Genomic DNA, 288,358 nt, shown 5'->3' with positions numbered 1-288,358 from the left:
ATCTGTTGAGGACAACCAAAATATAATTATGATCTTGAATGTACTCTTTGATTCTGTGGTTCTGCATAAAGAAGAAAAGTGTCTTTTTATTGTAGGACCATTTTAGTTAATAAAATCATTAATTGAAAACTCTGGGCCTATTTTTATGGTATATCAATAGACACTATAGGTAGTTATATTGGCCCCATGTCAAGGGGTTTTCTCTTGTCTCAGAATTTCAACCTGTTCTGGGAAGAGAGCATGGGGTAATGTGTTCTTTTCTATAATTACTTCAAGCTGGCATTGGGGTATTGTTGTTAGGGTCCGAGAAAGCTGAAAGGCTAGCCAAAGGTAAGGAAGGAATTCAGGCAATGGGCACTCCTCAGAAACATTTGGTTCCCAGACTGTTGAGGAGACAGGGAGCATTAACATCAGCTGGACTGGCAGGTGATCCTATCTACAATGGCTGGAACATTAGGAATTTCCTTTGGATGGTTTGTTCCTGGGTGGTGCCTGGGTAATCTCAGTTTGTGGTCTTTATTCGAACCAAGTATTGCCTCAGGATAAACTACTGAGACTCAGACTTCTGTTTAACTTATCATGGCTGGGTCCTACAGTACTTCTGTTTAAAAAGCTTTTACCCACCTTTGACAAATCCAAAGTTGGGGTTTGTACCAGGTTTTCTTTTTTAAATACATATTTTTGTATTTTCTGAAGTTTTGCATATATGTTTTAAATCACAGGATAATCCAGACAAGTTCATATACTATAAAGCAAGTCCTACAATAGAAAAATCTGTTTCTTAGTGTTTTGCCAATGAGAATAATAAGTGTTCACAAATAAATATCTTTTATGGTCAGTTTTGTCCTTTTTCTCTTTTGTTTTATTTTTAGACTGGTCTTTTTGAGTACTTGAGGCTGTTCTGCAACTCACAACTGTGCCTAGAACACATGTGTGAATCAGAATGCACATCTCAAAATTAATTTTCAATAAACTAAAATGTTTTTCTGTTATATGCTATAAAGAATATAAGTAAAAATGTTTCCTCTATTAAAAATAAATTTATTAAGATGATTTTAGCTTTACACTAAGTATTTTGGGATTATGACTCTTTTTTTATACAAAATTGTTATAGCAAAGCAATAAAACCTCCACTATTTATCTATGGATGGCACATATTATCTCCCAAGGACTGCTAATGTCAAACTGTCTGATTCCTAAATTCTTAATGCTCATAAGATGTATAGAATATTCCTTAAAGTGCTTTTTGTCACAAGTATGGTCCTCCTACTCAGACAAAGTATAGAGGCTATTATTCAACAATGTGTTAGTACATATTACTTTTTCAATATTTGTTAGGGCTTGTTGCTTAACCTGAGGATATAGAGAGCAAGTAAAACCTCATTCATCTATATATTCATAGTTATTATTTATTTTTTTCCAAAAGAACTTGAGAGCAGTACAGTATCAACTTGCCTCAAGGCAGTTAGCAACAGTTTGTGCAACTTCCTACATAAATTTTAAGATGTATTCAAAATCAAAAATTAATGGCCAAAAGTTTCCTTAGTTTAAACTAATCTAGGTTGACTTTTTTTAGTGTAAAATACCACAAAGCTTATTATTTAACTATTGACTGCATTTTCTTTTATTTCTTGAAACCTATAGTATTCAAAGGTTCATGAATAGCTTAATTTGCTATTATACAGACACACTTCTTTCCATGAAGCAATTTACTGACTTGTAGATTCCAAATCATTTTTACTTCTGTACATCAGCGCTAAAATTTTCTAATTATGACAACATAGAGTGGGAAACATCTATACTGCCAGGGTTGAGCAGAAGAAACTCTTGGAAGTAAAGAAGAAAACTTTCAGATACTTACATTATTTGAAGGATTAAACAAGTATTCTCTACTGATATCTCCTTAAGTAGTCCTTTGGGAAAGTTGAGAGATGATTATATAGAAAAAAAGGTTAAGTGGAGATTTAAGAAAGGGAAGAAAGAAAGCCTTTATCATGAAACTGCTTTACCAGCAGTTTACTTTTTACTAAATTAAAAGTATCAAGATTCCTCTGTGTCTTATTTAGGGTTTCTATTGCTGTGAAGAAACACTATGACCATAAAACTTTTTGGAAGAAAAAACATTTAACTGGAAAATGTTTATAGTTTCAGAGTTTTCAGCCAATATCACAATGGTGAGGAAAAAATGACATATAGGCAGACTTGGTTCTAGAAAAGAAGCTAAGAAGTCTACATCTGGAGATACCATCAGCAGGAAGAGAATGTCACAAGGGATGTAGCTTGAGCATCTGAGACCTCAAAGCCTGCTCCCACAGTGACATCCTTTTTCCAACAAAGTCACACCCACTCCAACAAGGCCAAGTTCCCTAATACTTCCATAATGTATGAGTCTATGAGAGCCATTTTTCTTCAATTGATGACACTTTGTTAACTTATAAAGTCTTGGTTGTCAATTCATATGGACATGGCACATGAAACACATTAGACATATGTCAGAATACTGACACAACCAGTCCTACCTTAACTTGGCTACAGCAACATAAATCTTACAATGTTCTCAAAACATAAACACTTAAAGCATTTTATATTTCACACGTTAAAAAAAACAAAAGCAAAAACAAACAACGAAAGAATCTCTATACTCTAAGATGACACATTTGGCCATAAAAATTGATCTTATTTCATCCTCAATGATTTCTTTTCATTTATCTCTAATCTACTCCTCTTGATAGTTGTATCCGGGGCTCCCATGTAATTCCCAATGCTGACTTTTAACCACAGAGTAAGGTTTTATATAACCCAACATACAGAGACACTTCACTAGTCAACTGACATGTCTGGTGCCCGCTTCCTGAGCTACCCTACTTTTCTCTCTCCTAACAATAAGTTCTGTTAATAAGCACATGAACAGGTTAATAAATATATTATCAAAGCTCACTTACACCAGGGCACCCAAACTGCGAAAGATTCCACATTTTTTGCATTAATATATCCTCTAAATAAAAATACTTTTTTTAGATTTTTATCTCTTTTATTTTTATGAATTTTATCAAATACCAACTTGAGAAGTCATTCAATACAGCATTATACTGACCCTATTTAAATAATTGTGGATTTTTTCATTTCATCTGGAAGATAATTTCACCATTGGAATAGATTTTAGAATATCTTTTGCAAATATTTTACCTTCTTTCTACATGAAAACATATACATCCCCACACAGTAAATCCATATAATCTAAAGCATAACTCTTACAAGTTATTCTTAGTTACTTGACATTTCATTGCAACATATATTCAGTTAGAAGTCTAGACGTCTCTCTGTAAAAGCAAAATCATTTACAAGTGAATGAAATTGTTTATATTGTTCAATTCTAAACTGATAGATTTTCTGAGTATGCATGATTGAGCAATAATACCATAATGAAGAAGTAAAAAAGAAAGGATGAGTAAATATTTAAACATTAGTCAAACACAATATTATCATTGCAATTATGTCTATACTAAACATGTATATGTTATGTAATACAATCTTATACAAACTAATGTGTTTTAATTATTTAAATCTATGTGTTTTGGACATTAAAAATAAAAATAATATATCCATTGGGAACTGCTTGTACTTATGTATTTGGGTGATTAGATACATTTTTTTTCTGCTAACTTCCAATGCTTTCCAATCATCCAACTATTTATCATCATTATTATAACATTGGAAATATTCAATCTGATTTGTTTCAGAAAAAAAGCCATATTGAAAATATAAATTGAGATTAAGACAGAACAAACAATGTTCTTAGGACCAGGAAGACTGGATTTGAGTTCTGAAGCTTCCATATTCTGCGTATAAGTTCAGTAACATTCGCATTAACTAGTTAAGTTCCACATTTTTCTTTCATACAATGTACATAATGACACTGAACTTTTAGTAAAATAAAAACTTGTGTATGCTTGATTTGTGATATACAAATTATATATATATATATATTCACACACACACACATATATATATATATATATATATATATATATATATATACAATCTATTCTTAGTATATCCTCAGGTTTTATAGATGAAGGTTAAATTATCTCAGTCATGTGTAATGTCAGATCAATTTTTTTAAAAAATAAATTATCACTGAGTTCTGAGTATTTGGTAGCAGTTGTGGGATATACTCTGTTACTCCTGAGAGTGCCAAAAAATTTAACTTGAATCAGAGGGGGAAGCTAGCAACTAGCTAACTAAAATTAGCTATAGAGGTTTTTGGATGTCCCTGGACATATAGAGAGACACAGGAAGTAGTAGCAAGGGACTTATGAAGATTCATAGTGCTTCTTGAACTAAGGAAAGAGAGAGGAGGTAACTGGTTGCTTCTCAACTTCTCTGATCAATCAGTATTTTACCCTAATAGCCAACTCCCATGTTTTATTTGGTATCGGAACAATATGAGTAATCACTTTATGTGTCATCCAATATGGGGCATGAGATTGACAAGGAAGCAGCTCACTGCTGGCTTTGCAACCATTAGAGTCAGCATTTATGACCAACTTTGTCATTCAGTTGAACATGCCCTCACTTCTGTCTAGCAGGTTTCTCCAACATGTTCCCCTATGTCCTCTTTTTATGTGTCTTTTACCCTCTCCTCAAAGGTTGTAGGTCAGGGACCCCATTTCACAGGTCACTGCAATACCAGGCTCCACCTTGACACCTGCTTCCACCTGCTCAGTCTTCTATTGCTGCTGCCACTGACAAACAGCTTCAGCTCCTAGCTATAAGCAAGCAACTGTAGGTGCCCTCAGTTCAGCCTGTGAAACACAGAGACAGTCCACTCTAAACCCCAGTGCCTGCTGCATTAGCCAGGCTGCCTGAACATCCCAACCCCCACCCCATAGCCAAGTACCTCCATCACAGCTGGCTACATTTGCAAGTTTTTGCTGTCATTACCAGCAGATCTGGTGAAACACGTGGGAATTCTTAAAGGAGGAGTTTGTTAAAAATATAAAATTAAACTAAAAATTTTTCCCAGTGTTAAGATGGGGAACAATATTACAATGTGGGTTGTTAGGTCTCTGTATGGTTACACAGTGGATGATTCAAAAATGGAACTATTAAACTAAGGGATAATCAAATTAGTCAGGATTGACATAATGTCAATGATAATTATAATCTTGGTTACTTGCATTTTTTTTCCTTTAAAAAGTGATTTGATATTAGTGCCAAAGATGAAAAACTGATGAAAAGAAACAATAGTTAGAAAGTCTTACTAATGAACCTAGAAAAATATTCACATAGAGACAGAGGAATTTAAAACAGAACCTACCACATAATTACTATGAAATTGAATATGAGCTGTCCAAAGCTATTGTATAGACATCCAATTGTCATCCAGAAATTAACTAGAATCCTATAGAAATGTTAGATTTGAAGAGATTATAGGAGGCACTAGTTTCATATAGTATGCATTCACCCCTTTGACGCAGATGTTTAATTCCTGGACAACTCAGAACATGATTATTTCATAAGACAGCAATATTGGGAGTTGGTTCTCAGTTTCAATGGAAAACGTGCTTAAGAAGGGTCACAGGACAACAAAGTAGGGCTAGAGATATGGAAATTTGCCAATACCAGCCTCTTAGTAAAGGTCAGTATGCTGATTTACAAGACAATTTAGATGTGATGATCATACCTTGGACCTATGCCATAAGCAACTTTGTGTGCTTGGGATGGTGTTGAAAAATCAAGAAAATGGACGGAGTCATTTACAAAAATTTTACAAGGCCCAAAGGAAGTCTTAACTGATAGTTTTCCACAAAGATTGACTTCAGCTGTAAATAGAATATCAGACTCAGAAAATATCAAATATTAATTGAATCTTTGGCTTTTGAAATTCCTGATTAAGAATACAGAAGGGTGAATAGAGCTTTAAAGGTAAGATCAGTACTCATAGATAAATGGAACTAAAATACATTTGATACTGAATTCTCCACCTATTATACTTGGAATGGAGAAATGATTTTGAAAATTTTTAAGAAAAATCACAAGGTCAGATGTTTTAATTGTAGTAAAGAAGTTCATATGAAAAGGAAATGTAGTCAGAGTTTTCCTATAAATAATGTTTTTCTAGACCTTTCCGGTAGTACATAAAAAATGGCACATCAGCTGTTGATCTTTCAGAGGTACTAACAGTCCTACCTTTAAAACTGTTAACTGACAAACCTATCTGAGTCAAGCAATAATCTTGGAAATGGAAAAAAAATATGAATATTAGAACAACCAGTACATGAGCAGCTAAATACTCAACATATTGAAGGACTGATCAGCTCTTAGAATTTTCCTATATTTGTCATTTAAAATAAATATGGAATACAGAGAATAATGTATTTAAATAATTATTGAAAAACTGCTGTTTTACTATACTTTTACAAGAAAAAGATAGACAAAAGCTTACCTTTACAGTTCCTTATAATTCCTAGCCTGCTAAAAGGTATCAGTGGAAAATTCTTTCACAAAGGATGTTAAACAGCTCAATCATTGGTCCATATTTTATACAACAGCCATTAGACTTAATTCATAAAGTGTCCACAATTTATAATTTACCATTATATGAGTGACATCTTACTAGGGTCCTGCTATGATACCTTAGAGAAAAAGTTTTCTTGTAGCACATTTTCCTGCTTAGACGGCTAATAGAGTTGATAGGCTTAAGAATGAAAGGATCGTTTTAAGTACTCTATTTTAATGAAAAACATACCATAATATTATTTCAAACATATGAAACACACATGAGTACACATACAAATAATGCTATATACATATCCATTGTGTGGTAAGAGATTAATTGTACCACACATAGAGAAGTAGCTCCTACATTCCAATGTTGTAAGATTTGGACAAGCAAATATTTGTTGTAATTTAAAAATCTAGTCAGTGTATATAAAAATGTCATTGTAAAACCTAAGCAAAGAAACAAACCCCTCAAAACAAACAACACAAAACATAAAGAGCAACAAAAGGGGGGGATAGAAGGAATAATAGAAAAAAGAAAAAGAACACTACCAATTGTAAATGCATAGGCTGAATTAAGTAGGACCTTTAAAGATTCAAACATCAGTCAGAAGAACTACAGGTTAGCCTCCTTTATTTTATATTGATTACTATTGATTATATCATTGACAAATAGAGCAACATGTTGATTATTATAATTCATTGATTATTGTATGCTCCCATGATGAAAGTAAGTTGTGAGGCTGAAACAGATAAATGATAAAGTAAATTTTTAAAATAAAATGAATAACCATGTAATATTTAAATTTAATTTTATTTATATGTTAGTTAAAATGCTTTCATAATTTAGATAGAATTCAATACTATTTTAAAATCTGCCTTATGTATAATAATTTTCCGGAAAATAGTTTTCACTAAATGACTATTATATTTTCAAATGTGAGGAATGAGATTAGTCTTTTAATGCAGGTATATGATAAATCAAAATGATATCATACTGGCCAAAAGAGAAAAAGATGAGAGCTCTCTGGCTATAGTTTTCCTTTTGCTAAAAATATCAGCAGCTTGGAATTCAAAAAATGTTTACAAGTTTCTTAACATACCTAAGAAGTCACTCATTCAACATAATATCTTAGGTATACTCTCTATGATGAAGCACCATATGAAGATATCCAGGTGTGCATGGTTAAGGAATTTAGGGCATTGTTGATCCTAAAATAGTTTGTAATCATCAGAAAAGAACCATAAAAACATGAAACCTGAATATGGTCTCAACCCTGCTGAGGGTCAAACAATCCTTTCACATGGTCTCATATAAGATATCCTGCATATCAGATATTTGTATTACAATTCATAACAGTATCAAAATTGCAGCTATGAAGAAGCAATTTAAATAATTCTCTGGTTGGGACTTACCACAACTTGAAGAAATGTATTAACATGTTGCAGCATGTTGCAGAATGTTGAGAAAAACTGATCTAGAATGTTAAGAGACTTGTGTAAATATTACATATAACCACTATAAGAAAGCCAGATGTAGAATGCCTCAATTTCTGTACACTTTTTAGCTTTACCACCCTGTCATCTAGTGAATGATTGACAGACATTCCATTTTGATTCACTGCTTCTCTCTCTCTCTCTCTCTCTCTCTCTCTCTCTCTCTCTGTTTGTATGTGTGTGTATGTGTGTGCGCACATGTGAGTGTTTCTTGTATGCTTTCTTCTTTTCTTGCTTTTTTTTATTTCTGCATTCATTGATTTCCAGAATGTTCATAGTAACTGATATAAATTCCACGTTGCAACCTCACTATATAAAGGATGTATCTACATTGTATATATTATTATAGCAGTTATAAAATAAATGGTCAATATATTTTAAATGATCGATAAGAAAAATGATGAAAACATATTTGAAGAAGTACAGAAAATTTTGACTTGCTTTGGATTACAAATTGTTCCTAAAATAAATACAAAGAGGATAATTTCTTAATTACCTAGAATATAGGATGGTTTTACCAAGAATTCTACCACAGAAAGTACAAATCAGGACAGATCAATTGCAAACTCATAATGATTTTCAAAAAATTGCTGGGAGATACTACTTGGTTACAACCCACAATCAGATTCACTACCCAAAAACTGAGTAATTTTTTTCAAACTTTCCAAAGCGGTAAGGTTTTAAATAATTCAAAACAAAACAAACAAACAAACAAAAAAACTTGAGCTGGGGCTGAGAGAAAATTGGCTTTGGTAGAAGAGAAATTACAGGAGGCACTTGTGAATTGCTTGAAACCAGAGCTTGACTGTATTCTGGCCATACTACCATCTAATCAATTTCCTACAGGAATTCTGATACAGAGAGAAAAAAATCTTGAAACAGATATTTACTACATAAACAGAAAAAAAATTGAGCACCTATATCAAAAGTTTCTGAATTAATTCTGAAAAGAAAATTGAGAGTCCATAAATTAATAGAAATAGACCCAACAGAAATTATGGTATCTTTTACTAATGATGAAATTGGTTCATTAAAGGCAGAAAATGAACATTGGCAAAGAGCTCATTATAATTTCTTGGGAGACAACAGCAACACATATCGCAAAAGCAAGAGACTTCAGTTTATAAAAAGAACTAAATAGATAATCCTCATATTGTTCAAGGAACACCAATTTCTGGAGCTGCTACATTCCATACTCTTGCAAATGAATCAGGAAAGACAGGATATATATAAGTCATTAAAAATAAAGAAAGTGGCTCAAGGCTTTATGATTCCTTTTAAAAGTTGTCTTTGTATGTTATTCTATGGTGTTATTAGATTTTCCAGGACTTCTTTTTTTTTTTTCCTCAAAAAAATTTGCTAATTTATTAAGGGGTAATTGTTGTCAAATTCAGCAGACTGAGTGGTTAAAAAGATCATTCTGGGCTAAATAAGTGGAGCAAGTTAAGCTACTCAAAATGATTATAGAAGTTTAAATGATTATATTTGGTTATGCAAGGACATTGATAGCACTCATGTTAGGGGGCAAGTAATTGCTTCTGCTCTTAAAGGGACTTGAGGTGGAGCTAGACCAAAGACTTGTTTTCAATGTGGGCAATAGGGACATTTTAGAAGGAACTGCCTTGCAGGTGGAAGGGTGGGTAGCCAGCCCAGGGAAAAATTGGGTATTTGCCTGTAATGTCAGAGGGGAGCCCATTTTGGCTAATGAGTGCCTCTTTAGAACTGATATTCAAGGCAATCCCCTTCTCATGTCAGGAAATGGGAGGAGGGGCCTTCCCTGGGCCCCAAAAATGCAAATATACGGCGCAAGGAGTGGACTGGCTGCTCCTATTAGATTCGTTCCTCAAAGAAATACCTCATAGTCCATGACCTTGTCCAAGGCAACCCAGGAAGTGCTGGACTGGACCTCTGTGTCTCTGTCTGGCCAATATTGACCCCACAAATGGGTGTGCAGGTGCTGGGGACATATTCCAGAGGGGTGGATAGGAATAGTCCTGGGAAAAAGTAGTTCAGCACTTAAAGGGATTCAAATTCTACCGGGAATTATAAACTATGATTACATTGGAGAAATTAAGATTATGACTGAAGCCAGGATAGGAGTCGTTGCCAGCCCTAAAGGAGCAAGAATAGATCGACTAATAATTTTGCCTATGTTTTACTCTACTAAGCCATTCCTAATGCGTGAACAAGGGAATAAGGGGTCTGAGTCCATGGGACTCCCTGGAACTTTTTTTTTTCCAGGACTTCTTAATATAGTTACTGATTTTCAATATACAGAAAGAGTTGTTTTATATATTTAAACCATTGAAATTATCACAGAAGATTTGGAATTAAATGTTTTATATGTTTAACTACAAAAAGTAATCAGAAATATAAATTATTCCTTACATATAATACATTTCAGATCCCATAGCCCACTAACACAAGGCAATGATGAACTTAGTTATTAGTAGAAAATGTGCTAGAAACCTCAGAATATCATAAAAATGCCAATTTAATAACAAATGATGAAAGAATGATTTTTTTCTATCACTTCTTAATAGTCCATGGAAATGACAAGAAAATGTGCTACCCATTCTTTGTATAACCAAACTCTATTAACTGTAGGAAGTAAGTCAAAGTGTTTTCAAAGGAATAAAATTTGGCAAATGGATGTGTTTCAATTTTCAGAGTTTGGAAAATTAAAGTATATGTACCATACCATGAATATATATTCAGAATTTTAATGGGTAACTGTTTTGAGTCCTGAAAAGACTTATTCTGTAGTTACACATTTATTTGAATTTATGACCATTATGGGAATAGTTGTGCAAGTTAAGACCGGAAATGACCCAACACATGTCCCTTGTAAAATGAAGCATTTGTGCATGTTATAACAAATCATATTACAGGTATACCACACAGGACAAACAGTTGTAGAAAGATCAAATCACACTTTACAAGATATGATTAATAAAGATAAAATGGTAATAAAGACCCCAGAGATAGATTACATAGTGCTTTATTAACTTTAAAATTTTTAAATGCTAATGAGAAAAGATTGACTATTGTGGAGAGACATTGGAAAATAGAAAACACTGTTAGATAAAATCAGGCTGTATACTTTAAGGATATATTGACCTAAGAGTAGAAACAAGGATGTGTTTTATGCTGGGAAAGAGGTTTTGATTTTGTTTCCATGGGAGAAGGAATGCTATGGATACCATCAAAGTTGATAAAGATTAGATTTGTACAACAGAGACCTTTTGATAAGCAGAGGTGGTAGTTTATCAGACAGTTGTTTACTTTGCACTTCCTGCTTATTGAAGTAAATATCTTCTTTGGTTTCTTATTGGGCTAAAGACTAGATAGATAGTCATAGTTATAGTTTTTCTTGTTATCAAATTCAGAAAAAAAACTCACAAAAGAGGTGCAATGTGTATAGGATTGAGAGACATAAAAGCTTAAGTTGTTTATTTAAGAAAATGTTTTTGTCATACAACGGTAGATTTGGGTTGATAATATAAGTTAGAATAAAAAGTGAATTAGGTATAAAACTTTGGATTCACCAAGATAGGGTAGATAATAGAGTAATTTCTGGACTGCAAAGTGTGAATAAAATTTTTTCCTAAATCGAGTTTTTAGCCCACCTGACCCCTGAGTTTTATTTAACAATAGAAAAATGTAAGCAACCATTTCAGGTAGCTAATTTCTAAATATGTTACATATGTGATCTTTTTCAAAACATTAAAAACTCTTCATAGGAAATGGTATCATGAATAAATTTTTACCAAGAAACCCCAATTCCCAATAAACTTATGTGATTCATCCAAGTATTAGATTAAATTGAATTAAATAATATCTTTATTTCAATGTAAAAAAGATGCTAAATTATTTTGAAATACAGATAAACAGAAATTAAAGAAAGGAAATCATTCTATTTATATTGAAAATAACAGTAGTACTTTGGCATTGAAGAGAGTAAACTAAGAGTTAGAATATATTACTTAATAATAAAGTCAGCCCATCCCCCCTAAAATAAGGAAATTTCAAGTATTAGGACTCTGATTTTTTTTTTACAAGCAGCCAGCAAAGAATCACAAATTTTAAGGTTTGAAATCTTTGAAGAAATCAATTGTGAGTGTTTTCTATTTATCTTGGTGAAATAACTCTTCAGAAGTAAGTTTCAAGAGTATTCATTTGTTGTTCTTCTATCTACCATTCATGATTAAAGATATATACAGGCACCATAAACACAGTCATTCACAAATCAATGACTTCCATGCAACTCTTCCATGAGAGGTACTTGTCTCAAAAGTGGCAGGTGTCCCAAGTGGGGCAGTGGCTTGTGGGAGACCAAAGCAAGATAGTGGCCTTGGAAGGTGACCAGGAACCTCAGCAAGTTCCCTTGACAGTCGGGAGATCAGGGCAGGTGAGAAACAGATAAACCATGCAGAGAGAGTTTGTGAATAGAATTTATTTAGTGGGTTATGGAAGGGAACAGGAGAGGAAAAGGAGGAGACAAAATGAAGGAGATGGGAGGTGTGTGTGTGTGAGAGAGAGGCAGCAGCCACCTTTTCCAAAGAGGGATTGGAAGAGAGAGAGCACAGGCTGGAGGAGGGAGAAGATCTGCTTGCCTTGGCATAAGGTGGGAAGTGGGCAGAACAGGTCTCTTAAAGGGATAAAATACCCAGGGGACAGGACAAGCCAGGTGTAGATCTTAACATTCCCATCTCTTTCTTACAATAAAAAGGCAGGAATTTAGGCATAACAGGTAAAAGGAATTGGGTCAATGGATTCTCAAGAGTGCGTCTCACTTATTTGTGGGTGTCATCTTGGCGGGAGAACCTGAGAAAGCTGGATGCTGGTTATATCCTGGGGTTTCTAGTATCTTTACTCCTGTCCAGGGTTTGTGGCATGGAACTGTCCCGTGTCTCTTAGACGTGGCAAAGTATTGGCAGAATAGAGAATAAAGTTATGTTGAGGAAGAAAAAAAAATTAGGACCAGTGAATCAAGAGTGGTGTTTTTACATGTTTAAGGTGGATCCTTCAATTTGGCTCCCTGGAACTCACAGTAATTCTTTGAGTTTGTGAAAACATAAGTTTCAAACAGCAGCTTATTTATACCAGAATAACTGTGACAGATATTTTTGAATCTTAGTGAAATTTGTTTGAAGATGTTGTCCATTTAAACTGCTAAAACCTCTCAGTTGTCAAACTGCATCAGAGGTCTTTGAGAAGGATAAAATTTTACTTGAGTTATTGATTAAAAAGTGACAAAGAACTTACTTGGCAGGATACCTTGAGTCCCTTCTCATTGTGCTACATTGTCATTGAGGGTTGTATTTGCCTTTTGCCGTTTAGCGCAGAGCCTGAGAAGTTCCAGAAGATCCTTGAGCTAAAAATTCTGTAGGAAGACAAGGCTACCTTGACCTGGGCAGCTAGTCTGTCGATTCCAGCAATTCTGTTCACTGTTATCCTCAATTGAGATGAAAGGCAGTTTTCCCCAGTGGTCAACACTTGGCAGTTGAAGCAAATTGCAAATGGACAGTGTTTTGTTCCCATTTGTTTTCTGTCTTCTTTAGAGGTAGTAGAGTGCGGCTGCTCGGAGCCAACCTGTCTCTCTCTGTTGTGAAAATCTTTTAATAATTAAACATTTAAATGCCATATTTCCCAGATCTCTGAGCAGTTGAGGGCTGTTTATCGGGTATAGATAAGTTATAACTACAGTATATGGTATAAGTATGTGTATATGTGTATGTATATATGTGTGTATATATAATACACACACATATGTATATATATATACGTATATACATATATATTTTGGGGTAAGAAGGACAACTGGAGCAGAAAACCAACCAATCAGTGAGCACCCTAACTCTGAAACCAGAACCAGGGAAAATATACCCTGTATTTGAAACCTGGTCCAGGGAGAGAAACATCTTTTTCCCTGAACCCAGGACTAAAGACATGTGTCCTGGCTCTGAAACTAGTGTCAAAGAAACACACTATATCCATAGAACCACAGTCAGTGAAAGAAATATGTCCTGGTCCTATAATTAGAGTCAAAAAGCTAAAAAGGACCAGTGAAAGAAACACTCTTTGGCCATGAAGGCAGGATCTGAAACTAATGTTAAAGAAACATACTTTGTCCTAGAATCAGTGTCAGTAAAAGAAATATGCCCTGGTCCTAAGATTAAAGTCAAAAAACTAAAAAGGACCAGTGAAAGAAATCCAGTTTGGTGGTGAAGTCAGAGCCATCTTTGCCCCTGACCAACTAAACTGATCAATCCCTGAGCAGGGAAAAACTAACCAATCCCCCTTTTCCCTGGGTAAACTCTACCCCTAAGAAGCCCTATATAAGCCTCTTCACCCCTTCAGTTAAGAGTTGCTGCCATTAATCCCTCCCTGGCAGAGGCCGCCACTCTCCAGGAATCCTCCTTTCCAAATAAATCTCTTTCTCAAAAAAGTCTTGGGTGACAACTTTCTTTCATCATGCAGAGAAGAAGAACCTGGCTGGGAAGTCCCTTAGAGGAATTAGCTGAAAAATCTTCTTGAGATGCTCCCTGGGGGACATAAGCAAGGTGGAGCAGAACAGAAGAACCTTGCTAGGAAGCTCCTTAAGGGGGCTCAGTAACACCAATGTAGGAAAAGTAACAACTTTGGTGCTAGAGCAGATTGCTGCATTTTTGCATTGGGCTTCCCTTTAGCACAGTGTTAGCAGAAGAAACATCTTGGGCTGGAGAAGAAGCAGATAGCTCTGCTAGGATGCTCCTTTAAGGGATCAGAGCAGAACTCACCTGTAGGTAGCTCTCCAGGATAAGAGCAGGATCACTATATCAATCACAGCACCCCACTTTCAGGTAGCCAGGCTTCCTGGTAGTCAGAACACCTTTCCTCCAGGGCTGAGCTGTCTTATTTTAGCTCCAGCCTCTAGAGCTGTCCTATTGTGGCTTTATTCACCCCTCCTCCTCAGAGCTGTTCTATTGCGACTCTAAGTATATCGTGGCTTCCGGATAAGTCACGATATCCCAACACCACTATTGTACCACATTCCCCTACATGTGTGTGTATCTTGTCTATATGTGTCTCTATGTCTCTCTCTCTCTCTCTCTCTCTCTCTCTCTCTCTCTATATATATATATATATATATATATATATATATATATATATATATTTACTTTCAAAATAACTTTTTTCACGATCTGTTGTGGTTAAGAATCTGTATTTCTGACACTGGATACTAAACATGGGCCTTCCTTGAGTTCAAGAGTCTATTCCCATCTCAGGAAGAAGAGAAGATTCTTTTACCTGCTTACCCATCTTTCTAGCTCCTTTCTAGCATATTCAGTGTTGATTGAGTGTACTATACCAAAAAAAAAAAGGAGCTTAGTTTTTCTGGGAACATATGTCTCTGTCCCTTCACCATACTATTCCCAAACAAAGAGACAAACAAAACAAGATTTTGGAAAAGAGGAAAGCAATAAGCATAAAGTTACAAATCATTTTAAGTTCCTTCAAGGAAAGACCCCCTTTCTTTTTCAATAGTCAAATAGAAAGCCTTCTCTTCCCTTAAACCTAATTATTTGATAATATAATAAAAATTTCACCCATCAGTTGTGTTCCTATAAACATGTTGATAAACCTGGCTCTATTTTGTGTATATCTCCATAGCTGATATCTCAACCCCATTGAGTTGGTAACAGGAGATACTAGTGAGTGTCTCACATATAAAGCACTAAAATCTATTTACCCATGGACTAGGGGATTAGAAGCCCAGGATCTATCACTAGTAGATCAATATTTGGTGAGGGACCACTTCTTATAAACACCACCTCCATCAAATCTCACACAATTCTTTGAGATGCTTTATAGGACAATAGTTGTGATCATGAGAACTTGGTTATCCTGTCCAAATCATCTCACAGTGTCCACCACCTGACTGAGAATAAGAATTTCAACATAAAATGTTGTTAGGACACACAGCAAATTATCCTTATCAATAGGTTATTTTAATTACAGTTAGTTTTGTTAGAAAACATAACTTGATGAGAAAGATTTTGTCTTTAGTTACTTTTGATATATTTAATTAAAAACATCTAGGAAGAGCTGTCTAGATACTAAGATTTTAATTATAAAACGGCAGAAAGTATAATTTGTTAATGAAGGAAGAGGTGGTTATTTGTGGTGATAAAAATGTGAATATTTAATAAACCTAGAAGAACAAATTTTAATATTTTAGTATATAAATGTGTGAGGAGATAGATATATTTCATTTTATATAATCATTTTATGTGTTCATGTGTCAAAACAGTGAGAAAATTTGAGCAGTCAGTGGAATTTTCATGTACTATTTTAAAAAATAGCTTCCACATGTTACAAAGAATTCCTTTTTATAGTATTTTTTAAACTATTTTTTAGAATTGTTTTATAATTACATCAGTCTCTTTCTTTTCTAGCCTCCAAACCCTCTACATACTCCTCCTTTCTTTTTGTCAAATTTATGTCCTCTTTATACATTATTTTTTACATAAAATATACATATATATTCTGAAATACATAAGAACGGCATAATCAGTTGGTAGAAGTTTCCTTACGTGAAATAAAAGGTCAATTAATATATGAAAATAAATGAGGATTTCTCTGAAAAACAAAAAAAATGTAAATATCTAATTTATTTTCTAGTTTTCAGAGAAAATTGTAACTTATGAGATTTTTTTTCCCTTAACATTTAATGGAGAAAATAATTTGGGCTGTATTAATCAAAATCCATTCCGTTGTCTAGAGCACACAAAATAAACTATACTGAATGTGACTAGCCTCATTATTTCTGCATTGGGAAAATAGACTTAAACCTGTCTAATGCCAGGTTAATAGAGGCATATTGAGCAGCTGACTCTTCGACCTTGTGTGCACCCATGCTGGGTCTTGAATTCCTCACAAGGTATCAGGGGGGCTGTTTTCAGTTTTTTATGTAGTTTCTTGAGTGCCTGCAGGAGCTTAGAATCTAACAAATCCTTTCAGTTTCTAAGACTGCAAATGGCTTTCCTTTGGGGATTAATCTTTTACTATTCTCTTGTCACAGTTCCTTCATTCGATTTAAGAGCCATGCCTTCCCACCCTTGCATTTGCTTCCTTTTTCACAGTAAAGAATTTCTTCTTCTGTGACAGCATAGAAATCGGCCTGAATAGAACCACCCAGGAGGCATCTTAGTGTTTCTATGAATTACACTGGATGGTAACCACAGCAGGGTATTTAGCATTACATTCCTGGCTTTCCCATCCTACATCTAACAAATGAAGTGATAGATGTGTCAGAAAGCATTGCCGTTCTCATTACAAAAACTATGTATCCCGATTAGGCATCAGTGTGCTTTGAAAGGGAATCATAGGTATCCTGGAAGGTGAATTTGTCATGTCACAAACACAAATATAAAACTACTGTAAATTACTCTTTAAATGTAAAGTATCAGACTTTGTCTAGCATGTTAATAATAAATACCCATAAGCACATGTATCATACAAAGATATGTTAAAAGTCAAGTCATCGTACGAAAGGTGAATATTTTTCACTTGTATGAGCAAGCATGGCTCTTGGTGAAGAAACAGTGAAAAAACATATTACCTCATAGGGAAGAGATAAACTACTGAAATAAATTCTAGGTATTTCAAGTACTCTTACAGCAAATACAAATGAACAATAATATTGTAACTGGTCTTTGAAAGCAATTCAGTTCAGAGTAGGTGGCCTGAGAAAAGTTGTCACCTAGTGGCTATAAGTTTGCCTTATAAATTCTTGAAAGAAGACAAAATTGATCTCATGTATAGTGAGAGCCAAAGTTAAACGCTGAAAGCTTGTGTGTGAGTGTGTGTGTTTTTCACTTCCTTAAACATGTTCTTTTGATCTGGTTACACGGCATGTAGGCCGGACATAGCAGGCAGGAAATATGTCAGGAGGTATGTTTGCCCTAGTACAGTTGCCAGGTCATTTAGCCTTTTATAGCCTCTGAAAAGCATGAATACTGTCCAATTTCTAGAAAACCAGGAGTAGACTTGGCTAGTGTTCATCTTCCTGGCCAGTATTTAATTAAAGATTTCTTCAAGTTTGTCTCAAAATTAATTAATTGTTTTGTTGTTTGTTTGGTTAGTTTTTGTTAGTTTGTCTGCTTTTTCCAACAGTCTCAAGATCAACAATTGGGGGGGGGGGTCCCCAGCCAGAAGAAAATCTATTCCACCCAAATTCTGCTGGAGCTGTGCTCTGCACTCTGGGACCGTGCTTTCCAATCTGCTAACTCCAGAGGTGAATGGTTGTACTTGAAAGGAAACATCAAGCATCTTTTCTTGTTTCTCCCCCATGGAGATTTAGCAATCCTGGGTCTAGGAGATCTCTATCTTGGGACATAAGTGGCCTCCTGAGTCATACCGATCCTTGGTCCAGGATGTAGAGAAAAGTCCTCCAGCCCTCTGGTTGTTTTTGGTTAATTGGGAACTCACCCAGAGCCACCACTTTTTCTGATCTGCCTTGGGAAGCTGGACATGATCTAGTGATATTGGGTGCTTAAAAGAACTAGGAGGTGCTCATCAGCAGGGTTTCAACACCGAGGCTGTACAACAGAGCTCAGGAATTACAAAGGGAACCCAAGACACTGGGGGCCAAGCTAAAAGTCTAGAAAAGTCAGAGTGGGATGCCAGGCATTCATGCAGCTGAGGAGGAGAAGAGAGAATGGCCTGAGTTCCTGGCAACTTGGTTGTGTGGGGGAGGCTGCTGAGGAAAAAAGGAGTCCTCCTATTTACAGAGAATTTTTCTTAGAATGAAGGATTTCTCTGAATGACTCCAATTGCTGATGTCATTCTCTTGTGTTTTCTACTGTAATTTGGCTCTGTGTCTCATCATGTCTTTATTTGTCTTTCTGATACTAGGCAACTGAATGGACAAGAGAGGTAAACTGGAGTGCTGCTCCAAAGGTCACACACAAAATGGTGGTGCTTTCGGGGTATGGGGATTGATGGCAGTGTGCATCAGGTCTTTACACGGAGGGCATAGAATGCAATTCCCATGACCAGGCCTGGAGCTTGATGGGTAGTTACGAAGAAAAGCCCCTGACCCTGTGCTGAAGGCTGAAGGAAGACCCTGCTAGGGCAGCACTGCTGAGGACACACTGCTGCAACATGACTACAAGGTTGTAGATAGCAGGGCTGCTATCCCTCGCAATTACAACATTGAAGAAGGCAGAGAAATTTTTCTCTGTTAGCTGTGTGTGTCTGGATAGATCTGTGTTTTCTGAAGTGTAGGTAAGATTTATTGTCAACCTGAACCTGAGGCAGAATTGCGTCAGACTCAGTTGAGTGTGTGAATAAATAGTAGCCACCATGTGTTTCTGACTGGTGTTATTTGAGTGTGTGAGGTTACTTACACATTCTGTTCTGTGTGGATAATATGAAAGTTGTTTTATACTGTCCAGTCTTATTAAAAAGGTGGATCTGGATTTGAGTATGACTTTTACTTTCTAAGATTCAGGCATGCTCTTAATGTCTCTATGTCCAACGTCAGGAGCTCTGATAAGGATAAGAGCAAAGAAGAACAGTTAAACGGATTATTGTTTTCATTTAATTGTCCTAGACTATAATATGAACTTTCTGTATCTCAATATTTGTAAGTTTATTAGGTATGGTTAAAAATCTATTGTATACTGATATTCTTTTGTTTGGTTTTCTGTGGGACACTGGTTTTAACCTAAAATGATTTGTTTCTTGCAGTTGTTTAATAAAATGCAGATTGGCCAATAACCAGGCAGGAGTAGAGGTGGGACAACCAGGCAGGAAGTAGAGGCAAGGTGATGAGAACAGGAGAATTCTGGGAAGAGGAAATGTCAGTCTGCAGTTCTTACCCAGACACAGAGGAAGCCAGACAGAGAGCAAGCAAGATGTGACAGCCTCACTGAAAAAGGTACCAAGCCATATGGCTAACACATACGAGAATTATGGGCTAATATAAGTCAAAAGAGTTAATAAGAAGCCTGAACTATTAGGCCAATCAGTTTATAATTAATGTAGACCTCTGTGTGATTCTTTGAGATTGAATGACTGTAGGACCGGGTTGGACAGAAAATTTGGTCAACAGGTTGTTTTTGGGTTTTGTTTAGTTTTGTTTTGATCTTTTTTGTTTGTTTGTTTGTTTTCAAGACAGTATTTCTCAGTACAGCTCTTCTCGCTATCCTGTAATTTGCTTTGCAAGCCTTGAGCTCATTGAGATCTGTCTGCCACTGTCTCCCAAGTGCTGGGATTAAAGATATTCTCCACCACCACAACCACCACTCAGCAATAGCATATACAATTGGAGAGATCTCCTGGGTGCACGGGGGACAGTTAGGGATAAGAATTTAAGGGATCAGGTGGATGGAGCGTAAGAGTACTGAAAGAGATGAAACATGCTGGAAGGGAAACTTTACTGAACTACAAGGATGACCCCAGCTAAGACTCCTAGCAGTGGATATATAGTCTGAAAAGACCCTTTCCTGTGACCATATTGGTGAATACCCAAGTTGGAATCAGACAGCCTTCATTCAGTAACTGGAGGAAAGAGATGCAGAGACCCACAGTCAAACTTTAGCCTGAGCTCAAGTTTAGACTTATTGTGACTTAATATGCAGTTCATTGCTGATACCCTTGGGAGGCTTGCCCCTTTCTAAACAGAAACAGAGGAGGAGCATATGTGAGTAGACTGAGTGGAGGAGGAGGCAATGAGAGGCGAGGTGGAAGGAGAAATTCAGTCAGGAAGCAAAATAAATTAATTAAATTTAAAAATCTATAATATCCTCAACACAAAAACCTTAAAACTTATAACATAAAATTGATAGTTAAAAAAATCTTTAAATAGGTAAATTTAATGGACCCATATGACGTATTTCCATTTTTGGACAGAAGCAACATATGGCCTCCCAGCATCTTTAGGCAGCCTTGAAGCTGGCACTTAGTTTTGCTAAGATTGTAAAAGAAGCTTGTCATGTGACTTCATTACTATCTTGACTAAAGGAAACCACATTGTGTGACTGATGTAATTTAGAAAAAACCAACATGAGAAAGATACCATGCAACAGCATTCATGTGGAGGGGGTTTTACTGATGGAAAGTAAATGGGAAAAGAGGAAAGGGAGAGGGGAGACTGGCCTCTGGGTACAGAGATAGCAGAAGAAAGGAGAGATACAGAGAGGGGGGAGTCAGAGAGACAGGTGGAGGAGAGAGAGAGAGACAGAGACAGAGACAGAGACAGAAAGAGAGAGAGAGAGATGGGAGGTGGGCAGGGTCCTTTTAAGAGGGAACATAGTAAATGTGCATAGGAGGTGCTCTTTTTTCTGTTTTTTATTAAGATTTTTTAATGCAATCTTTTCTCATTTTACATAGCTATCCCCATATCTACTCTTTCACCTCCTCCCACTTCCTCCACCTTCCCCTGACCCCACCTCCCCATCCACTCTCAGAAATGGTAAAACTGCTTTTTTCATCTTCCTCTCGGAGAGGCAGCTTCGCTTCTGCCTCTTTCCCCACTTCTCTGCTTCCCCCTTCTCTGTCTCTTTCTCCTCTTCTCTCTCTCTCTCTCTCTCTCTCTCTCTCTCTCTCTCTCTCTCTCTGTCCCCCCCTTCACCCTTCCTCCTCCATAACCCCCTGAATAAACATTAAAAAAAAAAAAAGAAATGGTAAAACTTTGCACAGGGAGTCAACAAAGTCTGACTTTTCACTTCAAGGCAAAAATCAAGGTCCTGCCCATTATATCTAGGCTAACCTAGGTTTATCCCAAAAAGAATGTGCTTCTGCATGCCAGTTCAAGCACTATGGATAAATTCTGGTCATGATACCAGTGGCCCCACAGACTGTCCAAACCTCACAACTGTCCACCTCATTCAGTGGGCCTAATTTGGTCTTATGCAGGTTTCCCTGCTTCAGTCCAGAGTCAGTGAGTTCTCAATAGTTCAGGTCAGCTGTTTATGTGGGTGTCACAATCATAGTCTTGACGCCTTTGTTTATATCATCACTCCTCCCTCTCTTGGGCTGATCTCAGGTAGCTCTGCCCAGTGCTACACTGTAGATCTTTGTATCTGCTTCCATCAGTTGCTGGTTGAAGATTCTGTTATGACAATTAAGGTAGTCATCTGTCTGATTACAGAGGAAGGCCAGTTTAGATGTCCTCTCAATTGTTGCTTAGAGTCTTAGCTAGGGTCATTCTTGAGGACTCCTGGGAATTTCCCTAGTGCTATGTTTCTCAATTGCCCTTTAATAGCTCCCTCAACCTATATATTTCTTTCCTTCTCTACCCACTCTCTTTCCCACTTCTTGAACATCCCATTTCCTCATGTTCTCCTCCTCTCTCCCCTTCTTTCCTCCTCTTCATGGGTAGGAGAAACAGACAAGGCCTCCTGAGAAAATTAGCGGGGTGAGGGTGGGGAAGGGAGTGTGTAAGGAGATGTTCATAGTGGCTACAGCTGAGGAAATAGCCTGTCAGAACAGAACACCAAAGACAGTGAAGTACAGATGCCTGAATACTAGCAGTGGCCTGACCAAGATACTTTGGATTATGATAGATATTTATATCCTATTTCCTGTCAAGAAAATAAAGTTTGCTCTTTTTCCATCTTCCTTTCGGAGAGACAGCTTCGCTTCTGCCTCTCTCCCCACTTCTCTGCTTCCCCCTTCTCTGTCTCTTTCTCCTCTTCTCTCTCTCTCTCTCTCTCTCTTTTTCTCTCTCTCTGTCCCCCCTTCATCCTTCCTCCTCCATAACCCCCTGAATAAACATTCAACCTCACCCTGAAAAAAAAAGAAAATAAAGTTTATGAAAGACAAGATTTAAAAGCAATGGTTATTTAATAAGGTATTAAAGCTGCTCCTCCATACATTCATATACAAGGACATACCTTATGCTGGCAGTAAGACATTTTAATGTGAGTCACCCATTTGTGTTGGTTTTAAAGACAAAAAGAGGCTGTGGAGCTGGCAGTGGTATAGAAGGCATGCATTGTATGGTGCCTAGGGTTGGGCCAGGAGGTAACCAAACCAAAGGAATTCCAGATATTGAACATTGAATTGTGTGCACTGTTGGATTGGAACTCAGTTTTACCTTGTGCAAATTATGATCATGCCTTGCAGTTTCACTCTTGATGTAGAAGAGGTACTTTACTTCTGTGGTATACCAGGAGCACAAGTTGAGACGTTTTCAACTTTAAGAGAAAATTTAAAGTTTTACGGAAAATGTATATGTTTAAGGAAAACTTTAAAAGTATTTAGATTCATAAGGCTCTGGGACATTTTAAATTAATAATATATTTTATTATTATGACTTTAAAAATATGTATGCTTGATACATAAGTAAAAGACTAAAAATACAGGACCATAGCTAAGAGCACCAAGAGTAAATACTACAGACTGGGAGGTTCCTATCTTGTGATGGAGCAATACAGTGACCTAAACAGTCTGGAAAGGGTTTATGCTTACCTATGGTCTATTCATGCTAACAGAAACTGATTAAAGAATGAATGGCTAGCCTCTTTATCTCTACTAAATTTGTTAAGCTTTAACTATTTTTATAAACTAAGTCATATAAAAACGGTGATGTTCTGTAAAGGTGGACTATATTTATTCATGAATTACAAATTTTATTTTGATTATACATGATCTTCAACTTGGAAATTGTTATTTTTATTATAAACTATTAAAGACGATTGAGCCTTAATATGTTCAGAACTGTACTTGTAGTCATACTAAATAGTAATGTAATTAAAATAGAAATAAGTCTCATTTAGTCTTCTATTTATGTTTTCAAGGTTAAACCTAATACAAGTAATTAAAAGCAAACAAAGTTTGTTTAGCTCAGATGCAATAATAGATGATGGTCTTCAAACTTGTCAGAGATCTGTGAATATAGCATATCAAATATTTAACAAAAAAAAAAAACTTACTATGACCGATTGAGATACCCAGCTCTTAGCAGTGACACCCAAATTCTCCAAGAAGATGATGCATCATGATAAAAACTGCCTGGGTTACAGTAATGCTAACCACTGGAAAAGCCTGCCCTAATGCCTCATCTGCAACCAGGACCGGATCCAAACTCTGGACTAGGAGGAAACTGTATAGTTGAACGCTCCACTTGGCCTAGACAAAAGAGAGGTGTCTATCATGTTCCTCCAGCACAAGAAACAATTTCATCTTCTAGGTCTGGATGCTCATAACCTGTACTGTCCTGGTACCTCTGCCCCTAAGTGAAGTCATGGACACCACAGGAGCCTGGGATTACCATCTAGGCAATGGACGAGTCTCTGTCATTTCGTTTGAGGCAAAGGACCTTTGGATGATTCCTGCTGCAATAATTTATCCTCTCTGAGCTCTGCTAGCTGTGGCTTTGTCTGTTAAGCAGCAGTAGGCAACCAGCTACTCCCAACTGTTTACTTCCTTTCTTGCATAAAAAAATCAAGCCTTGCATTTAGTGGAACTACTAGGTCTCAAAGGAAAAAAAAAAAAACAGATTTACTTTGCTAACGCACTTCTTATTAAAAGATAAACAGGTTTTAGATGTAACTTTTCACTAGAGGAACATACTTTGCCAAACCTATTCTCAGTAATAACTACCCATGTCTCTGGTAAACAATGGAATGAAAAAGGTTAAAGTCTATACAAGTTTTAAAGAGCTAAGAAAATAATTTAGGATATATAAAAATAAAGGAAAAAGTTTCAGACATCTGTTACCTCTATGCTATTGTTATAGTGAGATTTCTTACAGATACCCTGTCTTAGTTAGGGTTTATATTGCTGTGAAGAGACACCAAGGCCATATTCACTTTTATAAAGAAAAATATTTAATTGGGGCTGGCTTACAGTTTCAGAGGTTCAGCTCATTATACTCATGATGGTACACGGTGGAATGCAGACAGGCATGCTGGTAGAGAAGTAACTAAGAGTTCTACATCTTTCAGGCACAAGGAAGTAAACTGAGTCAGTGAGAGTGGATTGCACATATATGAGAAGTCCATCCCCACAGTGACACACTTTCTCCAAAAAGCTCATAGGTCCTGGTGGCACCACTCCTTTGGGGTGCCATTTTTCTTATAACTACCACACACCTGTTAGCTGTTTTCTTTTTTTTTTTTCCTACAATGTGGATTTTTGTAATGGTAATGTTACTGTCTCTGTAAACTGAAAAATAAATGTAAGCTTCAAAAATGTCAAAGGAATCATAAGACTTGGATCATCTCACATAGGTCAAATGAAGAAGTACAAGTCTAAGTTTCCCTACCTGTCTTTTCCTGAGAATGGGACCGCCCTCTCTTTTCCCTGGTCTTGGGCTCCTCTCTTCCCCCAATTATTAAGACTATGGTTCAGAAAGTTTCAAATATAAGATTTTCCTTTAAGTTTTTTAACTTTCACTTCTGTTACTGGTCTAGATCTGTCTCAGATTTCCACTTGACCGACAGACTCCATCCAGGAATCAACTGCAGAATTCAAGCTCCGGACTTACTGAAAGCTGTGTGAATCAGGTCAGCTGATGTGATTGCTCTTTTGTCCTTCTGTTGGGTCAGCTAACCAGATGTTTCTAAGGAATGTCCCTGTGCTTGAGTCCCTTCCTTCTTTTGTCTGGTATTTCAGCCTTTCCCCACCCTGATAACATTGTCCTGGTTTTAGCTGGAAGTAGTAATAGAGAAGAATTACATCACCACTTGTTCTCAGCAGGCTAAAATATGAAGTCAGGGGACAAATGGCTACCCATAATGCCAATTGGCATAACAGAAAAGGTACCTGTTAAAAGCTAATAGGCCTTGACAATATGATAAGGCACTCAACATGCTCTGTGTAAAACAGGGGTTATTGTATAGCTTTAAAAGAACATTTTTGTTTCTATAAAAAAACATTCAGAATAATTACAGATACTCTGGTTGCAATAAAACAAAAATAAAAATAAAAAACAAAAACAACATCAAGAAAACATTGCCAAAAAGGGGACCAGAGATGAAATAAATGACTGGTTCCCATTTCCATTTCCAGGCTCCCCCTAGATAATAACTTTGATACTAGCCACTGCAGGGCCATTAACCCTTCGGTTTCTGCTAATTACTATTGGTTTCTGCATCATTAATGATTTGACTAGATAATTTCTGTCTGTGTACAGTAAGCTGATGGTTATTGGAACAGTAACAATATAAACAGATACCCATCACGGAGTCAGGGATTTGAGCCTCAATGCAACTCAAAAGGGGAATAATGTGAGAATCAAAGATAGATTCTGGATGTTGTTATGTTTTCACTACCCTGAACAAGCTTGTTTAATAGAGCTCACCAGATATGCTTGATTGGATGTAGGCAGGATGATCATAGACAGGAAATACATTAGGATGTATGCTCGCCCTGACTGGAACTGATGGAAAATATGGTGACTGGATTGCTTTGCCTTTTCTACCCTCTGCAAAGCATGACTTGTGTCCATTTTCCGAGAACCCTTGAGTGGACATGGCTGGAATGCATCTTCCTTGCCAGTGTTTAATCAAAGCTTGCTTCAAATTTTGCTCAAAATTCTGAAAGTGAACTTTCTATTGTGAATCTCAGGATTAGCAATTTTTATAACATTTATATTACAAAATTTATCTTTAAAAGGATAGATACTGTTTAGCCCATTTGTAGCAATCTTAGTGTAAATGTAATAGCATAAATGTAAAACTTAGTATCTCAAAATAACTTTTACCATTTCTTCTTCATCAGAACTATACAATATGAGTCATGATGAACCAAATGTGTGAAAAAAAAAACTTTTACAACAGTGGATTCTAACCTAAGACTCAAATTTCACAGTTTATACACATATAAAAGTGTATTTATCCAATAAGGTATATTAAAACATGTTTATGAGAAACCATGTTTTTGTCATGGAGCCAAAGGCATTGTGCTGTGAATTTTTAGAATGCCAACATAGGAAATAATAGTGTCTGCAAACTTAATAACTGTGGTGAGATAACTGTAACTCAAACACCTGTGTTGAATGCTTCACACACAGTACCTCAGAATATTATTTTTTTGTGTGTAAACAGGACATTAAAAGATATCATTAACTGACATGTATCTAGAATGAGGTAGCACAACCTGTTCTTTCAATATTGTCATACTGATCAGATAACTGTGAATAAGAACAGATGAATTGACATTAGAGCAAAAGATAGTAGTTAGCTATTTACAATCCTTCTATTTTCCCAAGACCTAATTCTTATGTTATATCTGGAGACCTAAACATTTCTAGTAAGTAAAAGGTGGACCTCAGTAAAGGGACAACAGTTTTACAAATTTATATAATGGTCATCAATAGCCCATTTCAAGAAGGTGCTAGTAGTCCCTTACTCTCTTCTTCATTTACTTTGCTAACTGAAGCATAAAACATGAGATGATCTTTCCATTAGTGGTAAGCATTCTTCATTGGTGATATCATCTCAGATCAGGAGCACGTGGAAAATAATAATTGCAGTAGTAATTTAAAATAATTTTACAGAAATAGGACTTCTAATTTCAGAGACATTATCATGTGAAATAACTATAATACTATAAATTAAGGTTTCTGGACATTTTTTGCATGAGAGAGAAAAAAGTCAGTATTTCAAAAGGTGATCTAATGTTTAGATAATTACTTTATTTAGAAAGTTTTCTCAATTGTTAAGCTAGACTCTGACCCAAGAGTTTCCAACTAATCTTTTCATATTGCTGTCAATTTCTATCTCACCTAAACAATTTTAAGATGGTCTCAAAGAAGACCATCTAAATGTTTTAAGCCACATCTCTGTTTCTATCCTTTTAAACTACAACTTTTCTCAGCTTAAATATATTTATTTCTTGTTGTAATAAGAGCGGCGGGGCTGCGTCCCCGGCACCCAGCCACCCGCATGGCTAGCTTATGCCCAGAAATAATTACACAAAAACTGTATTCTTTTGAACACCGATTGGCCCATTAGTTTCAGCCTCTTATTGGCTGGCTCTTACATATTGATCTAACCCATTTCTAATAATGTGGGTAGCACCACAAGCTGGTGGCTTACCAGGGAGATCTTAACCTGCGTCTGTGTCTGAGAGGGGAATCATGGCTGTTGCCTGACTCAGATTCTTTCTCCCAGCATTCTGTTCTGTTTACTCCACCCACCTAAGGGTTGGCCTATCAAATGGGTCAGGGCAGTTTCTTTATTAATTAACCAATGAAAGCAACAGATTAGAAAGAAATCACTCCCACATCAAATTTCTTTAAAAATGTTTCATACATCTAGTAATAGAAAAGTATTTTCAGGTTTATTCATACAATGGAAGATATTTTAGGCATCTAGAAAATAAGCCTGAACAAAAATATCTGTATTTGTGATTATATGTATTGTGTAAATATGTCTGTCTGTGTGTGTGTGAATATGTGACTTCTGGTCATTATATGTGTATATGTGCAACTTTATGTATATTTGTTTCTGTATACATGAACAGCTTCTCAATATGCAACTCCTAGGGTTTAAACTTCTAACTCCAACCTAATTAATCAAACAAACTTCAGTTTTACGTATTATGTTATCTATTTATTTGGTTGTAGCAACAAAAAATACTACATATATAATTGAATCACAAGCTCAGTTCCAATTCTGACATATTGTTCTATCAGTATTAACAACCTTTACATATTTTTCAGTAAGGGAAATTTTTATTTTTTCCAACAACTTTTAGTCATAGGTTAATGCTGGTGTTACTTTGTAGCATGTAAAAGTGAGTTTATGGAAACATATTAATCATTGTTGTCTTTAGAGTTCTTGAGATACGTGGGTATACATCCTGTGGTATTTGAGGATTTGTATCAATGTGGAATTGAATATTTAAAAGTGTAACACCCAATTCTGGGTTACACCCTCGGTACAGTTCATGTGCTGCTATATCCTACGCTAGTCGGACAAGGGCCTGGAGATTGAAAGATCACACAAAGAGACCTGGGTCATTAGTAAGGAGATCAGCCTTCAGACTTGGCAAAGTCCTTATCTACCTAACTGCTGCACAAGGACCTCCGCCCAGGCAGCTTGGAAATTACCATACCTATGATGGAGTCAATGCCCTACAGCTAATCACCAGGTGGGGCAGGGGAAGCACTGGAACAAACAGAATGCTTGTCAGCTGGTCAGAAACTGTCCTCGAGATGCACTCCAGGAACAAGGGCAGACTGGGGCCCTACAGAAAAGGAAATGAAGATCCATGAATGCAAAAGGTAGGGGAAAAAGAAGAAAAAAAAAGATTAGAAGTTGTGATGCACAAACAAGCAAATTTCTCATGAGAAAGTTCATAGTAGAGATTTTAAGCACGTCTAAAGATGTTGTTGCACACAGGTGGTATGAGGCATAGAAAGAACATCTTCCCAAGAGACCTTGGATGGAATCACAAGAGAAAAGAGAGCAGGGCTGTGTATTTCTCACCAAGAAAATGTATAGTGCATGGGACTCTACCCAGATCCCTGCTCTCACTCACAGATCAAAACACCAATATTCACTATGGGGAAATAGCACCTAAATATCTGTGACATAGAAGATATACCTAATCAGATTTTCACTCACATGATGATGTCAACTTATGTGTCTTATATTTTTTCTAATTCATCTCTCCAGATCATGAATGAAAGACCCTCAGAGAGGACCTTCCCTCAGGAGGAGACCCCTGAACCCAAGGAACAGTCCGAGACCACTGGCTGCAATGGCAAGAGTTTTTTTTTTATTATTATTTTTTTATTTATTTTATTTTTTTATTGAGCGGTGCACAGGTACCTGCGGGCGCCAGAGTCTTTTTGGAAGAATTGCACGCCCTCAGGCTAGACAGGGGGTCTTTTATATGGAAACAGGTGGCAGAAGCAGGCATACAGAAGCAGATGCATGGTTACAGGGATCCCATTGGTCACTTCAAATGAGGCGATGGGTTCACTTGGGGACAAGTTCCTCGGGGACATGAAGATCTGATAATAGCTGACTTGGCTCTATCTAGGGCACATGTAGGTTTTCCTAGAACTTTTTGTTCCCCTCCTAGGCCTGATGTCTGACCACAGATATCCTGTTTGACAGCCTAGGAGTACCGACTTTACCTTGAACTTATACTTGTTTGTGTGAAAGCCTTGCAAAATGGAGTTACAGCAGCTAAGCTGGGGTCTTTCAATGAATGATCATTCTCAAATAAAAAGAGGATTATTTTAAAAAGGAATAAACCAAATCAACTTTCCTACTGATCATGAGACCTAAACTTGGAAAGAATTGTTTCCAGTGGCATAAACAATGCTTTTATGTAGACTTAAAAATATTTTGCAGTTAACACATTATATTTAATTGAAAATTTATTTAACACTTGAAGAGTAAAAAGCAGTATTTAGTGTATATGTATTGTTAAATTATATATTATTTTTCATTTACATTAAATTTTATTATTAAAAATGAAAATTATTAAATATAAAATTTTAATTACTTCAATATGTTACTATAATATAGATAGTATTATAAAAACATACTTTCACAATTTAATATGTATGGGTCATTTTACATATACTACAAAAATCAGGTTTAAAATATAGAAAATAGAAACCTAAAAATGTCATCTTATAATAAGCAGGAGACTTGTGACAAAATGTTCTACTCTACTGTATCACTGATTAAATTTATACCTATATTATATATTGGTATATCACTTCATACATGGACATTTATTTAGTAGGCATGTGGGATTTTTATATAAGCGTAAATTCATGATAATGTCTCCTAAAGTTTTATTCTTCCATTATTGTTACTATCAGTAAATAAAATTTATTCAATATTTCTAACTATGAGTATTTGCTTCCCTTTTTACATGTCATTTCATAATATAGTTGTAAATTGTTATATGTGTGCTGTGTGTCACATCTCCAGGTTTCTTCTATATGCATGAACTGTTCTCCAAAACCAGTTTGTCATGAGGTAAATTGATTTCCACTGGCCTCTGCCCTTGTCTGTAGTCATTTTTCACTGTTATGACTTCCAGACCTATATGTAGAATTCAATGTTGAGGCTCCAGAGATTTTGTTTTGCTCACAGAGCCAAATCTTGTCACTGTGCTGAGGTAGTGAGTCCTCATGTCTGCAATCTTCTCTCATAATGTGGTGTCTCTTTGTTCCCATTCTTCCCTTATTCAAAGTTGATTAAATGTAATGTAAAATAAAATACTCTTTAATAAACATGAGCAATGTTGTATTCTTACTCAGGTTAAAAATTAAGATCAGTTTCTCACAATAGCATAAACCTCATTCATCTTTTTTCCAGAACCCTTTGCCCATAGCAATCATATTTGTATATATATATATATATATATATATATATATATATATATATATATACAAATATATATTACTTCAGGACAATAGTCTCATGTATTTTATGAAAAGATCAAAATCACTTGTTAATGATCTATAAGTTGAATCTGAAATATGAGCTTATTCCAGACACTAGTGTCATATTAACCAGTACTTTCAATTAGAATACTCCCTTTGTAATCTGTTTATTAAATGTCAAAATTTAATATTTTGCTGATTCCTTAGAATTTGAGATCTTCACTTAAGTTTTCTAAACTTGGCTTTAATTTAACATACTGGAGAATTAATTCTCTCATCAAGGTTATCACATTGCATCTGAAAGTTTAAAATATGGAATACAGCCTGATCAATCATAAATAAATGATGGGCTGCTAAATTCCACTATAATAGTATCATACTATAGTCTAGCCTAGCAAAAACAGGCTGTTTGTGCTCTTTATTTTGATGTATAATTAATTAAATGTTGACTTGCTCACCTATAACATCTCAATTTCAGTATTATCTCTTTCAACAAAACCCACCTTGAAGATTTTAATCTTTTTTGATTGAAGTCATTGTGTCTTTTCCTTACAACATTGAATTTTGCATATTAATTTACTATTTTTAGCATATCTAACATACTAATTTTGAGACTCAATAAATCAAATGAGGTGTTTAACTCATAGTCAATTTTAATTAATAGCAATATATTTTTAAAAGAGAAAAACATAACTATTTTATTTCTCTTCATTGACACCCTGAACATTCATTTAGCAACTCAATAACCTTTCACGTGTCATATTTATCAATGTAGCAATATTTATTTATTAGAAACTTTCAGCCATGATGCTGTTTTTAACCAAGCTAATTATTAAATAAAAACTTTGGAAATTTCTTAACATGACTAACAATTAGGTAAAATTGACATTTTCCAGTGACTTCATGGTAAATGTGCCCTAAAGCTATCTTCTTAAATATTCCAGTTGTAATTCATCAACCTGGAGTTATTTTCATTGTAAGGGATTCCATTTCTGTAAAACAGTGGTTGTTTATATTGTTAATGTAAATTAAACACTTACTTGTAAAAAGTAGATAAAGAGAATGACTCTTTTAGAGTGTTTTATGATTTATAGGTATATAAAAAGAAAATGTGATAAATATACCCATATTGTATATGGATGCAAATTTTAAACAAAGTTAATTTTACTCAGAACAGTTGTTCCAAAAAGATTCTATTTAAAGAGTTTCTATGCTTAGCAAGAATCTCTTCTCCATAAGCATTGCCAGTAAAACATTCAGTTATAGCCATGCTTAATCAAATGATATTATCACCAATATATACTGTGGTATCTTTGCAAAATAAGTAAAATGCTACCTTTTAATTTTAATTTAAAAATTGCTAGAAAGACAGCCACTTCCAAGTGAGGACATAACAAAGTCAAATGTAAACAGACTTTTCTTTGGGCTTTCAGCTCAGAAATAATGACACAAATACATACTATTAATTATGAAAACTCAGCATACACTTGGCTAATTCCTAACTAGTTCTTATAACTTAAATTAGCCCATATTTTAAGTATATGTTCTTATATGTGTCTTGGTTACCTTTATTCTGTATTGTCCATACTGCTTTCATGCTTTCTACTCTGCAATTCTTCCTCTTTGAGTCCTCTCTGTCCCCAGCCATCCCTTCTAACCTTTCCTGCCTAGCCAAAGGCCATTCATATCTTTGTTAAATGAATCACAGTGATACAACCTCACAGAGTGTAAACGAATATTCCACAATAAACACTAATTTGAATTTCTAAATATGCATGTCAATTAAAATCTTAGTACAAAAAAATAAATGCTTTGAATATAAATAAGAATTTATAATAAAACTCTTTACAGTGTTAGACTGTATTCTTTACACTATAGATAAGCCTACTAGAATGCAATTAAGTACTGAAATGGTTTGCCAGATGTTAAAGGAAATAGAAAAACAAAAGAAAAAGTAAAAGCAGGACAATCCAACCTATAAAAACAGGTGATATCATGTTAAGATCATGTCTCTCTGTAGACAGATGATGGTTTGGCATTGGTACACTGGTTTTCTTTATGAATGTCTAGTATGTCTTGATGGGGTAGAGTCTTCTGCTTTGTGTTAATTTCATTGGTTAAATAAAGAGACTGCCTTGGCCCTTTATTAGGACATAAAATTAGGTAGGCAGAGTAAACAGAACAGAATGCTGGGAGAAAGAAGCCGAGTAAGGGGTCGCCATGATTCTCCCACATGACACAGATGCAGGTTAAGATCTTCCCTGGTAAGACACCTCGTGGTGTTACAGGGATATTAGAAATGGGTTAGATCAATATGTAAGAGCTAGCCAATAAGAGGCTGGAACTAATGGGCCAGGCAGTGTTTAAAAGAATACAGTTTCCATGTAATTATTTTGGGGCATAATCTAGCCATGTGGGAGACCATGTGCCAGGGACGCAGCCCTGTCGCTCCTATTACAACAATGTCTGTTCTGGAAGACATGGATAGCATAGTTGATAGCTATATTATCCAAATTTATTCCTCAGAGGAAAAAAAAAAAACTTTTGCTATCATCACAGAAGCATGATCAAGAAGCAAACATCCTTAATGTACAAAAGCAGATCTAACATTTTTAGATTTGTCCATGAGAAATTCTATCAGGAACACTGGTACTGTGAAATTGGGACTCCTATAAGTTACCTCAGTACCATTCTCACTCAAACAGAGCTTGCTATAACATTACTGAATAAATCATTTTCTCCTACAAAGCAAAAGCTTTTGGGCCTTATAAATGTAGGTCCAGGTACTCAATGGCAAGCAAAACCACAACAGGACAACGTCAACTGTGTTTTTTTTTAAATGTGATTGATACACCATGCCTATAAAAGAAGCCTAAACTCTGTGATATACAGTCAGATTATTTTTATACTACAAATAGAGGTATGGCTATTCACAGGGAGTTGCCAGGTCTGCAGTTAAAAACCCTCTCCACTGCTAGGACACAACAAATTTAATGTCAGCAGGATTTACTTGGTTATTTTTGAATGAAAGACAAGTCACCCTCATCAAGGTCTCTCTGTGGGAGGCTGTCTTAGTAAACGGCAATCAGAAGTAGTACTTCTCTACAGATATTAGGTCACTGATCAGACATAAATCATTCATCCCAAGTCTCCAAAGTCTGTGCTAACAGTATGTTTCAGGACTTCAGGGAAAATAGAAAAGGCAATAAAGGTCAATTCTGTATTTCCCTTTAATGTCTAACAACTGCATGCTAGGGTGGATTTTAGCAATATTTCCTGGGAGCCTTAGATGCAAGGGAAATTGTGACTTTTTATAAAGTGTATTCTCTGTGAGTGAAGTGAGGATTTTCTTATTGAAAGTTGTTGATTTTATATTTTTCAAAAGCAGTCATAATGTAGAAAAAGTATTATCTTTCCTGGTTTAAAAAATACTGTAGTAAACACAATAAATAAAAAAAAAAACAAATGAAGAAACAAATATGTGTGTTTCTTCATTTTTTTAATGGGGCTTTTAATTTTGCAATACCTGGCTCAGTGTAATGACTTGACCAAAATGGTACAATCTCACAGTTTAAACCTTACAATCCATCAACTTAACTCTGTCATGATTCTCCCTGATTTGTTGCCAATCTGCAGTGTTTGGGTGCATTGGTCATTTCTTGAGAAACTCCAGTCCTATGGAGTTTAAGGACTATGTATGTTAAAGTATATGAGGTTGGCTTAATTCCCACTTAATGATCTAGCCTGCTTTGTGGCATCCATCTAGAAAGTAGGGAGAAGAAACATTTAATAACGAATGCTGCCTGTGTCTCCAAAGCCTTGTTTTTACAGTTTATCCTTGATTTTGGCTATGTAAGTCATCTAACAGAGCCTATTCTTAAATCTTAGAACCAACAGCATCTTGTAATAAATATTTGTCTAACACTTAAGTGTACACACTTAAGACAGGAGATGAGAAGATATGCCAAGAGAAACAGAGGCAATCGCATAACTTATAACAGACCATGTTTGATTGCTTAGGCTGCAGAGCTGTCAATTTGCCAGATTCTGCTTTGGAAATTAGCAGCCCATCATTTATTTATGATTGATCAGGCTGTATTCCATATTTTAAACTTTCAGATGCAATGTGATAACCTTGATGAGAGAATTAATTCTCCAGTATGTTAAATTAAAGCCAAGTTTAGAAAACTTAAGGGAAGATCTCAAATTCTAAGGAATCAGCAAAATATTAAATTTTAACATTTAATAAACAGATTACAAAGGGAGTATTCTAATTGAAAGTACTGGTTAATATGACACTAGTGTCTGGAATAAGCTCATATTTCAGATTCAACTTATAGATCATTAACAAGTGATTTTGATCTTTTCATAAAATACATGAGACTATTGTCCTGAAGTAATATAAAATAAGATAAAAAGATTATATCTTGGAGAAGTCAAACCTTCAAAATCAGAACTAAATTTCTAGTTTGAGTATAAACATGATTCTATCTCATTGCATTTTAGTTCTAATATTATGAAAAGTATGGAATATGGGGTGCTAAAGTGAAATAGAAAATGTAAAATGAAGATATGATAACACTGTGGTAAAACAGTGTCAGATACTGCTACACCTACAATCATAGAGAGTTTCCAAATGACTTCACAGAGATGCATGAAATACCTATGAAGTAAATGATCAGATTATCAATAGTACACTAGAGTTAATTTTGCATGGAACTGTATACAGATGCTTCTTATGTGGTATAGGATCAATTCTCCACATATGATCAAAAGACAAAGGTTTTCTGAATCCTCTGAAGATTTATGCCTGAAAACTCTATGTACTTGAACTATGGTGATTTTTCTTGGTTTTAAAAAATGTGTTTATATTTTTTATAATATTCATAAGGAGTTCATGTGTGAATAGACAATTAATACTAAAGAAAGGAAAGCTCTGATAACTGATAAACAACAAGTTCTACATAATATAAGACAATGAAGAAACAACAGGTGAAAAAAGATGTAAACCAAATGTATGGAAGAAAAATGAAGGGGAGTGTGTAAGGCTCATAATGATTATGAATATTTTGGGACTTCTAAAGAGAAATGAACAAAATACTGAAGCCTCTGACTCTGAAGTTGTAGTATTTCATGTCATAGGACATCTGCCCCTATGTTAATGTTCCCTGTTGAAAAAAAAAAAACATCATTTAATTTCCTTCCATAATATGGTATCTACATGATCTAGATTCCTTACCTGTGGGTAATGAATCCCTTGAGGATCTAATTACTATTTCACAAAGGTCCCCTACCAGATATATGACATATGATTCATAACAATATAAAAATTATAGGTTTGAAATAACAATGAAATATTTATATGAAATGGATCACCACAACAATGAAATTTATTAAAGGGTTGCAGCATTGGAACAGTTGATAACCACTGATCTATGTTATCAAATAATAAAGATCCCAACTTTGTTTCTAGAGATAATTACAAAATTCTGATCTTGAGCTCTACTTACAAGATTACTAGTCTTAACTGACTCATGTTTTACACTGCTTCTCTAGGGAGATGGCATCCTTGAAAATCAGCTTCTTTGAGAGTTGGCATCCTTGAGGATGTCTTCTTCTCTTGTATCAACAACACACAAAACTTCTCATGCTGGTTGTATCTTCTGTTTTCCTCTGTGGAAGGAGTCATATAAAGGCTTAATATTTCACTTATTCTAGGAGTATCAACTACTGTAAGTTGTCATTCCTTTGAATCCCAGAAACTAACCCCTGGCTCACGATTCACTGAGATCTAACTGAATTTTTGCAACACTCATTCCCTGGAGAGCATCTCTCTGATTAGTCTATGAAAAGGGGAGGAAGTGGGAGTTATACTAACATCTTCTATGGTCTTTACACAATATATTTATGCATTTCATGTGATATTCAATATTTACTACTCGAAATGTTAGGAACAGAGAGAATGGAATTGATAAATGAGGTGGTCTAAAGTCTCTTGTAATAGCCAACTTTTTTCAGAACATCAGACAATTTATACTCTGAGGGTTATAAGTCATTACATAAATAAAGTATACAACCACAAGAACAAGTCTCATGTAGTGAGCAACCTGAACATAGCAAAAACAAAACAGCAAAAAAAAAAAAATAAAAACAACAACAACAACAACAACAAACCCATACTTTTTCTATAGAGGAATATAATCAAGTAGCTATAGCCATTTGTATTGAATAATATACAGCGAACTCACTCCTATTTGCTACACCTGTGAAGAACATGAATGCACAATCAAAAAACAATTCCATGTTGTTGAAGAAACTCATGTCACCAGATTCTTTTATTGATCATTTTGGAGTTTTCTCATGAGCTCTCAGAAATGTTATGTGATTCCATTCTTGCAGCATGTTTGGACAATTCAGAAGTGATCATACTTAATTACGATTAATTCCCTTTCTACCTTTGAGCACATAAAAAAGGAGAAAATTAATTCTTTAATCTTTATAAGTATGAGAACTCTCTCATAGGAGTGTTAAATATTAGCTTTATGTTGTCATGGATACATGAAATTTGAACATATAAAAGCTTGGTAAACTTTTTTGAAATGAATGAAAGAAAACATTTTGGTTTCTACTTTAATGTCATTGGTATAAATTAAATCATTGTAAGCAATATTATAGAAACAAAACCTTGAAATAAAAAGAAGCACAATTATTTGACCAATATTATAAAATTAAAAACAGGTCAAAATCATGTTTGAAACTCTAGTTTTCTAGTTAAAAACTGCTTGTGATTTGCATACTCAAGGTCCCAACAATGTATTTAGGGTACAGGAGATCGTTTTGTTCCTGTCTTCTTTGTCTTTACCTTCCTATTGATGATGCTCAACCAATTTGAAATGTTGCTCAGTGACAAGTCGATCATTTAGTAATAACAATGATAAACCTTTAAATGACTTTCTTTTCTTAGTGTTGTTCTTTTGGTCCCTGCCCTAGCCACGCCCACTCCTTTTAACTCCTGACCTCCACCCCGCCATCGCTCTCTTCCAGCTTTTCCTCTCACACGGGGTTCTGCCTCTCTCTCCCCTCCTTTCTCTCTCTCTCTCTCTCTCTCTCTCTCTCTCTCTCTCTCTTCCTCCCCCTTTTTAATAAACATTTATGGCTATTTTCTGTGTTTATATGTCTAACCCGCCGCGTGCCTGCCCTCCCGCTGGTGAGAAGCTGTAGCCACTTGCTCGGGTGCCGGACCCTAGAGCCAGCGCCCGGCACTGCTGGGACCCACCGGAGTTTGCTGTGGGGCGGGGGGACCCCAAGGGATATTTTTTTTTTTTTTTTTTTTTTTGGTTTTTCGAGACAGGGTTTCTCTGTGGCTTTGGAGCCTGTCCTGGAACTAGCTCTGTAGACCAGGCTGGTCTCGAACTCCTTTAATCCCAGCACTCGGGAGGCAGAGGCAGGTGGATCCAAGGGATATTTTTTAAGAATAAGATTGGTGCCCCGTGACTCCCATGATTCGCCCGCCCTGGACTTCCACCTGGGGCCGAAGTTCCGGCTTTCAGTGCTGTCTGGGACTCAGCTCCCTCCAGGGGCAGAATCAGGACCTGAGTACAACCACGTGTTCCTTCCATCTGCCTGGATGCAGCTCCTCCAAACACAAATCAACTAATCGTGAGTGTCCCCATCTCGGCCAGCTTAACCATCTCTTTTAACCTAAGGGATTGACCGTTGAGCTCCCGGCAACCCTTCACGGTTTTTAGGGATGGGGGGACCTCCAACCGCGGGCTTTTAGGGCCTCGGTTGTTCCCTTCGCTGGCATTCAATCTGGCTTGTCTGCTGTGCTAAGCCTGTGCCTGAGACTGCTGGCCTTAGGCAGCCCCTCAGCCCACCCGTTTCTGGAGGCCCGGGGCCTCCAGTCTTTCTCTTTTTCTTTTTTCATTCTTTTTCTTCCTTCTTTTCGGTGTAACTGCTGCTACGGTGCAGCACGCCGCTACGGTGTGGCCTGACCTAGGCTGGATCCCTCTTGCCTGAGAGTCGATTCAGCTAGGTTATAGCCCCCCCCCCCCCATGGAATCGCATGCCTTTCCATAGAGCCCGGAGATTCGTGCCATCTGCATCTCGCCTTAACGGGGAGCCGTTCTCGTTGTAGGCTTGAGGTGCCATGGGAGTTTGCACAGCCTTCACCATGGGAGCCAAGCTATCCAGACCTATCACTCCGGCCTCATGCTTTAATGCCTTACACTTACACAGCCGTTTTTTCGGTTCCAGCCTTTTGCCCCTTCCCTGTGCGGCTTTTATTGTGGCATGGCGGGCTCTCTAATAGAGCAGACTACACGTGGCGGTCGCCATCTTGGCTGAAGGCCAGATGGGTCAGGTGGCTTTTTCCGCCATCTTGGCTCAGGGCCAGACCACGTGACCACACTCTCCCGGTTTTACTCCCAGTTTTACCCTGCCTTCTCACCCGGTTTTCACTAAAATCCTGCTGTTAACTCTGTTACATGTGTTTTGAGCAATGGCATGTCTCTGATAGGGCCCATCAGAGTTGTCCACTTGCCCAATTCCTGTTCACTCTTTCTATACATAATAATACATATATTTTAAACTGCTATGTACCTTTAAGTCTCTTAAGCTGTTCTCTACCATTGTCAGTTCTGCCACTAACCTTATATTACAAACAGTTTTTTCCCTCTATCTGCCTTTTTGCAAATGTAAATCTTACCTGTTGAGAGCCAGTGTGGTCAAGCTCAGACCCAACTTTCCAAACGAATTCTATACTATAGTTATACCTGATAAACAGCCCTCAACTGCTCAGAGATCTGGGGAATGCGATATTTAAGTATTTAATTTTTAAAAACTTTTTACAACAATAAAAAAGAGACAGGTTGGCTCCTAGCAGCAGCTCTCTGCTCCCTCCAAAGAAGACAGAAGACAGACATGCGAAGAACAACGTCCTTCTGCATTTCGCTTGGACTGCAGAGCGCTGACCATTGGGCAACCTGCCTTTCATCTGAAGTAAAGACCTCTAGATGTGGACAGGATATTCTGGAGCCTGGCAGGCCCTGCGCTAAACAGCAAAGTTCAAGTGCAACCTTCAGTGACCATGGAGTACCCAAAAAGAGTAGCTCTGGGTGCCAACCAAGTAAGTTCTCTGTCATTTTTTAATAAGTAAATCAAGTAAAATCTTATCCTTCTCAAAGATCTCTGACAGTTTGACAGCTGAGAGGTTTTGCAAGGTGACCTCACCAAACAAATTTCAAACCAAAGATATCTCTTATGCTACAGTCATTATGTGTCTAAAACTTCTGTTTTCACAAATCCAAGGAGTTCTCATGAGTTCCAGGGAGCCAAATTAAAGAATCCATCTTAAACAGGTCAGGTCAGATACCCCCTCAATCCCCTGGTCCTAATTTTTTTTCCCTTAATTTAACTTTGTTCTTTGTTCTGCCAATACCTTAAACAGGGTAAGAGATACCAGACATTTCCATGCCAAAGACATCAGTCAAAAGCAAAGAGACCAGCTATGCCAGGATGTTCCCAGCCCCCAGCCTTCTCTCATGCCCCCCCCAAAAAAACGTCGCCCACAATCAGTACGAAGCAGTCTTGAGAATTCGCCGCCCCAATTCCTTCAAACTGGAGTGTCTAATTTGCTTTTTATTAAAAGCATGATGTGGGAATGTTGTTCTTTTGGTCCCTGCCCTAGCCACGCCCACTCCTTTTAACTCCTGACCTCTGCCCCGCCATCGCTCTCTTCCTGCTTTTCCTCTCACACGGGACTCTGCCTCTCTCTCCCTTCCTTTCTCTCTCTCTCTCTCTCTCTCTCTCTCTCTCTCCTCTCTCCCCCTTCCTTTCTTTCTCCTCTCTCCTCTCTCTCTCTCTCTCTCTCTCTCTGTCTGTCTCTCTCTTCCCCTTTTTCTTCCCCGCCTTTCATACCGTGTCTGCATGCCCCCTACCTGTTTGTTACCACTCCCCCATTAAAGCGCACCCACGTGGGACCGCTGCATGTCTGTGTCTTCTTTCTCGCGTAACGTCTCTACCGTCTAACCCGCAGAATTAAGAACAACACTTAGAAATAAAAAGTATCATAAGAAACAACTACATTTTAAATATGAAATATTTATCTGTTCATTTTTTAAATGCACACTTTTGTCCTATTTTTAAACACTAATAAATTCATTTTTGGTGGCCCCAGTTCTATTTGTCCATCTGGTTGGATGGTTACTTTTGTCTTCTTTTAGGAAAATCAGCCCAGAAATGTAGATCCTAACATCTAACCTTCCTGTCTTGCCCTCATTTTACTCATGTTTTACGGTTCATGTCCATGAGAAAACAACCAAATCATACTATGGGAATTGTACTAAGCCAAAGTTGAAGAAGTAAAAATATTGAACTCAGTAATAAGGAGCAACAATTCAGTACTAATGCTAAATATTTATTCTGCCTATTAGATCCATTTATTTTCTTTTTATAAGTTTAAACAGATAGTATTGCAGCTTGATCACTATTGTACAGATGACCCTGTCCACATATTCCTTCCATAGAACATAAAAAAGAATGTATTTAGGCTTCATACTAAAAACAAAGATGGACAAATAATGTAGGCTGCACTTCAGTTTACAGTATTCACACCATGACCACAACAGGATTCAGTTCTCATTGAACTTAGAGGAGAATTAATGTTGTGAAAAGTAGTATGTTCTTTGCTTGACCATATTTAAAATTAAAACAGAACACATAACTCCCATACTCATTTGATTAAAATAACACTTATAATATTCTACAAGTTTTCCTTGCAAAAGTCTAATATGACAACTTTTAATACAGTTTTATATGTGTTGATAATCCATCTAACAGAGTGGTAATGCTAAAGAGACTTCGTCAAAGGCAACAAATTAAAAAGTTAAAAGAAATGTTTTTTTGTTGTTTACCTTTCTTCAATGTTTGTGATTCAATCGGAGGGTTTTTTTTCTCACAGCTTCTTCTTTCTCCAAATGCCAATTATATTTTTATGTATCACGAATATATTATGTGTTCTCTGTTTTCTTTTCTGTTGTTTTTACATATACTTGCTTTTGTAGTTTCTCTTTTGTTTGTTTATTAGTATCTAAAAATCAGACTAAAGTGTGCATTTTAAGATTGTTTTAATAAATATTTCTTAGTTAGACTGTATTTTTAATTGATATTTGGTGTTTTCTTTGGAAAGAAAATAAACATTAAAAGATTAACCCTAGTCATTGCTGAGCAAAACATTTCAAACTGGTGAAGCAGCAGCAGGAAGGGGAGGTCAGAAACAGACAGGAACAAAAAGACTTCCAGCAGTGGTAAACACAATGACATGTTGACACTTTTATGCTGATAATCCTCTGAGGGAGAAGCATGCATTTCCAGTAAAGGCCACTTAAAGTGCAGGATAACAATAAGAAGTCTGGACCTTCCGAGACAGCAGTGGGAATAAAAAGGTAGAGTCCATTCACCAATTTACTTTAAGATTTTTTTTTCATTTTTTCCCAAATAGACAAAATAGAGCATGCATTATTTGAAACTTCTATGAACTATAATAATTTCCTCCAGAATAAATCATTGATGTGAAAAAGAATAAAGTTTTTTTCTCATTTAAAAAAAAAAAAACAAACTTCTAATGGTTTCAAAGAGAACAAAATGCCCTACAAACTCTTCACAAAATGAATTCCCTGTTATTCTACTAGGCAGACTATATCTCAGGTATGAGCAGGCAACGCTGATTAACTATTTCATATAAGATGACCCATGGAATTATGTTTGAGGTGCAAAGGAATCTGTATTCTATACCTTTATTCTATGCATATATATATATATATATATATATATATATATATATATATCTTTATGAGGTGCTAACTCATATGCCAGTTTCAGGCAGCTAAGAAATATTTCTTTTATTTTCTATTGAACACTACATTTTTATATCATAAATGAAAATGTTGAATACACATTAAAAGATTTCAATTCATTTAGTTACAAGTTATTTCTAGTGTATGACATGACTGTGTTCTCTGAAAGAGGCAGATAGAAAAGATAGTCTGTAAAACTGTATTTTGTGGATTGGGTAGGACACAATGATCAGGAATTCAATCTATTCATGAAACCAACCTGCCTACCAAAGTGGTTCTGGTAGTAACAACCGTTTGATTGAAATATATTATTAGGGTCAGCCTACATTCAAAAGAGAGAAAGAAAAAGGGGAGGGGTTAGAGAGAAGTCACTACTGAGTAAGGACAGAATTTTGGGCTTTGTAAGATAAAAACAAAGGAAAGAGAAGAATAGTAATCTTGTTCCCTCAAAGTTACCACCAGGTACCACTGAAGGCAGAGGAGATTTCTCTAGTAAAATAACTCATACCTGACTGTAATCTTTGTTTTTAAGGAAAGAAAACCTGCTTTGCAATGTCATCTTTCCATTATTTCTCTTTGGTTAGATGGCAGTTAGCAATGAGTGACTCTGTCCTAGTTTTGTTTGCTCCTTTGAAGCTTAGGAAGGAATACAGTCTAAAGCAAGAGCCGCAAGAAGTTTTGTTGTTGTTTTAAAAAGTAGTAGTATATAACACAGGAAAGGGACAGCTGTGCAAGCCAGGGGCCACTAATCACATTTCTAGCATGTAAAAAAAATGGATTAATGCTCAGAAAAGTTTTTTATGTAGCCCATAATTCATAGCTCAACAATTACCCTGGGTATTGATTCTAAACTGTTCTAAGAATAGCTGTCCCATTCCAGGGCAGTAGAAATGAAGCTGAACTACGAAGTCTGCCCTCTGCACCTCATGGGTGTCACATTTTCTGAATGAACAGACTTTATAAAGAAAAGTTTATAAAAGTTTAGGTCTAATTTAGTATAACACAATCTTAATATTAATCTCTTTCACAAAGGTATTATGTTTCAGAACTTATACACTGGTTCTTTGTATACATAAGTACAAATGTGTTACAAAGCCAAATTTGAAAAAAGCAATAAAAGTTTAGCCTTGAATTTACAAAATTCATGCTTTTACATTGATGCTGGAAAGCTATTTAAAGGTGCATATTCATGCATATGTGTGTGTGCACATGCGCACACATGCACACATACATAATGTATTCCTCTTGGACATGACATCTCCTTACAAAATCTTAGATAAGGATAAATGCTATGAAAATGTAGTAACAGAACCCTGACGTAGAGGACATTATCTTCCTGTGTGTGTGTGTGTGTGTGTGTGTGTGTGTGTGTGTGTGTTGCTGTTGTTGTTGTTGTTTTCTGCTATGCTGCAATTCTCACTGCTCATTGTTTTGGAACAGCAAACCCTAAACAAATGGATGTGTGAAAAGATCAACCTACAATGGGGGTACAACAGAAAATGCATTTCCTGATCTAATGAACAGGGCAAGAAATAAGAGACAAAGACAGGAGATGGAGTACTAGGGAGAATGGGGAAGGAACAAGGGAGAGGAGGAAAGGATATTTGCCCAAGAGGATAAAAAAACTGCCTCGAATAGAGGGGAGCAAAATGGCCCAACAACCAATGGCAGTTTATGAAGGGAAAGGTGAAAAACTTGTCTTAGGCTGAGTTTGTTAATTTTGATTGGGCATGTTAATTAGGGTAGTCAAAAAGGGCTTTGATTGCTGAATTTAAATGCTTTGACAGCTGGACTATTGTGGTTGGTTTTAGGAGGAGGAAATGGACAAAGAAGGTAATAGACCAAAATTTTTAGTTTTAGAAATGTAATCTAATAATATAGCAAGCCAATGTGTTATGAGATTTTGATCCATTTTGGCCAATGACATTTGGGGTGATTCTATTACTTAAAGACAACATATTCAGCATCTGCTTCATCACATATGCTGAATGCATACCATAGGAAACTTTGGGTTCCTTAATACTTTTTAAATCTTTTATATATGTAGATTCCCATTTGTAATCTGCATATCCTTTGCAATAATTGTTATTTGCTGGCCTTTCATAAACAGTCATGGAGTAAATCATGGGAGGTGTGCTAACAACCCTAAGCAGCTCATCTCTAATTCTGTTAGGTAATGGTAAGATTGATTCCCCTTTAACTTCTTTTATGTGTGTCTAAATGCTCTTTTTATCATTCTTAAGGTTTTTTTCTAGGGCAAGGAATCTATTAGTAGTTGTATTTTGAATACTCTGAAGCCTCTGAACAGTTACAAATCAGGAAATTTAAGTAAAGTGATTCTGTGTAAAAGACACAATTGTATGCAATTCTCAAGGTACTAATAGATTTCATAGAAACTCTCAATATAGTTACTATCTGTATGTAAAAGTATTGTTTTACATATTGAGATTAATTAATTTATTCCTGTTGATTCTGAATTAACTTTTTTTCATACAATTACAGGAAATAATCAGAAATAGGAATCATCCCGTGCGTGTGTGTCTTTGTGTGTGTGTGTGTGTGTGAGAGAGAGAGAGAGAGAGAGAGAGAGAGAGAGAGATAGATATCACATACAGCTCTTCCAGGTCTTTGAGGACAAGGTAATGATGAAATTGGTCAGTTATATATACTGAAGGCCTCAGAATTTCATAAAAATCACCATGTCACTAGCTAAGGTTTGTAAGGGGATTTTTTCCATCACTTGGCAACAAGCCAAGGAAATTGATTTAAAAAAAAGGCCCAGTTATTCCTTTTATAATCAAACTTGATTTCCTGCAGAAGTTAACCCTAAAGGTATGCAAAGAAATAAAATTTGACTAATGATTTATTCTCTTTGGCAGAATTTGTGAAATTAAAATATGTTTACCCTACAAGGGCTATATTTTCAGAATTTCAATGAGCAACTTTTTTTTCATTCTGGAATAATTTTTTTTTTATTGCGAAAAGAAGAAAAAAAAACATAAACAAAAAACAAGTTTCCACCTCCTCCCAGCCTCCCATTTCCCTTCCCCTCCTCCCACCCTTCTCCCCCTCTTCCCACCCTTCTCCCCCTCCTCCCACCCTTCTCCCCCTCCCCCCACTCCTCTCCCCCTCCCTCTCCAGTCCACAGAGCAGTCCGGGTTCCCTGTCCTGTGTTAAGTCCTAGGTCCTCCCCCCTCCGTCCATATCTAGGAAGGTGAACATCCAAACTGGCTAGGCTCCCACAAAGCCAGCACATTAAGTAGGATCAAAACCCCCTGCCATTGTCCTTGTTGTCTCATCAGCCCTCATTGTTCGCCATGTTCAGAGAGTCCGGTTTTATTCCATGCTTTTTAGGTCACAGTCCAGCTGGCCTTGGTGAGCTCCCCGTAGATCAGCTCCACTGTCTCAGTGGGTGGATGCACGCCTCGTGTTCCCGAATTCTTTGCTCATGTTCTCCCTCCTTCTGCTCCTCCTTGGGACCTTGGGAGCTCAGTCCAGTGCTCCTGTGTGGGTCTCTGTCTCTATCTCTATCCATCACCAGATGAAGATTCTATGATGATATGCAAGATATTCGTCAGTATTGCTCTAGGATAGGGTCATTTCAGGTTCCCAATCCTCAGCTGTCCAAGGAACTAACTGGGAACCTCATCTTGGGCACTAGGGAGCCCCTCTAGGGTCAAGTCTCTTGCCCACCCTAAAGTGGCTCCATTAACTACGAACCGTGCTTCCGTGCTCCCCCATCCAACCTTCCTTCATCCCAATCCTCCCCCTTCCCCAAGCTCCCCCCATTCTCTCCCTCTCCCCATTTGCCATTTCTTTTCAATAGAATAAAACTACATGCAAATATTATTCTGAAGAGAAAAGATTTTTTTGAAATTTATTTTTATTAAAAATTTCTGCCTCCTCCCCACCTCCCTTTTCCCTCCCCCTCCCCCCACTCCCCACTCCCCTCCCCCTCCCTCTCCAGTCCAAAGCTGCTGAGGAGAGAGAGCCTGAAATGGCCCATCCTATAGGCATACTAATGAATATCTTGCATATTACCATAAAACCTTCATCTGGCGATGGATGGAGACAGAGACAGAGACCCACATTGGAGCAATTGACTGAGCTCCCAAGGTCCCAATGAGGAACAGAAGGAGGGAGAAGATGAGCAAGGAAGTAAAGACTGCGAGAGGGGCACCCACCCACTGTGACAGTGGGGCTGATCTATTGAGAGCTCACCAAGGCCAGCTGGACTGGGACTGAAAAAGCATGGGATAAAACCGGACTCTCTGAATATGGCGGAAAATGAGGGCTGCTGAGAAGCCAAGGACAATGGCACTGGGTTTTGATCCTACTGCATGTACTGGCTTTGTGGGAGCCTAGCCAGTTTGCATGCTCACCTTCCTAGACCTGGATGGAGGGGGAAGGACCACAGACTGCCCACAGGGCAGATAACCCTGACTGTTCTTGGGCAACTTTTCTGAGTTCTCAAAAGGCAGATTTTGTAATTACCCATCATCTTTTTGGAGACGTCAGAGATTGCTGTTAATTTTTTTTTCTTTACTATGGAAAACTTAAACATTATTAATATCAAAATAGAAAGTTTAAATTTTAGGATAGTAATATATCTAAAGAAAGGTTCTAAATAGTCAACATTAAGAATGAGGGGAAAGATTTGTTATAATAGACCCGAGACTTTGTTTTTTTTTCTGTCCCACATCATGTGGTCCTCCTCAAGCCTTTAACCCCAGCACGCAGGGGGCAGATATCTGTGAGTTCAAGGCCAGACTGGTCAACAAGAGATAGTTCCAGGACAAGCCTCAAAGCTACAAAGAAACCCTGTATCAAAAAAACAAAAACAAACAAAAAAAAAAAACAAAAAAAATACCACACACACACACAAAATAAAATAAAAGAAAGAGACATTGATTTTTTTTTCAACAATATGCTTCGTTTTGAAGAAGGAGAAAGCCACACTCTGACTCCAAAGCCAGCTTTAATTTTTGTTTGTTTGTTTGTTTTTTGGTTTTTCGAGACAGGGTTTCTCTGTGGCTTTGGAGCCTGTCCTGGAACTAGCTCTGTAGACCAGGCTGGTCTCGAACTCACAGAGATTTGCCTGCCTCTGCCTCCCGAGTGCTGGGATTAAAGACGTGCCTGAGTCGGGATTACAACTTTTTTGAAAAATAAAGAGATACTAATTTTAAGGTTGTGAGATTTTACACTATAGAAAATGTTTGTGCCATTAGGCCAGATTTTTCTTTGCTTGATAATTTTTTCCGGATAGTTTTCTATCCTTTTAAGTTTTCTAGATGTCTAAGGTCTTGGCCATCATGGAGATACATGTACAAATTAAGACTGATAATGTTCTAGCATCTGTCTCTTGTTGATGGAGGTGGAACGGGCTGAGGGCTGTGTCCCACTGCCCGGCTAGCTTAACCCCTGAAATAACCACTCAGAAATTGTATTAATTAAATTACTGCCTTGCCCATTATATCTAGCCTCTTCTTGGCCAACTCTCACATCTTGATCTAACCCATTTTTAGTAATTTATGTATTACCACTTTTAGGTATATATCCAAAGAATGCTCAATCATGCCACAAGGACATGTGCTCAACTATGTTTGTCATAGCCAGAATCTGGAAACAGCCTAAATAATCCTCAACTGAAGAATGGATAAGTAAAATGTGGTACATTTACACAATGGAGTACTACAAAACATAAAAAAATAATGACATCTTAAATTTTGCAGGAAAATAGATGGAGCTAGAAAATACTATTTTGAGTGAGGTAACCGAGACACAGAAAGACAGTTATAACATGTACTCACTCATAGATGGTTTTTAAACAATCCCAGCAAACTTAGAAAACAATCCCAGCAAACTTAGGCAACAATGAAGACACTAAGAGAGACTTTCATAAATTTAATATACATTGGAAGTAGAAAAATACAAGATCTCCTGAGTAAATTGGAAGCATGGGGAAGGTTTGAGAGGGGGAGGAGAGAGGCAAGGAGGAGAGCAGAGAAAAATGTAGAGCTCAATAAAATAAAAAAAAAAATGTAAAGAAAAAAGAAAAAAAAACTGACCCTATAGTGTTGGGGCAGGGTGTTTTATTTTTTTTTAAGTATGTTTGTTTGTTTGTTTGTTTGTTTTGTTTCAGTATTTGTCTGTTCAGGAAAATAGAAATACCCAAATTCAAGAAGTCAAAAGACCTTAGACATCTAGAAAACTTAAAAGGATAGAAAACTATCTGGAAAATATTATCAAGCAAAGAAAAATCTATCCTAATTGCACAAACATTCTCTATAGTGTAAAATCTCACAATCTTAAAATTAGTATCTCTATATTTTTCAAAAAAGTTGTAATCCCGACTCAGTTAAAAATTAAAGCTGGTTTTGGAGTCAGTGTGGCTTTCTCCTTCTTCAAAACGAAGCATATTGTTGAAAAAAATCAATGTCTCTTTCTTTTATTTTATTTTGTGTGTGTGTGGTTTTTTTTTTTTTGTTTTTTGTTTTTTTTTTTTTTTTTGTTTTTTGATACAGGGTTTCTTTGTAGCTTTGAGGCTTGTCCTGGAACTATCTCTTGTTGACCAGTCTGGCCTTGAACCCACAGATATCTGCCTGCTTCTGCCTCCTGCGTGCTGGGGTTAAAGGCTTGTGCCACCATAGCCCGGCTCAGTGTCTCTGTCTTATATGAGGAGGACTACTTGATGTGGGACAGAGAAAAAAACAAAGTCTAGGGTCTATTATTACAAATCTTTCCCCTCTTTCTTAATGTTGACTATTTAGAACCTTTCTTTAGATCTATTATTATCCTAAAATTTAAACTTTCTATTTTGATATTAATAATGTTTAAGTTTTCCATAGTAAAGAAAAAAAATTAACAGCAATCTCTGACGTCTCCAAATAGATGATGGGGCCCCACAATAAGGACTCTTCCTGGTGAGTATAAATGCCATTGAGTCAATAAACACCACTCAAAGATTGGCATTGGACAAACAACTTCTCAGGGCATTTCCAAGGTGACTAGCTGAGATGGAACATCTTGTTACACCTCTCTAGCCAGAACTTTAGATAATTCAGAGAAGCCTTACCTGTTACTCTAAGACTGGCTACAAATGTTATAGCTAGTCCTCATGAGATTTAACCATTTTTTACAGGATCCCATAGAGATACTGTAGCCTCCTAGACAGAGGAAAACAGTTAAAGACAATGTTATCCCTTCTACAAACAGAAGCAATGAATATATTTTGGGTTTTCTCTGGGTTTTCCATAATTCTCATCCATAGGCATTATATGTTATATGTTGTGACAGGGTTGGGGGCAAAGCAATAAACATTAGACTCATGAATCTCTTTTGGAATAGAAAAATGAGGGACAGATAGGATAAGACAATAAAGTAGGTTATTATATCTACTTATAAACTAAATTAGCAGTTTTCACTGGTTTGGATTCTTATATATTGATACAAATTCTTTTTATTTTTTCTAGATGTACGAAGATGCATCCCATGTAGCTTGGTAATCTACAAATGCTTTGGAGAACTACAGAATATGGCATTTAAACTTAGGATTCTGTTGACATGAGACACAACTGCCCCTGGAAGCACCTATCTCCTAAGAGAAGGACAGGCACCGAAGACATTCCATATAGACCTCACATTCTTCTTGGCAAAACTGGGGTATTTGGCAATGAACTGCCCTTGCTTTGAATGCTAATAGTAAGCATGTTTTACAGCCTGGACAAGCAGGACATGAGGAAAAGCGACTGCTGAATTTTGTCAAGACACAGGACAATTTTTCAAATGTTGCTGCTTCTGAAAATGGTCTGTCAGATATTTTAGGCCTATAGCCAAGTTGGATGCCCCAACATTTCAGGGAAACATTGGGTGACTATCCAGGCAACCAGCTATTTCTGTTACTTTTTGCATTTTTGTAAAGTGCTAGCTTGCTCATCCTGCTTACTCAGGTAATATTACTTTCCTTCTAGCATTCTGAAGAAGTTGAAGACTAGAGAGTTACAGCTGCAATCCTCTCATATCTTAGCTAAGGGCATACTAGGTACAAGACTTAGACTCTTTAGGAAAGAAGAACTATTGGACTAATTTCCGTAATTTGCCAATTACCTCTGGTTTGGACATTCAGAATGTGTTTCTAGATTGATGTTGTTTTTGTTAGTTGTAATTTTGTTTTTGTTTATGTTGTTACCTTTTAAATCTTCTTGACAATGCTTGATAGTTGTTCTTGTTATATATAGTTTTATGTTAGAATTAGAATCTTAATTAAATAAAACAGGAAAAGTGTTAGGGAAACTCGATCTGTTTTGGTCCATGACATTTGGGATGATGAACCCTGTGGACATGGTTTACTCTCGATACCTGAACAGATAAAACTAAGGAGGAGGTATAAGCTCCCTTGCTTGGGTAGTCAGAGCAGGTGCAAATCTTACAGTTGGTTCACATCAACCTCGGCAGGATAGCAGGACAACTGCAGCCGGATCAGCATTGGTGTTTGTCTTGTTCTGTATTCATGAGTCTGTTTTTCTATTGCAATTCTTAATAGGTTATTGACCAGACTTTGTGGGTTCTCACTTCAGCAGTGGGAATGGGGGGAGGGCAATGTTTGCCAAAACCATGTTTGCCTTGCTTGGGCCTACTGGAGCCTTCCAATCAGCAAAATATTAATTCTACTATGTATTTAAAAATATTTTAATAGGATAATCTCAAAATCATACTTACTGTATCTGTGTGAAAAGTTTCTTTTCTATCAAACCTATCAAAAGCTGTTAATTTAGCAATTGATCTTAACGTACTATCCAGTCATTCCTAACATTCTATTATCACCAACAACTGAAGAAATGCAGTTTTTAATGCATTTTGCAATTTAAAAGTCCCTTAAGAGAAATATTCTTCATAGAAATATTTAACAAGTAGTTTTAGTTTCACAAGTAGAGATGAAAAATATTTTCTTTGGGTCACCAGCTGATGAAAAATGACACCAAGATTTTTTATTAATTATGAAAGCTAGGCCTTAGCTTAGACTTGTTTTTAAGTAGTTCCTAAATAACTTAAATTATCTCGTATCTTCTAATCTATGTTCTTTTATGTGCCTTGGTCAACTTTACTCTGTATTCCACATACTGCTTCCTTTCCATCTGGCTGATAATTCTTCCTTCTTCATCCTAAACTCTCTCTGCCCAAAAGTCCCTTCTATACCTTCTCCCTAGCTGTTAGTCATTTAACTTTTTATTACACAATTCACAGCTGCTTATCTTTTCACAGTGCAAAGAATATTTCACATGACATTCATGTGTTCATTAGTGCATAATATGTAAAACCAAAACTCTTGTTGAAGTTCTTCACTATCTCAAAGTTTACTACTGTTCAGTACATGCCTTGATATCCAGTTCTTACTTTCACTGATAATATTCACATCTATATCCAGGCACCTTTATCGCACGCTCATACTCCTGAGCATCTGACATCATTTATGATTTCTTCTTGAGTTATTTGATGGGTAGTGCAATCAATCTTTTTTGATTTTGTTAAGCAGAGTCTCACTGTGTAACCTTGGCAGTCCTCATGCTCATAGAGATACGCATGCTTTTAGCTACCAAATTCTGGCATTAAGGATATGCACTACCACACCTAGATACAACCAATCCTGTAGAATGGAAAGTTTTAACAAAAGCTACTGTGAGCAAAAAAGTTTATGTATATCTGCACAGTATGACATGTTTAAATGGGAGCACTATAACTTACATGGTATGATTCCCTTTGCAATAGGTCTGAATTTAAAAAGTTTTACATAAATATTACTTCTTTTTAAAAATTTTTATTATTATTTATATCTTATTTATCTTATAAATAATAATTATTTATTGATATTGTTCAGTCTGCATGCCAGAAGAGGGAGCCAGATCAAGTTACAGATGTTTGTGAGCCACCATATGGTTGCTGGGAATTGAACTCAGGACCTCTGGAAGAGCAGTCAGTGCTCTAAATCTCTGAGCCATCTCTCCAACCCCCATAAATATTCTTTCTTCATAACATATTTAAGAATTGAATATATTTAAAGGTGATCATATTTTTTTCTGAGTGAACACAAGTATTCTTTTACTTTCTCATAAAATACATTTATTCCTATACTTTACAATGTTTTTGAAGTCACTTTTGGTGGTCATTCCCTGGGAACACTAATTCTCCTTTTCTTAGAAATCATTGTATTTTTACTTCTTTGTCTAGGGTGAAGTCCCATGAGATTTGCTCCTTTCACATTAATATGTGTATTGGTGATATACTTGTTGAGGTCTTATTTATACAATCATGTTGTGGAGATATCATGAGTGAAGTTTCCCTGGCATTTTAGTAGACACAATCTCAACATACTTCATTGTTCTCTGTGCTGTTTCAATTTTCCCATGCCCTCTTCTGTAATTGCCCTAATAATTACATGCAGGAGTTGTGTTGTAGATACATTCTTTGTGGTTGGGTACACCACGATTACTTGTTCTCTGAAGTTTGTCTAGTTGTGGTTATTTGAATTGGGCTCCATTTGCTGCAGAGAAGTTTATTTGGTAAGGAGGGAGAGCTGCACCTTTGGCGTGTTAATTTTATAAACAATTGGCCCCCACAAGGAGCTTTGTGCACTTTACCATTTGTGAAAATATGGCTTCTTCTGACGTTTACACAGTATTTTCAGAAAAGAAGTATTGAAAAAAATGTTTATTGACAGGATGAATGGACATTAGCAGAGAAAGTAGTTGAAGAAAAGTCATAGTAATTTATTATTGAACCAAAAGTTCAATAATATTTTACTTGTAGTAGTAATTATATAGCAAAATTTGTCCATCAACTCTTACTGAGTCAAGATTTTTAGAGAAACCTAAGTTTCTTGAGTTCTATGAAGCCACTTTTCTATAAAACTATAATCCCTGAAAATGTTCAATTCTCTACATTTAAATAAAGTAAAAATGAAAGCTAAATAAGCCATTTAACCTTGTTGTCAAATTCAAACAATATGTAAAAGAAAGAAAAATATGAAAAAAATGTGGTATTTGAACAAAATGTTAATTACAAAAATATTTTTATTAAGAAACAAAATATTGATCTTCAAAAGGAATATAAAAATTTGACAATTTCTTTCTAAAATTTTTCTAAGTCACTTACTTGTGATAGCAGTACCTACAAAGTAAAACAAAACTGCATGCCACTGTGAAACCTGGCTAAAACAGGTATTAAAAGAAATGCTATTTTTGTATGTGTGTGAAATATTAAAGACCCTCTACTGACATAGATTTGTCAAATTTTACATGTAGAAGAATACACCTTACTATTTATATGACAATTTAAAATATTTTTTTGTATTGTAAGTAGAAAAAGATTTGTTATTTTTCTGTCCTTCTTTTGCCAGTAAGTTTTATACTGATAAAACCAAAGAAATTAGCTTTAGGTTCTCTGTTAATGTTTAACAACAACATCTTGGGTTTCTACTATATTTTTTTCTTTTCTCCATCATATCATTTGGCCAGACGATTCAATTTCTTTCACTTATTTCTTTATATAGGATACATATACACATGCACGTCTACTTTGAGAAAATTGTACACTAGCCTGTGACACACATACAAACACAGAAATGGTTCAATGCTCAGGAGCTGAGGTCTCATTATTGAAAGGGAGACACAGGAACATGCCCTTTAAGGATATAATAAAAGTCCATAATTGTTTAGTTTTTCTCTCCCCAAAGTTTCTTTCTGGCATCTATCCTTCTATCATGTTTCAGTGTCTTTCTGCACCCTTCCTCCATCTCTCTGCATCTCTCTCTGTGTGTCTGTAGTCTCTCTCTCTCTCTCTCTCTCTCTCTCTCTCTCTCTCTCAATTGCAACTTTACCACCCTTTTTTGTATTGCTCTCGTCCATAACTCTGTAGATATAATCTGTCTAGTCATGTATCTATCCATTCATCCATCCATTCTTTCCATCTATCTCTCTCTACTTTCCAGTTGTTGACCAGTTGTTGAGCTGTGTTGAACTGAGCACCTTTCAGTCACAATTTGCTCTAATATTCAATTTCAATCTATATGACTTCTCAGATATTTGCAGTTATTAAAAAGTATCCCTATGATAGATGCATTACTACAATTTTAAATTTCTTCCTGATTATCCAAGAGAATGAATGCAAAGAAGAATGCTGTTTAAACACAATTGATTGCTGAAGATAGAGCTAAGTATCTACCAATCCTATGGGAAGACTGCCAGTGTCAATATTTTACTGAATCACACTTTTCTAAATACGTTTGGAACACAAGTGTTTCAGCCTTTAAGTGTTTCTTGTGAAGTAACTAAAATTTTGGGCATAGTCATTGAAATAATATGTATTCCTTATGTTGCTGAAAGTTTTAATTATTATATAGTTCTTTTATAACTACAAAATTCAGAATAATAACAGAGTGTTGTATACTTTCAAATATATATAGGTTATTCATGTTATACTATATGTTGAGGCTTTCTGAGCAGCTATACATGAAAGAAATAGCCATATAGCTTTAATGGAAAAAATATCTTCTCCCAAAGCATATTGAGGTTATAAATTATCAGTAAAAGGGATTTAGGCTAACAAAATTGTTAGGGCAATATATCAAACATCATCGTTTACAAGTAAAATGTAGTGTCTTTATGAATTCAACTTGCTTTGTAGGTTTTCAGCAACCTATGTAACTCTTAATGTTACTGTTGTTTACCTAATCTTCCAGTCTTTATTCACCATTTTTTTTGTTGATGCTCTTTACAGTGGTAGTTTTCTTTAAGTTCTTCAAATGTTCTCAAACTGTATTATTTCTCCACAATATTCCCCAATTTTGGTCCCACCTTCATCCTCTCTTCAAAATTATGGTTCCCCTTACAGCCTTCATGTCTTTATTCAACAGGTGCAGAAACTAGTATGAAACGGTCCTTTTTGCTACAGCACCAAACACAAAAATCAAGTTGCTCTGTTCTCTGGGCCATGTTAATGTAACATCTTCTTATAATTATAATTATAATTACAGTATGTGTTTTTATATCAAAGTCATCAAAGACCAAGTGAGAAAATTACTGGATAAAACCATGCTGTAGAAAAGCCTGTAGAGGATTTTATTAAGTAGTGATTAATGGATGAGTGTCCAACCTATTGTGGGATCATCCAGTGGCTGGTGGTCCTAGGTTCTATAAGAAAAAAAGGCTGAACAAACCATGGGGAGCAAGGCAATAAGAATCATTCCTTCATGGCCTCTATATCAGCTCCTGTCTCTAAATTCTCAAAATGTTTGAGCTCTCCTGTCTCTAAATTCTCACGATGTTTGAGCTCCTGCCTTTACTTCTTTCAGTGATGAGCAGTGATATGGGAGAATAAGCCAAATAGACCCGTTTCTCCACAAGTTACATTGTTGATGATGTTTTATCCAAGCAAAAGAAATGCTGTTTAAAACATAGTACTACTTGTGTTTTCAACAAAGAAAACAATGAAGTTGCATTCTTTTGACAATATCTTCCTAAAAGCCAAACACACAATTTAAAACTGAAAAACGTAATATGTAATGAAAAATTCAGATTACATTAAAAATGATGTACTCTTTCATGACTGTTCAGAAATATAAATATATGGGCTGGAGAGATGGCTCAGAGGGTAAGAGCATTGCCTGCTCTTCCAAAGGTCCTGAGTTTAATTCCCAGCAACCACATGGTGGCTCACAACCATCTATAATGAGGTCTGGTACCCTCTTCTGGCCTGCAGGCATACACACAGACAGAATATTGTATACATAATAAATAAATAAATATTTAAAAAAAAATTATTCTAAAGACAAAATGTTCAATACTGTGTATTTTAGCATTGTTTAAAAGTACACATTAATAGAATTAGCCAGAAAAATTTCATACCATGATTTCATATACTTATTACAATGTACAATCTTTTGATAAAAACAAATATATTTACAGTAATGTGGTTCACCTTCTTTTAGTCATACTAAGACCTTATTAGTGACTAATAAATTCAAAGCATCTCCTTTCACATAGTCACACTCATAGCAATACTTAAAGGATTTGTGGTTTTAATAAAGAAGGTGAAAATAAATGCTGTATTGAAAGGTGCTATTCAGACATCATTGTTATTACAGATTTTCTTTGACCTTTAAAGTGTACTGTTCACCTCCACACAATACAAAAACATGTAGGCTGTTTTCAATGTTCATAGGCTTTTTTAATTAGTGAAAAGATGTATTAAATTATTATATTATTAAAACATTTTCCAAGCCGGGCGGTGGTGGCGCACGCCTTTAATCCCAGCACTCGGGAGGCAGAGGCAGGCGGATCTCTGTGAGTTCGAGACCAGCCTGGTCTACAAGAGCTAGTGCCAGGACAGGCTCCAAAGCCACAGAGAAACCCTGTCTCAAAAAACCAAAAAAAAAAAAAAAAAAAAAAAAAAAAACATTTTCCATAGAGTTTTAAAATTTATCTCTATAGTCATCTAATTGTATTATTGTGGTATGTTTCTAAAATTAATTCATGCTTTCCAAAGAAACCTTGTTTCCCAGAATTAACTTTATGCTGCTCAAATCATAAAATTTAGTCTTTATTATTTTAATGTATATAAGATATAGAGGCTCACATACAAAGTTTTAATTAATTCTCTTTTGCTTAAAAATTTTAAGGAATAAGATAGAAACATGTTGTCAGACAAGGAGATAGAAATTAGGAACAAAAACTAATAGCTTCACTAAAATGTCTTGTCCTGTTTTGCTTCCCATGAAGTGGTATAGCATTAGCTCCTGTCCAGCACAGAGAAAGGCAATGTATTTTGCCTTTCAGATACTCTTCTGGATACTCCCAAAAATAGCCTCTCACAAAAGAGCAGAAACTCCACTAGTTCCCTAAAATACTAACCAAATAATGACATCATTTCTTTCCACTGCTAGTATTCAGCAAACGAGGGCACATTTAAAGGCGAGAATGTCATAATGAATACAACCCTTAATTTCAAAAAACAGATATGCATTATTAGGGTGTATGTAACCTCTGTCCAAACACAAGAGCTAACTGAAATCAAAGGGGTAGAGAAATGAGCAGCTACACCCCAAAACAGTTTCAGTTGTAGCTTTCTTCTCTCCTAAATACAACTTACACTTATTTCAGGAAAAATAATTACTAAAAATTTTTTAAATCACAAAGATTATTATTTTGTAAATAGGCAATATACAAACACTGACATTTCATTACTTTAAGTTTGAATCTTGGATGATTTCGTTAAGCATCATTAAAATTCTAAACTGAACTCTATAATTATAAGAAGTCTCTGTTCTTTCTAAAAATAAACTCAAATAAGATATTCTATAAATAATTGTATCTATATATTTATTCATGCTTTGTTCTGGAACACCTTGAACACCTGGAAATAATTCACCATTAGAAGAAACTCAATTGCTTCAGGATTATATACCATGTATGATTGGAGGTAGGAGTAATATATATAGGCCATCAATAAAGTCATAGTCACTTGTTTATGTTTGAAAATGTTGCAACCCTAGCCATCTATATACAATGCTGAGCCAAGAAATCTATCAAGTTTCCCATGAACTAAGGTGTAGTATGAGCCAGTGTCTACCATGGCCAACGTTTATTGTTCATTGGTGGGGACACAAAATATTGTCAGATGAAACCAAGGGTCCCACTATCTGGCTGAGCCTCAGCCTGTAAAAAGAAAGAGTGAGAGAATCAGACAGAAGCTAAAGAAACTCCTGGATCACTGTAGCTGGCTCTAACTTATTATTTATTTTTAAAAAGTTCCTGTTGAGCCGGGCGGTGGTGGCGCACGCCTTTAATCCCAGCACTCGGGAGGCAGAGGCAGGCGGATCTCTGTGAGTTCGAGACCAGCCTGGTCTACAAGAGCTAGTTCCAGGACAGGCTCCAAAACCACAGAGAAACCCTGTCTCGAAAAACCAAAAAAAAAAAAAAAAAAAAAAAAAAAAAAAAAAAAAAGTTCCTGTTGGTAGTGTTAAACCAAGCTCCACTGATCCTATAAAAGCACTAGGACCTCACTTGGCCTATAATATGCCTACTACTCATCAGCTCCAGCCAATATGAAGTCTACATTTGGGGGATGTGAGTTGTGCTGTGTTCTCCGATTTTGCTTATGGAGTTGTGTAGTTTCTTCTTATGTTCCTTTGGTACCACACAGAGAGACGAACTCCTCATCTTCTGTTTTCTTGAACTTTGCTTAAAATTTAAAAATTTGTGATAAAATATTCTGAGCATGTGAAACTTAAGAAAGGGGAGGCTTTGTAAGCTTGTACTTCCAGGAGCTTGTTTATCATCATGATAGAGGAAAGTCAGGACAAGAATGTCTTTCGGAAAACAAAGCACAAACTATGTGGGAATGCTGATTGTTGGCTCACTTTCTAGCTCATTCGGGATCATGCTCGCCTTGCTTTCTTACACATCCAGTACCAACTGCTCAGGAATGTTATCATCTATAGTACCTGAGATCCCACCACACCAACTTAAAGTCAAAAAATTCCTCATAGAGCCTGGTGGTGGTGGTGCTCGGCTGGACCTTCCTATATTAAGTCCCAGTAAGAGTCCCACCTACTCAAAGAGCTTTTGTTTCCCTTAAAATATGAAGTTTCTACAGCTTCCAGACTCAAGTTATGATACTTATACTCTGTATAGTTAGGGAAGTGGAGCTGAATGATAAATGAAATATAAAATGAGAGCAAGCAAACATGGAAAATCAATGTTTGAGATGGAGAATCACATTCCAGATTTACAAGATTGAATCAGGTAAGGCATAGGGAGGAAGTAAGCTTATTCTCTGAGGCCTATTTTTGGTTCTGGTGTATTTAAATAATATTTAATCATGGTAAACTCTTTTCAATTACCTAAGTGGAAAATCACATGCTACTTGATTCAGCCTAATGTCTTTCATTTTAAATTAGATTGAGCTTATTTATAAAAAAGTTGTAAACCATAAGGCTAAATGAAAGAGACGGAGCATTTCGTTTATGAAAACACAGACACACTGCAGAAGCTGACCTGTCAGTACAAAAACTGTTTCAAGGCAGAGGTCATCTTAAGACTATATAAACCTGCACTATACCTGCAGAGGATTTAGTGGGGTGAGAGCCATGGTTTGTGGTTTCTCAGGCATGTCAGATCAAATTATGCAAGAGAAACATGATGTACATGGGAGTCACTATTATTTTTTCCTGACATGTACTTTTAGTCCAAAGTAGAGTTTATTGATACACATTCTAGTGACTCACCTTGCCCTGATTCTGCTCTTTAGTACTGAAGTTTGTGACACTTTGCACTAGACTTAATTCTATTTGATGTAAATAAAAATTATAAGCAAGTTTATTTATCTAAATCCCCAAACTGGAAGAATCACAAAAATAGAATTGTTCAAAAAGTTGTATAAAAATGTTCTTACATAAATTTTTTTCAAAGTAAGAGACTAAGTAAATCTGTTTTATCTTTATTGTGCTGACAGGGTTTATTAAAAAAAATAATTTTTAATGCAGAAGTGTGTGTGTGAGAGAGAACCTTGGATGAATTCAGAGCGATTTTTGGAGAGCACTGATTTCAGTTATGTTCATAGTTACTGCTTAGTTATGGCTTCTGCTTTATTGCACAAATCATTAAATCAGTTAGTACCATAGAAGAAGGACCAGCAAAAACAGAAAATTCCGAAGCTTTGGGCCATATATATGAATCATACTGACTAATTCTAAAACCATTCAGTGAGAAGAGAACTAAATTGGGAGTCAGAGAACATGCTAACACCTGCTAGGTATTGCTTGATAACCTGCTTGCAACTTATCTTTATACTATCACAATGCATGGCTTTCTTCCCCTCTCAAAACAAACTCATTCATATAATATGAAAGAGAAAACTCAGATCTCTCTAGGGATGAGATCCCTGCATGTCTTTCTTATTCTGTTCTAAAAACTTCACCTTAAACCCTTACAATCCATCCTAAAAGAGTGGCTGAGACAAAGCAACAGATTCCTTTGTGTAAAAAATTATGTGTGGAAATCAATGTAAGTTTCTAAAGTTTCACAAATGGCTTTAATAATTCATTGAATATGAACATATACTTTCCTTCAAGGTGTTCCATCTATTAGCTCAAGTAAACTCTTTCAGTGGATGAACCCATCATGGTCTTGACCTCTTTGCTCATATTTTCATTCCTTCCACTCTTCAAGTGTACCTTGGGAACTCAGTCCAGTGTTCCGATGTGGGTATCTTACTCTGTTTCCATCAGTTACTGTATAAAGTTTTTATAGTGATATTAAGATAACCATCAGTTTGATTACAGGGCAAGTCACGATTGGAACCCCTCTTCTCTATTGCTTAGGGTCTGTGGTAGGGTCATTCTTGTGGATTCCTGGAAATTTCTCTAGAGCTTGGTTTTTGCTAACTCCATAATGGCTTCCTCAGTCAAGATAACTCTTTTCTTGCTCTCATCTCTGTCCTTCCTCCATCTTGACTATCTCATTCTCTCAAGATCTATTCAACCCTCCCCTTCTCCCCTCCTCTTCCTCTTCTACCCTCCCTTCTCCTTCCACCCTCTGCTAACATTTTTGTCAGGCAATATTGTCAGTTTCCAATTTCCAGGTGGGTCTATGGTTTTTGTTTTTTGTTTTTTTTTTTTTGACTCATATTATTACTTAACTTCTCTAGGACCATGAACTATAGGCTCAATGTCCTTTGTTTATAGCTAGTATCAACTTATGAGTGAGTACATACCATATTCATCTTTTTGGGTCTGGGTTACCTCACTCAGGATAGTGTTTTCTAATTCCATCCATTTACATGCAAAATTCAAGATGTCATTGTTTTTTACAGCTGAGTAGCATTCTAAATTGTAAATTATCCATTCTTTGGTTGAGGGGCATCTAGGTTGTTTCCATCTTCTGGCTATTACAAATAATGCTGTTATGCACATAGTTGAACAAATGCTTTTGTAGTATGATTGAGCAAGTTTTGGGTATATGCCCAAGAGCAGTATTGCTCGATCCTAAGGAAGGTTGATTCCAAACTTTCTAAGACACCACCATACTGATTACCAAAGTGGTTATACAAGTTTGTATTCCAAATGGATGAGTGTTTCCCTTACTCCACATCCTCTCCTCCATAAGCTATGATTATTTTTTTTTAATCTTAGCCATTCTGACAGAGTTGCTTTAATTTGCATTTCCCTGATAGCTAAGGAAGTTGAACATTTCCTTAAGTATCTTTTGACTCTTTGAGATTCTTCTGTTGAGAATTTTCTGTTTAGTTTCATATCCCATTTTTAATTGGTTTATTTAGAATTTTATTGTATAATTTCTTGAGTTCTTTATATATTTTGCAGACTATTTTTTTTTTCTGTTGTGAGGTTGATGAAGATCTTTTCCCATTCAGTAGGCTGTCTTTTTGTCTTATTGACTGTGTCCTTTGCTTTACTGAAGCTTCTCAGGTTCAGGAGGTCCCATTTATGTTTTTGTTGCTCTCAGTGTCTGTGCTACTGGAGTTATACTTAGGAAGTGGACTCCTGTGCTCATGCATTGAAGACTACTTCCCACTTTCTGATCTGTAAGTTTCAATGTGGTTGGGTTTATATTGAGGACTTTAATCCATTTGGGCCTGAGTTTTTTGCATGACAATAGAGTTTTTTTGCATGACAATAGATATTTTCATTCTTCTACATTTTGACATCCAGTTATGCCAGCACGATTTGTTGAAGATGCTTTCTTTTTTCCATTGTATAATTTTATTTTTTTTTTTGTCAAAAATCAGGTATTCATAGGTGTTTGGATTAATATCCAGGTCTTCGATTCAATTCCACAGGCCAACCTCTCCGTTTTCATGCCAATACCGAGCTGTTTTCTTTACTGTAGCTCTTTAATAAAGCTTGATGTCAGGGATGGTGATGCCTCTGCAAGTTCCTTATTGTGTAGGATTGTTTTGGCTATCCTGACTTTTTTCCATCTGTGTTTTTGACACTGCTGGAAATGTAATTGCTTCTTTGATTTTATTTCTTGGTCATTGTTAACATTTAGAAATAAAACTGCTTTTTATGTTGATTTTATTTATTTATTTATTTTTTTGTTGCTGACCCAGTTGCGTTCTAATAAAATTTACAGGAAAGAGATTATTTGCAACTATCTTTGGTTGTATCTTGGGGCCCAAAGCTGAAAGAGGAAGAGAACAACTATCCTGGCAAGTGGGTGAAAATGCCAATGACTCTACTGCTGGCAATGAATAGTAAGAATGCTGACACAAGCAGGAAGGAGAAAAAATATCTACAACCATCTATGGCTGGCTACATGGTAGAGATGAAAAAGTTGGTGAATTGCCATCTGGGGAAATAGATAAAAGTAGTAAGGACTGCAGTTTTGGAAGTTTACAGAGAGAGCCTTATGAAAAGTGCAAGACCAACAGTGAACATGGAGAAGCAAGTATCTCTATAGAGGGAACTGTCTTGAGCATCTGAAAGCTGGATGGTTGAAACTTGAGTGAGGAGTGTTTTGACCTAGTGTGGATTGCTGCATGCTACATGCTAGAATTTTGAAGAAGCCTGAGACTAGTCCCAGTCAACGAACATACATTTTTAATTGGCCCTGAGGGGAAGACAGACCAGAGCAATCCCCAGCAGAACTTCCTCTTCCCACAAAAATGAATAAAACAAATAAAGAAGAAGAAGTTAGAGGAGGATGAGGAAGAGGAGAAGGGTAGAAGAAGGAGAAAAAAATAAGAAAGGAGAAAGGAAGGAAAAAGGAAGAAAGAATGAGAGAAAGAGAAAGAGAAAGAAAGAAAGAAAGAAAGAAAAAAGAAAGGAAGGAAGGAAGGAAGGAAGGAAAGAAAGAAAGAAAGAAAGAAAGAGAAGGAAAATAAACAAAATAGAGCACCCTGCTCTCACTACTCTCTAGGTGGTACACTGAGAGAAGTGACATATAAAGACCTGGTCGTTCTATATGTGCTTAAAAAATGTGCATTGTTCTGATCTGAGAACAGATGTTTAAATATACTTATTTTTAGCTCTAATCTGTTTTTGTTTAGCTCACAATGTTATTATTAGTAGTTATTAACTCTCGCTGCTCACCTATTGTTTGTCTTTAATTATTGCTTCATTACATTCTGCATTTTTTCTTGGTATTGACATTTGCTTGAAATCTTCAATAATTCAGATTCCTTGAATATATGTATAACATCTTGTATTTTGCTGTCAAATTTGATGTATGTACATATGTAGGCCTTTAGCTGTTTCAAGTGCAAATATTTCAATAGTTTTCATGGCATACTTTCTAGTTTCTTATATACACTTATACACCACCAAACATTGCCAATCTACACAGTTAAATCTAGGTTTACCTTATGATATGAAATGTATTGTTTTTAAAATCTGGCTTGTTTTACTTAATATTCTATATTCAAGTTTTAATTGTCTTGAAAATGACATCATTTCATTTTTTGTAGTTGAATAAAATTGGTTTGTGTCCATACAACTTCTTATAGTTTTGAATTCTCATGAAATGCTTTTCTTTTGTTCTGATAAAACCTGTTCTTGTGGAGGTACTGAGGTTGAGACTTGGCTTTCTTCTCATTTTCTATTTGTTCCTGATGATTGTTAGTGTGAATTTTTATGTCAAGCATTCTATATTAAAAGACCAACATATACAGTTAAAAGTGTATACTCTAAATCCCCTACAACTGGCATGTATTAACCGAATATATTTTCAAAGGTTATCAAATTCAATTGTTTTAATATATGTCCTACATTCAAATAAAAGCATAATTTAGTTATAATAATTGGTGTTGCACATTCCATACTATCAAGAAACAGAATGCCTTATTTTGAATCCTTTTTGCCATTTGAGCTTAGGTTTTGATGGAAAGGAATAATTAGTAAGGAATGTGAGCTTTCAAAGCATACAGCTATTTACAGAGAAAAAGTTGAGATGAGCATGTTTGCAGATGAATATAGCTCTAAATAGAAATCACTCTAATGCACGTCCAGGAAGATTCAGTTCCTTAGTAAGTTCAGTTTGAAAATCTAAGCTCGAATTGAACTTACTAAGTAAAGCTCAACAAGGTGAAATAGCCTCTTGCACTGCAATTTCCTTGATGATGGGAATTGTTTCTGAGTAGTACAGCTGTTATTACAACACTTAGCATGTGGCAAACCAAAAAGCTGAAAAATGTTAAAAACAATTACCAACTTTTACACTAAATTGAAATGTCACAGAGCATCAATGGTGATTGTAAATCTGGTGCTTTTAAATTATTTTTAATTGCCGTTTTCTATGGCTCCACTGCAATTAGTATTAAGTAATTGAGGAATGAGGGAACAAATGAATGAATTAATATACACTCGACATTGCCTTACTGAAGGCGGTATGAAGAGAAGACAATAGGAAAACAGCAAAAATAAATAAATAAATAAATAAATAAATAAACTGACATCTTTTTTTTTCCTGCTTTCTTCTGTCTCTTTCTCTGATTTCACTCACCTTAAAATTCCACAGTTACCCACCTTGAAAAAAAAAATGCAAGTCATAGCATGCTTGCTCATGATGCATGAATGAGAATGTCGCACTTGGCACTGGTATTTCCACTTTAATATGTGTATTTGCAAAGAACAAATGAAAGGTCATAAAAATAAGAAAAAGAAGAAAGTAGTTGAAAAAATAAATAACATGGGAAAACAGAGCTTTTTCTCAGCGCAGTGACTAAGGACAAATAAATGTTGAGCAGCTGTTGTCAAGCAGATTCGTCTAAGCCACTTTGACACTTCAGGACAGTACAAAGCTGCTTTTTAGCAAAACACAGCAGACAGATGTAGCAAGAATGGAAGGTAGTTTTTTCTCTTTGCAGGAGTCTACAATGCTAAACTAGTTGATACAAGGGCCAATCTCTGAAAGCCACTCAGAGACAGACAGCTGCTGCTGCTGGTTTGTATGACTATTGTGTCTGATTGAGTGGCAACCATTCATTAACGAGAACAGGTTTGGCCTTTGGATTCCCTTTTCGTTTTCACACAATTATTTGAGAGTTTTATTCAAAATTATATATATTTTTTAAAAAGAAAGAGCTGGATGTACCTTTAATCCCAGCATTCAGGAGGCAGAGGCAGGTGAGGCAGGTGAATCTCTGAGTTCGAGGCCAACCTGGTCTACTGGTCTAGAGAGCTAGCTATAAAGCAGGTTCACGCTCAAGCACTTAGTTGTGGGAAAGTATAGGTTGTCTCCTGACAGTCTTCCTTCTATGCACACCTGTCCTACACTGTCTCGAGAGGCCCTTCAGACCAGTGCAGGGGCTCACTAGGTGAAACTCTTCCAAATATCTCTATGGGGACAGTGAAGAAGGAGAGGAGGAAGAGAATGAGAAAGAGGAAGGAATTTTAGGAAACTCAAAACTGAGCTTTTTCTCTACAATTTTTAATAAACTGCTCATGCCCCGGTTTTATCCTAGCTTTACATTTTATATAAACAAAACAACTTTGGCTCTTTTTCTTATTACCCAAACAATAATTCATTTTCAGAAAATGAAACAAAACATAGTAGTACACACGCCAGTCTGCTAAAATGACTCCTTTAACTGAGGCCTTAATGCCCAGTTGAGTATTTCATTTAATCTCTTTCAACTCAGTTCCTCAGTCATGGTAGATGGTATTAATAATACTTAATTTACAGAACTATGTGAGAGTTAAATGTGCTAAGCTATGATATAATTTGTAACAGTGCCCTAACACATGAAAAATGCTATGCAAATGTCAGTAATTATTGCATAAAATGGGAAATGGTAATAACACTATTATTATAATAGAAAAATATTAAAGAATAAAAAATTATCTAAAATCTCAATTCAACTCACAACAGCACTCAACATTTTAGAATTCTGGCTTATATACATTTTAAAAGCTTCTTTATTAATAACTTTACTACTAATGATATTAATTATAGTCATTATTATATAAGCGACATCTATTTATTGATACCAGGCTTCCAGCTCTGATTCTTGTTCTCATTAAAATGTTATAAAACAGTATCAAGTTGTAGGCTCAATTTTGAAAAATCAACACATTAAGCATTAGGCTATTTCATACGCACATTTCTACAGTGTTTTGCAATGGTTCACATTATCTTCACAGTCCTTTCCTTCTTTTTTGAGAGCAAAGGTAGGATTGGATTATATTTCTTTATGTAGCAAAAGACGGGATTTTGCAATTTATGTGGAAACTACACTCAGTTAATAGTAACTTAATCAAAGTAGAAGTTATTACCTGTGGGCAGAACCTAGACCATAATTATGCAAACTTGCTGCCCTTGGGTAGTAAGCTGTATTGTTATAGAAAGGATCATATGGCAAAATGTAAAGGGTCACCTCAAATAACTGAGAGTTTCTTTGTTCTAACTGGAAGAGATTGTGTCCTGGCGAATTGTAAGGAGCATTTCTATTTCACATGAGATTAATGTTTGTGCAACCGCACTTGCCACAGCTAAGATAAACCTCCGAACTATGAAAACAAGATAAAAATGGGATGTTGTTTTCAGCATCAGAAACATTCTGTTGCAGGATACAATAGCAGAGAACTATTAAATATAAGTAGCTCAATATATATACAAACATATAAACATATAATATTATATTATATACAAACTTATATATAAACTTAAACCAACTCTACCCAATTTTCTTAAAACAAGCAAATATATTCAAGAACTGTTAAATAAATGCACAAGAGCATATTTCACTATGTACTAAAGATGAAAGATAGACTCATGTCTCAATGAGTAATGTTTAAACACAGTCATAGAAGTTACTAAAGTTCAGTATGGAGAAAAAGAGGAAGAGTGAGTAAGGCAGCAAGAACAAAAGGAAGATTAAGAGTTAGAGAGAGTGACATAAATAGTAGATAAATGGATGGAAAAAATGGGTGTCTACTAGAATGTTATTCCAAGAAGTAGAGGTCAAATTAATTTTTCTATCTCATGTCATCTGACTATCTGTCTTGTTTCCATGCCCTCTCTTTTATGGAGAATTTTTGGCCCTTCTTTAATGTGTGATATATGGTTAACCATGATTGTAGGTTTGTCTGTTGTGAACCACTAGAATTTTAGCTCCTTAAGACGGGTGAACTAATATTTATCTAAGTTAGATTATTCCTTCATCCTTAGCATATGGTCAGATAATTCAAGATTATAGTTCAGTGGGTATGACAGCAGATCTACTCATACAATACAAATGCAAACAATGAAGAATTCATATCAATTTGAAATTATAATTGACTATGTAATTTGTAAACATAAAAGGCAAATGAAAAGAATGAAGAATTCACCATTAATTGGAAATTAACCTTGACTTTATGTAATTTATAAACTAAATTTCTTTAAAACTACATGAAGAAAAAATTATAAAATATTTCTTGAGGAAGTCAAAGAATAGATAAACTATTAGAAAGTAAATTTTGCTTTTTGATTTGAAGATATAACACAGTTACAATTATTTATTACTAAAGCAAGCTTAGTTTAATACAATTTAATCAAATCTTAGCAAATACATATTGAACTATAGATATTTCTTTTCACAAAGTCTTTATGGGCAGGAGATGTGATTAATTAGTAGCCAAAAGAATTTTTGAGCATCAAATATTCAGAATCATTTTTCTCGATGCTAAGATATACTATATAGCCCTAGGAATCAATATAGTAGATGGTTGACACACAGAAAAGAAGGAGCGAATAGGGAGCCTCAATGTAGATCAATGAAAAAAATGTTCAATAAATTTTGAAAAAGGAACAAAAGCTTGTCGCTAGAGAAGGGATAGGTTTTTTGTTCAATAAAAGTAACAAAATGGCACATCTTACCATTTTAAGATATACGCAAACCAGAACTTTGCTCTCAAGTTTATAGACAAGTATAAAATTTTATTGAAAATAGGATAAAATTTGAAATATAAAATGCAAAATTATAAATTTAGATTTCCTTTACATCATTAAAATTTAAAATTGTTTGCCTGAGGAAGAAATTTCAAAAGAGACATATTTCTTTGAATTTCTTTAAATATTTAAGCAGTTTATAGCAAGTATTTCTTTTCTGAAATACTGTAAAGCACGTTTGAAAGTCCCACACTATAAAACTGAAGTAGGAAAAGTTCTTACTCTATAAATATCCAGTTAAGAGAAGCCTTCTTGATTATAACTTAGTGACTATCCTCCTCTTATTTATATCAGATATCCTGTTTTTTTCTCAGAAATAGCAAGACAGGGGTAACCCAGGGCAAGAGCTTGTAAATAATTCCCTTTGTCACAGAGAATCTGTTGAGGAAGCTATGACACAACATCTCTGTCATGAAAACAATCACCATTTCTCTTAGTAAATTTACTAACATTGGAATTTTGACAGAATTTCTGGAAGGAACAGATTACAAAATGGAAAGATTAGCTTTGGCTCATGCTTTCAGATATTTCAGCCTGTGTTCAGCTGGTTCCATTGATTCTAGGTCTGTAAGAAAGTACCTCACAAAGGGGAGCATATGACGGCAAAAACATTCAAAATATTTTGTCTTCTTGACAGAAAGTCAGAGAAAAATTAGCCAAGGAGTTAACATATCTTTTAAGGACACATTCCCAATGTTCACTGTCACCAGCTAAGCTCCATCTGATACAGTTTAAACCACCAGATTGTCTTAAAGGCTATGAATTCACCGATGGGCTAGACCAATGATGAAGTCACAACATGATCCACTCTTCCTCTTGATTAAGGACTATGTCTTCATTACATGAACTTCAGGAAAGATATAAGAGAACACTAAGGGTTTGATGCACATTTATAAAAACTAAATAAATCCTAGACAAATTATATACTCTCTACTGGGGTTTGTTTACAGTGCCGAATTCCTAGAGGTTTTTTTTTTTTTTTTTTCGGTTCTGAGGGGCACAGAAGAAAAAGCAGAGAAATGACAGCAGGAAAGTTTCATACTCTGCCTCTACCATGCAGTGATCTTTTTAATTTATTTTTTAGTTGTTGAAAAAAAATTCCTGCCTCCTCCCCATTTCCCATTTCCCTCCCCCTCCTCCCACACATTGCCCCCTACATCAGAGATATGAATATTGATCAACACACCTATGAACACCTGATTTTTGACAAAGAAACAAAAATTATACAATGAAAAAAAGAAAGGATCTTCAACAAATGGCGCTAGCATAAGTGGATGTGAACAGACGAAAGAAGGAAAATGGATCCATATCTATCTCCATACAAAAAACTCAAGGCTACATGGATTAAAGGCCTCAATATAAATCTGACCACACTAAACCTGATAAAAAAGAAAGTGGGAAATACCCTTCAATGCATGGACAGAGGAGACCACTTTCTAAATGTAACAACAGGAACACAGACACTGAGAGCAAAAATAAATAAATGGAACCTCCTAAAACTGAGAAGCTTCTGTAACACAAAGGAAACAGTCAATAAGATAAAAGGCAGCCAACTGAATAGGAAGAGATTATTACCAACCCCACATCATACAGAGGACAGATCTTCAAAATATATAAAGAATTCAAGAAATTAGACATTAACATTTGATGGAGGAGGGTCATCTTTCTATCTGTTGTTTCATTGGTTAAATAAAGAAACTGCCTTGGCCCTTTAATAGGACAGAAAATTAGGTAGGCAGAGTAAACAAAACAGAATGCTGGGAGAAAGAAGCTGAGTCAGTGAGTTGCCATGATTCTCCCACTCCAGGCAGACACAGGTTAAGATCTTTTCTGGTAAGCCAGCTCATGGGCTACACAGATTATTAGAAATGGGTTAGGTCAATATGTAAGAGCTAGCCAATAAGAGGCTGGAACTAATGGGCCAGGCAGTGTTTAAAAGAATACTGTTTCTATGTAATTATTTTGGGGCATAAACTAGCCATGCGGGCAGCCGGGTGCCGGGGACGCAGCCCACAGCTCCCTATCACAACATCTTTGTATTATTGTGTTTCCTTTAAAGTTTTTGACTGTAAAGGAGCTAAATACAGAGAGACATTTCATTATATGGGCTGCCAAGTGGAATCAGAATGGATACCATAAGGGTATTATGACTTCAGAATTTGGGTCTAAGGATATGATGCTCTGGAGAGGGTCTTCTTTTGTTTTCACAGAGGATGAGACCCTATTGATTGCTTCTATCCCAAAATGGTATGATAGACCACGCCCTCCTGAAAGTTTGCTGTGAACACCCTCAAAAAATTACTTCGCTCAGTGCTAACTGAGATGAAACTAGCACACAGGTTATACCATGAAAGACCTGATTAACAATGCCCCCATTCAGCACGAAGCAGTTTGGATAGAAATAACTGAGCCCATATTCCCAAATATTGTTTATAAATGTTCTTTTACATTTAAAGGGGTTTATGATAAAGATATGAATAATTTGCATTGGCATGGATTTTAAGGTCAATTTTGTTATATGGATATGTATTTCTGATCTTGATTAAGGTATTGTGATTGTGTAGTTTATTTAAAAAATGTAATGTGTAATTAGGAAATATAGGTTGTTAATGGATAATCATTAATAATAGTCAAACTTGTAGTCATATTAGTTAGATTTTCTAGATATATAGAAATATATTTCAGTTAGATAGGCATTCTTCATATTTTTCAAAGACTGCAGAATATGGCATTTAAAATATTTTAATAACTTAGTCTTTTTCATGACAATGAGACACTCTGCTCCTGGCAGCACCAATCTACTTCAAGAGGCATCGAAGAGGCTCCTTATGGAGTTTGATAGCCATTTAGGCAAGAAACTGCTCTTGCCTGGACTGTTGCATATACTGGACACAAAGAACTCACAGAGAGAGGACTGCTGAACTTGCCTAAAGGTGAGATGGTCTTTTGGGGTTCCTGAATCATGAAAGAATCTGCGAGACATTCTGCAGGACATAGCAGAAAGTGACTGAACTGTCTTTAAAATTTTCTGCTTGCTGGAAAAGTCTGCTGGATACAATGGGACTGAAGGCTGAAGATTGATGCCCCAATGGTACAGAGGAACTTTGGGTGACTGTACAGGCAGCGAGATGTCTCTATTATTTCTAGAGTTTTTAATGCTGTTTGTTTCTTGTATACTGAGGTAATATTATATCCTTCTGGAGTCTTTGATGGAGTTGAAGAATGGATAGATAGTTATAGTTTTCCTTAGTTATGATAAAAGATAAAATAGATATAAATATTGTAACTGTAATTCTTACTTGATAAGTGTTTTGTTATATGTAATTTTGCTATGTTAAAGTTAAAGCCTTCTTCTTTGTTTAAACAGAAAAAGGGCAAATGACGTGGGAGTGTCATCTCTCTGTTGTTTTCATTGGTTAATTAATTTAGAAACTGCTTGGCCTTTGATAGGCCAGCCCTTAGGTGGGGGGAGTAGACAGAACAGAATTCTGGGAGAAAGAAAGCCGAGTCATGCAGTCGCCATGATTCTCCCACCCGACACAGATGCAGGTTAAAAACTTTCTGGTAAGTTACCACCTGGTGGTGGTACACAGATTATTAGAAATGGGTTAATCTAGATGTGAGAACTAGCCAGTAAGAGGCTAGGGCTAATGGGCCAAGCAGTGTTTAAAAGAATACAGTTTCCATGTAATTATTTTGGGTAAAGCTAGCTGTGTGGAGCTGGGAGGGACGCAGCTCATCGCTCCTCACCAAAGAGTGGAGTGGCAACACCATTCTACACTACAGTCATTAAGACAAAAATGCATCCTACTGATTGGAAGAAGATCTCCACTAACCCCACATCAGACAAATGTCTGATCTTCAAAATATATAAAGAACTCAAGAAACTAGACATTAAAACTCTAATTAACCCAATTGAAAATGGGGTACTGAACTGAACAGAGAATTATCGACAGAAGTTCAAATGGCCAAAAGACACTTAAGGTCATGCTCAACCTTCTTAGCAATCAGGGAAATGAAAATCAAAACAACTTTTAGAGACCATCTTATACCTTTTAGAATAGCTAAAATCAAAAACACCAATGATAACCTTTGCTGGAGAGGATGTGGAGTAAGGGGAACACTCATCCATTGTTGGTGGGAATGCAAACTTGTGCAAGCACTTTGGAAAGCAGTGTGGCGGTTTCTCAGGAAACTGGGAGTCAACCTACCTCAGGACCCAGCAATACCACTCTTGGGAATATAACCAAGAGATACCCAATAGTACTACAAAATCATTTGTTCAACTATGTTCATAGCAGCACTATTTGTTATAGCCAGAACCTGGAAACAACCTAGGTGCCCCTCAGTAGGAGAATGGATAAAGAAGATGTGGCACATATACACATTAGAGTTCTACTCAGCAGTAAAAAACAATGACATCTTGAAGTTTGCATGCAAATGGATGGAAATAGGAAACACTATCCTGAGTGAGGTAACCCAGATTCAAAAAGATGAATATGGTATGTACTCACTCATAAGTAGATTCTAGCCATGCAGTGATTTAAAATCTTCATAATATTATCAAACTCAATTTGTTATTCATTTTCTATATTGAAAAAATATAAATAAAATCTCAGACCCCTGTAGTTTTGTATACTAACTTTCCATTTAATGGCTTGATTAGAGTAGGTACTCATTAGATGATAGTTATTATATATAATTATTGTAACTACAATCCAAAGAAAATCCTCTTTTAAATCCTCTTTCCATGAAGAACCTATTAAGGTAGGTACCATGAGTCCTATTTTAATTGCCACGTTTTCTCTCACCTGCCCTCTAGCTGAGTGTTAATTACCTGTATGCCATAAAAAGCTCACTTTGAGTGTTTGGTTTCCATCTCTATCACTCAAGGTGTATGAACTGACTACTTCTGACCTCCCCACTCATCCTAATTTCCTAATACAATTTTCAGCTTTTTTCAAATGAATATATATCAATTTTATGAAGCACTAGACTGCAAGTTTCTATTTTTTCCCTGATAATTACAGAATGCTAACCTCCAGTGACAACATGATATCCTCTCTGTCTATAGAGTCACTTACTGTTTTTAAAAGAGATGAAAGCCTACATGTCCTGTCTTTTGGCATATAACTTGACCCAAGACCTTGGCATTTTAAATTAGTGATCTGAGATAATGAATCTACCTGTTTTTTCAGAAAGATGAAAGATGGGTGACTCTTCTCAGTCTGTTTGCTTGATAGTGACATCTTTCACATTGATTATAAACATTTTACATTGGCAGGCAAACTGAAATAAATATCTGATGCTCTGACTAGTTTAACTGGCTAGTTTTTTTGAGGAGAGAGACATCGAGAGAGAGGAATGGAGGAGAGATAGATAGATAGATAGATAGATAGATAGATAGATAGATAAATAGATAGATATATGATAGATGAGATAGATAGATAGATAGATAGATAGATAGATAGATAGATATGTACATACAAACATAGATACAAGCATAGATGGATGGATAGATGGATGGATGGATGAATGGGTAGAAAGAAAGATGGAGAGATAAATGATAGATATATAGATAGATAGATGATAGGTAGATAGATAGATAGATAGAGAAAATACCTTAAAATTCCCTAAATCATGACATATTCTAATTTTATGCAGCCAAACTTTTGTGGATATTGTCCTCAAAGTATTCTGAATAGAATGATTATAACAATGATCTGATTTGTAAATAAGGATAGAATAAAACTTTGTAAAACTGCATATGGATTATCATGAGAATAGATAATATTATATAGATTTTTAAGAAAGTGTAAGACCTGTACACTGCAAACCATAAAATGTTGTTTATAGAAATTAAGGAGCAGAAGCTTATGAGAGATTATATACTTAAGCATTGAAAACCCCAGGGCTTCTAGACATTAATCATTCTCAAATCAATAAAATTTCAGTGCAGAACTTATAAGTATCTCAAAGTGTTTTTATGCTTATTATTAAGTTAATTCTAAAGTTTATACTGACATTTTATATTGAAAATTTAAATAACCTAAATAGTTAATAGAATTTTTGAGGCAATTTAAGAAATTATGATACTTAATTTCAGACTATGCTAGTTAAAACTAAGCTCCTTTTATATCAGATAGATATAAGATCTACATATAGTTCAGAAATAAATTACATATTTAAAAGAAAGTATTGATTCAGAAGACACACAAGGAGAAAAAAATACATTTTCTTAGGCAATGATGCTGAAAAAACTGGGTAAACATATTTATAAAATAAATTTTGTTCCATTATTCATACTATATATAAATATTTATTAGAAGTAGATGAGATGCAAACAAAAAAGATAATACTCTGCGACTTCTAGAAGAAAATAAAGAGGCTATTGTGACCTTAGGGTAGGCCAATAAGTTTTGGATACACAAAATCATGAAACTAATCATAAAAAAATTGATTTAAAAATCAGTTTTAGTTCTCTAAAGTTATATTCATACCACAGAAAAAAGAAAATATAAATGCAAATGACAGAGTGGAAGAAATTAATCATTTTGTATATTCTGACAAAATATGCATTGTATTATTTCAATTCTCTTTCAATACAATCTTAAAACTAATAGTACTACAATATAGCTCTTCATGTGAAAATTTCAAGGGAATATTTCCCAGGGTTTGATATTCCAAAAAATCTAATCATCTAGAATAAAGATAACATTCTACAATTAGAATGGTATTTTAGTTTAATGAAGTCATAACTCTAGACAATTACATGTTTCAGTATACATGTAGGACATGCATGATTCTCATAAAAGTGTTGATTAGAGTACAAAATTATTTGAATATTTTGTAAAATCATAACAGCTAGTTCAATGTCTTATTTTAGGTTATTATTACATTGATAAAACATTGTGACTAAAATCAACTTGAGGAGGAATGGTTTATTTCACTAACTTTTGCAAATGATAGTTCATCTTGTAAACAGTGAAAGCAGGAACTCAAACAGAGCAGGACCCTAGAAGCAGGAGCTGAAACAGAGGTCATGGAGGGGTGCTGCTTACAGATTTCCCCAACACGGCTTGTTCAGCCTGCTTTCTTATAAAACTTAGGACAACCACCTCAAGAATGGCACATTCCACAATGATCTGGTCTCTCCACCATAGAAAGGTCTTTCTTTGGACCACCAATGCCCTAATAATGATACAGAGACTTCTTATTAATTATGAAACTGTGGCCTTAGCTTAGGCTTGTTCTTAACCATCTTTTTAAACTCAAATTAACCCATTTATATTAATCTACATTCTACCATAAAGCTGGTTTTCCCTACTCCATACTGTATATCCAACTTTTTCCACATACAGCTGGTGACCCCAATCCTAGCAGATTCTTCCAGAGTTCATATTCTGCATTTAAGTCCCCTTATCTTTCCTGACTTGCTATTGAACATTAATAAACTAATAAGATGATGCCTGAAGCATTTGAGGTAAACTGAGATACATCATCACACAATGTGATCAAATATCCTCCAATATGCCCTATTCAAATACTAATTAAAAATATGCCCTAATTTTCTTAGAAATAGCCACACTGACATTGAAAGAGGCTGTACCTGATTGCATTCCCATCAGCATTGCAGGAGTGTTCCCTTTACCCCACAACCTCTCTAGCATAAGTTGTAATCAGTGTTTTTGATCTTGGCCATTCTTACAGGTATAAGATGTAAAGTCAGTTTTGTTTAGATTTGCATTTTTCTGAAAAAAGGATGTTGAAACAACCTTCCTCTAGACCCAGTAATACACTTGGGTATATAGCCAAAGGATGCTTAATCATGTCACAAGGACATGTGCTCAACTATATTCATAGCAGCATTGTTTGTCATAGCCAGAACCTGGAAACAACCTAAATGCCCCTTGACCAAAGAATGGATAGGGAAAATGTGGTACATTTACACAATGGAGTACTACACAGCAGAAAAAAAACATTTTGAATTTGGCAGGCAAATGGATGGAGCTAGAAAAGATCATTTTGTGTGAGATAACCCAGATTCAGGAGGACAACTATCACATGTGCTCACTCATAGGTGGTTTTTCAACATAAAAGAAAGAAAACCAGCCCACTAATCACAATCCCAGAGAAACTAGATAACAATGAGAGACATACATAGATCTAATCTACAGGGGTAGTAGAAAAAGACAAGATCTCCCGAGTAAATTGGTAGCATGGGGACTTTGGGGGAGGGTTGAAAGGGAGGGGAGAGGCAAGGAGGGGAGCAGAGAAAAATGTAGAGCTCAATGAAATTCAAGAAAAAAATCATGTCCTAAAGAGTTGCCTAAAAATGGATCTTATGAAGGCATTTTCTCAATTTAAGCTCCCTCTGATCTGGTGATTCTAAATTGTGTCAAAAATTTAAAATTAAACTAGCCAGTACATTAAACTATACTTATCTGGAAACTAATGTGAAAAACAAAATGAAGAAAATAGAATAATAAGCGGCAAAGGAAAAACATGCTACTGACATGTTGTGGTGGACTGAATAGGATTGGCTTCCATAAACCCAAACATTGAATGATTGGCCCACAGGGAATAGCACTACTAGAGGTGTTGGCCTTGTTGGAGGAAGTGTGTCACTGTGGAGGCAAACTTTGAGGTGTTTTATGTTCAAGCAAGGCCTTGTGTGACAATTTCCTTCTGCTGCCTGTGGATCAATATGTAGAATTCTTAGCTCCTTCTCCAGCGCCCTGTCTGCCTACATGCCACCAGGCTTCTTGACATAACAACAATCGACTAAAACTCTAAAACTGTAAGCCAGTCTCAATTAAATGTTTTCCTTTATAAAATTGTGATAGTCATGGTGTCTTTCTACAGCAATAGAAATCCTAATGCAGATAGATTATATCAAGAAAATCATTGACTCTAAATCTATCCTCATATTGTCTAATACCACTTTTGAGATTTTCAAATGTGTGGCCATATTCAGCAGGAACTGGTAGGGCTTGATATTCTCTATTTATAAGATATATATATATATATATATATATATATATATATATATATATATGTCAGAATTGCTTATCCAGGATCTAAACTGTTTAAAAAGACATCACTGAAAAAAAAATGTCTTGTAGCTTTCTCCTTTCTCTAGTCTCCATTCTTTCAGAATCCAGGTCTGGATATGTTTGTATCATATTTTTATTTTCTAAGTAGATTGATTAATATAGACAATAAAGTTCTGTAGAAATGTACAGCAATACTCATGAATGGTCAATGAAATATGTCCCTTCATTGCTTTCAACCTTCAAAAATGCATTTTTGAGATGTTAATATGTTTTATTCTTGGAAAATATAGTGTCTGAAAACATTTTGGGTGTGTATTGTCCTTGAAGTTTAGAAGATTTGCATTCTTCCTCTACCTTTTTTCTTAAATAAATAAGTACCCCTTAAGAAGATGAGCTTTCTGCCTTTCTGGAGCAATGCTGATAAAGAAAGTAAGGTGGTACCTAAGATTTTCTGCCTTAATTCAATATTCAGCCCCCCCTTTCCCTCCATGAATCATTGGAATAAGTGTCTGTACTTCTGAACTTCAGTTACATGGCTTAAAAATTGTAGGTTAATAATATATTCATCAAATAATGAGGAAGCAACAAAAGTTCAAGTTAAAAATAAGTTAATAATATCACTACTATTACAATTTCTGTTGTTCCTAAAGAATGGGGAAATGATAAATACTCTAATTTCTGGTTATATAAAACAAAGTAAACTTTAAACTTCCAATCTACATTATAAATTTCTAGTTTTACAATCCAAACCTTACCTCAATGTTCAATCTACATTTGTTAACCATAAGCTGCTGAAATTACTCATGATTAGGCTTTGCTACATTATGAAGATAAAGATTCTAGAAACTCAATTCACTTATTTGTCTTCTCACTTTTACCTCCATCTATAACTAGTACTAAGTTAGTTTTTCTTACATTGTCATTTACTCTGTAGCTTGACTTTCAATATAGTGTATATTTGCATCTGATCTACAAATGCTTATCTTTCTCTGTGAATTGGACTGATATTCCCATAAATTGACAACGACTGTTTACAATTTCAAGACAGAGTCTCAGTACACATATATAGGTAGAGGGCAAATATTTCATTGGAAAGATACATCTCAAAAATGACTATTTTTTATTGAGAAAAAAAAAATTCCGCCTCCTCCCAGCCTCCCACTCCTCTCCCCCTCCCCCCACTCCTCTCCTCCTCCCCCCACTCGTCTCCCCCTCCCTCTCAAGTCTGAAGAGCAGTCAGGGTTCCCTGCCCTGTGGAAAGTCCAAAGTCCTCCCCGCTCCGTCCTGGTCTAGGAAGGTGAACATCCAAACTGGCTAGGCTCCCACACAGCCAGAACGTGTAGTAGGATCAAAACCTAGTGCCATTGTCCTTGGCTTCTCAGGAGCCCTCATTGTCCACCATATTCAGAGAGTCCGGTTTTATCCCCTGCTTTTTCAGTCACAGTCCAGCTGGCCTTGGTGAGCTCCCAGTAGATCAGCCCCACTGTCTCCGTCGGTGGGTGCACCCCTCTTGGTCCTGACTTCCTTGCTCATGTTCTCCCTCCTTCTGTTCCTCATTGGGACTTTGGGAGCTCAGTCCAGTGCTCCAGTGTGGGTCTCTGTCTCTATCTCCATCCATCGCCAGATGAAGGTTCTATGGTGATATGCAAAATATTCATCAATATGGCTATAGGATAGGATCATTTCAGGTTCCCTATCTTCAGCTGCCCCAGGAACTAACTGGGGACCTCGCCTTGGGCACCTGGAAGCCACTCTAGGTCCAAGTCTCTTCCCAACACTAAGATGGTTCCCTTAATTAAGATATGTGCTTCCCTGCTCCCCTATCCAACCTTCCTTTATCCCAATTTTCCCATTGCCCCAAGTTCTCCCCATCCTACCCTTCTCACTTTTCTCACCCCATCTCCCCTTACCCCTCTCCCACCCACTCTAAAGATCCCAATTTTTTGCCTGGCAATCTTGTCTACTTCCCCTACCCAGGAGGATAGCTATATGTTTTTCTTTGGGTTCACCTTCTTATTTAGCTTCTTTAGGATATCAAATTATAGACTCACTGACCTTTATTTATGGCTAGAAACCAATTATGAGTGAGTACATCCCATGTTCATCTTTTCGGGTCTGGGTTACCTCACTCAAGATAGTATTTTTTATTTCCATCCATTTGCATGCAAAATTTGAGAAGTCATTGTTTTTTACCGCTGTGTAGTACTCTAATGTGTATATATTCCATACTTTCTTCATCCATTCTTCCATTGAAGGGCATCTAGGTTGTTTCCAGGTTCTGGCTATTACAAATAATGCTGCTATGAACATAGTTGAACAAATGCCCTTGTCATATGATCGGGCATCACTTGGCTATATTCCCAAGAGTGGAATTGCTGGGTCCAGGGGTTGGTTGATCCCGAATTTCCTGAGAAACCGAAACACTGATTTCCACAGTGGTTGCACAAGTTTGCATTCCCACCAGCAATGGATGAGGGAACCCCTTCTTCCACAACCTCTCCAGCACAGGCTATCATTGGTGTTTTTGATTTTAGCCAATCTGACAGGTGTAAGATGATATCTCAAAGTTGTTTTGATTTCCATTTCCCTGATTGCTAAGGAGGTTGAGCATGACCTTAAGTGTCTTTTGGCCATTTGAACTTCTTCTGTTGAGAATTCTCTGTTCAGATCAGTGCCCCATTTTTTAATTGGGTTAATTCGCATTTTAAACTCTAGTTTCTTGAGTTCTTTATATATTTTGGAGATCAGACCTTTGTCTGTTGCGGGGTTGGTGAAGATCGTCTCCCAGTCAGTGGGTTGCCTTAAAACTCTCTTTTATTTTTTTTTTTTAAAGCAAGGTTATAATCCAAAAAGAATAATGGGAAATGATGTTTTATAGCATTGAAAAAAGAAAAAAAAAACAAAACAAAATAAAAAACAACAACAACAAAAAACTAGTAGTCTTGACAAGAGGGAAAGGAGATGTATTAAGGAACTGCAGCCATGCCATACTTGAGGTTGTAGCCAAAACTGAGAATGAGCCCAGTCAGCCTGGTTTTGTTTTTCCTTCTTCATATTCAGCTATGTGAGTCAGAATGAGAGCAGGGAGGAAACTGCCAGATGTAAAGAACCCAGAAAATTCAGGGACCATGCAAAGGAGTAATGAGAACAATGAACTGTAATATCCCAGTAGAGGAATTTACTGCAGGAAGTAAGGCTGGAGGCAGTAAAATCAGTAGCATCAACATACATTAGACTTCTCTGAAACTCAGGAACTATGTGAAGGTAGAGGTACTACCTGAAGATATGGTCAGAGTATACAGTATGTTCAAAATTGAGAATATGACTTCTGATAATTTAGCAGGCTCAGGACATGAGTTTACAGGAAGAACTGAGACAAATTATGGGAGAAAAAGGAGCAAATGGAGCTCCGTCAGAGAAATGACTGATGTAACTATTTTCTCAGTTACACCAATGCTGCAAAACAGGAATATCATTTTAGAGGAATAACTGTAAACAATTTCATTAACACACAGTAATGTTAGGGCATTTACCTGTTCATTCATTCATAAAACCCCTGGAGGAAAAAAGGTCTCAGGGAAAAAAGATACATTTTTTTTCCTTTAACATTTTTCTAAATAATGTTCATTTCAACTGTAGTTTTTTGTTTTTTTTGTTTGTTTTGTAGGACAGTAGTTTTCAATTTGACAAGATATGAATATCTCCTGTGAGCCTAAGTCAGGAGACTTAGGCAGGAAAGACTGCTTGAACTTTACAAATTGGAGACTAGCCTAGTAACACTGTGAGACTCTGTCTCAAAACAACAAAGAAAAGAAAAGAAAAGAAAAAGTGAGATTTTATCTTTTAGCTAATGATTATGATAATATTCTACAATCAACCTGGGATTCCATTTTCTTAACTAAATCTTGCAACCTAATTATTTACTCTTGTGGATAAAGTCACCAACACAAGCCTCTAAGAAGTTCGTGCAGAAATAGATGATAAGAGAAAAATCTCTCTTTCTGTAAACCAACACATGATTTGTAATGAGACCGTGAGATTAGGGAGTAAATCTAATTCCACAGATTCTCTGCACTGCAAGGGAATGGAAATACTAAGAAACTTTTCCTTGTTTCTAGCAAAGTTGGTATACAAATTCAAAACATACAGAAAGATAAAGATAGTGTGTACATTTCCTAATATTCCACTAACATTACCTATGTTTCAGTTTCAAAAGGCCCAGAAATTACTTTCAAAGCAATTGAAGAGTTGAACATGCACGAGATATTTATTTTGAGAAGATGATAAATTCATGTATGAAGTAGCAGGAATATAAATGTATTATAGACTGAGTATTATTTATACATTGTATAAAAGGCAATTTAATTACTATGATGCGGAAATCATTAATGCTTTTATTAAAATAATAATAGACCTATTGCTTGTTTTGTGGAGGGAGTTGGGTAAATTATATCACTAAGTGCCTACATGAAGCAATTGGAGAGCTCTCACAGTATCAACTTAACAGCATACCTGAAAGCTTTTGAACAAGAAGAAGCAAACATGCCCAAGTGGTATTGAAGGGAATAAACTAATGACTGAAATAAATAAAATAGAAACAAAGAGAACACTATAAAGAATCAATGAAATAAAAATTGGTTTATTGAGAAAATCAACAGGGTAGACAAATCTTTGTCCAAACTAAAGACAGGAAGAGAATATCCAAATTAATAAAGTTAGAAACCAAAATGGAGAAATAATAGATACTCAGGAAATCCATAGACTCATTAGGTCATACTTTAAAGTCATGTACTCCACGACATTGAAAAATTTAAAAGAAATAAATAATTTTCTCAATAGATAAAGCTTAACGGCATTAAATCTAGATTATATATAAAATTCAAATAGACCCTTAGCCCCTAGGGAAGTAGAAAGTGACTAAAAGTCTCTCAACTAAAAATAAGCCAAGAGCTAGAAAGTTTTAGTGCAGAATTCTACCAGACTTTCATAGAAGAGTTAACTACAAATCTCCTCAAATTATTCCATAATATAGAAACTACAGTAACCCTGATACCAAAATCAAACAAAAAATTCAACAAAGAAGGAGAATTACGGATGAATTTCATCCATGAATGTAGATGAACACCGTGGTCTGTGCTTTTGCCTACGGTTATGGTGGTGTGAATAGTCTGAGCTGCAACAGAGGGCCAAGTTGATGTTTAGGTTCTGTGATGCAACTGGGTTATATCTGTGTCAAAAACTTTCTGTGGCCTGGGGATGAGCTGATTTCCCTCAATCTCTGGCTACAAAAATAAGACAAGTAAGGGAGATCAAGGGGATACAAATCAAAAAAGAAATCAATTTATTGCTACTTAAAGATTATATGATAATATACATAAGCAACCACAAAAAATTTATTAGTGAACTATAACAATCAATAAACATCTTCTGAGAAGTGGCTGGCTAGATGATTAATTCAAGAGAATCAGTACTTTTCATGTATACAAATGGCAAAGGAATTGAGCAAGGAATGACAATAGCCACAAATGATATGAAATATCTCGGGGTAAATCTATTTAAGCTCATGAAATTCTTCTATGACAAAAAACTGCAAAACTACGAAGAAAGAAGTTGAGCAAAGATATCTGAACATAAAAGAATTAACACATTCATGGAACAATAGGATTAGCAGAGTAAGTATGGCCATTCTCCTAAATACAATCTTTATATTCAATGCAATTCTGATCAACATTTAAACACAATTATTAACAATCCATGAAAGCACAATACTAAACTTCATATGGAAAAACAATCACAAAAAATTCCAGGATAAATAAAACAATCCTGAAATCCTGAACAATAAAAGAACTTTTGGAGGTGTCAAGATCCCTGATTACAAGCAGTTCTACAGAGCTATAGTAATCATTCCATATGGTATTGGGATAAAAACAGATACATTCATCAATGGAATCTAAGGGTAGACAAAGAAGTAAATCCAGACGCCTATGGACATCTGATTTTTGATAAAGAAGCCAAAAATGTACAATGGACAAAGGAATGCATCTTCAACAAATGATGCCCATCTAACTAGATGTCTGCATGTAGAGGAATCCAAATTGTTCCATATCTTTTACTATGTCCCAAATAAAGTTCAAGAGGATGAAAGACCTCAATATAAACCAGAAACATTGAACCTAATGAAAGAGAATGTGGAGAGTAGACCTGAAAGCACTGGAACAGGAAATGACTTTCTCAACAGAACACCAATAGCACAAGCACTAATATGAACTATGAATAAAAGAGACCACATGAAACTGAAAAGCTTCTATAAAGCAAAGGACACGATCAATAGGACAAAATGGCAACCTAAAGAAATTGTAAAAGACTTTTTACTAACTTTATAGGCTATAGAGGATAAATATCCAAAATATATAAAACGCTTAATAAACTAGACTTCAACAAATTAAATAACCCAATTAAAAACAGAGTACAGATCTAAACACAGAATTCTGAGTAGATAAATTGCAAATGATTGAAAAACACTTAAAGAAATGTTCAATATCTCTACCCATTAGGGAAATGGAGAGTAAAACTCTTTTGATATTCTATCTTACACCTTTCAGAATGACTAAGATTAAGAATTTAAATTTATGCTGGGGAGGATGTGGAGCAAGGGGGACACTTTTCTATTGCTGGTGGGAGTGAAAACTTGTATATCCACTTTGAAAATTAATATAGTGGTTTCTCAGAAAATTGGGAATTAACCCACCATTACCCAGTTATATTACTATTGGGTATATACCCAAAGTTAGCTCCATCCTACCACAAGGACACTTGCTTGTCTATGCTCATAGCAACTTTATACAGACTAGCTAGAAAGTGAAAACAACCTAGAAGTCTTTCAAGCAAAGAATGAATACAGAATATGTGGTAAAATTTTACAGTGTAGTATTTCTTACCTATTAAAAACAATGTCATCATGAAATTTTCAGGCAAATGATAGGAACTAGAAAAAGAAATCCTTAGTGAATTATCCCAGACAGAAAAAGAAAAACAAGGTTTGTATTCACTTATAAACAGATAATGTTAGCCTGGTGATAGTGCGCACTTCTTTAATCCCAGCACTTGGGAGGCAGAGACAGGTGGATATCTGTCAGTTTGAGGACAGTCTGGTCTACAAGAGTTATTTCCAGGACAGCTAGGGCTGTTACCTGTCTTGAAAAACAAAACAAAATAAAACAAAAGAGTGGACATAATCTCTATTAAGTGATAATCATGCCTCAATTTACAGACCCAGAGAGGCTAAGTACCAAGAAGGGATCAAGGAAGGATGAATGCATGGATCTCCCTTAGAAGCAGAAATAAAGTAGATTTTGAGGGTGGGCTGTTGGGGTGGATGGGGAGGGAAACAGGTGGGATTACACTGGGGTAAGTATAAAAGAGAGTACTGGGAGAGAATAAATATGACTAGAATTTGGAGGAACTTGGGGGCCATCTGGAAACCCAGTACATTGGAAACTCCTTGGAATTTCTGAGAGAAACCTAGGAAAGATTCCTAATAATGGGGTGTAAAAGTATAAATTGGCTTTCTTGTATATCCAGGCAAGGACTGGGACACCAACCCAGCCACAAAAGCTTTGACCTAAACTTTGTCCTTCCTTCAAGACGAATTGGGGTAATTAATGGTGGTATAGAACTTGTGTTAATGATTAATCAATGACTGATTTAACTTGACGCCCACACAAGAAATGGGAACTCATGCCTGACAGTGCCTGGATAGCCAACAACCAGAGACTGGATAACCCAGCACCTTCGGGTAGTGCCAAACAGGACTGGCAAAAAAGAAACAAACAAACAAACAGGAATACAATGAAATGACTCATAATGACATTCTGTTGTACTCATAGATTTGTACCTAGTCTAATTGTGATCAGAGAGGCATCATCCAGCGTCTGATGATGGGAGCAGAGGCAGAGACCCACTGTTAAACATGAAGTAGAGCTGAGGGATTCCTGTAGGAGAAGTAAAGGGAAGTTTGTAAGAAAGAGTGGGTCAAGGACATCTGAAAACATGGCCCTCACAATCAAAGATAAAGGACACCTGAGAACATGACCCTCAGAATCAACTAAGCAACGCTCATAGGGTCTCACAGAGGCTGAAGTCATGGACCCTGCCTGTATGGGTCTGAGCAAGGTACTCTGCATTTATGTCACGATTGTGCAGCTTGGTGTTCTTGTGGACCTCCTAATACTGGAAGTGGGGATGTTTTTCTTACTATTTTGTCTGATCTTTAGGACCCTTTTCCTCCTGCTGGTTTGCCTTGTCCAGTCTTGACATGAGTGTTTCTGCCTAGTCAGAATGCAATTTCTTATGCTGTGTTCATTTGATATCTCTGGGAAGCCTGCTCTTTTTAGTGGACATGGAAATGCATGTGGGTGAAGAGAGAAGTGTGGGGGTGGTGCAAAGGGACGAGTGGAATGATGGGAACTGCAGGAGGGCTGTAGTATATAAGAGTAAATATCAAATAACTCTTTTTTATTATTAAAGATAAATAAATCTTTAAAACATATCAGAAAAACAAAAATGGTTATATTTTGGGGCACTGTTTTTACACAAATTGCATGCTTTCTAAGAAACAGAAACACAAAAGAAAAAATAAAAGAAAATGATTTCCTTATACAAATAAGGGTGGCAAAAGTGGGGAAATGGTCAAAATCATTAAAAAACAAAACAAAGCAAAACAAACCTTGGTAGAATCATGGGAATCTGGTCAATTCTTTCATTTAAAATTCACTACTTTTAATCAATTTTATGACTTACAGATAATATAAGTATAAAAACTTGTAGAGCAGAAAATCCAAGTATTCTAGCTTAACTGCAAAGTCACTCTGCAATGAAACATGGCTTTGAATCATGAAGTGTCTCTTTTGGATGTTTGCCCATAATAATAACACCTGAATCTTGTTCACACATATATGTGTAGTCTGTCTTTACATATAAAAATTATAATGCTTTTGAAAGTTTTTTTCAGTTATCTGTTCAAATCATCATTAAAAAGTTTATCATAACAGAACAGTAGAACAGAATGTAAAATATTTGGTTCTTTTTTTTCAACTTTTAACTAAAACTACAGAATGGATTTGAATATTATTTTAAGATTTTTACCTTCTGTTAACTTTCAAAAATTTGTCCATGATATAACTTCTATTAATGGTTTCCCAGGTTGTAGTCAGGATGTTTTCACCCAAGTGACAGCACTGACCAGAACTAGCTCATTATGAATTTGAAGTTTTTTATTGGTCCACACAGTCCATACCAGTCATGGTATGTCCTCTTGTGACATAAGTCTAAAGAAACTCTGTCAAAGACAGGGGTTAATAACAAAAAGTACAGTTTTGGTATGTTCCATTTACACAGCTGAGATGTCTGTTGGCAAGCTTGACAAGATATGATCTTTTTGTAAAAATGGGACATAGATTTATTACCATGGTTTCTCTGGCTGATGAGGAATAGAAAGCCTTGTGATTAGAGAAGCTGAAAAATGCAGGTTAATTATGGTTCCCTTGAGTACTAGTATGGCTGCGAATCAGGCTGACCTTCACTTTAGCCTGAGGTCATGTCAGGAATTAGCTAATATTTTCTTTTCACTTCACCCAAAATAAAACATTCACAGATAATACTCACATTCACATTTTTCATAATATTTTCCATCTGATTAAATTATGTTATCTGGATAACTTTATTGCCTACAAAATAAATGCTAAAATCATATGACCAACCGCACAATTATTCTGTCATCAGATCATTAATACCCCCAGTTCTCCATGGTGTCTAGTGATGTATCCATGTGACATGTACTTTTTTTTTCTCTAGGGTACAAAGCAATACTTTTCTTTAGTAACACAGATGTTGAACCTTTTCTGTGACTGTCTGCTTGTCATCCATCCATCCATTTATCTTTCTATTTATCTATCCATCTAACCTTTTCGTATATTGTCTGTGTTATCTATCATCTATCTATATTATGTATCAATATTTACCTTTCTATCTATCATCTGTCATATATCAGTCTATCACCTCTATCACTAATGGATATGCCTATTTATCATTTTTTGATAAGAGGGGTCTTATATTTTCCCTTGTCCTAATCTGTAACTACATCTAATTGCATGTAAAATGTCATTATAATAATTATATTATGCCACTCTTCAACAGCTGTTTTATTCTCTTTCAATAAACATAACATAACTTTCTAATATTTGTATCACTTCCAGGCTATGTGTTCCTCCTTTTACTGATTGAACAACAAGAATTTAATTACCATATTAATGAATTGTAAAAACAGATAAAACATATTTAAACTAAGATTTGCCCTCAGCGTCCATAAAATCATTTACCTTTCAAATTAGATACTCTGCATACTAGTTAGCACAAAATCTTGTATGGATTAAATGACAAATAGAAACACTTTTTAAATTCATTTAAAGTTTCATTCTCTGTTGAAATTTGCAGTATAGAGATGAAAAAATCATGTTACATAAAATTTTCGAATTTTCATGTGAATAAGGTTAATTTTGTCTGCTCACAATTAAGTTCTTAGTACGGTATTACAACTAAAATCATCCCAAATATATAATACCCCAAAATTTAATTAATATAACTCTAATCTATCTATCTATCTATCTATCTATCTATCTATCTATGACCTATCTATCTATCTATCTATCCATCTATCATCTATCTATCTATCTATCTATCTATCTATCTATCTATCTATCATCTATCTAATCTAATCTTTCATGTAATATGCCAACATGGATATTGTACAAATAAAGAGTACAATGTTGTATAGATTATTCTCTTCTACATACTCAATTAAGGTGTTTCTTTGACTGAGATTCTAACATTTGGAAGATACTGCTTTCTCAGTATTTTACATCTTAATCAGGTACAAAAAAATAAGAAGCTCAAGGGAATTTTGTATGATAATGGCATGAGAGTGAATGAATTATTTGTAGACATTCTGGATCAGGATTCAACCACATGGATACACATTATAGCAAGGAAGGATAGCAAGTAGGGTCAGTTATGTAGCAGAAGAAGCAGAAACTCATTTGGAGATTTATAGAAAATATTGTAATCTATTGATTCCATAATTCTTTATGTGATACCTGTATCATGTGCTCCCTATAAAAATTATAATACTCTTATATTTTTTGGCTGTGATCCTGGTCTTTAATGGCTGAGCCATGTACACACACATAAGTGGTTTTTAAACAAAAAGTAAAGAAAACCAGCCCACAAATCAAAATCCTAGAGAACCTAGACAACAATGAGAACCCTAAAAGAGATACATAGTTCTAAATCTACAAGGGAAGTAGAAAAGGACAAGATCTTCTGAGTAAATTGGGAGCATTGGGACATTGTGGGAGGGTTGAAGGGGAGAGGAGAAGCAGGGAGGGAGGGGAGCAGAGAAAATGTAGAGATCAATAAAAATCAATTGATGGAGGAAGGTCATTGGCCAATATAGAAACTGCTTGGCCCTGTGGGTGGAGTAAACAGAACAAAATGCCGGGAGGAAGAGGATGTGAGCAGAGATGCCACAGCTCTTCTCTCTGGAGCAGACGCCTGAGAGAGACGCCATGCCCCGCTCCCGGGATGAAGCTCTGACCCAGGATGGACATAGGCTAGTATGTTCCTGGTAAGCGCACCTTGGGGTGCCATACACAAATGATTAGAAATGGGCTAAATTAATATGTGAGAAATAGCCTAGAAGAGAATGGGCCAAGCGGTGTTTAAAAGAATACAGTGTACATGTAATTATTTCGGGGCATAAGCTAGCCGGGCAGGCGGCCGGGGTGTTGGGGACTCAGCCCAGCCGCAGCCCTTATTACTTCATATGGCCTTTTTTTTTTGTTTAAACCGAAAAAAGGGAAATGATGGAGGAAGGTCATTGGCCAATAAAGAAACTGCTTGGCCCTGTGGGTGGAGTAAACAGAACAAAATGCCGGGAGGAAGAGGAAGTGAGCTCAGACTCCACAGCTCTGCTCTCCTCCTGGGAGCAGAAGCCTGAGAGAGACGGCATGCTCCCGGCTCCTGGGCAGACACACGCCATGAAGCAAGCCGCCAGGTTAGACATGCTGAACCTTTCCCGGTAAGACCGGTGCTCACCGATTATTAGAGATGGGTTGATCGGGATAACAGAATTAGCCAGTAAGGGCTAGGGATAAAGGGCCAAGCAGTGTTTAAAAGAATACAGTGTCCGTGTAATTATTTCGGGGCATAAGCTAGCTGGGCAGGCAGCCGGGGTGTTGGGGACGCAGCTCCGCTGCCGCCCTTATTACTACAATCAATAAAAATTATAATACTCTATTATAGACTGCTTTTGAATATTATTCAAAAGAGAAAACAGATAAAATCAGATGGGAGCCTACAAAATATTCTAGAATATGCTTCTATAATATTCACAAGTAATTATTTGCAATTCATAAGACAAAAACTTAAATTTATTATTGGAGGGTCTGTTGAGAAATCAACAGTCTTCACAGAGTGGGCAGTGTTGATGTTCAAAACAGCAGAGGAGGATGTAGTTCTCAAACTGATAGCTGGCTCAAAACTCAGGCACAGCTAATGTTGCAAGGTGGGTGTAAAGACAGGTAAATACCAAACATTTTTCATTCTATTTCAAGTTTCAGATGATTGGATAAGGGCCCCTATTGCTAGAAAGTGCAATCAGATCTACTCACCTTATGTATTTAAATGAAAATTTCACTCCAAACAGCCTCATAGACACATTAGAATAGTGTTTGCCTACATCTAGCCTTGCCAATATTGCCTGATCAATAACATTAGGCAGTAAAAGATTGCATTAACTCACATTGGTATCAATGGCTTTCTGAAGTCAGTGTGAATATAGTCTATTTATATTTTAAATACAGACCTAGAGAAAATTTATTTTAATTAAAATTTGCATTATTATTGTTGTTGTTATTGCTATTAATATTATTAGCATGTATGGTGTGTGTGTGTGTATGTGTGTGTGTGTGTGTGTGTATGTGTGTGCGTGGTGAGAGAATATTACAGCAGTTATAAAGAAATGTAGGGAAGCTTTTAAGAATTAGGTTATTGCCTTCTGCCTAAATGAGACAAGGTCCCTAATATTTCTGTTGTGTTACATATTTTAATCTAGCAGTATTGGGAGCACCTTGTTTCTTTCTGCCTGCTCAGAGTATGGGTGCTGAGTTTACAGATGCACACTATTAAACCTGACTTTTTATATAAATATGGAAAACTGATATCAGATCACTAGGCTTGCTTGGCAAGTGTTTCAATCTGCTTAACCATTCTTACAAACCAAAGCTCATGATCTTCATCATCCCATCATCATCCTCATTTTTGTGTTAAGTAGTTATTAAACTAGAAATAGACGTCTGTTTCAGATATTGTTAAAAATAAAATTTGACTTTCTATCTTAATGTTTTCATGTCAATTGACTAAAACTGAAAGAAAATAAGAAAATATTCCAATGGCCTAAATATTTTAAGCCATCATTTACACTCAACATAATGAAATGAATTATTTACTTAAAATATTTGAATAAGTTTTCATGAAGTGAAATAATATACTATTCTAATAAGAAAGTGCCAAAAATTCTCTCCATCTTAAAATACACACATTTGCCTAATCCAAATTTAACTTTTTTAAATGTACATTTTAATTAAAAAATAATAATGTAACCCTACAAGTGGAATGCATTTGGTGTTCACAGCAGCATTTTCAATGCAGCTAATTGTTCACAGAGCTTAGAAAAAAGAATATTTTCCTAGTCAAGTGTTTATTTTTACCAAATACATACAGTAAAAGGACTTGGTACATTTTTCTACTGTCTACAGAGGCATAACTCCTTTTTCAGTAAAAGAAAATGGACAGATGTAAGTATGCCTTTACATTCACACTCAGCAAACTGCTTATCCCTTGAGTAACTACCATGATTGAACCCGTAAAGAAACACTTCTTTCCTTTGCTTTTAATACCAAAGATAATGATCAGGAAATTGGTCTCCAAGATATAAATAACAGTCCTCATGTCAAAGGCTATACCTCATTTCAATAGAGAACTATCACATGAATACAATGGGGATGTATGGATTAAATACCATTAATGTAAATAAAAATGGGATTACAGCTAACTACAGCTTCATATGAGAACCTACTTTGGTTTGGCTGGTTTTGTGCATGCTAATATTGTGCCAGTCACAAAGCTGAATTTTTTTAAAAGTAGATTTCTTACATATTGAGGATAGAAGACAGCAAAATATTTGGTGAGGTAATACACTGCATATTCATAAGAACACAAAAAAATTTAAGCTAACATGATATAAGTAATATAGGCAAAATCATATTTAGCATACAGATTAACACTGTAAAATTTGTTTTGGTTATCCCTGGGGAAGAAGGGAGGGATGCGTGGGAGAACTGAGACTGGTGGAGAGGGAGGAACACCAGGAAACTGCCATCGGGATGTAATGTATGAGAGAAGAATTAAGAAAAAAATAAAGATAGCTTACCATAATATAGATTATACTCCAGGTCTTGTATTTCTGTATACCTCTCTAGTAAATTAGGATAATTGTTTTCTGCTTTTTCCAGCCTGTACTTTCAAGATATTTTTTATGCAGTTCCAAACTATATATTGGCTAAAGTTCATATTTCTCCTTAGTAAAAATAACAGGCAGGAAGATTGTGCATCATATTGAAGATTAGCACTTTTCTTCTGGAATAAAGAAGAGGCATATTCAGTGACTATTACAAGAACCAAGACCTCAAATATAAGTGCAGGAGCTTGTTTATTAGGGGGTTCTTTAAGATAGTAATTAAATTCAGGTATGTAGCTATAATCCCCTGATTCAGAAATGAACTATCCTGTACTCATTACAAGAAATTAAGAAAAAGTTACTATTAGCTTTCTTTGGAATGTTTTAGGTTTATCTTAGCCCAAGGAACTTTAAAGTGTCATTTGATTATTTTTAAAATTAATACTTTTTAACAAAATTAGGATATGCATTCTAGTTTCTAAAACAAACATTTTTTCTTAAAGCCTAAAGTAATACTATGGTGAACAATTGTTTGTGTAATAATCATTTTTCATGAGATTTTATAGTTGTCTGGGTAAAACTTTTCCTTAGGCCTATTGAAAAAGACTAAAAGCCTTTATTGTACCATAAATAGAATAATATGAATGCAAAAGTATTAAGAGTAAATCAAAGCAAGCAGAGTGATGATGCAAATTCAGAAAAAAAACAATACAATCATTTGTTGAAGGCTAAAACTAGGACATTGACTTCAATAGACCCTAGATGTATCCAGAACAAACTAAAGTAAACTCAGCCATGGCTCTTGAGCTGTTCTCCGGGCTGCATGTACATTCTGAAGTGAAAACAACAATAACATGCATGAGATGCAGGCAGTTGTCATTTCTAGGAAAGTAGAAGGAAAAGATAGAAGCCTTTTCAAGTATTCTAGTAAATAGAAGGGAAAAGGAAGCATTAGAGGGCTAAGTGCAGCTCTCAGCAAAATCTAAGAGTACTAAGAATATGTGGGGGCCAAAGAATTCCAGGAAGACCACTTTTCTTTGTCCACTCTGCTCTTGACATAACAGTAATATATTATATAGGTAAGAACACATGCTCAGAATATCATAGATGATTGTGTTGCCATAATTCCTGGAAACTTGCAACGAATACACTGTGTGCTTGACTTAGTTATCTATGCAACAGGTAGAATGAGATGAACTTCTAAAAGAGTTGTTACATTTAATTTAGCAGTTCAGTGTATATACTACGAGTTCATACAGAAGAGCCATTGAGTATTTTCCTACTGAGGGCATCAGTTGATTTACATTCTTTTTGAATAAGAAAAATTTATATGGCCATGAATAGAAATTGGATTAGTTATATTAACTATGCCTGGAGCTAGGTGTTCTTTTTTTAGCAGAGAGATGTGCATTGTACACTAGAAATAGCAAACAGTAGCTTATGTGCGTTACAATACACTACTTTTCATATTAAGTGATACAGAGATGGGGACTCACATATAACCTAATTTCCTAAAAGAAATCGCAGTTCATACCCAAAGTGAGAAACTAGCAGGTGCTTCTCAGGACATTCTTGAGGCAGTCTAAATATTTAGAATGATTGTCTATTGTTGACAGGTTAAGGTTTTTCTTACAAAATCCACTATCTTCCCATTGTATCGTACAAAACAGATTCTCTTGAATTAAAAGTAATTCACAAAATTAAGGTCAGCACAGTAAGAAGAAAAAGTAAAGAAGCTAAAATTAGATAAGATTACATGTAGAATTAGCGTAATTGTGGATTTCATAATCTAGGTACATAAATATTTCTGTTTCCATATGCATGCACATATATTATATAACACATGCATGTATATCCGCGTATACATATGTATCCCTTCCATATTAGCTAATATTCTCCATGATGAAGACACCCATACATTTCACTGAGGAAGCACTATCTTGTGAACAACTGCATAAGTGTATCATTTTTAAATTGTTTTAATTGTGCTACATATTTTTCTCGGCTCCCCTACCTTTCTTTCTCTTTTACTTCTACACTCTCCCATGATCCCCATGCTCTTAATTTACTCATGAGATCTCCTTTTTTTTTTTACTTCCCATGAGGAATAGATCCATGTATGACTCACTTAGGATCCTCTTTGCTGTCTAGGTTCTATCTATCATTCTGTATTGTAGCCTGGTTTTATGTCTAAATGCCACTTATGAGTGAGTAGATATTAAATTTCTCTTTCTAGGTTACTGTTACCTCCCTCAATATATAGATATATTTTATAGATCCATCCATTTGCCCCAAGTTTCAAGATGTCATTTGTTTTTTGCATTATGTAGTACTTCCACATTTTCATTTATGTTCTCTTCAGTCAAGCGAAATTTAGGTTGTTTTTAGGTTCTGGCTATGACAAATAATGCTGCTATGAACAAAACTGAGCACAACTTCTTGCAGTATGATTGAGCATTCTTTAGGTATATCCCTCAAATTGATATTGCTGGGTCATGAAGTAGGTTTCCAAATTTCCTGAGAAATTGCTATACTGATATACCAGTTAGCATTCCCTCCAGCAATGAAGGACTGTTCCCTTTACCCCACATCCTCTCCAGTATAAGTTGTCATCACTGTTTTTGACCTTGGCCATTCTTACAGGTGTAAAATGAATCTCAGAGTTGTTTTGATTTTTATTTCTCTGATGACTAAGGATAATGAGCATTTCCTTAATTGTCTTTCAGTCATTTTAGAGTCCTCTGTTTAGAGTTCTTTGTTTAGTAGCTTCTGTAAAGCAAAGGACAGGGTCAACAAGACAAAACAGCATCCTACATAATGATAAAAGTTCTTTACTAACCCTACATTGGACATAGGATTGATCACCAAAATATACAAAGAACTCAAGAAATTGGTCATCAAAAGAGCAAATAATCCAATAATAAATAATTGAGTACAGACCTAAAGAGAGCGTATAATTTTTTTTAAGTGGAGAGAGATCAGACAATTTTCTTTTTTTCATAATTTCTACTCACAATGTGTATGTATGCATGTATATATGTATGTATGTTTATTAATCTAAATGCTGTAGCATTTAGATTTTGTAAATTTGACAGAGAAATTAAGGAAATCATCATCACTGTGTACTGTTTGCAAACCACACTGTGGGTTTTGTGCATCTATTCTCAATAGTGTCCTTCAAAGCAGTAGAGAAAACAAAATATAGACCAAAGAAGAGATGATCAAGTCACACCACTGAGGATCATGTGTGAGGAGCCGCCATGGAGGAGATTTAGGTTTAACTTCTGTGTTCTTGCAGTGTAAATGGTTTAAGGCTCATTTCTTCAAAGCATAAACTAAAACTTAAAACAGTTAACTATTATTCAATATTCTACAGGATAATTTAAATAGCAGATGTACAAACAAATCAGATGTTACTGTAACAAACAATTTGCAGAAGGCTCTTAGTAAACATACACAGCAAAGGACATGAGGTCTTTCTCTTCAATGAAATTACAAGTATTTTATTTATTTGTTTTGTCACCCCTAGGTTACTAGCTTGCACTTGTCCCAATAATATTCTTAAGAGTATAACAGTGGACCTGGGCCATAGCAGGCCTAGGAGTAGGTAGAATTAACATAGTACAAATGGCAATCTTACAAAAAGCAATCTACAAATTCAATTGAGAATTCATCTTACACCTGTAAAAATGCCCAAGATCAAACACACTGATGACAACTTATGTTGGAGAAGTTGTGGGGTAAAGGGAATATTCCTTCATTGCTGGTGTGAATCCAAGCTGGTACAATCCCTTTGGATGTCAGTGAGGTGATTTCTCAGAAAATTAGAAAACAACCTTCCTCAAGACCCAGTAATACCACTTTTGAGTATATATCCGAAGGATGTTCAATTGTGCCACAAGGACATGTACTCAACTATGTTCATAGCAGTCTCGTTTGTCTTAGCCAGAAAATGGAAACAACATAAATCCCCCTCAACCCAAGAATAGATAAGGAAAATGTTATAAATTTACACAATGGAGTTCTATGCAGCAGAATAAAAAAATGACATCTTGAATTTTGCAGGTAAATGGATGGAGCTAGAAAACATCATTTTGCGTGAGGTAACCTAAACCCAGAAAGACAGATATCACATGTACTCACTCATAGTTGGTTTTTAAACATAAAGCAAAGAAAACCAGCTCACAAATCACAATCCCAGAAAGGCTAGACAACAATGAGGAGCCTAAGAGAGACATACATAGATCTAATCTATATGGGAAGTAGAAAAAGATAAGATATCCTAAGTAAATTGGTAGCATGAGGGGAGAAGAGGCAGGGAAGGGAACGGAAATATGTAGAGCTCAATAAAAATCAATTAAAAAAAGAGTATATAGATATGAATGTCAGTGTTATTGAACACCAGTAAATTAGAACAATAGTACCATATAACTGCCGTGTTTCTTTCAGCAATACAGCAATCTCTTGCTTCTTGATTAGCTGGGTAAAGTGTCCCATCAATTTTGATTTCTAACATTTGTATTTACTTGTTTTCTTTTTGTTCTACACATTTATTATTTGATCAAACTAAAAAAATGGAATGTATCACTATTCTTAATGCAATGAAAGGGTCAGCAGTACACCTAGAAACAAATGCAAACATCACTTCAAAATGTGTCATTTGTTAGAGTTTTAATTACAGTATTGGTCCTGTAAAGGTGGAAATGGCATAGACACACAAAATATCAGGTCAATATAACTGAGAACCAGTATGGAAATGTTGATGTTACCCTTGCAAAAATTACAGAGCCACTTCTAACATCTTTGGCCATGACTTCAACTCTGAAGTTTTGAATGATGCCTTCCTAAAATAATGGTGATGGGTATTGTGTATTGTAATGGTGTTGTGGTATTGTATGCATATATTCTCATTTGAATTGAGAAGTCATTAAAATGGTTTAAACCTACAAAAATCTTTCACAATGGCATAGAATTAAAGACAGGAATGCGTTTTGTCTGTGTAATTTAAAATACTTTTTATTTATGAATGCTGTCATGTTTCAGACATTTTTCCATTTTCAATTCTTTTGGCAAAGTGTTAAGAGAAGACAAATATGCCACATACAGTACAATTCAAAACCTTAAATTAAACAAAGTTTTTGATTTTTACCTAACATCACATTACTATAAGTTGTATATACTCAAGAAAACAGTCATCCTGTTGAATGAAATATTTACACATTATAGTGATAACTTCAACAATCTCCCTTATGAAATGGGAGAACACAAATTGTCATATATATTGAATTAACATAATTTTAATTGAATAATAAATAATTTTTTGTCACAACATATTTTAAGATGTATTATTTTCTTAAAGTGCACTTAAACAACTGAATGAGAAACAATGCCATAAAGGATAATTTAATTATCAACAATGCCATAAACCAAATGCAAACTATACAAAGTAAAAGTATTTTTTCTCCCATTCTCAATATTTTTTAATTGTCTGTAGTTCTTTGGGCAAGGGTGAGGTCTTTGAAAAAGTGCCTAATATACTTTGGAATTTCTAATGCTGAATCTTTGTGTAGCTCATGTTTAGTCTCATGTTGGTGTGATTTTATGGGTATAACTTCTGACATTAATAGGTGAAACAGTCTTATGGCAAACTCCCTCATCTACTGGGTTTTACAAACTTGCCACCCTCTAATAGACAATGTTTCTTGAGCCTTATGTTCAGGAGTATTTTGTAGGTATATCCCTTGGGACTGGATTCCATAACTCTGTGTTAATTGGTTTTCGCATTCTACAGTGTATTTTATCTGTTGCAATGAAAATTTCATAGATGGTAGTTGAAAATTAGAACTATTTTACTGTATAATGACAAATATTTAGGATGTAGTTAGGGGTTGTGTTCATAAGGCAAAGTTGTGACTGTATATTTTACTTTAAGATATGTGATTTCCCTAGCCCTGGGATTAAATTTCAGTACCAGGCATGGTTTTCCTATTTTACTGTGTGTTCAGTCAATTACAGTTTTAGGTTACCATCAAGTTATGCACAACACTAGTGTACTCTTAGATTTACTGTGTCATTGTTATAGTTCACAGGCATCACAGCTGAGGAGAACTGATGACAGCTTCCCTTCTTTGGAAGACTGATGGCACCTTCTGGTACCATGTTAAGGTAAGAGACATTTAAGTTAGTTCTAGTTAAAGGGGCCTTTAGGCCCTGTCTCTGAAGTGAATGGTGTCTTCAGTAATAGTGCCTTGACATCCTCCTATGGAAAACAACACTCAAGGGCAATAGTGATAGTCTATAATATTCTGGGGGCCTTTTGACAACCCTGGCTAGCAACTCAAAGTAGGAATTCTCATGCCAGTTGTTGATATTTTTGTTAGATACTTTTTTTTTGAGGGTGCATTGTCAGCTCAGATGAAAAAATTTCACTGAAACCCTATATGCTTATTAATAGACAAACTTGCATATATTATACTACTTTATGTAGTTAATATTATGACTCTTTATGACTTTTTTCAGACATTTTTACAAACCCTTTTTTTCCTATTTCCCCATAACTTGTACATTAATCATCCTCTCCTATTTCCCCATAACTTGTACATTAATCATCCTCTCTCTAATTCTTGCCAATGTCTATAACCTATAAATGGTGATTTTTACCTTCCTGGCTCTACAATTGCTTTTTAGGAAATGAATCCACATATGAAGATTTCAAGACTGGAACCTTTGATGAGAAAGAACATGCAACATTTTGTGTGTGAGTGTGCTGGATAATTTTAATTAGTGTGATCTTTTCTAGGTCCCTTCATTTACCAAAACATTCACAATTTCATCTTGCTTTAGAGCTGTATAGTGTTCCAGAGTTCATATTTATCATATCTTCTTTATCCTTTCATCAGCTGAAGGCCACTCAGTTTGTTTTCATTCCTGAGCTATTGTGAATAGAGCAGCGATGAGCTGAGCAAATAGCTGTGGAGTAGGATGTCAAGTCTTTGGGCATATGTCAAGGTTGATAGAGACGAGACATGGGAAGATGATTACCCTTTGAGAATACTTCTCAGTGATTTTCCTATTTGCTGCACCAGGGTGTAATCCTAAAAACAGTGAATGCGGGTTCCATTTTTGCACAGTCTTTTCTGCATTTATTGATCTTTGTCATTCTAAATGAAATAAGACAAAATATCAGATTTATTATTGTTTGCATTTACTATATTACTAGAGAAGATCAACATTTTTTTAAATATTTTATAGTCAGTTTTGATTTTCTATTTTAGAGATGAACCCAGTCCTAGTTTGTATGTATGTTCATTCTGTTTTTTTCTTTTAATCTCTGATTCTTATTCTTTGAGTTCTTAATATACAGAACCTTTGGAAAATTGCTAGTAATGATTTTTTTCTCTTTTGTGTGCCTCTTGTATCTCTTTGAATGTGTCTATTCTTTGTTTTGAAATGATTTCTTCTCTGATCTTGTTGAAAATATGATTTATGCCATTGATTTGTACTTTTCCTTCATCATCTATGCTTGTAATTCAAAGTTTTGTCATTTATTTTCATGGTCTCCCACATTTTTTGTATATTCCTTTTATTTCTGTGATTTTGTTGTTCTTAATGGGAGAGAAGATATTTATGCCTGAGCCAGATATATTAAAATAACTTCAATGTTATATAACATACATGTATGTTTCAAAATATCACCTTACCAAATTGCATATTAAAGACACACTAAAAATGAAATGTAATTTGAATTTTAAGATGTAAAATTAAAGTTATAACTTTCACATCATTAATAAGAACCTAAACAACTTCTGGGATTTTATTAATAATTGAAGAAGATCTGTGTCAAGGTACAAGAATATTGTGGAGGTAATAAATCTAGAATTTAATAATTAGAAAATGAATTTTAAATGATTTATAATTTTTTATTAAGTTGTCTATATATCAGTAATAATTATCACTTATCTTGGCTCCATTCCAATAAAACATTCTTGTGCTTAAGAAATAAGAACAAAACAAAATGTTATGTAATATTTGAAGAATAAAAAAAGGCACATTTATCACTTAATAAACATTTGCAGATACCTAATTGCAGTTGAGTTTTCTATTTTATTATAGGACATGCAACTAATATGGTCTCAAAATGAAATAATTTATATTGAGGTTAATTAACATTTAAGTGAAAGATTTTGTGTCTGTCCTTCAAAAATAGTTAAATCTTTTTTTTATTGAGAAAAGGAAAAAAAGGTATCCGCCTCCCATTTCCCTCCCCCTCCTCCCACACTTCTCCCCCTCCCCAAACTCCTCTCCCCCTCCCTCTCCAGTCCATAGAGCAGTCAAGGTTCCCTGCCCTGTGGAAAGTCCAAGGTCCGAACCCTCCGTCCCTGTGTAGGAAGGTGAACAACCAAACTGGCTAGGCTCCCACAAAGCCAGAACATGAAGTAGAATCAAAACCCCGTGCCATTGTCCTTGGCATCTCAGCAGCCCTCATTGTTTGCCATGTTCAGAGAGTCCGGTTTTATCCCATGCTTTTTCAGTCACAGTCCTGCTAACCTTGGTGAGCTCCCAATAGATCAGCCCCACTGTCTCTGTGGGTGGGTGCACCCCTCATGGTCCCGACTTCCTTGCTCATCTTCTCCCTCCTTCTGTTCCTCATTGGGACCTTGGGAGCTCAGACCAGTGCTCCAGTGTGGGTCTCTGTCTCTATCTACATCGATCACCTGATGAAGGTTCTATGGTGGTATGCAAGATATTTGTCAGTATTGCTATAGGATAGGGTCATTTCAGGTTGCCTATCCTAAACTGCCCAAGGGACTAACTAGGGACATCGCCATGGGCTCCTGGGAGCAACTCTAGGGTCAAGACTCTTGCCAACCCTAAAGTGGCTCCCTTAACTAAAACTTGTGGTTCCGTGCTCCCCTGTCCAACCTTCCTTTATCCCAATCTTCCTGATTCCCAAAGTTCCCCCCGTCCTTCCCTTCTAACTTTTCTCTCCCCATCTCACCTTATCCCCAACCCACCCCACCCCCAAGATGCCAATTTTCTCCCCAGCAATTTTGTCTACTTCCCATAGCCAAGAGGATATCTATATGTTTTTCCTTGGGTTCACCTTCTTATTTAGTTTCTTTTGGTTCACCAATTATAGTCTCCGTGACCCTTATTTATGGCTAGAAACCAATTATGAGTGAGTACATCCCATTTTCATCTTTTTGGGTCTGGGATACCTCACTCAGGATAGTGTTTTCTATTTCCATCCATTTGCATGCAAAATTTGAAAAGTCATTATTTTTACAGCAGCTTAGTATTCTAATGTGTATATATTCCACAGTTTCTTCATCCATTCTTCCACTGAAGGGCATCTAGGTTGTTTCCAGGTTCTATTACAAATAATACTGCTATGAACATAGTTGAACAAATGCTTTTGTCATATGATAGGGCATCTCTTGGGTATATTCCCAAGAGTGGTATTGCTGGGTCCAGGGGTAGGTTGATCCCGAATTTCCTGAGAAACCGAAACACTGATTTCCACAGTGGTTGCACAAGATTGCATTCCCACCAGCAATTGATGAGGGTACCCCTTCCTCCACAGCCTCTCCAGCAAAGGCTATCATTGGTGTTTTTGACTTTAGCCATTCTGACAGGTGTAAGATGATATCTCAAAGTTGTTTTGATTGGCATTTCCATAATTGCTAAGGAAGTTGAGCATGACCGTAAGTGTTTTTTGGCCATTTGAACTTCTTCTGTTGAGAATTCTCTGTTCAGTTCAGTGCCCCATTTTTTAATTGGGTTAATTAGCATTTTAAAGTCTAGTTTCTTGAGTTCTCTATATATTTTGAGGATCAGACCTTTGTCTGTTGCGGGGTTGGTAAAGATCATTTCCCTGTCAGTAGGTTGCCTTTGTGTCTTAGTGACAGTGCCCTTTGCTTTACAGAAGCTTCTCAGTTTTAGGAAGTCCCATTTATTCAATGTTGCCCTTAATGTCTGTGCTGCTAGGGTTATACATAGGATGCAATCTCCTGTGCCTATTCTGTTGTAGGGTACTTCCCACTTTCTCTTATATCACGTTCAGTGTGTTCGGGCTGATATTGAGGTCTTTAATCCATTTGGACTTGGGTTTTGTGCATGGTGATAGATATGGGTTTATTTTCATTCTTCTACAGGTTGACATCCAGTTGTGCCAGCACCATTTGTTGAAGATGCTTTCTTTCTTCCATTGTATACTTTTAGCTCCTTTATCGAAAATGAGGTGTTCATAGGTTTGTGGGTTAAAATTCGGGTCTTCTATACGATTCCATTGGTCGACGTCTCTCTTTTGATACCAATACAAAGCTGTTTTCAATACTGTAGCTCTGTAGTAGAGTTTGAAGTCGGGGATGGTAATGCCTCCAGAAGTTCCTTTATTATATAAGACTGTTTTGGCTATCCTGGGTTTTTTGTTTTTCCATATATATTTGATTATTGTCCTCTCAAGATCTGTGAAGAATTTTGATGGGATCTTACTACCTTTTGTAGTAAGATCTAACTATTCTCTGAATTTCCTCTGTGTCTGAGGTTATGTTCCCCTTTTCATTTATGATCTTATTAATTTGCGTACTCTCTCTCTGCCGTTTGATTAGTTTGGATAGGAGTTTATCAATCTTGTTGATTTTCTCCAGGAACCAGCTTTTTGTTTCATTGATTCTTTGGATTGTTTTCTGTGGTTCTATTTTGTTGATTTCAACCCTCAGTTTGATTATTTCCAGTCTCCTACTCCTCCTAGGTAAGTCTGCTTCTTTTTTTTTTTTTTTCAAGAGCTTTCAGGTGGGCTGTTAAGTCTCCAATATGTGTTTTCTCTGTTTTTTTTTTTTTAAGTGGGCACTTAGTGTGATAAACTTTCCTCTTAGGACTGCTTTTCATAGTGTCCCATAAGTTCGAGTGTGTTGTTTCTTTATTTTCATTGAATTCAAGGAAGATTTTAATTTCTTTCTTTATTTCTTCCTTAATCCAGGTATGGTTCAGTAGTTGACTGTTCAGTTTCCATGAGTTTGTAGGCTTTCTAGGGGTAGCATTGTTGTTGAATTCTAACTTTAATCCATGGTGATCTGATAAGACACAGGTGGTTACTAATATTATTTTGTAACTGTGGATGTTTGCTTTGTTACCGAGTATGTAGTCGATTTTCGAGAAGGTTCCATGAGCTGCAGAGAAGAAGGTATATTCTTTCCTCTTTGGGTGGAATGTTCTATAGATGTCTGGTAAGTCCATTTGCTTCATTACCTCCATTAATTCTCTTGTTTCTCTGTTATGTTTCTGTCTGATTGACGTGTCCATTGGTGAGAGAGGAGTGTTGAAGTCTCCTACTATTAGTGTGTGCGGTTTGATGTCTGCCTTGAGTTTTAGTAATGTTTCTTTTACATAAGTGGGTTCTTTTATATTAGTGGCGTAGATATTCAGTATTAAGACTTCATCCTGATGAATTGGTCCCTCTCCATCTCTTCTGATTGATTTAAGTTTGAAGTCTAGTTTGTTAGAAATTAGCATGGCCACACCTGCTTGTTTCTTAGGTCCATTTGCTTGATAAGCCTTTTCCCAGCCCTTTACTCTGAGTAGGTGCCTGTCTTTGTGTTTGAGGTGTGTTTCTTGTAAACAGCAGAATGTTGGATCCTGTTTTTGTATCCAATCTCTTAGCCTGTGCCTTTTTATAGGTGAGTTGAGCCCATTGACATTAAGTGATATTAATGACCAGTGGTTGTTAACTCCGGTCACTATTTTAGTCTTGGGTTTGTGTGTTTCCCTTCTTTGAGTTGCACTGGTGAAGGGTCTCTAGATGTGTTAGTTATTGTAGTCATGGTTGGACTCCTTGGTTAGTGATTTTCCTTCTATTATTTTCTGTAAGGCTGGATTTGTGTCTACGTATTGTTTAAATTTGTTTTTATCCTGGAAAATTTTGTTTTCTCCATTTATAGTGAATGAAAGTTTGGCTGGGTACAGTAGTCTGGTCTTGCATCCATGTTCCCCTAGTTTTTGCAGTACATCTATCCAGGACCTTCTGGCTTTCATGGTTTCCATAGAGAAGTCAGTTGTAAGTCTGATAGGTTTACCTTTATAAGTAACTTGGCCTTTTTCCTTTGCGGCTCTTAATATTCTTTCTTTATTCTGTATATTTTGTGTTTTGATTATTATATGGCGAGGGGATGTTTTCTTTTGATCCAGCCTATTTGGTGTTCTGTATGCTTCTTGAACCTTCATAGGTACATCTGTCTTCAGTTTGGGAAAGTTTTCTTCTATAATTTTATTAAGTATATTTTCTGGACTGTTGAGCTGCATTTCTTCTCCTTCTTCTACTCCAATTATTCATAGGTTTGGTCTTTTTATTGTGTCCCATATTTCCTGAATGTTTTGTGATGAGAGTTTGTTGGACTTGCTGTTTTCTTTGATCAGTGTATTTATTTTCTCTATGTTATCTTCAGAATCTGAGATTCTTTCTTCTATCTCTTGTATTCTGCTGGTTATGCTTGTTTCTGTAGTCTCTATTTGTTTACCTAGATTTTCCATGTCCAGCCAGCCTTCTGTTTGTATTTTCTTCTTTGCCTCCATTTTAGTTTTCAAGTCATGAACTGTTTCCATTATCTGCTTGATTGTTTTTCCTTGGTTTCCTAGGGTATCATTCACTTATTTACTCAATTCCTCAAACTTTCTGTTATACTTCTCATCCATTTCTATAAGGGTATTTTTTATACGCTGTTTAAGGGCCTCTATCACTTTCATAAAGTCAGTTTTTTCTACTTCTTCTTCATTAAGGTGTTCATGTCCTCCTGTTGTGAGGTTGCTGGGTTCTGGTGGTTTCATGTTGTTTTTCAGATTGTTGGGTGAATTCTTGCATTGGCGCCTGCCCATCTTTTCCTCCGAATGCTCCCCTATTGATCTTTTCTTACAGGATCAGTTCTTCTTGCCCACTGATGTACCTTCCCAGTGATGTCACTCCCCAGTGATGTTTCTCCTGGTTTCCAGATCGGATCTCTGTGCTGCTTGGGTAGCTCGCAATCCAAGGGCCCACCCTGCTTGCTGCAGGCAGGCTATGGGAGACAAAGGAACTACCGCCCTCCCCTTTACCCTCCTGATTCGGGTGCAGTCCCAGAGCCCAAGCAGGCTGAGCTGGGAGGTGCTATGCTGCCAAAGAAGGGAGGGAGGGAGGGAGACAGGGGGTGGGGGGATCTGGATGTAAGCTGGATGGAATGGGAAGAGAGAGGAGGTATCGGGCGGTGTAGGCCCTGAAGGATGACCAGGAAGTATAGGATGGATGAGGAACATCTGAGTTCCCTGTTCCCGGGTGCCGCCACATTCACTCATCCCAGTGATGTCTCTCCAGGTGCCCAGATCGAAACTCTGTGCTGCTTGGATAGCTCGCAAACAAAGTGCCCACCCTGCTTGCTGCAGGCAGGTTATGGAGACAAAGGAACTTAGTTAAATCTTTTTATAGCATGTGTCAAAGTCTTACCTCAGCATCAATGGCTCTCTATACTTTTTCCTAGATTATAGCATAAAAGTTAATGAACTTTTATGAGCATGAAGATAGGGTTATCCTTGCTTTTATCTTTTTTTTTTCTTAGAGTGGATTTGTTTCTTCTGGATCCTCAATATTTTATGCATATGTCACATATACTATTGATAGAAATACTACTGAGTTTTCAACACTGTAAAATAAATGTCAAATATCTTCATTGTTTCTCCATTTTACTACCAACATAATTATCCATAGCACAAACACATTGAACTTCAATAAATGTATTTGTTATTCTTCATGTTAATTTTCTTCAAGTATAATTGAAGTCTCATCACTTTTTAGTCATGTGGTTATGGACAAATCACTTAATACTCTAAACCCATTTTATTCAAGTTAAACATTAATTCATACTTTGACCAACTTAAATAATTACTGTGAAAACCAAGTGGAACAATTACAAAATTTATAATGAAATTGCTTTAACATTACAATTGTTAAAACTATTAAATATATTGGACTTGAGAATAATAAAGAATTCTAGTCTTTTTGGAATAGTCCAACATAGGAAGTGCCTAGCTCCTAATGAGGCTGTAAATTGTTTGAATATAAATATGGAGCAAAAATCTTGCAGGATAACTGTTAATTATCCATAGAAACCAAGTCATTCATTGTTTTATCCCTCAGTGTCCTGTTCATGGTTGATAGTAAAACATGGAAAAGTAAAATACCATAGTGTTAATGAGTCTAGAAATCACAGAAAAATCACAGGGTATTTAAAATTAAGTAAAATTTCCTTTCATAGCTGAAAATTTACCTTCCCCCCTCCATTCTAGAGTTTCAAATCTTGTTTTAAATTTACATACAATTGATACCATCTGCTTATGCATACCTGAAAAAAGTATTGATTTTTAAATAACAGTCCATACTTGTATAGTTTGTTTACATACATCTATCCAGCTTCAATATATGTAAATTATTTGGTGAGTTATTCACAATGATTTTATAGAATTACTTTGTTCAAATCTTTGTTTTGACTGAGCTAAAACTAAAAATGTATTCTTCAATCTAAATTAAATATTTTAAAATTCACTACAAATAAATAAAAATGGCTGTCAAGATAGATGCAGGATATAATTTTGATAAAATCCAAAAGCACTCACTGACTATTCAATAACCACATTTGGAATGTTTATTGAGAGACAGTACCTCAATAATGTCAAACAATTATGGCATCTTTTGAACATAGATTTTCTTGACGTATTCTAGACTTCCCTTAAAAACAAAGTTGGATGAAAACATTTCAAATTTTATATAAAGAGAATGCTGACTACAAACTCTAATTAAATTTTTAACCAATTAGAACATTATTTGAGGAGCATATTAAAATGAAGAGTCACAAGTAGTAATTACAGTAAGTCTAAAAAATAAAATCAATTTGAAAGTTTCCTTGTCTGTTGTTGAAAATATGTGTAACATTTAATTTTATACCCAAATTTTCTTAAATTTTACTCTATCTCCTTAAAATGGATGTGCAAAGACTTGACTGCATCAAATAACTTTAAAATTATTATGTTTTCTAATACACTATAAACATTAAAACATTCAGAATCAACTTTTCAAAGGATGTAAGCTTAAGTTTTTAATATATTATTTATAGTGATGTATATGAAAAATAAATAACACATTTTGTGTGACTATTTTATTTAAAACATTATAGCATTTAAAATGCAAAGCTAACTACATATATATGTAAGATAAATAATTTCATTTTTATGTAGTTATATAAATAAATGAGAGGTAAATCCAATGGAGTTTTTCTATTTTGAGATAATTTTATAAGCTTAAATATTTTAAAACTCAAGAAAGCTCATGTGGATTCTGTATTATTATTTGGTCCAATGTATAACATATGCCTACATGGAAACAGACAACTGAAACACACTAATATTAAGATTAACTCAAGCATCAATTGACTATGGCCACATGTTTAAAAATATTGCAGAAATACTGGTATGTGTATGGGGTGGAGTTGAAAACTGGTGCAGACACTATAGAAATTAAGGTGAATAGTCTAAGAATGGAGGAGATGGATATAACATATGGTTGACCAATACTATTCCTGGTCATATCCTTAGAGGACTGTATGTATTTTACTACTGAGACATTTTATCTGTTGTCACTGTTACTATAGTCACAATATCCAAGAGATTAAAAAAATATTAGAAATTTATCAACTAAAGAATGGGTAGTGTAATGCATACAGACAATGGACTATAATTCAGCAGTAAATAAAAATATAAATTATAAAATTCTCAGATAAATGGATAATGCTAGTCCTTATAGTAAAGTGAAACAAATACCACATACTCAGTTTTCTATGTAGATACTAGCTTTAAATCTTTATATGAGGGTATCTATGTGAGAATGCCTATGGAAGCCCGAAAGTTAGTAAGTGTATATGGTCATTTTTAAGAATAGGTGATAGAATATACTTGCTATGAAGGGGGAATGTGAATGAGCAAGATGGGCTAAATGGTTATTGGGTAGGGAGGCAGGGTATAGAAGAGGAGAGATAACAAAAGAATAAATAAAAAAAATAAAAAGTAAAAAGTGTTGGAAGAGTTCTAGTTTTATATAAGTGTTTTATTATGAATATAACATATTGTTTATAATCACTGTAATTGCATGAAAACATACTGCATATTCTTCAGAAGGACATCCCATGTGCAAGTGTACATATCACCAGTTTTTGATGGGTGATAAAAAGAAACAACTCACTTTTGTCAATTATATAGTTTTCAGGGGACAAATAAAAAGATTCATATTAGCCTTTATTTTTGAAATTAATTTATCTAGTCTTTAATATTATAATATTCACGCAGCTGCAAAATACATGTTGTCAGGAGATTTAGGAATGATTTAATTGCAATGAGAGTGCTTGTCACCTCACTTCACATGTACAGCTTTATGACTACACCTGTAATGATTTTTTTTTTTTTGGTTTTTTCGAGACAGGGTTTCTGTAGCTTTGGTGCCTGTCCTAGAAGTAGCTCTTGTAGACCAGGCTGGCCTCGAACTCCCAGAGATCCACCTGCCTCTGCCTCCCGAGTGCTGGGATTAAAGGCGTGTGCCACCACCACCTGGCACCTGTAATGATTTTCATAAACATCAAAAGACTTCCTTTCCCACTATCAGCAATGCTTATGATGTCATTCATTTGCTAACTTAGAAAATAAATATTAAAAGATTAAATAAGTCTGTCCCTGAAATGAAAGACTCAAATTTTCTGGTAAGTTAGGCAATGTTAGGAAGGGGCAAATGTCTGTCACTATTAGGTTTCATGGACACATATGGGGAATTGAACCTGTCCACTTCCTTTCATCACACTGTTTGTTTAAGGGTTTTTGTCAGTGTTTCTCTGAATGTTTGAGAATATGGAAGTTTCAATGGTGATGAATGACAACTCTCCTCAGAAAGTATTATATCTCTATGTGAATGTTTAACTACAAGTTCCTCATCAGGTTTCTTGTCCTTCTTCCTCATTGGGTTACTTTTGTTCTTTCATGTTCCCCACCCTGAAACTCTACTTGTTGACACTGCTTGTAATTTTAGGTTTTTTCTCCTGTTGTTGCTTTTTCAGGTCTATAAAAACATGCACTTAGTATTACCTCACTTTATTACCAAAGTGCTTTCCTAAAAATGTTTCTTTCCATAAAAGCTTAGCACTCTTTGTTGGAAAAATATTTTCCAATTAGGATGAAAGGTTACAGTTTCCTTTGAATTGACAGATGGCATTTTATATTGATATATGTCTATTGTTCAGTAAATCTGCTTCAGTGGAGTTAAAATGTAGGCATATCAAAGAGTTCCACTGTAGCTTAGAATGGGATATAACAAATGTTTATTTACTTAGGGATAACTGTGGTTAGTGATTCACAGTCCTTTGTGTTCACTGGGAATGCGAACCAAATCCAGCAGAAAAGGAGGGTTGCACAAGTTTTTTATCTGCACTTACAGTACCCAAGACTACACCCAAAACAGGTTAGTGTTGAAAAGGCTATTGGCTGAAGAAGTTCCCACAACAATAAAGATATCTGCTATGTATTTATTTTTATTTTTTTTATCTTTTTAAAGCAATCATTTTTATTTTACATACCAATTCCAGTTCCCTCTCCCTCCCCTCCACCCACCCTCCTATTCCTACACACACACACAGCATTCCCCATTCATTCCTCAGAGAGATTGAGTCCTTCAATGGGGAGTCAACAAAGTCTGTCGTCTATTCATCAGCTGAGGGGCATTTCGGTTGTTTCCCGCTTCTAGTTATTACAAATAATGCTACTATGAACATAGTTGAATTAATGCTTTTGTAGTATGATTGAGCATCTTTTGGGTATATTCCCAAGAGTGGTATTGCTAGATCCTAAGGTAGGTTGATGTTAGGTATCATTTTATTATTACAATTTTTAGAGTAGTATTATTTGGTTTTACCATATCCTGGGATATCTAATCTCTGGTTCATGGTCACCCAAGCAGTGCTAGGTGTTGGCTCCATTTCATAGAATGTGCCATAAGAAAAATTAAATATTGGTTGATTAGTCCCACAAGTTCTCTTCCACAGTAGCATTAGCATATCTTATAGGCAGGGCATCATTGAAGATAGAAGGGTTTATGGCAGAGTTTTCATTTCTCTTTTGATAGTGTAAAAAGTACTTTTATGTAAAAAAGATACTATCCAGCACGAGCTGGATTAACATATGTTTAATGAGTTGGAGAGATGCTTTCTACTGCAATAGTGCCTTATTGTAAATTTGTGGAGAGAAAATTATTGCCCTGCCTGTTTTTTTTTTTTTTGTGTGTGTGTGTGTGTGTGTGATTTCTATGGGATAACTTTGTCCAACTACTCAATTAGAAACAACACAATCCTAAAACTGTATGTTTTATTTGGTGAACAGAAATGGCCAGTCCAGACTTTCTCTCCCCTATTATTTGTTGAGTTTCCTTAGATCACATCCATATATATGAAGGGAACCTAGCCAGAATGAACATGAAAAACATGCATCTGGCAGGACTTGCCCTTTCTCCCACATTTCTTCTCTAAAAACCATTAGATTGCATTCCTAAAGTTAGCCACAAAGATCCAGTCCCTTATTTGGCCACTATTACCTACTGAGGCTGACTACTAAGGTCCAGCTATCAAAATATTGAAGTTCAGAAAACAAAAGTCCCCATTTCTTATTTAATTAACATACTCCAATTAAATTAAAGACCTCATCATGACACAGGGTGTTTTTTTCACATGTATATAAACTACCATTTTCCTATGGGCTATGTCTGTCTCCTCTGTATTCAGAGGCAATACTTTGTCTGCTTTCTTCTCTCCATCCCTTTTCTGCTCTCTCCCTTGTTACCTTATGTTTCTCTCTCACCTTCTATTTCCTGCCTTTGTCCTTTATATGTGCCTTTCCTTCCTATGGGGCAAATAAATTTTTTTATGGTAATAAGTTAGTCTGGGACTGTCTTGTCCAAACGTTAAGGTTCTGTACAATATGTCTATATTTTAGAATGGATTCCTTGTATTAGGTTTTCTCTCAAATGCTCCTTAATTTTAGCTGTATGTTCTGTTTCCTTACCTAAGCCTCCTCTTTCTTCCCCCTTCCAATTTAATCTTCTCTCTGCAGTCCATCCATTGATCCATAACAATAAACTCAATTACTCTTTCCTAATAAATTCTGTTTATACCTTCTAGTTTCTTACTCTATATCCACCCTCTAAGGTTGTAGATTGGTTGTCATTGAATTAACAGCTAATATTCACATATATGTGAATATATACCAACATTGCCTTTCTGCATCTGGGATACCTCATACATGAATTTGATATATACATATATATATATATATTAAATAAATGAGCAATATTTCATTGCATAAATGTTACCTCATTTTTCTTTTTTCATTATTCTACTGAGGAATATCTAGATTGTTTTTAATTATGATTAGAGCAGCATGGTTGAGCAAGTATCCTTGTGATAGAAAGAAGTTTGTTTTGGATAAATGTCTGATTTTTAAGATTTCATTGAGAGCATACCTAGACTAAACAGGGATAGGAGTTTTTATTTTAAAATTTGTTAAGAGTGATTCATAATCTCAAGTCTGTAAAACATAGCTTGATGCTCTTCATTTGGAATTTTTCAACTGTCTCCAAATTTTAACTGACAGACCAATATTGAAATATGTCAAATTTTGAAATTTCTTTATAATAATAGATGGTCTGACTAAGAACATATACACTATTAGATGCTTGTTATAGCATTTAACCCTAAGAATAATGATGCTAATTAAGGAATAAATTAAACAATTTTATATATTATTAAACATATCAAATCTGGTTATGTTCTTGTTTCCTGATTATCTTGTGAATATGTTCCTATAATGTGAAAGAAATGAATTTTTCACCATTTTGTACCATGTTCTTATTTTCTTTGTTAGTTTGGACTTAGGATTGTGGTCCTGAGTATTGACTTAACTACATAATTTAATGAATCCATCAAATCAAAGATGACACAATTAGAAAACTGAACTCTATTTTTGTTTACACATTTCATCTCATTTCTAATTAATTACATTATCACAAATTGTAATGTAATATTGCAAAAAGCTTCAAAATATTGCTAGTGTAGCCTGAAATACATGATGATGACCAAGGGGTATTATTTTGGTTAGAAAGGAGAATTAAATTTGGTGAGAGCTGTAAAATATTTTTATGTCTGTAGTTGATAACATATTGGCTTTTACACCATAAAAATGTACAATTAAAACTTTTCAAATTATAGATGCAAATAAATCATCACAAAACATGAGATTTACTTCTTTTTATGTAGTATTTTAGGTTTATAAAATGTTTATAATATATCCAAAATAATCCATAAAACATTAACTTGGGTGTGGAGCAGAGGACCTTTCAGGAACATTTCTTCCCAATATTTGCAGTGAAAATAGTATATTAAATGTATTTACCATTTTAATCAAGTTCAGGTAAAAAGACCTGTGATAATAATGACATGATATTGTTATTAAGCCCTCAGATTCATCCATTTCCACAAAACTCTCTGTTCATCTTGTCAGATTGAATTGATAACCACTATATAATAACATTTTGCTCTCCCCCACTCCCTGAAAATATCTGTTATGATTTATTACTCTGTGATTTAGATGACTTTTAAACCTCATACAAATGTAATCAAAACTGCAGTCCTATCAATAACCATCATTTGTCTTATCATTTAGCATAATGTCATGGATCATCAATATGGTAGCATAGGCAAGACCTATGTTTTCAAGACATATTACTAAGCCACTGTAAATACATAGTATTTTTCTTTGTTCATCTATGGATGCATACTGAAAGTCTTCCTATATAAATAATATTTCTGTAAACATGATTGCATATTTATTTTTGAAAACTTATTTCAAATTCTTTTGCAGATGTATTCAAAATGGAAGAGTTAAGCCACTTAATAGTAAATATGTTCAATTATTTGAAAATCTACTATTTTATTATTGTATATTTCTACCTACTGTACAAAGAACTTCAATTTCTTCATTTCCTTGTTAACCTCATTTACACTTGATTTTTAATATTTTTCTTGGTAATGAGTATAAGGTGAAACCTCACTTAAGATTTGTTTTACATTTTTGCAGAGGTCGATTCTATATTTTATGACCATTTTATAGATAAGCTCCATAAAATTATCAATTTTAAATTGCTTCTTCAGTAATTACTTAAAATACAATATAATTTGCATATATATTGTGATTTCCACTTTTGTTCTTATGGAATTTCTGTTGTGTGTGAACATATGCGTCATAGTATCTATATGTGTTTCTTGAGCTTTTTCTTGCTTCTTTTTTGTATATTTGTTTATTTATTATGACATATTCCAGTTTGTATTATTATTATTTATAATTATTATTTTAGATTCCTCTTTGTTTTCTAATGAGAGAGAAATAATGATTTAGATTTGGATGGTTGTTGAATATGGGAGGATGTGGGAGGAGTTGAGGAAGGGGAAACCATGATCAGAATGTATTGTAAGGAAAAATAATTTTTAATTAAAAATAATAGAAAAATCTTGTTTTAAGTAATTAGTAGCTCATATGATTATATAGACTATGGCGCTGTCCCAACTATTAGTTGACAAAGTATCATGTTGTTCCTTTGAAATTGAAGGCAAGCTTCAATTGCTGATAATACCATGTACTTCAGATTGAGAGCTCAAAAGATTCCAGAAAAATCTAAATTGAGAAGCCAGCTTCCTGCAGTCTACCTGTCATAGCACAAGATTGTGCTATCAAAGCTTCTAAGGAAGGGAAAGAATCAATAGTCCTACCCATCTGTGATACCCACAGCAACTGTAAACTTGGCAAGGCACCTCTAAAGGTGCAATATCTGTACTCAGTGACAGTGAACAGAACTACCCCCTTGGGATTATGCTCCATTCAACCAAGTGAAGCAATGTCTGAAATAGGATAGTTAGCCAAATATTCAGAGCTAGTGAAGTCATGAATTTTAAGGCAGAACCTACTATTGCCACGTTACTACATCAGACTAATTCCTAATTACATTTTTTAAAGTATCCTTATAATCAAAGTAAAGGATATTTCTTATCCTACATCAAAGAATCTTCTCCTTGCAGTAGATGGAGACCATTACATAAAATCACATCAGTCATAATGAAGAGATTAATGCTCCTTGGGAATTTAAGCCCCAATGGGTCAATCTCTAACACAACAACTGCTCCTAAAGCTCAGGAAATATCATGGAAGAGGGGATAGAATGAATGTAAAAGGCATTGGCATAGTGAGGTTATATTGTTCTCTCTATATTGAGATTTTATCTCTTAGAAATAACATGAAAATTATACAATGATGCCTTAAAAATTTGACTGCCTAACTAGGAATTAAGCAAGGAAAATACCAGTAGAGTTGATAATATGGAAGGTGGATATCTCACAGGATGTCATTAGTCAGACGTTCATTGTAATACAGCTTTCAAATAATGTCTTGGAAACTTCTCATAAAGAATGAAATTTGGCCTTAGAAAGGCTTGTTCCCAATGAGCACTTAAATCCTAAATTAACTCATTTATATTGATGTATGTTCATCCATGTGACTCATTATCTTTCTTCATTATAGTACAAGTGATTTCCTCCATGTCTCACTGAATAATTCCTGCCTGTCAGATTCTCCCCCCAAGTTTTCTATTTTCCCTAGAAGTCTCCCATATTCTCTCTTCCCTAGTTATTGGCCATTCTATTCTTTATTATAATAATCAGATTATGCCTTGTCAGAGACACACATTCAGAGTATACAAAAAGATTTTTCCACAATTCTTTCCCCTTTTGTATAACTAAATAGAAATGTTTTTTAACTTTAACACAGAAAACCTACATATAATAAGAACAATTACCAGATAAAATTAAATTAACAAAGCCTAATCTATTATTTGCATTTGCTGAATTTTTTAAGAAGAAAAATTGCATATATATATATATATATATATATATATATATATATATATATTCTTCAATTCCATCAGAGATCTGAGAGGAATAAAATATTACTTGATTTACCAGAAAGTGTAGAATAAAATATATGAAAGTGACAAAACAGCTGTCTACCTAGACAGTCACCCAAGGCTTCTCTGGAGCACTGAAGATGCAAAATTAATCTTTTGTCTACAGGCCTAAAATATCTGCCAAACATTTTGTGAAGTAGGAATTTTAAAGGACTGACCTACCTTGTTTTGGGTAAGTTTAGCAGCCGGTTTTCTTTGTGTCTTGCTTGTTCAACTTGAGAAGCATAATGTCATAAGTTGAGGCAGGAACATGTTCTTACCTTCTAGTTAGCCTTCCCACATTGAAAGCAAACTCCATGTGGAGGTTCTTCAATGGCCATCATCTTTCCTAAATAAGATTGGTCCTAAGAGCAGATGTCCATCATCTCTTTGTGATTAAAACACTTATATTATTAAAACATCTGTCCTGTTGCAGAATCACAGGGTTTTATTAAAATTAATAAAAGGAATGTATTGTAAGGGATGAATTATATAGGCCCATATTCCCACATTGTCTGGTGGTCAGAATTCTGAGCAACCTACCTACAAGGTACAATTTACATCTGCTTCAAAGAAGGTGTTCACCTAGCCTTTTGAAAGTATGAAAACCTGATGCCAAATTAAAGTGGTCAGAATATGCTAGTGTCATTCTGCTCCTTCTATTGTAATTTAGGAGGTGACCTGGGGAAGAGGAATTTTTCAGTCTATGTCACAAAATGGACATAGATAGGCAAGAAGTATTCTACGTCATTCCCTCATTACCTAGGAAACAGAATGCTAATGAACTTCCCCCTCAGTTTACATTTTAATATCAAAACTGTTTAGAAAATAAACATGGGTGATTTTCAAGATATGAATTCAGGATTTCATGAAGGATTTCTGATATTCCCTCCCAACATTGTTAAAAAACCTTTTGACTGCCATATTCTATATAATTGAAATTTTTGGAAAGCATATATATATATATATATATATATATATATATATATATTCAAAATTTATCTGTTTAACCTTGGAAACCTAACTAACATGAATAGCAGTTCATTTTTTATAGATGACTAACTACTAAAAAGTTTGTAACAATGGATTTCAAGGATTAGAACTTTATATTATGGACCAAGAGGTGAGTGACCTCCCACCTGGGGAGGACACCCCACTCTCTATGCCCTACAAGGGCCAAAACCCTTGGCCCCTCCCCAACCTGCCTTGGATTTTCTAGCCAGTCAGCAGGCAAGATTACTGCAGCATGCTGTTCCAAATCCTCCATCCCATCCATCAGACCCTGAAAGCTTCAAGTCCTACTCTGGCCCCAATCCCTCCTAATCCACCTACACATCCCCAAATCTCATAGCAACACTGAAAGATAGGCTGCAACTGCACAGAGAGGGCCAAGAGAGAGGGCTAAGAGAGAGGGCCAATAGTGACCTCAGTGACTTCCTGAGAACAGAGAGTGACAGTATAGAGAAAACCAAGTTCAATTCCCAAAGACACAGAGGGAAATTTTATAGGACTAAGTGACCAAATAAAGGAAGTAGAAAAATCTAACTCTAGTGAATTAACACAACTGAAAGTTCCAGAACAAAAAGAGTTAGACCCACCCAGGAGAAGTATATGACAGGAAAAATTCAAATTGAAGACTGAAATCAATAAAATAGAAACAAAGTCCACAATACAAAGTATCAACAAAACAAAGTGCTGGTTCTTTGAGAAAAAAAAATATAGACAAACCCTTATACAAACTAATCAAATGCAGAGAGAGAATATACAAATTAATAAAATTAAAAATGAAAAGGGTGTCAAAGCAACAGACACTGAGGATATCTACAGAATCATTAGATCGTGCTACAATTGTACTCCACCAAATCGGGAAAATGTAAAAGATATGGAAAATTTTCTGAATAGGTACCACAAACCAAATTTAAATTTAGACCAGGTGAACAATTTGAATAGGCCTATAACCTTCAAGAAAATAGAAGCATTCATCAAAAGCTTTCAAATCAAAAAATCCAGGGCTGTATGGATTCAGTGCGGAATTATTCAAGAACTTTAAAGAACAGCTAATACTATACTCTTCAAAGTGTTCCATATAATAAAAACAGAAGGAAAATTGTGAAACAGTTTTTGTGAGGCTACAATTACCCTGATACTGAAACTACAGAAAGACTCAACTAAGAAAGGATATTAGAGACCAATCTCACACATGAATAAAGGAGAAAAAATTAATAAAATACTTACAAACTGAATACAAGAACACATCAAAAATATCACCACCATGATCAAGTCAGCTTCTTCCTGAAGATGCAGGAATGGTTCAACTGCAAATTAAATGGAGAGAAAATCAAAGTGATTCCAATAAAATCAGCAACAAGAGAAGGCTGTCTGCTCTCTCCATATGTATTCAAGATAGCTCTTGAAATTCTGGCTAAAGCAATAAAACTACAAAATAGATAAAGAGGATTCAAATGGGAAAGGAAAAAATCAAACTGTCGCTGTTTGCAGGTGATGTATTAGTAGATATAAGTGACTTCAAATCCTCCACCAGGGAACTTCTGCAACTGTTCAATACCCCATTTGACAAGAACTGTTTGCCTTTGAAGAAAAAAAATTGAAGAAGGTAGCAGACAGTGGAAAGATCTCCCTTATTCTTGTATAGGTAGGATCAACACAATAATAATGGTATTTCTAACAAAAGCAATCTATAGATTCATTGCAATTCCCATCAAATCCATATTAAAGTTTTTACAGACTTGAAAGAATAATACTTAATTTCATATGGAAAGACAAAAAGTCCAAAATAGCCAAAATAATCCTGTACAATAAAGGAACTTCCAGAGATATCACCATCCCTGACACATAACTATTATAAAGCTACAGTAATGAATACAAACAGAGAGGTTTTCCAATGAAACTACATCAGAGATATGAATATTGATCAAAACACCCATGAACACCTGATTTTTGACAAAGAAGCAAAAATTATACAATGAAAAAAAAAAGGATCTTCAACAAATGGCGCTAGCATAAGTGGATGTAAACAGATGAAAGAAGGAAAATGGATCCATATCTATCTCCATACAAAAAACTCAAGGCTACATGGATTAAAGGCCTCAATATAAATCTGACCACACTAAACCTGATCAAAAAGAAAGTGGGAAGTACCCTTCAATGCATGGACAGAGGAGACCACTTTCTAAACGTAACAACAGGAACACAGACACTGAGAGCAAAAATAAATAAATGGAACCTCCTAAAACTGAGAAGCTTCTGTAACACAAAGGAAACAGTCAATAAGATAAAAGGCAGCCAACTGAATAGGAAGAGATTATTACCAACCCCACATCATACAGAGGACAGATCTTCCTCTGTATAAAGAATTCAAGAAATTAGACATTAACATTTGATGGAGGAGGGTCATCTTTCTATCTGTTGTTTCATTGGTTAAATAAAGAAACTGCCTTGGTCCTTTAATAGGACAGAAAATTAGGTAGGCGGCGTAAACAAAACAGAATGCTGGGAGAAAAAAGCTGAGTCAGTGAGTTGCCATGATTCTCCCACTCCAGGCAGACACAGGTTAAGATCGTTTCTGGTAAGCCAGCTCATGGGCTACACAGATTATTAGAAATGGGTTAGGTCAATATGTAAGAGCTAGCCAATAAGAGGCTGGAACTAATGGGCCAGGCAGTGTTTAAAAGAATACAGTTTCCATGTAATTATTTCGAGGCATAAGCTAGAGCTAGCTGGCAGCCGGGAGCTGGGGCAGCAGGGAAGTGGCCTGCAGCTCCTCACAACAAACATTCCAAATAATCCAATTAAAATTCTTACCAGAAGAATCTCATATGGACAAAAGACACATAAGGAAAAGTTCAACATCCTTAGCCATCAGGGAAATGTAAATCAAAATGACTCAGAGATACCATCTTACACCAGTCAGAATGGCTAAGATTAAAAACACTATTTATAGCTCATGCTGGAGAGAATGTGGGTTAAGGGGAACACTCCTACATTGCTAATGGGAATATAAACTTGTTCAGCCACTTTGGAAATCAGTACGGCATTTTCTCAGAAAATTTGAAATCAACCTTCCTTAGGACTAAGCAATAACACTCTTAAGCATATACCCAAAAGTCGCTCAATCATTCTACAAGGACATTTGTTCAACTATGTTCATAGAAGCATTATTCCTAAAAGCCAGAATCTCGAAAAAAACTATATGCCCCTCAACAAAATAATAGATATAAAATTGTGGTATATTTACACAATGGTGTACTACTCAGTGATAAAAAAATGACATCTTAATATTTACATGTGAATAGATGAAACTAAAAAAAATTCTGAGTGAGATTACCCAGACTCAGAAAGATGAGCATGGTATGAAAGCAAAGAATATTAAGCCTATAGTTCATGATCCTAGAAAAATTTAGTAACAAGTTAAACCCTAAGAAAAACATACATAGATCCACATAGAAAAAAGAAATAAACAAGATCATTTGGCAAAATTGAGATGGGGCGAAAGGAATGTAGAAGAGGAAGGGAGAAGGGAAGGGGGAAGAGAACTTGAAAGAATAGAAATGTTGAGCTGGAGGAATGATAGAGATGAGAGGAAGGAAGCAGCTGTTTTGATTGAGGGGGGCTTTATGGGGTTATCAAGAAACATGGCACTAGAGAAATTACCAGGAATACACAAGGATTACCCCAGATTAGACCCTACGCAATATAGAAGAGGATACCAGAACTGGCCTTACCTTGTAGTCAGATTGTAGGAAGGGTACCAATTTGTTGCAAAAGGAAAGAGCTGCTTGTTTGTCCTGGCTGTCCATCTACCTTAGCCCTGAAATAACCACACAGAAACTGTATTAATTAAATCACTTCTTGGCCCATTAGGTCTAATTTCTTTTTGGCTAATCCTAACATTTTAATTTAACCCATTTCTATTAATCTGTGAATCATCACGTGGCAGTGGCTTACTGAGTAATATTCCCAGAGTCTGTCTCCGGTGGATCCATGACATCTCTCTGCTCTGCCCTTCTTTCTCCCAGAATTTAGTTCTGTCTTCTCTGCCTACCTATCAGTTCTACCCTATCAGGCCAAGGCAGTTTCTTTATTAATTAACCAAAAAAGTAACACACAGAGGGGACTCCCACATCAACAGATTGATGACTATCTTAAATGTGACCATATCCTTTATCCAGCAACTGATCGAAACAGAGGCAGAGGCCTGCAGAGGAGCACTGGACTAAACTCTCAAGTCCAGATGAAGAGTGGGAGGAATAAGAGTATGAGCAAAGAGGTCAAGACCATGTTGGGGATACCCACTGAAAAATACACCTGAGCTAATGGGAGCTCATAAACTCCAGTTGGACAGGAAAGGTATCAGTATAGGTCCAAACTAGTCCCTCTGTATTGTGGGCCACTAGCAGTGTCACCAGTATTTGTACTGGCTTTTTGTGAACCTATTCTCTTTTTATGGATACCTTGCTTAGCCTAGATAAAATAGGCAGGGACTTGGATATTTCCTAAAGCAATATACCTTGACCACTCTGAGTAAGGCATGGGGAGTGGGTTTAGGGTCTAGGTGGAGAAAATAAGAGGAGGGAAGGACTAAGGAATTGATATTGGTATGTAAAATGAAAAAAAAATAGTTTGATTTTTTTAACAAAATTAAATTAAGAAAAAAATTTTATAATATATTTTTAAATGAGCTGTATAGGTAAAATACCTTAAATAAAAATTGTTATTTGAGGTCCTTTGTTTGTTTCCTGTCTGCCTGGCAGCTCAGACCCAAAATAATCACATAGAAACTATATTATTTAAAGTACTGTTTGGCCCATCAGTTCTATCTTCTCTTTGGCTAACACTTATATTTTAATTTAACCTATTTCTAGTAATCTGTGTATTGCCACACGGCTGTGGCTTACTGGTAACGTTCCCAGCTTCTGTTTCTTGTGGAGGCTACATGGCTTCTCTCTAACTCTTCCTTCTTTCTCCCAGCATTCAGTTAATTTTCCCTGACAACCTCTATTCACTGTGCAGGGCCAAGACAGTTTCTTTATCAACCAATGGTATTCACAGCATACAGAGGGGCATATCGCACCATCTCCCCTTTTCTGTTTAAATAAAAAGGAAGGTTTTAACTTTTTTTGGGGGGGGGGTTTGAGACAGGGTTTCTCCATAGCTTTTGGTTCCTGTCCTGGAACTAGCTCTTGTAGACCAGGCTGGCCTCGAACTCACAGAGATCCGCCTGCCTCTGCCTCCCGAGTGCTGGGATTAAAGGCGTGTGCCACCACCTCCCGGTGAAGATTTTAACTTTAACACACAAAAATTACATATAACAAAACAGGTATCAAGTAAGAATTAGAGTTACAATATTTATATCTTCATTTTTATCATAACTAAGAAAAACTATAACTATCAATTCTTCAACTCTATCAGACGGCAGAATTATATAATATTGCCTAAGTAAACAAGAAATTCATTGTGAGTAACATCCAAAACTTTAGAATTGCCAGAGACATATTATATCCTGTATAGTCTCATAAAGTTCTTCTGTACCATTTAAGCATCCATCTTCAGGCTACTGGCCCATAGTATTCAGCAGAGTTTTTAGGAAGCAGGAAATTTCAAAGACAGTTCCACCTATATTGGCAGTTTGTCAGTCACTTTCTTCTGTTCCTGCAGAATGTCTAGCAGACTCTTTCTATTTTTTCGTGAAACAGGAATCCCCCAAAATTGTATCACCTTTAAGCAAGTTCAGCAGTCATTTCTCCTTGGGTCCTAAATGTCCAGTTCACATAGCATATCATTAAGCAGTCCAGGCAAGAGAAGTTTCTTACCCAAATGGCTAACCGACACTATAAGGAGTGTCTTTATGCCCATCTTCCTCCTGAAATAGATTAGAGTTGCCAGGAGCATATGTGTTTCACTGTCATGAAAAGTCCTAACTTCTTAAAACATTTTAAATGCCATATTCTGCAGTCTTCAAAAGGCTTAAAGAATGCCTATTTATCTAAAATACATATCAGTCTATCTAGAAAATCTAACCAACATGACAACAAACTTCACTATTATAGATTATCTATTTACCTATATTTCTCTTTTTTGTTTTTTTGAAACAGGGTTTCTCTGTAGCTTTGGAGCCTCTCTAAAGAATGTATAATTCTTAATTATAAATTATATTTTAAATGAGCTAAACAAACACAATACCTTAATCAAGAGCAGAAATATACATATAACAAAATTGACTGTAAATTTGTATCAATAAAACAAGATTCATACCAATGCAAATCTCTATAGCATATCCCCCTTTAAATGTAAAGAAACATTTATAAACAATTTTGGGGAATTTGGGTGTAGTTCTCTAGACTACTTCTTGCTTATTGGAGTCACTGTTAATCAGATGTTTCATGATACATTCTGTGTGATAGGTTAATCTCAGTCAGCAGTCAGGCAAAGTACTTTTTGAGGGTGTTCACAATGACTATATTTTAGGGGATTATAGTTCATCAAACCATATTAGTCTGGAATTAATCCACAGGATCATCTTCTGTGGGAACAAAAGCAGAACATTTTTTTCCAAAGCAAAATATCCTTAGACTCAAATTCTGAAGTCAAGATACCTTTAAAGTATATACATTGGTTACTTAGCTGCTTCCCAGTCAAAAAATTAAAAAAAAAAACACAATAAAATACATAATCCAGACTCTTTGTGTATATTTTATCTTTACATGGCATGTTTCCTCCATTACTTTTAAATATTTATCATCTTTCTCCTTTAATATATGACTGTCTATACTCTTTTATACTACAATGATTGTTTCTTTACTCTTTCTCTTCTCTCTCTCAAGCTCTGTACATTTATCTAACACTGTGACAAATCTAAAAATCTTTTCTATTGGGATTTGTCTTTATGGCACATCTGTAATCCTTTTCTGACAATCAGTGCTTTTTAAAAGTCCTTCTTATAAACTTAAGCAGCACCATTGCTGGGGGAAATACAGCAATGTTTGCTTGCCCTGCCCAGTCCAGCAAGGTGGAGCTGTTGATGTCTCTGAAAGCCATGCCCAAAGCCCTATTTTAGGCACACAGCCAAGCAAGTTGTAGCACTCTGTTCATAAACCCCATTTAAATGCTCAGCCTCCTGAAGGAGCCAGAGGTCACACTGGCAGCATGTTCCAGAAAGGCAGCATTTCAAAATGGTGTGGCTTTTTGTCTGCTATTGCCTCATCAGGAATAACTGTCTTAAAGGAGCTGTGGCACGTGACCAGCAAACAGCAAGCTGTGTTAAACTCTGGTGTGTGTGGGTGCTTGTGTGTCTAAAATTCCTTTTAAATCTTTCTGAGGTTTTATGTGGATATAGATGACCACATTGGCATGCCAATTTGTTGTTTGAGGTTGTTTGCTTGTTTCCTAGCTGCCCGGAAGCTCAGACCTAAAATAATCACACAGAAATTTTAAGCATTGATTGGCCCATTAGCTCTAGCTTCTTATTGGCTAGCACTTATATTTCAATTTAACCCATTTCTAGTAATCTGTGTATTGCCATATGACTGAGGCTTACTGAGTGAAGTCCCCAGCATCTGTCACTGGTGGGGCTACACGGCTTCTCCCTAACTTCTCCTTCATTCTCCCAGCATTGAGTTTACTTTTCCCCATCCACCACTATTCCCTGCTGAGTCCCAAGACAGTTTCTTTATTAACCTTTGGTGTTCACAGCATACAGAGAGGAATCCCACATGAAAAAGTAGAAACTTATGTTCAGTATGCTATTACAAACAAATTAAGTGTGCCTTAATACATAAATATCCATACCAATGTAAACTATTTGATTCCAGTAGTTGTTTCTTAGTTCAAAAGTAGATTCAATAATCTATCTTTTTATCGTATCATTCTTATATCCTCTTTTTCTTTTTAGTACAAGATCCCTGAGTCTAACCTCCTATACTTAGTATTTTTTCCCTGACTATAATCAACAAGAACTTGCAACCAATCCCCAAAACAATGACACCCATAATTTGCTAAATGACCAAAAAACACCCACCCTACCTCGTGGTAATGTGGATATTTTCTTCTTAAATTTACTTTCCTCTATCTGGTGGAAAAGCAGCATATTTAGGGGACAAAGGAAAAAAAATGAGCTAATGGTCAATTCCTGGGAGAGCTATCTTTATGATTTTTTTCCAGTTTCTACATAATATGTAATTGCAAGGCTTAAATGAAGACTTGGCTTGAGTAGTCCGTGAAGTTGCAACATCTTAGCTGGCTGCTTTGATGTTGTTCTGGATGCAGATTTTTGAGGAAATTGCAAGAGAGAGGCAAATTGCATTTGATAGACTGAATCGCCTGGGCCACTTAGCTTATCTTCATTGGTGCAATGTTTTTTTTTTCTAAACACACAAATTTTTTTAAATTTATTTATTTATTAAAGATTTCTGTCTCTTCCCCGCCACCGCCTCCCATTTCCCTCTCCCTCCCCCAATTAAGTCCCTCCCCATCAGCCCGAAAAGCAATCAGGGTTCCCTGTCCTATGGGAAGTCCAAGGAACCCCCACCTCCATCCAGGTCTAGTAAGTTGAGCATCCAAACTGCCTAGGCTCCCACAAAGCCAGTGCATGCAGTAGAATGGATGAAGAAAGTATGGAATATATACATATTAGAGTACTACTCAGCAGTATAAAACAAGGGCTTCTTGAATTTTGCATGCAAATGGATGGAAATAGAAAACACTATCCTGAGTGAGGTAAACCAGACCCAAAAAGAGGAACATGGGATGTACTCACTCATATTTCGTTTCTAGCCATAAACCAAGGACATTGAGCCTATAATTAGGGATCCTAGAGAAGCTAAATAAGGAGAACCCAAAGAAAACATATAGGCATCCTCCTGAATATTAACCTTCAGCAGGCGATGAAAGGAGACAGAGACAGAGACCCACATTGGAGCACCGGACATAAATCTCAAGGTCCAAATCAGGAGCAGAAGGAGAGAGCACGAGCAAGGAACTCAGGACCTCAAGGGTTGCACCCACACACTGAGACAATGGGAATGTTCTACTGGGAACTCACCAAGGCCAGCTGGCCTGGGTCTGGAAAAGCCTGGGATAAAACCGGACCCTCTGAACATAGCGGACAATGAGGACTACTGAGAACTCAAGAACAATGGCAATGGGTTTCTAAACACACAATTTTTAAAGGTAACATACATATCTGTATTATCATGAGTATAGAATGTGTGGTATGCACAAATCAGCTAAAGATGAATCTCAATGTCTAACCAGGAAAAAGACAGTTGTCAACTTTATGAGTCTGTTTGGACTTCACATGAAATCTCATCCATGCCATATGAAAAGATGACATGTAATAATCATAAGTCATGAGCACTCTATATTCAACTATTATGTCTCATACAGTTCAGAGCTGTTTCCATGTAGTGGAATCAGCATACACATCACCTGTTTTTCAGGTGTTTTTTATTTTATTATTATTAATTTTTTTTGGTTTCTTCCTTTATGTCTCCAGCCAAAATTTTTCAGATCTCACTCATTCAAAACCTATTTTACCAATTTTTATGGAATCCAAAGCTTTTTGTTTCTTGTAAAAAGAAAGAAATAATGCAACATATTTCCTGATTTCATTTCTGAAGTTAAGGCATTCTTAAATTATATAGGCTGTATTTTTGCTAATTAGTATTTTAAAAATTTAAAATGATTAAAACACTATATAGAATCCAGACATCCCTTGCTATTTTTCTCATCCTTACATGGCTCATTGTTTTTTATATTATTTTACTCTCCATTTAAATATTTTACTTTATTATTTTCAATCTATTTTTTTCTATGACTCTCTATACTCATTTCCATTCCTCTCTTCAACATCTAAGCAAATCCCAATTCTCAGCTTACCCCTAGCTCTTTTCTCTCACTTTTGTAGTTCTACCTACACTCTCCTGTCTTTATTAAATCAATCAGAAGGTACCTTGGCAGAGATACAGCCTCATGATATACAAAATATTATACCAATACAGACCCCATCTCCAGATAAAGAACTATATTAACTTAAGGAATACAGAAAAAAGATTCTAATCTACTAGAATGATCCCAACTCCATGTGGCCAGTTACAAAAATAAAATATACAAACAAGCAACACTAAACAGACCCAATAGGCTGCTTTCATATATTTACATATCTATAAATATATGTAACAATAACAAGAAAAAGAAACAATGAATTTGAGAGTGAGTGAGTACAGATGCACTGAAGGAGTTAGAGAGAAGATCTAATTATACTTCAATACATAATAATATCTATAAAGAGTTTATTAGCAGGAATAAAACACATATTTTGGAAATAGAAAACTTCATACCATCAAAGTTTTTTTCTTGTTTTAGTGTTTAAATGTATGACAACTCTTTTATAAGTGTTTGTGTTTGTGTGTGTGTACCCACATGCATGTACATTCTCTGTGTTTATGTAGCGCCTGCCACCCTGATATGGACCTCATTAAGTAAATTTTTGTTTCAGTCCTTACCTTTTAACTTGTCAGAGACACAGTTATTTTTGTTACTTTTCTTCTGGATATTCCAACTGGCATTTCTCACAAACTTCATTCAGTACCCTATACAGACATACAAACACAGTAGAGTGGATCTGAACTGGATAAATGCACATTTATTATACAAACATCACCTCCTGTTTCATTTTCAATTTCCTTATATATAAAAATTAGAAGTGTTTATAATCTTATTTAGCAAATTGATTGGATTAAAAAAGGGATTATGAGATTTAAATAAGTGCAGTAGAAACTACCAGGATTTTGCAGGGTGACCTAAATAAGACTCCTACTAATGAAGGATATGGGGCCTATACAGGCCATCTTCTGTAACCAGGCAACTTCCCGTGATGCTACTGGGACACTAATAATTCACAAAACATTCTGCCTTGCCACAATTCTAAAAGTAATTGCCCCAACTAACCATGGACTAAAAGAAATGGAAGCCTGACCAAAAATAACAATCATCCCTTAAGTTGTTTCTTTAGATCTTTGTTATGACACCAAAAATGTCAATTAACAAAGGGTATTGCTTATTCTTATTAATGTATAAAATAGAATTTATGACTTTGTAAACCCCATCTTGAACTAACTAAAGGAGATACTAATATTTATTAGCCAATAAAATTTTGCAATCCACCAGAGATTTTTGGAGATTTTCATTTTCTAAGAACTTTGTTTTTTGGTGTTTGATATTTTTTATGGTTATCCTCTGCAAAATAATGAGCTCCCTTAGGAAGTATAAATTACATATCTCAAATTTCCTCACAGAGTTCAACCCAGATGATTACATATGGGTGATGTTCAATAATTATCAGTCTAGTGGAATTTGATCTATGATACTGAAAATCTCCAAAGGTGATACTGCATATCTAACATGCACAACTGAATACTGTTTATAATAAGTAGAGCATCTTGAGTTGATGTGGTAAGTCATTCTGTTTATGTGTTGCTTTTATTGATTAATGAATAAAGACGCTGATTTGGCCTTTTAATAGAGCATGATAGGCAGGAAAACTAAACTGAATGCTGGGAGAAAGTAGGTAGAGTCACTGAGATGCCATGTAGCCACCGCCAAAGGAGATAGAAGCAAAAACCTTGCTAGAAGGCCACAACCTTGTGGTAATGCACAGATGAATAAAAATGGGTTTGTTTAAGATGTAAGAGTTATCTAGAAATATGCACAAGTTAATATGGCCAAGCAGTGTTGTAATTAATATAGTTTTTGAGTGGTTATTTTGGGTCTGGGCAGTTGCTAAATGAATGAGCAGCCTACCCCAACAGATTGGCATGCCAACATCTGCCAGTCAAATCCACATAAAACCTGGGAGAGTTTATAAAGGAATTCTAGACACATGCAAACAAAGTTTAACCACATTTTTTTTCAGATAAGCTCTGTATGTAGACAGTGAGCAGAAGCACCACAACTTTTTAAAGAGAGGTCTTCCTGATTCAACAGTAGCAGCAAAAAACATGTGGGGTTTCAAATTGGTGGTTTCTGGTTTGTGCTTGTTGCACAAACACCTATGGCTTTTCCAGGAGGCCAAGAACTTAAATGGGGTCTGTGAGCAGTGTGTTACAAATTACTTAATGGTGACACAGACATGCTGCGATCCTGGATCTGGGGTTGAGAAAATGGCTCTCAGAGGCAGAGAACATGCCTCTACCATGTTTAACTGGGCAGAGCAAACAAGCAGGACCATGGACTTGTTCCTAGCCATGCACACTTAGCATTTTTTTTTAAAAAGCACTCTTGATGAAAAAAACAATTACAGATATGCAATGCAAACAAATTCAGATAGAAAAGACCTCTAAATGGGTCACAGTGTTGTATAAATATTTTAGACTTGAGAAAGAGGGTAAAAAGAGTATATACAATTATATTATAAAAGAGTATAGACAGTCATATATTAAAAGAGTAAAAACAATAAAATAAATACTGAACTTTTAGAAAAATTATAGAGTAAGAAAAATAAGCCACACAAAGAAAGAATATACATAGAGAGGCTGGACCATGTATATTATTGTGTTTGCTTTGAATTTTTTGGCTGTGAAAGAGCTAAGTACAGAGACATTCCATTATACCAGCTGTTAAGATAAACTCTCTCTCTCCCTCTCTCCCTCTCTCTCTCTCACACACACACACACATAAAGGTATCTTGACTTCAAAATTTCTGTCTAAGGATATGTTGCTTTGGAAAAAACTTTCTGATTTTGTCTCCACAGAAGATGTGAACCTGTGGACTCCTTCCAGAATCATGTGGTTCAATAGAACAAGACTACTGAAAGGTCTTTATAAATTCCTAAAATTACTTTGTCCAACAAAAAGAAGGAAGCATTTTGGAGAGAATAATGCCCAAATTCCCAAATATTGTCTATAAATGTTTGTTTACATTTAAAGGGGGAGATGATATAGAGATAAGTACTTTGCACTGGTAGGGATCGCAGGTTCATAAATAGTCATTTATAATAATCAATCTTATAGTCATGCTAGCTAGGTTTTTTAGATATATAGAGATATATTTCAGATAGTTATTCTTCAATCCTTTCAAAGACTAACAGAATGTGGCATTTAAAATGTTTAAGAAATTAGGACTTTTCTCGACAAAGAGACACATCTGATCCTGGTAGCACCAATCTACTTTAAGAGGATGATGGACATTGAAGAGGATCCTTATGGAGTTGATTAGCCATTTTGGCAAGAAACTGCTCTTTCCTGGACTGCTTGATGTCATACGGTATGAACTAGATAAGCAGTACTCACAGACAAATGAGTGCTGAACTTGCCCAAAGGTGAGACACTACTTCATGAAAGAGTCTGTCAAAATTTTTTCAGGAAAAAGAGGAAAGTGACTGACAAGCTACCAATATAGGTGAAAATGTCTTTGAATTTTTCTGCTTCATGGATAAGCCTGCTAGATACTATTAGCCTGTAGGCTGAAGATGGATGCTCCAATGTTACAGAAGAACTTCATGTGACTGTCCACACAGTGAGATGTCTCTGTCAATTCTAGTGTTTTGTAGGTTACTTACATTGCACTTCTTGATAACTTAGGCAATATTATTTCCTTCTGGTGTCTTTGATGGAGTTGATGAATAGGTAGTTATAGTTATAGTTTTTGTTAGTTATGATAAAATATAAAATAGATATAACTATTGTAACTATAATTATTATTTGATAACTGTTTTGTTGTATGTAATCTTGCAATGTTAAATTTAAAACCTTTTTATTTAGTTGGAAAAGGGTATATAATATGGCATGCTGCTTTTATTGGTTAATGAATAAAGAAGTTGTTTTAGTCTGTGATAGAGCAGAACAGAGATAGGCAGGAAAACTAAACTGAATGCTGGAAGAAAGTAGGTGGAGTCAGTGAAACGCCATGTAGCCAACACTGGAAGAGAAAGATGCCTAATACTTTCCAGTATGCCACAACCTCATGATGATGCACAGATTAATAGAAATTCTATATTCTTTTTAGAAGCAGAAGGTTTTATTGCTACAATTCAAAGAATACAACTTATTGAAAGAAAAGTCAAGATGAACAAGTGTTAGTTAAATGGCAGCTTGAATTCAATGGTTTTGTCCTATTATTCAAATTTAGTTTCATATTGGACGAAATTTAAAATATTGCTCATGAAATAATTTAACCTTTTCAAAATCTTTTAACAAACAGGTAAAAAGGCACCACTAGTCCGATAAGTATTTACAGCAATCCCACAGTTTCATTTCAAGGCTACCTTAGTACACGTGGCTGTTGCGCGCACACAGTAAGTCATCATGAATCTCCAGCAGTGAGGACTGCAGGCTCTGGCTTGGGATGCAGTTCCGGTGTTATTGGTGATGGCCTGGGCCCATCAGCTACACCAGGACAGTACTGGTCTAACACGTCTACCTCAGCATAAAATCCAGTCACCTAAAATAACGACTGTTAAATTCCCAGGCATCACATAATTTAACTACATTCAGAAGACCTTGGGTGTTTTTTTAAAATTCTTTTTTAAAAAAAAGTAATTAGTGTTGAATGAGAACAATTTACTGAAAATATAACAATAGTTGCCAGAATTCAGTATTGGGCTTAACAAAAATTGTCGAAACATGTATAAAATTTCAACATAATCGAGATGAGGTTTTCTCAATCTAAGTGGAGCCTGGTATTTCCCGCAGCACGATGGAAGGAGGCCCTGAGAATGAAAGGCGCACATAGTAGCCAGGTTTAAGGAGCCGTGGAGATGCCAAGCAGATGGTTTCTGAAAGACTGGTGCAGGAGAGCAAAGTCCAAACATTTTCCTCTTGGTTTAACATTGGCGTTGATTTGTTATTTACAGCAGTTTGCAAAAATACATTATAAAAACTGAATGAGGTTTGGTTTCTAAGTTTAACTTAGTAACATACACACATACTTCATCTGCAAAACTCTTTGCAGGAGCTGAAGTACTAAAGTGACACTAATACTGAACACAGGTAACCAAAGGTATTGAAGCACTGAGAGCTCAGTCATCTTCATTGAGATAATCTGGGCAAATATTTCACAGTTCTTGTCAGTTGTTGATAAGCCATCAGATATCCAATTCCAAAAGGAATCCTTGGTGGCGTTTTGCTGTATCACTTATTTGAAGAAAGACTGCTTTAGGTTTCCTAACAACAGTGCAGATTGTCATGAGGTCTAGGTTTCAAAATTAGCTTTCCTGAATCATCACAAGACATATTATATTCTGCTAGTATCGTTCCGCATCGAGCAGCTATAATTGATGGTGCAACTACTCTTTTGTGTATGCCAGCAAAGAACAAGCCTATTAGAGTTATACAGCTAATTGTGAAAAATGGATGATTCCATAAGGACAGGAAGAAGGACACCTTTTGTGTCTCAGGATCTATTAGCCAGTTCCAGGTATCAGTAGCTATACAGACAGACACCACTATAAGAAGCATTCTCCGGCATCCAGTGGCAGGTTGCAAGCAACAAATATACTAAGTAAGGCTTCTTTGAAAGCCTTGAGATCTTCTGCCTGTTCCAGCGAGTTCATGTATGTTGGCAGCTCCAGTCACTGCCACGGCCAGGTCCGCATCGCAGCCCTTCATCCTTGCCCAGCCGGCAGCACCTAATTTTTATTTTATTAAAATAGATTCAAACTATGCCATACAATCTTACCTTCCTGTGAATACCTTTAAAATTTATTATACTCTGAGAATGAAAGAAAAAAAGGGAAAAAGGAAGGAAAGATGAAAATAAGATATTCACCAAATCCATATAATAAAAAAGGGCAAACAATGTCTAATCATCATCGTAGACAGTAAGCTGTCTGGCTATACTTCTAAAACTTCCATTGAAAAACAAGCCAAAAGCCCAAAATGCTTGAAATTCCACTTGATACCTCAGTAATCATGCTTCATTGAGTAGTGATTGATATAGAGGGGACATTGTAGGGTTCCAGTACCCACTTGTATCTGCTGTAGAGATGAAAATTATGAAGCCATTGAACAAATTTCCAGAAGATTGTGACATGTTTGCTCAGAAGAAAATATTACCTCTATTATCACAGAATATAAGAAAGACAATGAAATCACACTTTTTAAAACGTGAATGTTTCTGTTTCTAACCATGGGGGAGATGTTTTGTCTGTCAGTGTTCTTTACTCAGGAGTTGTTTAGAAATGTCAAACTTCATTCTCAAGATTCATATGTAGAATTTTATGTTAAACAATCCCTTAGCTAGCCCATATAAATAATGATATTGAAATTTGCAGGCAAATGGATGGATCTAGAAAACATCATATTGAATGAGGTAACACAGACTCAGAAAAACAAATGACATATGTACTCAGTCATAAGTGGCTTTTAGACACAAAGCAAAAAAAAAAAAAACCCAGCATACAATTTACAGTCCCAGAGAACCTAGACCACAAAGTGGACTGTAAGAGAGACATGTTTGGATCTAATCTACATGAGAAGTAGAAAAAGACAAGTTATCCTGAGAAAATTTGGAGCATGGGGACCATGGGAGATGGTAGAAAGGGAGGGGAGCAGAGAAATATATATATAGCCCAACAAAAAAAAATCTAAAAATATAATAATCCACCAAATCCAAATAGAGAATTCTAATAGAAAATACTCTGGAGATAATAACCTGTGTATTGCATCAAGTCCTGTTACCCCATTTGGTCTCTGCTAATTTTATAAGATGAACATAATTGACTTTTGCTTTATGATATAAAATTGTTTTGGAAAAAAATGAATTTCAATGACTGGTTGACTAATCATTCCTCTATCTTCCTATATCAATTAACTTACTTAAAAAAGTTAAAGGACTGCTCTCTATATTTTGTGATTTTTTTTTGAAAATGTTATTAACCTAATCAATGTGATTATCTATTGCTAACCTCTCTCAAGAATATACTATCTACAATGAGACACCACATGAGTCATGCAGGCTAATAAAGATTGCAAGGAAGATAACAAGATGCTTATTTATTACCTCGTATGCCTTGTTTTATATATTGTTCCCTTATTTCTTCTTTTACAAGATGTCTTTTAAGTATGATCCATAACTTTATATTGAAGAGCAAAACAAACAAACAAACAGAGTTTGGGCTTCAAATAAATTGCACAGATTGCTGAAGATTACCTGGCAGATTGTCAGCTATCTCAGGTTATTCTCTCCCCCTTAGCTGTACGCTTGTCTCAAGCTACTGTGCTAGCAGAGTTTGTATTTGGTTACATTGTGCAATTATCTTAGGAAATGGTTTTAGGAAAAACAGTGAACTTTTGAATTATTTGGAAAGTGAAATCACTGCCTTCAAAATTAGATAGCAGCAATTGCAAAAGTAATGAAGCATTGTTTGTAGTTAGGAGCATAAGTTGAAGCTAAATTTTGGTATCTTTGAACCACTTTATTTTTATCTGTATTATAAAGAGTGGGATTGCACTTGGTTCTGGCATTATTATTCATCTTTGCAAATACATGTCGAATTTTTTTAAATAGGAAATATGCTGTTGACTATATTAAAATACTCTGTCTCATATTGGAACAAGTATGCATTAATTTACAAAACAAAAACTTGTATTACTTGCCCTGATCATGATATAAGGATCTCAAGATAAAAAAATATATCATTAAACTTTAAAATAATTTCAGAGCATCACAGTACATTATACCTATCATAAATTTATATTATTAAGTTCTTATCAATGATAACTTTAATGAAACACCCAAACATAGAGCATAAATTAAGTTGAACAGTGACTTAAGGGTGTTATTAATATCCTAGACACAAATTCAGCTTCAAGTTTGGAAGAAATAGCCTATTCTAAATATCATTAATTACATTCAATATTAGCAAACTATAGGTAAGATTAACATGAGTGTCTCTTTTTCTCTAAATAAATTCTAAGAGATCAGTTTTGCTACATGTAGGTCCCATCTAAAAGAGACAATCTGTTGACTTCATTATGTTATTATTTCTCTGTCTACAGATTTAATTCGTACTTTAGACTCCTTGAGTGATGCTTGTTTCTAAAAGTGTAAAATCACTTCTGATAAAAATATAATACAATATTTACTTTTAGCCAAAATATATGGTTAGGAGAAAAGGAACCATAATCTTCAATCAGTTTTCGGGGGGCTTATGGGAGGCAAAAAGAAAGAATGACACAGTCAAGTAATTCTATCAATTTTGTGAGAAAGTTGATCTTAGATATATTCAGAAAGAATAATTTTCCCTTTGATATAGAAACATATATTAAGTATCAGCATTTTTGGTGCCAAAAGAGATTAAATTAATTTTCTACAATTTTCTTTCCTAACAGAAATAAGAGAGAAAAAGTAATGCATATTTAAAATCTGGAATGACATATTTTGAAGATGAATAAAATAATTCAAAATTAGCTCCTTTAAATTTAAATAAACGGCACTAATATGACCGTAAATGCCTTTCTGCATTGAGGCAGACAAATGGTAAGTGCTGCATTTTATGGATTGGCTATTTCATGTTTGAAGAGATTCTTTGAAGGACACACTACTTATACTTCCATTTTCTAAAGAGAAGAAAAAACAGAGTTATAAAACTCAAACAACTTGCTCAAGGACATAGAGCAAGGAAAAAAAATAATCAAACAGGAGAATAATAAAATTATAATTTGGAAACAAGAATCTCTAAGTAAATAACAAAACACCGAAAATACAATGGAATACTTTCTTCTTGAACAGTCAGAGTCCTGATAGTAGTAAGTGCATGAATATATTACATGTAAGTTAGAAATTCTATGTGATTGAGGCTCATGGAATTTTCTTCTTAGAGGTTCCAGGCTTGAGGTAACAGTCTGTTACATTTCAAGACAATAAAAAAGAATTGCTGAAGCCTAATGTAAGAACTTGAAGTATACGTTCTACAGAAAATATATGACATTCCTCAACAAAGAAAAAGTTTAGAGTATTTAAGGGGCTGTGAGAAATTTATGACAGTTTTTTAGAATAAACATAAGAATATTTTAGAGAAATTAAACTATAATATATAAAATTATAATGTTAGACATATGAAAATACATTATTCAAAACCCATATAAATATACAATAATGACCATAATATGCATAAATATTTTAAAATTTCAAATAATTTGCAAGGTTGGAATATTACATGTAGTAATCTATACTTTGAGTATTGATCTATGTTACATCTATGTGATGATACAACATAGAATTTTGAGGAGCAACACTGAATTCAATGATTAAATTATTTGATATAAAGCATTCTCAGCATCACGGAGCATATATATATATATATATATATATATATATATATATATATATATGAATTATCAACCAAGTTTGGTTTTTTATAATTTTAAACAATAGATCTCTCTCTCTCTCTCTCTCTCTCTCTCTCTCTCTCTCTCTCTCCTATTATTAAGTGAAATTGGCCTCTAGGTAAGAGCCCTGAGTAAGCACCAAATACATGCAAGTAGTAATGTGTCAGAGTATGGGACTTAGAAATATTGTTATTTACTTTATGTTAAATGGAATAATATGGCTCTATTATTCTGTGCTTATCACAACTAATAGAATGTGGAACTCACCTGTTATCACTTAATTAAAAAATATTTCTCAAAAGTCATGTGTTCAAATATTTATTTCCCAATTAATGGCACTGTTGGAGTAGGTAATGGGATCATTAGGAGATGTGGAACCTTTAGGAGCAAAAGTTGTTTCATGGGAGATGGTCCTTCAGAGCTGTAATGCACTTTCAGTCCAATTATCCTGTTTCCGGCCAGTCCACTAATATGTGAACAAGCATTCTCAATTTCTTCTAACATAGAGGGAAGAACCCTTCATTGTTTAATGGCTTTCCCACTACTATTTTATTAGCTTTGTTCAACCTTACTGTGGGAACTCCTTAAACCAATATCCTTTAAGATACCAGCCCACTTGGATATGGTCTCTTATACTATACAGATAGACATTCATAAAGTTTGCATGCTCTTTCTTTCTCTTGGCTGCTAAATTCTGTTCCTGTTCCCTGCTCATGAAGAGGACTGTGATCTGTGAGGACCCCTAAATAAAGATCCCTTTATTATACCGAAGTCTGAGCTAGTATAGACCTATTTTATAGCATCCATCTACACAAATTAATGGTGAAAAGTACTTTAATTATATTTTTAACAAATGGGAAGTTTGATTTTCTATATTTTTTCAGATGTTATATTTTTCTTTCCTTGCTACTCATGCATCAGAGTTCTATCTCATACACAATACATTTTAAAGTTGCTTTTTCTTCCTTGCATTGTGACAAGCTAAATTGACAAAAACATCAACATATATTAATAGAATCTGTAAGAGAAATGAGGATACAGAGCAAAGCATTGCCCAAAAATTACAGCAGAAAGGGTATTGTTCCAAAGATTCATGGCTTAACAAGAATACCCAATATTAAGAAACACCAAAAAATATGGAAAACTGAGGAAGACATATTAGTATATTGCATAAGACTTTGGAAAGCTTCACAATTAAAATATTATATGAGAAATATCAAAGATTCAAAATGAAAACAAGACACACACACAAGCACACACACACAGGTTCATGCATGAGCAAGGAGTGAGAGAGAGAGAAATAGAGAGCAGAAATATAGAAATGAGCAAGGGACGGGGGAAGGAGCAAGGGGGTGAAAGAGACACAGAGAGAAGAACAGAGGAAAACATAGAAAATCTATGTCCTTTGGAGCAATTAGAAGAGATGAAAATGTAAGTAACTAGAAAAGAAAATGCAGAAAGAAACTATATAAAATAAAAAAATGACTGAGAATTTTCGCTAATGAATTTCAGATCTCAACCTACAAATCTAGAAAGCTACAATGCATCAAATACAAGTACAATAAGTGTCACACAGCAAGCTACCCTGAGATGAACCATTCACTGATAAATATAACATCATTTGTTGAAAGAAGTTCAGGAGATTTAGGAAGAAAACCTTACCAACAGAAAGAAAGAAAGAGTCTTAATTTAGCATAAAATGTAACAAACACAAAAACAGTGCAATAGAATATGAAGTGTATTGAGAGAAACTGGTATTAAACCAGAACACTTTACTCAGGAGAAATTGTTCTTCAAGGACGAAGGAGAAACATGTCCTCATGAAAAATGTGATGATGTTTTGACAATAGGACTATTTGTCATTTTACACTAAATCTTCTAAAGTTTTATTATAAATCTTTAAGAAAGACAGCAATAAAATTAGAAACTTTACTTCATACAGATGAAGTCAAAACAAGTGTCAAGACAGGAATAACAACGGCCAGTCAGATGGTCCAGCAGCTAAATGCTCTTGCTGACAAGCTTAATGGCATGAGTTTTTTCCTAGGACCAATATGAAGAAAGAAGGAGGAATATGACTCCACAAGTTTTCTTCTAACCTCCATACAGTTATCGTGTACATGAGGGTTCACACTAATATATATATACATAAAACTTTTATATATGAATAACTAATTAAAATTTAAATAGAATATTTCATTTTATTTTGTTTAATGAATTTAGAAGTAATTGTTTAAACAATAACTGCCTGCTTATTGATTAACATATTTACATTTTTTTACATAAACAATATACATATACCATTAAACACTGGTGAAATGAATGCCAGTAATAAAGGAGGACACATGAGGGTCAAACTTTCTTTCCTTAAAGATTATGTGGTGCATCAACTACCTGTGTTGTGGTGTGCCATAGTTTGAAAGTGAACAAGGGTGAGCTGTAAATCCAAGTAGAAAATCCATGACAAGCACTTAAACACCTAGAAAAACAGAATTAGTGTGTCAAAAAATGCAGAAAATAAACACATATAAAATAAACCAAGGATGACAGGTATAAACCAGCAAGAATGCAAAAATATTAATATAAATATATCAAAAATTAACTAGAATAGGAATGGCCTAAATGTAATTGTAAAAATATGTTTTCAAAATGAATGATAACATATAATCAATATATTTTATAATAAGCACAGTTTAAATACTCAGACACATATACATTCAAAGGCAAAGGGTAGGGAAATGTACTAGTCAACCAGAATAGGCATAGTTATATTAATTCCAGATAAAACAGGTATTACAATGAGTAAAATTATGAAGGATAATTTAGGAATGAAATGCCGGGTGTGCTAGCTCAGTCCTGTAACTCTAACATTGAAGAAAATGAAATAGTAAAGAAGCAGAAAAGAATGTGAAGATCGTAAGTTAAGACAAAAATACATAAAACAACCATGTCTCAAAGAGCAAGTGTGAGAATTATGTAATCTAAAAGAAGTCATTCTCAAAGAACATCCAAGTTTTGCACGTTTGCATAACAGACCACAGAACTGTATGAACCCAAAGTTAATTAAGATAAAATTATAGAGAAAAAGAGTAAAATTAAAAAGTACAGCTTTTGTGAAAAAATCAGTATCTCCAAAACTAACTTAATTTGTACAAAAAGAAAGTATAAAACACATCCATATTATAAACATATTTATTTAGTTTTAGAAATCAAAAGGAAAACATTACTACCTTCCCCTGAATCCTGAACAAGATCATAAAGAATACAAACCAAATGAGCAGATACTTAAAAATTAAATAACATGGACCAAGTCTCTGAAATAACCTTTCACCATTCCAAGGTAATCTGAACTGAATTATAATTATTAAATAAATCAAATGATTTCTAAGTGTTTATATGAAGCCAGATTACCTTAATATCCAAATCAGACAAACACATTAAAACTAAAACAAGACAGGCATATCTTATCCATGGCATGCAAAATACCACCAAAATATCAAGTCTTACCTAAATATACATATGAAAAATACTAAAAAAAAATGGAGTATATCAGGTATGTAATATTATTTCAAATTTAACCACCTGAATGTTATGGACTCAGACTTGCAATCCTAGTACACACTGAACAGGCTTACTTAGTGACTACAAGGTCTGGCAAAGCACCTGATTTAGAAAGACAAATGACTTCCTTGCCCTGAGAAGGTGGGGCTGATCTATTAGGAGATCACCATGGCCAGCTGGACTGGGTCTAAAAATGCATGGGATAAAAGCAGACTCACTGAATATGGTGGACAATGCGGGCTGCTGAGAAGCCAAGGACAATGGCACTGAGTTTTGACCCTACTTGCATGTACTGGCTTTGTGAGAGCCTAGCCAGTTTGGATGCTCACCTTCCTAGACCTGGATGGAGCTGGGAGGACCTTGGACTGCCCACAGGGCAGGGAACCCTGACTGCTCTTTGGACTGGAGAGGGAGGGGGAGGGGAGTAGGGAGTAAGGGTAGGGGGAGGGAAAAAGAAGGTGGGGAGGAGGCGGAAATTTTTAATTAAAAAATTTAATAACAGAAAAAAAAGAAAAAGAAAAAAAACAATGGATTTAAAGAGAAATGGAAAAAAAAGACAAATGAAAATCAATTAATGCATACATGAGCTAAGAAAGAAAATGTACCATATAAATGAAACATTAGATTATGATGATGAAACTGCCCCACCCTCTTCGTATTTTATTTTATTTTATTTTTTGTTTGTTTGTTTGGTCTTTTTTGTTGTTGTTGTTTTTCAAACAAGGTTTCTCTGTAGCTTTTGCAATATGTCCTGGAAATAGATTTTCTAGAACATGCTGGCCTTAAACTCAAAGAGATTTGCCTGCCTCTGCCTCTCAAGTGCTGGGATTAAAGGTGTGCACTACCACCTGTCCCCTCTTCCCATTTTCTAAAGGGATATTCTTAAAACAGAACTCAACAACAACAAAAAAATTTATGGCTAATATTATACTTTATGTCAAAAAACTTGATTTTTCACTCTTTTTTGAGAACACAGATGGAGAAAAGATATGAGTTCTCTTCACTATTTTTCAGCTTTGTTTCAAAAATTATAGGTAATTCAAGAATAGGAAATAAAATAAAATCATAGCTATAAAGGTGATAAAATAACACAGTCTTTGTCTATGTTTAGTATTATTCTTCATTTAGAAATCTCAAGGAATCAAAAACAAGTCAAGACAGAGTTTGTAAAGCCAGTAGCAGTCATAGTAGATTAAATATACTACATACTACAGCATAAAAGGTTGATCTTCAAGCTCTATGTTTACTTCTTCTTCTTCCTGTTTGTATTGCAGTGAATCACAAACCACTTTAATGCATGCCTTTTAGAATTCCATACAATTTCAAACTTTCAAATTCATTTCATAAAATTCAGCAATATATTTTGAATGATTTTTTCTTATTTATTAGAGTTACTAAAAAGAAAATGATAACTCTTATTTAAAGTAGGCAGATATTACCAGATAGAACTCATTTCTCCTGTGCCTTGGGTATAAATGACTTTATTTATTTCTGACCATATATAATTCTGCATGTATACCAAACATTTTAGATTAAGAGAGGCAAGTTTTATATGAACTTTTAAAAATATGGGAACATTTAATAAAAGCTGTAGATTTAAAGAAAGGCCCAATGTCAGCAAAAAGTCAAAAGTAACAATATAGAAAACTATACTGATTGTTAACAATGAATATTTGGTTGCATATAGTTTTGTGAGAACTCTAATCCCCTACAATACTTACAGTGAGCCACCATTTGTTCTTGACCAGATAATATTAGCTACAACTAAATCTGTGATTGCTCTTGCCCAAGGAGTAATTTCCAATTCTGCATAGGAAGACTTAATAATCATCAAAGAAGAGGGTAGATATCCAGACAAGTTTGCTTTTTTAATGAGTATAGAAAATCCTTTTATTTGACTGTTAGTGTTACACCAAACTCCACAAGACAGATCTCAATTTTGTATTTGTCTTTTTAGCCTTTAGTGATTTATATTTTTCATTTGTCTCCATGAGTCTTGAAGAAAATTATTCTGAGTTAACCACAGTATAACTAAGTCTTTAAAGCTTCTTATAGACAATGTCCTTTGCTTTACAGACGCTTCTCAGACTTAGGAGGTCCCATTTATTCACTATTGCTCTTATAGGTTATAACCCCTATGTATAACTGGGGTTATACATAGGAAGTGGTCTTCTGTGCTTATGTGTTGCAGTCTACTTTCCACTTTCTCTTTTATCAGGTTCAGTGTGGTCAGATTTATATTGAGGTCTTTGATCCATTTGGACTTGAGTTTTTTGCATGGTGATAGATATGGATCTATTTTCATTCTTCTCCAGGTTAACATCCAGTTATGCCAGCATCATTTGTTGAAGATGCTTTCTTTCTTCCATTGGATACTTTTAGGTCTTTTGCCAAAAATTAGGTGTTCATAGGTTTGTGGGTTAAAATCTGGGTCTTCGATAAATTCCATTGGTCAACATCTCTGTTTTTATGCCAATACCAAGCTGTTTTCATTACTGTAGCTCTGTAAGAGTTTGAAGTCAGGGATGGTAATGCCTCCAGAAGTTCCTTTATTGTATAGGATTGTTTTGGCTCTCCTGGGTTTTTTTGTTTTTCCATATAAAGTTGATTATTGTTCTCTCAAGATCTGTGAAGAATTTTGATGGAATTTTGATAGGGTTTGCGTTGAATTTATAGATTTTCTTTGGTAGAACTGTTATTTTTACTATGTTGATCCTATCCATTCAAGAGCATGGGAGATCATTCCATTTTCTGGTGTCCTCTTCAATTTCTTTCTTCAAAGCCTTAAAAAATGACAGGAAAGTATAAGTTCCATGCATAGCCTTTTTGAGCCTATGAGGGATTCATAGCCTCTTATATGTGTCACTGAAAAACATGAGTCCAGCCTCTTTTCCAACTGTGGGATTTGGTTGCTATTTCACGTTCCAGGAGATGATTGTGATCTCCGATTCTACCCCTAAAAAGTAGCCCTCTATTATATTCCATTTTGAGCTAGATTGGTATTACTTACACATCCCCCATCTGGCATCTATGTGGATCTAGACTCCACTTCTACCAGGTGGATCAGCTTAAAGGCCTAACCAGTACTCAGCCCAGAAAAATCTCCCAACCCTGCACACTTGGCTTGCTTTTACCTAAGAAATTTTTATAAAACCCCTGCCACAGTAGAGCTAACTGTGTGAGGAAACTTTGAAATTTCTCAAATGCATACACACCCCTACCCCCACTGCTGCGTTCCCTGCTGCATTTCCTATTGTGTGACAACTTGCACAACTTCCATTTTATACTCCCGACTCCTGAGTTCTTCTTCCTCCATGTACAAAATTGATTTAATTTAATTTGTTAAGCAAAACATATTTCTCAGTATTTAACCAGCATCAAAGCAGGGAAACCTAAGCAGTTCAGGACTGTTCATGGCACCAGGTTGCGCCTCTGGACACAACTCGGCAACCGTGACACCTGCTGGAAAATAAAGATTATTACACCTAAAACAATTTACCATTTCATAACAGGTAATTAGTAAATGAATAAACTTAAAAGTTGTATAGTGTCAAACAACATTACCTTGAAACTGTTAGTAACTGTTTTGCTAAAACTATACATTTTGTTCTGTAAGCCTTATATGGTTATGGTGATACCCATTTTTTGGATATTGGTACTCAGTTTTTTCTTCATATTAAAACCTTAAGAAAATGGTTTAATAACAGAGCCAAGAATGAGGACCTTTTAGAAATGATACAATCTTTACAGACTAATAATGACCAGCTTGCTGACAGGTTTAATACCATCAAAAATCAAAAGTTACCTTAAAAATTAATACTATTGAAAAAGGTAATATTAATTTGACAGACATAACTGAGTCCATGTCAAATGATACTGAGACAGTAACTAAAATAATTTATACTGTTGAATTTGACAATCAAAATCTGTTAAAAAGTTATGATAGGTTAGCAGATAAAATATCTCTCCAGGAAGGCAATCTGCACGCTATTCAAATAATATCAAAGGATGAGATGTTATCTTTAAAGTAAAAACTTCAGACCATGCAATCACATGTACAGAATGAGGACCAGAGTCTGGGTGCCTCAATGAAATCACTAGAAATATATACAGGCCAGGAGATTCAGACTTTATAAAAGACAGTAGTAAAAGGATTTGAAATTATTGAGGAAATTATTGGAGCTGATGAACAGAAAAAGGAGAGGATTTGATATCACCACTAGCTGTTAGAGATGACTTAACCAGGGTTTTAGCTTCCTACCCTGTAATCTACTATGACAAAGCATCAAGTTCTAAAGACCCAAAAGGATCAAAGAAGGTAAATGGATACCTATAGGAACGAATGATCTAAAAGAAATTAAGCAAACTTTCATAACTTATGGCTTGCATTCCACATTTGTTACAGAGATGATAAAGATGTGGGCTTCTAGCCTTAAGATGATACCACATGATTGGCTTCAGTTAGTTTCAGCAGTCCTGGATGATGGACCTCAACTAATGTTTAAATGTTATTTAAGAGTAGAGGCTAAAATTTTAGAACAACATGGAAAAGCAAGAGGAATTGAGACTTCCCAAGATCAAATTCTTGGTGAGGACACTTATGCTGACCCTCAGGCTCAAGCTCTTTACAATGAACAATTGTGTCCCTATGCCACAAAGCAACTTTAAATGCTTGGGACAGGATTCCAGAAGCAAGAAAATGAATTAAATCATAAACTATGGTTAAACAGGGACATAGAAAACCCTTTAGTGACTTTTTAAAAATATTAACTAAGGCTGTATAAATAGGAATAACAGACCCAGATGCTAGAAGAGTATTTATTGAATCTCTGGCTTTTGAAACTGCAAACATAGAATGTAAAAAGATACTCAGGACTTTAAAGGTTAGATCAGCATGGATCCTGCATACAATGAACATTGAGACATTTGACTATAATGCTGAACCTTGGGTAGAAGAAGCAATTTCAAAGGAATGAGGATAAATAAAAATGCTAAATTTTTCATTTTGATGGAATAGGACATCTGAAAAGGGATAATAGATGAGGAATTCCTAGGAATAATGTCTCCTCTGAGAATGGCAAGAATAGAAGGACTCAGCCTTCAGGTATATGTAGAAGGTGTGGCAAAGTCTGACATTGAACCAAAGCAGATCAATAAAAGATATACAAGGCAATCCAATATTATTAGGAAACTCCTTGGTGAGCCTCTCATAGAGCCCCAAATCAAAAGTGGAGGACATGAATCAAAAAAAAAATCTAGAGTCTATTGTAAAAAAAAAAAAATAAAAAAAATAAACATACTCTTCTAGATGATGTAATAAACATGGAGGTTAAATCAAAAATTTCAATATGAAATAAGAAACATATTCTGGCAGACTTCTGTAAATGATCAAAGAGCAAAGCTAAGAGTTTTTATAAAAGGCATTGTAATTGTGGGCTTGATTGACACAGGTGTGGACATGAGTATCATTACTCCACATTCTTAGCATCCAAATTGGCCTCTTCAAGAGGCAAATGTTCAATTACTAGAAATTGAAACCATATCACAAATGAAACAAAGCATAAGTTGGGTTTACTGCATAGGGCCCGAAGGACACAGTGACAATTTGAGGACATATGTGGCTAAAATTGCAGTGAAAATATGGGATTGTGACTTGCTCAAGCAATGGAATTCCCAGATTAACATTCCTGCAGTTCCAGAAACTCATAATTCTGGGAAGTATAATATAAGTTACTATACACAATGTGGGCCCATATTTCATACAAGATATTTGCAGGCAGGCTCTCTGGCCATGCTTAATTTCCAAGTCAGCTACAATCCTGCCAAACAAGCCAGCCACCTGACAAAGGCCAGGATATATGGCTCCTTCTCCTTTATTATTATGTAGATTGCCTGGAGAGGTGTTGATTCCAAGGCTGGTGACTCAAGTTTCCTGTAGCCCTATGTCCCCTGGAAAGAGTATGTTAATGAGTATCCACCTTGGTTTACCTGGGGAATAAAAGGTGTTTTGTAGAATAAATGCGGATCGATCTTCAGGAATGGATGAAGCCTGAGATGCCTTTTCCAAGATGACTGTGTGAACTGTGTCTCATTATTTCTCATGCCTTCATTCTGGTCAAGTGAGGGACAAATAGTTTATATTTTGGGGCCTATGGACCCTGACATAATGGTGCCAGCAATGTGATGCTGACCACTGAACCCAGAGAAAAGCTGGAGAAAGAACAAGAAATATGAAAGAGAACATGGTGCTGACACTGAACCCCAAGAAGAACCAGAGAAAGGACAATTAGTATGAGAGAGACTGTGAGTGCTGACCACTGAACCCTGAGAAAAGCTGGAGAAAGGCTGATCAGGGAACCATAAATAAACAAGGAGAAGGGACCAGACATGAGGAACCCCTGAGAAAAAAAAAATGGTGGATATGTGAGTAATGTGCGCTTAGATAACAAAACAGGACAGTAATATCTGGAGTAAAATTTGTAAATATGGAAATATGGGACAAGAAGAAGGCAATCAAATGGCTATGCAGTTGATTAAAGATATATTAAAAGACAGAGGAGAGTACAGCAACATCAGATACAAGAATTTTTAGAATTCATAGGGGAGTTATGCCCTCAGTTTTCCCAGCGTATGGGACATAGACCTTAGACATAGCTGTATGGAAAGAAGTGGAAATGAGAATTCAACAACATTATTGTAATTATGGACTAGAAAGCATCCCTGAGGATACGCCTTGTTTCTGGATGCTAATACAGGAAAGGTTGGAATCAAATCCTGACTAGCAGAAGATAGTTCCATCCACACCACCTGAAGAGTTGATAGATACTCTTTTAGAACAGAGCAGTTACAACAGGTCAGAGACTAGTGATTCAGGCCTTAAAAGGGAGTCTTCATCTTTCTCACTAGCTAACAGCAGCATGGAGAGACAGAGAAGAGGACAGGGTTCAGAAAGAAATAAAAGGCTTGAGAAGGATGTTGACCTCACTGTCATACAGATTAGGAACTATACAGATACAGAACCTTGGCAAAGAGTTTGTGCTAATTTTTAAGAGAGATTAATAGCAACTATCTCAAAAGTAATAGAATTAACCTTATAAAGTGAACTACTTGGATCCTTCCCCACATTTTTTAGGACACACTGAAAAACCCTCGTTTTCAAGGTTGGTAAGAGAAATCCCCCAGTCTCAATAATTCAGGCCAACAGATGCAATCAGCAAGAGGTGTCTTTATTGATTACACAGGCACCTGTGGGTGCAACAGCAGCGTACACCAACTGAGCACCCAGGGAAAATTCAAACAGCCATATTTATAGGGAGAAATGATTACATAAGAGGGTAGTATAGCACAAACATTTCATTGTGTCAGGAGCCATTTCCCCCAAAAAGTATTGCAGGGACCATTGTCCTGGGGATGTTTGCAGAGAGCCCCACACCCCAACTGTATTGAGAACTGTTTGTTGGCAGAGCCCACCCCACACCCAACTATCTTGAGAGCTATCTGTTAGCAGAACCTGCCCCACATTCCAACTATCTAGTGAACTGCTTATGGTTGGAATCACAAAAGGAACGATTCTGCTTGCATAGAGAACTATGTGTGTCAACTCGTGACCTCCTGACCGAGGAATAGTGACCTCCTGACAGACGACTTGTGACCAAGTGTCGACTTGTGACCATTGCTTCCCAGGCAAGATCCCATGGCCCTGCCCCCTGCCCCCACCCCAAGCCAAATTCCTCATCCAAGGGCTATATAAGCTGCTGCCATTACGCTAATAAACGGAGGCTTTGACAAGATAATTTTGCTTGGCTTCATTCCTCTCTCTTGCCCATGTCTTTTTCAGATAGTGCCTCTTCGGGACCCTGGAATATCTGACCTGCCAGGTGGTTTACAACCCTAGACTAACTGACCCGCTGGGCGGCTACATCATTGGCTCTCAAATTGGTGGGCTTAGCTCACCCTGGGGATGGCCCCATGTCTATTCACGAATTTCCCCCCAAAACCATAAAGACAGATAAAATACCCTGCAGCAAGTAGACAATTTAGATAGGATGTCTTGAGGGTGGAGTATTCCCTCTCCTTAGCCTAGTCAGTGAGTCTGCAACCCTTAGATATCCAGTTTTGGCATCGGCTGAGCCCAGGGGCCCAGTTAAATTTTCAGCAGAGTTTAACATAGTATGTGGGCACGGGTGTCTTTCAAATATGGGGGTTCTTTCAACACCAATAACTGAAGCCTGTACATTCTATACTGATGCAAATATATCAGAAAAGGCAGGTTACAAATCAGAAGATTTATGTAAGGTGAAACAAAGCCCTTATAATGCTGTCCAAAAGGCAGACATATGGTATTCTCATGGTGCTAAAGGATTTTAAAGAATCTCTTAATGTAGTTACTCATTCACAATATGCGGAAAGTTTTACATATTGAAACTGCTGAATTTATACCAGATGATACAGAATTGACTTAATTATTCATATAGGTTCAAGATATAATTAGGGATAGACTTTGTCCTATATACATAGCACACATCCTATCCCATATGGGTCTGCCTCTAGCACATAAGGAAATGCAGAAATGGATTAATTACTGATTGGAAGTGTATTGAAGGCTTCAGAAGTCCATGAGAAACATTATGTCAACAGCAAAGTTTTAAAGAAAGAGTTTTCTATTACAATGCAACAAGGTAAGGAGATTATAAAGAGATGTGCTACTCGCTCTTTCTATAACCAAACACCTCTATCTGCAGGGACTAGCCCAAAGGAATTAAATCTGGAAGATGGATGTGTCCCACTTTACGGAATTTGAAAATGAAAATATATACACCACATCATTTTCACTTATTCAGATTTTCAGTGGGCAACTTCTTTAAGCTCATAAAAGGCGGATTCAGTAATTACACATTTATTAAAAGTTATGGCCATCATGGGTATACCTGCACAAATAAAGACAGATAATTATCCAGCATATGTCTCTAAGAAAAAAACAGTTTTTTGCTTAATATAAAACATATTACTGCAAGATATTCGTCATTATTGCTCTAGGATAGGGTCATTTCAGGTGCATATCATCATAGAACCTTCATCTGGTGATGGATGGAGATAGAGACAGAGACCCACACTGGAGCACTGGACTGAGCTCCCAAGGTCCCAATGAGGAGCAGAAGGAGGGAGAACATGAGCAAAGAAGTCGGGACCACGAAGGGTGCACCCACCCACTGAGACTGAGATCTATTGGGAGCTCACCAAGACCAGCTGGACTGTGACTGAAAAAGCATGGGATAAAACTGGACTCTCTGAACATGGCGAAAAATGAGGGCTGATGAGACGCAAAGGACAATGGCACGGGGTTTTGATCCTGCTTAATGTGCTGGCTTTGTGGGAGCATAGCCAGTTTGGATGTTCACCTTCCTAGATATGGACTGAGGGGGGAGGACCTAGGACTTACCGCAGGGCAGAAAACCCTGAAGGCTCTTTGGACTGGAGAGGGAGGGGGAAAGGAGTGGGGGGAGGGGGAGAAGAATGGGAGGAGGGGGAGAAGGGTGGGAGGAGGGGGAGGGAAATGGGAGGCTGGGAGGAGGTGGAAACTTGTTTTTTTTTTTTTTTTTTTTTTTACTCCTTTTCTCAATAAAAAAAAAAACATATTACTGGTCAGGCAGTTGTAGAGAGATCAAACTGAAATATAAATGAAATGTTAAACAAACAGAAAAGGATGGAAAATACCCCAGAAATATTACATAGTGATTTGTTAACCTTGACTTTTCTCAGTGTTAATGAGAAAGGGACAACAATAGTAGAGAGACATTGGATAATAGAAAAGTCTTCTGAATTAAATCAACTTGTTTATTTCAAGGATGCAATGACTTCACAATGGAAGCCAGGAGATGTGCTATACTAGGTAAGGGATTTTACTCTTGTTTCCACAGAAGAAAAAAAAAAACTATTGATACCATGAAAATTAATACATATATGCTTTGAAAAAGAGAAATCTCTCAAGAAACAAAAATGACTGCTCATCCATAATGATGACTACCATACAGGTGGTAGGGAAATCATATAGGGTTGGAGCAGGGTTTGGTTCTTGTCTTTATAGGAAAGTACAAATCTTCAAAAATTCACAAGATGTTTGAATGCTGACAGAAGAAAAAATAACTATCCAATGAGGAACATCAAAAAGAAATATGACTTGTAAGGATGGGTGCTACTCACACACACACACACACACACACACACACACACACACACATTCATATGTACTCCGGAAATAATTCTGGAGGACATGTCCCTTCTCCTCACCAAGTTTGTCCTCATGGTAGGGATATCATTTAGGGGTTGATTATAATTGGTATAGGGTTGGGGGTTGGGGTTTGGGGGAGGAAATTATGTAGGCTCTGGGATCGCTTTGAAAAAAAAAATGATTGGATAATAGATTAGTGTGAGCTTACTCACAATAATAATAATAGTAAGTAATAGTGTGGTAGTGTGAATAATTGTGAGCTATTATTTATAGGTAATTTACATTTGTATAGATTATTGTATATTGGTACAAGCTTAAATTATATTGAATATGTTCCTATTTTCATCTATAATATTTGTATATCTAGGCAAAGTTAATTGTCATATTGTAAGCATGCATGCTTCTACTTCTGCTTAAGACATTTTGTATATTGATACAATTTTAGGATATATTTATCATATTGCAATATACATTTCTATCTCTGATCAAGATACTTATACATTGTTTTCATTTTGAGGTCATTGTCTTCATTTGTTGCACAAGTGTTTATTGTATAATATTCTAATATGAAATCTTAGTCTTGATGTTATATAGGTGTTAACTCAGGTTTCTGCTCCACCTGTTCCTTGTCCTGTCTGGTTCCCACAGTTGTTGAGTCACAAAGAAATCACACAGAGGTCTACATTAATTATAAACTTATTGACCCAGTAGCTCAGGCTTCTTATTAATAAATTCTTATAAATTATATCAGCCCATGCTTCTTGTCTGTGTTAGCCAAGTGGCTTGGTACCTTTATAGCTGAGGCAGTCACATCTTCTATCTTCTGTGTCTGGGTAACAACTGCAGACTTTACTTTCACATTCCCAGAATTCTCCTGTTCTAGTCACCCTGCCTCTATTTACTGCCTTGTTGTCCCACCTATACTTCTTGCCTTGCTACTGGCCAATCAGCATTTTATTAAAGTATAATTGACAGGGTACACATCATTATTCCACAGTACTCCCCTCCTGTTTTTTAAGAAGAACTCTGAATCTAATAATCTTTGTTTAGCTTTTCTCCTGACCATTATCCATAATAAATTGTGACCAACATTTTAAACAAAGGAAATTGTTCATAGTCCATTTCTGGAAATGCGGGCATAGTTTTTCATTTTACTTCCTGCTTATTGGGGGGGGGGCTAATAATCTTATGGGGACCTAAAGAATATTTAGAATTATAACCAAGTCCTGACTGGAAAATTCTGTGAGGCTTGATCTTTAGTTTTGTTAATCTATATTTCCATTTTTAAGCTATCTTCTGGCAATACTGAAATACTTTTATTTATAATTAAGCCATTGATGACCTTGGTCAGTTCTTTGAACAGCACTACATTGTCACATGCGCTTCCTAGGAATGAGATTTTTTAAACTTGACTCAAGTGTACTGAATGAGCAGTCTGATATTATCAGGATATAAAGCAATGTGTGTGCACACTGAACCTTAGAGAACTGCTGCCAATACTCTATTATTCTTTTATAGATCATTTTCTTTCTCTTTCTTTTCCATTGCTCTATATTATGAGTTACAACATAAGCTCTCCCCTTTTCTTGGATACTTAGATTGTGATATCAAAATAGAGAATAATCTACCACAGTCTTTGTTTGCCTCATGTGATCACCCAAGTAATAAACAATATTAATAATTAACATCTAATTTAAAATGAAGTTTCTAATAATTTATAATAAAATTTTAGATATTTCAATAAATTCTCTCACTGATTCTATGTGTTATCCTGATCCTATCAATTTAGCTACACTCTCCTAATTCATTTAATTCTGTGTACCTTTGGACACCTGCTTTTTTATTTCTATCACAAACCTTTCTCGATAATCCACCCAATTTTTTCATGAATATTATAATAAATAAATGTACATAGTTCATTGTCTTATATTTAATTTGGTAATTCCTGAAATTTGATTTTCAGGAAACATTGGAATTAGAAATAAAAAGTCCTTGAAAAATTGCTGAGAATCTCTTAGTTTTAATCTTCAACATTGGCAAATAATGTATTTGTTCTGAAAGAGAAATGAAGTGTGTAATTCGCAGAGAAAAACACTCTAGACTCACTTGGCTCTCATGTAAAAGAGTGATACTTTCTCATTCAAACTGATGTAAAATAACAAAAAAAAATACCTAAGTTTCTTATATTGCTAGCTTAGAATTAGAAACTCTTACCTTGGTAGCAAAAGGCTTTTAAACTTTAGAATTTTCTGATTGACATATCTATATTTTACATGGTTGTTTGTTAACCAGAGAATACTTCATTCACTCTGAATTTTCCATCTATTTCAATTTGCACAAAATTTCGGTTTATTAACTATTTTTTTTATTGCTCTGACCAAATACCTGCCAAGATGCAGAAAACAGAGGAAGAGTTTGTTTGGTCTATTGAACTTCCTCTGTTTAGGTATAATCCACTGTGGCAGGAAGGGCATGGTGACGGAAGTGTGAAGTGGTTGACTACATTCTACCTGTCTTCAAGCAGAGAGAGATGAATGCCCATGCTCAGTCCAGGGCTTGTGTTGCCTACGTTCAATGTGATGGGTCAGTTTCATTTTCCTAGAAACAGTCTCAAAGACCCAGCAAATATTGTTTCCATGATGAATCTAAATCCTCTCAATTTATAATGAAAATTAATATCAACAGATATGATTAATATATAACATATAAGACATGAAGCTAAACATTTAAACCCAGCTAAAGAGCAAGTAAATCGGCTGTCACTACAGGCAAACCAGATTAATTTAGCCTAAACACCAATGGAGACAGGATACAACCTAGCCAATATCAACTGGATCCACTTCGTCTAAATGAGAAGAACTACTCATGGAACCAACAGATGTGTGGACAGTAATGGAAACATGTTGGTTTCATCACCTAAATTTTTGAAAGACTTGCTGTATTTGCGTAGATAAAATGATAATATTGTACATTGAAAATAAGTAGGAGCTGGGTGGTGGTGGCGCACACCTTTAATCCCAGCACCCAGGAGGCAGAGGCAGGTGGATCTCTGTGAGTTTGAGGCCAGCCTGGTCGACAAGAGCTAGTTCCAGGATAGGCTCCAAAGCTACAGAGAAATCCTGTCTTGAAAAAACAAAAGAAAGAAAGAAAGAAAGAAAGAAAGAAAGAAAGAAAAAGAAAATAAGTAGAAAAGTATAGATGCTAGATACATAAACCAGAGAAGATATGCCATCTAAACTGAGACATGAAAGATAATCATGTGCTAGCCACACACGGATTTAGGAGATCTCTAGGAAGAAGGCATCACCATAACTAATGTTGGAACAGGGTACTACAGGGTGTGTATGCTAAGGACAAACAAAGAACAATGTGATTTCAGAAGCACAACCAGGAGAAGGCTTATTAAAATATGTAATTAGAGAAAGAAACAAATTCTAATAAGATTATTTTAGACTTTGGTGAAAATTTTGACTAGATAGAGCCTAAAGGAAATGTCTTAAAGAAGGCACATATGGAGATAGTCACAGTTTTTTTTATGGAAATTAATGTTTGCTACCCATAAATCTGACTTAGTTTTGGCCAATCTGTCAATAAGATGTAAAGAATATTTCCTTGTCATATTCCAGAGATATAAAATCTTCAGCAGCACTTGCAAGTCCAGAAATAAGAGTCTCTAAGGAGTTATAATATCTTTTGATTAAGAAGACAGCAATTTGCAGAGGCATGCTGTGTGCTGCTCCCTTTCCATGACCTAAAGTTTGGCATCATTAAAATGATCTGGGTGAAGTGATTATGGCTGGTGATGCAGTTGTTGTGCAACGTGTCAGGCAGTTCCCACTGAGAGCTTATTTCAGAGGCTTCATCTCTGTCAGCACCCTATGTCTCAAATCAGCTACCATTAATCTCAACAATTAGAAAAGAATAATTAATGCTTTCTAAATCTGTCATATGATCTAAACTCATAATGCTTGCACAGTTGAAAGGTTTTATTTCACCAATGTATTTCTACTGTAAATCTACATGAAGAAAATTACAGCTAGAGAATTTGAGTGCTAACTGCCTGGACACAGTAGGAAAGAATGTGAGTGCTTTATGGCATAGGTTATTTGGTTTTATAGTCTCAGCATATTGTCAGACTTCAAATTACCTGATAGAGATGAAAATTAAAATCCCATCTTTAAGGTTCATTTATACAATTTTAATGAAGTTTATGGTTAGCAGTTTAGCAAGTATTTATTAAATCAACAAAATATCATGAGAAAAAGAACAAGAATATAAAGTCCGTCTCTTGAGAAGCCAGGAGAAGCAAGTCACTGGGGTTTTTTTGTGAGCAGGGATGATTAGTATTGTTATAGAAGTATAGGTGCACATTGCTACCAGCAATTGGAAAAAAATGGTCACTTGTTACCTGTGTATTGTTTAAGAACATATAAATTAATTCATACATTTAACTTATCTCACAATATTTTGAATTCTATATTTTATTCTCTTAGTAATAGCTTAAACTGGCCTGATGATCACTGTATGGCGCTGGGTAGCCTAGAAATCACTGTATTTCTAGCGTAAGATTTCTGAATGCTTTTTATAAGTCATCATCAATTCCTGAATTTTCTAAGTTTAGAGAGACATTTTTCTTTATTTTTAAATAAAGCATTTTGATTTTCATTGGCATTGTTGGAAATCAGGTCTTCAAATCCTTGACAAGTCTCAATCCTCAAATATGCGCTCCAGTTCTTATCAAATGCCTCACTGAGAAAAATGATAATTAGGTAAGATATTTCAACAGACATGGAATCTATGCCCTCGAATAAATGACCAACATTCATTGATTTATTATATAATTGGTTTCTACAGAGTATTATTCATTGTAAGTTGCCTGTGAATAATAATCACCATTTCTCCCTGAAAAGGCCTGGATCTCATGAATATTTTAAACTGAATTATTAAGAGTTAGCAAATAAGTTGTCAACATAGGAGTTATGAAGTTTAGAAATGTGGTAATTCATTTGTTAGTGCTTAAACTTGCTTCATGTGTTTCCATGTGAATATGTTTATTGATTGGCTAAAAACACTTTTTAGACAAGATCATTTTCAGCAAAATTTCCTTTTATACAAGAATTCAGAATGTCTCACCTGCCCTGTATATTACAGAATCCAATGCTATATAATAAATGTACTTTTCTTGTGCAGAAATATAGATGAGTTGATGCTACTGGCATAAGGCCACAGTTCTCACTGTGTGCTTTTACATCATTGTTACTTAGACACTTCAAATGGGAAAATCTGAGTATGTGCCCACACAGTCACTAACACAGAGTTTAGGTTAGAAGCATGGTATCTATACTATGTGTCTGCTAATTCCTTTTACTGATAAGACTCTGTTGACTTAGGAGAAATAAAGTAATATACAGTGATGTCTTATGATGTGAACAAATTAACAATAGAAAAGAGTAATATATTCCACCTTAATTTCATAAAATTCTTTGACACATCTCCAAATTACTGCCCTATCAGTGTTATAGGAAATAATATCACTATTTCATGAGTATCATGAACTAGATAGTTTTGAAAAAATTAGAAAATAAACAATTGAGATATAAACTATTAAGCTAAATGTGCTGCCTTTAGGAGTTAAGAACAAGGTTTTAAAGAAGTAAAGACATATTCACCAGAAGTAAGAAATGAAAATATAAACCAAAACAAATATGGCAATATGAAAATTGACCATACTTCAAAAATCAATCCGTCACTTGATGTTCTCTTCCTATTTCCAAGTGTGCACAATATATTAAACATACACACATGGGCAAATGCATTTGTATAGAATACCATAAATGCTTTATTTTCATCTCTTAAAACTAAATCCTTCAGTATGTGGTTCAATTAGATGGATGCTTAAATTAATTTCTGAAGACAGAAGCCTTCTCTCACTTGGGTCAATGACTGGTACTCTTTTCTTTACTATTTGTTAATAGCTAAAAATTTTAAAGTATGTAAAACAAAGCTGGAAATATTTGACATTAGGTAAAATGTAACTACGTAATCTCATTTGAATAAAAATCTTTTAAAATTTAAAGTACTATAATAAAAGACATATTAAGGTCTAAAATGATATGATACCTTATAGACACACATACTTCTTAATTACATGTATTATGTGCTTGACTTTGCTAACTTTTGTAAAAACAAGCATGGAATATTAATAGAATTTATAAACAGTATTACTATTACAAAGAAAGCAAAAAGTAAGAGCTTACTCAAACATTTGAATAAAATTTTTAAACAGTGGCTTACAATATTTTCTATACTTTTATTTCTAGAATATGAGGAGAATAAAAAAGCATTGTGAAGGTTTGGGTGGGATACAGGAAAGAAATTTTTATGATCACTAATCAAGAAGAAACACATACAATTCTAAGTTTTCATGCCCATGTTTTTAAAATATGTTAAAGCAGAATGGAATGTCTTTGCATCATTTAGAAATTTAACAGTGTACAGGCAAGTGGACATTTAATCATCATAGAAATTTTTAATCTCTATAGTCAAATATGTTAAATGACATTGTCAATAATTTCTAAAATATCACTGTCCAGTTAATAGAATTGCAACATAGCTATAAAGATTTAAAAAAAAAAATCCAAGTGGTAAAGGGCCTCTTCCTTGATAATCATGGTCACTGCTGAAGGCTCTGTGGCAATAAACAGAAAAGCATTGGAAAAATTCAAAATCTGAGGACAGTAAAGAATGTACAAATGAAAGAAAATCATACTGGCAAACAGTAACAACTTTCCTCATATGGAAAATGTCAACCAGCAATGGAAAGTAAACTGTCTTTATATTATTAATGCTTAAATTTCTACATTCTGGATCTAGAGAAATGGCTCAACCAATAATAATGGCTTTTATACCAGCATGAAGGCCTGAATTCAAACCTCTACTACTTCCATCCATCAAAAAGTGTCCATGTGTGCCTATAGCCTCAAAACAGCGGAGAGCAGAGACAGGAGCATTCTTGAAGCTTTCTCTCTGGTAGCCCTACTCTGAGTTCAGTGAAAGTCCAAATCTCAGAGGACTTATTCAGAGATTGATGGAACAAGACACCTAACAGTCTCTGAGAATCTGCTCATATATATGTGTATACCACCCTCCCTTATACACACAACCTTTAGCTTCAGTAGGGGAACAGGATAGTAGTTGGATCAGTCTTGCAATAGTTGCCCACAAACATTCACACAAATTTGAACAATTATACAATCCATTAACCATTTTTACAAGAGACAATGAAATCATTTGATAAACTGTAAAAACTGCTCCTAAGAAAGAAAATATGTTTTCTATTTCCATCCATTTGCATAAATTCGAGAAGTCATTGTTTTTTACCGCAGAGTAGTACTCTAATGTGTATATATTCCACACTTTCTTCATCCATTCTTCCTTTGAAGGACATCTAGGTTGTTTCTGAGTGAGGTAACCCAGACCCAAAAAGATGAACATGGGATGTACTCACTCATAATTGGTTTCTAGCCATAAATAAAGGTCACTGAGTCTGTAACTTGTGATCCTAAAGAAGCTAAATAAGAAGGTGAACTCAAAGAGAAACATATAGTTATCCTCCTGGCTATGGGAAGTAGACAAGATTGCAGGGCAAAAAATTGGGATCTTGGGGGTGGGGTGGGATGGGGGTAAGGGGAGATGTGTAGAGAAAAGTGAGAAGGGGAGGATGGGGGGAAGTTGGGGAAACGGGATGATTGGGATATAGGAGGGTTGGGTAGGGGAGCAGGGAAGCACATATCTTAGTTAAGGGAGCCACCTTAGGGTTGGCAAGAGTCTCGAACTTAGAGTGGCTCCCAGGTGCCCCAGGCGAAGTCCCCAGTTAGTTCCTTGGGCAGCTGAGGATAGGGAACCTGAAATGACCCTATCCTATAGCCATACTGATGAATATCTTGCATATCACCATAGAACCTTCATCTGGCGATGGATGGAAATAGAGACAGAGACCCACATTGGAGCACTGGACTGAGCTCCCAAGGTCCCAATGAGGAGCAGAAGGAGGGAGAACATGAGCAAGAAAGTCAGGACCACGAGGAGTGCACCCACCCACTGAGACAGTGGGGCTGATCTATTGGGAGCTCACCAAGGCGAGCTGGTCTGTGACTGAAAAAGCAAGGGATAAAACCGGACTCTCTGAACACGGCAGACAATGAGGGCTGATGAGAAGCCAAGGACAATGGCACTGGGTTTTGATCCCACTTCATGTTCTGTCTTTGTGGGAGCCTAACCAGTTTGGTTGTTCACTTTCCTAGACCTGAATGGAGGGGGGAGGACCTTGGATTTTCCACGGGGCAGGGAACCCTGACTGCTCTTTGGACTGGAGAGGGAGAGGGAGGAGAATAAAAGTGGGGGGAGGGGAGAAGGGCGGGAGGAGGGGGAGGGAAATGGGAGGCTGGGAGGAGGCGGAATTTTTTTTTTATTTTTTTTATTTTCAATAAAAAAATAAATAAATAAAAGAAAGAAAATATGTGACAAAGAAAGCAGGAAAAAATGTTTGCCTATGCCATTTCTCTACAATCTTTGGATGCCTCCTACCTGAAGAAAGAAACAAAATTTAGTAATTTCCTTAGAATGTAATAAACACCAGATTTGACATGGTGTTTCAAGTGTAAGTCCAATCCTAAAGTTCAACATTGCTAGGATTAAAAGCCTTGTTTTATGCTCCAATGACTGTTCATGCAGTATCAAAGAGATTGCTTTCACCATGTTTCCCTCACGGTAGAGCAGAGGTTGCAGGTTAAGTTTAAATATGGAAAAGAAGACACAAAAGGTAACATGGGTCTTTGTCTTAGGAAGAAGTTGTAAGATTATTAGACTGAGGCCCATCACCAGATAGAGTCTAGAGCCCCTAGAAAAACCAGAGCTCACAGAGCTATAGCCTTCCCTAGGTTACTGGACATCATTGGTTTACTCCATTACAACCTTTGGACTGGTACTGGGACACACTCCATACTGAAACTCTGCCAGACCTGAGGTGTGAGATCCAGGTATGATGCAACTTTAGGTCTAATATATATTCTCCAATCATGGCTATCACAGGTAGAACTATATAAAAACATCTAGATGGAAATTTAGGTCTTCCCCTGACCAGAAATAAACTTGCCACAAGAAAGATATACTAGCAATCTCTATTATTGTCAATTATATAGTAGGTTTTGTGTCTTAATGATAAAATATACGTTCTTGTGATTATGAAACCGAGGTGTCATCCTAGGTAGACAAAAGACTACCTTAACTAATTATGCCCTTATTTTTGAAACAGTTCACAGAACAATATCCCTCTGAATGGGATATTAAAAGGAAGCAGTTGCAGGACTTTGTTCTGTATATAATGACAGCTGGTTGAAACTTACACTGGGCAGATGCTAACAGAAGGTATTGACAGGTATTCTTGTGTGCTGCACTGATGGAATAGCACTGACGACACAAAGTTGCATATAATTCCCAGTTTCCAAGACTTGTAGTCAGTACCAAATTAGGTCATGATGTACATCAACAGACAACATACTGTAGCAATATGTGTCTTGATACTTCCCCAGAGATATCCTGGTTTGTGTTGACTGTGAGTTCAGACAGTGGCATGGCTTTGTGGAATTATTGACTATTGGAATAACCTAGAAGTTAGAATTTGATTGCATTGCGATTTGGCATACAGACCAGCAGATACAGAAATACCTGCCTAGAAACTTCTGACTAAAGAATAGGCATCAAGGTTTACTGTAATATGGAAAGAGGATTGTGAATATAAGGTGTTTTCTTCTTTGATTGTTTGCTGTTACTATAATGGGACATTTTGAAGAATATATATGAACTACAGATTTGGAACAAACCTTTTGCTAAAAATATGTCAATATTAAATAACACACCTTGTAAATGAGCCTGGGACCCTCTAGTGCAGGAATAAAAGAAATTACTATAGACTTAGAGAGAGATGAGTCTGTTTAGAATCTTTGTCCAGATGAGCACCGTTAAATACTAAAACTGGAACAAATATCTGATTGTTCAATATTCTGATAATGTTTCATACTAGAAGCATCAAAACTGTCAGGAAACCACAACACAAACTTCAAGGATTGGATTGTTTGAACTCTTTGCTTCACCTGTTTGATTGTTTTTAATTGGCTTTCTTGGGATTCTTTGAGTGATTTATTGATGTCTTCCATTTTTTTTGTCTTTTTCTCCATTTATTTAAGGGAATTTTTCATTTTCTCTTTAAAGGTCTCCATCTTCCTCATACAGTTAGATTTAAAATCGTTTTCTTCTTCTTCTTCTTGTGTGGAAGATCAAGTCTTCCTGTTGTATGACCAGTGGGTTCTCTTGTTACCATTTTGCATTTTAAGTTATTTATTAAATTCTTGCACTGGCACCCACTCATCATTTCCTCCAATTGGTGCTGTTAGAGTGTTTGCCTCTTAGTCCAATCCTTGAAGTGGCTGTCTGTGTCTTTGGGAACTGATCTTGGTTTTCTCTGTACTGTCAGTGTCTGTGTCTCAGGAAGACACTGAGGTCTCTCTTGGTCTCCTCTCTTTTTCTACATTTTTGGTCTGCTCTCTTGGTTTGCTCCCTTGGTCCTCTTTGTGTAATTGCATTGGAGGTGGAGCCTGGGTTTTTGCCCTGGTATGGAGGGCCTAGAGAGTGTGGTGTCCCACAAGGTGCATAGTCACCCACATCTTGGTCACATTCTCTGTGAATTTTCAGTCTGTGTTTCAGAGTTCCACTGAGGTTGTGGGGGGATAGGAGGTTTGGGGTACTGATGTGGCTTGTAGCTTGCAGTGTCTGATGGACAGGATGATGGCATTGGAGAAGCCTACCTGCAGGAAGAATGCATGCTGATGGGATAGAGAAGTTGAAGCAGGTTGGGGAATGGCCCTAGGGTCCACCCCCTGTATGGAGGACCTTGAGAATGGAGTATTCCACAGATGGATGGCCATTCATCTCTTGGTCCTCTTTGTGAATTTGCAGCCTGTGTTTCAGAATTCCTCTGAGGTTGTAGGTTGGGAAGAATAGGAGATTAAGGAGTGGAATGAGCGATAAGATTTTTACAAGGAATAAATTCAACAATGTTTTTAAGATTGGATTTTAACATCAGTGGGATTTTGTATGCTAATAGCAAATCATCTGAACCTCAAGTTGAAAAATCTACAATACCAATAAAATACACTTAATAACAAGTATAATCAAAGAGTGATGGACCTCTAAAGTGTACTTTGAAAAAACTGATGAATGAAATTGAATAGGACATGATAAGATGAAAGATAAATATGGTTATGATTAGAAGAGCTAATGGTATTAAAATATCCAGAGTAATCACCAGATTAAAAAAATATCTAAGAAATTTTTGAATTAGAGAAAATCCCAAATTTATATGGAATTTTCAAAAATTTTTAAGAATCAAGGATGTCTTGACTACAAAGAAATAAGAAGTATAATACCTGAATTCAGAACATAGGCTAAAGGTGTGATAAGAAATATGCCAGTATTTTGGTTTTGGAAGAGACATGTTTTCTAATGGAAAGGAGCAGAAAACTGATATGTGGTTCTCTGTATCCATATCTGCTTAGCAGGATAGTTGCTATAATTGTTATTATTTGTCAAAACAGCTGACAAGAAACATTTTAGGAGAGGAAGGGCTCATTCAAGTGAAAAGTTTGAGGTGGGACAAACCATTATGGCAAGGGATGAAACAGAAGGCTCCTGTTCAGAAAGCATTCTCATTTAGAGAGAAAAGATGAATGCTCATGATCAGTTTGTTTCTCCTTTTTGTTCAACTTATATAACAGTGCAACCCACAGATAAGATCTCTCTATCCCAGTTAATCAAATCTAGTTAATCCCTCACAGGCATACATAGAGCCTAATATATCATAGAATATCCCAAAGAGGAATGCCTATTGTCTTCTCGATCATCCTAGTCCCTGTCAAATTGACCACAACCACACTGACTTACATACCATCCTAAAAGCATGTCTATTACCAAAAATTTAGGGCACATGAGGTAGTATGTAAAACATTTAAACTCTTTCACATAAGGTTAGGACATAATTATTGCAGCTATTGTATAAAGTAGAAAATAGAGTAAAATAAATAAATAAAAATATCTTAGGATCCAGCAATACCATTGGAATTAATTAAACAAATTCAACAACCTATATTCACTCTCAAGTTATTAACCATAGTTGAGAAAATTGAAAAATCAAACTGTCCCATTGATGATGAATGGATATAGAAATTATGGTACTTAAACTCAATGGAATGCTATTCACCCATATACAATTGAAATCTGTTACCACAATGTGGAGGGAACTAGAGATTAATTATTATGATGAGTATAATAAGGTAGGAAAAGAAGACAAATATTGCTGAATCCCTTGAAAACACAGAATCTTAAAAAGACTGATCATATAGAAGGTGAAATTAGAGCGATGTTTACCAAAGGCTAGAGATGGAAATATGAAGGGGAGTAGCAAATGAAACTATACCTTAGGATATAGTGTGGATATAGTAGGATATAGTGCCTCTTGTTGTGGCATTACATAGTTGGGCTACTAAGACATGAATCTGCTGTTCATTTTAAAACATAACAAATCATAATTGTTTGATGAGCTGGAAATTCACTCCTTTTTAACCATTAGGAAATGTAAAGTATGCATCCATTAAAATATGGCAAATTATTCATTAGTTTGTATAAATTTATAACTCATTTCAAATAAAATCCAATTAATAAAATTATAAATATTCTGCTTATATTTCTTTAAAACTCTTCTTTTAAAAATGCATACGACTTGAATATAGTGTATTCTATATTTCATAAAAATAAGAGTATTCAGAGAAGTAACTCACAGTTACTTAATAAATCAATCTATGCAAGAGTACACTTTCTTACAGAGCATTCAGACATCATCACCCAGATATTTAACCATCCTTTTTCCTAGAAAATAATGATGTAATGCCTAACACTATACTCTACTCCATGATGTTTTGTTATTGCTGGTTTAAACTTTATCATCAATACGTAACTATCTAAAAATATTCCCTAGAAACTTCCAGAATCAATACAGCTAGCTGTATGTTAGGTGAATGCATGGTTGTGAGCATTTCAATATTGTAGAACTGATGTATCTTTTCTACTCAACTATAAAAGCGTGGTTTTGGTACACTCAATTTCTTATTATTAAAAAATAACTAAAATGAGATTTAAATGGCCAGAGTAGGCAACATATAATAACAAATTTCATATCTTAATTCTCAAAGTATGTAAATTGTTTGGATTTATTGAAAATAAATACAAATTTAATTTTGATGATTATATTTGTATAGACAAATCTAAATCAATAATTTTATGTATAATTTTGATTCTCCAGTATTAATTTAAAAATCGGTTACATAGAATTTCATTAAGTAAAACTTGGTGTAAGATGGTTTAGTGGTAAATGCTTTATTCTTACTTCATGCTAAAATACAATCTTCAGAGATACTACCACACTAGTTAAATTTTTATTTTATGTTTGAAAAGGAAGATGATGCAAAATATCTGTGTCTTTATTAAAACATTATGTTCCAAAACTGTTAGTTAAAACTCTAACTCCGAAGACTTGAATTTCCTTTTTTATACTGCTGTCCATCTATCAACACTGTGATGCATGCCAATTCTTTTCTATTAGCCAAATGTTTCAAATAAAAGGAAATTATGGCAGAAATCCATGTCACAAAAGTCACCTTAGATAGGGCTTAGATGGGGCTTTCACCCAATAAATATAAATTGAAGATAAACAGCTAAGAATAAAAAAAAAACTTTAAGAAACTATTAGTAGTAGCATAATGTTGTTATAGAGCACAGCAAAAATATTACAAAGTTCCAAGTTTGTAAATGTAAAATAGTTTATTTGTAGAAAGAGGTTTTTTTTAAAATTTTTTATTGAGAAAAAAAAAGTTTCCACCTCCTCCCAGCCTCCCATTTCCCTCCCCCTCCTCCCGCCCTTCTCCCCCTCCCTCTCCAGTCCAAAGAGCAGTCCGGGTTCCCTGCCCTGTGGAAAGTCCAAGGTCCTCCCCGCTCCGTCCATGTCTAGGAAGGTGAACATCCAAACTGGCTAGGCTCCCACAAAGCCAGAACATGAAGTAGGATCAAAGCCCCGTGCCATTGTCCTTAGCTTCTCATCAGCCCTCATTGTTCTCCATGTTCAGAGAGTCCGGTTTTATCCCATGCTTTTTTAAAAAATTGGGATCTTGGGGGTGGGGTAGGATGGGGATAAGGGGAGATGGGGAGAGAAAAGGGAGAAGGGGAGGTTAGGGGGAACTTGGGGAAAAGGGATGATTGGGATAATGGAAGGTTGGATAGGGGAGCAGGGAAGCACATATCTTAGTTAAGGGAGCCACCTTAAGGTTGGCAAGAGTCTGGAACATAGAGTGGCTCCCAGGTGCCCCGGGCGGGCGAAGTCCCCAGTTAGTTCCTTGGGCAGCTGAGGATAGGGAACCTGAAATGACCCTATCCTATAGCCATACTGATGAATATCTTGCATATCACCATAGAACCTTCATCTGGCGATGGATGGAGATAGAGACAGAGACCCACACTGGAGCACTGGATTGAGCTCCCAAGGTCCCAATGAGGAGCAGGAGGGAGAACATGAACAAGGAAGTCAGGACCACGAGGGGTGCACCCACCCACTGAGACAGTGGGGCTGATCTATTGGGAGCTCACCAAGGCCAGCTGGACTGTGACTGAAAAAGCATGGGATAGAAATAGTTTTTTATCATTGTACACTGGTATACTCTAATAAGTTAACACAACTGTTTCAATTTAAAAAAAAAATACACGTTCATTTCCTAACAGTTATGGTGTCAGATGTGCAGGTTTTTTGACTATATACTCTGCTTAGGGACTCATAAAGCCAAAATACAAGCATTGAATTCCTACATGGAGGCTCTGCAGGACTCTTTGCTTTTCATTTAAACAAGGCTCATGTCAAAGTTTCTTTCTTTGTTCCTTTAGGGCTTCTACTACTTTATCGTGTGTTAAGGAGCAGACCTATTAGTTCCTTATATGTCACCTTCTTATGATTCCAAGAACAGTTCTCCGGTACTAAAGACCCATGTGATTTGACTAGATTTATCCAGTTGACTAGAGATATTTTCCAGACCTACACATCAATAAAATTAATCATGTCTATAAAGTCCTTATTTATGTGGCAGAACTATAATCCTGGCCCAGAGCTGCAAATGCCATGAGGGTCTAAATACTATTCCCTGCTCAGCAATTAAGTGTTGTAGTCCACTGAGAATAGGTATTGGGTTTGTTGCTAAGGAAACACTGAGATTCCTGAGAGAAGAATCTTCATATTTACAGAAGGGAATAGAATCTCACAGTTAGAACCCAGCAGCTACACAATATGAAGACAATTCATCCTTTCAGCAAAACGACAGTAAGTAACCATCATAGAGAATATTATGGGCAAAAAATATAAGGAATTGCTGTGAATTTCAAATTAAAGAAACAAAATCCTTTTACACTCAGAAAATGTGGAAATCAAGAAAGAAAAATAATGGGCTGAAAATCTTCAAGCCATAAAATTGGCTACTTTTTTCTGTTTGTGTACTTCATATAAACAAGCCTTTAAAAATAGAACAATAATCCAAAACAAAAACAGGTCATCGACTTGAGAGTTGGTGGGGACATTTAGGGGATTTTAGGGAGGGTAACAGGATGGAGCTGGACAAAAGAATGGAATAGGGCAGGTAATATAATCCTATTTCAATTAAAACATTTTAAATAACATACTTTTCTAATGGAAAACAGCAAAATGGGCCAAGGAAATAATGGAATATTTTAGTAGTTTTAAAAGAAGTGACCGAGCCCGTCCCTTTGTCACATTAGATACAATTTGATACTCCAATTTGCTTCTTGGGTGGGTCTCTGGGTAACTCAGCACATGCTAATTTAAATTTAGAACACCCAGAGGAGATAAGAATTTGAAAATCTTCAGTGAAGAGTAGACTCACACTGTTTTATATTTGAATAAATTTGAGTAATTGAATGATGGATATTGGAAACAGGCTTACAATTCAGTTTACAGACATGCCGAGACATGTGATATACATCAATGGTATTTATTCACACAGCTATTGAAAACTTATTGGTGGTATTTAGTGGTTTTGCCATTAGAAATTTCAAACAATAAAATAATAATAACCATCTTCAACTAAAGCAAAGAAGACAAAATTGATTTCAGAAATTAAAGTTAGTAGATTAAGAAAATTCTCCATTTAATTGAACTAATTGAACTGTGTGAATTACAAACCTCTATAAGTGAAGGAATAATTATCGTGAAATGCTAGATTCCAGCTAGGTACATAGCAATAGATTATACTCTGAACTAAAAATGTTCATAAAAAACAAACAAATAAAACTGTAAGACCTCTTCAACAGACAAATAATGAATCTCAGGATTATTGGTAATCATAATTATGAGATCTCGGTCAAGTTCATTTGACTGAAATAATTCCTTTTCAACCCTGGGCAGGAATATAGCACCTTAGTAGCTCAACATGATTATTTTATAGACACTAATTTATTATGCTGTAGATAACTGATTTTGTAGCTACCTCCTGAGATCTCAATACCCAAGAGCCTTCATATGAAGTAGCTAATTAATAAAAGGAACATATGAACTAGTTCATAAGAAGAGTGAATTACATCTAAGCAAGATCTCCCTTGTCTTCTTGTCAATTAATATACTGCAAGGTGCCCAGGACTAAAGCTTACTTACCTTAGCACCTTAGTAACAGCCGTGGAGTGCAAGCACGGCCTCATATTAGATTAATATAACATAATTTAAAGATTCCAGTATTCTGCTAAACACTGTGCCATTGATCACAATGTCTGTGGGCAGGAATGAAGAATAGATATTTTAACAAATCATTAGTTGATTAAGATGTACTTCATCACTTAGGACACAGTGTGATAAAGGTGAAAATATATGTAACCATGGCAACTCCCCTGAGGGTATTTTCCTTAGGCTTTACATAATTTCAAGAGCTTGAAAATAAAAAAGTGATATTTGGTTGGAAATGTAAAATGATTAAGATGATTAACGATTATGCAGCTAAGACTTTGGAAGATACCATTGTATTCTCCTAGGTATCAACATGGATAAACGGCTGTGAGTAATGTCACAATGCTTAACTCTAGGATACAGAAACAAATAGTAGGAAACACTTCACAAGGAAACACTTCACGAGGAAACACTTGTGAATGTTTTGTACAAAGCTATATCAATAGTAGTGATTAATACAATATAAGCATACTCTGAAATATAAAAGAGAGGAAAATGACAAGTCATGATAAAACAATTTATTAGCTTTATGAAAGTAGAATTAGCTTCTATTGATTAGAAAATTGAATGGCTTTAAACAGTACATTATAGAACACATGACTCTGTAGAGTGGGTTTAAATCTGCCTTTTCTGTGTTTTTGTTGTTGTTGTTCTTGTTGTTTTTGTTTCCGGTTTGAGAGTTTCTGAGTTTGGAATGCTTTTGCTTTCTGTTGGGCTGTTGATACTTTTTCGGGTATTTCATAGCAACACTGGAATACCAGAAATTAAATATCTCACAAAAATTTATCTTATATGTAGGAGGTATTGACCAAGCTGTGGTGACTCTTTCTGAACAGCAGACTAACAGATTTATTGCTATGGATGATGTAAGGTCACTTAAATCCCAGGACTACATTGAAACTCACACTTCCTCCCAGTTTTAGTAGATAAACTTCTGCTCAGACTTAAGAGATGGATAAATAGGTTATACACTTTTATTTATAGAGCTACAAAATGACTTTGTAAGACTATGTACATATATAGATTAAAAACATTTTTGTAGTCAAGTATTTTCTGTTCTCTCTTCTTTTTGTTTCCACATTTATTATAGCTTAAAGATCACTATGCTGTTAAAATACTTACATGTTTTCTCTTTTATAACTATTAATTTCTCTTTTCATAGAGCTGGTTCACTTTTTTAGGGGTTACCTTGTTTGTTTGTAACATGTAACACATCAATATACCCAACATAGTTTCAGCTTTAGAAAAAATGAAACCATAATTATGTTCAAGACTAAGCTGGTGGTACATGTCAAACATTGTAGGCAGTCTTTGAAATCATATACAATTAATCCATGACAACTGGAATTTATGTGTTTGAAATTTCATAATCTTATGAATGAGCTAAAACTGGTATAAGTCTCTTTCTCTCTCTCTCTTGTTTTCTCTTTCTCAGAGTGTGTGTGCATACACATGTGTGTGTATGTATCTGTGTGTGATTAAGCAATGTGATGCATTTGTATATGTAGATATATGTTCATATGTCATTGTTTTTCCTTAGGTATTGCCTGTCTGTTTTGAGATAAAGTTCCTCACTAGCCAGAATTTGCCAACCTGGCAAGACTAGCTAACCAGGGAACCCTATAGATCCCCCAGGCTCTGCCATACCAACAATGTAAGTGGATGCGTCATGACTACTTTTCTTACATGGGTTCTGATGATCAGAATCAAGTTATCAAGCTTGCAAGTTACTTTGCTGGCTGTTTCCTCAGCCCTGTGATTAACTTATAACAAATAATTACACTGTAGAAGTGATGGGATGTCAGTTGTGATATTAGCATAGCAAAAGACTGTGGCTTTCACCACTCATTATAACTTTTACCCTTTTAGTTGTTTTGATAGTGACCTATGTGGTTAAGAACAGAAATGAGCACTCATGGAATGATTGAAGTCTTTGTTGAAATAACTAGGGAAGAACTAAATCTTGTACACACACACGCACGCACACACACTACACCCCCTCTGAATTCTTTATTTTTCTTTCTTAATCTCTCTCTTTCTCTTTCTGTTTCTCTTGCTTCTTCACACACACAAAGAGATAGATAGATAGATAGATAGATAGATAGATAGATAGATGATAGATAGACAGATAGATAGATAGATAGATGATAGGTGATAGATAGGTGATAGTAGATAGATGATAGATAGATAGGTGATAGATGATAGACAGATAGACAGATAGAAGATAGATGATAGATAGATAGATAGATAGATAGATAGATAGATAGATAGATTTGCAATTTCCATGAATGTTTAACTCAATAAGAGACAATCAGGTAAAGATTCTGAGCTTGGCCATGGCATGGCTCTCATTTTAAGTCCCTAAGATTCATGGTAATTTGCTATGTTACAATAGAAAAAATACTGTTTATAATAACCCCACACCCGTTGAAAATATTATGTTCAGTATAAGTTAATTTTTTATGCTATTTACTTTGAGTTCCAGTCAAAATACTATGAACAAAATGCCAGTTTAGTATTCAAACACTTTTGAGTCTTACCAATATTTTCATAATTTGCTTTATAAACGTATAAATATATATAATAAAGTTTAGATATATATTTAATAATATATAACTAATAATGATAATAACTAATTATGAATATATATATATATATATGTTCTGAATATAGTTGTGTGAATATATTTATTTCTATATGTAATCCTTTACTGTGGTGGTCCAATGTAAAAGAAAATCAACAATACAAAAATCTTTTTTCTTTATCTTACTTTTTGAGAGAGGGTTTTCTTTTGTATCATTGGCTAGCCTGAGCCAAACTATGTTGAACAGGTAGAGCTTGGACTCACAGAAAGCTACCTTCTTTTGCCTTCAGAGTGCTGGGTTTAAAGGAATGAGCCACCACACCAGACACAAAACTATTTCTGAACACCTATTTAAAAGATGGTGAGTCTTTCACGGATTTGTATCAGAACATGTAATGAGTCTTCTGTCAATAGTTTTAACCTTCTCAAAGTCATAAAATACTGATATCTATTTAATTAATTGCTTTTTGTTTATTTTTTATTGAAAATTTAAATAAAGAATAAGGGCCTTACATGTACTAGCCAAACAAACACTCTATTACTATCCGAGCCTTAGATATTTAAAAACTATTTTATTTTTCTCTATAAGTTTGGGTAAGTGGCATCATATTCTTATTTTAATTCTATATGGAAGGACAGAATTCTATGGCCTATGCAAAAATCAAGTGAGACTTAGTTCACTCTTTTGTAAAGCAGGTTTAATATTGAAAATGCCTGTTCCACATTAATGGATAGGAGTTCTAAATAGTAAATAAAATAGACATAAAATAAAAATAAATGCATTGTACACCATGCAATTGCAATCCTTGATATATTTGAAGTTTAGAGGAAGCCTGTGCACTAGATCAATCAAAAGATTCTCTAACATAGACAAGCTCCAAAATGGTAAAGGAACACTGAGGTTTGTTCTTAACAAGGTAAATAATGGCTGTTCACATTGTCTACAAATTTCCTGAAATTGTATGCAGTATTTCATTCCTAGATATCCATAGAAAAACAAGTATCTGTGATTGAATGACTATGGATGCTTCAAGGGAAAGTGTTCATTATTTTTATTAAACACTATGTTGGTGGTCCATTAAATGAGTGTAAAATGAAAGCATTTCAACAAATTTTATTTCTAGAAAAAATATAAGCTACATGGCTGAAGCAATATGCTCTTTAGAAGTGGTGTGGTTTTGAACAAAGGACAATAAACACAAGAATAAACACTGTTGCTTTTTATCAAAAATAGATTTTAAAATGCTATATACTGTACAGTTTAATAAAACATTTATTTTCCAAAGTATCAGATGGCCTGTGAAATCTAAACACAGGGCTCTGATGTCTTTGGATCTTGATGAAGGCCTCGGATTTCCAGAAAACTGCCTCTTTGAATAGACCCCTATTGGAGAAAGGGGGCTATTAAGAGTATCGCATTTAAGAATACTCATTATATCTGTAACACCCCCAGAACCTCTATTTCAACTTACTTTCCTCTCAAAAACTCTTTATATAAGGAGTATTATATTATTTATCACAAATGCAGCATAAAAAGTTGTGGTAAGTTTAATTTATCCCATAGTAGAACCTGAAATTCACACAACATTTTGAAATACAAATAGAGCTTCATATAATAATATTAGTTTACAGGAAACAGTACCAGCTGTCATACTGCTATATTTGAAGAAGGATCAATTTAAATGATATAATCATAAATACTTTTAGAGTGCCTGGTTTGTAAGTATACATCAAAATAGAACTATAGGAGTGGAGAGAAGGGAGTAGGAACACTGTGATAGATTTAGAACAGAGTCAGAATATAAATGTATAATTAAAAACAAATACAACTCTGAGTCTTAGGATGCAAATTAAAGTAAACCTTAAAGTGCTAGTCTGTGTATGCATTTAATAATGTATTTTCTGCTTATAGACCCTCAATTCTGGAATATTCTTTTGTCTCTAGCATAATTTTCATCAGTCACGAACATTGAATTTGATTGTTTCTCACTTGAAGACATCTACATCTAAGTCTGCTACCAAAAGTTTAGCCTCAAGAATTTTCTTCTTTTAGACATTTCATATCCTCTATGAGCAGTCTTTATAATTTCATGTCTGCACACCCCAAATCTGGAAGAATTAAGACTTTATATTAACCTTTTTTTTGCACCTTAATACCTATTAATTCTTGAAACCTTTAAGTTCCATCCACTGTGAGACATCTAGAGTTCTGTGCATTTGGAATACAATACATTCTCCCAACTCTATTGATATTTAAATAGAAAGCTTAAAGCTAAGAGACTTTCTGCTTCTTTATAGTTCCATAGAAATATTTCTGTGACTGTGGATATGTATTTGTGTGCTTGTGTGTGCATGTGTGTGTTTCTTCTTAGAACACAGGGATACATGGTAAAAGTGCAAGTATATGTGTACACATTCGCAGGTCAAAGGTCTATACTGATGCCATTTTCTGGTCCTGTCAGTCTCATTCTTTTGAGTTTTTTTTTTTCACTGATATAGCTTGTACAATCTATATTAAACTGTCTTGATCAAAAGCTCTGGGACTCCTACCATTATTTCCTTAGCACAGAGATTACTAAACTATAAGAACACAGGAAGATGTTAGGCTGTTTTACCCAGAACTTGTGGATCAAACTGAGATCCCAGAGATTAAACAGACAGAACTTTATTAAATGAGCCATTTATGTAGTCCCTAGAATTAGTTCTTGAACAAATCAAGTTTGATGGAATTAAACAGACTCCAGCTTAGTTGAATTAAATTGAAACAAATGGTTTATTTGATACCAGAGCACAAGATAGGCCATGGGAAAAAGAATTTAAGTCTTTGGATTTTTCATATTGTCCCATTATGCACAACTTTAATGAAGACAAAGCCTGGAATAGTCTTTGAGTCAGTAGAAAAGTTTGAGGGGATACTGCATTAAGAGTGACATTCACATGTAGAAAACAACACTGTCAGTTAAGTATCATCTTTGACAATGAAAATGAAAATTCTTTAATTCTGTCATATAAGTTGGATGTATTTGAAGCTAAGCTAGTAATCTTCGTTATTAATGAGAAGAATCTATTTAAAGTTAACTGAATATTCAAACATCCCAGCTTATGTTTAATATTATCATTTTCAGAAATCCCAAGAGAAATTTGCAAACTATTTAGAAAATGACACCCTTTATTGTTTGACCCATGAAATTTTAGTCATTCCCTTTGCTGCAATGAAAGCTTCTTTTGAAAATCTACTCCTGAAACTTGTATACAATACTGTTCTTTCTTATTAATTTACTTATGTATATCAACATTTAGCACATTTTTCAATTCTTAGTACCTCGACATAGAGTAGGGAATATTAAAATAAGTCATAAAGAGAACATTGTAAGATAGATGTTCAGGAGTGAAAAATGAATTAGGGAAACAAAGCTTTTAACATTAATCTCAAAATTTTTTTTAAAGCCATAACATATTTTGGTGGTAACACTAAAATTGCAAGTCAAAGACTGTGTAATAAAACGCTATAAAACTGAAGAAAGAAATTGAAAGATATAAAGTAGATCTTCAATTCTCATGGATCTGTGGAATTAATATACTAACATTGGCAATTCTACCAAAGTCATCATTTTTAATTAATTAATTTTTTAAAAAACAATCTTTTCTCATTTTTTATATAAATCCCAGTTCCCATTTCCTTTCTTCTTCCTACTTTCACCACTTTCCCTGATGACCCACCTACATCTACACCTCAGAGAGGGTAAGGCTTCCCATGGGGAATCAACAAAGTCTATTGGATGATAAAAAAAAAAATCCCACCTTATGTTTCATACAAATCAATTTTATTATTTTGTGGCAGGACCAAGGCCCTCTCCACTATATCAAGTCTTAGAAAAGTATACCTACACAATGAATGGGTTCCAAAAAGCCAGTTCAAGAAGTATGGATAAATCCTGGTCTCACTACCAGTGACCCCACAGAATTCCCCAGCCACACAATTTGGTCAAATTCTAGTTTCCTTGCTGTCATTCCAGAGTCATTGAGCTCTCATTAGCTCAGGTAAGTTGTTTCTGTGAGTATCCCCATCATGGTCTTCACATCCTTGCATATTATCTCTCCTCCTTCTCTATGACTGGGCATTGGGAGCTCAGTCCAGTGTTTCAGTCTGCTGTTCTGCATCTGCTTCCATTAGTTACTAGAAGAAGGTTTTATGATGACAGTTAAGGTAGTCATCAATACGATTACAGGGGAAGCCCAGTTCAGACACCCTCTTCACTATTGCTTAGGGTCTTAGCAGGGGTCATCCTTATGGATTTCTTGGAATTTCCCTAGTGCAGGTTTCTTGCAAGTCTCCTAATGGGTCCCTCAATCAAGAAATCTCTTTCCTTGTTCTTCCTCTCTGTCCTCCTATCTTGACCAACCCTTTCCCTCATGTACTCTCCCCCCTCCCATTCTCCCCTCTTTTGTTCTCTCTGCTCTCCCTTCCCCCCAACCTCCAAGCTCCCAAGTTTCTCATGATATCTTGTCTATTTCCCATTCCCAGAGGGATCCATATATATATTTTTTAGTGTTCTTCTTACCTAGCTTCTCTGGGGTCATGCACTATAGGTTAGTTATCCTTTGCTTTACATCTAATATCCACCTATGAGTATGATTAGTAAGTATTAACAGTGTTCATCTTTCTGGGTCTGGGTTACTTCATTCAGGATTTTTTTTTCTTTCTCTAGTTCCAACCATTTGCATGGAAATTAGAGTTGTCATTGTTTTTTTACTGCTAAGTAGTACTACACTGTGCTAATGTACCAAATTTTGCTTGTCCATTCTTTGGTTAAGGGTCATCTAGGTTGTTTACAGGTTTTGGTAATTACATATACTGCTGTTATGAACATAGTTGAACAAATATTCTTGACGTATGACTGAGCTTCCTTTGGGTATATGCCCAAGTATGGTCTTGTGGGGTCTTAAGGCAGGTTGATTCCCAAATTTCTGAGACACCATCATTCTGATTTCCAAAGTGGCTGTATGAGTTTGCATTCCTACTAGCAATGGAGGAGTGTTCCCCTTACTACATATCCACTCCAGTTTAGCTTAGCCTTTCTGACTGGTACAAGATGGTACCTAGAGTTGTTTTGACTTGCAGTTCCCTGATGGATAAGGATGTTGAACATTTCCTTAAGTATGTTTTGGTTATTTAAGTTTCTTCTGTTAAGGATTCTTTAGATTTGGTGTGACCCCATCAAAATTTCAACACAATTTCACAGAACATTAAAGAACAATTTTTAGCTTCATATTGGAAACACACATACACACACACAAAACAAAACAAACAAGTAAACAAAGCCAAGATAGCTAAAGCCACCTGAAAAAATAAACAAACAAAAATACTGCTGGAGGTAGTACATAACTATTCATGAAGTGTACTACAGTACTAGAGTAATAGAAAGAGCATGGAGCTTGGTCGCTGCATAAACACAGACTCATTGCACAATGAACCAAATTAAGGAAACAAGAATAATTTCAAGCACCTATGACACTTAAGTGTTCATAGAGAATCCAAATAAGGACACCAGAAGAAATAAAGCATCTTCAAGAAATTGTTTTGATCAAACTAGATGGTTTCACATAGAAGGAGTAATAAGATCTATACTTATCAACCTGAACAAAACTCAGCTCCAAAAGAATCCAAGACCTTAATATAAGAACACATATATTGAATATGAAAGAAGAGAAAGTGAAGAATAGTCTTGAATTCCCTGGCATATTAAAAGGCATTCTGAAGAGAACATTTATAGCACAGGCACTACAAGGAAAAATTAATGAATGAGACCTTATGTATAGAGAGGATAACATAATTTGGACAAAGTGATAGCCCACTGAACTGAAGAAAATTTTTGCCAACTACAAATCCCAAAAGAAGGCTAATATCCAAAACATACAAATTATTAAAATGCAATTAGACATCAATAAAAACAAACAACCACATTAAAATGGTGTGCAGATCTGTACAGATTAGTATTAGGAGAGAAAAACCACATGGCTAAGAGGTATTTAAAGAAATGGTCAACATCTTTGGTCATCAAGGAAACAAAAGTCAAATCTACTTTGAAATTCCATCTTATACCAATCCATATGGTCCAATGCAATAAAACAGGGGACAACTCATCCTGACAGTGATGTAACAGATAACTACTCATCTATTGCTGGTGTTATTGTAAACTTGTACAGCTATTATGGCATTACTGTGGTGGTTCCTCAGGAATTTGAAAATTGATCAGCAAATGATCAGCTTTACCACTCCTGGGCAGATACTCAAAGTACTATACATCCTGCAAAAGAGACATTTGCTCATCCATGTTTATCGTTTACTATTATTTATAATAAGCAGAAATTTGAAAGTTCGTGAATCTGTAGCAGATGGACAGATAAAGGAATTTTTGTACATTTACACAGTGAAATATTACAGGGCTGTTAAAAAAGCATAAATCATGAAATTCATAGGTAAATTGATGAAACAAAAAATAACTATCCTGAGTAGATATCCCAGACCCAGAAAAACAAATATGATACTTATTTGCTTATAGGTGTATATTAGCTTTTATGTCTTCAATAAGCAGTCTACAATCTATAAACCACAGAAGGTTGGCCTAGATTAAGGGTCTGAGGGGAGTGGGGAAGAGAATTGAATTACCCTAGAAAGCTGAAAGAGAATAGATAATTATGAATGGATAAGAGGAAGGACTGTAACGGGAGACTCAGAGAGGAAAGAGAAAAAGGAGTGAGGGACAGTGTAGGGCATCTAAAACTAAGGACCATTTGAGATTTTTTTTGAGACCTAGAACAGTAGAAGCTTCTCAAAATATATACATAAATGAAAATGTTCTAAATGAAATCACCAAATAACATGTCACCAAGTAAAGACTACAGTTCTGGGAATTTCCTGCAATTCATTAAGTTGGCCAAAGTGACCCCATGGTGTTTCTCCAAACAACCAAGGCTATTGCCATGACTATTGCATGTTCTTCACAAACTGAAGATAAGACCCTATTGTAGAAGACTATATTTATAAAATTCACTGAACATGGGAAAGTTGAATTGATGCCTAACTAGAACCTTCATTCCTAGTGACTAGTTTTCTTAGTACTAGGAATTACTATGCATGCTACCAAAGTCAAAGGTACACATCAATCCAGCTACAAATCCTTCAATCCACAATAGTGACCTGCATGCAGCATGCATCAGTACATTATTAGAATCCTTCATTGACAATGTTCAATTAGTCATGAACTTGAGACTTGATAGTGACCTAGAAAAAAAAGTCCAATACTACTCTTTTGCTAAAGGAACAGAAAAATTACTCCTAATCATATTCTGTTGTACTCATAGATCAGTGTATTATTCAGCCAGCTTCAAAGAAGCTTCTTCCTGCAATAGACCAGAATATATACAGAGACCCAAAACAGGACAATTGAAGAGAGAGAGGCTTTGGAACATTCTGTTCTAAATTAAATGTCTATACCAAGTTCCTCTCTTCAGAGCTCAGAAAACTCTGCATAAGGGGAGACAGAAAGACTGTAAGAGCCAGAGAAGATAGAAAACACAAAGAAAACAAGGCCTTCTAAACATTGCAGACCAATGCACACATGAACTTACAGACACTGTGGCAGCACCAACTGGACTAGCACAGGGTTGGACATGATGGTGTCCCAGTGCTGAGAGTTTAGACACAAGCACACATACCAAATCCCTTTACTATCTCCAGGTGGATAACTAGTCTTAAATGAAACATTAGTTTCCTCCCTAGAGTTTCATTCTGTATACAAACAACTATTAAATCCAAATCGCATTCCCAGTACTAGATGATCAAAACAATACAAACTCAATCACAATTTTGGAGGGGTTTGTTTTATTTTGTCCTATAATATTTTTCAGGGCATCTTTTCTTTTTCTTACTCCACAGGTATTTTGCTTCTTACGTTTTCTAATATTTTGTTTTCATATAATTTCCATGATTGCTAATATGTCTCTTTGTGTATAGGAACAGTGTTGCTACTTTGACTATCATTTTACCATTTGTTCATTTTATCCTAGTCCCCTTTATTTTTTTTCTTATTTTATTATTTTTCTCTTTTGTAAAAAAAAAATCTGTTTATATTCTAATGAAAGAGCAGAAAGTATGTGGATTTTGGTTAGTAGCTATGTGGAGGAGATCTGAAAGGGTTAGAGAAGGAGGAAACAAAAATCAGATAATAGTTTGTGAAAAAATCTTTTCAATTAAAAATATAATGGCCCATATGTTGTAGAGTACTTCCCACTTTCTCTTCTATCATGTTCAGTGAGTTCAGATTGATATTGAGGTCTTTGATCCATTTGGACTTGAGTTTTGTGCATGGTGATAGATATGAATCTATTTTCATTTTTCTACAGGTTGACATTCAGTTATGCCAGCACCATTTGTTGAAGATGCTTTCTTTCTTCCATTGTAAACTTTTAGCTCTTTTATTGAAAATCAGGTGTTCATAGGATTGAGGGTTAAAATACAGGTCTTCTATTTGATTCCATTGGTCAACTTCTCTGTTTTTATGCCAATACCTAGCTGTTTTCAATACTGTGGCTCTGTAATAGAGTTTGAAGTCAGGAATGGTAATGCCTCTAGAAGTTCCTTTATTGTATAAGACTGTTTTGGCTATCCTAGGTTTTTTTTTTTCCATATGAAGTTGATTATTGTCCTCTAAAGATCTGTGAAGAATTTTGATGGGACCTTGATGGGGATTGCACTGAATCTATAAATTGCCCTTGGTAGAATTGTCATTTTTACTATGTTGATCCTCTCAATCCAAGAATAAGGGAGATAATTTCATTTTCTGGTATCCTCCTCAATTTCTTTCTTCAAAGATTTAAAGTTTAAATCACTTCCTACGTATAATCCCAGCAGCACAGACATTAAGGGCAACATTGAATAAATGGGACCTCCTGAAACTGAGAAGCTTCTGTAAAGCAAAGGACATGGTCACTAAGACAAAAAGGCAACCTACTGACTGGGAGAAGATCTTCACCAACCTTGCAACAGACAAAGGTCTGATCTCCAAAATATATAAAGAGCTCAAGAAACTAGACTTTAAAAGGCTAATTAACACAATTAAAAAATGGGGCACTGAACTGAACAGAGAATTCTCAACAGAAGAAGTTCAAATGGCCAAAAGACACTTAAGGTCATGCACAACCTCCTTAGCTATCAGGGAAATGCAAATTAAAACAACTTTGAGATACCATCTTACACCTGTCAGAATGGCTAAAATCAAAAACTCCAATGATAGCCTTTGCTGGAGAGGTTGTTGAGTAAGGGGTACACTCATCCATTGCTGGTAGGAATGCAAACTTGTGCAACCACTTTGGAAATCAGTGTGGCAATTTCTCAGGAAATTCGGTATCAACCTACCCCAAGACCGAGCAATACCACTGTTGGGAATATACCCAAGAGATGCCCTATCATATGACAAAAGCATTTGTTCAACTATGTTCATAGCAGCATTATTTGTAATAGCCAGAACCTAGAAACAACCTAGATGCCCTTCAATGGAAGAATGGATGAAGAACGTGTGGAGTATATACATATTAGAGTACTAATCGGCGGTAAAAAAAAAAAAGTTACATTTTGAATTTTGCATGCAAATGGTGGAAATAGAAAACACTATCCTGTGTGAGGTAACTCAGACCCAAAAAGATGAACATGGGATGTACTCACTCATAATTGGTTTCTAGCCATAAATAAAGGACATTGAACCTATAACGTGTGATCCTAGAGAAGCTAAATAAGAAGGTGAACCCAAAGAAAAACATGTAGTCATCCTACTGGATATGGGAAGTAGACAAGATTGCCGGGCAAAAACTGGGAACTTGGGGGTGGGGTGAGATGGTGGTAAGGGGAAATGGGGAGAGAAAAGTGAGAAGGGGAGGATGGGGGGAGCTTGGGAGAATGGGATGGTTGGGATAAAGGAAGGGTGGACACGGGAGCAGAGAAATATATAGCCTATTTAAGGGAGCAATCTTAGGGTTGGCAAGAGAGTTGATTCTAGAGGGACTCGAAGGTGTCCAGGGAGATGTCTCCAGCTAGTTCCTTGGGAAACTGAGGAGAGGGAACCTGATATGACCCTATCCTATAGCCATACTGATGAATATCTTACATATCACTTTAGAACCTTCATCTGGTGATGGATGGAGATAGAGACAGAGACCCACACTGGAGCACCAGACTGAACTCCCAAGGTCCAAAGAAGGAGCAGAAGAAGGGAGAACATGAGCAAGGAAGTCAGGACCTCAAGGGGTGCACCCCTGTGACAATGGGACTGTTCTATTGGGAGCTCTCCAAGGCCAGCTGTACTGGGACTGAATAAGCATGGGATAAACCAGACTCCTTAAACATGATGGACAATGAGGGCTGATGAGAAGCCCAGGACAATGGCACTGGGTTTTGATTCTACTGCATGAACTGGCTTTGTGAGAGCCTAGTTTGTTTGGATGCTCACCTTCCTGGACCTGGATAGAGGTGGGAGGACCTTGGACTTCCCACAGGACAGGGAATCTGGACTGCCCTTCAGACTGGAGAGGGAGTGCGAATGGAGAGGGTGAGGGGGAGAGGAGTGTGTGTAGGGGGAGGGAAATGGGAGGCTGGGAGGAGGCTGGAATTTTTTCGACAAAAACAAAATAAATAAATAAAAATAAAAGAAAAATATAAAGGCAAATGTTTTGATTGAAGAAAATTCCTAATTCAGTTCCATCCCAATTCAAAAATAACACGGCAAATCAGCTCAGTTTCTTTGTAAACAAAAGCAACACAGAAATAAGAAAAAAAAAACCTACAAAGCCCACTTAAAGGATTTTTTTATGACCCAGCTTTAATTTATCAGTGAACTTATAATTGCTAAATGAAAATAAAGCTACTGTTATGTTCGCTTTAGTTGGTATGAATCAAGTAAGAAAGCAATATTTGCTCAGAATTTTAAAATAGTCTTACAAAAGTTTATCTCTCTTTGTACCCTCCTTGTTATTTGAAACAAACACACATACAAACACAAACACACACACACACACACACACAGAAGAGATAGATAGATAGATAGATAGATAGATAGATAGATAGATAAATAAGTGGAGAAAGAGAGATAGAGAACACAGACACTGAGAGACAGAGAGTCTTATTCAATATTACACAATAACACTTTATGCATTAAAACATTACACTAACAGTTAAATAGAAATGTGAGAACCACCCTAGGAACTTTATTTGAGCCTTTAACTCTATTAACTGAAAGTAATAATGAAAGACTGAGGAGATAAGCAGTATAGTTCATTGACTATTTACTTTGTTGTGGCAGAGTAGGCAACAGGTATAGCTGAGTGGTAGATAAGAGAGGGTTGTCAGAGGACAGGAAGTGTTTAATAACCACACACCAAGAAACTGGCTTAGAGTACTTTAAGGTCACTTCTCTAGTCATAAGGACAGTATCCAAAACTAACAGAAGACTCTTAAAACATGCACCAATATTAGCCAGTTCACTTGGCCAAGGGAAGGTGAACTTTAGCCTATGACTATCTTATAGCATCATTTGTGCTGTGGTTTTGTGATACCCGTCCACTTTCTGTGTTGTGAGATTTTATACAGTCTCATACGAAGAAATAAATTTAAAAGGACACCTAGCCCAACATTAATTCAGAGGAAATAAAATTCTTTATCTGCGTAAATATAACAGTCACCAGAAAATATTCGTAGAATCTATTTAACAGTCTACAACACAGAATCTGTGCTGCTTTTGACTACACCCCTAACTCTGGACCCTTGTAATATCTTCATGGAGTACAACTATTACTTTCTTTGTTTTCTCCATAAGCTTACTAAGCTACTTCTCTCAGTAAATTATTTCCTTTGAGAAGAATGGGGCCAAGTAGAATCCTTTTCTAATCTTATTCAAATTCTCACACAAATCCTGAGCTATACAAGACAAAAAGACAGGCTACTGAATGGGAGAAGATCTTCATCAATCCCATATCAGATAAAAACTGATCTCCAAAATACATAAAGAACTCAAGAAATTAGACATTAAAATTCTAAATAACAATTAAAAATGATGTACTTAACTAAACAGAGATTTCTCAATAGAAGAATTTCAAATGCTCAAAAGATACTTAAGCACATATTCAACTTACTTAGTTTTAGATTTCTTTAAATTCAAAAGGAAAAGAATCCCTAAATTTTCTTGTGTTATTTATGACCCTTATCTAATGTTGTCGTTATATAACAATGCCCAAGGGAGACGTGTGTTCATTACATTTAATCTTCTTTAAATTTTTATCACTAAGCATTTTGACTTCTAAATGTCACAGAAACAGAAGAAAGCTCTACCAGGTTGTTTTGAATAATCATTTCTTTTAATTCTAGGCAGCATGAGTATTTTAAACTATATTCCTCTGTGTGTGACTATGTATGTATTCATTTACCTGCACACAGTATTTATTTTTTATTTATTATTAGAATTTCAAGTCAGTCAGAGCCTTGTGAATGCTAAATATGTAGTCTACCACTAATCTGCATCTACAGTATCTAGTATTAAAGGGAATTTAAAATACTCAGATTACAATATCCTAGATAAACTTCAGTACTTTTTTGTTTTCATTACTTATCAACCCATTTGTTGATAACATAGAAATTCAAATTCAAGGAAGCATCCAGAAGATTACTTCAACTATCTTTTTTCATGGTACAGATTGTAGAGACAGAAAAGCATTGCAGCCATTTAAGGATACTGTGAAATTTTCTAACTTCTCAAACATTTTATGGATTCAAATGCACAGAGACTTGCTATACCTCTAGACAAACTCATTATACTATTTACTACTACATTTATTCAAATTATCTTTTTGTAGAAGGGAAAACTTATTAAAAATAGACTATGACAAGAATAATATCTCTTGAAAGAAAGAGGCTGATGGAGGAGGAGACAAACACAACAATTGAACAAAATAATGTTGGATCTGGTTGGCATTGTACAACCAGATGTACAGGAATCACATGTACAGGAAGTAATATTGCAGCTAATGCTGAAGATGACCTTAATTTTGGGAGCAGCAACTATGATGGAGGTGACACCAATATCCAAAGACTTGGCTCCATCTTGATAAATGTCAGAGAAGCAGTGTGGTTAATGTTGCCCTGCTGCATTTGATGGACAACCATTGTCATATCGATCCTCAGTGCTGACAATGGTCAGCACTTTTGTCCCCTTTGTTTAGCCTTCAGCCACCCCTGCTCTTGGGAGGATCTTTTGTGTTATGGACAAAGAAATAGTTAATTGTTCACTGAAGTAGTACTAGTTTTTAGGGATACTCTCTCTTGAGCTAATATGCCTCAACTTCCATAGTGATTCTTCTCTTATAGCCACGTGATTTTCATGTTAGCACCTACAAGGTACGGCTGTCATATGAGATTCTACTGTGTAACATATTACCTCAGTTAAATATTATTTGTCAGCTGGGTAGTCCACACCTCTGATACCAGCACTCTGGAGGCAGAAGAAAATGGATATCTGTTATTTCCAGGACTGCCTTGTCTACAAAGCTAGTTCCAGGATAGCTAGAGCTGTTGCATAAAGAAATCCTGTATCAATATATATATTGTACATATAAGTAAGTCAAATCTAAAAACAAACTAATGTGCTACAAAAAGAAAGAATTAGCATGAATCACAGAATATTAAGGCTATGGAAATTGTGTATGAAAGATAATTAAGATGAATAGATTATAAAATATTTTCTAAATTTTGAATAGCTTTTGAGAAAGTAAAAAATCTCCAATTCACTTACAATATTCATGAAAATAATCCTAAATAAAATAAGTGTGTGACTCAGCCAGATATTAAAATAGAATGAAACTAACATTGTTCCTGAAATGCCAGAGAAATTTAATATCAGTAAATTAGCACTTACCCCAATATCTAGTTCCTATTAAACACTCAATGAATTTCAGGCTGTCTAGAATTCCTTTGCCACTTCTGAATAGACTATATCACATTCATAACAATAAGTCAAGCATGTGGGTAACACCTTTGTAATTTAGTATGGACTAGGAAATACACAAATAAACTCCAAGTAGGAAAATGAAATATAAACACTAGAAGGAAATTTTAATTTAATAATTTAAAAATTATCGGTAAATTATTCTCAGATTCTTATAATGTGACAATTTAATAAACGTGTCTAGCTAAAAATTCAGTGATAAATATTTTAATGCTTTCTAGATTTCTTTTCAATAAATAAATTTCAGACTATAAGTAGAAACAAGTTAACTAGTCAACAATGAGGTATTAGTGAAGAATTATGTTAAACATTCCTAAGAACTATAAATAAATTGGGAGCATTATACTCCTGATAACAGAAAGTTTAAATAATATAAGAGACCATTTCTTTCAAAATGTGTTTTGAACTTCAATACATTCAAATTTTCTGTGAATTTTAAACCAAAGATATTTTTAACTCACAGAGGTAATTTCATAAAATTGAAAGTATTTTTAAATTGACATTAATAGGAACTATTTGGACCATAAGATTTTTTTTTAAGACTAAGGACACGATTGATTTATAAAATAATGAAACCCTTCACAGAAGCATGATAAAAATTGACCAGGTTTGAAAGAAACAAAAACACACTCATACACACAAAACAGCACAGCATTTATACACAGAATTAACTATGGATTGTGCTAGTATAAATAGTTTAATATAAATAAAGATATTTATTACAATATAAGGAAATTTCAGAGTCTAATTTATTAGAATTTTAGTACATAATATTTTAGTTTAAGAACATGTTATGAATAATAAATATATCTATTGCGCATAACATACCAAGATTAACTCTTATATGTGTATATATATTGAATTTTAAAAGGCTAACTGATGTAGGAAATACTAGGGACTGGGTTGAAATGATAAATTTCCAAAGTTTAGGGAAATTTCATGACATTTTCATGTAAGCATTTTTTTGGTAGATATGATTGTGACAGGAATGTTTCCATTTGAGTGACTTCATGCCTGTACCAGTGCACATACATTAGTGTATACGTGCATGTGGTGGCCAGAGGTTGATGTCAGTTGTTTTCTTCCATCACACTTGACTTTGTTTACCTGGAAAAGTTTCCTTGCTGACCCCTCAGGTTGGTCTAGTCTACCAGGCCCATTTGCCACAGAACCCCCTCTTTGCTTTCTAAGGTCTCAGATTAATGAATGTAGATGGATGCTAGTAAACAAAAAAACAGATGTAGCAATTTAAAAACATGTTCTGTGGTTCAGGGTTTGGGTTAGGGTTAGGATTAATGATACGTTTAGGATTTAGGGTTATGATAAGGGGTTAGGGTTAGGGTTAGTAGTCTATAAAATTCAGAAGTCTATTGGATCCATTTAAAGTAAAGTTATAGATAATTGTTCTCTTATATGCAGATGCAAGCTTCCTGTACTTGGATCCTCTGCAACAACTGTGTTCTTAACTGTTGGGCTATCCTCTAGCACTTTAAGACGTCTTCATGTACTCAATTATTATTTTTTTTCTTGGACTTTCATTCCCTTCCAGTGGTATCCAAACACAGGAAAAGAATTTATGCTTTCTTGTGACTATTATGCCTAGTTCCACACACATACTCATGACCACTCAATCATGAGAATACATATTTTTGTTTGTTTTAGAAATTGTTCTCTCTTACTTAGCTGTTTGTCCCGGCTACCCAGCTAGCTTACACCCAAAATAACAACACAGAAATTATTAATTGAAACACTGCTTGGCCATTAGCTCTAACTTCTTATTGGCTGACTCTTAAATATTATTTTCACCCATCTCCATTAATCTGTGTATTTCAACGTGGCGGTGGGTTATGGGAGATTTTAACTAGGATCCGTCTAGGGTGGAGGATCCATGGCTTATCTCCGACTCTGCTTTCTTCCTCCAAGCTTTCAGTTCTGTTTTCCCCACCTACCTAAGATCTGTCCTATCAAAAGGCCAAGGCAGTTTCTTTATTCATTAACAAATGAAAACAACACATAAACAAAAGGACCTCCTATACCAGCTATGTAGATCAGACTGCCCTCAAATTTACAGTGATTTGCTTGCCTCTGTTACTTAAGTACTATGGTTAAAGATGTGTAGCAACATTCCCTCCTCAAACACATTTCAAGAAATGAACATTTCCTGGTACTCACTATATAAATTGGCCCACAAAAGGAAATCTTAAATACAGGAAAAATACAAAAAGAAAGCGAGATAGAAGCAGAAATGGAAATAAAAAGGAAAGAGATAGGAGTAGGAAATGTAAGTCAAACTAAGAAAGAAGTGAGGAGAGAGAGATAGAGGGATGAAGGGTGAAGCCTGATTGCTGGGTGAGGAAATCTTTGATTATATGATGTCACTGAAACTGTACAAAGGCTGTGTCACTGCAGCAAATGTAAGATTCATTATTGCTACTGTTCACTGGACACTTATCACCTCCAGAGTCTGCCAGGGAAAAATAGATTGAAATGTGAATTGAATCATTTTTTAAAAAATTTTCCCTTTTCTATTGATTAGTTATAATATAAATTCCTCTTACAGCCTTACTTTTCTCAGAATTCACTCCTATCTAATTATCCTCTACTTGTTCCCTTCCTCAACAATGTCATTCCTTTGTACATTGTTTGATTTTGGCTTATGGCACTCTTTTCTAAGGTCTTCAAACTCCAAACCTGAATTTAAGTAGAGTGGCTGATTATTTTGAGCTCTGTTTAGTTAAGTAAGCATTCTCAATTGCTATATACCCTATTGTTGCAATTAGAGCTACTAATAATTTCCACGTGCATCAAACATCTCTAAATTTACCTGTTTCTTGAAAATTGTATACTTTAATGTTTTACTTGTTTTTCAGAAGGAACACTGCTCTTTCAATCCATTTATAACTAGGGGTGAAATTTGAAATAATACTAAATAGTAATCACAGAGTACATATATTTAATGTTTAATAAAACATCAAGATAATTTGTCAGAAATGTTAGCTTATGATGAAAATTCAATTTAAAGAACATGGCATTTAAGATCATTGGATAACTATAAAATGTTGTCCCATGGTCCAAATTAGGGAGGGTCAATAGTAACGGAAGGGAGGTACAGTGTGTACAGTATGTTCCCAGAAGACAAATTAGGCTGGTGAAGCCAGTGAATCAGTAAGAGCATCTGATTCTTGACTCACAACTGTATCATTGTCTGAGACAGTATAGATTCTCCCAAGAGTATAAAATATAGTTATATAATTAATTTCTCCACATCTATCTTGGAATAAGGACACAGAGGCTTCCTGCCCATGGCTTTTTTGCTAATAATAACCAAATTGGCCTTAGTCCCAGAACTCAATAATATTTACACTCTGCCTCAGAAAGAGATGCTCTCAGATATATTATTGTTAGTAATATAATTCATAAATATGTATTTTCCTAAATATTTATATAAGACTTTTGAACTTGTTTACCAAGACAGGTGTATTGAAGAAATAGCTTTGAGAAGAAATTTAAGAATCTCTGTTACTTTGTGTCCAGTTACTGATAGCTATAGTAAAACAAGAACATACTATCTAATAAATGTCAAGCTATTAAGTATTCTACATCATATCAGAATTTTTAACATATATAAATAAAATCAAAAAAGCTTTATAGGAGGTTTTGCTTCTTTTTCCACAGGAAATGAGAGAATGTGGATTCTTTCCAGTTTTATATGATTTGATCAAAGAAGAGCACCTGTAAAATCTCTGATGGAAAAGAATGGCCCACTACTTCAGACAAAGGTTCGATCTCCAAAATATATAAAGAACTCAAGAAACTGGAAATGAAAATTCTAATTAACCCACTTAAAAATGGGATACTAATCTGAAAAGAGAATTATCATCAGACAAAGCTTGAATGGCCAAAAGACACTTACGGTCATGCTCAACCTCCTTAGCCATCAGGGAAATGCAAACTAAAACAACTTTGAGATAACATCTTACACCTGTCAGAATGACTAAAATCAAAAACACCAATGATAGCCTACACTGGAGTGGATCTGGAGTAATGGGTACACTCATCCATTGCTGGTGGGAAAGCAACCTTGTGCAACCACTTTGGAAATCAGTGTGGCGTTTTCTCAGGAAATTGGGAATCAATCTACCCCAAGATCCAGCAACCACTCTTGGGAATATATCCAAGAGATTCCCAATCATACTACAATGCATTTGTTCAGCTATGTTCATAGCAGCATTATTTGTAATAGCCAGAACCTGGAAACAACCTAGATGCCCCTCAATGGAAGAATGGATAAAGGAAGTTTGGAATATATACATATTAGAGTACTACTCAGCAGTAAAAAGTAATGACATTTTGAATTTTGCATGCAAATGAATGGAAATAGAAAACACTATCCTGAGTGAGATAACCCAGACCCAAAAGATGGATATGGTATGTATTCACTCATTAGTGGACTCTAGCCATAAACAAAGGACATTAAGCCTATAGTTCACAAGCCTAGGGAAGTCAAATAACAAGGTCGACCTAAAGAAAAACATGTATAGATCTTCCTGGAAATTGGAAGCAAACAAGATCGCTTGGCAAAAGTGGGGAGCATGGGGGTGGGGGTAAGGATGGGGTAAGGAGAGAGGGAGAGAGAGAAGGGAGAAAGGAAAGACTGGAGTGATCTTGGGGGAGTGGGAGGGAGGAGATGGAGGAAGGAAGGATATAGAAGCAGGGAAGACGATATCTACATTAAGGGAGCCATTTTAGGGTTGGCAAGAGACTTGGCTCTGGGATATCTCCAGCTAGGTTCTGGGGCAGCAGAGCAGAGGGTGCCTGAACTGGCCTTGCCCACTATCACACTGATGATTATCTCAAATATCACCATAGAATCTTCGTCCCCAGCGATGGATGGAGATAGAAACAGAGACCCTCATCAGAGCAACGGACTAAGCTCCCAAGGTCCAGTTGAAGAGCAGAAGGAGGGAGAAGATGAGCAAGAAAGTCTGAACTGTGAGGGGTTGATCCACCCACTGAGACAGTGTGACTGTTTTAATGGGAGCTCATGAAATCAGCTGGACCGTGACTGAATGAGCATGCAATCAAACCGAACTCTCTGAATGTGGCTGACAATGGGAGCTGACTGAGAAGCCATTGATAAAGGCATTGGGACTTGTTTCTACTGCATGTACTGGCTTCTTGGGACCCTAGTCTATTTGGATGCAAAGCTTCCTAGGCCTGGATATAGGGGGGAGGGCTTGGACTTCCCACAGGGCAGAGTTCCCTGCCCTCTTTTAAGGAGGGAGGGGGAGTGGGGAAGCAGGAGGGGGCTCCATGGCTTCTCCCTGAATCTGCCAGAATTCAGTTTAGTTTTCCCAGTCTGGCTCTGTTCTAGCTACCAGGGCAATGCAGCTTCTTTATTAACCAATGGTATTCAAAATGGGAATTCAACATCCTTTTTTTTTCCCATTCTGTAGGCTGCAGTTTTGTCTTGTTGCCCTTGTCCTTTCCTTTACAGAAACTTCTCAGTTTCAGGAAGTCCCATTTAGTTGTTACTCTCACTGAGCTACTGGGGTTATCATTAGGAACTGATCTCCAGTTCCAATGCATTCAAGTGTGCTTCCCACATTCTCTTCTGTGAGGTTCAGTGTAGTTTTCTTATTTGAGGTCATTGATTCACTTGGACTTCAGTTTTGTGCATGCCAATAGACATAAATCTATATTCATTCTTCTACATGTTGATATTGTTATGCCAGCACCATTTGTTAAATATGCCTTCTTTTTTTCCATTGATATTTTTTTAATTCTTTGTCAAAATTCGGGTGTTTAAATGTGTGTGAGTTAATATCCATGTCTTTGATTAAGTTCCATTGGTTTTCTTTTCTGCTTTTATGCCAATACCAGGCTGTTTTTAGTGCTATAGCTCTGTAGTAGAGTTTCTTTATTGTACAGAATTGTTTTGGCTCTCCCGGATTTTGTTTTTATTTTTTTGTTAATTTGAGTATTGTTCTTTTGAGGTCTCTGAAGATTTTTTCTGGGATTTTGATGGGCATTGCATTGAATCTGTAGATTGCTTTTGGTAAGATAGCCATGATTATTGTTAATTCTACATACCCAAGAGCATGGAAGATCTTTCCATTTTCTGGTATCTTCTTAAATTTCTTTCTTCAGTGATTTAAAGTTCTTATCATACAGTTCTCCCACCTGTTTGGTTAGAGTTACTCTAAGATATTTCATGCTATTTGTGTTTTTTTTGTTTTTTTTTTGTGAAGGGTACTGTTTCTCTTATTTATTTCTCAGTCCATTTATTATCTGTGTAAAGCAGAGCTACTGATTTTTTTGAGTTAATCTTGTATCATGCTACTGTTGCCTGAGACTTCTGTCCTGCCCGGTCCTGCTGCCATTCAGAGCCAAAAAAAAAAAACACACACACACACACACAGAGGTCTACATTAATTATAAACTGTTTGACCTGTTAGCTCAGGCTTCTTATTAACTCTTACATCTTACATTAACACATAATTCTTATCTGTGTTAGCCATGTAACTTGATACCTTTTGTCAGTGAGACATTATCATCTTACTACCTCTGTGTCTGGCTTCCTCTGTGTCAACTCCAATCTCAGCCTTTTCTCTTCCCAAAATTCTCTTGTTCTAGTTGTCCTGCCTCTACTTCTTGCTAGCAACTGGCCAATCAGCATATTATTAAGTCAGTATGAATTATATATCTTTACAGGATATAAGACCATTGTCCCACTGCACTGCTACATTATTGAAGGCATTTATGGGTTGTAGATGTTCCTTGGTAGAATTTTGGGGTCACTTGTGTAAACTATCATATCATCAGCAAATAGTGACAGTTTAACTTCGTCTTTTCTAACTTGTATCCCCTTGATCTCCTTTTGTTGTCTTATTTCTCCAGCAAGAACCTCAAGTACTATATTGATTAGATATGGAGAGAGTGAACAATCTTGTCTTGTTCCTGATTTCAGTGGAATCACTTTGAGATTCTGTCCATTTAGTTTGATGTTGGTTGTTTGCTTGCTGTATATTGCTTTTATTATGTTAGGTATTTTCCTTGTATCCCTGACTTCTCCATGAAGGGGTGCTATATTTTAGTGAAGGCTTTTTCAGCATCTAATATAATGATCATATTTTTTTAAGTTTGCTTATATGGAGGATTACATATTTGTTGACTTTTATATGTTGAAGCATCTTTCTTTACATCTCTGGTGTGGGAGAATTGTCTGTATTCTGTCAATCATGTTGTAAATAAATGCTGATTGGCCAGGCAGGAAATATAGGTGAGAAAACCAGACTAGAAGTAGAAATGGTATAATGAGAACAGGAGAATTCTGGGAAGGAGGAAGTTGTTTCCTCCCACTCCTGCCCAGACCACCGGAGCAGCAGGATGTGATCTGCCCCACTGAAAAAAGGTACTAAGCCACATGGCTAACATAGATCAGAAAAATGGGTTAATCAAGATGTGAGAGTTAGCCAGTGAGAGGCTAGAGCTAATGGGCCAATAAGCTTATAATATACAGAGACTTATGTGTGATTTTCTTTGAGGCTAAACAGCTGGGGGTACCTGGTGGGAGGACAAAACCCCAACAACAAGCAGGCCCGGCCCATTCATTTTACACATCTCTGGGATGAACCTGACTTGATCATAGTGGATTAATTTTCTGATGTGTACTTGTCAGTATTTTATTGAGTATTTTAGCAACAATGTTCATGAGTGAGATTGGTCTGTGATTCCCTTTCTTCTTTATGTATTTGTATGGTTTAGGTAAGGTAATTGTAGCCTCATAAACAGAGTTTGGCAACATTCCTTTGCTTTCTATTGTGTGGAACAATTCGAAGAGTATTGGTATCAGTACTTCTTTGAAAATTGTAGAAATCTGCACTGAAACCATCTGGTCTTGGGGTTTTTTTTGGTTTAAAGACTTTTCTCACTGTTTCTATTTCTTTAGCTACAGGCTATTTAATTTTCTTATCTTGTCTTAATTTAGTTTTCATAGTGATATTTATCCAGAAAATTGTCCATTTCCTATAAGTCATCCATTTTTTTTGAGTATAGGTTTTTCAAAATATAGCCTGCTGATTCTCTGGATTTCCCCCATGTCTGTAGTTTTGCCCCCTTTCCCTTCTGATTTTATTAATTAGGATATTTTCTCTCTGTCTTTTAGTTGGTTTGGATGAAGGTTTGTCTATTTTGTTGATTTTCTTGAAGATCCAACTCTTTGTCTCATTGATTCTTTGTATTATTTTCTTTGTTTCTAGTCTTTTATTTCAGCTCTCATTTTGATTCTTTCCTGTTGTCAAGTCCTCCTGGACGAGTTTGCTTCTTTTTCTTCTAGAGTTTTTTTTTCTTTTCTTTTTTTTTTTTCATGTGCCAAATCTGGGCCATCACTGTTTATTTGAGAGAGAGCCTTATGTAGCCCAGGTTGGCCACAAATATAATACATAGCCAAGCATGACCCTCAACTCTTGATCATCTTGCTTCTGTATCCCAAATACTGGGATTACAGGACTACTCCATGACACCTACCTCACATTGCCTTTTACTGGAGCACAGCCCCATTCATTTGTTACATATTGTTTGTTTGTTGTTGTTTGCTTTTGATATGGGGTCCATCTATGCAGTCTTGCCTGTCCTGGAACTCCCTCTGTAGACCAGTTGGCCTTGAACTCACAGAGATCCTCATGCCTCTGCCTCCGGAGTGTGGAGGTTAAAGGTGTTCCCCACCAACGCTCAGTCATTTGTTAGATATTGTTGATGGCAACTCTCATCCTGCCATAGCAGAACTGAATATTTGTGACAGATTTCTCTCATTATTCACTAAAGAATTAAGTAAAACAACCATTTATATAGTTATCCAGTATAGGTAATTTAGAGATGATTTGAAATATATATGGGGTATGAAGACATTTTTCGGTGGTAAAGAGCAATTATTCTTTTTTTTTTTGAAAAAAAAATTCCACCACCTCCAAGCCTCCCGTTGATTTTCTCCGGGAACCAGCTTTTTGTTTCATTGATTCTTTGGATTGTTTTCTGTGTTTCTATTTTGTTGATTTCAGCCCTCAGTTTGATTATTTCCAGTCTTCTACTCCTCCTAGGTGAGTCTGCTTCTTTTTATTCTAGAGCTTTCAGGTGGGCTGTTAAGTCTCCAATGTGTGCTTTCTCTGTTTTCTTTAAGTGGGCACATAGTGCTATGAACTTTCCTCTTAGGACTGCTTTCATAGTGTCTCATAAGTTTGAATATGTTGTTTCTTTATTTTCATTGAATTCCAGGAAGACTTGGATTTCTTTCTTTATTTCTCCTTTAATCCAGGTATGGTTCAGTAGTTGACTGTTCAGTTTCCATGAGTTTGTAGGCTTTCTAGGGGTAGCATTGTTGTTGAATTCTAACTTTCATCCATGGTGATCAGATAAGACACAGGTGGTTACTAATATTTTTTGTAACTGTGGAAGTTTGCTTTGTTACCGAGTATGTGGTCAATTTTCAAGAAGGTTCCATGAGCTGCAGAGAAGAAGGTATATTCTTTCCTATTTGGGTGGAATGTTCTATAGATGTCTGTTAAGTCCATTTGATTCATTACCTCCATTAATTCTCCTATTTCTCTGTTAGGTTTCTGTCTGATTGACCTGTCCATTGGTGAGAGGAGTGTTGAAGTCTCCTACTATTAGTGTGTGTGGTTTGATGACTGCCTTGAGTTTTAGCTATGTTTCTTTTATGTATGTGGGTGCTTTTATATTAGGGGCATAGATATTAAGGATTGAGACTTCATCCTGATGAATTGTCCCTGTTATGAGTATAAAATGTTCCTCTCTATCTCTTCTGATGATTTAAGTTTGAAGTCAACTTTGTTAGAAATTAGTATGGCCACACCTGCTTGTTTCTTAGGTCCATTTGCTTGATAAGCCTTTTTCCAGCCCTTTACTCTGAGTAGGTGCCTGTCTTTGTGGTTGGGGTATGTTTCTTGTAAACAGCAGAATATTGGATCCTGTTTTTGTATCCAATCTCTTAGCCTGTGCCTTTTTATAGGTGAGTTGAGTCCATTCACATTAAGTGATATTAATGACCAGTGGTTGTTAACTCCGGTCACTTTGTTTCATAGTAGAATTTGTGTTTTTTCCTTCTTTGAGTTGTGCTAGTGAAGGGTCTCTAGATGTCTGAGTTATTGTATTCATTGTTGGACTCTTTGGTTAGTGATTTTCCTTCTATTACTTTCTGTAAGGCGGGATTTGTGGATACATATTGTTCAAATTTGTTTTTATCCTGGGAAATTTTGTTTTCTCCATTTATAGTGAACGAAAGCTTGGCTGGGTATAGTAGTCTGGTCTTGCATCCATGGTCTCTTAGTTTTTGCAGTACATCTATCCAGGACCTTCTGGCTTTCATGGTTTCCATAGAGAAGTAAGGTGTAAGTCTGATAGGATTACCTTTATAAGTAACTTGGTCTTTTTTCCTTTGCAGCTCTTAATATTCTTTCTTTATTCTATATGCTTTGTGTTTTGATTATTATATGGCGAGGGGATGTTTTTGTTTTTGTTTTTATCCAGCCTTTTCAGTGTTCTGTATCCTTCTTGAACCTTCATATGTATATCTTTCTTTAGGTTGGGAAAGTTTTCTTCTATAATTTATTAAATATATTTTCTGGACCGTTGAGCTGTGCTTCTTCTCCTTCTTCTACTCCTATTATTCTTATGTTTGGTCTTTTTATTGTGTCCCAGATTTCCTGAATGTTTTGTGATGAGAGTTTGTTGGAATTGCTGTTTTCTTTGATCAGTGCATTTATTTTCTCTAATGTATCTTCAGAATCTGAGCTTCTTTCTTCTATCTCTTGTATTCTCTTGGATATGCTTGTTTCTGTAGTCTCTATTTGTTCACCTAGATTTCCCATGTCCAGCCAGCCCTCTGTTTTTGTTTTCTTCTTTGCCTCCATTTCAGTTTTCAAGTCTTGAACTGTTTCCATCATCTGTTTGATTGTTTTTCCTTGGTTTCCTTGGGTATCATTCACTGATTTATTCAATTCTTCAAACCTTCTGTTATACTTTCCATCCATTTCTATAAGGGCATTTTTACATGCTGTTTAAGGGCATCAATCACTTTCATTATTTCATTTTTTTCTACTTCTTCTTGATTAAGGTGTTCATGTCCTCCTGTTATGAGATCGTTGGGTTCTGGTGGTTTCATGTTGTTTTTCAGATTGTTGGGTGAATTCTTTCATTGGCGCCTGCCCATCTCTTCCTCCGAATGCTCCCCTATGGATCTTCTTTTTCAGGATCAGGTGTCCTTGCCCAGTGATATACCTTTCCAGTGATGGCACTCCCCAGTGATGGCACTCCCCATTGATGGATCTCCTGGTGCTCCAGTGATGGCTCTCCTGGTGCAGAGATCAGATCTCCATGCTGGTTGGGTAGCTCGTAAACAAAGTTCTTGCCTTGCTTGTTGCAGGCAGGCTATTGAGACAAAGTAACCCCTGCCAGCCCAGTTGCACTCAGGATTCGGTCCCAGCGCCCAGACCTCTTCTGGAGTTTTAATGTGTTCTGTTAACTCGCTAGTGTGTGATTTTTGCGGCTTCTTTATGTAGGCATTTAGTGCTATTAGTTTTCCTCTTAACACTGCTTTCATTATATCCCATTAATTTGCGTGTGTTGTGTCTTCATTTCCATTAATATTTAGGAAGTCTTTAGTTTTTTTCCTTTATTTCTTACTTGACACATTGGTGATTCAGTTGAGCATTGTTTAATTTCCACAAGTGTTTATTTCCTGAAATTATTGTTTGTATTGAATTTGAATTTTAAACTATGGTGATATAGTAAGATATATGAGTTTATGCCAATTTTTTGAATTTGTTGAGGTTTGTGTTATTACCTAGTTTATGTGGACAATTTTTGAGAGGGTCCCATAGGTGCTAAAAAAAGTATATTCTTTTTTGTTTGGATGGAATGTTTTATGGATGTCTGTTAAGTTCATTTGAGTCATAACATTTGTTAGTTCCCTTATTTATCTGTTAATTTACTTTCTGGCAGACCTGTCCATTGGTGAGAATGGAGTGTTGAAGTCTCCCACTATTACTGTGTGGGGTTTTGTGTGTGGTTTAAGATTTAGTAATGCTCCTTTTACATTTGAGGATACTTTTGTATTTGGGGCATAGACATTCAATATTGTGATTTTTTTCCTTGATGTATTTTTCCTATTACTAATATGATATATCCTTTTTTTGTCTTTTTTGATTGATTTTATTTTGAACTTTACTTTGTTAGATATTAAGGTATCTACACCAACTTGTTTCTTAGATTCTTCTGATTGAAAATTTTTTTTTTCTCAACCAATTATTTGAGGCGATGTCTGTCTTTGAGGTTGAGGTTGCTTTTTGTATGCAGTAGAAGTATGGATTCTGGTTTTTTTTTTTTTCAAGACAGGGTTTCTCCGTAGTTTCTTTTGGTTCCTGTCCTGGAACTAGCTCTTGGATTCTGTTTTTGTTTTTGTTTTTTTTTTTTTTTATCTAATTGGTTAGTTGGTGTCTTTTTATGGGTGAGTGTGTCCACTTATATTAAGGGATATTAAAGACCAGTGATTCTAGTTCTGTTATTTTAGCTTTTGCTGTTGGTTATATTATTGTGTGTGTGTATCTTCTTTGGGATTTGTTGCTATGTGCTTATTTATTGTCTGTGTTTTTGTGGATGTAGATAACTTCCTTCCATTGGAGTTTTCCTTCTAGTACTCTGTATAAGATTGGGTTTGTGGCTAGGTATTGGTTAAATCTGTTTCTGTCATAGAATATCTTGTTTTGTCCATCTATGGTAATTGAAAGTTTTAATGGTTATATTATTCTGGGCTGGCATCCATGGTATTTTAATGTCTGCATAATGTTTGACCCTGAACTTCTGGCTTTCTTTGATTTATAAGTTTATTTCCTCTATTATATCTTCAATGCTTGAGATTCTTTCTTCCATCTCTTGTATTCTGCTGTTTATTCTTGTTGTGGTTTCTGATCATTTTCTCATAATTTCTGTCTCCAGAGTTCCCTCAATTTATATTTTCTTTATTGTCTCTATTTTGGTTATCAAGTCTTAAATAGTTTCTTTCATGTGTTGGATTGCTTTTTCTTGGTTTTCTTTAGAAGATTTGTTGATGTCTTCCTATTTTTTGTTTGTCTTTTCCTCTATTTCTTTGAGGAAATTTTTCATTTCCTTTTTAAGGGCTTCAAATATTCTCCTAGAATTACTTCTTAAGGTCATTTTCTTCTGCTTCATCTCTATTGGGGTGTTCAAGTGTTGCTGTTATAGAGCCACTAGTTTTTGTTAGTGTCTTGTTTTGTAGTGTTTTGTATGTTTTTACCTTGTCTACCCATCTTTTCCTCTGATTTGTGTAGTTGTGATTGTATCTCTGGTGATTGATCTTTCAGGTGCAAGTGTATCCAAGGTTTACATGGTTATTCCTCATGGTGCAGTCAGGGCCACAGTTCCAGTCACTGCAGAGGTCACTTGGTGTTCATGGAGGTTGTTTGATGGTCCTGGAAATTGCTCTGCAGTCCTGGATTTCATTTGGTCCTGCCATGGAGGTCATTAACTCAAGGAAGTTTTCACATAGGCCCCTGACTCAGATCATGACTTGCAGGAGTCTCTGACTTGCGCCATTTCCCTCAGTGGTCACTCTCCCTATATCTGCTCCTGTGGAGTTCACTGCCTCAGACCTGCTCTGGTTGAGGTTGCTGGTTCAGTCCTTCTCTGTTGGAGTCACTGGCTTGAACCTATTCCCATGGTTGTCCTTGTCGGGGCCTGTTCCCACAGAGGTTCCTGCCATTGGCCTTCTCCCTTGGTGATTGTTCCCTCATACCTGCTCCTGTGGAGGTCACTTGGAAGGCCCTTGCTCCAGCAGATTTGTTGGCTTGGGCCTGTTCCCACAGGGGTCCCTGACCCGGGCCTGGTAACATGAAGGCTTCTGGCTCATACCTGCTCTGGTGGAGGTTGTAGGCTCATCCCTTCTTGTGGATGACTCTGCCTCAGACCTCTCCTGCAGAGGTCCCTGGCTTAGGTCAGGTTCCAGGAAGCTCTCTGGCTTGGATCTGCTCTCCTGGCAGTTGCTTCCTCATACCTTGGGTATTTTCTTAATTTGGAGTTTATTTTCTTTATGGCAAAAGTTAACCAAGTGGACAAATAAACTGCCCTTGCTTCAATTGCTGATAGCTACTGTTCAATCTGGACCACCAGAACACAAGAAAAGCTTTGCCACAACAAGGTAGGTAATCTACTCTTTTCAAGGCACTGGCAAATCTACTTTGACAACCCTTTGTTTGTATAGAGTCTACTGGCTTAATTGTTTTTTTTCATTTCTCGGTCCCATTATTGTGGTCAAAATGACACAGCCTTAAATAAACTCAGGGCTAAAATGACACAAGAGTCCATAGCGTCTAACTCACTATCTCAAATGATTGAGAATTTGGTATTGGGAGTTTGTGGGATTTTGTTTTATTTTGAGTTAGATTCAATTCTGGCATATTATTCACATTAAATAATCTCTCCAAGGACTGGTTTCAACTGGAATGGCAATTAATTCATTTTCACTTGGATGTAAACCAGTTGGCAGGATTATATCAATTGGTTGGCTGGCATTGTCTATTCGGAATGAGAATATCATAAGGGGTATAAAATAAAAGTCAAGGATAGAGAAGAAACTAGGTGAGAAGAAATAAATTATCTGCAGAAATGCTTATAACAATCTTAGTCTAATGTATCTATATCTTCAGAGGCAGAATATTGCCAATCTCTTGAAATTTATATTATATATTATACATAAAAATTTTTATGTATTAAAATGATTAAAACTATTTCCTACATAGCTGTAGTAAATACATATCAAAATTATTATATATCAATTTGTTTGTATATAAGAAATAATTGTACATAATATATAAAAACAAATATGTATATTAGCATAAAGTCAGAAATCCCCAGCATTCTCAGTCTAGAATCAAAACTGACAAATTCCTGTCTTTCATTTTATCTACCTTATAAGAGAATGTTCCACATGCATTCTTATATGTACATCCAGAACTTTAATTTTTAATTTGTCTACATTTGAAAAAAATAATCTGTATTTGTGAAACATCTGTATTTTTCTCATGATATTTGTTTATTTCTGAGAAAGGATATTTCTGAATGGCTATCGAAGAAACTGCCTTTGTTGTTGTCCTACAGTTAATAAGGTGAGGAATGAGATATTGAAGGAACTATTTCCTGCACATTGTCATTTCTAGTCTAATAGTGGAGACTTTCTCTGGCCTCAATAAAAGAGAATAGTATACGAGGAATATCAGCATAGAACAGAACTCTTTGATAGATGTTTATTATTTTTTCCATCTGATTATATTTATTGTTGAGGCCAATTTTCTCAGGCTTTGTCAGCACTCTTCTAAGAGTAACATGCTTGAAAAACACACCAGGAGAACAGACATAAACCAAGAATGACATGGCAATCAGTAAGACTAACAACCCTATCATTGGAGACAGAGACTATTTAGTCTGAAATATAAGACTAAAAGGTTACATCCCAGACTGAACTGTGATTCACTCTACTGTGATCACTTAAGTCATGGTTCTTACTGACCACACTATGCTTTCACACCTTTAGGTTTGACAGTCATTTTAATAAGGCTTAAACATCTCTTGTGTACCCTGTTCCTTTTCTTAAACATTTAGATTGCAGTAATATTTTTGAGCACAGACCTATGAATTGTTCTGTTTCAAACTCAATACACTTAGTAAATTAAACAGTGGCACTTTTCAATAGACAAATTGTCAGTAGAGTCATAAATAAGAAAAGAGTTCTGATGTTTATTTTGAAAGGAAACAAATATGATTATGTATAATTTTTAGAATGTTCAGTTTAGGATGGTGCATTTTATGTTGCTAATACTTCACAAGTTTAAGTTCCAGATTTTAAGGTTTCTGAGAAAAATCCAAGTGCTCTCTCCATCTGAAAAATTGAAGCGTAGGAATGTCAGCAATTAATACTCTCACTTCTTACCTCATGGATAAGATTTTCTGAAAAACCTAAATGTCTTTAGTCTTTAGTTCATGATTTCTATTTTTCAGTGAGGAAGGTTTACAGCTAAGTCCTTTCAATTTTATTGAGATTTAATAAATTTTCTTTAATAGTGTCTGACACAGCTTTTTAACCCATAAGAAATGTAGTGATACTTTTCCCTTCTTAGCAAAACTATGACTTTAATACCCAGGACTCTTATAACTTATCATTTATCTTAAACTGCTGTGGCTTATGTCCATTATTTCAGCACCTGATCCAGACACCATGCACTACATTGTCAACAATGTTCTGTTTTTGACCATATATTAGTGGTCATTTAATTAATATTTCCATAATTACACAGTCAGTGTTTTTCCCTCCAATGTGTTTCTAATCATGCATTTCAATGTGTGCCAAATGTAACAGTGTCCTCATCCATTGACCCCACTTTAATCTAGATGATTATTGCGCATACTTTATTTATACACCCAGAGTCACATACAGCAATAGCAATAAATACTACTGCAGACAATGAAGGCATATGATGCAAAGGACAGGATTCTATTCTCATAGAGCTGTCTAATGGTCATTATCAAGAGAAATAAAAATTAATGCAAGCATTCAAATGCTAATAATTAAAATAAAGCAATTTTATGGACTTTAATGTGTTTGGTGAAGAGGGGAAAGGAATCTTAATTCTCTTAGACTTCAGCAGAGAGAATCAAAACACTGCAAATTCAGATGGGGATCACATGATACTCTTGAACAGAATCACTTCACACTCACAGACCAAATGTTGAATCCTCAGCTTCAATATTATAAAAACGACTCTAATGTTTTAAAAAGAAACAATTTGATTGGTTAATTCAAGAAACATAAAGTTCAACCTGTGTCTTCTTGGTTATTTTAAGTGTTTTTTTGGACAGTCATTTCAGAGTCACAGAACTCTGTACTGACTAATATTGCAATGCTATCTTGCATCTCCTCTGAATGAGCTTGAGTAGTATGATGAAACAGGAAACATCACAGGGTACAGACAACAATAAGGTAAAGGAAGAGAATGGCCTGCTTACTGAATTTTTGTGTAAGAGCTGGCATGTTGAACTATGTGGGTTTTTCCTTTAAAGTAAGAAAAATATCTTAATTAGATTTTGCTACTTTTAATGCATTTATATTGGCATATATGTCCAGATATTCTCATTTATTTTTTAAAGTGATTCTTCTTTCATTTTGCATATAGTTTAACTAGTGTCATGCTGGAGTATCTCAATTATTATAAAACATTCATCAGTTTCTATAATGCAGTAGTTAAATAAATGCTTCCTCTGATTTTGCTTCTTAAGCAAATCATATGTGAATAGTAGTAATGACACTGGTATAAAAATAATGATATTTTTTTCACTGAAAAAAAATCTGTTGGAGATCAGAGTATAATTTCTTAAAAAAACAACTAATATATAGAAAATTGCTAATAAATGTTGTAAACTAATGCAGAAATTTTCAACAGTGATTGAAAAAGATAGCAATCTTAAAAAATGATCAGCTATCCAGAAGTTAGAATAAGTTAATGATACACTTTACCCTCATATTTTAAATCTATGCACACACACACACACACACACACACACACACACACACACACATTAGCTAATGGTCTTAAATTTTATTAAAGTATATCAGACCAAGTATTCCAATAATATATCTTAAGAATTTTTTTCTCACTGTGTCTGGCACATATAAGTCAGATTTAAGTAAATATACTTTAAGAGGATAAAGAAGTTTTTTGTTTTATGTTTTTTGAGACAAGGTTTCTCTGTAGCTTTGGGGCCTGTCCTGGAACTAGCTCATGTAGATCAGGCTGGCCTCGAACTCACAGAGATCTGCCTGCCTCTGCCTCCAAAGTGCTGGCATTAAAGGCGTGAGCCACCACTGCCATGCAATAAAGATTTTTAATATTGACATAAGAGAATTTTTTCTATTACAATTGTCACCTAAATACCTCAAGCTCTTAAAATCACTGTCTTAGGGAATCATGAATCAAATATTTTATTTATAATATTTGCTTGTAGTATGTACACCACAAAATTCAAATTCATAGCCTTACCAGTATCATTTGAATTAGTTTTCACATTTATATTTTTCTAACCTATGCTATGACAATTTGTTGGTAGTTGGCTTTCATCTTTTTACTATCTCTTTTTTACAAATGGGAAAGTGAGGCTAGAGACATCAGAAACTATATATAAAGTTAGAACTTTTAAGTATGTAAGAAAAGTTAAGCATTTGTCATTTAATTTGCATATATAATGTATATTAAACATTTTCCCAGAAATAAATCTATGTATATCATCTCAGTAAAACTACTCAGAGCAGTGAAAACACAATCAGAGATTGGAAACGGCAATCATAATGATAGTGATTAATCATGAGTGATATTTTGAGTGCTGTTGTTTAAAGGTAAAACTGTCAGTGAGATTCCTTGCAGTTTAGTTTCTGCAATAAAGTGGAAATGCCCTTTTAAATAGTTCTTGCTGCTGAAAGTTGGCATAGACTGCCTGCGAATCCCAGCCCCCAGGCTAAATTGTGTCCTATTTGGAACTTTCATGCACATGTCTCATTGTACTTAACCAAAACTGCAAATTGATTACAAGTTGCATAGAGATGGATCATGTTAGCCATCACAGAATTTTAGTTGCCTCTGGGATGAATAGCAGCATTTAGTTCCAAAAACTGTACTTTTCAGAAGCACAGGACATTGAAAAATGGTCATACTGACATACTGAATTCAGCTATCACTGCCTAGGTGTCAAAACAGAATAAATAAATCAAAGACAACACAAAAGAAGATTCAAAGATAGTGAAGTGATGAGCTAGACAACCGCTTATGCAAAGAGAGATTAAAATTAAAATGAAATGGAGTGAGAGGCAGAATTAAGATATCCTCAAAGTCAAGCAGATGACTACTGCATTTCATTACCCTGTGAAGTCTAGAAAATCATGGAAACATTGTGAACATCTGTGGCCTCTCTTTAGAAGTACTGAGACTCACAATCTCTAATAATATACATTCTCAAGAACAGATTTGTCTACTTTATCATTAATATAGTTAAAAATTTAAAGAACAATAGTAAATTTGAGTGGATATTGATACAACTGTGTCCTCCACAAAATGTAAAAACTACTTATATTACTTTATCTGAAGTCCTAAATATATTTGGCAATGTTAAATATTTTATAGAAAATAAGGTTACTTCTGGCCATTTGTTTATTTAGTTTGTGCCTCACCAAGCAGGTTTGTCTTTGAAAAGGAAAGTATTGTCATTGTTAAAAAAAAAAAATTCAAAAATAATTCTGACTATGGGAATATAAAAAAATTAACAAATGATTGTGATGTTCAAAATCTTCAAGAAGACAGCCTTCAAGTAACAAAACCCTGCTTGATTATTCTAAGCTAGATGATAACAGGCTAAATAAAAACTTAAAATTATAATGAGGACTTTCAGTTCTCATTTTCTCTATTTTTTATTTAGAAAGATTTTACTTATCTAATACAAATCAACTACACTTGTTATACTTCTGTTTATGTCAAAACAAATATTAAACCAAGAATGGGGTGAAATAAGAAAGAAAGACTGCTTTTAAAGCTAATATAAAGGTGCAAAATTTGTACTATTTGTAACTCACTTCTAATGTCGAATAGCATTTAAATGTCTGCTGTGTGGGGGCAGTTTAAAGGGTTGATGTTGTTGCTTTTACTGTTCCACAATTAGAGGTAGTTTCAGTGCTCGCTATGTGGAAGAGAAGCATCCATATGAGATAGGACCCTGTAATACATACCTACCCAGCAGGGAGATAGAATTTCTCCTAATGTTTGCAATTCAATGCAACTAATAAGCATCTTCCTCTTCCATCATGGTGAACAAATCATGAAAAAATGTGAGCTCTTCAAAACAGTACAATGGGATTTAAAATTTTTTTAAAGAACTTTTAAATAATGGAAACGTTTTTCTATTAATTCACTGAATTTTTTCATATATCAAAATGATTGTTTTATGCAAAAGATTTTTTTATTTTGTACTTACAAGGCATGTGAACTTAAGGGAGTAGTCTGTCTATATCTGAGCTTAGGAGAAACAGATTCTGGAAATCTAGAATTTATAAAACTCATACAGATATATTCTTAAAATATTGCAGAAGTGTGGGGTCTGATGACTCATGCCTGTAATCCCAGTATTCAAGAAGCTGAGGCAAGAGGATTGCTGTGACGTCAAGTCTTGCTTGGGATAAGTGGTGAACAACAAAATTTCTAAAATTAACAAATGAAACAAGATGCAGAGGAAATGACAATTTCTTCCATCTGAAATAACAATGAGGAGTATCAAAAAGTTGCAGACTTCTAACCCAGGATTAAAGAAGGGCTAGATTTCACAGAATTAGGGCAACATAGCTGAACCCCCCCCCAAAAAAAACAAAAACAAACAAACAAACAAACAAAAAAAAAAAAACAGATGAGAGAGTACATTCTTAAGTGCCCAAAGAAAAGAAGCTAATTCATGAAGACTCGCACTTTACTGATAATCTTCAGTGATGAAATAAAACGAACACAGAAGCATGGAGCAAATGGAAACTCAGATAAGCATGTGTATTCAAATTTTGTTTGCAAACTTTCAAAGACGCTTGTTAAACAGCCCCCTAAGTCCCTGCTTTAAAGACCTAAATCAGTCATGAGCATAAATATTTGCAAATGCTGCAATAGCTGGAGAAATACATTTGTTCTTTAGAAAAAACTTTCCATATTATTCAATTAGAGTCAATAGAACTTGAGTGGTACATATGCCCACGTACCGTTCTGAATAATTATAGGTAGGCTCTGCTTTCAGTTTTATATTATTACTGTTGCATCTAGAATTTAACGAGAGTCCATATATAAAACATAATTTAATCTCACCTATTTTTATGCTTGAAAAACCTTTATTGATATAACACATTGCTGAACAACATAAACCCTAATAGGAATAAAACTATTTTGTGTAGTAATTGTTTATCAAAATTTATAATATAGTTGTGAAGTTTTCACAGAGTCAATTCTGTTAGTATTAACACCTCAAAGTACATTTTTTTGTCACCTTAGAGGATTTAGATATTTTTAAGAAGACATACCTTGAGACATTATGGAAGTAGATTCTGACATTCCTAAGAGAGACAGTCTCAATGCAGATTACCTGTTTCTCTGGCCTTTATAATCTTTCTTTCCACTATTCCAGAAGTAACCCCCTCTAACTGCTTAAACATGATCTGAACAACAACAAACAACAGACTTCTCATAGCATGAGAGAAACACCCAGGAGACCTCAACCCTACCCTTAAAACAAGTTGAGAACAGAAGAAATAGTCTTTATCCCGAAAAAAAGCATACCAATTGCTACCAAATATCAAATCATCAGTCCTGAAAACATACATAATGTTACATATAAGTAACATTACACAAACTGAGAATGTTGTATTTATATACTTAGGAATATGCTCACACATATGCATACACATCACTACGTTCATCTATCTCTATTAATAAATATTAAGTCAGTATACATATGAAAAATTAAAGAAAAAAGAAAAAAAATATTAAAAAGTCCAGCGGTGGTGGTGCATGCTTTTATCTCAGCACTTGGGAGGCAGAGGCAAGCGAATCTCTGTGAGTTTAAGGCCAGCTTGGTTTATAAGAGCTAGTTCCAGGACAGACTCCAAAGATAGAGAGAAACCCTGTCTCAATTTTTTTTCTTTTAAAAAAGTAGATTATGAATTTTTAAAAAATGAGGAGCACATAAGGGAACAGGGGGAGAAATAAATGATGTACCTATATCATTATCTAAATGAAAATATTTAAACACACACTTATAATATGAAAAAAGAGGTCAGTTGAACCAGAGTCTGAAGATGAATTCTCAGTTTTCTTTCATAAATATTTAACTGAGAGAGGAAAAAAATGGAAGGGAAGAGAGAGAGAAAGAGAGAGAGAATGCTCTTGCTTTGCAGTGATTCGTATCATTACCTAAAGAATAAGAAACAGAAAAAATAGAGTGATAGTATTTAGTTTGTGTGCATGATGCTAGCAATTCTCAGTACAGTGAACTATTTTAATATACGAATCAGACAGAACTTCCACATAGGATAAACATCCCTTTTCCTTATATAGTTACTTTAATGTAAAATAGCCATATAAGAAACAATTTAATATGGCAAATTTTGGTAAATATCTTACCCACTTGACATAATTGCAAATATTATGGGTCAAGTGTTGGCTCATCAAATTAAATTAATTTTTTCCTTCTCATAAAAATATGTTTAGTGCTGTATATATGCATAGTTCAAAATTAAGCAATCCTTAATTATAATTTGGACTGATTTTCTGTTAGACTATGATCAAAATCAATTTTCTTGTACAGTTGCACATGTTTATTTATTGTCTGTGTATGTGTGCAGGCAAATGCATGCCATGCCACATGTATGGAAATCAGAGCACAGTTTGAAAATCCAGGCTTTCTCTTTCTACTAAGTGGGATCCTTCACCAAACTTAGGTTCTCATTGTGTCCCTTAAAGGCCTCTACTCACTGAGTCATATCTATGCCCCATCTGATGATAAAAAACATGTACTGGCTTTGTGGGAGCTTAGGCAGTTTGGATGCCCACCTTACTAGACCTGGAAGGAGGTGGGAGGTCCTTGGACTTCCCACAGGGCAGGGAACCCTGACTGCTCTTTGGGCTGATGAGGGAGGGGGACTTGGTTGGGGAGGGGGGGGTGGGAGGCGGTGGCAGGAGGGAGGCAGAAATCTTTAATAAATAAATACAAAATAATAGTACTGATGAAGTGAGGAGAATTGTATTTTAGAACATGTAGGGGCTATTATCAAATCTCCTTTGATCAAACATCAAACAAAGAGATATCAACTGAACAACAATTTTAATATTGAATATAAGTGCCCCAGAATCTGAGTCTGCTTTCTGTGTCCCTTCATTTCTAGCATCTTCTTTAATCAATTAAGTTAAAAACTATACTCACTTTAATAATTATTTGAGTGTATGATAACACACTAGCATAGGACTATTACAGTAACAGCAATGCATTTTCTTCAAGTCTAGGAGGCAGTAATCCAAACTCTAAATTCCGTATGTCAGGCTCTCCATAGAAAAAAAAAAAAAATCTCTCCTCATTCTGTTTTTCCTCCCTCCCTCCCTCCCTCCGTTCCTTCCTTCCTTCCTTCCTTTCTTCCTCTCTCTATTTCTTTCTTTTTTTGATACTCTGACTTGAAGTCCCCTGTCTCTATTTTCTCTCTGAATCCTTTATAGAGGAAAGGCTTATCTCCAAGGATCCCTTGTATCCTTACACCCTCAAAATTTATTTTCACAGGGAGTTTAAAATGCATTTATTTTGGAATTGGGACTTGATAACTTTGGCTAGTCTTGAATTTGGAAAGGAACTTGATAATTTTGGATAGTATTGTTGTGTTTTATTATTTAATTTAACGATGTGCCATTGGCCATAAAATAATAATATGACTGTTCAGCACACTGAATTTCTATTTCTTTCTTTTTTTTGTTTTTTTATTATAATTTTTTTTATTAAGAAAAGAAGAAAAAAAACCATAAACAAAAAACAAGTTTCCACCTCCTCCCAGCATCCCATTTCCCTCCCCCTCCTCCCACACTTCTCCCCCTCTTCCCACCCTTCTCCCCCTCCCCCCACTCCTCTCCCACTCCCTCTCCAGTCCACAGAGCAGTCCCGGTTCCCTGCCCTGTGGTAAGTCCTAGGTCCTCCCCCCTCCGTCCATATCTAGGAAGGTGAACATCCAAACTGGCTAGGCTTCCACAAAGCCAGCACATTAAGTAGGATCAAAACCCCGTGCCATTGTCCTTGGCTTCTCATCAGCCCTCATTGTTCGCCATGTTCAGAGAGTCCGGTTTTATCCCATGCTTTTTCGGTCACAGTCCAGCTGGCCTTGGTGAGCTCCCAGTAGATCAGCTCCACTATCTCAGTGGGTGGGTGCACGGCTCGTGGTCCCGACTTCTTTGCTCATGTTCTCCCTCCTTCTGCTCCTCATTGGGACCCTGGGAGCTCAGTCCAGTGCTCCAGTGAGGGTCTCTGTCTCTATCTCCATCCATCACCAGATGAAGGTTCTGTGATGATATGCAAGATATTCGTCAGTATTGCTCTAGGATAGGGTCATTTCAGGTTCCCAATCCTCAGCTGCCCAAGGAACTAACTGGGAACCTCATGTTGGGCACTTGGGAGCCCCTCTAGGGTCAAATCTCTTGCTCACCCTAAAGTGGTTCCCTTAACTAAGAATTGTGGTTCCGTGTTCCCCTATCCACGTTTCCTTTATCCCAATTCTCCTGATTCCCCAAGTCTCCCCTCCTTCCCTTCTACCTTTTCTCTCCCCATATCCCCTTACCCCCATCCCACCCCACCCCCAAGATCCTAATTTTCTCCCCGGCAATTTGGTCTACTTCCCTTAGCCAAGAGGATAACTATATGTTTTTTCTTGGGTTCACCTTCTTACTTAGCTTCTTTAGGTTCACCTATTGTAGACTCCGTGGTCCTTATTTATGGCTAGAAACCAATTATGAGCGAGTACATCCCATGTTCATCTTTTTGGGTCTGGGACACCTCACTCAGGATAGTGTTTTCTATTTCCATCCATTTGCATGCAAAATTCAAGAAGTCATTGTTTTTTACCGCAGCGTAGTACTCTAGCGTGTATATATTCCAGACTTTCTTCATCCATTCTTCCATTGAAGGGCATCTAGGTTGTATCCAGGTTCTGGCTATTACAAATAATACTGCTATGAACATAGTTGAACAAATGCTTTTGTCATATGATAGAGCATCTCTTGGGTATATTCCCAGGAGTGGTATTGCTGGGTCCAGGGGTAAGTTGATCCCGAATTTCCTGAGAAACCGAAACACTGACTTCCACAGTGGTTGCACAAGATTGCATTCCCACCAGCAACGGATGAGGGTACCCGTTCCTCCACAGCCTCTCCAGCAAAGGTTATCCTTGGTGTTTTTGACTTTAGCCATTCTGACAGGTGTAAGATGATATCTCAAAGTTGTTTTGATTTGCATTTCCCTGATTGCTAAGGAAGTTGAGCACGACTTTAAGTGTCTTTTGGCCATTTGAACTTCCTCTGCTGAGAATTCTCTGTTCAGTTCAGTGCCCCATTTTTTAATTGGGTTAATTAGAATTTTAAAGTCTAGTTTCTTGACTTCTCTATATATAGGTTCAATGTGTTCTGACTGATAGTGAGGTTTTTAATCCATTTGGACTTGAGTTTTGTGCACGGTGATAGATAAGGGTCTATTTTAATTCTTCTACAGGATGACATCCAGTTGTGCCAGCACCATTTGTTGAACTTGCTTTCTTTCTTCCATTGTATACTTTTAGCTCCTTTATCAAAAATGAGGTGTTCATAGGTTTGTGGGATAAAATCCGGGTCTTCTATACGATTCCATTGGTCGACTTCTCTGTTTTTATGCCAGTACCACACTGTTTTCATTACTGTAGCTCTGTAATAGAGTTGGAAGTCAGGGATGGTAATGCCTCCAGAAGATCCTTTATTGTATAGGATTGTTTTGGCTATCCTGGGTTTTTTGTTTTTCCATATAAAGTTGATTATTGTCCTCTCCAGATCTGTGAAGAATTTTGATGGGATCTTGATGGGGATTGCATTGAATCTATAAATTGCCTTTGGTAGAATTGCCATTTTTACTATGTTGATCCTCCCAATCCAAGAGCAAGGGATGTCCATCCATTTTTTGATATCCTCTTCAATTTCTTTCTTCAATGCCTTAAAGTTCTTGTCAAATAGATCTTTCACTTCCTTAGTTAGATGTACCCCAAGATATTTTATGCTGTTTTTGGCTATTGTGAATGGTGAAGCTTCTCTGATTTCCCTCTCTGCTTCCATATCCTTTGTGTATAAGAGGGCGACTGATTTTTTGGAGTTGATCTTGTATCCTGCCACATTACTAAAGGTGTTTATCAGCTGTAAAAGTTCTTTGTTGGAGTTTTTGGGGTCGCTTATGTACACTATCATATCATCTGCAAATAACGAAAGTTTAACTTCTTCCTTTCCAATTCAAATCCCCTTGATTCCATTATGTTGTCTTATTGCTATTGCTAGAACTTCAAGCACTATATTGAAGAGGTATGGCAAGAGTGGACAGCCTTGTAGTGTTCCTGAGTTAAGTGGGATGGCTTTGAGTTTCTCTCCGTTTAATTTGATGTTAGCTGTCGGCTTGCTGTATATAGCTTTTATTATATTTAGGTATGACCCTTGTATCCCTAATCTCTCCAAGACTTTTAACATAAATGGATGTTGAATTTTGTCAAATGCTTTTTCAGCATCTAATGTAATGATCATATGGTTTTTTTCTTTCAGTTTATTTATATGCTGGATTACATTGATAGATTTTTGTATGTTGAACCAGCCCTGCATCTCAAGAATGAAGCCTACTTGATCATAATGGATAATTTTTTGGATGTGTTCTTGTATTCGATTTGCCAGTATTTTGTTGAGGATTTTTGCGTCGATATTCATGAGTGAGATTGGCCTGTAGTTCTCTTTCCTGGTTGAGTCTTTGAGTGGTTTTGGTATCAGAGTAATTGTGGCTTCATAAAAGGAGTTTGGTAATGACCCTTCTGTTTCTATCTTGTGGAATACATTAAGGAGTATAGGTATTAGGTCTTCTTGGAAGATCTGGTAGAATTCCGCATTGAAACCATCAGGTCCTGGGCTTTTTTTGGTAGGGAGGTTTTTGATAACAGTTTCTAATTCTTTGCGACTAACAGGTCTATTTAGATTGTTCACCAGGTCCTGATTTAACTTTGGTATATGATATTTATCTAAAAAAGTATCCATTTCCTTTACATTTTCCAATTTTGTGGCATATAGGCTTTTGTAGTAAGATCTAATGATTCTCTGAATTTCCTCTGTGTCTGTGGTTATGTCCCCCTTTTCATTTCTGATCTTATTAATTTGCAAATTCTCTCTCTGCCATTTGATTAGCTTGGATAGTGGTTTGTCAATCTTGTTGATTTTCTCCAGGAACCAGCTTTTTGTTTCATTGATTTTTTGTATTGTTTTCTGTGTTTCTATTTTGTTGATTTCAGCCCTCATTTTGATTATTTCCAGTCTTCTACTCCTCCTAGGTGAGTCTGCTTCTTTTTTTTCTAGATCTTTCAGGTGGGCTGTTAAGTCTCCAATGTGAGCTTTCTCTATTTTCTTTAAGTGGGCACTTAGTGCTATGAACTTTCCTCTTAGGACTGCTTTCATAGTGTCCCATAAGTTTGAGTATGTTGTTTCTTTATTTTCATTGAATTCCAGGAAGACTTTAATTTCTTTCTTTATTTCTTCCTTAATCCAGTTATGGTTCAATAGTTGACTGTTCAGTTTCCATGACTTTGTATGCTTTCTGGGGGTAGCATTATTGTTGAATTCTAACTTTAATCCATGGTGATCTGATAAGACACAGGTGGTTACTAATATTTTTTTGTAACTGTGGATGTTTGCTTTGTTACCGACTATGTGGTCGATTTTCGAGAAGGTTCCATGAGCTGCAGAGAAGAAGGTATATTCTTTCCTATTTGGATGGAATGTTCTATAGATGTCTGTTAAGTCCATTTGATTCATTACCTCCATTAATTCTCTTATTTCTCTGTTAGGTTTCTGTCTGATTGACGTGTCCATTGGTGAGAGAGGAGTGTTGAAGTCTCCTACTATTAGTGTGTGCGGTTTGATGGCTGCCTTGAATTTTAGCAATGTTTCTTTTATGTACGTGGGTGCTTTTATATTAGGGGCATAGATGTTCAGGATTGAGACTTCATCCTGATGAACTGTTCCTGTTATGAGTATAAAATGCCCCTCTCCATCTCTTCTGATTGATTTAAGTTTAAAGTCAACTTTGTTTGAGATTAGTATAGCCACACCTGCCTGTTTCTTAGGTCCATTTGCTTGATAGGCCTTTTCCCAGCCCTTTACTCTGAGTAGGTGCCTGTCTTTGTGGTTGAGGTGTGTTTCTTGTAAACAGCAGAATGTTGGATCCTGTTTTCTTATCCAATCTCTTAGCCTGTGCCTTTTTATAGGTGAGTTGAGTCCATTGACATTAAGTGATATTAATGACCAGTGGTTGTTAACTCCGGTCATTTTTTTTTAGTCGTAGAGTTTGTGTGTTTCCCTTCTTTGTTTTGTGTTGGTGAAGGGTCTCTAGATGTCTGAGTTATTGTGGTCATTGTTGGACTCCTTGTTTAGTGATTTTCCTTCTATTACTTTCTGTAAGGCTGGATTTGTGGCTGCGTATTGTTTAAATTTGTTTTTATCCTGGAAAATTTTATTTTCTCCATTTATAGTGAATGAAAGCTTGGCTGGGTATAGTAATCTGGGCTTGCACCCATGGTCTCTCAGTTTCTGCAGTACATCTATCCAGGACCTTCTGGCTTTCATGGTTTCCATGGAGAAGTCAGGAGTAAGTCTGATAGGTTTACCTTTATAAGTAATTTGGCCTTTTTCCTTTGCAGCTCTTAATATTCTTTCCTTATTCTGTATGCTTTGTGTTTTGATAATTATATGGCGAGGGGATGTTTTTTTTTGATCCAGCCTATTCGGTGTTTTGTATGCTTCTTGCACCTTCATAGGAAAATCTTTCTTTAGGTTGGGACAGTTTTCTTCTATAATTTTATTAAATATATTTAATGGACCATTGAGCTGCCCTTCTTCTCCTTCTTCTACTCCTATTATTCTTAGGTTTGGTCTTTTTATTGTGTTCCATATTTCCTGAATGTTTTGTGATGAGAGTTTGTTGGACTTGCTGTTTTCTTTGATCAGTGTGTTTATTTTCTCTATGGTATCATCAGAATCCGAGAGTCTTTCTTCTATCTCTTGTATTCTGCTAGTTATGCTTGTTTCTGTAGTCTCTATTCGTTTACCTAGATTTTCCATGTCCAGTTGGCCCTCTGTTTGTGTTTTTTTCTTTGCCTCCATTTCAGTTTTCAGGTCTTGAACTGTTTCCATTATCTGTTTGATTGTTTTTCCTTGGTTTTCTAGGGTATCATTCACTGATTTATTCAATTCTTCAAACTTTCTGTTATATTTCTCATCCATTTCTATAAGGGCGTTTTTTACATGCTGTTTAATGGTGTCAATCACTTTCATGAAGTCAATCTTTTCTCCTTCCTCTTGATTAAGGGGTTCTTGTCCTCCCGTTGTGAGGTCGCTTGCTTCTGGTAGCTTCATGTTGCTTTTCAGCTTGTTGGGCGAATTCTTGCCTTGACGTCGGCCCATCTCTTCTTCCAAATGCTCCCTATGGATCTTCTTTTACCAGATCAGGTCTCCTTGCCTACCAAATGCTGTCTCTCCCCAATGTTGGCTCTCTGGCGACGAGAGATCAGGCCTCCGTGCTGGTTGGGCAGCCCGCAAACAAAGCACCTACCCCGCTTGGTGCAGGCAGGCTACAGAAACAAAGGAACTGCTGCCCGCCCGGGAGCCCCGAGTACTCGGACCCAGCGCCCAGATAGGCTGGGCTGGGTGATGCCACGCGCCAAAAGAGGGCAGTGGGGCCGAAGTGGGGAGGGCTCTGGACGGAAGCTGGGTGGGCCAGGAAGAAAGAGGCAGCACCCGGGGAGTAGAGGCCCTGCAGAGAGCCCAAGCAGGACAGGGGGCCAAGAATCCCCCGAGCTCCCCGTCCCAGGCTGGCGCCGTGGGCCAGAAACTCACCCCAATGCTGGGTCTCCTGGCGCCGAAAGATCAGGCCTCCATGCTGGTTGGGCAGCTCGCAAAAAAAAAAAAAAAAAAAAAAAAAAAAAAAAAAAAAAAAAAAAAAAAAAAAACCTCTATTTCTTTCTTAAGGAAACATTTCATGATAAGTTAAAGTTAGAAGAAAAGAATTTAGCAGAAGTTCCCTGAAGGAAGGTGATAGCAAAGAGAAGTATTTCCTTTTACCCCATAGCACCATATTCTTCTCTTGATCTTAGACAAAAGGAGAGCAGTTGAATATTTCTCATTCCATAAGTTTTTAGGATTATTTGAAAACTTCTTCTATCTCATAACAGTAAATACTTTTCTTTTATTTGACTTTGTACAAAAGATACAAAAATAATAGCTCTGTGAAGTATTACTGCTATGTACTAAGAAAATGGTTTTGAAAACAATAGAAAGAGAATATTAGTATTTTTTTCTGTGTAAATAAAACAGAGAAAGCAATTTTACAAGTTGTATCCTACTATGTGTTCTTTTAAAGTTAAGTCTTAGGTTCATCAACAATAATTTCTTCAGTTTGTCAGATTGTTTACGTTGTTGCTGCATGTAATTGAAATATTATTAGCAAGTGTTCAGATTTTATATTCAATTGTAAGGTTAAAGCTAGCCTCATCTTTTCTGTATTACCACAGAAATTGAAAATTCTTCCACTAGAGTAGGAATGCCTCTTAAATTGGGAGATTTTACAAGTATTTGAGATGTTGTGACCCTGGCTTTTCTTATAAATACCAAATTATAGAATCTGGATTGAATCTGCAGATTTACCTCTGAGTTCAAATTAAAATTCCTATTTTTAAAACTCCTATTGTATCTATTGAGATGAACAAACTTAGCTCATTGACTTCATGTGAGAACTAAATGACTTAATCTTTGTAAGTACAGAACCTGACACAGAGTCCACTGTGAGGATTATTCCCTTTTTTAACCACAAACTCTATTATTTATATTTAGTTCAACAATGAAACTATTTCTCAACAACTTATAAAGGTGCCGAAGTTGAGGCAGTTTATGCTTAAGTTTAATATTTTATTTATGTTGCATATATTTTAATGAAAATATGGCAAAGGTGTTTGTAATTTGCATATAAAAACAAAACAATTCAACGGACAAACAGCCTGGGAAGTCAAAGAGTGATTTTCTTGCAAGTGTAAGTTTGATCCAAAGAACATAAGTAAAATTTTGGAACATGGGCATATGACCTTATTATCACATTTTGAAGGCAGAGGGGATACAGAAAGTTCTCTGGAGATCACTGACCAACTAGTCTACTCCATTGACAAACATAAGAATATTGATCAAACCTGTATTAAATAAAGTTAATCATCTTCCTATGGATGAAATGCAAGGCTTTCTTCTGTCCTCTCCCACCTTGTGTATATTAACACACACACACACACACACACACACACACACACAGAGAGAGAGAGAGAGAGAGAGAGAGAGAGAGAGAGAGAGAGAACAGGCATAACTGCCACTTGAATATCTTGTCACGATGGATATTGTGGTAGTTTCATGACTTCACAGCTTAGTTGGACTATTAATTAATTTTTCTTGGTAGCTTGCATAGACTTTTTGGACTATGACAATTAGTATTAAGGGAAGAAGCTTCCTAGTCAGTTCAAGCTTGATTCCTCTAAAATGTGGTTTATATATGCAATATAATTCTAGTCAGTTGCAGAGAACAGGAAATAAGAAAACTGACATGTAAATGTATGGAACTAGAAAATGTACTTCATAGGTTAGCCATGACTCATAAGAACAAATGCGGTATCTTCTCTTAATCCTTTTATATGCTTAAAAAGGATTTATTAGTTTTATACATGTGTCTGAGCAGATATCTATGTGTATGCCACGTATGTGTAGGTCCACTGGGTGCCATTGTTCCTATATCTAGAGGTATGGGTGGGAGGTGTTATCTGATGTGGGCTCTGAGATGTGAACTTAGGTCATGTGGAGAATTAGTAAGTACATTCAATAGTTGAGTCATTTCTCCAGTCCTTGTTATACTCTTTTTGAATTAATAAATATTTTTTACATGCATCATACATCAAAGTTGTATGCTTTATATTTTGAAGAAATGTAATCAATGAAATATTTTATGATAATTATCATGTTTAGATGTCTGTCTCTGCCAATGTGAGTGAAGGTAAACAAATCACTTAGATTGAGGATAGAATTCAGAGACTCTATTAGTTAATGTTATAGAATTGCAATGATATAAGATTCTTGAAATAAATAAAAGCAGGCGAAATACGAATAGAAAAAGCCATTATGGTGGTATTATTTGTCAAAGTGGTGCTGTGTTCATGAATATGTACAGATAAGGGGGAATCACACAGGAAAATATATACTGGGCCATGTTATTCCCATGGTTTAGTTACAGAAAACCTAAAAATAAAGGAAGACTAGATAAAGAAGCAGAATAAAAAAAAAATATGTTTCTTGACAAATAGAGTACATTTGCTTTTTTCCTTAGCCATAAAGCTGCTTCTTGGGCTTTTCATTCTACTCTAATTGTTATCATATGAAAAACTTTAATGAAATTGCTGAAAGCATTAGAAAAAATATATGGAGAAAAACAAGATGTTAAAATCATCCATTATTATGAGAGTGTGAACTGTAAACATCAGACAGGACAGCCATCACTGAGAGGCAAATTGAAAACTGAAAGAGATTTTACTTTATTGTTTCTTTGATTTAAAATTGATTGAAATGCATATATAAATGGAAAAACTGTCAAAAGCTCCCTGTGCACAGTTGATAGCTCATCTTTCTCTCCTGATCCAAAGCCTTAATGGAATTCTTTTCAGAAAGGTGTTGAACTGTCATGTCGAAGTATGAACTGTGATCTGTACCTAGGAGGCAACCATTTCAGGGAGTCTTTGTTGATCACAAAGATTTAGCAAAAAGTGTATCTGTCAGGCTTGATGAAATCAGTACATAGGATACATTGCCAGTATTGTGGAAATTTCATTTATTTTTTTTTTTGTTATTTTTTCTCCATGCATGTGTGAGCACACACACAATATCCTCAAGCTTGAAGGATATCTAAATGTCAAAAAAAATAGGATAAATTTTTAAAAAACAACTTTGAGAAAATATTTTTCACCACTTTGTGTCTTTTTTTTTTCTTCTGGCTTTATTTTTATTCTTAAAACCACACTGGCACCTTAAATGTTTTACTTCCCCCAGAGCAATATTTTGAGGTGATTAGTTTCTGCTTATCAAGTCTGCACCCTTAATATTTTAAGAACTCTCATCTTAAGAGTTACCTCATCTTTAAGAACTACCCACATCATAAATAAAAATGAAAAATTCAGTAAGAAAGCTTTTTAAATTCCCAGTAATCTGACTCTATCTCATCCCTTCAGCATTCAAACTTAACATTCCTCTGAAATTCCATGATTGGCAAGGGGTCTCCTCTTCACTCTCCCTTAAACCCCAGATAACTGTGACTCAACATAATGTGCTCAGTGCTATCTTTAAACCCATTAGGGAATTCTTTCCATTCTATTAAGAATGTATTCTGGTTTTCTCTGTATTTGCAAATTGCATCCATTTGAAAGAACTCGATTCAAATCGTAATGTATTTTTTCTTAATGGGTCTTAGGGAATATTAGCCGTGTGTGCTGGAATATGATTTTTGTATAGAAGGCTGTTATTTTATAAAAAGAATGAGTAGGCTTCAGTCTGTTATGCAAAACATATTCTGATAATAAATCAGTACTATACAATGTAGTAGCTTTTCTTGCTCTAAAACACATGAGTGCATACCCATACAACTTTATGCTAATTTTTAGTGCAATAAAATATTTAGTCTTGAATAATACCATAAATGAAACATAAAGTAAGCCAACATATAAAACAGAATATAGGCAATAACATTTGATCAGGTTCAAAATAAAATGTGAAATATTTGTCAAATATCAACTAATTTGATAACTAATTTTAGAATCAGAACAAAATTAAATTAAGAAAGTGATCAATAATAAACATGCACTTTTCATATAGCTTAAGAAAAGAGAATACAATTTATTTTATTTGAAATTTATCTTTCATAGAAATAAAAGTACTGAATCTTCATTGAGTACTACATATTAAATTTTTAATAAAGAATTCATACAGTCCCTCACCATCTGAAAGCATCAAGAACTATTTTTTTTAAAAAAACGTACCTTTTTCTACATATATGCAATACTGTAAAATACTTTTTGCAAATAAAAGTTAACACAACCTGTAGAATTATATTTATAATATTTTAAATAACAGGTTGTTATCCAGCACAGAAAACAGTATAAACACAGATACATTTAGTTTGGTTAAGCTATTATTATTGTAATAAATACATTGAAACAACCATCCAATAAAGCACAGTATTCTATATTCTGTAAGAATATAGAAAATAACTTAAGGGAGATTGAAGAGAAGTTTCAGTGTTTATGAGTATTTGTTCCTTTCTCAGAGGGTCTTGGTTCAGTTTTCAGTACCCACATGGTGGCACACGGCCACCTATAGCTCTAGTTTCCAGGGATCTGATGCTTTCTTCTGACCTCTGAAGGCAAAGAGCACACGCCTAGATTCAAGAGACAAAATCCTCTTATGCATAAAATAAAGATAAGCATGCTGTTGTTTTATTGTTTAAGACAGTGTTTCTCTGTTTAACAGTACTAGCTGTCCTAAAACTAGCTCTTGCAGTCCAAACTGGCCTTAAACTCTCAGAGATCTGCCAGCCTCTGCCTCCCAAGTGCTGGGATTAAAGGTATGTGCCACTACCACCCACCTGATAAGTATATTTTTTAAAAAAATGATTTAAGGATTTTATTCCAATATATTGGAATAATAGTATGAAGGATGAAAACATTTTGCATCTTTAAATTTCAGATGGAAGCATTTCTAATATTAATAATTTTTCATTTTTAAGATGATTAGTGTTTTAATAATTGAAGTTGTTATTCAGAAACATTTGAAAGTAGAAAGTTCCTTTTAAGTTATCCACCACCTTTTACTCTTAGGAATTTTTCTGATCCTTTTCCTAATGGAATCAGGTGAGTATGAATTCCTACTACCAATTAAGGAGCTATTGGCAGTGGATTGCTACTGGGAGATGTAAAGTCTATTTTTTTTAAAATAATATGCTACTCGATAGGTCAACCACAATCTAGAGAAGGACCCACACCCGAGAGGCATTAGGAAATACAAACAGTACCTCATGGGTTTACATTTACAAATAGAGCATGACTCAGTGGTAAAAAGTAATAACATCTTGAAATTTGCAGACAAAAGGATGGAGCTAGAAGGAAACATTTCAAGTGAGATAAACCAGAGAGACCCTGAAAGACAAACATGGTATGTAATCGTGGATATTAGACATAATATATTAATATTTGACCTAAAGCATAGGATAACCAGCCTATAGTTCATGCCCTCAGAGAAGCTAAGTAACTAGAAGCCTAAGAGAAACATACATGGACCACCTTGGGAAGGACAAATAGACAAGACTCCTCAGAGGGAAAAGGGAGAATGAAAGGGAAGTGGGGGAGGAGAGCATGAAGGAATCGAATGGCCAAGGTGGGGGAAGGACAGAGAGGGAGAGCAAGGAAAGAGACATATTGATTGTGGGAGCCATTTTGGAGCTAACATGAAGTCTGGCCCCTAGGAAATTCCCCCAGAATCTACAAGGATGACCTCAATTAAGACTCTAATCAATAATGGAGAAGGTAATTGAACTGGCCTTCACCTGTAATCAGATTGATAACTACTATAACTGTCATCATAGAAACTGCATCCAGCAACAAATGTAAATAGATGAAGAAATAAACCCACTTCAAGCACTGGGCTGAGCTTTCATGGTCCAGTCAATGAGCAAAAAGAGCCATACATAATATGAGCAAAGAGGTCAAGAACTTGATGGGGCTACCCACTGAATTACATGACCTGAGCTAGTGGGAGCTCACTGGCTCTGGACTAATAATAGTGGACATGCATAAACCAAAACTAGCCCCTCCGAATATGGGTGATAATTGTGTGACTGAAGCAGCCTGTGGGGCAACAGACAGTGGCACCAGGTTTTATCATTTATGCTTGACTGGATTTTTGGAGCCTTTTCTCTTTGGAAGGATACATTGCTCAGCCTTAGTCCTGACTCAAAGTGTTGTGATCACCATGGGAAGTCTTACCCTCTGTGAGGAGGAAATGGGTGATGGGGTAGCTGGAAGTTGAGGGGAGAATAAAAGGAAGGGAGAGAGAGGAAACTGGAACTAGTATGGAATATGAGAAAAGATTGTTTTAAAGTATAAAATGCATAATAATATATTACCTTGAAATCCTTTTCTCAATCCAACCAAAAACTATAATTGCCTACTATGAAAAAAATGAAATTAAAAAAAAAACTTCAAGTTTAGTGAGAGGAAAATAGGTAGAGAATAAGAACATGAGGGGAGCTTGGTAAAGGATTGAATATGATAAAATATATTACATGAAGTTATCAGATAAGTTAATAAAATGTTATTCATAATAAATTATAAAAATATTATAATATCAAATATAATAACATTATTTAACATTTAGAAATAATTAAAGGATATCCCCTCTATAATTTTATTGAGTAATGTGTCAGTTGCTTATCATAAAAAACTAATGCTCTTACATCTTAAATTAACCCAATCCTATTTATAGATGTATCACCATGAGGCTGTGGCCTACTGCTAAGTTTCTGGCATCTGTCTCCTTTGGCAGATACACGGTGCCTCCCTTACTCTGCATACTCTCTCTATATAACTCTCTGCTCAGATTTTCTGCCTCTCCATATTCTGCCCTGCCATAGGCCAAAGCAGCTTCTTTATTAACCAATGGTAATAAAACATATTCACAGAATGCAGAGGGAAATCCCATATCACCCTCATCTTTTGGAGTTAAATATATAAACATGTGGGAAATAAATGTAGACAGATTAAGGTTTCAATATTCACAGAATTTCCCTCCCGATGCTGTACTCTGTTTCTGCCTCTTACTTCTCTCATATCTCTGTTCCTTTTGCTTAATACTTAATAATTCTAAACCCCATGCTTCTACACTAGAATGTTTGAATTTTATTGAGGCTGCTCTTCAACAGATGGCAGTCCAATGCGGCCCTTTCGACAGATGGTGCCACAAGGTGTGGTTTAGGATGCATGACAGATAGATGAATGGACGTGTGGTTAGCGGTACAGGGAAAAAGTGAAGGGCCATGAAATGAATATTACACCATAGGTTGAGTGGTGAGAATTAAGATCTCAGAAATAGACAATAACAGATAATAAAGAAAGGTGGGGTGAAATATTGAGAGTAAAATTGTATAGATATGGGACTAGAATATAGTATTCAACTGTCTGTATATTTTGATAGCTAGAGGATGGGGTGGAGAAGAAACAACTACAGGTATTTTTAGAGTTTGTAAATACGCTGTTTGCTCCTCTGTGCTGGTGCCACTGCCTCTGGACTATTCCAAGACTCAGAAAGGACAAGGTGTGTCCTGTCTGCATTTTGGTACCTGTGATGCTGTGTTCAAAGAGCCACAGTGGCTGCTGCTGAGTGGATGGAAGAATGAAGGGAGCATAGGAAAGATGGTCTGGCAACAGCTGTAGGCCAATGCCACATTGCCACCTAGATTATGGCCAATTGTTCACAGAAGCTGTATCTGACTTCTTCTAAGTTTGCAAGTCAATGCTGCCACCGCTGTTCTACCACAAAACTGCCGAAGCCTCCAGGAGTTGTTGCTGTAGCTGCAGACAGTCTACAGTCTATGCCGGAGCTGCTGAGATTCTGATCCATGGAGTGCACAGCTACAGTCCTCATGGCCCAACAGACAGCTGCAAGCCTCCTGTTCCTGACCTGAGAGCCAAACTGCCTGAGAGAGTAATAGCAGCAAGCAGTCAAGTGTCCATTGAAATGAAAATGTACATCAAGCCAGGTGTTTGTGAAGACTTGTCAGCTAGGGAGACTTGCAGTTTAGATTAGAAAGATATCTTACAGTCCTTAAATAAAATATCCACTGGCTATGCTCTTATTAATTGTGGTTTAAAGGGGATCTTCAGTGCCTAGGTGAGATTATTAAGGGGAATAATGATTCTAATTCCCCCAGGCAGCTCACAGAAGCTGCTAAACAAAATTGTAACTCTAAAAATGGATGTAATTAACATGCCCATACAACACAACTTTAGAAAACAAACAAATAAGGAGGAGTTAGTACTATGTTGAAAAGGATCCGATCCTGTTTTAATATGGGATCAAGGGCATATCTGTGCTTTATTAACATGAAGAAAATAAAGCATGATTAGATGACTATGTGTAAAACAGAGGAGTGCCATCCCTGATGACATTGTAGCTACTGATGCCCCCACAGAGAACATGAGTGAGGTTCCTGAATCTGCGTTCCTAATTTCTTAATGACATCATGTTTCAGTCTTAGAAAGGATCCTGTTAAGTCATAGCTTCTTGGTGGGCCTATTGGATAAACTTCCAGACTTTATTGAGTATGATTTACTTTGGAGCCAGTCCAAGAATGCTGACTGAATGTTTTGCAGTTTATCCATGCTATGTTTTGGGACACAGAACTCATTTTTGTCGGTATGATATTCTGTCTTTGCAATGTAGAAGTAACAATGCAGATGGACAATAGGAGAGGAAAGGGACTCATAGCTCACTTATCAAAAAACCCTTTTCTTGTCTTTGGATTATAATAGATTTAAGAGAATTGTGATTTGAAAAATCGTGTGTTCATTGTTAATTTCCATGCTGGAATTATGGTATTGGCCTATTATGTTTGTAACTGTCTTACTTCATTACGAAGATGTTACTGATTAGAAAAAGATCAGAGCTTGTCTGAGAAAATTTTAACATGATAAGTCCTTAGATTTGATATGTTTAATAAGACAAATTTGGATTTCTATTGTAGCTGAAAACTGTTAAAAAATATACTATACCAATTTAAAAAGGCAATCTAACCTCTGGCCATACTTCACTTTTTTATTAGAATATATCATAACCATAGGAGTATATGTTTCACAAAGCATTATCTGCTTACATATAATTAATTCTATTGACAAAATACTGGCTCAAAGGTACACAGAGCCCAGAGATTCACTCTCCCTGAACACTTTATTCACATGGCTAGTAGTCAGAGATGGGTAAGATCTTTTTCCCCCTCCAGGCAATCTAAGACAGAACGTACATGCTAGAATGTATGTTCCAATAATGGGTAAGTGTAGAAAATGAAATAAGAACCTTAAGGCAGTCATGGTGATCTGTCCTGTAGCAGAAGCACAGGCTCTTTAAATAAAATAAAAAGGGAGGAATTGTGAGGGCTCACAGATATGATTCTGTTCCAACTTTACTGAAGATCAGTATGTTTGAGTTTGTTTTGGCTCTTTCAAAGTTGTAGGTGTGCCTGCACACATGAGAAGCTGACCTAGGGTGTAAAATTAATATTTTGGTATAGAGATATATTCGCTCCACCTTTAACAAAGGTCAGAGAATTGAAGTCTATTTCTTATATCATGTTCATGAAGTCTGTTGCATCTCCCCTCCCTTTTCGGAGTGAAGTACATAAGCATGTGGAAAATAAATGTAGAGAGATTCAGGATTTAGTATTCACTGAATTTCCCTCCCAATGCTCTTCTGTGCTTCTTCTTCTTATTTCTCTCATATCTCTTTTCCTTTGGCTTAATAATTCTAATTATCATGTTCCTACCCTAAAATGTATAAATTTCATTTAGGCTCTTCTTTGACACCCTCCACCACACCCATTTTATATATAGTAACAACATTTAAACTACTTTTATAAATGAAATTTAACATATTTAAGAAGATTTTACAGTAGTGGGTTCCCACACAGCTTTTCAAAGGTTTTTAGAGTTATTTACCCTCCTTACACTTTCTTATCTACGCTGCCCTTCTCTCTTCTACTCTATTTTACCAGCTCTCTTTCATTATTCCCTTTCTCCATTTCAGAAGGCAGAATTTATTGTCTTAAAATTTACTGTAGAAATGTCTTACTTTAATAAGTACAAATCATTGCTTAAAACATATGTTCTTTCTTTCATTGTTAAGCTTATGGAAAGAAATACTAATTTAAATGACTACCTTATCAAAACCTTCAGACTAAATTTATTAATTTATCTTGATAATGCAAAATAGTTATTTTAGTCCATTATGATGACTATAAAAACTTTAATTAATTAAATATTTAGAACAATGTCCCTCTTTCTCTCTCTCCCTAACATCTCAGTATCTATCTATATCTATCTATCTGTATCTATATCTATCTGCTGTTCTAGAGGCAGGGTTACCACGGTCAGAATGCTAGCAGATACCGAGGATATTACAGTTTATCATTGTTTCCTAATATGCTTGCAAGGATGTTCCACCTATCGAAATGTCTTTCAGAAAGCAGCAACCCCAGTTCTGTGGATTCCACCTTTGTCATCTAAATCCTTTGATGGGTTCTATCTTTTAGGACTATTATTTTGGGGGTTGTGTTTAATCACATGTGTACTGGGAGTGGCATAAATGCTTCGGTCATAGCACATGCTCTGAATTATTTTGTGAACAAATGCCTTCTAAATATTAGTGATATACATTTCAATTTTATCAGGCTACAGTTTGCACACTGTTTCTAATAGTAAATTTCTGCAGCTTTATATTTGAAGGCACAACTCAGTTTCGACAGTGTTTCAAATAACTGGATTTCATGAATATAGTGCTAAACGTTTCCTAAGAAACTGAATGGTTGGTGAGGGATGTAGAACAAACATTTTTAAACCTTATTTTTAAGAGACAAGCTATTATAAGATTCTGAAATTAAAAACAAAATTCATCTTCCCTAACACCTCAAAAAAAAAAAAACCTTTTTACTGCTCAAAAGAGAAATGTAAAAGATTTATGTTAAATGGGCAGGAACTTCCGGTGTCTATAGTTGTTGGAAATGTTCCATTGTGTTATCTTACCAATCTTCTTCTGAAATAATACTCTTATAACTTCAACACAGACACACTTCTGAGAATCTGTCGTGTATTCTAGATAAGAAAGTAGAAATGGTAAAGGTCTTTTCACTTTATAGCCAAAGCTATAAAGTGTTTTGTGGTGCTTTTTAAAGATCTATTGGTTTTTGGTTTTGTTTTGTTTTTTGCTCTCTCTCCCTCATCTTTTGTTAATTTGATAGAAAAGGAGTACAATTTGTCAGAATTTGAAGTAAAAAAAATAGAGTTTCCAATTTGAATCTATATTCTGTAATTTAAGTACTTTCCAGAAGTGAAATTATTTTCCAAGAAATAACAGGCTGGACCTTTGGAACTTTGGGAAAAGAATCAAATAATGGTAACTATCTATACTGTCAACAATATCCATTAAGTTCATCACTGAATGATTTTTATGAACATCCTTTAGACAACCCAACTGTCAAAATACAGCTTAATAATTTTAAGTTCCTCTATATTCATATTTTAACATTGAATTTGCAGAGGCTATTTGACAAGATGTTGATCATATATAAACAAAAATCACTTTAGATTTTTACTCTTATTAACTGAAACCAAAATCTAATGATGATGACAGCCATAATTCATAATTTGTTTGTTGCTGAAGGCCATCTAACTCTTTGTTATCCAATTAGTGTTGCTTGTACTAATTCCTGGATTTTAAAATTCCTGGATTTTAAAAAATTCATATATAACTGGAGTCCAGATGAGTTTTTACACCATAATATAAAATATTTGATCCGGACCCTCTGACTGATGCCAGCCAGCCTGGCTCTAAGAGAATCAACTGATGAATTAATTAAAAATACAGAATTGTGGATATCTCATTAAAAGAAGCAAAAGTAGTAAATCTAGATTGTAGTTTATGAATATGTATTTTTTACAGCTTTTCCAGGAGATTTTAATTCACCACAGGAAATGGAAAACTTTAAAAATATTCCTTATTCTTTCGTCAAGGAAAGATGTACCATGTCTGTCCTCTGAAAATCATTATCTTGTAATATTTTCAAGTCTATGTTCATTTGGTGGACTGCCACTAAGAAGACAAACCTGAATGCATTCAGCAAGAAAATTCGCTTTGATTTTAGGTGTATTATGCATATAGTACAATGATATATCTTATGTGCTTAAACTATTTGTGACAATTCAACACATTTAGAGAGATTATATTTTGCCCTTTTTTAAAGATAAGAAGATAAAATCTGAGGGAAGTTTGAACATATTGCCCAAGGGCAATATTAAATATTTTTGTCTAAAATTCTTTTATTTTATTTTTATTCATTTTGCATACCAACCACAGTTCTTCCTTCCCTCCCCTCCTCCTGCTCTTCCTCCAACACATCCCCATCAACTCCTTAGAAAACATACGGCCAGGATCATGCAGTTGAGGCAGGACCAGACTTAAACCACCACCATATCAAGACTGAACCAGGCATCCTACCATATTCAATGGACTTCAAAAAGGCAGCTCAGGCAGCAGGGACAGATCCTGGTTCCACTTCCAGGGGTCCCACACACAGACAAGGTTACAAAACTGTTTCTTACATTCAGAGGACTAGAGTCCATGAGCTTCCACAAGTTTGGGTCTCTGTGAGTTTCACCATCATAATTTTGATATCTCCCCATTGCTCATATAAACCCTTCTCCCTCTATTCAACTGGACTTTAGTAGTTTAGTCTGGTGCCTGGATGTGGATCTCGGCATCTGCTTCCATCAATGACTGGATGAAGGTTCTATGATTACCTTTATGATAGTCACCAATTTGATTTCAGGTGAAGGCCAGTTCAGGCATCCTCTCCACTACTGCTAGAAGTCTTAACTGGGTCATCCTTGTGGATTCTGGGAAATTTCCCTAGCAACAGGTTTCTTTCTTGCTCTGTAATAACTCCCTTTATCAGAATATCTCATCCATTAATCTTCCATTCCATCCCTCCCCTTACTTGATCATTGTGTTCTACCATATTGTCATCCCTATTCCCTCCCCTTTTCTGCTCCTATCCCTGTTTACTGATAAGATCTCTGCTATTTTCCCTTCCCAGGGCAATAGATGTGTCCCTCTTAGAGTCCTCTTTAAATAGCTTCTCTAGAAGTATGGATTTTGGTCTGGTTATTCTTTGCTTTACATCTCCTATCCATTAATTTGTGAGTACACACCATGTTTATCTTTCTGGGTCTGTATTACTTGCTCAGAATGACTTTTTTATAATCCCATTAATTTGTCTTCAAAGTTCATAATACAATTGCCTTTTATAGTTGAATAATATTCCTTTATGTAAATGTATCACCTTTTCTTTATCCATTCTCTGTTGAGGCGATTGTAGGTTGTTTCCAGGTTCTGAATATTATGAATAATGCTGCTATGAACAAGGTTGTTCAAAACAATGGCCAACAAAATGCAAAAAGAACTTTACCAACCCTACATCTTAAAGAGGGCTAATCTTCAAAATATATAATGAAGTCAAGAAACTAGTGTGGAGACCCAAAAATGTGAGCCTATTTCACCTTGTCTAATGGTCAGAGAGACTGAGTTTATTTTTGCTCTTTCAAAGTTGTTGACAATGGGCATGGCTACAAAATAAGATATCTTGACTTCTGGTGTAGTTATTTGGTACTTTGGACATTAAGATGACCCATAGAGGTAGATCCATCCCATCCTGACTGAGGGTAAAATATTCAAGCAAACTTCTGCTCCTTCTTTAAATAGGAAATTTGACTTAAGGAGTGAATGCCTACATGGTCTAGTTGTATGTTCACTGCCTAAACAACAGAATGCTTATAGTTGCTTAATGTTTCAAGTACTGAAACAAGTTACTGTTCTGGTTGTCCTTTGTCTCATGTTAAAGCTGTCTTTTGTCTTCTTCCTCCCTTTTGTAATGTGGAATAAAACATATGAAAATTAAACACAGGCAAACTCAGAAATCAGAAATTCAGCAATTCAGTATTTGTCGAATTGTCCTCCCATTATGTTCCTGTGTCTCTGCCTTCCTTTCTTATAGCTAATTCTCCTCCCTAATGTTTCTAAAACCCATGCCCCTACCCTGGAACATATGACTCTGTGGCAGCTGGAGTTGCAGCAGGAGCTATCCCAAAATGGTGGCTGCCAACAAACTAAACATCAGAAAATCAAATAATTCATTTAAAAAATGATAGAAAATTCTCAATGAAGAATCTCAAATGGCTGAAAGACATTTAAGGAATTCTTCAATGTTCTTAGTCATCAAGAAAATGAAAATTAAAATGACTCTGAGATATCATCTTACATCTGTCTGAATGACTAAGATCACAAACACTGTTGATAGCCTATATTGGAGAGGATGTGGAGTAAAAGGAACACTCCTCTATGGCTGATGGGAGTGCAAACTTGTATGGCAACTTTTGAAACCATTATGGCAATTTCTCAGAAAAACGGGAATAAATGTACCTCAAGACCAAACACTACCATTCTTGGGCATATACCCAAAGGATGCTCGGTCATACCACAAAACTCTTATAAAGAGTATCTTGTACTCTTAATATACAAGAAAGTGTAGTATGAGGTATGGCAACACAGAGCAGCCATCGCAAATGGTTTTCAGTGCAGTCATCAAAAGAGCATGAATAATAATATCTATGGTGTTCTCTTCACAGTCTCTGACCTTTTGAAACAAGTTTTGTGATCCAATATGCCTCTATTTCTTTTCAGTACAATATCAAGTTTAAGCATGTTTGCAATTTCTTAGATACTCACTTATATTGAGATTTACTTCTTTTCCCTGATTTTTGATGAGATTTTCCTTGAATGAATCAGTTTATACAAGCAAAGATGCTATGACATTTGCCTTAAAAGTTCAGAATATAAAAAGACCTGCTTTTTCCACCAGGTTGATGGACTCCTTTACTGCCCATTAAGATATCCAACTCTCTAAACCTGATATAATAGAAAGATAGCTTGTAGGAATTTTGGGTTACACCCTTAATAGAGACTACCCTTCCTGTTCCAACATTAGCTACATAAAAGAGAGGGGATTTATTTTAACTATGTTCTTCCTGAGGTTTAGATCCATACATTCTGAGTGTTTAAAATAAAGCCATGATTTTGAGAGTTGAAATACAAATGGGGATTATCTTGGTTTGACTTTGTATCTTTATTTCATGGTTCCCACTTGGGTAATTTTGGACCTCTATTTTTTATGGATGGACATACCAGATAAAAATGGTTGTTTTGCTGTTAAGAATGTCCAAAGGAAAATGATCCTTAATAGCAACCTAGGTTATTACTTCAGTTGTTCACCTCATGGCCCAAATGTTTATTTCTGCTAAATGGACAGTATAGACACATGAAAAAGCATTTCTTTAGAATTCCAGTGCTGGCATTCAGTTTTTTCTTTGTACCATGTCCATTCTAAATAAGAGTTTTTCTTTAAGCTTTTTCTATAACAATGGCCCATGAACTAGTTCACTTGTAACCCTCTGACTACTGAATGTACCCTCATCTAGATAAATCTTAATAGCTTTAGATAGAGAGTTCCTAATCCTCCTATTTTACTAAAGTTTTATTGTGATAAACCTTGGTCATTTTCTATTCTTTGTGATACAAGTCTATTTAAAAAGAATTTTGCAAGTTGTACCACCTAGGGGTGTTTTATGTGAGACCTGAATCTATTCTTTTGTAATCATCAAAGAGATTAACACCCCAGTCTTTGTGAAAGAGAAGAAACCTAATATAAGTGAATATTTCTATCATCTGTAAAGCTACCATTTGTCTTAATGATTTCTGCAAGCTTATTTACCTATACAATACTTTAATTAGTAAAAATAACCTTCTAAGGGAACCTAAAATCCAATAGAATTTAAATTTCCTTCCTGCAATTTTGAACTTGTTGACATAAACTGGTTATCTAAATTCTCTTTTGTCTCCTTTTTTTTATTTTGAAAGGGAAACTCTATGATATTGTTTTATCTGTTGATATGATAAAAGCAGTCTGAACAAAATAACTTGGAAGAGAAAGGTTTTATTTGGCCTACCCACCAAAATTATAATCCATTATTGATTGCAGTCAAGGGAGAAATTGAAAGAAAGAAATCAGATACATGATACATGGAAAAATCACATCTTACACACTGAATCTCTAGTTCACTTATTGTCATGTTCATTGATGATTATCTTGACTTCATATATAGCCAGCACCCACCTGCTCTGGTAATAACATCCCTCTCAGTAGAATGGGTGTTCTTGTGTCAATTAATAATCAAGACACTCCTCTAGCAATACATCTATTAGTCAACCTGAACTATGCATTTCCTCAAGAGGATTCTCTAATAATAGTAGCTTGTGTCAACTGGACAACTGAAGCTGATTAATAAAAGAGCTTATGCAAAGCCATGAGCACAGTTAGAGCTCTGAGGTGGAGCTTGTAATTATTATGACATTTCAATTTTGATTTTTGTGAAATTCGTGGTTTCTGAAAACCTTTTAGGGGGCCTTTCACTACCAGAAATGAGCTACTAGAATATATGAAAGCATCAAATGTAAGAACAAACAAAAATGGTTAAAGGAAAAATACAATAAAGTTTTTCTGGTTATTAGCATTTAGGAAGTTAGAATAATCCAAAAGTGAATGTCATTACTTTTATGTTTCACTCATGAACTCATCTAGACCAAAACATAATGATCAGAAGCTTCAAATAAATCTGTAAACTTATGACAACCAAATATTTATATTTATCATTCAGAAATAAAATCTATGATTTGCTGGAACCGGCTTTTAAATATCCTTTAAAATTATTCAGCTATTTTATATTGTTTTCTTTAGAAAATGGAATATAATGCTTTAATTAAAAGTATCATTAAAATTGTCCTGAAATATGAAAGAAAATAATGGAGAAAGCAAAATCCAAGTAGAATCTAATTATTAGTAAACTGTTTTAGGGTTCTTAAGGTCAGAAAGCAGGAAGAAAATTGCCATCTTTAAAAAAAATTATGCTGTAGATGAACATAGGCTGGATATTAGTATTTCAAAAAATGTTTATGCATTTCAAACTAGTGAGATACTATATGAAGCTCACATTTTGTAATTGGATACCCGTCTTTCTTTCTAACAAGTTGCAGACTATCCCCTAGTTATAGAAGAGTTGGGGGAGGATTTTCCTGGGTTTCCCTCTAACTAAAGAATTTAGTAATTTTGATTCTGCTCAATACTTGGGTGGCATTCTTTTAGCATTTTTTAAGCCTTGAATTCTGAAATTCTATCTGATGTGTTACAAGTATCCCAGTTAAAAAATACAGAAGTAAATGTGTGTAAGTATGGGGAGTAGAAACATTAAATCAATATACCACATCAGAAAGAAGAATAAATAAAAGAATCCGTGGATTCCAGGTTAATTTCTGAGAAAAAAATGACAAACTACATTCACACAGAGAAACAATTAGGAAAAAGGAAAGATATTTGTTGTAGGTAGTGAGATGCTGGTTGGTTTCCGGCTGCTCAACCTTGGAATAATCACACAGAAACTGTGTTAATTAATTCACTGCTTGGACCATTAGCTCTAGCTTCTTAATGGCTAACTCTTACATAATAATTTAACCGACTCCATAAATCTGTATATCGCCATGTGGCAGTGGTACCAGCAAAGTTTTGGCATGTCTGACTGTGGTGGCAGTTCTATGGCTTCTCTCTTACTCCACCCTTCTTTCTCCCAGCATTCATCTAAGTTTTCCCCACCTAGCTCTGTTCCCCTATAAATAAATCTGCTATAGGCACAAAACAAATTCTGTATTCATTAATGATAATCACAGCATATAGAGGGAAATCCTACATCACCTCCCATTTTTTGCTTAAATAAAATGAAAGGCTTTACTGTGAACATAGTAAAACTACATATAACAAAACAGGTATCAAGTAAGAATTACACTTACAATATTGATATCTACTTTATATTTTATCATAACTAAGAAAAACTATAACTATAACTCTAAATTCTTCAACTCCATCAAAGAATCCAGAAGAATATAATATTGTCTAAGTGAATAGGAAGTACATTATAAGCAACTTCTAAATCTCTAGAATTGACAGAGACATTTTGCTGCCTGGACAGTCACCCAAAGTTCTTCTGTACCATTGGGGCATCCAATCTTCAGCCCACAGGCCAATAGTGTCCAGCAGAATTTTCTATTAAGCAGGAAATTTCAAAGACAGTTCCACCTATATTGGCTTGTCTTTTACATTTTCTGTGTCCTACAGAACATCTAGCAGACTCTTTTGTATAGCAGGCACCCAAAGGACCGTCCCATGTTTGGAAAGTTAAGCAGTTATTTCTCTGCAGGTCCTGCATGTCCAGTTTATCAAACAATCCAGGCAAGAGCAGTTTCTTGCCCAAATGGGTAACAACTCCATAAGGAACCTCTTTGATGCCCATCTTCCCCTTGAAGCAGCTTGTGCTGCCAGGAATAGATATGTCTCATTGTCATGAAAAGTCTTAAGCTCTTAAAACTTTTTAAATGCCTTTTTGAAGGTCTCTGAAAGATTTGAAGAATACGTATCTTGTTCCCTCAAACCACATCAGTCTGGAAGCAATCGACAGGTTCTTGTCCTCTGTGGAAACAAGAGAAGAATGTCTTTTCCAAAGCAACTTATCCTTAGACCCAAATTTCAATGTCATGATACCTTTATAATATACATACTGGCTTAGCTTAGTTGCCCATATAATGAAATGTCTATCTGTACTTAGCTCATTTACAATTAAAACATTTAGAGATAACACAATGATATGCATAATCCAGACTCTCTATAAATTTTCCATCTTTGCATGGCTTGTTTTTACTGTATTACTTTTCTACAAGTTTAATATTTCTTTTATTGCTGGGCGGTGGTGGCGCATGCATGCCTTTAATCCCAGCACTCGGGAGGCAGAGGCAGGCGGATCTCTGTGAGTTCGAGACCAGCCTGGTCTACAGAGCTAGTTCCAGGACAGGCTCCAAAACCACAGAGAAACCCTGTCTCGAAAAAAACAAAAAAAAATATTAATTTTTTTGTCTTTACTCGCTTAATCTATGACTGTCTATACTCTGTTTCTTTAAAGACTTTGTTTTAAATTTTAAAAACCTTTTACTTCTTTTTATAACTCTCTGTATTTTTTTTTCTTTTCTTTCCCAAGCCTACACACATTTATCTAATACTGTGACCCATTTAGAGGTCTTTTCCATCTAGATTTGTTTTTATTGCATATTTGTAATCCTTTACTGTCCAGAAGCACTTTTTAAAATGCTAAGTGCTTCTTAAAACTTAAGCTGTGCCATCACTATGGTATATATGGTACTTCTTTCTAGCCCTGCCCAACTCAGCATGGTGGAGCTGCTTGTGACTCTGAGCCACTCACACTGCCCCACTTCCAGGCACAGAGCCAGTCCACATCGCTACGAATCAAGTTGCAGAATGCTACTCACAAATCAATCCAAATATTCGGTCTTCTGAAGAAGCCAGAGTCTGTGCTGGCAGCACAGCCCAGAAAGCTTGCATTTCAAAATAGCATGGCCTTTTCCCTGATACCACTGAATCAGGAAAACCTCTCTTAACAGAGTCACAGCGTGCTGTCAGCGAGCAAAGCCCATTCAGGGAAAAAATGTGGCTGTACTTTGTTTTTTAGTGTCTAAAGTTCCTTTTCAAGCCCTCTCAGGTTTTAAGTAAATTTAGTCTACCATACTGGATACCAATTGTTGACCAAGGTTTCTCTCCTGTCCAATCCTGCAGTCATTCAGTCTCCCAAAAAAATTACACAGATCTCTACATTATGTAACAAAAAATTGTACAAGTAAGTGGTTATAGTTTATATGAGAAATGTCTTTCACAGCCTCATTTGTTTGAACATTTGGTCCCCAGCAGCTATCCTTCTTTTGAGATATTATATAACTTTCCGAAGGTGGAATCTAAGTAAAGGAAGGGTGTCACAGGTGGAAAAATTTGAGGATTTATAGATTTATTTACCCCCCCTCTTTGTTTCTCTCTCTCTCCTCTCTCTCTCCTTCTCTCTCTCCCCCCTCTGTGTGTGTGTGTGTTTGCAAATATGATCATTTGGTTTAACAGCTCTGTAGTCATGCCTTTCTGATTTTGATGGATTTTACTCCTCCTGTAATCTAGGCCAAAATAAACTCTTTTTGCAGCCAGTAGCCTTTATGTTACCCATCCACTAGGCATGGCCTGTTATATTACACATGCTAATATAAAGCATTGTTCCCTCTCTCTTCCAGCTGCTGGATTCAGTTCATATTCCCCTTTCATGCAGAGGACTGTGAGCTGTAAGTATAGCCCTAAATAAATAACCCTTTATTATGCTCAATTCTGAGTCAGTGTGGGAATTCTTTTTAGCATCCACCTTTATCTGGTGCCCCATGTAGATCTGAATTCTACACCTATCAGGTAGATTGGTCTAAAGGGCCAAAATGGTCCATAGCCCAGAAGGTCTCCTACCCCTACCAGCTTGGCTTACTTTCACTTACTAAGCAGGATTTTGTAAAACCCCCATCACAGCAGACCTACGTGTGCACAGCAATTTGGAAATTTCTCAAACTTGCACATATTCCACACCACTACTGCTGTGTTCCCTGCCATGTGGTGACTTGCACACCTTCTGGTTTGTGTTCTCTGGTCTGAAGTTTTGGGCTCTTGGCTCTATGTACAAAATTGATTTAATTGCCCTTAATTTTTCAAGCAAAGCATTTTTGTCAGTATTTAACATGCACCAAGGGAGAAAACCAGTTGTGCGGAACTGTTTGTTACACCACCAATTGTGCTGCTCCCAGTCATGACTCTGTAACCATGACATCTGTAGGATGATAAAGATTATTACACCTAAAACAATTTACTGGACCTCATAATAAGTTAAATACTTTATTAATTACTATATCAATAAACTTGGAAGTTAAATAATGGCAGACAACTTTAACATGCAAAACTTTAGTAACCTTTTTGCTGATAAAATGAATTGTATTCTACAAGGTTTATATGGTTATTATGAAACATCCATTTATTGTATATTGGGACTCAGTTTTTTTTCCTTTATATTATATCCTTAAGAAAGTGATTTGATAACAGAGCCAAGAATGAGGCACTTTTAGAAATGACACAGTCTTTACAAAATAATAATGAACAGCTAGCTGACAGAATTAATGCCATCAAAAATCAAGTTACCTGAAAGAATTTATACTATTGAAAAGAATAACATTAATCATATACTGTAGTAATATGGGCAGCAGGGCTGCGTCCCCAGCACCCCAGCCGCCCACACGGCTAGCTTATGCCCGAAATAACAACACACAAACTGTATTCATTTAAACACTGCTTGGCCCATTCTCTTCTAGGCTAATTCTCACATATTAATTTAGCCCATTTCTAATCATCTGTGTATGGCACCCCAAGGTGCACTTACCAGGAAGATTCTAGCCTATGTCCATCCTGGGTCGGAGCTTCATAGCATGCTTCTGCCCAGGAGCCAGGAGCATGGCGTCTCTCTCAGGCTTCTGCTCCAGAGAGGAGAGCTGTCGAGACTGACCTCACTTCCTCTTCCTCCCAGCGTTCTGTTCTGTTTACACTTCCCACCTATCTTCTAACCAATAAAATGGGCCAAGGCAGTTCCTTTATTAGCCAATGACCTTCCTCCATCAATATACCAGGGTTATAGAGGGCCAGAAATAAACCTTTAGTGACTTTTTACAAAGATTAACTAAGGCTGTACAAATAGGAGTAACAGACCCAGATGTTAAGCAAGTACTTACTGAATCTCTGGCTTTTGAAAGTGCCAACATAGGATGCAAAATGTTACGTGGGCCTTTAAAGTTTAGATCAGCACCAATGAATGAATGGATCCTGCATGCAATGAACATTGAGACATTTGACTATAATGTGGAATCCTGGGTAGTAGAAGGTACGAGGGGACATCAAAATGTAAAATGCTTTAATTGTGGTAGAATAGGACATCTAAGACAAGGATAGTAGACAAGGAATTCCTAAAACTAATGTCTTCTCTTTGGATGGCAAAAACAATAGGTATCCATCTTCTGGATTATGTAGAAGGTATGGCAAAGACCAATATTGGAACAATTAAAAAGATCAATAAAAGACAGACAAGGCAACCAAAACCATTGGGAAACTCCTTGGGGTGCCTCTTGCAGGCCCACAAGTCAAAAGTGGTCCAGTGATTCCAAGTCACTGTGGAAGACAGGTCCCTACAGGAAAATTTACAAATCCAGAGCCTTTTGTTAAAAAATCATACTGTTCTGGATGATAAAATAAACATGAAGGATGAATCAACAATTCCAATAGGAAATAGGAAATGTATACTGGCAAACTTCTATAAATTATCCAAGATCAAATTGATTTTGTAATCAAATTGGTATTGTAATTGTGAATTTGATAGACACAAGTGCAGATGTCAGTATCATTACTCCAGAATCTTAACATCCAAATTAGCCTCTTCCAGAGGTTCAGTTCCTAGGAATTGGAACCCTATCTCAAGTGAAACAAAGCATGAGATGGATTGAATGTATAGGGCTAAAAGGACAGAGAGAAAGGCTGAGGCTATATGTGGCTAATATTACAGTGAATGGGTTTGTGACCTGCTGCAACAATGGAATACCAAGATTAACATTCCTGAAGTCCCCAAAACTCATAATTCTGGGAAGGATATTATAAGATACTATATACAAAGGTCACCAGCCATTAAGGCTGTACAAGAACACAAAGCAACTAGCAAACTTTTAGAGGTACCAACAGCTCTATCTTTAACCAAGAAACCAATAAAGGTTACACAGTGGCCGTTAACAAAAGACAAACTGTAGGCTTTAGAACAGCTGGTACAGGAGCCAGTAGATGCTCACCATATTGAAGAATCATTCAGCCCTTGGAATTCTTCTCCATTTGTTGTTAAAATGAAATCTGGTAAATGGAGAATGGTAGCAGATCTAAGAGCTACCAAAAAAAGATTTTCAGCCTATTGACCATCTAAATCTGGAATTTGTCTGCTTTCTCTATTACCAAAAAAATAGTCTCTTATAGTTATTGATTTAAAAATTGTTTTTTCACTAAACCTTTACAAGAAAAGGACAAATAAAAATTTACAATCACTTGTGGCTACTTACAATAATTCTCAACCTACTAGGAGATACCAATATGCCATCCTTACACAGAGAATGCTCAATTTCCCTACCCTATGCCAATACTTTATAAATCAGCCATTGGAAATATATAAAATTTTTCTAAATCTATAACTTACTATTACATGTTGCAAAGGGCAGCAGCATTCGGAGCAGGGACAGCACAGAGACCAGGGAAACAGCTGGAAAGGTGGAGTGCCCGGCAGGTGCCAGGCGCAGATAGGAACCTGTGTTGGGGCAAGTGTCGCTCTGCAAACTGCCCATCACTTTTGAGCAAGTGTGTTCTAGGAACCAGCGTACCAAAATTGTCTCCCAAACCAGGACAGAAGCAGAGTGGTGTGCAGCATGCAAAGGCGGATGGCTTTGGAGTGGCAGCCGCTTTTTGAGTGCATAGCGGCAGAGTACTTGGAAGAGGGTTAGAATTTTAAAATGGCTGTATAGTGGCACAGAAGTTGGGGTGGGACAAAGAGTAGGAACACCAATGAAAACATGCAGTGGGGGGGGGGACGGAAGTAGGTGCAAGACAAAGCTGGAGGTTGGCAAATGAACTCACAGAAATAGACGGTAGTGGAGGCAGAATAAAGTGCGTGGTAACCAATGAAAGGAGAGGAAAAAAGAGGAAGGAGAGGGACGAAAGCACCAAACTTGAAAAATGCAGGCTTGGAGTGTAATATGCTTTAAGTTAGTGTTACAATTTAAAAAGGTTTTTAAAAAGTGTCCACTTAAAGGCATTTGAAATCTGATAGGAAACGTAAGAAACCCACTTTAAAAGTATGCCTCTGACACGGGCCTATCGCAGTGTGTCCACTGGAGAGGCAGAACCGTGTCAGTCATAATATACAGTTAATCTATTTGGGGTATATGAGAAAATGGGAGGGAATGTCCTCCGGCATCCATATCTCATCTCAGCAGAGGACCCTGCCTCTGCCGCTGTTGGTCAGACTTTTTGCAAGGCCGTGACTTCAAGGAAAGCCTGAAAAAACGAACGGGTCATCCCAAGACCCTACCTGAATGCAGTTTAAAAGGAAAACTCACCAAGTGAAGCCGAACTTGCCTGGCGGAGCACATGTGCAGGAAGGCCCGTTTTCCAGAATGGATTCAGACCCCAGGCCCTGGGGCCCAGACCCCACCCAAGAAACTAAGGCCTCTTGGTGGGACACTCCATATGATAAGAAAAAAAAGCAGCTCTGCGGGAGCAAGAAATCCAATTCTATCAAATCAAACCAAATCTAAACGCCCATTGTTTTATTAAGTAAGACACTCTCAGGTGGCCAAGCACATGGTGGGAAGACAGGACAGCAGAGAGCCTATGCAAACCCAAAAACTACGTGTTTCTCTTCTAGGAGCTCACTTAAATACCCTGTGGGAGTTGTCCTGACCCTGGCAAGCTGGGGTTTGGAGTTCAGAGCAATGCAACTCCCAGAACAGGGCTGGGGCTATGCTCCTAACTTAACATATAAGTCTGCCAAAACAAACAAAAAGACAAAAAAAAATGCATCTAAAGTAAATAATATATAGGAATTTTGGAGAGGAAGAGAACACTATGAAGTTTCAGTCATATATTGAAAATGTGGCTGTAATTGTTAAAGAGATTAATGCCAATGAAAAGAAATCTCTGGGTCAATAGTGGAGAAAAAGGAAGTATGTCCTGAGAAAAAGGCAACACTAACTTAACCTCAAGCTGGAGAAACAAGAAATCCTAGAGGTTTCCTGTTCTAGAAAAGCAGTTGCATAGGGAAAGTTATCACCAATTTCAGACACAGCTACTGCTACACCTGTGGTATTGGAGAAACAGGGCTTATCCATGTAGGCAGCTGATGAGACATTATCATCCATATTGTACTCATTTTGGAAATATGGAAGAGCCAAGACTGAATACTTCTTGGATAATTTCAAGAAAAGAAAGAAGTCAAAGAGAAATGGCACAGGGACAGACTCTGCTAGGAGACCAAAGAGGACTTTATGTGAGGCTATGAAGGTGAAGCCTGGGATGCAGCAGAGAAGTCAAGGTTTGGGGAATTACAGAGTTGCAGGTCCTTTGTCAAAGATAAGATATAAGGATTAGAACTAGGAGAGACCAGGAGAGTGATGTTTGTTGTAGGTATCAAACATAGAGGAACACACCAATCTAAAACTTTTGGAATTGTAGTTGCAAATACTGGAATGAAAGCTTAATTATTGAGTAATGTGAGTGGTGCCAAGCCTAGACTGGTGTTCCTGCATTATTTTTTTGTTTGTTTGTTTGTTTTGATTTGTTTTTGAAAATAGGCTGAGCAATCCATGAGAAACAAGCCAGTAAGTAACAATCCTCCATAGCCTCTGCATTAGCTTCTGCCTCCAGGTCCCTCTCCTGTTTGAATTATTGCCCTCATTTACATCAGCAATGGACTATTACATGAAAGTAAAAGTGAAATATATTCTTTCTTTCTTAATTTCCTTTTGGACATGGATGGTGTTTCATCAGAACAGTAACAATTCCAAGTATTATGAGGTGGAATTTTTGTTGGAAGAAGCATGACTTTTAAGTTTTATCACCTTGTTCTAGTTTCTGTTTTCTCTCTCTCTCTCTCTCTCTCTCTCTCTCTCTCTCTCTCTCTGTCTTTCATTTCTATCTTTCTCCCTGCCTCATTCTCTCCCTGTCTCTGATTTTATATGATTCTTTGTGTCAGTGTCTACATCTGTCTCTGTCTCTCTGTCTTTCTTTTTGCTTTATGTGCAATGAAAATGTGATTCTCCACCTTCATGCTTCTTCTACCATGCTGTCGCTGTATTTTGCCTTGTCTTTCTCATCATGCTGGATTCTTTGCTGGTGGATTCCTAAACCAGATTATCCTTCTTTTCTTTAGACTTGATTTCGGTCATGGTATTTTGTCACAGAAAACAAAATAAAAGAAATGCATCATCCTTTATAAAAGTGTGTATTTTTGGTCATGATCTCAAGTGGCTTCAGCTAGATTGTTGGTCCACCCACTGAGATAGTGTGCCTATTCTAATGGGAGCTCACAAAATCTAGCTGGACCGGGACTGAATGAGCATGTGATCAAACTGGACTCTCTGAATGTGGCTGAAAATGAGGCCTGACTGAGAAGCCATTGATAAAAGCAATGGAACTTGTTTCTACTGCATGTATTTGCTTTTTTGGGACCCTAGTCTGTTTGGATGCAAAACTTCCTAGGCCTGGATGTAACAGGTAGGGTCTTGGATTTCCCACAGAGCAGGGTTCCCTGCCCTCTTTTAAGGAGGGCGAGGGAGGAAGGAGGGTGAGTGGGGGAGTGGGAGGGAAATGGGAGGAGGGGAGGAAGTGTAAATTTTTAATGGAAAAATAGATAAATTAATTTAAATATATATATATTTATATATATATATATATATATATATATATATATATATTATATATATAATGGTTGTAACTATCAGGAGAGAAGTATGATATAAATTAGAGGATTGCTCCTGCTCCAGATTGCAGGTTTTTTTAATTTTTATTAATAATTTTGCTTATTTGGTAGATGATTTATCCTTGCTCTTACTTGAGGAAAGTCTTGGTTCATTACTTTAAAGATGTTTAAAAATCAACTATGAAGTTTTATGGACAAGAGAGTCAAGTACCTTTGGTAGGAAGGATTACAGTATGCTATGAGCAGACTCTAAAATATCTAAAAGTTATTTAAAAACTAATCAAATGGAAAGTGACATACTTATTTTATTTACTTGAGAATATTATTTGACCTAAATGTTCATGCTATTATAATTTTTGTCTTCTAAGAAGACATAGTTAAGAAGTTTATTTTTTACTCTATTTATAAATGTAGTTATAGAGAACCTCAAATTTCTCTATTAGCATGACATGAGAAAACACTTTATACAGGGAACAGCAAGCTGACTACAGAGCCAGCACTAGGGTAGATAGTGCAAGTCCATAAGGAACACAGTAGCCCCAGGAAGTAACTCTGCCTACTGTTGATCTGGCATCAATAATATATAAACCTTTATTTCCATCCATGTGACTGAAATCTAGGCCATTCTTTAATTGAAAGCAAAAGCATTTCTTAAGCTTTACTATGCTTTGGATTGCCTTCCACTTCAATGTTAGCACTTAAATTATACTATGATTATACATGTATATCCAATGAGCTCCTTTGGGGTGGTGATTTAGGCAAAACAATAGAGATTTTGTTTGGTCCCAGGTTTCTAAACATCATTTGATTGAGAAAATTGGATAATATGTTCTTACAGTTGAAAGCCTTGTCATTTATCTGACTTACAGAAAACTACTCAAAGAACACATATACATTTCCAAAATGTTTGCTCAATATTTGATGTTTTCCTAAATGAAAATTTTGTTTACTCAACACTAGATAAGTCCTCTGATCTGCGACTCAGGGAACACTTAATTGTGAAAAGCTTGGTCCATGCCCAAATGTTGTTACAGCTAACTAAAAGCAGTCTATGGATATGATTTCTCTTTTAATTTTCTGATTCCAAACAGCAAAGCTATAATAAATTATTCAGCCTTTAAATATAGACTGAATTCCTTAAGGCAAAAGTGAATATACTCAGCATATTAATGATTTTCTGATCTTGTTTTGTGGGATATTTAGCAATCTCAGATGAATTTATTAAGTAGTTTTATTTGAGAACTTTGGGCATCACATTTTTAAGAACACTAAAAAAAATGGGCATGCATGCAATGTTGAACTTGAACACAAATATTCCACATTTTAACAATGCCTTCGAGGCTACAGTAATACTTGGAGTTCTATAAACACAAATCAAATTTCTGTTAAGGTTTCTGGTTGAACTTGTAGAAGTCACAAAATGTCTAGGAATTCTTATTCCTGATTTACAAAATATGACTGAGTAAACTACATATAGTAATTTGGTTGATAAATAGAAAGAAATGCAAAATAAAAATTATTTTGACTATTTTAAATACAGTATTTTGACATGCAAATTACAGATAATTTTATAGAGTATTCGAATATGCAGTTCATTATGCTAACATTTCTTTGTATTATATTTTCAGTTCTAAGTGAGTTTAATATTTGACTCTGTAGCAAAATTCTGCCCAAACTCTAGAGTTATGTCATAGAAGTGTGCCAATGTAGTATATGCAAATATTCTTTTTATTTATTTATTTATTTATTAAAGATTTCTGTCTCTTCCCCGCCACTGCCTCCCATTTACCTCCCCCTCCCCCAATCAAGTCCCCCTCACTCGTCAACCCAAATATCAATCAGGGTCCCTGCGCTGTGGGAAGTCCAAGGGCCACCCACCTCCATCCAGGTCTAATAAGGTGAGCATCCAAACTGCCTAGGCTCCCACAAAGCCAGTACATGCAGTAGGATCAAAAACCCATTGTCATTGTTCTTGAGTTCTCAGTAGTCCTCATTGTCCGCTATGTTCAGCAAGTCCGGTTTTGAATATTAACCTTCATCAGGCAATGAAAGGAGACAGAGACAGACCCACACTGGAGCACCGGACAGAAATCTCAAAGTCCAAATCAGGAGCAGAAGGAGAGAGAGCACAAGCAAGGAACTCAGGACCACGAGGGGTGCACCCACACACTGAGAGAATGGGGATGTTCTATCAGGAACTCACCAAGGCCAGCTGGCCTGGGTCTGAAAAAGCCTGGGATAAAACCGGACTTGCTGAACATAGCAAATATTCTTAATGTAAATGTCATAGGGGAAAGTAATCAATAAGATTCAGTCTCAACCAGGTGGTGGTGGTGTATGCCTTTAATCCCAGCACTTGGGAGTCAGAGGCAGGCGAATCTCTTTGAGTTTGAGGCCAGCCTGCTCTACAAGAGCAAGCTTCAGGACAGGCTCCAAAGCTACAGAGAAACCCTGTCTTAGAATACAAAAAACAATCAAACAAATGAAAAATCAGTCTCTACATTTGTTGCAGAAAAACATAATGTCCTTCTGTCTATGTGTTGGTTTAAGTGGTTAATAAAGGAACTGGTTTCGGCCTGTAGCAGAGATATAGGGGAACAGACATAGGTGGGGGAAAAACTAAATGGCATGCTGTGAGGAAGGAGGCAGAGTCAGGGAGATGACATGGATCCACGGCCGGAGGTGGACGTGCTGAAACTTTGCTGGTAGGCCACAACATCGTGGTGATGTGCAGATTAATAAAAATGGGTTAAATTAAGATGTAAGCGTTAGCTAATTAGATGCTAGAACTAATGGGCCAAGCAGTGATTTAATTAATACAGTATTTGTGTGGTTATTTTGGGTCTAAGATAGCCGGACAGCCAGGATGAACAAGTGGGCCCTTCTCCTACATGTCGGTGGCGCACTCCTTTAATCTCAGGACTAGGGAGGCAGATGTAGGGGAATCTCTGTGAGTTTAAGGCCAGCCTGGTCTACAAGAGCAAGCTTCAGGACAGGCTCCAAAGCTACAGAGAAACCTTGTCTCAAAAAACAAATAAACAAACAAACAAAAAAACAGTCTCTACATTTGATGCGGAAAAAGGAACATAAATATTTTGTGACAGTTGACTTCCTACCACGGTTTGGGGTTACCACATTAGAATAATACATATCTTTGGAAGATCTACTAACATCAAAGCTCTTTGGGTTCTTCATTTGTAACCGGGTAGAGATTTTGACAGGGGCAAATGAACTTGAGATAAAACTTAGGCAGTCATTTAAAGTATTTTATTTATAAATACAAACATCATATTATACACGAAGATGTAAAAGGCTTGAATGAGTTCTACTTATTAGGATAAGAAGAAAAAATTAAGAAAAAATGTACTACCATAAGACCACATCTCCTGTCTCAATCATATCACATATATAAGTATGATGTTCTACTACACCGTATGGCTAAACTGGGTTCCTAAACAGGTCACAAAAGCTAGTTGGAACTGAATCACTAGATTTAGGTCACAGTATTAATTCTAGTCTTTAGGAAAAATCGTACAGGACAAAAATAAAGTATGTGCTTCCAGATTCAAATTTGGAAGTGAAGATACAACTGGAGGCCATATGGATATCTGTGGTTAGAACTATCACAAGAAACCATGTAGAAAGAGAAGTCCATGATCCGTGTTGCTGCGGACCATCAAGATCAAAGAAGTTTCTCTACAGTGTTATTGATGACTGTGGACTCTTAATTAGAAAAACATAGAAAAAAATGTGACAACCTCCACCCCATCCCCTACCAAAACAAAACCTCTCTAGACAGAAAAACATTGATGAGAACTCTTAAAACTGATAATAGGGATGTTGAAATGTATCTCTTCATATAATGACTTCTACCGAGGATGCTGGTGGAGAAGGACTCAGTTTTCTTTCTCTTGTTGTCCACTGAGAGTTTGTTCATGCTCCAGTGAATATTTGGGCAGAACAAATTAGACTTGGTGTTTTTTATCTTTTCTTCTTGTTTTTATTTGGTGGGGTGGACCAAAAGGGTGGGGAGCAAAAGTGGGGAGCTTATATATGGAAGGACTAGGAAGTGAATGTGATCAGGGTGCATTATGTGAAAATCTCAAACAATAAAAATATCATGTTGGGGAAAAAGGAAACAAGATAAAATATGCAAGAAGATACAAGATAAAACTGCATGAGAAAATTAGATATTTTCATGTTTATTCATAGAATGATTGAAGCCTATCACTTCCATTGATTTTCCTATCTCCTTCAGAAGCAACAGCATTCTATGTAATAATTAGTATTATGTATACTAATCATAATTGAGAGATATATCCTGTCTAACACAAATAGGGATAAAGCAATACAGGCAAATACACACGGTAAGCAATGATTATTTCTGTTCCTTGCTTTCTAAAGCGAGGTGTATAACGAGTGCTTGAATAATCCTGGCTTAAAGCTAAGTGGTTCATGTGGGTTTCCCTTTGTTTAGTGGTTTGTTCCTATGACAAACAAGCCTGGAAATAAGATGATGCTTTCTGCTGGGTAATGATTGAGGCAACCGAAGAACCACTGAGCCAGATAATGAATCAGTGTTGGGCTTGATTACATTTTAAATGCATATTAACCATTTAACCCCAATTGGAAGTACTACTGGAATAGACTATGAAGTGATTTACAAGATTGCTTTAAATAAGCTGAAGCTTTAAAGAAACTAGCAACATAAGATAACTTGTGTTCAGAACAAAGCCAGGCAACAAACAGTGGACATTATAATTTCTTGTCTCTACTTTCATTTCTTTGTCATTATTGAAGTTATAGAGGTGATGTATATAAGACCAAAGACTTGCTTACAAACATAAAAATTATGTGTTTACCTTATGCTAGAAATTTTCATCACCTTTATGGTTTTAGCATGGTGCTTTGTGAAGAAGTTGAAATCTTACCTGATGAACATTTTAATACAAGAAAAGGGTTAATCAATTTATTAAAATTCAAATAATCAATGGCATAGCAATCTGAAACTACTGGTTACCTCTAGTTTGTTGTTAAAGCAAACTTTAGAAATGCATCCAAAGAAGGTGGGGAAGAGTTTTTGCTGATAAGGTGAATTTGGGCTTAATAAGGGGTTTTATGTGAAAGAAATTGGTTAAGTTTAGTAGATCACAGTCTTATTCATTGGTGGTAACAAGAACAAGATTTTGATGCAAATTATTCTAGAAATTTTAGGGAATTAATCAGCCCTTGTATTCCACCCAAGACTTGAGTTTCTCAGGACATTTTTTTTTTAAGATTTATTTATTATATATAGTGTTCAACCTGCATGTACACCTGCAGGCCAGAAGAGGGCACTAGGTCTCACTACAGATGGTTGTGAGCCACCACATGGTTTCTGGAAATTGAACTCAGGACCTTTGGAAGAGCAGCCACTGCTCTTAACCTCTGAGGCATCTTTCCAGCCCCTCAGGGACATTTTTGTAGGAACACATCGTGCCTGGGCTTGGAGCACCCATACAGTAATAACAAAGTCAGAGTCCTTGACAGTAAAGACACTGCTTCAGACCTCTGTATCTATGCTGAGTGTTAAAGTGAATGATTTCATTTCTTGATATAACTCCTGTTTAGCCCAAAGTGAGGAGAAGTATCATAAGTACAACCCATACATCCTCTAGGACTTTAAAAATCATGAGGTCTCTTCAAGAAAAGAAACAAAGCATGAAGATACTAATAGCTTATGCCACAATAATCTTGAGGCTGTAAAACACTGAACTAAAGAAGTTTAAAGAAAACTAACTCTATTAATTGTAACAATGTACAAGCTTGAAACCAATAATGCAGCTGAACTTTGATAAACAAGAAAACCTGAGAAACTTAATGAGGGAGGTAGAAGTAATAAATATTCTAGCGAATAAAAACAATAAACAGCAACATCATCAGAAAGGAAGAGACCAAGGAGCTCAGAGGATCAGTTTGTAAATAGAGGAAAGAGAAAAACAAGTGGTATTAAAGAAACGTGTTCTGTGGTGTTATTTGATAAATTAATAAGAGACATAAATGTTGAAGATAATATAATTTAGATTTTATTGTTTGATTCTAGAAGCTGAACATTTGGAATTAAGAGGACTTGACTTCCCAGAAAAGCATGAGGACCTCAACCACATTTGTTGTATTAAGAGCGGCTGTCTACATGGCTAGCTTATGCCCGAAATAACAACACACAAACTGTATTCATTTAAACACTGCTTGGCCCATTTCTATCTAGCCTCTTCTAGGCTAACTCTTTCACCTGGACTAGCCCATTTCTAATATTCTATGTAGCACAGCTAGGTGTGCTTACCAGGAAGATTCTAGCCTACGTCCATCCTGGGTCGGAGCTTCATCGCATGTGTCTGCCCAGGAGCCGGGAGCACGGCATGTCTGTTCCAGAGAGCAGAGATGTCGAGTCTCTCTGAGGCGTCTTACCTCACTTCCTCTTCCTCCCAGCATTCTGTTCTGTTTACTCCTCCCACCTATGTTTTAACCTATGAGGGCGAAGCAGTTTCTTTATTGCTTAACCAATGAAATCAACAGATTGATATATGACACTCCCACATCACACATTTCACTTTTTTTATGCTTTCCATAGTAGTGTTACAATACTGACTGAGAATAAATCTGTCTTCAGTAAAGCCAGTAATATCACAACTAATCATAGAGGAGACAGATTTTTACAACTGTCCTGCAAAATTCATTTAAAGAAAAAAGAACAATAGACTATCACTGAGACTATGTCATATCACAAGGGCTTTAAAGTGAAAAATTTTACTTACCTCAAGCACTTTCAAAATTGAGTTCAAAGGAAGATACATAAGACTAGTAATGGAAATGAAATTAAAAGGAGAGTATACTATTATACATTAAAAGACCAGAGTTAGAAACTTTTTTAAAGGATGTTTTATTAATTCTGGAGGTAGAAAAGAATGAAGTGAAAACCAAATAGGAACAATATTTGAACAAAATATATGTCAGTTATTATGTACTGTGATAATAATGTGTCCCAAATTAACGATACTTAGTACCCTATTATATTAACATGTAATATACTAACAAGATGCCTTAATTTTAGTGATTGGGAAGATGTGAGTTATTTTATTAAAAGTTAAATATTACTTATTTTAATTAATTTATTATTATTATTATTTTGAGACAGGCTTTCTCTGTGTTGCTTTGGAAACTGGAACTAGCTCTTGTAGACCAGGCTGGCCTCAAATTCACAGAGATCTGCCTGCCTCTGCCTCAGGAGTGCTGGGATTAAAGGCTTACAAAACCACTGCTCGTCTTTAATTTATTTTTAATAGTAACAAATGTCAGTGTACTTATGATTCCACGATAGTCTGGATTCCTAGATTTGCCTCAAGGATTCACTTGTTTCTGGTCCTAACTTCAGCATCAAGAAAGAAGAAATTCAGCTTTGGAGTAAGTAATTTATATTAACACTGTTTTTTGTTTGTCTGTTTTTTAACCAAATACAATAGTAGGGCAGTAGGGCTTGAAATATAAAGATAGCTATGTTATCCATTCATTTGTAACCTAACGAATGTTGGTTAATACTGTAGATACAGGATAAATATGTGTAAATATATAGCCTGGTGCTCTTCTTTTTTAAAATTTACAGAGAGAACCGAGTGACCCTGAAGTACGCCAGAAAGCTTATTGACCCCACTGAAAATCCATGATTGAAATATGTATGCAACATAAGCTCAAGTAATATGTATTGTTCATATAGTATGATTCTCATAGTCTAGGAGCTTTAGAGGAATGTTAAATGTTAACTTAAGATATAGAGAAAAGGCAAGAGAAATAATTAAGAGAGGATTAAGTTATGTACAAGAAAAATATTAATATTTACAAATAGTAGTGGGACTAGGACTAATATAAACCAGAGACTATGCTTACAAATTGTACGGGACACCATTAGGTTGACTGAATCTGTTTAAAGGAAGTGGGTGTTAGTGTTTCTGTCTCCTAAATTGATGAGATGGACAACCAAGTGATGCCTTTCAATGACTAGTTCAGGTGGACAAACATACAATGCAAGATTTTTTTGGATGGTGGTGGTGCATACATGTAATCCCAGTACTTGAGAAGCAGAGGCAGGTGGATCTCTGTGTGTACAAGGCCAGCCTGGTCGACAAGAACTAGTTCCAGGACAGGCTCCAAGGCTACAGAGAAACCCTGTATCTAAAAATTCAGTTACTGGGTTTGTTAACAACCATAGAAAAGCACAACAACTTCTATATGATACCAAGGAGTCTCAAAATTCAGCCAGGCTTCAGAAGGGTAGAAAGGCTTATGAGCTCAGCCATAAAGATATTGAAGCAGGACGAAATGACAGAAGCAATCATGCCAAAATAAACATTCTACAAATGTCATGTTAATGATAAATATTTTCAAATACTTTTGTTAAAAGAAAAATAATATTGTGAGAAAGAAAGGAATAACAAAGAAAAGCAGGCTATAGCAAAAGTTGATGGGAATAGGAAATAGCAGGGATATTATTACCGGTAATATAGTATTATGGGAAAGGAGGAAATTAAATAAATAAAAATAACTATTTCCCTTTAAATCAGAGATTGGTTTCAAAGAAACAGAGTTCTGGTCCTATGAGCAATTAGGGCAATGTTATTGAATGTGGGAAAAAACTATGTGTGACAGATGTATGAGTTTTTATGAAAATATTTCACAAAGGACAAATATCTAAAACCATGACTCTAAATTTTTCTACCAGGTTTTATTTATAAAGGGCTTCCAGTAATAAGTTGCTGTTACTGACAATGATTGAAACTACACAGACAGGTAGTGCTGAAACATTAAAAGGTTGTCCCACACTGAGTGAATATAAAGGTAGCTCTGTCATTTCTAGACTTTATGACTAATCTGGCAGTAGTGTGTGTGAGGTACATAGCAATTTATTTTCTCTATTTTTTTCACTGAACATATATTTGTTGAACTTCTTGCTTGCACAAGTCATTGCCTGATCACTGTTTTCCAGAAAACATTGTCATACTTTTGAGGAGTGGTAACATTTTTGTTTGTTTGGAACAATAATATGTATGTGACACTTTTTACTTGTTTTTGCTCATGACTGCATTTGAATATATTGAATATCAGATGTATTTTCACTATGCTTTCAGAATCAACACTTTTATCTATGAATATCCCTTTGTCTATTTGCAAGTGTGCAATATGATGTCTTAAAGCATTGTTATGCTTACTATTATTGAACAGTGTCTGTGTGTACACCTTCTGGAGCACAGTCATCAGCAAATTACATTTTATGGATGTGTATCACAAGCCTTCTGATTGACACCGTAGCTACTAGTTAGTTATGAGTCAGAGAGCAGAAATTAAGTTGGGGAATTCAACATATCAAAACAGTTCACAGATCCCAAGTCTCCCCCATTGAGATGAAGAATATTGTGGATTGCCATTTTCCCAGATAAATTGTTCAGAAAGAGAAAAATCAGGATACTGTTTAATACTGTTTTCTGTGGAGGCCAAGAAATGCAGGCCCATTTCCCACCTTATCTGAGGGTCAGAGATTTGGGAAATAACAAAGCTTAATCACACATTTTATCTCAGGTGATGGCTGCCTGGCTCCCTTTTGAAGAATGATTGTGCTATCCTTACAGGTGGTCAGGATATGCCAGTGCACTTCTGCTTCTTCCACTGTAACTGTAAGGATACCTGGGGAGGAGCTGTTTTCTGCCTAGTGACTAAGTGTTCATGAGTATATGTGTCTTGTGTCATCTCCCTACCTAGGCAACAATGAGTTCACCTCTTTTATAATGTTAATCAAGTCTTTTGTTACCTTCTTCCCCAGTTTATACTAGGTATAAAAGCTGTGAAAAAATAAAAGTGGGTGATTTCAGGATTCCTGAATAATCCCTGAAACACCCTCCTGATACTGTCTTGTGCTTTGTGTTTTTATTTTCCCATGCTCCTACCCTAGTAAGAAGTGATTTTGTTAGTCCAGTCCTCAACAGTTTTCTACTGAATCAAATTTTAGTATATGGGATTAGATTTGTCTGTTGAAAGACTTTAAATTTTAATTAAAGAACAATTTGTTCTTTTGCATTACAGAATTAAATGAAAGGATAGAAATAACCAGGTGTTTGATCTCAGACCTGATGTGGGATTCCCCACTGTATGCTCTGAATACCTTTGGTTAATAAAGAAACTGTCTTAAGCCAGTACAGAACAGAATATAGGTAGCTAGGGAAAACTAAACTGAATGCTGGGAGGAAGGAGACAGACTCAGAAAGAAACCATGTAGCCCCATTGGAAACAGATGACAGAACTTTACCCAGCAAGTCATAGCCTCGTGGTAATACACAGATTAATGGAAAAGGGTTAAATTAAGAAGTAAGAGTTAGCCAATTGGAAGCTAATCAGCCAAGCAGTGGTTTAAATAATTCAGTTTCTGTGTGATTATTTTGAGAGTCTGGGCAGCCAGGAAATGAACAAGTGGGCCCCTAATTCTCAGACCCATAACTATGCTTTGTAACAACTTATGTGTTTCTTGTGGTACAGTTTTTCTTATTTCTCGGAGACAAATTTCTTTATATAACATTCTGTCTTAGAACTCACTCTGTAGACTAGGCTGGTCTCAAACTCACATAAATCTGCCTTTGAGTGCTGAAATTAAAAGCATGCACCATCACTGCCTGGCTCATGGGGTACATTTTAAAAGCACTGTGTCATTAAATTATTATTATCAATAGTCTTATCCCACACATTTTTTTAAAAAAAGCAATCATTAATATTATGTTAAGACAATTTAATTTAATATGTTTAATTGCTTAACATGTCTCTGAATTAAAACAAATAGTTAATAAATTTGATGTGTCTAATGCAAATGAGTAGACCTAACTGTCATTCTAACAGTAATTTATATAATTTTTAAGGTTAAAAAATAAAATTTCCCCAAATTTTGTCAAAATGTTTTGGTGATTAAACATGATGGTTAAGGGTATGCATTAGGAATAGGAACACCCCACATTTAAATACTGGCTTTGGCACCAAGTAATTTTATTCATGGGGTAATGGAAAAGCTTCACATTCTATGTTTTCTTGTCTAAAAGATAGGAATACCACCAGGAATAGACTTTATTAAAGGAGTCCATATACATGAAATATAGATTGTTTATGAAATTTGTGAAATAAATGATTTATATTTAAAAATTATCTGCTGAGGAAATGTAAGAAGAAAAAGAGCAACGTTAGCAATATACATTTTCAAAGGCAACACCAAGTAAAGTACAGCATTGGCTGGAGTAATTTTCAAATTTGTATTTCTTTAATACATTAAAACTGAAAAACTTCAATATATACTCTAAACACAACCATTCATCAGAGAACATGCTATACAGTCAACAAATAAATTAGCTTACAAATTAAACTTAATGTTATTTCTTAATAGAATGAGATAAATTAAATTAGACAAGTTTATTGTTTAAATCTCTTCCCAAAGTACAAAGAATGCTATACACATAATTTACATAAAACAAAATAAACAATAAAAATATAAATAGAGCTTTTCTTGAGTATATTTCATAAGGTCAAGCACAGTATTTTGTAAATAGGAAAACCAAAGCACAAACACATGAGACTATTTTGTCCAATGCTATATAACTATTAATTTAGAGAGTTAAAATCAGAAACTGTTTTAATATTGTTTCATGTGAACAATGCTGCACTACTTTGTAAAATATGAAAGTCCTTCTGAGCACACAGAGCAATAGACTATAGTGCTATGTAAGACTTTCAGAAATGTAACTACGGTCAATAGGAAGATAAGTAAATTTCTGAAAGCGATATGCTAGTATGTTAGTAACTTGTGAATGAGAAATTCTTTCAGATACTCTTTCACATTCATCAACTTCCAACCCAAGGGCATAAAGTTTAAGATTATTAAAATTACAGATGAAACTCAAACAATGCACTGTTTGAAAAATGTAGGGGATAATTGAGTAAGCTTCCAGGTGCTGCCTTGAAAAACTTACATGTTAATATCCTCTGGGATAAACTTATCCAGCTGCCTTTGATTAGGGAACAGAGCAGTCCACTTGCAAGCTTTCAAAAAAAATTCATTCCTCCTGACTTATGAATAATTATTCAATTTCAGTGTTGGCTGCTACTACCCAGTTAATACTTAAGAAAGACAAAGGAAGGACAAAGAACATAGATATGCTAGAAAGGAAGATGGACTCTATCTAGAGCAAATAGATCCACTAAATAGTGTTTGGTTGTATGACCTTTGAATACAATTTCAAAAAGTTGTATAATCCAACTTTTCATTGATTCAAATGTTGAATAATTTTATTATTTTACTACAGATTGGCTCATGCAGATTTGCACACTGTTATAAAAAATATGGCAGTACTAGCTAGACACTACTCATGTTAGAACACAAAACAGGACATTTGTGTTCTTCATAGCTCTTGCAAGGTGAATACTTAATTCCATATTACAGACGGTGCTTGACTTGAGTTTAATCCATGATTATTTTTGCATTTTAATACAATGAAAAATGACAAACATTTGTTATACTCAATGCTTTATGTAGCAAATTCTGCTCTTTTCAGTGATGTGATAGTGAGACTCCCTTCCCTGTTACTAACACATGAAAGAATGACTTAAGAGATGGCAAAATAGATGTGGCTCATGTTATGAATTTCAGTCCAAGGTCTCTGTGTTATGTATTTTCCCCTGAACTTTAATGAGACAGAGTTTCTTTTATTTCTTTTTTTAAAAATTATTATTATTAAAAATTTCCACCTCCTCCCCTCCTCCCATTTCCCTCCTCCTCCCCCACTTCCCTCCCCCATTCCCTTCCTCCTTCCTCACCAGTCCCAAGAGTAGTCAAGGTTCCATGTCCTGTGGGAAGTTCAAGTTCCTCCCCCATCCCTCCTGGCCTAGAAAGGTGAGCATCCAAACAGACCAGGCTCCCAAAAGGCCAGGCCATGCAGTAGGAACAAAACCCAGTGCCATTGTCCTTGGCTCCTCAGTCAGCCCTCATTGTCCTCCATGTTCAGAGAGTCCTGTTTGATCACATGCTCCATTAGTCCCAGTTCAGCTGGCCTTAGTGAGCTCCCATTAGATCAACCCCACCGTCTCAGTAGGTGGGTGCACCTCTCGCGGTCCTGGCTTCCTTGCTCATGTTCTCCCTCCTTCTGCTCCTCATTTGGACCTTGGGAGCTCAGTCCAGTGCTCCAATATGGGTCCAAGACAGAGTTTCATAGAAGGGATATATTGTGAAGCCAAGAACCCATTTCTTTTATGACAGCCATGAAGCTGAGAGAGAATATCTACCATACTTGCCTTGCCCATGCCCCACTACACTTTTTTACATTCTGGCTTCCAGCTCATTAGATGGTGGTCATTGCACACAGAGTTCTTCTTCCCTCAATTTCTAAGAAAATTCTCTAGTTTCCAAGATGCTTCTCTGTCAAGGTTAACCATCAGGCCTGGCTACTGATGTATAATGCAAACCTGTCTTGTGATGTTGGGATTGAAACCAGATAGCCTCAAAGCAATCCACAGTGTACATTATTGGTTACCTATAAATATCAGTTTAGATATATTAAATGCATTGCCTATCTAATATTCTTAACATTATAAGCATGTTATTGTATCACGTGTCAAGCTACATTTATAATAATTTTTTTACTGTGTCAGAGATCTGAGTTCAGTTAGGTCACATTTTTTTAAAATCATGTATTCCTTATTAAAATAAGAGAAAAGCAGTCAACAACTTATGCTTTGGATATTTAACTTAATTTTCCCAATATCACTATTTGAGTATCTAATAATTATTTAAGAATCATACTAGACACTTTTTTCTCTATTTGACATACCTGTATTCAAAGTACAATATCCATTTTATTCAAATCATGATCATATAACATTTGCCCTTAAAGGGAACTGGATCTCACAGACATCTTATAATAGTTAGATCATAGTAAAGATTAATTGTTAAAATCAGTAGCCCTCCTATATAAAAATGATAAATGGGCTGAAAAAGAAATCAGAGAAACATCACCCTTTACAAAAACCACAAATAACATGAAATATTTTGGGATAACTCTACCCAAACTAGTGAAAGACACATATGACAAAAAATACAAGTCTCTAAAGAAAGAAATTGAAGATATCAGAAAATGGAAAGATCTCTCATGTTTTTGCATGGGTACCATCAACATAATAAAAATGGCAATCTTACCAAAAGCAATCTACAGATTTATTGCAGTCTTCATCAAAATCCCAACACAATTCTCCACAGACCTTGAAAGAACAATTCAACTTCATGTGGGAAAAAAGTATTATAACCAAAACAATCTGTACAATAAAGGGACATCTTAAGGCATCACCATCCTTGAATTCAAGCTTTATTATAGAGCTATAGTAAATAAAAAAAAGTTTGAATTGAAGAACTTGATATTAATCCATACACTTATAACTACCTGATTTTTGACAAAGAAGACTAAATTGCACAATGGAAAAAAAGAAAGCCTCTTCAAAAATGGTGCTAGCATAACTAGAAGTTGACATGTAGAAGAATGCAAGTACATAAATATTTATCCCTATGCACAATAATCAAGTAAAAATTATCCTGAGTGAGCTATCCTAGACCCAGAAAGATAAACATGATATGCACTCACTCAAAAGTGGATATTAGACTTAAAGCAAATGAACATCAGACTACAATCCACAAAACCAGAGAAGTTAAGGAAAAAAGGAGGATCCTAATAGGGACCCACACTGAGTGCTCCAGGAAGGGTAAATATTTAAAATCTTCTCGGAAAACTGGGAAGTGGGGTAAAAGAGAGGAGACAGGGAATGGGAACATGAGGGCTTAAGAAGGCCAAGTTGGGAGAGGAGCAGATGGGGGAGCAATGAAAGAAATAACTTGAAAGAGGGAGCCATTATGGGGTTAGAGAGAAACCTGGTGCTAGTGAAATTTCCAGGAATCCACAAGGATGACCCCAGCTAAAACTCATCAATAATGGAGAAGGTGTCTATCTAAAATGGGCTGCCCCTGTAATCATTTTAGTGACTACCCTAATGTCATCATAGTAACATCTAGTACCTGATGGGATTAGATGCAATGACCCACAGCCAAGCACTGGGCTAAACTTCTGGAGTTCAGTTAAAGAAAAGAAGGAGGAATCACTTGAGCAGGCAGGGTCAAAGTTAGAATGAGGAAAACCACAGAGATAGCTAGCAGTAGCTTATAGACCCTGGACTGACTCTGCAAACATGTATTCGACCAAACTAGACCTATTACAGGAGGCCACTTGTTCCTCCCGGCCACCCGGCAAGGTTAGCCCCGAGATAACCACACAGAAACTCTATTAATTAAATCACTGCTTGGCCCATTAGCTCTAGCTTCTTATTGGCTCACTCTTATATCTTAAATTAAGCCATTTCTATTAATCTGTGCATCTCCAGAAGGTAGTTGCCTACTAGCAATGTTTCCGCACATTTCTCTCCAGCAGTGGATCCATGGCATCCCTCTGGCTCCAAATCCAAATTGGGCACCAGATGAAGAAGGATGCTTAAAAGAAATCCCACACTAGCTCAGAATTGAGAAATAGACAGTTATTAATTTAGAGGTAGACTTACAAATCAGAATCCTCTGCTGGAACAGAGATCAGAAACTGAGTCCTACAGCCAGAAAAGAGGCTGGACACATGCTCTACATTGGTAAAAACAGTATAAGAAGAAAACACACCCCAGTGGACAGGTAACCACTGGCTATAAGACTTCCTACAGCACTAGTCCATCTGATGTTGGTGATAGTTATGTGGCTTAATCTGTTTGGAAGGGGAGGGGCTGACAGTGGGGCAATGAGTCATTCCAGATTTATAAACTAACTTTTTGGAGTTAATTTCCTTTGACAGGATACCTTGCTCAGCTTTGATACAGCAGGGAAGGGATTGGTCCTTCCTCAACGTTGTATGCTGGACTTTGGTGACACCCCAGGGTGACTTTACCCCCTCTGGAGAGTGGAAGGAAGATGGTAAGGTGTTGAAGTGGAAGAAGGATAGGGAGGGGGAACTGTGGTTGGTATGTAAAATGAAAAATATGAATAAAAAATAAAAGAAAATTTAAGAAAAAGATGGACGAGAGAGATGAAAATCAACACAATTCATGATCTGCTATTATAACTGCTTCTTTAAAAACTCCACTTTTTTATGATTGACAAGAGAATTTCACAATAACAAATAGTTCATTACTTAAGCCTCATATTAAAAACCTACATAATTTAAGAAGATCATTCTAACTGGAAGAATTTATTCATCAGAATTGCATGTGTGTGTTACACACATATCCACAGACACATACCACACACAAGTGGTTTTGTTTTAGAGTCTTGTTGCTGCTAAGGATCTGTCCTAGGATCTTGTACGTGCTAAGTAAGCTCTATCACCAAGTGTCCTTTGGTTTCCAAGACACTGTAAAATTAATGTTGTGATAAATCATCATGGCCACAAGAAATACCAGGGGATTTTGTTACTTGGTAAGGGGAGTGTGGTGGTTTGAAAAAAAGTATGAAAATGGCCCCCATAGGCTCAGAGGGAGGGTAACTATCGGGAGGTGTGGCCTTGTTGCAATAGGGGTGACTTTGTTGGAGAAAGTATGGACTTTGAGGATGCAAATACTCAAGAAAAGTCCAATTTCTCTTTCCCTTTCTCATTCTGCAGCCTGCAAATCTAGATGTAGAACTCACAGTGCCTACATCACCATGTCTGCCTGCATGCCACCATGTTTTCTTCCATGATAATAATGAAATAAACCTCTGAAGCGAGAGGTCAATCTCAATTAAGTGCTTTCCTTTTTAAAAATTGTCTTGGTCATGGTGCCTCTTCACAGCAATAGAGAACCTAAGATAGGGAAGAAAGGGTTTGTTTGGCTTACATTTCACAATATAATCTATCCTCAAAGGAAATCAGTGTAGAAACTCAAAGCTTGAACCTGGAGGTAGGAACTGAAGCAGAAGCCATGAGCGAGTGAACTTTACAAGTTTGGTCCCCATGAATACGTCAATGTTTTCTCATACAACTAAGGATCCTCTACTCAAAATTGGTTCCACCTTAGACCCACACAATTCATTAGTCAAGAAAGTAGTAAATACGTTTGTCTTTACTTCCATTTTATGAAAGCATTTTTATTTAATTCAGAGTCCTTCTTCCCAAATGACTCTAGCTTGTGTCAAGTTGACACAAAAACAACTAACAAAATGATCTACATTTTAGCAATGTAGATGAAAGTTGACTATCAACAAAAAATTAAAATAGATTAAAAGTGTGCACACACATCATGTCTATTTATGTGCTTTAATTGAATTCATTATTATGTTTAAAATGGAGTGTCTTATGGTAATTAAAATGAAAGAAAAAATAAATAAGCTATTGTGAAAAAATAATTTTTGCTAACAAAAAGCATAATATATTCCACATATCAATATATTTTTAATTGATATATAAATGCACACAAATCTGTTTTCAGATCCATATGAATACTTCACATTCAAGAAAATATGCTAATTTGTGGTTACCATTCTAAAAAGTATTGTTTCAATTTTTACTCTTTCTTTATTTCATGTTTAAAGAGAAAAATATCATTCTCAAGTCAAACTATACAGACTGACAAAATAGTATAAATGATGTACTTTAGATTATATATTACAGTTATTTTAGCATTATATATTGAGCATTGTCACACAACCTTGCCAAATGACACAAAAGCAAACAAACTTGAAAAAAGAAATCTCTCTTGAGGAACTGTTTCCATTAGATTAGCCTGTGGGACATTTTTGATTGCTAATAAACCAGAGAGGACCCAGGCAATGAGGCTGGTGTCATCCTAGGTACATAGGCATGGCCTGTGTAAAGAAATGCCCTATATAAGCCAGTAAGCACTGTTTCTCCATGGTCTGTATTAGTTCCAGCCTCCAGACTCAAGTTCCTGCCATGATTTCTCTCATGATGGGCTATTATATGATGCCAAATAATTTTTTTTTCTCCCAGTTGCTTTCGGTCATAGTGTTTATCAAAGCAACAAAATGACAAACTAGAATAAGGGTATTTTAGTTTGTTTATAAAAGCTATACTAGTCTATTCTACTTTATATAATTTATAGTTAGCAAGGGATTTTGATATGGATAGGATAATAATTTTTTCATGAAAACAAAGATGCCATGCTCTTTTGTAGATATGCATAGTAAACCTGTATGTCTTTTGCATGTATGTGAGTATTTATTCAGATATTTGTATGCACACATTAGATACACACATCAGAGTTCACTTCAGAAGCAGATGGACACATTTATCTGCATTCTCTGACATTTAGATGTTCACGTTCCCCATGAGGCTAGAGAGAAACATTTAGCAGTGAGATATAACAATTTCATGAAGGTTTTTCAGTGCCACTTTGGACATTTCCCATGTCATCCAATACAAATTAAGAAGATTGGAAATGTTACTACTCCTCTTATTCTCAATATCACTATTAAGGCATTAATGTGCATTAAAATATCCTTGAGTGGTTTAATAGTATTGTTGCTGATCTTTTTTTGAAAAAAACCTCATAAGTAAATAAGTTTGAATCCAAATTTCTTTTTTGGAGGTAAAAAAAGACAAAACCAAACCAAACCAAAAGCAAAAATCCTCTCTGTGTTGAAGTATTACTCTGTGCCATTAACAGCCATAGCCAGGTCTGAGGATTTCAGCAACTCAAATAAATTAATTAGTGAAACTAGCAATTAATTTGCAGCCCATTTATCAGAAAAGCTTAATGATTCTGACATAAGCCCATATCTCATTTCCCAACCTGCTGTACCACCCCTGCTCCCTGCAGCTGTTCCTTCTTGTTCTGTGGAACAGCAGCATGCTTACAAAATACTTGCCAGAATTGGTGTCCCCAGGTCCTCCACACTTCTGGGGCTAGGGCTTGGTAGAGATCTGGGCCAACTGATATGCTTGCAATGCCAGACACTATTTCCTCTGCCCAGTCCTTTGGGCATGATTACATGAGAGTAGCAGATGGTTTCCTATTCTCAGAAGATTTGCAAATCTCAGAAAAGAAAAAAAGGGAAGTACTATTGCTGTCATTTCATTTTTCATATTGACAGAAGGTGAGACACAGAGGAAGAGAGAGGTCCAGAGAACACGTGTGAACTGCAGTGAAAAATGACAGGATATCAATCCACACATCTTTTGATGTAAAAGGAATGCCAATTGAGGTAGTTCTCACCTATGATCCATTTAGTCTGTATTTCATAGCTTATAATAGCCTTTAATTTCAAGGAAGCACAAAAATGAATATAAAACATCTATTTTTTGTAAACACTTATTTTTATATATTTCACTTTCTTTGGAAAAGGATAAACTATGTCAATACTAAACCTTATTTCTTTCTTCTTTAAGTTATGTACTTTTATTTATACCATATCAACTCCAGTTCTTAATTCTCATAGGCTCCCATAGGAACAGAAAACCTATAAATAAATTCCTAGAAAAACTCCAGCCTATATTATATGAATTTAGCATTATATTTGTTTTCACAATATGTTTGCACTATACAGCTTTTGATGAACTGTAAGTTTCACATTAAAAGGAAAACAAAGTTGTTAATAACTAACAACAATGAAAATGATCTTGCAAGTCCCTTGTTTAGAAAGGAAGTTATAGTTTTATGACAAAGAAGTGATTTGATTATCAGGAGAAAGTAACCAACATTTTCTGATCTAGCCAAAAATAATCAAAAAATGGATTGACTCAATTTATTATTAAAACTAAGATTCCAGATAACTTAGACAGGATGACATTATGAACATATAAAAATGTGTTTATGGCTGTGTGTTTAAAAGACAAACAGAGAATGAAAACAATAGATTCTTTTTGTGATAAAGAAACACTATAGAATAGTCAGGAGGCAACTGACGATCTTATACTTTCATCAAATGCAATCAGAAAATGAGATACAAACGTTGGGCAAACTTGGAAAGGTCTTTAGGCAGAGGAGGATTCAGACTTTGAAGCACAGATGCATGTGATTCATATGAACAAATACAGGCTAAAACATCACACACATAAACAGAGATATACACATACACAAAAAAATTATTCCCTCCAAAGAATGATTTAAGGACTATAAATCTAAATACTGGTTTCCGGTAGCCATCACAGCCAGGTACATATAGTGTATGACATTGTTGACAGAGGTTTCTGTCCTGCCCAGTCCAGACCAGTCTTACTACTGTTCAGTCTTAAGGAAACACGCAGATGTCTACATAAATTATAAAGTAGTTGGCCTATTAGTTTAGGATTCTTATTAATTCACTCTTACATCCTACATTAACCCATAATTCTTGTCTGAGTTAGCCATATGGCTTGGTATCTTTTATCAGAGAGGCATTTTCATCTTGTTTCCTCTGCATCTGGGTGATAACTTCAGTGTGAACCTTTCCTTTCCCCAGAATTCTCCTATTGTGGCTGTACCACCTATATTTCCTGCCTGGCTCCTGGCCAATCACCATTTTATTAAACCAATACAAGTGATAAATCTTTATAGGGTAAAAGACCATTCTGCTACAGCACTTCCCCTTTTTGTTGGCAGAGGCTGTTCCTTGACTACTGGCTGTTCAGACCTGAAATAATCACATGGAAATTACATTATGTTTAATACTGTTTGGCCAATAGCTTAAGTGTATTTTTAGCTATCTTTAATATTTTAAACTATCCCATCTCTATTAATCTGTGCCTTACCATAAGGTAGTGGCCTAGCAGTAAAGTTTCAGTGGGCTCGGGCAGAGGCATCTGTCTCCTGTGGCAACTACACAGCTTCTCACTGACTGTACCTATTCTATATATCACTTGCAGCCTGGTTGTATTTTCTTAAGCCATTGGCCAAAAACAGCTTCTTCATTAGCCAATGTTATGGAATCCCAAATCATCTTGACTTTTCTGTCTAAATAAAAAGGAAGATTTTAACTTTAACATAGTAAAATTACATATAAAAAAGAATTATCAAGCAAGAATTACAACTACAATCTTTATATCTAATTTATGTTTTATGATAATTAAGGAAAACTATAACTCCCCATTCTTCAACTCCACAAAAGACTGCAGAAGGATATGACATTACCTAAATAATCAGTAAGTTAATTGTAAGCAACTTCTAGAATTGACAGACACACCTCACTGCCTGGACAGTCACCCAAAGTTCTTGTGTAACATTGGGGCACTCATCTTCAGTCTACAGGCCTATAGTATCTGGCAAACATTTTTCATAAAGCAGGAACCCTGAAGGAGTGTCTCCCCTTTAGGTAAGTTCAACAATCATTTTTCTGTGAGGCCCTGCATGTCTAGTCCATACAGCAAGCCATCAAGCAATCTGAGTAAAAGCAGTTACTTGCCCAAATGGCTAAACAACTCCATAAGAAGCCGCTTTAATCCTCTTGAAGTAGATTGATGCAGCCAGCAGCAGATGTGACTCATTGTCATTAAAAGCTCTAAGTTCTTAAAACATTTAAATATCATAATCCATAGGTCTTTGAAAGTTTTGAAGATTATCTAACTCAAACATATTTATATATCTAGAAAAACCTAGCTAACATGACTATATGCTTGACTATTATAGATGACTATCTATTCACCTGTGTTTCTTAATTATTTTAATTGTTTTTTAATGAGCTGCACAAACACAATACCTTAATCAAGAACAGAAATATATATATATATATGTGTGTGTGTGTGTGTGTGTGTGTGTATGTGTGTGTGTGTATAACAAAGTTGACCTCAAATTTGTATTAATAGACCAAAATCCATACCAATGCAAATTATTCATCTCTATAGCATATCTCTCTTTAAAGGTAAATAAATATTTATAAATAATCATTTAGGAAATTTGATCATTGTTGTTTAGACTACTTTCTGCTGATTGGTGGTGTTAATCAGGCCTCACATGGGGTGTCCTGTTTGGTAGGTCTATCTCAGTCAACAATTCTGAAGCTGTCATGGGTGTTGAATCATTTGGTCCATTGCTTCAGAGGGTCTTGTTTGACCAAACCACATTAATCTGGAAGGAATCCACCAGTTCTCATCCTCTGTAGAAAGAAAAGTAGAATCTCTTTTCCAAAGCAACCTATTTTTAGACCAAATTTTTAAGACAAGATACCTTTAAAATATGTATGTTGATTTAGCTTAGCAGTTTGTACAATAAAATGTCTCTCTGTACTTATCTCATTCACAGCCAAAAACTTCAAAGAAAGTATGATAATATACATAATCCAGGCTCTCTATGTATATTTCATCTTTATATGGCTTATTTCTTTATTCTTTTAGTTTTCTACAAGTTTAATGTTTGTTTTATCTTTACTTTTATATCTATGACTCTCTATACTCTTTTAAAACTATCTGTACTCCTCTCTCTCTCTCTCTCTCTCTCTCTCTCTCAAGCCTACATACATTTATCTAACACTGTACAAATTCAGATTTTTCCCATCTGTATTTGTCTTTATTGGGTATGTATCTGTAATTATTTTCTGTCCATCAGTGCCTTTTTTTAATGCTAAGTGGGTGTGTCTAGAACCAGCTTTACAGTCCTGCCTGTTGGCTCTGTCCAGTTCAACATGGTGGAGGCATGTTCACTGACTCTGAGAGATATGCCAGCAGTGCCATTATTAGGCACACAGCTGGTCTATGTTGTCATTATTAAGTTATAGCACTCTATTAAATGCTCTGTAGCCAGACCTCACAAAATTGTCAGAGCTGTTCATTCTGGTGTACCAGAAAGCTGCCATTTTTAAAGAAGCACCACAGTTTTTATTGCACCTCTCTTAAAGGAGGCATGGGTGCCCCTGCTTGCCTCAAGCCCATCTCAAAGAACAAATTGTGGCTACCAAGAACCTATGCTAAACTCTGTTTATTTTGTGTCTAGAAATTTTACCAAGAACTCTCAGGTTTTATGTGGATATAGTTGCCCACATTGGTGCCAATTGTTGGCAGAGGTTTTTGTCCCATGCAGTCTTGCAGTTGTTCAATCCCAAAGAAACACAGAGAGACCTATATTAATTATAAACTGGTTGGCCTATTATCTTAGACTTCTTATTACTTCACTCATATCTTACATTAACCCATAATTCTTGTCTGTGTTAGCCACATGGCTTGTTATCTTTAATCAGAGAGGCATTCTCATCCTGTTTCTTCTGGATCTGGGTGATGCCTGCAGGCAAAGCCTTTCCTCTTTCCAGAATTCTCCTTTCCTGGTTGCCCTGCCTATAGATCCTTCCCGGCTATAGACCAATCAGTAATTTATTAAACAAATACAAGTGACAAATCTTTACAGGGTGCAAGACCATTGTCCCATTGCGTGACATAAATATTTCCATCTAGCCAAATAACTAGTGGTCAACCATAGAGCTCTAACAACACATTGACAAAATTTACTCTGAGGAAAAATTTATCATATGCTTAAAATAAAACATTATGATACCTCATCATGCTCAGTACCAGTCATTGCTTTGTATGTAAGTGTACTATCCAGGAGAATGTTACTAGAGACTCAGAAATAACATGTCAAAAGAAGAAACCAATTCTAGAAACTTAGGGGAGGATGATTTTATAGACTATACTCAGAAAATAAGAATCAGATTCTTTCAGTGAGAACTACAATCATTCAAGACTCTGGTTTAAAAAGCATATAACATTTGTAGGGAATGTCAATGTGTCCTAAAAGAATTTGGTGCCTGTGAGTGTGCACCAATTGACAATGACTCTCAAGACTGTACGTAAAAAACAACAACAAAAAAAAAACAAAAACAAAAAAACATTTTATGCTAAGGTAAGCCTATTCACAAAAATGTTTGCCACTGGCCAAGGGTGGATCTAAACTTAGAGAGAGGGTGAAAGAGAAAATCTCACGTAATATTTGATCAACTCATGGTACCAAGTACATTGCTCAGCTGCTCAATTAAGTGAATATTTCTCACAAATTCTTATAAAGAATTCAATTTGGGGGCCTGTATGTAGTTGTTCCATAGACTAATTCAGGAAAATTATGCAAGCCCCATTTAAAAGAATCATTCCTTGAAATAGTTTTTCTTGAGAACTCAAAGGATGAGATTAGTTTTGAATTGTTTCTATTTTTCAGAACAACTTATGGTAAAGTTTAACTTTGTCAGTATCCTATCATTTAAAATCCCGTCTCTTACGTTCATTGTTGCATCCTCAATACATAGGCCAGTGTCCATCTTAAAACTGTATTTCAATATACCTTTAGTAGACAAGGAATTTATACAGTGAAAGTAAATAAAACATGCTCTGACAGAGAACGAGATAGATACATACAAAAATATAGACAGTCAGGTACCAAAGTTAAAGAAAAAAGAGTCAAATGGAATGTTGAGGGTATTGAACTGGTGTTCTCAGAGAAAAGAGAAATTTTCCTTTCAGATTCCCCTTAGTCAAGAATCAAGCAACTTTTAAGACAAGATTTACATAAAAGTTATATGACATGATACATTAAATTTTCAGAATATTTGGTATTTTTTATTTGGTCTTCATATTTAAGATATAAAATTTTATTCAAATGCATTTACCATTAGATTCATTTACCAATGTATCCAAATAGTCACAGAACCAGACTTCAATGTCATCAACCCTGTCACCTCCTTTTTTTAAGAGTTAGAAATTTGAATTGAATAAAATAAAGAGATATTATTGTCTTCTAAATTATAATTTATTCTTGATTTCATAAGTCAAAGTGTCAAGAGTATCTCACATTTCATATAATTTGTAAAATTCAAGGTGTTATCATCTCATTTGATCTTCACATATTGTAAATCATTTTGATTTTAAATTACTTCCTAATAAATGCAAGTGAAAGGAAATCCTATTTTCCTAGTCGTATTGGTGTCTAGCATAGAAATGAAGGTTTTTAAGAAAAATTTAGTTTCAAGATAAAATCCCTGATGAATTTGAAAGCAGTTCTCTTACAGACACCAAGGACAGGGTAACTTGCTTCTTCTCCAACATGCTTCTGAGTGCCATGAAAAAGATCTATCATTATAGCTGCTATTTAAGAAACATCTGGTGAATCTCTATTGACTGTCTGAGAAAACAATAATGTTTGTTTCTTATATGTAAATATGGGAAATGTGATAATTAAAAGACATGCAATATCCAATAGAATAGAAGAAAATATAGATATCAAATAACAGAATGCCAAATGTCATTTGTGTGTATTAATCTGACAATATTGATGTCATGATAACATAATAATGTGATTCATTCTAACTGTTGTATTAAAAGAAATATAAACTTCTCAATTAACTACCAACTTGGCGTATATTTGCCATTCATAGATAAGATTCAAGCGGTCCAGTAGGAATTCACTACAATTTTTATCATTGGGGTTTAACTCATTCACATCAAAGGATTTCCCTCAAGACTTGATTAAAACATGTAGGACAATAGGTTAATTTTTCTTTTACCATGTTCAATTGTAAATTGTGCCCTACTATTAATATGGTTAATGAATAAAATAATGATTGCATGACACATAACTCAGACAAGACTATAAATTCTATTATTATAGCAAAAAATAAAAAATGTTTTTTTTCCTCTAGGCTTATTGGCACTAGCACTATATCTTCTCTTCTATTGTAGATTCAAGACAGTTTTCTCAAGGAAAGGAGACTTTCTGTGCTTTCAAGAATATGAAACAGAAAAATACAAGAATGTAACCTAAAAATTCTTGATCAATGTTTCCTGTTTTGGCTTTGTTTCTATTTCTTAGATGGTTCAGTAGAGATAAGGCTGAAAGGATGTCTTTCTCTCCACTTACACATGTGGAATGGAGAAAGGTTTGATGGAGGACATGATCAAGTATCAGTGGAATGGGTGCTTTGAAATGTAATTGCATTTGAGAATTACAGTGCTAAAAATTGCAAGTGAACAAAAACTAATAGAACTTGTTTAGTCAAGAAATAACATATTGGATGTCTATTTAAGCTATGAGTTCCATTAAAAGACATGTATGATTTTTGAATCACTATAACAAGAGAAGCAAATTCATTTATACCATCCAGACTTACTCTACCTTGTACTAATTCTGACTGTATCTGAGGAGAACAACCAGTGAATGTTGATATTGTGTTGGCTTCAAACAACTTGACAAGATGCAGGATACAAGAAAATCCAAGGAAGTCCGGTTTTATCCCATGCTTTTTCAGAACCAGGCCAGCTGGCCTTGGTGAGTTCCCGCTAGAACATCCCCATTGTCTCAGTGTGTGGGTGCACCCTTCGCGGTCCTGAGTTCCTTGCTCGTGCTCCTTCTCCTTCTGCTCCTGATTTGGACCTTGAGATTTCTGTCCTGTGCTCCAATGTGGGTCTCTGTCTCTGCTGAACATAGCAGACAATGAGGATTACTGAGAACTCTAGAACAATGGCAGTGGGTTTTTGATCCTACTGCACGTACTGGCTTTGTGGGAGCCGAGGCAGTTTGGATGCTCACCTTACTAGACCTGGATAGAGGTGGGCCGTCCTTGGGCTTCCCACAGGTCAGGGAACCCTAATTGCTTTCCAGCTGATGAGGGAGGGGGAGGGAGGGAGAGGGAAATGGGAGGCGGTGGCGGGGATGAGGCAGAAATCCTTAAATAAATAAATAAATTAAAAAAAAAAAAAGAAAGAAAATCCAAGGAAGACCCTGGTAAGGATAGTCCCATATTGGTTTTTATTCCTCTTTGTGCTGCTAGAAAATAAAACATGAAAGGCATCTGATTAACCATCTTCTATCGATAAGTAAGGATGACTAAATAATTGGGAAAGGAGATACCATTTTACCTGGAAGTATAGAAATGTCCCTGGAAACATTATTTAGTAGAAATAGAATGATTAGTCACTTACTGGTGTGGGATGTCCTTCTGTATATGTGTTGCTTTTACTGCCTAATAAATAAAGCTGTTTCAGCAAATGCCTTAGCAGTGTAAATCCATGTGGGAATTATTAACAGAGATATACAGAAAAAGTAACAGAGTCGGAGAGTTGTCCCATGTAGCTTCCAAAGGAGAAGGACACACCAGAGCCTTACTGGTAGGCCACAACTACATAACAATACACAGATTAATAGAAATGCTTCAATGAAAATGTAAGGATTAGCTAAGAATATGCCTAAGCTATTTGTCAAGCACCATTGGAATTAATATATTTTCTGTGTGACTGTTCAAATCTGCGCATCCAAGAAATGAATGAACAGTCTCCATTCACAAGTTTTTGTTTTAAATCTCTCTCTCTCTCCCTCTCCTCCCACCCTTTCTCTTTTTTTTTCAATCTGTGTGGACAGCTTCACAGAGAGATGGACAGAGGAGCATAGAATACAATTTATTATTTGTATTACAGATTATGATTTTTCTGCTATTAAAGAGAGGGATGGCTGAAGAATTAAAAGACAAATGAATTGAAACCATGATAATGCATATGTATCAATGACAATTAAGAGTTTTATGTTTGATATGTTCTGTTTGGGATGTGAGCCATATTAAAAGTGATTGCTCTCTGCACTCATATGATCTGAAGAAGAAAGTGTGACAGTTGCCATCTTTTGGCTGCCAACAGATGAATCCACTAAAAACTTGCAGTATTTGCCTTCAGTAATCTTTATAGGTGTAGGACAGTAGAAAAGTCTTCCAATATAGAACTCATTAGTATCAGATATTCCCTCTGCACTAGATTTTTGGGGAATTTGTAGTGCTAAGATGTATGTATTTGACTTTTAATGAGCACTTAAATTGAGTGACAAGTCACTGAGCCTAAATTGTAGAAATTGTTGGAAATGGAGCAGATACATTTAGTGCACTGGACGAGATGTAGAAAGAACACATCAAATAATCAGTGTCAGATGTAAGAGCAATTCTGTAGCTTCACTGCTACCTGGCCTTTATTATTTTTACCTATATTCTAAGCTTGTTTCACACACCTCCACAGTTCTTGGTACTAGTCAACATTCTCTTTATAAACACATTTTATACTTAAATAGGTTAGATTTCATTTTTTATGTTTGTGACCTAGACTAGACATTTTCCCAACATTTAAGATCTCAAAAGTAAGTTTTGAGGACTAGAACCTTCTAAAATAATTTTCATGTACCTTGAAAGCCTCTTGGAATTTATTTTATAGTTGATGAAAAATAGGCTACATCATACATAGCTTGTCAGAAATACTTTTGCATAATGTATCTTTTCACTTACTTTTATGAATGCTGTTAAAGTAGACTTTATAGTGACAAGGGTACTTGTTGATCAAATTTTCTAATCATTAAACATATTGGGGGGTGCTTTAAAGGTTTGCTTGTAAACATATTTTTTCTAGTATTGGATTAAACTATAAAGATATTTTTCTTCTCTCTTTCTCTGTTCTCTCTGTTTAGCATGTGTGTGTGTAAGAGTGTGTGTGTGTGTGTGTGTGTGTGAGTGTGTGTATAAAATTGCTAAAAAACCATATTTGAATTAGGTGATTTATTAGTAAGTCTTAAAGTTAATATCACCCAATACTACTCGAGTTGTTTAATTGACATCATGAGCCAAGTATGTAAGAATATCATACTGTAATATGTAAAAAAATATTTATAATGCACTTTATCTATTTCTGCACACTGTAAATTCTTTTTGTATTTATTAATTCACAAGTAATTCATGATAATTTCAAAAGAACTTGAAATTCCAGTTGAATTCTAAATTTAACATCAGCTTTAAAGAAAATATGTAAAGCAAAAGCCAGAATAAAAACTGTCTAAAATATAAATATACTAACAATAACCAAAGAGTATTTGTTTATCAAAATGATAAATTTGAAAGACAGCAAGGGACCAAGGACATGGTAGACTTTGAAAAAAGGGAAAGAGAAGGAATGAAATGATGGAGTATTATTATAATTTAATTAAAAAAAATTAGAGTGTACCACTTACTACACAACCTCTCCAGCAGAGGCTATCATTGGTGTTTTTTATTTTAGTCATTCTGACAGGTGTAAGATGGTATCTCAGAGTTGTTTTGATTTGCATTTCCCTGATCGCTAAGGAGGTTGAGCATGACCTTAAGTGTCTTTTGGCCATTTGAACTTCCTCTGCTGAGAATTCTCTGTTCAGTTCAGTGGCCCATTTTTTAATTAGGTTAATCAGCATTTAAAAGTCTAGTTTCTTGAGTTCTTTATATATTTTGCAGATCATTCCTTTGTCTGTTGCAGGGTTGGTAAAGATCTTCTCCCAGTCAGTAAGTTGCCTTTTTGTCTTAGCGACAAGTGTCCTTTGCTTTACAGAAGCTTCTCAGTTTCAGGAGGTCCCATTTATTCAATGAGGCCCTTAATGTCTGTGCTGCTGGGGTAATATATAGGAAGCAGTCTCCGGTGCCCTTATGTTGTAGAGTACTTCCCACTTTCTCTTCTATCAGGTTCAGTGTGTTCAGATTAATATTGAGGTCTTTAATCCATTTGGACTTCAGTTTTGTGCATGGTGATAGACTCATCCATTGCTGGTGAGAATGCAAACTTGTGCAACCACTTTGGAAATCAGTGTGGTGGTTTCTCAGGAAATTTGGGATCAACCTACCCGAGGACCCGGCAATACCACTCTTGGGAATATACCCAAGAGATACCCTATCATATTACAAAAGCATTTGTTCAACTATGTTCATAGCAGCATTACTTGTAATAGCCAGATTTTGGAAATAACCTAGATGCCTTTCAATAGAAGAATGGATAAAGAAAGTGTGGAATATATACATATTAGAGTACTACTCAACGTTAAAAAACAATGACATCTTGAATTTTGCAGGCAAATGGATGGAAATGAAAACACTATCCTGAGTGAGGTAAGCCAGATCCAAAAAGAGGAACATGGGATGTACTCACTCATATTTGGTTTCTAGCCATAAATAAAGGACATTGAGCCTATTATTCGTGATCCTAGAGAAACTAAATAAGAAGATGAACCCAAAGAAAAACATATAGCTGTCCTCCTTAATATTGGAAGTAGACAAGATTGACAGGCAAAAATTAGGAATTTGGGGGTGTGGTGGGATGGGGGTAATGGGAAATGGGGAGAGAAAAGTGAGAAGGGGAGGGTGGGGAGAGCTTGGGGGAATGGGATGGCTGGGATAAAGGAAGTGTGGATATGGGAACAGGGAAGTATATATCTTAATTAAGCTAGTCATTTTAGGGTGGGCAAGAGACTTGACTCTAGATGGGTTCCCAGGGGTTCAGGGAGATGTCCGCAGCTAGTTCCTTGGGCAGCTGAGGAGAGGGTGCCTAAAATGATATCTATTTATGGCTATCAGTATAGCCATACTGATGAATATCTTGCATATCACCATAGAACCTTCATCTGGAGATGGATGGAGATAGAGACAGAGACCCACATTGGAGCCCTGGACTGACCTCCCAAGGTCCAAATAAGGAACAGAAGGAGGGAGAACATGAACAAAGAAGTCAGGACTGTGAGGGGTGCACCCACCCACTGAGACAGTGGGGCTGATCTATTGGGAGCTCACCAAGGCCAGCTGGACTGCGTCTGAAAAAGCATGGGATAAAACCGGACTCTCTGAACATGGCGGACAATGAAGGCTGATGATGAGAAGCCAAACACGATGGCACTGAATATTGATCATACTGCATGTACTGGCTTTGTGGGAGCCTAGCCTGTTTGGATGCTCACCTTCCTAGACCTGGATGGAGGGGGGAGGAACTTGAACTTCCCACAAGGCAGGAAACCCTGACTGGTCTGTGGACTGGAGAGGGAGGGGGAGAGGAGTAGGGCCAGGGGGAGGAAAAAGCATGGGATAAATCCAGACTAGCTGAACATAGCGGACAATGAGGAATACTGAGAACTCAAGAACAATTGCAGTGGGTTTTTGATCCTACTGCACGTACTGGCTTTGTGGGAGCCTAGGCAGTTTGAATGCTCACCTTAGGAGACCTGGATAGAGGTGGGCAGTCCTTGGGCTTCCCACAGGTCAGGGAACCCTGATTGCTCTTCGAGCAGATGAGGGGGGGGGGACTTGATCGGGGGAGGGGGAGGGAAATGGGAAGCGGTTGTGGGGACGAGGCAGAAATTCTTAATAAATAAATAAATTAAAATAAAAAAAAAAAAAAAAAAAAGAAAAAAATTAGTAAATATGATGAAAAAATTCTCACTTTTAAGTTTTTCAAACAACATATTTCAATAATACTATTTGTAATTTTTATATTTGTAAACAGCAAAAACAAATTCTTCACATTTTATTTATTTATTTAACCATTTGTTTTATTGGATCAGCCTTCCTTAATTAGACCAGGATTTCATGAAACTTGCTATGTAGTTCACGCTGGTTTCAAACAGCTGATCCTGTTTCTGTGTTTTCTGAGTTCTGGGATGGTAGGCATATATTATCACCATATCTGCCTGTCTCTTGCATTCGCTATCAATTGAAGATTTAGAAAAATGAGGCAAGAATTAAGCAAAAGTAATTGAAGATAATCTACTTCAATGAAGAAAAATATGTTCACGATAGATTCTTCACTAGTCATTTCGAAGGAATGCACAGTATATGCCTTGTGATGAACAAAAATAAACTAATATTAGTTAGGCCTTTCTGTTGGCAATATTTACATTATGTATTTTGAGAAAACAGGAAATGAAAAAGAATTATCATCTTTTGTTCACAAATTAAAAACAATATCCAAAATTTAAATGCCTCCTTCAACCGATGAAGCAAGTTTTAAGAATTGTGTTTCACACAGAGGTTAACAAAAAGGAAATGCAACTTCACAGTTTCCACATTGTATGTTTCTCTTGCCCTGTCCTAAACTCAAGGTGGTATTCACATATGTTAATATTTGTTAAATTAATTTTGACAATGTAAGTATATTAATTAATTAATTAATTTTTTATGCCCATTTACTCTAGGTATCACTTTCTGTCCTGGAACTCACTCTGTAGACTAGATTGGTCTCAGACTCAGAAATCTGCCTGCTCTGACCTCTGATTGCTGGGCTTAAATGTGTGTATCATTACCACCTGACAATATTTAAATAATTTAAATAAATATTTTTACAAAATAAAATTACCATATTAGTTCTAAATTACTTATCATCTTTAAAAAATATTAACAAATATTCTTACGTTTTCTTATTGATCTACTCTGTACTACTTTTTCCATAATTTCTTTGCTTCCAATTTTTAGGGCCTTCGTTATCATCATCTTAGATACTTTTCCAAACTCTCTTAGGACTTATACTTACTATTAGAATGCTTAATTTTATTTTTTTTTACAATATCGCATAGGGTAAGAATAGAAAACAGAAGTTGCTGGAACATATTGTAGTAGCTCCTAAGAAAAATGTCTGTCTTGACATGTAGACAGATAAATGGACCACTGTAATGATAAATGCAATTGACTTTGACTGACTTAAATTTCCCCATTAAAGCAAAATAAGAAGTTTGTGATTTTAACCTGATTGTTTTCTAGTTTATAATGTTCATTTTATAAAACATACTAGCATATAGGTCTTTAATATTGTAATTATTAATTTAATATTGTAAAAGAATTTTCCTTTCTGATAAGGTCCTTTTAGATTTTATTCATTTTTGCTCTTTAATTTATATTTCTATCCTTGTGCTTGTCCTAGGGCTTTTGTTGGTAGTTTTTTTTTTCTCTTTTTTTTTGTAAATGAGTTTAATTAGGTTTACCAATATGAAGGTTGGTGAAAGATAATTCTAAAATTTACTCTGGAATAAAGCTCTTGTGGATTATAAAGACTTATCACTCATATTAGTTTAATAAAACACTGATTAGCCAGTAGCCAGGCAGGACGTATAGGCAGTACAACCAGAATAAGGAGAATTTGTGGAAGAGGAAAAGTAGAGATTCAGTCACTAGCCAGACACAGAGGAAGCAAAGAGAGAATACATCACCGAGAAAAGGCACCAAATTATATGGCTACACATAGAGAAGGATTATGGGTGAATTTCAATCATAAGTAGACTTAGTAATAAGCCCAAGCCAATAAGCCAAACAGTGTATAATTAATACAAATCTCTGTGTGTTTCTTTTGGACTCACTGGCTCCAGGACTGGGTGGGACAGAAACTTCTGTCTACTAATAGCACCCAAGACTGGGAGGCAGAGGTAGGCAGATCTCTTGAGTTTGAGGCCAGCCTGGTCTATAAAAGTTAGTTCCAAGACAGTTAGGGCTGTTACATAGAGAAACTCTGTGTTGAAAAAACAAAACAAAACAAAAACAAATAAACAAGAAAGTGGCACCTAAAACTTTGACAAGAATTTCCACAGAAAGCCTCAGAAAGCTTCCAAAAATAAAAGCATTCTAGACAAGAATAGAGTCAAGCATACCTTCTTGGTAACCAACCATTTTTTATGTGAGAGGCTCTGTTGCTGGTGGCAAGCAGAAGCATGGCTCCTTTAAGAGAGGCTTCCTGATTCAGCATTGGCTGCAAAGACCTCACAGCTCTTTTAAGAGACCCTGTCATCAAACCCTTAAATGGTTTTTATGAACAGCTGGCAGCATGCTTCTTGGTGGTGAACCTTGAAACTCCACAAAGTTGTGGGGAAAAAAAGTGGCTCATGCTAGAATCTCTACCATGAAGCTTGACACGCAAGAAGCAAATGAGTGGGAAAAATTTAGCCACCAAAACTGTAATTTTAATCCTAGCCATATCGCTTAGCATATTAAAGACTTGTGTGGGAGATAAAGATAGAGATATACAGAAAAGACACATTCATATTTAAAAAATACTCTAAATGGTTAACAGTGTGTTTAAAAATATATGTTGGCTTGAGAAAGAAAAGAAAAAGAATAAAGAAAGTCCTTTAAAAAAAGAAATAGACCTAGGTCCTCCCCCCTCCGTGCACCACAGGGCAGGGAAATCTGACTGCTCTTTGGGCTGGAGAGGAAGAGGGAGAGGAGTGGGGGGAGGGGGAGAAGGGTGGGAGGAGGGGGAGGGAAATGGGAGGCTGGGAGGAGGAGGAAATTTGTTTTTTTTTTCTCTTTTCTCAATAAAAAAAAAGTTAAAAAAAAAAAGAAATAGAGTAGCATGGTATGGTAGCACACATCTTTAATCTTAGCACTTGAGAAACAGATCAACCATATCTCTGTGTGTTTGCTTTTACCCTGGTCTACAGTGCGAGTTAAAGGACAGCTAAAGATAAACAGAGAAACCATGTCTCAAAAAAACCAAAAATTAAAAAGTATGAATAAAAGAAATGCATTTTAAAAAAAGGCCACATAAGGATGGGAGATATGCAGATACTATGGATACTATGTCTTATTGTATCATCTTTGAATTGTTTGAATGCTGAGTAAGGGACAACAACTGATAAAATATATTTAATTATAAATTTTGGATCAATCTAGCCCATATATTTTGCAAAAGCCTTGACTGCAGAATTTAAGTCAAAAGATATGTTACTTTGGAGAAGAGATTTTGCTTTTGATCTCAGATGAAATGAAATTATTTTTATTTAAATGCTCAATCTCCAGACATTTTTCCAATATTTTATTTTGTTTTTATGCTATTTCTTTTTTTTTTGTTCTAGTTGCAGGACAATTTTTAGAGTATGTATATCTAGGACAAAAGATTTTTACTCTTACTGCTATATTGTAAAATTTTCTCTATGGCTTAAAATGCTAAAATATTTTATTATTTTTGTTCTTGAAACACTGTATTTGGTGCTTTTAGTTGTGTGATGTCTATTATTAAAAAAAATGCTGTTTTCTCCTTTCATGGACTCAGTTTCTCCCTTGTTTATCCTTCTTTCATTGCTTTCATTCTATTTTACATATGAGTTAGTTATTCAAACAATGAATTATCCAAGATTCCTTAATTCTTTGTTCACATTTATCATGTGACTTAAATTCTGTGTGGAAATTCTAAGTTCATGGATAAAATATTACAGACTGCTCTCAGTTGAGAGCAGTTGTTAGTGACATTTTAAGTCTGTACTTAATCACTAAAACAAAATATTTTGGTTACTTTTTCAATAAATATACATTAGGATTTTAAGGGCTGTTTTCTCCCATCTTTTCAGAAAGCAAATACAAGGAAAGTATTCTGAGAAAAGAATAAACCTATCTTCTTCCAGATGAGTAAAAACCATCCCTTTACTGTGCAAAATTGGTAATTTTATAGTAAAACTATTGTTCTAGTATATTATTACAAAATTTAATTTTTATAATTCAAAGAGCCTATTTTGAGGCCTTTAAAGAACAAAAATGGTTGTATTTTGGCATAGAATCCATTGAAGTTAATTAAAGTAAGTAAACTTTTAATGATGGCATCATCAGTGTCCTTCTATAAAGAAGCCTTAGCAAGCTGGTTTTCTTTCTTGTTTTGTCATGTGAACCAAATGAAGAGACGGCTACCCAAGGGAACGACAGAGCCTGTGAGAGACTTAAAATTGCACTCCAAGTTTTTCAAATATGGGAAAATAAAATTTGGCTACTTTAATTCATCAAGTTGCTAACATTTTGTTTTGGCAACCCAAGCCAACAAAATTTTCTTCCCTAGAAGTCAAAGAATAATGCAACAAATACTTCAAAGTGTGAAAATAGTTAGAAATCTGAATCATAGGTTAAGTTAGGAAAGCATTTTAGAGGTGTGTATAAGAAGATGTTTACATTTCAGGGAAGAGGATGTAGATTGTGACATAAACACTAAAGGAAATTATAAGAAAACCCAGAAAGAAAGAAAGAAAGAAAGAAAGAAAGAAAGAGAAAGAAAGAGAGCTGCAGAAAAAATCTATATATTATATAGATAGTGTATTAAAAGAGGATATCAGAACATATGCAGAAATGCAGACTTTAAATTGTCATTGTATTGTAATTTCAGGAAGAAATGAGGAACACAATATGAGGAACCACTGTCTTGTATTGCACTCTGGTTTATGATGGGAGAGAGTTTCCTCAAAGATCTCTGAAATGGCATTTGGGCATTCATCTATTACCATAATAAATACCACCCAACTTCCTTTCAATTAGCAGAAGTATGATTTAATCTCCTTAACCTCTTGATGTAATTTCCTTTAAACCCTTGATTTAAACTCATTTTGAGTACAAAACTTTACAGTTGCAAATAAGTTTGCACATTTCTTTCAATGCATAGAAAATTTGAAATTTCAATATCTGATTTTTTTGTGAAAAGAGTTTATTTGTTTTTATTTTTTGTGTATAAGTGTTTTCCTACAAGAATATATGTATATGCTAGGTGCCCAAGAAGTGCAGAGGAAGCTTATAGATGCCCTTTAAATGGTGTGACAAATGATTATAAACTATATTGTGTATGGGAAGATGGAATGGGCACACATGCTTACCTGCCAGAAAGTGAAGCAAGGTTCCTGGCAAGAACAATAAGTGTTCTTAACTGTTGAGCCATTGGCTCAGTAACTGCTCTATTGATATGCAATGTCACCATGATCACAGCAATTCCTATAAGGGGAAGCATTTAATTGGTGCTTTCTCACAGTTTCAGAGGTTAGTACCTTTTGTTATCACAGCAGGGGGCATGGACCACTCAGATTTACCTGGTGCTGGAGAAGCAACTGATAGTTTTTGGTTCACAGGCAGCAGGAACAAGGAGATTGTTGGCTCAGGATAGGCTTTTTAGGGTTCAAACCCCCAGGCCATATATCCTAATCCTTTTAAATACTGCCACTTCTTTTTAACTCATACCACCACAGTCTTCTTACCAGTTCCTCTTCTTTTTTTTATTTGAGAGACCCAGGCCTCAGAAGAACTGCAGCCTTAGCACCAACACCTGAGCATGAGGCAGCCCCGATCCAGTCCGTGACTGCCCCTGATCTTCCCTTGTCCTTGACCCTAGCCACAAGAACCTTGAATCCCTCACCTCACAAGGAAGACCCTATCAGAAACAGTCAACTACTCACTCCTACACCACCAAGGCTGCCCCTGATCTGATCTTAGCTCTAGCCTGACCCCAGGTTTAGGCACAGGGAAAAGCAAATCAGAGACAGGCAACATCTCACCCCAAAGGGAAAAGCCAATCAGAAACTGTAAAACAACTCCATATATCCTCCTGTTGAGACTACAGTGTTGTTACTTCCCGAGACCCAGAACAGTCAATCATCTCAGTCCAGATACCCCTAGACAGGGTTTGAGATAATCCAAAACCAGGGCTTGAGGCAATTCCAAATGTGTAACTATGCAGTTTTGGAGGTTTTGATTCAATCCTGATTCTGTAGTTCTGCATGCTTGGAATTCCCCAAGTCCCTCTTCCCTTTTTGCCTGTCCACTATAAAAATCCTACTCCACTATTCATGTCTCTCTTGCATTGCTCCTGCTGTTGCTGCTACTGCTGCTGCTGCTTTGGATGAATAGAAAGGTCCAACTTAACACACAAAAAAAAGATTCTTTGCTTTTAAATCAGATTCAGTCTCTTGGTGGTATTTTGGGGTTCCAGATTTAGGCCTAACATGTTAAACTTTTATTCTCAAATGTTTTTCTTTCCTTACAATGTACTATAGGCATTCAAGGAAAATTAAACTATACTTAACATTTTTCTTCATAAGTTCTTCAGCTAAATACCTGATTTCAGAACTCATAGATTCTAACTTACACCAAGGTTCTAGGTTTTAGACTCTATAACAAGAATAAAATTTTGTCAAATCATTTACCAGTTGACATGAGAGTCATTGTTCATCCAGTTTTAAATAGAACAGTCTTTGCTTTTGCATGAAACCTCAGGAGGGTGTTATTGCCTGTAAATGTTTTCCCCAACAATCCCAGTTCCCTCAAATGAGACACATATTTAAACACATTTTTCCTCACTTTTGACTAAATTATATTTCTAGGAAGAGTAAGATTATTATAAGTTGTCTATAATTTAATTTGACTTGGGTTTGGTGTTATTGTCATGGTCTGTAGGTTCTATTTTATTTTTTAATATATTTTTAATTGAAATAGAATTACAATACTTTCACCCCTCCCTTTCCTCCTTCTAGATCCTTCCTTGAACCCTCCAAATCATGACCCCACTCTCAACTGATAGCATTGTTTTCTTTAATTATTATTATTTAATGTGTGTACATGTGTGTACATAACTATATGTGTAAGTGTGCTATTGGTTATGCATAAATATTTATTGATACATCCTGATGAGTGTTTTTGATATTCTTATGAATATGTTTCAGGCTTGACAAATCTACATTTGAAGAGATTAATTTTCTTTCTCCCAGAAGTCCTTAGTTTTCTATAATTCTTCACATAGGGATGTATCCCTGTGAAATTCACCCCCCTCTATGTCAGCATAATCATTGGTGTATCATTATTCCAATCTTGTTCATGCAGCCTTTCTAAAGAAGACTGCTTTTATAAAAAGTTTCCTGATAATCTGGTTCTTACAGTTTTTTAACCATCTTTTGTGATTTCCACTGACCCATAGATGCAGGATCTGTAATGTACCTGTATCCACTAGATCTGGGCACCCCAGCACGTTTTACTTCCTGCATTGTGTCCAGCTGTCGTTTTCTGTGATCATCACCATTTGCTGTAAATAAAGATGTATTTGAAGAGGGATGGTAGCTACAGTTATCTGTGGCTTTTTAAAAAAAATTCCATACCTATTTTGTTCTGTTTTTGTTTTTCCCCAACCTTTAAAATGGAGCTGTTTTTAACTCGGGCATTTGTTCACTGTCCCATATTCTCAGACATAAAAATGATGCTCTATCCTCTCACTCAGTATTTTGAAATTTATCTTAGTGGAATTTTGCTTCTTAAAACATTTTTGTTTTAGTATAGTGTTAGTAGTCATAAATGATGTATTAGTTCAGTATAATGTATCTATCAAAGTTTATCTCTCTCTCTTTCACCTTAATAAAGGTGAAAGTGTAGGGTAGGATGAATCTATTTTCTTTGCAAATCAACGTAAGCTGAATTTATTATTATTATTATTATTATTATTATTATTATTTGATTTTCGAGACAGGGTTTCTTCTCCATAGCTTTTTGGTTCCTGTCCTGGAACTAGCTCTTGTAGACCAGGCTGGCCTCGAACTCACAGACTTCTGCCTTCCTCTGCCTCCCGAGTGCTGGGATTAAAGGTGTGCGCCACCACTGCCCGGCGTAAATTGAATTTATATGCTGGAGAAATTCTCTATCACGGTCTCCATTCTTTATATCAATTACTTTCAGAATCTTTAAACAGTCATATAAACTCTTCTTCAAAGCAAATGTCTCCAGGTGACCAGTTAAGTACTTACTGTCAAGCTTGCTTATGTAATCCTCAAACATTTTCACCTTCAGTTTTGCTTTTGCAAATAATCTCAGTAAGATAACTATAAGTCTACATGCATATGCCCCTCAGCCAGTATTGATTTGTTAGGTTAACGCAATTGGTAAAATTTAAATATGAAATTTATAGCCACATCGATAAGGACAAAAATGGCTCTTAGTAAGACTGAATCATACTAGCTAATCTCCAAAGTACTGAATAGTTACATATAGTGAAAGATTCTTTACATGTTCATAACTGTCAAAAGTCCTGACAGATATTCACAATATTGGAGATGCTGATATAGTTATTTTGTCATCTCACCTAACCATGATTTTACTCTTAAGGCAAACAATCTTCAAGGTTTTATTTTAAACTGAGCTATCTTATGTGCTAAATTTTCATTCATAGTGATCAATGGAAGATTTTGTTCTACTTTCTTTAGTTTTAAGAGACCATTATATCTCTAAAGACAGAATTTCCTGGTTTACCTGTGCGGCCAATACAACCCACATTTAAACAACCCATTTAATTCATGATATTTTTTTATTAAATCCATGCAAATATATGCAATAAGTACACATTATTCTATAATAACAAATTTGGTCTTATTTCTTCATTTATTTCCATTACTTAGAGTCAAGTTTAAATTGCATGTTCATGTATTTTATTCTCTATGAATTTCCCTTCAGCATTGCACAGGAGGAACCAAAACACATTATTTCGGAGACTGCTGAGAATCAAAGCATTTTCAGTCCCAAAGGAGTTTCAACAACTCAGTTCTATATACCCTTCCTGAATGTAGAGGCAACATAAACTTTATTATTTATGAGATGCCTAAAGGAAAGAAATGAGGCAGCTAATTTCTTAATAAGGTTATTGCGCTTCATTAAATCGCTAATAATCACACCACTTTAAAACCTCACTTATTAATTCAGCAAAATTTATTGAATATATATTAACTGTTAGCCAGATAATTTATTTTAATACATGAATGACTACATCATGGTCATGTCTTTCATCTTTCTTTTTACTTTCTTTAATACAGTCCTCATTTTTGCTAATTTTTCAATGTTATGCAAGTAAGACAAGACTATGTTACGAATTCAGATTAATTGCTAATAAATATAATAGACAGAATTTCAATCTCCTTTTACTATCATTTCAGTTCTTTAATTTTTTATCTTGATATGTTTATTCATGTGAATCGAGTACCTGTATGCACAAACATGTATATGTGACAAAAGATTGTATACAGATCAGAAAGTAACTGTATTAGTACCTCTTCTATTGCTCTGAACACATACCATAATTAAGATAACTCTTATAAATAAAACCTTTTAAATAGGGACTTCTTAATTGTGTTGTAGCAGAACCTGAGAGCATCCATCCATCTTGACTCATAGGCAGCAGGCAAAGACAGAGAGACTGCCCCATTGTGAGCCTTTGTAACATCAAGACCCATCTCCAGTGACACACCATCAAGGGCACACAGTCTAATCTTTAGGAAAAGTCAGTCAACAAGGAACCAAGCATTCAAATATACCAGCCTATGTGGGTCTTTCTCATTCAGATCACCACAACAACTTTTAGGAGTTGGATGTCTATTCTTTCTTTTATCATGTTGGTTCAGTAGCTCAAGCAGTCTCTATAACAGGTGGCTTTCACCTGGGAGCCATCTTGAGGTCACAAATTCTGTTATTTTATTAAAATAATTTTCTAATCACTATTCTTTACCAATATTTTCATATCTATGTGTACTAATAAGAAACACTTGGTTGTGTCATGGTGGTAGGATGGGACAAAATTGTTTTCACATAGTAGGTGTGGAAAAGCCATAGGGGAGGGTATGTTGTGTTCTAAATCAGAAAGAAAATCTGTTATTTCCTTGCTGACGTTTCTTTACTGAATGTATAAAGTTAAAGTTAGACAAATTTTGGGGAGAAAATGAGATAATAGGAGAGTAATAAATAAAGAAATAGTGAGATAATGTGTCCTTACCTGTATCAGACAAAGAAGTGATGTGGCATAAAGTCTTGTGTCCAGAAGCATTTATCAACAATATGCTTTAGTTTCTAACAGCAAAGAAATGACCAGTTCTTAAAGCATATGGCTTATCTCTCAGTCATTACTTGATTTAGAAAACTTATCCCTTGGGAATGGTGCCTCTGGTGCTATGATTTTAGCTGCTTATATTTTATGAACTTTATTAGTGATTTGTATGATATTTGTATGATACACTATGATATTTCTGGCTGACCTTCCTCTCATTCTTTCAATCTGAATATGAACTATGATCCATGCATACAGTTTTGATGGGGGAGTGTCATATATCAATCTGTTGATTTCATTGGTTAAGCAATAAAGAAACTGCTAGGCCAATTTGATAGGCCCACCCTTAGGTGGGTGGAGTAAACAGAACAAAACGCTGGGAGGAAGAGGAAGTGAGCTCAGAGACTCCACAGCTCTCTTCTCGGGAGCAGATGCCTCAGAGAGATGCCATGCCCTGTTCCTGGGCAGACACACGCCATGAAGCTCCGACCCAGGATGGACTAGGCTAGAATCTTCCTGGTAAGACCGGTGCTCACAGATTATTAGAGATGGGTTGATCGGGATGTGAGAATTAGCCTGTAAGGGCTAGAGCTAAAGGGCCAAGCAGTGTTTAAATGAATACAGTTTGTGTGTTGTTATTTCGGGCATAAGCTAGCCGGGCAGGCAGCCGGGGTGCTGGGAACGCAGCCCCGCAGCTCCTCTTATTACTACACAGTTTAGGTCTGTAAAATTGTCCTTCAAAATAGAACAGATGAGAGTGAAAGTTGATTCACTGGTTCTTAGGCACCAGTGCTTTCATACTAAGAAAAATTTAGAAAAGAAAAATGTCTAATGTTTTCTCAATGCAAAGCTTGGTGAAGGTTCAAGTTCCATCTGGCTTTTACATAATAACATCGACTGTGTCTGGGAAAAGGTTGCTATCACATGACAACTGATATGCTAATGTAATATGATAAAAACCAATAAAATTGACATATAATACTGTAAAAATTAAAAAAAAATATACAAGTAATGTGTTACTTTTACAAACTAAAGATTATCAGAAACAAATCCTTCAAAGCTAGAGAAACATCACTTAAATAACTTTGCATGATAATGTGGGCATGATAGGTTTCCATAATTTTAAAGATGCTGCAATGGCATGATTTGGTTTGTATTTTCACTACAATATATAGTACTATATATGGTATATTTTATAATTATAAATATTTATGTGCATAAGTAGACAAATTTTAAAGAAAATACTGTTTAGTTTGTCTGTGAAAAAGACAGATCATATGATTTGAAGCTCACAAATTACATAATCCCCACTGCTATTTGTTATAAGTTCTAGATGTTCAAAGTAATATTAATGTATCAACATCACCCATATAACATATGATCAAGTTCAATTATGTTGAAGAATTCATACTAAACATCAGGAAAAAGTTAACATAATATACAGTACCTCTTGTTCATAAATTTTCACATATAGTAAGAAAAATATAAATTATATATATTTTAAATTGATTTTTTTTGAGCACTACATTTTTCTTTGCTAAAGAAAGACCTTCCATCAGAAGAATCTAAAATGGCTGAAAGACACTTAAGAAAATGTTCAACATCCTTAGTCATCAGAGAAATGCAAATCAAAACAACTCTGAGATTCCATCTTACACATGTAAGGATGGCCAAGATCAATAACAGTGATGACAACTTATGCTGGAGAGGATGTGGGGTAAAGGGAATACTCCTTCATTGCTGGTGGGAATGCAAGCTGGTACAGCCCCTTTGGATGTCAGTGTAATGATTTTTCAGAAAATTGGGAAACAACCTTCCTCAAGGCTCAGTAATACCACTTTTGGCTATATATTCAAAAGATGCTCAATAGTGCCACAAGGACATGTGCTCAACTATGTTCATAGCAGCATTGTTTTTCATAGCCAGAACCTGGAAAAAAACATTAAGTTTAATGTTACAACTATGACTTAACAAAAAAGCAACCCATTTATTTGTGAGTTAGAAAATGTATGTCAATTAATAACACAGAAAATGTAAACATTAAAAAAGAAGAAAATATCCAGGTCCAATTTAAAAACTGGTACAATGTCAGGTCAAATTAATTTTAGGAAACAAATATTTACTGAAATTTACAATGGGTAAGTGATAAATTAGAAAACAAAGAAAAGACATTGAAAATAATTATTTTGACATGGTTTTGCTGCTGAAAGCACAGGGAAAACTTAAAGCAGGATTGACTGAAGATTATAGAAGTCCTCTATTTTTGATAGACATGGTCATTTTATCACATTGGTGTGTTGTTGTTTTCATCTCTGTGACTTTCCAAACTCTACTTCTAAAAAAAAAAAAATAAGGTTTCATTTAGCCTCACAGTTTCAGAATTTGAAACTGAGGGTTGACTTCTTCCACCACTAAGTAGTAGTGCTGACAGAGACTATTTCTATTACAGGATACTGAGTCGGAAAGTACTTGCCCATCCTTTAGCAGGAAGTTGAGATGGTGGGAGATAGGAAGCCTGCCTGTTGCTTCCATTTCTGCATACCAGGGCCCCATGGTATTAGATGGACCACCCACATATGGTGTGGATGTTCATGCTTCAGTTGCTGTCCCACATGCTAATCACCAACAAAGCAACTTCACAGTCAGACACATGCATGTTTTAGTCACTTCTTAGGTGTTTTTTTTTGGGGGGGGTCACTCAAATTCCACATATGGTACTTAAAAACTATTTCAGATATTTAAGAAAATTTGATGAAAGAGAGATGAAAAAATCTTTTGTGTTTCAAAGAAAAAAATATCAAGGCAATGAAATACCTTGTATTTTAATATTTTAAGCTGCATATTATATTTCAGTATCAACCTCTGAAATTAAAGGAATGCAAAACCACTCAATATGGTTTTTGTTGTATATAGGATTATCTTCTTTCCTCTCTATTTTCTTTATTAATATATTAGAAATTCCAGCATACATAAGGTATCATTTTATTTGTTTCTTTATCCTGTTGCTCTTCACCAAAAAAAGAAATTTAACTTTAATATCTTGATATATATCAATGGTCTTCCTATTTGGTATAGTAAGAGATTATTTCTTCCCTAAAACTATGTTATCTGTTATTTAAAATTTTTGTCTTCCTGTTTTATTAATACACTTTTCTGTGAAAATAATAATTGTTCTTACACAGCTTATCTTACTTACTTCTTTCCTGTCATACTATTTCCTTTTTTTTGTTTGTTTGGAGTTTTTTGATGTTTTTTTTTTTGTTTGTTTGTTTTTTTACACAATTGCCAAAGTATGAATACTGAATAGCTGTGTTAGGAGTGTCTTCTCAGCTCAGTGGGAATGTGTTTTTTTCTGTTTGTCTATAACTTTGTCAGTCTCTTCAATATGTTTGGAAAACTTCAGATAAATCATTTATCTTATTTTAAATGTCCTATATATAAAACTATATTTTAAATATTATATTTAGTTATTTTTTATATTTTATATTGATGAATAATCATTTAGATTACCTATGTGCTACTATCACTTTTGTTTCTTAGACAAGTCCTTTTTATAACCTTCATAGGTTAATATTTTGAACTTTTCTTTTGATAGCATTTATTAAATTATATATTTATCAAATTACGATTTTTCCTGATTTTAATAAATGTCTTCTTTAATCTCTTCTGCTCAAAGTAAAACATCGTATTATTAAAGAAAGAAATGTCAATTCTTTCTTCAGTATATTTAAAAACTATTTTATGCTTTGATCCTAAAGTTCAATAAGAGCTTCATGTATGCAAGAGATAGTTTTACTGAATTTCTTCTTGGGATCAATAGTACTTATTTTTCATATTGTTTGGACATATAATACTGGCTTTCCATGAAGAACCTGAAGCTGGGTGGACAGAGATCTGAAAGGAGTTGGGGAAGGTAAAAAAATATGAAGAAATTGTTTGAAAAAAATATTTTAAATAAAAATATACTGGCTTCTCTGTCATTCATGTTATGTTGTTCTATAGGATTTATATCTAAATGTTTATATTTATTTTGTTTGTAAATACTTTCCAAAAGTCAGAGTCAGGTAATAATAATAGTAAAAACATAAATCTTATATTCTGTAAAATTCTCATCCTTGTGTTCTGGCCATATATACCCTTGTATGGTAAGTCTCCCCTCCTCTGATTCCGGGAACTGTTTCTTCCCAGAAATCTACTTTATGCTTAAAATATTTGCTTAGAAACTTCCTTTTCAATGGGTACTCTTATTGTTATGTGTGGAAAAGTGCATCTTTTCCCCCTCGTGAGTATACAATAACTTTATAATCATGGTGATTGTTTCTGTTATTCTCTCAACAAATATTAAGAATTTTTGTTGTATTGTATGTAATGAAATATTTGTTTAGCTAAACTTGAAAATTTTTACTTGTTTCCTACTGTTTAAGACTTACAAAGTGGGTGTTTATACCTGTTTGAATATTTAAATTGCTACTTATAGGCCACATGTTGAATATATATGTATATATGTGTTATATATTATAAATATTGAATATATAATGAATATATTTTAATACATATTACATATATATAAACAAATGGTAAATTAAAAATATACACCTCCAGACTGTCTGATTTTTATGTGTAGTCATATAAATTTAAGCCAGTTACTACAAAATATTGGAATTGCTGAAAAATAGACTAGACAGAATGATGTCAACATGCCAGTAAATGTCATTTGTTATAAACTGTGCATAGCCAAGTTCACCCATGTGTTCAAACCCACCATGAGTTAATTTTGAGAATTTCATAATGATTTATTTCAAAAAAGCTCTAAATTTAATTTTCATGTCCTAATATTATGATGTAGTATCAATATCCTTACCATTTTAGTTCCATATGACTTATGGGCCCACTTAACACTGAAATTTACTACACATCTGTCAATATAATTGTGTCTATATTTTGATGATAATATGCCACTTTCCTATTACTTTGCATTGCTCACTAAACATGTGCTAGAAAATTAGAAATCTGAGGCTGGTGATAGCAGTAGATTTATTATTCTCAAGTGGATACAAATATTGCTGCTGTTGAAACATTGTTTCACCAAAAGAAGTACCCTTGTGCTTTATTAGGATTTTACAAGTTGGTATCAGGACAAATATCTATTCAAAACTGCTTTCTGATTGAACAGTTTCATAAAATTGTTTTTATACCCTTTTAATTTCAACCCCTGTAATCCCATGTTTATTATGGTGAGTTTTAGTGTCATGCAAAACCTCTCCCAGTGGGAGATATCAGATCAAATTGAAAACCAGTGGCACATGTACAATAAGACTTACAATACTAAGGCTTGTATCATATGTTCACTCCAAACATTATTTATTTCAGAGTTAATGGCAATAAATACAGCACATATAATATGAAGTATTTACTTATCTGTTTACATATTTAAAATAGAGTAGAAAGCCTGTACTTAACTGAAAATGCTCAAAAGAAGAAAGAAACATTTGATTAAAAATAGAGTGGCCTATTTTATGCTGTTACTCACTAAGTTATTAATGTTTGAAAGCAATGCTCAATGTTTGGCCATTGCCGGATGTCTTGTTTGGTTTCCAGAATGACAGTAATGAGTCTTCCAGGAACTTGCATGTGTTTCTTTTAATTCATTAAACAGAAATTTACAAATCATCTTCAGGGTGTTAGGATCAATCTTCTGTGCCTGAGATGCTTCTGGATACAAAACCAACAGTGTATTATAGATTCAAACAAAATTCTCAGTCAAAAAATTTTAAGTTTTGAGCTGTTAGTCACACTTTAACTAAAACAATAAATATTTTTTTCTCCTTAGTTTAACTGATAAAGTTACATGTTATGTCCTTAGTCCATGAGTGGCAATTAGTAACAAAACAGCTGATTTCTCTATTTTTAGGTAAAATTGAGCTATTATAGTATATAAAGGACAGATGGTTATCTTTACTGTTTAACCATTACACATTAGCTTAACCGGTTATTAAAATATTATCAACCATGACTAGATATTATGAGTATGTTAGAGAGGAATTCATCTTGACTGGCACAAATGTTTTATTTATCGCCATTATGACTTTCAAACATGATGTGGCAGTGAAATTATTTCTGATTATAATGTTCAGAATTCCTAGCTGTCTGATGAGTAGTTTTTTAAAGAAACTACATTATCCTGAAATATGGTGTACTCACAGCAAGTTATGTGTTTATACAAGCATATTTCAGAAAAGAACTGAAAGGTAAGTATTCCTACTTCAACCAGGATTCATGTTTGTTTATGATGAGAATCTTTAAATGGTGAATAACTTTTCCTTTTGTGTAAATTGTATCAGGCATTTTTTTTTGGACCTGCAACCAGCTACCAAATCATAAAATGGAGATTTATTATTAATACTTGGCCTTTTCTTATACATGTTTCTGGCTTAATTTTATAGCTTATTTTAAAATGTTTCTATTCATTTCCATTTTGCTTTGGAGCTGTTTATCTTTTTTTATTATAGATGTGGTACACGATGTCTGGTTGGCTGGTGGCTGCCTGGGTGGCCCCAGGCATCTTCCTCTTTATCTCCTTTATTCTCCTTGTTCACTTTTCCCTCTCAAACCTAGATTCCTCCTCTTATTTATTCTCTTGGCTCTCCAGCTCCTCCTATCCCTATACTGCTTACCTATGGGTCATTCTGCTTTGAATTAGACCAATCAGGTGCCTTAGGCTGGCAACGCAACACACATTGTTAAACAAATGCAACATAGACAAATATAACACAACTTCACTTGCTTAAACAAATGTTGCATGAAAAATGTAACACACCTTTACATACTTAAAGTAATAGTCTGCAACAGTAAATTTCACAATTATCTTTGAAATTATAACATGCTAAACAGAAAGACTTGTTAGTACTTTTCAGAAAAAAATGTTAATATACTTACTATGTTTAGGAATTAATTTGTAACATATTAGTTGTTTAAAACTACTTAAAGAGGGTTGAATCTTGTAATATAATAAATGCAGTATAAATAAATAAGAATAACCAGATAAATAACTGAAATTACAATGCTATGTTTGGATATTAGGTCACTCAGATGGTATTATATGAAGGTGCAAAAAGCAAAAAAAT

The 288,358-nt window shown here is 35.6% G+C and overlaps 1 protein-coding gene across 1 annotated transcript; it reads right to left on the bottom strand.

The window, feature by feature from the left end:
• Positions 1-132,054: 132,054 nt before the first annotated feature.
• Positions 132,055-132,443, bottom strand: LOC121440541 (nuclear envelope phosphatase-regulatory subunit 1-like). The gene is given in 2 exon segments (XM_041641274.1): positions 132,055-132,404; positions 132,407-132,443. Coding segments are annotated over 2 exon segments (387 nt in total).
• Between the last annotated feature and the right edge of the window lie 155,915 nt (positions 132,444-288,358).

Source organism: Microtus oregoni, unplaced genomic scaffold, assembly GCF_018167655.1.
Source record: "Microtus oregoni isolate MIOR12 unplaced genomic scaffold, Mior012 000068F_ref0000429, whole genome shotgun sequence".
NCBI lineage: Eukaryota > Metazoa > Chordata > Mammalia > Rodentia > Cricetidae > Microtus > Microtus oregoni.
The sequence above is the reverse complement of the archived record's forward strand: the minus strand, read 5'-3'. Positions and strand labels throughout refer to the sequence as shown.